The sequence below is a fragment of the Aotus nancymaae genome, unplaced genomic scaffold (assembly GCF_030222135.1).
Source record: "Aotus nancymaae isolate 86718 unplaced genomic scaffold, 86718_ANA_hifiasm-v0.15.2.pri h1tg000041l, whole genome shotgun sequence".
NCBI lineage: Eukaryota > Metazoa > Chordata > Mammalia > Primates > Aotidae > Aotus > Aotus nancymaae.
Window position 1 is genome coordinate 21,124,373 of NW_026988455.1, and position 288,358 is coordinate 21,412,730.

General features: G+C 45.7%; 1 protein-coding gene across 1 annotated transcript; it reads left to right on the plus strand.

Moving 5' to 3' along the window:
* Positions 1-11,804: 11,804 nt before the first annotated feature.
* On the plus strand, positions 11,805-236,187 carry ROR2 (receptor tyrosine kinase like orphan receptor 2). The gene is made up of 9 exons (XM_064361578.1): positions 11,805-12,154; positions 183,495-183,572; positions 201,757-202,044; positions 203,155-203,185; positions 221,322-221,449; positions 225,317-225,631; positions 227,593-227,838; positions 232,112-232,314; positions 233,699-236,187. The coding sequence occupies exons 1-9, from the start codon at positions 12,058-12,060 to the stop codon at positions 235,142-235,144; spliced, it is 2,832 nt and encodes a 943-aa protein (XP_064217648.1). The 5' UTR covers positions 11,805-12,057; the 3' UTR covers positions 235,145-236,187.
* Positions 236,188-288,358: the final 52,171 nt, after the last annotated feature.

Below are 288,358 nucleotides of genomic sequence, written 5' to 3' on the forward strand. Positions count from 1 at the left end.
GTGGAGAGTTAAATACTGAACAAACCCTCAATAACAGTAAGTAAAGTTTTAGTGTTTTTTTCTTTTTCTTTTTCTTTTCTTTTTTTTTTTTTTTGAGATGGAGTCTTTGTTACCCAGGCTGGAGTGCAGTGGTGTGATCTTGGCTCATTTGGCTCACTGCAGCCTCCATCTCTCACGTTCAAGTGATTCTCCTGCCTCAGCCTCCCAAGTAGCTGGGACCACAGGCACGTGCCACCACACCCGGCTAATTTTTGTATTTTTAGTAGAGATGGGGTTTCGTTGTGTTAGTTAGTATGGTCTTTATCTTCTGACCTCATGATCTGCCGACCTCAGCCTCCCAAAGTATTGGGATTACAGGTGTCAGCCACCACGTCCGGCCAAAGTTATAGTTTTATAGATAGTGATATGGGCCAAGGAGAAAATACAGCAGCAAAGGGAGATGGGAGCAGTTCATTTTGGGACTAGGATGGTCAGAAGAGGCTCCACTGAGAAGGTGACACTGCTGAAGGAGGTGGTGAAATCTTCCATATAACCTCTTAGGAAAAGAGCATTCCACCGGGCGCGGTGGCTCACGCCTGTAATCCCAGCACTTTGGGAGGCCGAGGCGGGTGGATCACGAGGTCAAGAGATCGAGACCATCCTGGTCAACATGGTGAAACCCCGTCTCTACTAAAAATAAAAAAAATTAGCTGGGCATGGTGACGCGTGCCTGTAATCCCAGCTACTCAGGAGGCTGAGGCAGGAGAATTGCCTGAACCCAGGAGGCGGAGGTTGCAGTGAGCCGAGATCGCGCCATTGCACTCTAGCCTGGGTAACGAGAGCGAAACTCCGTCTCAAAAAAAAGAGCATTCCAGGAAGCGGGGGAGCTGTGCCCAATCTGTTGAGAAAGATTAAGCAAACCAGTGCAGCAGGAGTAAGTGAATGATAGACAGGGAATGTCCTAGGAGCAGAGGGTACAGGGGCACAGATGGCCAGGTCACCTTGAGTCTGCAGGCCACTGGAAGGATGTTTGTCTTTTCTACAGATGGTAACAATTGCGGAAAAAGTTAGGGCGGGAAACGGTGTGAGTTGGATTTTAAATGCAGCATCCTGGCTGCCATGTTGACACTAGGCTTAGCATAGCAAGGATGCAGTGGAGACAGCAAGCTGGAGACTGTTGCACTAATTCATCTAAGAGACAATAGAGGCCTGGATCATGGTCAAGGCCATAAAAATTGGCTGTTATAGGGATATTTTCTGATGATAAAGGCAGTATGTTTGCTAATGGATTTGATTTGCCTATAAGAGAAAGGGAAGAGTCAATGGTGACCTCAAAATCTCTGGCCTAAGTGATATTTACTGAGATGAGAAAGATTGCAGGAGGATTTTGTTATTTTTTAGATATTTCAAAATTTGATATGCCTCTCAAAATTCAAGTGGAAATGTTGAGTATGTCATTGGACGTCTGACCTTAGAGTTCAGGGATCCAGACTGGAGATGATCATTTGGGAATATCAGCATCGAGTTGGCATTTAGGCATCAGACTGGAAACCATCCAAGGGAAGAAGACATCCTAATATTTAGAATTTAGGTTGGTGAGAGGAAGCAGAAAAATAAATTTTAAAAAATGACCAGTGTGGTCAGAAGGAAACCAGAAGAGTGAGGTGTTTAGGAAGCCAAACAAAGGAAGTATTTCAAGGTGAAGGTCAAATGCTACTAATCAAATAAGAGGAGGACTCGTAATTGATTCCTTGGATTTAGAAACATGAAAGTCACTAAAAACCTTGTCAAAAGTAGCTTTTGTAGAGAGATAGAGGTAAAATCCTGGTAGAAGTGGGTTCAAGGTCAGTGGAAATGGTGAAGTAAGAACCTCTAAAAATGTTCTGCTCCATAAAAGCAATGGGAAACTGAGAGAATTGTCACAATCAACTTTCTAAGAACTCTGGAAATTAACCTAAGGTTTGTAGCAATCCAGGGAGTATTTATGCAAACAAAGAGGCTGAGTCTCAGTAAAAACAGTAAAATTATGGTGCTTTAATTTGCCCTATTCCCAAAGCCTTCTCCAGCTTCACAGAAGCCTTGATAACCAGCAGTCTGTTACCCACCAGAAAAAGCAGAATGAAGGTAGAACTTCGCAAAGCCTCCTTCCCAAAGAATTGTAATTCTTTGGCTTGTCTGGTGGTTCCCTGGAAGGTTCCACTTGAAAGGCTGTCTCTATTTGACCAGATTCAGAGCTTGCCTAGTAAGAAAAACGTTTTCCCAGAGGTGAAAATATTTAAAGGCAACTGTTTAACCTGACGGCTACATAGTTGGAAAAAAACAACAGGCTAACAAGGAAGTTTAAAAGGAAAAGCTGAAAAATGAGTTGTCCATAGGGGCTTTGAAATGCTCCACCACATTCTAGAGACTCTGGAAGGCTCTGCTGTGTGCATGCTCAGGAAGAAACTGAGAAGCCCCTAAAGTGCCTCCTCTAATGGATCCTGAGCTTATGTGTCAGCAGGAAGTGAAGGCAAAGGTAGAGTTGTCATTTGCTTGGCTGAGTGTGGAAGGCATATCCCAATATGCACGCACAGGCCCTTAGCAAAGATTGGGGGACTGGTTCCAGGTGTTCAAGGAAATCTGTTCAATCCTTAGCTGGCCAAGAAGCTAATCAAGCAGATACTTCAGTGGCCACACATGACAACGAATACTGTCTAAGTCCACTTGGGCTGCTGTAACAGAATACTATATCCTGAGTGGCTAAATCCAACAGAAATTTATTGCATACAGTTCTGGAGGCTAGGAAGTCCAAGATCAAGGCACTGGCAGATTGAGCATCTGGTAAGGGCCTGCTTCTTATTTCAGAGTTGGCACCTTCCTGCTGTATCCTCACGGGGTGGAGTGGGGGCAAGGCAGCTCTCTGGGGCCTCTTTTCTTAAGGGCACTAATCCCATTCATGAGGACTCCACCCTCATGGCCTCATCCCCTTCCAAAGGCCCCACTTCCTAACACCATCACATTAGGTTTCAACCCATGAATTTTGGGTGGACATAAACATTCAGTCTAAAGCAATTATAGACATAATTAATCCAGAAGAGTTTTTAAACACACAAACAACAGCTAAAACAAGAAGCAACAAGGAAAAATTCTGGAAATTTTTTTTCCAAAAATTTTTTTTTTTACTACTTTACTCTTCACTTGGCGTTCTCCCTAGCTGTGTGCTTCCTTTCTCTGTGTCTGTCTCTCCACCCAAATGTCCCCATTTCATAAAGAAACCAGTCCATTGGATTAGGGCTCACTCTAGTGACCTCACCTTAACTTGATTGCGTCTGCAAAGACTATTTGCAAATAAGGTCGCATTCATAGGTACTTGTGATTAGGACTTCAATATCTTCCTGGGAAACATAATTCCACCCATGACATACATTAACACCAGCAGGGTGGATGTAAGGCGGCTCACTGCAGGTTCTGGTAGCAGGTGGAGCCATCATTTTCTTTTCTTTTTATTACTATTATTACTATTTTTTTTTTTTTTTGAGACAGAGTCTTGCTCTTGTTACCCAGGCTGGAGTGCAGTGGCACGATCTCAAGTCACTGCAACCTCCACCTTCTGGGTTCAAGCAATTCTCCTGCCTCAGCCTCCCAAGTAGCTGGGATTACAGGCATGAGCCACCATGCCCAGCTAATTTTGTATTTTTAGTAGAGACAGGGTTTCCCAGTGTTGGTCAGGCTGGTCTCAAACTCCCAACCTCAGGTGATCCGCCTGCCTCAGCCTCCCAAAGTGCTGAGATTACAGGTGTGAGCCACCACGCCTGGCCCATCATTTTCTATATATTTCAGAGATTGTGTTATTTAAGAGAGCAGCTGTATGTCTAAGCATTGTCCAACAGAACGGGTGATTGCTAATCCGTAGGAAATATTCTACCTGTGCTTTTGAGACTAGAAGTCAATTATTATTATAATCATTGTATTTTTAAGACATGTCTCACTCTGTCACCCAGACTGGAGTGCAGTGGTATGATCATGACTCACTACAACCTCGAACACTTGGGCTCACGCTATCCTCCTGCCTCAGCATCCCACACACCACAGGCATGTGCTACCACACCTGGCTAATATTTTTAAATTTTTAGTAGAGATGGGGTCTCTCTATGTTGCCCAGGCTGGTCTCAAACTTCTGGGCTCAAATGATCCTCCTGCTTTGCCTCTCAAAGCACTGGGATTACAGGTGGCCACACCTGGCCTCTGTATTATTTTTAAAGGGGATTTTGGAAGATATTATTGGCATGAAAACTTGCCAAACAAAAATCTTAGCAGCATTAGTATTTTAATCTAACAATCCTATAGTAGTAACCATGGTGATATATAAATACATCTACTATTTTTAGCTGTTCCAACAAGAAAATCCTGACCACATGGTATATGGGAAATATGTATTTGGTGTTTGTCCCCGGTTCATAGCACATATGAAGTTTCTTGGAGTTTCTTGAATGATCATGTCTTTTGTCATTGATAAGAATGCCTTTAGATCATACCCAGGTTTATCCTAATGAGATGGCTTTAGGCTGGGGGCCTTAAATAACTTCGGGTTAGGGGCTGGTCACCAGAAACAGCAAATCTTAATTAGAGGGTTGGAACTTTCAGCACCCTTCTCCAATATCTGGGGAAGGGAGACAGGCTACAGATTGGAGCTCTGGACTGGTGAGCTTACTGGGGTGCAGGAGAGTTGTGTGCCTGGAGATGCCTGGCAGCTCTGTGCCTCCTAACCCCAGACCTCAGCCTGTGCACCTCTCCCATATGGCTCTTCCTGACTGTGCCCTTATAATACATCACAATACTGTATTATATTATATCCTGAGTTATGTGAGCTGTTCTAGCAAATTATCCCACTCAGGAGGAGGCTGTGTGAACACACAAATTTGTAGTAAGTCAGACAGAAGCACAGGTAACCTGGGAACTGAGAACTTGAGGTTGGCATCTGAAGTGGGGGGCAATCTTGTAAGACTGAGCCTTTAAATGTCTAGTCTGCTCCTAAATCTGGATAGCTAGTGTCATAATAAGATGAAATTGCTGGACACTCAGCTGGCTTTGGGAGAATCAGAGAATCGGTGTTGGTAAAGACATCACATACTTGATGTCAGGAGAAGAAAAGAATTCTCAACATGATTAAGGAGATGAAGTCTAGAGCCCCAACTAGTAGTGGCCCTGCCCAAGATCACCACCTATGAGGTGGCAGCCATCTTCCTACAGAATGACGAACTACAAGAGGGAGCACTGTTTCCTGACAGTCTTCTCCTGCTGCCCCATTTCATGACTAGAAGATTGGAAATTTAAGGCCAGGCGCGGTGACTCACACCTGTAATCCCAACACTTTGGGAGGCTGAGGCGGGTGCGTCACCTGAGGTCAGGAGATCAAGACCAGCCCGGCCAACGTGGTAAAACCCTGTCTCTACTGAAAATATAAAAATTGACAGGATGTAGTGGCATGCGCCTGTAATCCCAGCTACTGAGGAGGCTGAGACAGGAGAATTGCTTGAACCTGGGAGGCAGAGGTTGCGGTGAGCTGAGATTGTGCCACTACACTTCAGCCTGGCGACAGAGCAAGACGCAAGACTCTAAAAATAAATAAATAATAGACAAGAAAAAGGTCAAAAAATTAATTTATCTTAAATTTCCAATTTTTTGTTTTTCTGAGATGGAGTTTCGCTCTTTGTTGCCCAGGCTGGAGTGCAGTGGTGCGATCTCGGCTCACTGCAACCTCTGCCTCCTAGGTTCAAGCAATTCTCCTGTCTCAGCCTCCCCAGTAGCTGGGATTATAGGCACCAGCCCAAAATTTCTTTATTATAATGACTGCTGCAATCAAGCCTTGTGAACTTCTAAAGTTTGTAGCTATTGGTGAAAACAAGAGTTCTTGTTTTATTCTTCCTGAATCTGAATTTTTGGAAACAAGAAAGCCTGAATAGCTTAAACAGCTGTACACATAAATAAATGGTTTGAGACAAAATATACTTTACAAAAGCCTCATGTTTCTGGCTGATGAGTAACTTCAGGATGAGTCTACACTTCAGTCATGTAAGTGGGGAATGGAGAGACCACCGGCATCATTAAGTAAGAACGTGCTGTACATTAGAGGGAAAGACAGCAGACTGGGAAATAAAGGAATTCATTCTATTTGCCCTAAATCAGAGCTTCACGTGTCAGCATTTTTCTGCCTTCCTCTCTTCCTTTTATCCGCAAATATGCTGCTGGCACATCTCAGGGATTGTTGGGGGCACACCAGTCCCTTGTGGAGCTTCAGGTGGGCAGGGAACACGGACTTCTGACTAGTGAGCATGCAGAGTCCAGTGGTCTGTGCTCAGACCACAGAGCCCTGCCCCGCTGTGGGGTTAGGACAACAGAGAAGGCATTTCCAAGGAAGCGGCATCCACCGGGATGAGACACAGTTGTTTGAGTGAAGGGAGTGAGGGAGAGCATGCTGCAGGCAGAAAGAGCTGCTTGCTAAAGGGCCCCCTGGTGAAAGGGAGCTCAGCGCTTTCTATGCTTTTGAGAAGATGAAAGATCGGAATAGCTGGAAAGTAGAGAGCAAGAAGAACATAGCACAGAATGGGCCTGGACAGGTAAGGAGGTGTCAGATCCCCAGGGCTGTGAAAGATTTTGGGCTTTCTCTTAGGAACAGGAGCCAGGAATTTGGGAGACGGATCATCAGCTTTGATTTGAAGAGATCTTCCCGTATATGTGTGAAGAGGAGACTGGAGCTGGTGGAAGTTAGAGATGGAAAGATTAGCTAGGAGGCTCTTCTCTAGACAAACGAGGCAAGCATCTCCAGCCAGGGTGATGATGATGGAGAGAGAGGACGGGAAGTAGAGGGCATTGGGGGGAGATCAAAGGCTGTGGTGCTGGGTGGACATACGAGAGGGAGGTGGCAAGGAGGGAGCTGGGTTTCTGTCTTGTGGAACTATACGAAAGATGGTGCCATCAAGTGCAGGAGGAAACATGCGAAAAAGATGGTTTGAGGCAGGGTTTAGGGTAGGGCAATGTAAATCCTGAGTCCATGATTTAAATAACTTGAGTCGTTTAAATTAATATTTAAATAAATCAAAGGACAGTCATGTGGAAATGCCAGGGAGGCAGCTGCAAATGTCAGTTTGGAGGTCAGGGGAGCACACACAGGCTGGAGTTACAGATTTGGGAGGTGCTGGGCACATGGGTGATAGCGGAAGCCGTGAGCTTGGAAGAGATTTCCCACTGGGAGAGTGTGGAGTGAGACAAGAGGATGGCAGAGGCCCAAGGCCAGCATAATCGCCAAGTGGAAGAGGTTAAGGTGCAAAGAACAACAAGGAGGAATGTCTAAAGAAATAGAAATAAAACCCAGAATGCTTGATGTCATGCAAGCCCAGGGAAGACGTGTTTTGAAGGGGGAATGGTCTAGGGTAAAATGCTGCAGAGAGGCTGCGTGAGAGAAGAACAAAAATGTCTGTTGGTTCAATACGTGGATGACCACACCGAGCTGCTTGTGTGAATTCACGGTAGTAGATTGGCAAGGAGAGTGGAGTGAGGAAATGCAGCCATTGTGTTTGACAAGTCTGGCAATTTGTCTTGTTTGCAGTGGGATATGTGTCGAGCTCCCTGCTAGTGGAGCAGAAGGGTACAATTCAGCTGAGGATTTTCCTAACTGAAAAAGTAGTGAGCAAGTGAAAGCCCCACCACACTGGTCTGCATGTATTCTGCACAAAGATGCGGCGGGCCCAAGGCTTGGACTACAGTCACCTACTTTCCACGTCCACACAGCGAAGTGTGGTATGTCCAGATACTCCATATTCTGGCTTTTTTTTTTTTTTGGTGGTGGGTGGGTGTCTAATTTGGTATTTATTGAGGCTCAGAAAACACTACCCACAAATGAAAGAATGGATAAACCGGACTTCAGCAGAATGAAAAACTGCAACTTATGAAAAAATATCATTAAAAAAATGAAAAGACTAGCCAGAAACTGGAAGAAAATATATCTGTCTCTTTGAGTTTTTATCCAGAACATATAAAGAACTCTAAAAGCTTTTTTTTTGGAGACAGGATCTCACTCTGCAGCCCAGTGTGGAGTGCAGTTGTGCAATCATGGCTCACTGTAGCCTCTTACTTCTTGGGCCGAGGTGATCCTCCCATCTCAGCCTCCCGAGTCGCTGGGACTACAGGTGCTTGCCACCATTACTGGCTAATTTTTAAATTATTATTTGTAGAGACAAGATCTCCCTTAGGCTCAAGTGATCCTCCCACCTCGGCCTCCAAAAGTGTAGGGATTAGAGGCAAGAGCCACCATGCCTGGCCAACACTTAAAAACAAGAAGACATTCAACTCTATTAAAAACATCAGAGAAAAAGGCCAGGCACGGTGGCTCACGCCTGTAATCCTAGCACTTTGGGAGCCGAGGTGGGTGGATTGCCTGAGGTCAGAAGTTCGAGACCAGTCTGGCCAACATGATGAAACCCTGACTTTACTCAAAATACAAAAAAATTAGCCAGGCATGGTGGCGTGTGACTGTAATCCCAGCTACTCGGGAGGCTGAGGAGGGGGAATTACTTGAAGTAGGGAGGTGGAGGTTGCAGTGAGCCGAGATAGCACCCCTACACTCCAGCCTGGGTGAGAGAGAGAGATTCCGTCTAAAAGAAAAAAGAAAAAATCAGAGGAAAAAAAGAAATCACATAATTTGAGGGAGACAAAGAATAAAAATAAAAATAAATCAGCAAAAATTTGAATAGACATTTGACAAAAGAAGGTACGCTAATGGCTAAGTAGCATAAGAAAAGGTATAGAACACGACTCTTCATCAGGAAAATGTGAAATAAACCACATACCTTAACCACGCAGGTCTCAGATATCCCAGGATACCCCTGGGCTTGAAACTTCACACTGGCTCTTCACTCCAGCTATAATACTCTTCCCAGATATCTGCATGACTCTCTTTTTTTATTTTATTATTATTATTATTTTTTTATTTTGATACGGAGTTTCGCTCTTGTTACCCAGGCTGGAGTGCAATGGCACGATCTCGGCTCACCGCAACCTCCGCCTCCTGGGTTCAGGCAATTCTCCTGCCTCAGTCTCCCGAGTAGCTGGGATTACAGGCACGCATCACCATGCCCAGCTAATTTTTTTTATTTTTAGTAGAGACGGGGTTTCACCATGTTGACCAGGATGGTCTCGATCTCTTGACCTCGTGATCCACCCGCCTCGGCCTCCCAAAGTGCTGGGATTACAGGCGTGAGCCACCGCGCCCAGCCCATGACTCTCTTCTTAAGGCTTGCAAGGGCTTGATCCTCCTGATCTTGCTAGTACAGACCCTGCTCATTTTCTCTCTCTCTTGCTTGGTGTTCATCACGAGGATCAGCATGGCTGTCCCCATACAGCTGGTGTGGTGTCATCCTCCAGTGATTCCTAGCTCTTGGTATATATAATCCTGTTTAGTTTCATTCTATTACAAAGGGCCCACCCATGAAGCCAATAAGATGTTGCAGAAATTATGGCATGTGACTTCCAAGACTAAGCTATAAAAGACACTGTGGCTTCTACTGGGCTCTCTTTTGGATCACTCACTTCGGGAGAAGCTAGCAGCCATCTTGTGAGGATGCTCAAGAAGCCCATGTGGCTAGAAACTGAGGCTTCCCATCCACACCCAGCACTAGCTTGTTGAGCATGTGAGCAATCCACCTTGTGAGAGCCCTCTAGCCCCATTGGGCCTTCTGAGGATGGCAGCCGTGGCTGACATCTGACTGCAACCTCCTGAGACACCCTGCACCAGCACCATCTAGCTAAGCCTCTCTTGCACTCCTGACCCAGAGAAATGGTGTGAAATAATGAATGTTTACTGTTTTTAGTTGTTAAATCATGGGGTAATTTGTTATGTGGCAATTGATGACTAATACAGATGGGAAGGAATATGTTGCTCCGATTTGGCCTTGGATGTAAGCCACATTCTCTTAACCACTGAGAAAGCTTGTATTTCATCCTTCCAACTTTGCTTTCTGTTTATCCTTCAGTTCTGAACCTACAGAAAGAGGAGGAAGGAGAGAGTGAGAGAGAAATGCCAAAAAAGAAAGCTTTAAGGAATCATATGCAATATAACCCATATTTCTGACCCCACCCAAGAAACTCAGCAGATATATGTTGCTGTTTAAACCTTTGAGTTGGGTTTGTGGGGCCTCAGTCATGTGAAAATAACACACAGATGGGGGAGCTGATGCACGATGAGGTCATTTTCCTGAAGATCACACAAAAATAAATGGCAGGGCTGCTGGTGAAATGGTTCTGGAGCCACATGCTCAAGCTGTGTGAAGTGGAAAGCAAAGGTGCTGGGACCACCTTCTCCGAAACGCACAACACCACAGCGAGGACACAGCATTGCTGAAGGAGGCGTTTTCCAGGGCAGGTTCAGGACTCTTCTCTGCAGCCCCTGTAGGGTTTTCCCTAGATCCAGAAGAGAAGGGTGTGGAACTAAGTGCTTCAACAGCAACTCTTAAAACCGTACTCTAAAAGCATCCTTAAGGATCCCAAGGTAAGGTAAAAGGAGGCAAACCCCAGAGATAAACCCCTGGCAGTTCTCTCACCACATAGGGGAGAACATCCTCCCCCCGCACCCTCTTCAGACTCGCACCAGCCTGGGCAGAGGGACAGCCTGAGCCTGTCTGGGAAGTTTGGTAATGATTTTGCCACCCAGTTGAGGAGGGATTGGGATCTGCTCCCATTCTCCTACTGGATTTACAGCAGCTCCTAGGAATGAGAACTGCGTGCGATATTTCCCCATACAAATTGGGTAGAGATAGTCCAACACCTAAAATAATTTTAACAGAGGTAACGGGCTAGGGCTGGCTTAGTCATTTTGTCTGCAGACTATAGCAAGAGAGTTTTTATTTCTGGACATGTCTGAGGCTTCAGGTTTGGGATCCAAGGCCAGGGCTCTCCCTAATTCACTCGAATTAACAGGGCTTGGTACACCAGCAAAAACACCAAACAAACCGCTGGATAATCAGTTAAAAGATCAAGCAGAACAAGCAACTGAGATGCTGGGGAATCCAATTCCTTCCTCTAAGAGAGGAAAAACAAAGACCTTGGCATATGCTGAGCAAAACCAAGAATAAGTAAGAAAATATGCAATCTGAATTGCGTTCAAAATGTCTTTTATAAGTGAAGCAAATTACTTCTGCATGTTCTGGGGCTCTGCAGAGAACAAATAGCGTTCTGCCTTTAATGGGTAAAATTATACAATTTGCTTTTAACAGTAAACCAAAAGCCGCGGTGGCTTCAGACAGCATCGCGCTCCAGAGGGCTCCCTCCACGCAGCTCCACCCCTGGCAGTTTTGCGCATTTTGCGGGGAAGCGTTTGTCCCCACCGACCTGGGAGAGCGCCGGTGCCGACGCGGCTTGATTGTTTTCTGAACATTTCCTTTTGCGAGCTTTCGCTTCTCCTCTTCCTGACTCACCGCTGGTGTCTGGGACCCGGCGTCTCTCTGACTTGTCCCGGTGCGCAGTGCAGCCCGGAGTTACTGATTTGTGACCTAGTTCCCCGGGTGTCTCGACACCGAAAGTGGGCAGTAACCGCTCTGGGCGCCTCTCCTGCGAAGGGCAGCCCTGCGGAACTCCCGCTGACGACCGCAAGGCGCCCCCTTTGTGTCCAGGCGTTCCGAGGCTCACGCCCGAGGGCGGGCGCGGGAGGCAGGTCCGGGGCCCCAGCAGCGGCCCCTGCTCCCCGCGTCGCTCCCGCCGCTCACGCGTTCCCCCGGCAGGGGGCGCCGGCGCCGGCCTCGCTCTGCCCATCGGGGCGGGCGAGCTGGGACCCTGCCTCCTGCGCGCCCGCCCGCGGTCCGCCCCCTGCGCTCGTCCCGGCGGCCGGCGGGACGCCCCAGCCCGCGCCCAGGAACGTCCCCAGCGAACTCGAGCCGCGGCCCGAGCCGAGCTGTGCATCCAGGCCAGGAGAAGAGGACCACGACGAGGTCCTCGAAGTGGCCCCATTTGCGAAGCGCCGGGGAGAAAGAGGAGCAGACGCGCGGCAGAAAGGGGTGGTGGCGCCCGGCCCGAAGCTCAGAGGGCGGCCCGGCCCCCACTGCCTGCGGCATGGCCCGGGGCTCGGCGCTCCCGCGGCGGGCGCTGCTGTGCATCCCGGCCGTCTGGGCGGCCGCTGGGCTCCTGCTATCGGTGTCCCGGACCTCAGGTAGGATCCCGCGCGCCCGCTCGTGCGCAGGCGGTGGCTCGCGGCTGGCTCGGCCGGCTCTTCCTTCGCCACTCTGCTCCCGGCCGCCGCGTCGGCGCCCGTAAACCCGACCGAGGGGCGCTGGGCAGGGCCATCTGCCCCGCACCCCCGGCCGCCTCGGGCTGGTTACAATAAGCCGCTCTCTTGGGACGCCTAAGTGTTTCCAGAGGCTGGGGGCTGGCGGGGACGGCGGGGAGCCTCTTGCCGGTGCTCCCCAAGGGTCGCGAGTGGGAGCGCGAGTGTGAATGAGAGTGCGCGCCCGGGGCCCGGGACCGGAGTCCGCAGATGTGCCCAGAGGATCCCAGGACCAGGTCTTTCTCCCCAGGGTCTTCCTCCTTCAAGGGCACCCGGCCCCGAGTGTCCCCCGTCTGTGCCGGAGCTCCCCCAAGGGCGGCCTGATGCCTAGCAGAAGCCCGGGTCGGACGAGACCCCGGAGAAGCGGCTCTTGCGGCGGAGGTTGGGGCGCCGGCAGCTCCCGGGTCCTGACTTTCCCAGCCCGTGGGCCGCTTGATGGAAACAGGCTCTTTGGCTTCCCTTTTGTTGGTCCCTGAAACCACCTCTTCCACCGCTCTGGGGTGGCCGAAGTGGCGTGTGATCTGGATTGAAATGGCTTATGACTGGGATCAGGGGTCCCTGGGCCGCGGGGGGCCCGGCCACTTTCTGACCGGGCCCGGCCACTTTCTGACCATGCCTGGGGACCCCGGGACCTGTAGGAGGCACGCGGCGGGAGGGGTGGGGCCCGGCTCCGGGGTGGGTTTTTCTCCAGGGCCCTACTTCCCCCGGGTCCCTGCGCGGCGTCGGCTGCCTCAACCCAGGGCGCAGAGGAACCTCAGGGAGGTTCGCAGGGGCCGCTGGGGACTTGCCTAGGATACCTGGAGGAGGCGGCCAGGAGCACCTACGGCCCGCGCTCCTCTAGCCGGATTCCGGGCACCCTGGGGCGTAGAAGAGGGCGGGCGGGGCCTTCAGATCCCGGAGCGCTAGAGACTGATGGGGTTCACCTTAAGTCCCCGAAATGTGTGAGACGCTCCTTATTAGTAAATGGGCGTCAGTGCCCCCCCTCCCCTGCATTCCTGCAGGCAGGTGAGAATCTGGGGACAGTCGCAGGTTGGGAGACTCTCTGCTCTTCCTGCGTCCCGCTGAGAGCTGCGCGCTCTAGGTGCCCGGGCCTGCTGCCCTAGCCGGGCCAAGGTACGCGAGTCAGAAAGGCTGCGCAGTCTTTCCTGGGGGTGTTTTGGTTTAAGCAGATGTTGATTACGTCAGACATTCCTAATTACTTGATTTGGGAAGGGAGCTGGCGTTTATAGCACTGTCCATTAAATCATAAACCTCTCGGAGTGCACGATAAAATAAGTAAACTATATTCTAAGTTGGTATCCATCACGCAGGACCTCGGTCGATTTCTGCAACTCCGCCCCCAAGAATCTCCCAGGGAGGGGAGGTAGGGGGTGGCGGCTTAAACACGTTGCTCGCTGTGCTGTTGCTTGGCCTTTGCTGGTCACCCTGCGGTTAATTGTCCTGCAAAAACTCCGCCTTTCAGACGGTGAGGGTGAGCGCTGCCTTTGAGGAGCGGTGCTGTGGTGGGGGTTCTGAGGTGGGTGATGAGAAAGCACGAAGGTTGTTATAGCAGGAAAGTTCCTTGAGTTTTGGGTGGAGGAATTTTAACATTGTCATAGTTTCCAGTGAATGTAGAAATGTTTTTTATGAACAAAGCAATCCGGGATCGTTTTCTTTAATTTGTGAACTCTGTGTGGAGGTTATTTTGTAGTGAAATACTCGTAATCTTTATAGGGGAGGGCATAGGATATAATTCTCTTCGTTCTGGATTGCTAGGTTAACAAAATCCAGAGTATGGTAATTCTTACTCAAAATATGAGTAAAATTATGTGATTTCACGAGGTTTGGGTGTTTGGGATCTTTTCTACTGTGAAAAGAGGAGTCCCTGTTATTAGAATGTGTTTTACCCACGAAATAATTTATTATGTAAAAATATTTCAGGGTTTTTCTAAAGGAATTTATAAGTTCTTACTCTACATTTTAATAGCAAGACTCTGTTTCCTCTGATGACGAATACTGATTTGGGACTATGTACCCCTCCCAGGTGGAGTAGGTGGGGACGATGGAGCATTAGGGTTCCCCCAGCCTCCATTTTTGGCAGTGCAGTGTTTACTTTTGGCCCAGATCCCTGCAGTGATGGTGGTAATAAATAATGATAGTAATCCATCTAGAAGAAATCCATCTAGAAGAAAATAAATGGAAACATCTTGAATAAGAAGACTTTGTGGAAAAAGAAAAGTTTTCATGTATATAGTAAGGCAACATATTTTTCTTATTATGGCTGTGTACCAAGCAAAGAGCTACACATTTGAAGTTTTTCAGTATAATTGTGGGAACCAGCTTAACACTCATGTCCACTTCATAAAGAATGTCACCCTGAAAATCTGAACACCATAGACCCTATTGTGACATTCAGTGTAACTGAGAGGGCTCTGGAAAGCAAAGCTGAACTTTTAATTAGTAAAGCAAATCATGGAAAACTGACAAGTTTGGTTTATGTTTTATATGTAAAAAAGCAACATGGGTTTAAAAACGTGCATGTTCCAGAGGCAGTTTTTGGTGACAGTGCTCTGCAGATTTATAAGGCAATGGTAAACAACTTTTTAATTTTTATTGTGAAACATTTTTTATTGTTTATTCGGAGTGCCGCTGTAATTGGTGTTTGTATGTCTCTCTGTTACGGTGTGGTTTCCAGTGAATCACTGGTTGTCCCTTAAATGGTTAGCCTGAATTTAACCTCCAAGACTTTAAGTCTGGCAGAATCTGAATTTTACACTGCTCTTTTCTTTGGAAGCTCTTCTGAAATCAGTGGAATAAAATGCAGGGGTAGGAACAGCTCATCTGACAGGTAGGGAAGATTAATCCCCTTTAGAAAGGTTTCAGCTGGAGGACTGGCACTCCTTTAAAATGCATTCCCTGGGAGGCCAGGATGGGAAAAGTTATCATTATTGAAATGGGAACTGGATGTGAAGCACTTGGGCTCCCTAATCTGCAGGACCTGGCTAGTCTGTTGTAGTGCTGGAAATCTGTGTACTCTTTGTAATCCTTTCCCTTGGAGAGTTCTAATTATATAATTACACATTTTAGTCAGGGGAAAGAAAGTATACTACAAACTGTTACTCCTACCCAGGGTTTATAACCATCTTCTAAAATGGGTCTTTGATGACAGGCCTTTTGGTATTTATCTGGCCCATTCCTTGGGAACCTGGAGGGGACACTGTGAAGGACTCCGTTTTCCTCCTCCACCCCCCATCAGTCTGTGGTTTCCACGTGGTGAAGAGCTGGGCAGCCCAATTTTGGGTTTACCTTGAGGTGCCTCCCTGGAGGCTCCTGGGGCGGGCTCTTTCTTGAACCTGCCCATCGCTTGTGACTCCATACATTGTCATTAGGATATTTTCTTTTTGGGAGCCCTGCGGTGACCACCAAGTGGACCCCATGAATACCAAGCATGTAAGGTTTCAAAGTAAAGAAACCAGGGAGCTTTGCTTTGCAGAGGAAGCATGGCTAGTTAGGTCTGCATTTTTATTGATTGCACCTCAGCTGCATGGCCAATAGCAATTTCATGAAGGGACTGTTGGGCTGAAAGGTCTGGCTTTGAAAACATTGCTTCTCAATGACCCTTTGGGCTCTTAGGTTCTGCATTGTCCCACGGCACCACCATAACACTGCTAAGGATTTCAGCTGGAAGTGTGGGGGTTCTTGAGTTTTCAAAGTAAAAATCCAAGCAACAAGAGGTGCTCCGGCCCATTAATTATGGCTGCAACTGGCCAGGATTTTGTAGCAGCCGCCTTTTTCTAGCATGTATTTATCTGGTTTTGTTGAGGAGCTTGCCAAGTTGGAAACTAGGGTGGGACAGCTTTGCTTGTGTGTGTGGTTGTCATAAAATATGTCTGGGGTGTAATCTGTTTAAAATCATATTCGTAGAGTGGCCAAAGGATTGTTGAACAGTGTTGGGATTTTCATAAAGCTTTTACAAAATGGGGAATTTTATTGGTGTGGTTTGCACTGTTTTTGGGATTTCTGTGGGTTTCTTTTCTTTTAAGCCCTATCTCTGAAAGAAGCAAAAAACTCAAAAGCCAAAGGGAAGGAAATAATTACAGAAAAATGTAGCCTAATTCGACTAAGTAGTTTGTCCTCTAAAAAGCCTCAAGTTCCAGTGGGAAGTGGTGTGTGTGTCTTTAATTGTCGCTGGAATGAGCTTCAGTAAGCACTCTGTCACTTTCTAGATGTTATCAGAGGAGAATGTGGCGGCTGCTTCAAGTCCTCCCTTAGTGGGGGAGGGTTACCCTTCTATCCCGAATGTGCCCAGCCTAATGGTTTCCACACCCTCCTGGAGGGATAGTTAACACAATGGGGGGTTAAATTAAGGAAACATTTAGGCCTGAACTCCTCAATGTAGGCTTGTGCTGTGGAATATAGTAGCCACCAGACACATACAGCTATATAAGTTAAAGTTAATTAAAATTAAAAGAAATTAAAGATTCAGTTCTTCCCCTTCACTGGCTTCATTTCAGGTGTCAGTAGTCACAAATTGCTATGCAAAAATGTCGTTGGGGTTTTAGTAGAGGTTGCATTGCATCTGAAGATGGCTTTGAGTAGCAGTAACTTTTTTTTTTTTTTGAGTTAAGGTCTTGCTTGGTTACCCAGGATGGAGTGCAGTGGTGCAATCACGGCTTACTGCCTCTGACCTCTACCTCTTGGGCTCAAGTTATCCTCCCATCTTAACATCCCAAGTAGCTGGGACCATAGGCACAGGTTACCTGCCTGGGACTACAGGCACACCTGACTAATTCTTTGATTTTTTTTGTAGAGATGGAGGTCCCGCTGCGTTGCCCAGGCTGGTCTCGAACTCTCGGGCTGAAGGGATTCCCCACCCCCACCCCAGTCCTGGAATTATGGGCATGAGCCACCTCGCTGGCCATTATCTTAACAGTATTGTCTTCCTGTCTGTAAACACAGGATGTCTTTCCATTTGTTATATCTTTCATTTCTTTCAGCAGTGTTTTTTTTAGTTTTCAGTGTATTGAGTCTTTTGCCTCTTAAATCTATTCTTATTTTATTCTTTTTGTGCTATTATAAGTTGAATTGTGTTTTCTTACATTTCCTTTTTACTTCTTCCTTTATAATTTGGATGCTTTTTATTATTTTTGGCTTTGCCTAATTGCCTAGTGTAAGGTTTGTACACGCCGAGTTTAAAGCGAAGAAACTGAGGCCAGCACGAAAAGATCCAATGCGAAGGAATTTATTCAGGCTCCCAGGTGAGGTTCTGCGGTCCGACAGAAGGGGCCAGAGAAGTCGCACGGACTCCTCTCAGACGGTGGGGTTTTATAGGGAGTGAAACAGCTCGATTGGTTGTGGGAGAGCAGGACTGCTATTGGGTAAGTTACAAGCCTTGACCTAGGACTTGGCTTGTTGTTGGTTGGAATTACTCGGCTGCTATTGGTTGTTAAGACTCGGCTGCAGTTGGTCAATAGGGCTTGACCGCTATTGGTTAACAAGAGGCTATGGTTACAGCACCTTGTTTGCATACTGGGCTCTTTAAGGGAAGGTCAGGCTGTGCGAGCATGGGAGAAGGGAACCTGCTTGAGCATGTCTGAGCTTGCCTGAGCTTGTCTGGACTCGTCTGGGCTTTTGAAAAAGAAGCAGGGGCGGGGGAGGGGGATGTGCGTCCGAGCCCCCGACGAGGCAACCGGCCTTACACTTAGGATCTAGAACTTCCAATACAGTCATAGGCTGAATAATGATGTTTCAGACGATGGACCACCTATATGACAGTGGTCCCATAAGATAACACTACTGTATATGACTGCACCTTTTATATGGTTAGATACACAAATACTTGCCATCATGTTACAGTTGCTTACAGTATTCAGTACAGCCACATGCTGTACAGGTTTGTAGCCTAAGAAAAGTAGGCTATACCACATAGCCTAGGTCTGCAGTTTGTGTGAGTACACTCTATGATGTTCATATGATGATGAAATTGCCCAGGGATGCATTTCCCAGAAAGTACCCTCATCGTTGAGCGATGCATGACTGAACTGTGTTGAACAGAAGAGGGGAAAGTGGGCATTCTTGTCTTGTTCCTGATCCTGGAGGAAAAGCTCTCAGTCTCTAACATGGAGTGTGATGTTTGCTAGGCATTTGTCATATATGGCCTTTATTATATTGAGGTGGTTTCCCTTCTATTAGTTTATTCTCATTGTTTGGTATGTTTTTGACTTTTGGAACATGTTAACATTCTATGGGTTCAAAGAATAAATCACTAAAGATAGCAGGAAATTAGATTTTTTTTTTGAGACAGAGTCTCTGTCACTCAGGCTGGAGTGCATGGCACGATCTCGGCTCACTGCAACCTCTGCCTCCTGGGTTTAAGTGATTCTCCTGCCTCAGCTTCCCGAGTACCTGGGATTACAGGCACATGCCACCACGCCTGGCTAATTTTTGTATTTTCAGTAAGAGACAGGATTTCACCATGTTGGCCAGACTGGTCTTGAACTCCTGGTCTCAAGTGATCCGTCCGCCTCTGCCTCCCAAAGTGCTGGGATTACAGGCCTGAGCCAGAGCCACCTTGCCCTGCGGAAACTAGAACTGAGTGCAAGCAAGCACATAAATGCAACTGTGTTGCAAATGAGTAACATGACTACACAGATGGGGAGGGGGCATGGAGGTGGGGACTGAGTTCAAGTAAATGTTGGACTCAGTGCTTTGACTGTGTATCCCCAGCCTACAGCAGAAACAACAACCTGAAAGCAAAACTGGCACCCTTCTTAGTAGTAGGTTTGATTTTCATAGTGGTATGGGTGTATCAATTCTGAAATGATTTTGTGTGAATTGTGGGAGTGGACAAATGAGAAGTGTGTTAATAGGGTTGCAGCCAGGGTGCTCACTGAGGAAGGAGGGAGATAATAAGGATGGAATGGGGAAGGCAAGGAAGAAACTGGAGGGGTTGGATTGGAATTGGAGGCATCAGTGTAACTCATAATTTCATTTATATATATTTGGTATATATTATGTTAAATTATGAACTGTAATTTGTAAAACATATTTTATTCTATACATAACAGAATTTCTTAGCACCTCATTAGCAGTGAGCTTTCTTAGTGCTCGTCCAGAAATGGGTTTCTCAATACTGTTATATCTTAAAGGAGCTAGAGAGCCTTGGCAGAATGACTGATTATGGGGCTGGGACAGGGAAAGATACACGATAAGCCTGGAACATGCCCTTGTGTGAGAATGTAAGTGAGTGGTGAAAAGTGGTGGGGGCATGGCCAATGTACTCCTTGAAGGAGTTTCAGCCACATCTGGGACCATTTAGGCATCTGAATAAATAAGGACAAGCGTGGATTATATGCAAAGAACAAAATAGGCATCCTGGACTCACCATTGATAATAAGTACATAACTACATGTATGAGTTTCCTAGGCCTGCTGTAGCAAAATGCCATAAACGGGGTGACCTAAAAACCAGAAATGTCTTCCCCCACGGTTTTAGGGCTGGAAGTGCAAAATCAAGGTGGCAGCAGGGCCACAATCCTTCCTAGGGCTCTAGGGGAGAATCCTTTTTTGCCTCTTTTAGTTCCTGGTGGCTCCTGGTGTCCTTGGTTTGGGGCTGTATCACTCTGACTTTTATCTCCATTTTCACATGACCTTTTCTTGTAAGGACACCAGTGATTGGATTTAGGGACCACTGTAAATACAGGATAATTTCATCTCATGTTCCTTAACTTATGACTGCTGGAAAGGCTATTTCCAAATAAAGTCACATTCTGAGCTTTCGGGTGGATGGGGAAGCACTAATTTACTATAAAACCTAAGTGGCAGGGGGTGGGGAAGAGAGGGCACTTCCTAGAGCAAAGTGCCATCTGATAAATGGGAGGCGAGTTGGGAATATCACGTTTTGCAGCAATGACTGTACAGATTGATTTGGGCAGGTGTCATGAATGAGTGCTAAACTCATTTAAGGAGACATGTTTGATGAGAAGCAGGTAATGTTGATGGTCATAAAGGATTTCCCCACAGATTCCTTGTCAGCAAGGGGACAGTTACTAACTACACATTGGCGAGATGTGCATCCCAATACCTGAGTGGTCCAGGTTAACATCACAGGTTTGGGCAGATGGATGCTGTCCTTTGCAAGAGCACACATCATTTAGGTTGCTTTCCATGTGGGAATGAAAATCTGACGATGAGCAAAAATCAAGCAAACCAAATGGAGGGACATTCTATGAAACAGTGGTCTGTAGCACAAATCATCGATGACATGAGACATAAAACAGGGCAGGCCAGGTCTAGCTTGAAGAAAATCATAGGAGCCAGGCGCGGTGGCTCACACCTGTAATCCCAGCACTTTGGGAGGCTGAGGTTGGCAGATCACTTGAGGTCAGGAGTTCAAGATCAGCTTGGCCAACATGGTGAAACCCCGTCCCCACTAAGAATACAGAAGTTAGCTGGCTGTGGTGGCTCACGCCTGTAATCTCAGCTACTAGGGAGGCTGAGGCAGGAGAATCGCTTGAACCCGGGAGGCGGAGGTTGCAGTCAGCCGAGATTGAGCCACTGTACTCCAGCCTGGGCAACAGAGCAAGATCCTGTCTCAAAAAAAAAAAAAAAAAAAAAAAAAAAGAAAAGAAAACCACAGGGACAAGGCAGTCCAGTGCATATACTGGCTCTGACCTTGTGCTGGAGGAAAAAACACGCTGTCGTGGATACTAATGGAACCACTGAGGAAATGGGAAGGTGGGCGTAAGTTATTTAAACATGCTGTCAAACTTCGCTTCCCTGAGTTTGTTAGTTGTGAAGAGGTGGTATAAGAGGATGTCTTTGCTCGTAGGACATAGAAGCTGCCGTGTTAAAGGATAAAGGGGCTTGATGTCTGCAGCCTACTATTGTCATCTCAGATGATGATGAAGCTCGTGGGGCAAGAGGGACACATTAGTGAACCTGGGCAGAGAGTAGAGGGGGGTTTCATGCACCATTCTTGCAACTTCTCTGTAAAGGTGAAATGGTTTCAGAGTAAATAATTAAATAGGTTAAATTCTAACGATGTGTGACTGAAGCCAGTGCAATCAACAATGGAGTTTAGCACATGCTGTTAGAAGAAAGATTCAGGGCGGGCGCCGTGGCTCACACCTGTAATCCCAGCACTTTGGGAGGCCAAGATGGGCAGATCACCTGAGGTCAGCAGCTGAGACCAGGCTAACATGGCGAAACCCCATCTCTACTAAAAATACAAAAATTAGCCGGGTGTGGTGGTGGGTGCCGTTATCCCAACTACTTGGGAGGCTGAGACAAGAGGATCACTTGGACCCAGGAGGTGGAGGTCACAGTGAGTCGAGATCGAGCTGCTGCCCTCCAGCCTGGGCAACAGAGCAAGACTCTGTTTCAAAAAATAAAAATAAAAAAAAGACTCAAACAGTTATGATTTTATTGGAAATGGTGTCACAGGATGTGATATCCAGGTGCTTTTGAGGCCAGACGACATTTCATTGAAGGGACTGAAAATCTCTGTCTAGTTTCTGGATTGCCCCAAATTTTCTGATTTTTCTTTCTTAAGATTTTTATTATAGAAAATTTTCAACAGACATAGACTAGTGCAGTGAACCCCTGTGTATTTTTCTCTCAGCTTCATCGGTTACCACGTTCATTTTGCCTCATTTCCCCTGGCCTACCTAACAGGCCCCACACAACCTTGTTTACCTGAAAATACTTCAGCATGAATGGTAAGAACTGTTTTTTTCACAGCATCTCAAAACTGTTATCAGTGAGAAGCCCTGGTGTTACCTGATACCCAGCCCTGCTGGAAATGGCCTTTCTCACTTGATTTGCACCCAGTGGGGCTGAGTTGCCCTGAATGCAGCCCCACCCTTGGGTTCCTGTGGGCTTGGAAGTTCAGAATTCTGGAAGGTGTTGCTTCCTCGCATCACACAGGCTGTGGTCCCCTGGGTGCAGAACCCAGGAACCTGGGCTCTGAGTCTCTCTTGGACGTCTTGGTGCAGGTGAGTGTGGAGTGGGGCCCAGAGATACAGCCCACGGGGCATCTGCTGAGCCTTGTTTAATCCAGTCCTTCCCAGTCCCATTCATTCGGGAACCCTCTTTTGGTGGGTGCTCTTCCTACCACCTACTTCAGCACGCTGTGGCATGGCCCATTCTCCACTTTACTCAGAACCCTGGGTTTATGAAAACAAATGTAGTATTAATGTGTAGAAAGGAGGGAGGAGGCACTTTCACCTCCAGGTTTTCACTGCCTGTCTTCTTTTTTCCAACAACAACCACAAAATAAGCAATTTTCTGCTTCTCAGTGTAGAGGCTCTGACATCCCACTGTGGGACGGAGAGATGGTCTTTACCACAGAGAGAACAGATGAGGGATCAACATCCAGAGCACGTAAAAGAATTCACAAGATCAGTGAGAAAAAGATGATCGCTCCAATTAAATGAGGGACAAAAGGTACAGTCAGGCAGTTTGCAGAAGAACAAATACCAAAGGTCACAAACTTGTGAAAAAAGTGTGGCCTTACTAGGATTGAAGAAAATGCAAATTATAAAAGTTATCCCAAGCTCTTTTGACTCATTGGATTGGCTGAAATCAGAAGTGGGTAATAAGGAGCATGAAAACCGTGGTGTGGGAACGTGGCATTAATGGTGCAGGACTGGCCACATGTGGGGCCATTTGACGTTACTTGTTAATATTTATTTAATTTATTCATTTTTTGAGATGGAGACTTGCTCTCTTGCCCAGGCTGGAGTACAGTGTCGCCATCTTGGCTCACTGCAACCTCCACCTTTCGGGTTCAAGTGATTCTCCTGCCTCAGCCTCCTGAGCCACTGGGACTACAGGCACGTGCCACCACGCCCAGCTAATTTTTTGTAGTTTTAGTAGAGACAGGGTTTCATCATGTTAGCCAGGATGGTCTCAATCTCCTGACCTTGTGATCCACCTGCCTGGGCCTCCCAAAGTGCTGGGATTACAGGGTGAGCCATAATACTGGCCACTTTTTAACATTTAAAATGCACATACTGGCAGGGTACGGTATCTCATGCCTGTTATTTCAGCACTTTGAGAGGCCAAGGAGGGTGGATCACCTGAGGTTGGGAGTTTGAGACCAGCCTGACCAACGTGGTAAAACCCTGTCTCTACTAAAAATACAAAATTAGCTGGGCGTGGTGGTGCATGCCTGTAGTCCCAGCTACTTGGGAGGCTGAGGCAGGAGAATCGCTTGAACCTGGGAGGTTGCAGTGAGCCGAGATTGCGCCACTGCACTCCAACCTGGGCAACAAGAGTGAAGCTCCGTCTCAAAAAAAGAAAATGCTCATACTCCGGCACTCTAAAGAAATACTGATGATGCTCTTTGCAGCAGCATTTGCAGGAGTGCAACATTGGAAACATCTATGTGTCTTTTAATGGGAGCCAAATAAATGGTACCAGTTTTCAACTGTGGGTTATTCTACAAATGCATGTGAATATGGGGATCTATTGATGTGAATAGACGGAGATTTCAAAGCAGAGATTCTGAGTGGGGAGAAGAATGGTACAGAAGGAGAGAAGTGTACTTACTTATTTAAAAACTCTCACCTTCTTCCTTTCGTTTCTGTGGAGATACCGATCTCTAGAATAAGATCTCTTTTTTTCTTTTTGTGACGAAGTCTTGCTGTGTTGCCCGGGCTGGAGTGCAGTGGAACAATCATAGCTCGCTGTAGCCTCCACCTCCCAGGCTCAAGTGATCCTCCTGCCTCATCCTCCCACATAGCTAAGATTACAGGTGTGCGCATCACATTTGCTTCACATTTGGTTTTTTTTGAGACGGAGTTTCGCTCTGTCACCCAGGCTGGAGTGCAGTGGTGCAATCTCAGGGTTTACTGCAACCTCTGCTTCCCAGGTTCAAGCTGATTCTTCTGCCTCAGCCTCCTGAGTAAGCTGGGATTAGCTACCAACGTCTGGCTAATTAAAAAAAAATTTTTTTTTTTTTTTGGTAACAGACAGAGTCTCACTATGTTGTTCAGATTGGTCTCCAACTCCTGGCCTCATGCCATCCCTCCACTTTGGCCTTCCAAAGTATCAGGATTACAGGTGTGCCACTGTACTTGGCCTAGAATAAGATCTTAAAATACACAAATATCAAACTAACTCAGGGGTTACCCTGGAGAAGATGAGGGGGTTGGTCAAAGGTGTTGTTCTATTTTAGCTGCAGTTGTTTATTTACTTATTCATTCTAACAAGGAAGCTGCTCTCATGTCATTAACAAAATTTAGGTTGGGCACGATGGTCCTTGCCTTTAATCCCAGCACTTTGGGAGGCTGAGGTGGGCAGATCACTTGCAGCCAGGAGTTGGAGACCAACCTGGACAACATAGCAAGATCCTGTTTCTACAAAAATAAAAGTGAAAAGTTAGCCGGGCATGGTGGTGTACACCTGTGGTCCCAACTACTCGGGAGGTTAAGACAGGAGGATCGCTTGAGCCCAGGAATTCAAGGCTATGGTGAGCTATGATCACTGCACTCCAGCCTCGGTGACAGAGCAAAACTCTGTCTCCAAAAAAGAGAAAAAGACTCAGGGTCTTTTTGTGCATTGTCGCTCCTGTGCTAGTGATCACTTTGTTGAATCCGTTCTTGAAGCTCCTGGGGAAGACAGCTCTACAAATTGGGACAAGTGAGTCAGGGGCTGCTGCAGTGAGGGCCTCCTTCCCTTCATCTCCCTCCTTGCTTTGTAAGAATTCTTTGTCTGGCTCTGACCAGAGGCGAAGATGAAGAAGAAGGTGGGAAGTCCGCTTATTGAGTAGGCTGTGACAGTTCATATGTGATTTGGGGTGCATCTAGACCCTTGGGGCGTCTGGATCTGCGGGGAGTCAGAGAAATGGGAGGTTGAATTGTGAGAAACTCGCCTTGTCCTCTGGGTTTGCAAACTCCCCACCAGGAGAGCCTCTGGGCTTTACAAATATTTGATCTACATTCCATTTTAAGCATATTTAACATTTTTTAAATTATCATGAAAGCCTCCACTCAAGTTTGCTTCCTGCCAGACCAACAGCGCATCCACAGGCATCTTTGGGTTTTAGTGCAGACTGAAGCAGGCGTCTCTGTTTAATTCTATAATCCTGAGTTTGCATTGTGAACTCTTGATAAAATAGCCTGTGTTACTGGCCACAAAAAAAAATCATAATTTTCTTGATATTTTGAAACTCAAGCAGAAGATGGGAAATCTAAAAGGATAATGAGATAGAAATATGATTAGAGCTGCTTCCTAAACTTGCAGTGTCAAGTTTTTATGGCCATTATAAGGGTGTTCCCGCTTACTGACTTTTTAGCAGGAAATATCACCCTGTTAACTGTTGAATTGCTCAAAAAAAGATAAGTTGAAGTCCTTACTCCCAGTATCTCAGAATGTAACCTTATTTGGAGAAAGAGTCTTTACAGAGGTGATAATTTAAAATGAGGTCTTTACGATGGGCTCTAATCCAATGTGACTGGTGTCCTTAAGGGTTAATTTGGCCACAGGCCAGCTCACACAGCGGTAGATGATATGCAAAGTGGCTGCAGATAAGAGACCTCGTAAGACGCTTGGCTTATGGGCAGCTGAGGACCCTCAGAAGGAACCACCCCTGTCAACAGAGCTGTGACACAACAGATTCTTGTTGTTCAAGCCGCTCAGTTTGTGGTTCTTAGTTATGGTGGCCCTAGGAAGCTAACACAATTCTACCCACAAGTGTTTGCTAATCACGTGCCGCTCACTATTGATTTTACTTTTTGGGTTTCTGCCTAAGAATGAACTTGATAAAAAGGTTCTGCTGCTAAACTGTTGCTGAGCCTCTGGAGGTGGGGTGGCGGTGGTGAGCTGCCTGGTCCTGGCCCTCAGCACTGGTGGGTGCCGCGATCAGAAGTTGGGGACACAGACTCATGAAGCCAGTCCTGGCTGGAGGAGGGGGGTGCTTCGTGGAGCAGCTGGGGCTGTGGTCTGTGCCCACCACTTGTCGTCCCTGCACTTGGCCAGCCCCTTGGACATATGGGGCACCTCTCTGCAGCCCTGTCCTGTGTCCAAGGCCTTCTCTCTAGGGATCATTGGTAGGCTGCCCATCTGTCTCCATCACCTCCCTTCAACTGTTGGCCTGGAGAAGAGTCTTGAGCTGTGTAACTTGTGGCTGTGATTGTGGTGCAGGATTTCTGCAGTGGGGCATCCCAGATGTCGGAGCAGATGAGGCAGCTCTCCAGGGGCGGGTGCTGGTAGAAAGACAGTCTGCGCCCAAAGCCCCCTGATGCCAGGCGGCCAGTGCTAGGGCCTTTGTTTCTCTTACAGGGACCTGGGCAAAAACAAAAAAGCCAACGAAAGCAAACATCCTCATGGCGGCTGGGATTGTGGGGCTGTCAACAAGTGTGATTTATGTGGGACCTGGAAGCTCTTTGAAGTAGGAGGCAGAGTGGACGGCCCTGGTCTCCTGGGGAGGCTGTGGCAGCACCAAATGGAGGAAGGAGCTGTTGTCCCCGCCCTGGGAGGGTGTGTCAGGGAGTTCTCTCACTTTTGTCCCATCTTCCAAAGCACAGGGGTAGGCCCTGAAGTAGTGGGCAGAAAAAGAAGTGGGCTGCGTTTGCTCCCCAGCTTTTGTGGAGCCCCCAGGGCAGGGGCGGGGGTGCTTGGCTGGCCCACCGCTCCTCTGAGGTTTCCTGGTGAATGGCAGCCAAGTCACTGTTGGGTGCTGGAGGTGGGGTATTCATGGAGCGGTGTGAGGAGGAGATCTGCAGTGAGCATATTTGGGGGTGTCACTGTGGACCCAGGTGGCCTCTGGGGACATGGGACTGGAAGGTGACTTTTCACAGATGGATCCTAGTGGATGCTTTGGTTTGAAATGAGATGTGGAATTCTGTCTTCTGATTGTATTAACAGTGCTGTCAAGAACATAATTAAGTAAGATTCAACCAGCTTTCTTGACATACCAGTTTTCCTTTACCATTTGCAACATTTTAGTTTGGAAATTTTATTTCGGAAATAAAATGTCATTATCATTTTCCTTTGAAAGAAGGAAACTCCATTGTTTCGCAAGGCAGAGCCCAGACACAATTAAATTTAATTAGTCAAGTGTTGTATATGTTTTCCCAGTTCAAATAAGGTTCACGAACTCTTTTCGTTGTTGCTGTTTTCTAAACTCTGAGCTCATTTCTTTTCTTTCTTTTTAAGAAAATAATAATTTTAAAAAGAACTGAGATAGTCACGTTTCTTCTTATTGACCAACCACACTTTTCTGTGGGCCCTAAAAACTCAGCTGTTTAAAAATAAAGCAAAATGTAAAAGAAAGAACACAAGCCAAATGAGGGTATATGTTGGATTACTCAGGATGAAGTTTTTAAAAATGCTCTTCATGATTGCTTTCTTCCCCAGCCAGAAACAGGCCTGCTGTGAGCTTTGGGTGTGTGTGTGGGTGGGTTGCTGGTGGGGGAGGGGTCCTTGTAATATTCTTAGAGTTCTGGGTGGGACCAATTATTATTTGTTTATAATCCTAAGTATTTATTTGAAAAAATCACTATGTGAAAACCCCCACAAAAAATACTACATATTTTCTGCCTTTTTTGGAGGTAAATACCTCTAAGCAGCCCTCCTGGTCCTGGGGTATGATCAAAAGGGACAGTAAGCTTTCACTGGACTGTTTAAATTTTCTATTAGAACAGTGTATTTAGAACTTGATTAAGTAAAAAACAAGAAAAAACCAAAACAAAATATCTAGTAACACGCTTTGATGATTTTAAAAAAGAAACCAAAACTGAGAAGGCTGTGGAATGAAGAGATCTCCCACTTCTCCCTCTCACTCGACCCCCGCATCCATAAACACATGGAACTGTCTTTGGGCTTCATTCCTGATGTTTTCTGTGCTCATGGGCTTGTCGGTGCTGCTTCTTTGTTTATTTTTAAAAATTGGTGAAATTCGCATAACATAAAATTGACCATGTTAGAGAGAACAATTCAATGTCATTTAGTCCATTTTGATTGTTACTTGACCATCACTACCATGCAGTTCATTTTCACCACCCCTAAAAGAAATCCTCTACCCATTCACAATCACTCCCCATTTCCCCCTCCCCACCTTTTTTCCTAGCCTCTGGCAAACACTAATCTACTTTGTGTCCCTATGGATTTGCCTATTCTGGAAATTTCATATAAAGGGAGTCATGCAGATTGTGGTCTTTTGTGTCTGGCTTCTTTCACTTAGCATAATGTTTTCAAGGTTCATCCAGATTGGTCCATCCTTTGTTTTTATACACAGTGAGGTCATACCATACACACTAAAGTTTGCCATTTTCACTTAACGATAGTTCTTATAAATCTTTCTATATTAGTACATGCCAGGCTACCTCATGTTTTAAAACCGTTGCTGATATCTGTCATTTATGTATACATTGCTAATATCTGTCATTAAAACAATTTGCTAATAGCTCTCTTTGGAATTTGTTTCCCTGGTCTCCTGTGGATGTATACTTCTGATTTTTAGCTATTACTTGAAACAGGTCTGCAGTGAACATCTGTAAACATACATATTTTTTCACTTTATGAATATCTGTAGAGCCAATTTCCAGTCCAATTCATTGTCCAAGGTATTACGTTTAAATTTTTGATAGTGTCTACAAAGTTGTTTTCCCAGAAGGTGGAAGCAGTTTATTTGCTCAGTAATAATGCATGAACTTTTCAGGTTTTTCTAGGCCCCGACCAACACTGGAAATCATCTGGCATTTTAATCTTAAGAAGTATGAAAAATAGAAATGGCATCATAATTCTATATGTTGACGTTTTAACAATTGTCCAACAGGCCAACTGTCCTTATAAGTAATTTGTGTTTCTTTTTCTGGCAAATAAGTGTTCACTTCCTCTACTAATTTTCTAGTAGTTGTTCTCAATTGCCTTACTGGTTTCTAGGGCTATTTCTTCTTTTTCTTTTTCTTTTTCTTTTTTTTGAGACACGGTCTTGCTCTGTCACCCAGACTGGAGTGCAATGGCACGATCTTGGCTCACTGCAACCTCCGCTTCCTGGGTTCAAGCGATTCTCCTGCCTTAGCCTCCCAAATAGCTGGAATTACGGGTGCATACCACCACACCCAGCTAATTTTTTTTTGTATTTTTAATAGAGATGGGATTTCTCCATGTTGGCCAGCCTGGTCACTAATCTAAGACTATTTCTAGGAATGTTTAGCCATATTCCAGATCCTATGAACATGTTTTTCTCCTCAGGTTCTCCTTTGACTTTGCTGTTTTGGGTGGGTTCTTATGATTTAATTTTTTCGTGGTGAAATCTTTGATTCACATGGAATTTAGATACACTTTTATTTTCCTCAGAAAAATGAATTGTCCTGAAATTCTTCATTGCATAATCAATTCCTTATCAAAGATTTGAAAAGCAGTTCCCCCCTTTTTTTTGGGTACTAAAATCCCATGATAGATAAGATGTTATTTCTGGAAAATTCAGTTTTTAATCTCTTTTAATTATCTTAGCTTTCTAAATTTTGATATTTGCTACCACTAACTCTTTAGTCATTGTTCCCAGAAGTTTAGTGGCTAGTCTCACTTCTTCTTCTAGGTGAACTTTAACACAATTTTATTATAGGTAAGACAAGTTCTTAAGGGTATAAATTGTCCCATGAGTGTAGCTTTAGCTACAGCTTTCATGGTGTGTTCATGTTGCATGATGTTTCAGTATTGTTCTTTTCCAAAAAGCCTGGCATCTCAATTTTATTTCTTCTGCGAGACAAGTTAAGAAGAAATTTTAATACTTGTAGGGAATTATTTTGTGGTTTTATTGCATTTTGTGTAGAGCATGTGATCTGCTATGTTCTGGTTTTAGGGAATTTGATTTTTTTAAATAGCTTAAAATTTGGTTATTATTTGTTACATCTGGTGGGAACTTAGCTATAATCTCATTTAAGAGCAATACCATTGGTTGTATAGTTTAGTTTTTCTGTATCTTCACTTACACTTATGTTTTCTTTATCTGCCCTAGGTAGAGAATGAGTTGAAGGTATCCTAACCCATTATTTTGATCTGTTTCTCTGATTTTGCTGCAGATTTTGTGTTGTGGTTTTGGACACTGGGATGTCTCTTACATATATTCATGGCAGAACCTTACCGAGAATTCTACCCTTAATCATTTTAAAGTGTCCCTTTTGTTTCTAATTGAGCATATGCCATTAATATTATGGTTCTTCTTTATTTGTGACTTTTGCCTGGTACATTTTTGCCATTTAAAATTTTTCTATCTTCTAGTTGTTTGGATTCAGATGGATTTTAAATATAACAAATAGTTTTATTTGGGTTTTAATCCTATTCCATTTTTTCTTGAGATTTTTTCCCCTCAGTTGTACTTATTGAGATAACATATTTGACCTCAATTCTGTCACACGTGGGGCCATAGTTTCTATTTTTAGTGCCTCCTTTTTTCTCCCTTTCATTTGCTTTCTTTGACTTTTATGTAAAATATCTGTCCAAATCCAAGTGACTGGAAGGTGAAAAAATAAAAAGAAAGGCAACGATGTACCAGGCAAATACTATGAATTCTTGAAATTCAGCGACTTCACCAGTTCATGCTCTGATAAAGACCAGCCCATATACATTCTTCTCGGGAACTTGGTCTTCCTAAGTCTGCAAATTAAGTCTTGCTTTATTTTGGCTTCATTTTCGTCTGTTGAACGTTTGAATGCCTGTGTTTCTGTTTGCTGTATTCTCTATTTCAGGAACACCGCTTATAGGTGTGTTGTATCTCAGCTGTCTGTAGCCAGCAGTTCGGTCCTTTCTCTTTGACTTCCTCTGACACGGTGATTGTGAACCTTGCCCCCATGATGAACTCACTTTTGCAGCTTTACATTCTGGTGTGGGACCTAGGTCTGTATAAAAACTTCCAGGTGACTAATGTGCGGCTAGAGTTGAGAATCTGCTTTTCAGGGGAGCTTTGAAAAATATGGTGGCTGGGTTGGTTTCTTCCTGCTTACAATTCCAATTAAATTGGCTGCAGTGCAGCTTGGTCATGCAGATTTTTTTCTTTAAGCTTGCAGTTAAGACTAGTGTGCAGTAGGATTGAGCAACCACTGCTGTAGGACACAGATCTGGGGATGAAAACAGAGGCAGCACATTTTCTTGGCCTTTCCTTCATCTTTGCTCTCTGTGTTCAATGATGTGGGAGTCAGGTCCTGGGGAATGCTCCATGGTACTGAGGCTCTCGCATGTCCCTGGCCTTGGCACCCAGGAAACCACTTGAGAAGGTGGTTGTCCTCTTCCTGTGGTTTGTGGAGGTGCATTTTGGCTTTTGGTGCCCACTTTTGATTTGTTTGACCTTTCTGGGTGGTTTAGAGTTGAGGCTCCTTTGGGTTTTCTTGGACTTGAAGTGCTTCAGCGAGGGGAGCAGTGTGAAGCGCTTTGTTGTGTTTGTTGTCATTGGAAGCCACCTGCATGGGTGTCGGAATGTCTTTGGATCATAAGTTGAATTCAAAAGAATGTCGGTGGGGACCAGAGGCAAATTCTGGTGCCGGTTCTTTTGTGTCTGTAAACATGACTCATTCTGGGGGTGCTGACTCAATCTCTTGATGGGATAGAACATTGGCTGTGTGGGATGGAACCCCCTCTCCACGGGCCACACCTTGATGCATCTGTCTTATCTTCTGAGAAGCTGCAAAGTGTTTGTAGTCCCAGGGCGTCCGTGCTGACCACCAACTTCATCTCGAAGCTACCATGCCTTTGCGGTGCTTTTAAATTTTCTTCTGTGTCTGCAGTGATGTTTTGCAAAGTGGATTTCCCTGTGCACCCTCCCTTGAGTTCCTCCATAGAATGAAAAAGCCTCCAGGGTGGGCACATTTGGAAGCTGGTGCATGCTGTTTTACAAAAACCTGCTTTGTATTTTCTAATGTTTCTCAAACATATTTGATCATAGTGCTCTTTCATTTTGGGAACTGTGTTAGGGGAAATACAGGTGTGGAGGTTTACTGTTTCTGAATCCGTGGAACCACAAAAAGCCAAATCATGTTTCCATGCAGGAACAAAGCCGCAGTGCCCACGCTTCCTTGCTCGACAGCATGAACCCAGCCTTCTGTGAAAGGAGCAATGGCACTATGCATGCATGGCTGGTTTTCTTGCCAGTCTTTCTATTCAACACCTGTAGCAGACTAAGTAGGATAATTGACATGACGGCTTTTCAATATTCAGTCTTAATATTTATTGAACTTGTGATGAAGATGGGAAAAGTCCAGGGTGCACAGTTTCTCCCATAGAGCTTGCATGATTGACACCACTGAACAGGGGCCCTTCACTTACTATTGTGGGGTCTTCAAAAGCACTCCTCAGCATGCAATTCGTGCCAGGATCTGCCCTGCTCTTTTTTTTTTTTTTTTCTGTTGCCCAGGCTAGAGTGCAGTGGCACAATCTTGGCTCACTGCAACCTCCACTTCTCAGGTTCAACCGATTCTCCTGCATCAGCCTCCCAGGTAGCTGGGACTACAGGCACACGCCACCATGCCCAGCTAATTTTTTGTATCTTTAATAGAGACAGGACTTCACTATGTTAGCCAGGATGGTCTCAATCTCCTGACCTCGTGATCCACCCACCTCGGCCTCCCAAAGTGCTGGGATTACAGGTGGCAGCCACCGTGCCCTGCCTGCCCTGCTCTTTAGATGAATTATGTCATTTAGTCTTTGAAACTGTCTGTGAAGGCCGGGCGCAGTGGCTCACGCCTGTAATCCCAGCACTTTGGGAGGCTGAGGCGGGTGGATCACAAGGTCAAGAGATCGAGACCGCCCTGGTCAACATGGTGAAACCCCGTTTCTACTAAAAATACAAAAATTAGCTGGGCACTGTGGCGCGTGCCTGTAATCCCAGCTACTCAGGAGGCTGAGGCAGGAGAATTGCTTGAACCCAGGAGGCGGAGGTTGCGGTGAGCCGAGATTGCGCCACTGCACTCCAGTCTGGGTAACAAGAGCGAAACTCCATCTCAAAAAAAAAAAAAAAAGAAACAGTCTGTGAGGGGAGGTGCTGTTTGTCCCTTTTACAGATGAGGAAACTGAGGCAGAGAGTGGCAGCGTGCCTTGCCCAGCATTCTGTTCCCAGAATGGCGAATCTGGGTTCAGCTGGGGTGGTTTGGCTTTCCAAGACTGCACTTTCCCATCAGAAGCCCACAGTCTGCCCCTTTCCTTGCCCAGGGTCAGTGAGGAGCCCACATCTTAGTGGTGCACCTTTTTTTCTTTATGTGGCCACCAGGGCACAGTCCCACACTGTGGTGGGTGGTGTCCCAGTGATGGTACCAGTGGGATTTTACATTGAAAGACTTTGTTACTTACATTTCCCAAGAGAAGGGGACCTGCCACAGCCACGCAGCAGCAGTTTGGTTTGGGAGGCAGAGCAGCAACGAGGAGATTGGGAAAGACAAGGTTGCAGGGAATGGTTCCGGATGGGCTGGTGTGACTCTTGCTGGCAGTCTTTGGGGCCTGGGGGTTGGGGGCTGTTCCTGGGTGTCTGCAGGCCTGGGGCCTGCCCTGGGATCACAAAGGTCCAGGAAGTTGGCTTGGTGTGTGAATTTAATGCTGGAGGTGGTGGGAGGTGAGTGTGATGCATGAGGTGGTGGGAGGTGAGTGTGATGCAGGAGGTGGTGGGAGGTGAGTGTGATGCAGGAGGTGGTGGGAGGTGAGTGTGATGCAGGAGGTGGTGGGAGGTGAGTGTGATGCAGGAGGTGGTGGGAGGTGGGCTCTGGGGTGGTTGTTTTGCGTAAGAAAGGCTAGCTCCCAGTGGGCCCTTCGCTGTCTTCTAGGATTTGCCAGGCCTGGGAGGGGCAGTCTCTTCCTAGCTAGTGGGGCCACAAATGAAGGAGCATCAAGGATCCAGAAAATAAAATATAGTTAATACAATTGACCCTGTGATGAATGGATGCCAAATAGACAATGATAGACTCTAGAATACACAGAGCCAGCCACGGAGGGCACAGAGGTGGGGTATGGAAGTAGCAAATGGAGGTGGTGAATGGAGGTGGGGCAGGGAGCTAGCCCTTGGGCTTTTTACTCCTCTGGTCCCTCTTCAAGGTGCTCTGGCTTTGGAGTTTGTGTAGGGGGCTTAGTTCTTCCTGCAGTGAGTGGATTGGCTAGGACTTTTCTGCAGGCCGTCTGTGAAGTCACACCTGTGCAGTGGTTTGGGGATTTGGATGAGCTTCCAAAAGCCACTGAGGCCGGTCACCACCAAGTGACCTTAAGATCCTGGTTTTGGGGGAGCTGTGGGTCTCTGACCTGGAGAGTGTGACCTCTTTCCCAGCTGTGTCAAGGACGCAGTTTGGATCTTGAAAGACTGATGGTCTGAACAAAACCCCTTTACTCTGATGGGCTGTCTGGCCCATGAAATGGGGCATAAGAGCACCGTTTTACCAAATTTAATGATGTAACACTTCTTATAAAAAATGTTTTATTTTTCTTTTTAAAATTTTGGTTAAATACCCGTGATATAAAAGGTACCATGTTAACTGGTTTGGAGAATACAGCTCAGCAGCATCAAGATCATTCACATTGTTGTGCAGCCGTCAGCAGCTCACTACCATCCCTCTCCAGAACTTTTTCATCTTCCCAAACAGAAACTCTGTCCCCATGAAGCACTGCCTCTTTACTTCCCCGTCTCCAGTCCCCGGCAACCCCTTTTCTGTCTCTATATGTTTGACTACGCTGGGGACTTTGTATGAGTGGAATCATACAGTGTTTGTCCTTTGTGCCTGGCCTGTTTCACTGAGCATGATTTCCTTAGGGTTCACCCAGACATAATACTCTTGATCTCTTACAGAAGGTAGACAGATTTCTACATCTGGCTACAGTGATTGGAGTTTAAAAAATGTAGCCCATGTTTATATGTTTCAAATCCTGTTGCAGGGATAAATAGAGGATGTCTTCTTAAGTGTGCATGCGAGTCATGCGGGAGAAATGAGGCAGAGTGCACGGAAGCCAGGTGACTTGTTCTTCGCCAGGAGGAAACCCCGTCTCCGAGGTCAGTTGTGGCTTCTCTACCCAGGGGTCTGTTGAACCCAGAGTGGGGTCACACCTCAGGATTGGTCCTTCAAATTCTGTGCAGTGAGAGGGTAGAGTGAGCAAGTTTTCGTCTCTCTGGCAAGCACTCTTGATGTAGGATTGCTGTCACTCTGAATTTGAGTTCCTATGGATTATCCACCTGTAGGTTTTCTGCCATCCAGAAAACTTAGGTGTGTGCATGCATGTATGGAGAATGGAGAATAAGGATGGTGAGGGAATTGGGAATTGGGGCTTGTGTGGAGGTAAGTCATAAGTTTGAGAAGAAATGGGTGCTTGTGCCAGGAACCAAAACAAGTGCACTTGTGTGCCACACACACACACACACAGGCAGCTGACAGCATTGTCAGGGGTGTGGACTTGTGAGCTCACCTGTGCAGAGCAAGGACACAGTTTGCCAGGCTGGGGGCTGGGTCTCGTGAGCTTGGGCTGAGCTACTGGAATGGCTGAAGGCTGTATCTTGGGGGAAGTGCGTTCTTACGAGCTGTGTAACTTAGTATCTAGGAGATGAGCTCATGTTAGGAGGGTGTCGTCTTCTAGAAGACCAGGGCCCTATGGCGATGGGTCTCTCAGTGGGGTCTCTGGACCATTGGCATCAGCATCACCTGGGAGCTTGTTAAAAATGAAGACATGGTCAGATGCAGTGGTTCATGCCTATAATCTCAGCACTTTGAGGGAGGCCAAGATGGGAGGATTACTTGAGCTAAGGAGTTTGAGACCAGCCTGAGCAACATAGTGGGATCCCATCTCTAAAAAAAATTAAGAAATAGCCAGTTGTGATGGCTCGTGCCTGTGATCCCAGCTACTTGGGAGGCTGAAGTGAGAGGATCGCTTGAGCCGGGAGGTTGAGGCTGCAGTGAGGCATGATTGTGCCACTGCACTCCAGTGCTGATGGCAGAGCTAGACCCTGTGTCAAACAAACACACAAAGAAAACAAAAAAAGGCAAACTCTTGTGCCTGCCCCAGCCCTGCTGAATCAGAAATTTTAAGCTGGACTCAGCAATCTGTGCCTCTCTAATGCATGTAAAAGTTGAGATCCACTGGCCGTGATTCCTGTAGAGGGCCTGGGACAGGAGGAGACAGGTAGAAGCCACCGGTGTTGAAGCTGCCTGTCACTCCATCACAAGGGACTGAGACCCGATGGACACCTTCCTCCAGTCCTCCTCTTGCCTCTCTCCACCGCAGGGACTAGGAGAGATGGCTGGGCAGTCCCCAGGATGCCTGGTGATGGGGGTGGGGACAAAGAAGGATAGGAAGGGGATGGGCAGCAGGAGGGATCACCTACCATGGAGGGCAAAGACCTCACCCCCAAGTGTCCCTCCCATCCATGGAGTGCCAGCTTAGTTCTCAGTGCAGACAGGCAGCAGAGCAGCAGTTTGGGGAGGGCAGGAAAGAATCAGCTGCCAATGTTGTGGTGGAAATGGATTTCAGAGCCAGATTAAGGGTCCCAGTGTAGACTGCAATTGGGATGCATGAAAACGTCCACAAAACCCTGGAATAGGAAGGCACCCGTGTGCCCTGATTCCTCCTCAGCTCTTATTCCAGGAGCCACACAGGACAGTTGACCCAACACTTCTGCCACCCGAAGAACACCTGTGTTCCTCCATCTCTGAGACCACTGAGGAACTTAGGGAGCTCAGAATCTCTCAAATCAAAAAGATACTGAGGCATCGGATAGCCATGCCATCCTGAAAACAGGCTTCTTTGTGTGTACATTATTTGCCACAGCAACAGGTTTATAAGCACTTTGATAAAATTGCATGTGAGGGTTAAAATATTAAAATAAATGCATCAACTTGAAATAAACTATGAGGTATTGATTACTATTAGAGGAAGCATATAGTACTTGTGGTCCTGTCATGGTTTAGGTATGAATTTTAAAAAGAAAGCATTTGTTCAGATTTTTGCGCATTTCCTCAGCCCTTGGTCTCCATAGCTTTGTTTTGCTTTCCAAGCCTTAAATTAACCACCTGCCAATTCCCTTACCTTGGATATTTCTGGATGTATGAGGATGCCCAGGGTGTGCATTGTTCTGTAGCTGTACCGTCCAGCAGATAACCACTAATCACATATGGCTATCTCATTTCAGTTAACTCAGACTGCATAAAATTACAAACAGACCCTTGGCTACAGTAGCCAAAGTGAAGTGCTCAGTTGCCACATACCACGTGTGGCTGGAGGCCACACTGGACAGTGCAGATAGAGACGCTCTCCCTCATCACAGCAAGTTCTGTTGGGCAGTGCTGCTTTACGTTGCCTCATCCCCAGCATTTCAACCAGTCATAAGTACTTACTGAGCACCTGCTCTGTGCTTAGGGGCTGCTAACTTGCTGGCTTATTAAATAAAATACATTGGGCATCTTCTCTGTCCTGGTGATAACTTAATTCCTTGGAATAGCTACTTAGTAGAGTAACAGACATCCCTTCTTTGGCATGAGGAAGAGGCTTTATGTATGTGAAGATAGAATGGAGCTGTATTGGGCAGGATATTACGCAGTGGGGAGTGGGGAGGTCATGCCTAGCAGAAGCGAGGCAGGGTGAGTCTGTTGGAGGACAGTGCTTGGAGAGGCAGGTGGCCCCAGTGTGCACCCAGGAAGGAGGGCAAAAAGCTGAGCAGCTGGACTGGGTTGGATACAGCAGCCACGCAGCTGATTTGAAGAGCATGACGCGAGAGGACACCGAAGAGTCGACAGGTTTTGGAGAAGATTCCCATCTAATAGTTTTAAAAAATATTCTTGTCCCGGCCCTGTGGCTCACGCCTATAATCCTAGCACTTTGTATGGCCGAGGCGGGTGGATCACGAGATCAGGAGGTCGAGACCATCCTGGCTAACACAGTGAAACCCCATCTCTACTGAAAATACAAAAAATTAGCCTGGCATTCCCATTTTTGTATTAGTATCATCTAATACAAAAATTAGCCTGGTGGAGGTTGCAGTGAGCCGAGATCGTGCCACTGCACTCTAGCTTGGGCAACAGAGAGAGACTCCATCTCAAAAACAACAGCAAAAAACAAAGCTTTAAATAGAACAACAGTCAGATTCAGATCCTTTGCCCAGTCTGACTTTGGGTTATTTGACTTTTTTTTTTTTTGAGACAGAGTCATGCTTTGTTGCCAGGCTGGAGTGCAGTGGCGTGAACCTTGGCTCACTGCAACATCTACCTCCTGGGTTCAAGCGATTCTCCTGCCTCAGCCTCCCAAGTAGCTGGGATTACAGGCGTGTGCTACTATGCCCAGCTAATTTTTGTATTTTTAGTAGAGATGGGGTTTCACCATGTTGGCCAGGATGGTCTTGATCTCTTGACCTTGTGAACTGCCTGCCTGGGCCTCCTGAAGTGCTGGGATTACAGGCGAGAGCCACTGTGCCTGGCCTTATTTGACTTTTTATTATTGTTGTTGGAGTTTCATTTACTTTTTTTTTTTTTTTGAGATGGAGTCTCTTGTCCAGGCTGGAATGCAGTGGCATGATCTTGACTCACTGCAACCTCTGCTTCCTGGGTTCAAGCGATTCTCCTGCCTCAGCCTCCCAAGTAGCTGGGATTACAGGGTGCGCCACCACCCTCGGTTACTTTTGTATTTTTAGTAGAGACAGGGTTTTACCATGGTGGCCAGGCTGGTCTCCCTACTCCTGACCTCAAGTGATCCACCCACGTCGGCCTCCTAACCTCGGCCTTGTGATGTGCTGGGATTACAGGTGTGAGCCACCACCCCCGCTTCATTTACTTTTAAAAGACTCAACATTATCATTCCCTTGAAGTTAGAAGGGAGGAAGTTAGAAGGGTGACAAAAAGAGGCCTGTGGCTTGGTCTGTGATTAAGGACAGGCTCTTGAAAAGTTTCCTCTTTTGCCAGTGTGGTTTGGGATTTCCACAGCCTCTGCAAGCTATTCCTGATTCTGTTTACTTTTGCCATATATATAAGTGTGTGTATACGTGTATATATTTAAGAACAGAGGAAAAACATAATTACTTTTTTTTGGAATCCATGTTTAACTTTCCCCTATATTAAAGAAGGACTGTTGGCCGGGCATCGTGGCTCACGCCTGTAATCCCAGCACGTTGGGAGGCTGAGGCGGGCGGATCACAAGGTAAGGAGATCAGGACCATCCTGGCCAACATGGTGAAACCCCGTCTCCACTAAAAATACAAAAGTTAGCCGGGCGTGGTGGTGTGAGCCTTAGTCCCAGCTTCTCGGGAGACTGAGGCAAGAGCATTGCTTGAATCCGGGAGACTGAGGCTGCAGTGAGCTAGGATCGTGCCACTATAGTCCAACCTGGGTGACAGAGTGAGACTCTGTCTCAAAAAAAAAAAAAAAAAGGACTGTTTTTGCATGTGTTTAGGTTGCAGTAGCCACTTCTTCGTTGATACGGGATTGAGGTCTTGATTTATTTTTTCCTGCAGGTCAGAGAGCACTAGGACATGCCCAGAGCCAGTTTTTGGGACCCTTTGTGGGGAAGGGACAGTGCTTCTCCTGCTTCTCCTGTCCCTTGCTTCTTGGGGCTGACCGTCTGACATCTGGCTCTTGATTGAGGATGGGACGCGAGAGTCCCCTCCACAATGCTGTGTTCACCCCTCCTCCAGTGGAGGTCCAGTTTGTTGGCAGTGATACTGCACACAAGCTGTCTAAGGCTTGGCTGTCCTCAACAGTCTCTGGCTGGCTTCAATAGGAGCTATTTTCATATTTAGTGCATAAAACCTCCAAATTACATTTTGATGCAGATCAATGAGGCACACCCTTGGTCTGTGCCTGAGTGTCTGGGGCCACATAAATTATGTTCACTTCAGATCTTTCTTGGTGCCACTTAGTGGAGTCTCTGCCTCTTCCGCTTGTAGCTCTGTCACCTTTGAACATATCGCCTGCTTGATCTATTTATCATGTGTATTTGTTTTGATCTGCTTTCCACCCCAGAGTAGACCTCTGCATTTCCTTTGTTGATATGCCCCCAAGTGCCTGGAAGGACCTGAGACAGAGCAGGTGTTTAGGAAGTTCCTGCTGAAGGAGTGAAATGCTAGGCTTCCCACCTGATCTCTGTTCCCTCTCCTCTTTCTCAATGTCTCCCATGGGCAGGGTAAAGCATTGTGTTCTTTTTTTCTTTTTCTTTTTTTTTTTTCTTCGAGATGGAGTGTCGCTCTGTCACCTAGGCTAGAGGGCAGTGGTTGGATCTCGGCTCAGTGCAACCTCCACCTCCCAGGTTCAAGCAGTTCTCTGCCTCAGCCTCCTGAGTAGCTGGGACTGCAGGTACCTGCCACCACATCTGGCTACTTTTTGTATTTTTAGTAGAGATGAGGAGGTTTCACCATTTTGGCTAAGCTGGTCTTGAACTCCTAACCTCGTCATCTGCCCCCCTCGGCATCCCAAAGTGCTGGGATTACAGGCATGAGCCACCTTGCCCAGCCAGCATTGTGTTCTTGTTCTTTTATTTTCCATAAATGGTCTGGTACTGTCACCCAGGCTGGAGTGCAGTGACGCAATCATAGCTCACTGCAGCCTCGAACTCCTGGTCACAGTGGCCTTCTCACCTCAACCTCCTGAGTAGCTGGGACTACAGGCATGTGCCATCATGCCCAGCTAATTTTTAATTTTTTTGTAGAGACAGTGTCTCCCTATGTTGCCAGGGCTAATGTTTAACTCCTGGGCTCTAGTGGTCCTCTCACCTCGACCACTCAAAGTACTCAGATTACCGGCATGAGCCACTACGCCTGGCCATTGTGTTTATTCTTAAGCGCAAGTAAGGGCTTAAAGTTAAAGTAAAAATGCTTTTTTTTCCTTAATGAATATGGAATTCATTGAGTTTTTGATTCATTTCTAATTTTTTATGTAACTCAAAAGATAAGGAATAATACCTCCCCAAACTTTGTTTTACAGCATGGCCTGTTGAGCCTGGGAGCTGAGTGGGATATGTGTGCTGGCTTCTGAGGGGTCAGGGGAGCCTGCTGGGGCAGGTGTGGGATGGCGTTGGGGGCTGCTCCAAATATTCCCTTCTAAACTGCTCAAATGTTTCTGCAAGTGCAGGTTCAGTAAATGTTGGTGTCAGTTGTTGGTTCTACTCTCCCTCGAGTCCACCCCAGTGGTTGACACCTCCATGAAGGTGGGCTGGGACACCTTCCCAGGGAGGGCACAGGAGGAAGAGTGTGAGATCGGCCAGACTGGGTGAAACCCTCCCCACTCCGGCCCCCACCCTGCAGGATAAAGGGGCAGAGTGGGCTGGAGAAGCAGTTGCCGGTAGACTTTATATCGCCAGCTGCCAGAAGGGGAGGTTTTCCAGGAGACTTAGAGCTGAATGGGTGTCGTAGGAACCCAGGTACACATTTCATAAGATGGAAAAAAAAAAACCTAAATGAGGCTGAATGATCCTCTGAGAGTTTTGAAGAATGTTAATACTGAAAGTGAGGTTGAGGCCCAGGATTCATGGTGGGCAGGTTGTAAACCTGATGTTTCCCTTGGATTCAGATGGTCCAGTGCTCAGAGACAGCAAGGAATTTGTGGGTTCTCCTGAACCGTTGTTTTTACATGAGTCGGCCTTTGCTTTGATGTGAATTTATCCTGAATGAATTCTGTATTTAAAGAAAGAACGGTCAAAAAAGCAGAGTCTTTTACAACTCCAAGGCATACCATATTTTACGTTAGAGCTCAGGAATTCTGGTTGCCTGAGCATCCACTGTTTAAAAGCAAGGGGATCGTGCATAAAAACCCAATTATTGTCAGTAGCAATTACAAATGTTTATTGAGTGGTCATTTAAAAGCCAATATTATTATCCTGGCAGTATGAAGAAGTATATTCATCAGGTAGTATTTGTCCTTAAAAATTTCTAATCCACTGGAGAAGCTGCGCTGTATATGTTAAAACATGATGCAAATAAAATCCTAGGCAGTCTGGCTGTGTTGAGGGGAGTGGTCTGGAAATAAGGCCACAGGGGTGCTAGCTGCGGAGAGGGGCAGGGAAGACCTCAGAGAGGGACATTTAATCTGTGGGCCTGCAAGGGTGGGGCTAGGGGGCTGTTGGAGGGGATTATTGCTGAATTTTGCCTTATTTTGCTTTTTTAACTTCAGTCATCTGTAATAAAAGGAGATTTTGCTGTATCTAAGCCAGACTTTTAGAATTGACCACCAGTTATGTGCACAGGACATTTGCAGGCTCTTCCTGTCCCCTTTTATATTTATTTATTTATTTATTTATATTTTTTATCACCCCCCAATCCCTGTCCCTTTTATTTTAACAACAGAATTCTTAAAATTAAGAGATAGAATCCACAAGGCATACAATTCAGCCTTTTGGAGTGTACAATTCACCAGTTTTTAGGATATTCACAGACTCATACAACCATCACTACTATGGAATTGCAGAAAATTTTTATCACTTGCATCTGTTTTGACAACATATTCCATTGTGCCATAGGAGACTGCCTCTCTTTAGCCATTTTTAACCTACAAAAATGGCAGGTTCCTATGTTCAAACCTCTTTTACCTACTGTCAAACACTTGTCTTAAAAACCCTTCTCTGAAAGCTAGCATTAGATTTTTCCTCCACCTTCTTTTAATCCATTGGAAAGTATTTAGGGCTAGGGAACCGCATGTGCTAAGAACCATTCAAGGGACTTTATGGGGCGCCTAGGGTTGGAGATGACTTCAGATCTTTGCAAGTCTGTTAAGTGGGAGAATTTGACCTCTGGCCCTGTGCCCTTCAGCTTCTAAGGGGAACAGTTAGGATCACTGGGTGGAGGTTATTGGGACACTAATTTCAGTTTGATGCAAGAGTGAGCTTTCTACTTATAAAGCTGCCTCACTCTCCAGCTCTGTGCAGTGTCCAGGTGTCATTGGGTGAGCTTGGATGGAGGCAGAAGCATGCCCTGCACTGTGGCCTCCCTTGGGAGTGCCTTGCTGGCCTGTCTGGCTTCTGCTCACTTGTCCAAGTGCTCTGGCGACTGTGCACCCATGCATCTCACTCCCCTATGCAACTCTACACCAGCTACGCTGGTTTTGCCCAATGTGGGGAGCAGCCTTGCTGTGCTCAGCCTGCAGAAGCGGGATCTGTGCCTGCTGTGGGTGCCCACATCCTCCTGGGAAAGCTTTCCAGGGTTTCTAGCCCATCTTTTCCCTTTAAGCACGAATGACATTCTCTAAAGATTTGGCTTTGGGAGGCTGAGGCAGGCAGATCACAAGATCAGGAGTTCGAGACCAGTCTGGCCAACATAGTGAAACCCTGTCTCTACTAAAAATACAAAAAATTAGCCAGGTTTGGTGGCGGATGCCTGTAATCCCAGCTACTTGGGAGGCTCAGGCAGGAGAATCACATAAACCCATGAGGCGGAGGTTGCAGTGAGCTGAGATCTCACCATTGCACTCCAGCCTAGGCAACAGTGCAAGACTCCATCTCAAAAAAAAAAAAAGATTCAGGGTGTGGCCCAGTGGTGTCCTCTCAGTGTGGACACACACGCCTCCTTGACTGCTGCGTAGTGTGTCAGCATCCACACCTCAAGTCTGGGTCCTTTTTTTGTGACATGAATTGTACTTCCCCGTGAACTCTAGCCTCTTTCTTGGCATTGTTTCTCTGCACTTACCTTCTTCCCGCACGTGTCTGGGGTTGAGATTATTTTTCCTAAGTTGATTTTTAGATGGTATTGACCAAAGTGTTTAGAACTAAGAAAGCTATAGATCCAACATAAGGGGGGAAATGTTCTACTTCTAAAAAGTAGAACAGAGAGCCCGTTTGAAGAGAGAATTTGAAATCCATGACAGACCCAAAATGGCTGAGCTGAAGTATTACTCTTAAATTGTTTAAGGGAGTGGGAAGAGTGCATTGGGGTCAGGAGGAAATTAATGACCTTCAACAAATTGTTGGTGATGGAAAACAGATAAGCAACACGTGAATAAACACAAGAAATTAATTTTGGAGCTGCTGGGAAGGAGTAAAACTAAAGAATAAGCAAGGACAAGCATAGCATCTATGGGGACAGGGAACATTTTCACTTGATGGGACAACCTCAACCATCTAGGGAAGCCTCTTTGAAAGATCTTGAGAGATTCTACCACGTTGGTGGCCAACTTCGCTTTTCCTCCTCCTTTACCCGTTTCTTGGGGGAAAATGGTAGTTAAGTATTTTTATATAATAAGGCTTCAGATTCTAAGAGTGTATTGTCAAGATTTTTTCTTAAATTACTTGAAAAAAAGTACATCTATAAAATCCCAGTGTCAGGACCTGGAAATGGTCCCAAACACATTGCCATCCATTTGGATGCTTTGCCAGCAATCTGAATAAAAACCATACATAACGCAACCAGATGGGAGTGGCTGCCTAATATTTCAAATTCTTTCTACTTGAGAGTTACCTGACTTTGAGGAGGATCTTTGAAGTCCGGGGGAAGTTACCAGGTGGGGAAGAGGAGGAGTTCTGAGGGTAAAGGTGAGGGGCAGGATGGCAGCCCAGGGTTTCCCTCAGGGCTCCCTGCAGGGAGTGCATCAGGGCTGGCCTGGCTGTGACAGGCAGGGCATTGGATAAGCAAAATGCTCGGCGAGATTAAAGAATTAACCAATGTAAAAGTCAGGGGAGTGTCACCTGAACAAAATCAGCTAACAATTTGGAATCCACGTAAGATTACTCATGACTTAGAATTTCTAATTCCATTCCAGGGTTTTGGCTCCTTGCGAGAACATAAAAGGTGCCAGAAAGATTAGTGGCGGAGGAAACAAATTTCCGTGATTAGGTCAAGACAGCCTTGGCTGCTAGGAGCAGAATCACCCTTCCCTCCCTTCTTCCTTGTTACTTTTCTGCATGCAATCAGTTGCAGCCAAGATGTGACTTCATGTACATCCCAGGGCCTCTGCTGACAGATGCTGTAACACAGTTAGGAAAGAGGTGTTGAGAATTGTGCAACTCTCAGTTCTAGATCCTGCCAGAGTCTACGCCAGCAGCCTGGTCTTTGCCTAGTCTGCCCCTCTTTTCTCCAAATGGAAATGGAAACTGGAAATGCACTAACTCCTCCCCAGGAGTACCAGAGAAGGAGATGATTCCAGTTAAAAGGGGGCCGTTGTTGGTGTTATGGGGGCTGCATGTGGTAGTCACAGTCCTGAGTTCCCTTCACAGTCCTCTGCTACGTGGAGGCCGCTGCACCTAGGAGTCCTCACATGGGGGATGATGACCCCTACCACCTGCTGAGCTTGGGTTGAGACTTCAGGAGCTATAAACACCAGGTAGCAAGATGAGGCATGGAGCCACCCTTGCTGTTCTTGGGAAGATGGTCCCTTTATTCGAATGGCTAGTTCTGATCCTAGAAGCAGACACTAGAAGATGCCAGCTACTACATCAGAGAGATGGAAATATTCTGACATGAGTGATGGAGCCACCTACAGATATGAAAGGTGACAAATGTACTCCTCAGTGGTGATGCTGAGTGGACAGGTGATGTTCCATCCAGAATCTAGGAAAGCAGCTGGAAGGCCAAGCCCTGTGTGAGTTTGCCCTGCTGACCTCCTTCGTGCTTGTGTTCAGGTGCTCAGGAGCAGGAAGGGCCCAGGTGACCCCTAGTCATGACACATCTACATCTATCTTGGCAATCACAGTTGCCTTTGCCAGTGATTGGTCGTTGGTGACTGCACATCCTGGTTCTGGCCAATGAGATGTAAGGGGAGAGGGGCTTCTTTTCCAGGCAGAGTAGTTTTAGGGAAAAGCCTCTCCCCTGCCTTGAGGTGCTGTTTGGGCAGTAGCTGGTGTGATCCCTGGAGCAGCCACTGTGCCCACAGGGTGACTGGAAGGAGGGTGGAAAGCTCACCCACAACCCTGGTGGGAGGGAAAGGGAACCCGGGGCCTCAGCGATGTTGTGAACCACTTCCCTGCAGCTCTCTTGTTAAGGGAAGACCCTTATGGTTAAGAGTTTTCTTTCACAGTACAGCCCAAAATACCTTCTCGGCTGGAAATGAAGGAAATTGCATTACAAGGTATTTCTTGGGAATTTAGTCTCATTCTAATGTTCAATTTGCTGAACTAAATTGAGGCCTCATGGAGGCTTAAACTCTCTACACATAACATTTGAAATATGGTCACATTGTGCTTGTCTGGAAATACGCTACCAACCAAGTGACAGGATGGCCCCGTGGGCCGAAGGGAGGCTCCTTTGTACCTGAGTTCTTAGCTGACACACAGCGTAAGGTGCCCAGACACTGGAGTGTGGCCCAACAAGCACATGGGGGTGTTGACACACGAGGGTGTTGGAATATGGGGGGTGGGGGCACCCGGCAGCAGTGGTCAGACTTGGGGAATAACAGCCTGAGACTTTTTCTTGGTTGGTCAGAACATTCTGGTTTTGACATTAAAAAAATATGCTTAATATTCATGCAGTTGAACATTGGGACCATTTTTCAGCATACAGCTGGGTGGCATTAAGGGACATTCATAGTGTTGGACAGCCAACACTACCATCCATCTCTGGAACTTTTCATCTTGCAAAACTGAGACTCTTGTCCCCATTAAACACAACTCCCCACTCCTCCCTTCCCCCAGGCCCTGAAAACCACCCATCTACTTTCTGTCTCTATGAATTTGACTGCTGTAGGTGCCTCATAGGTGAAAGGTTTTTGAAAAACAGATTTTTTTAACTGTCAAGATTGTTGAAAGTATAGACTGGCTAGAACAGAGGAGGACTGGGGGATAGGTTAGAGAATCAATCTATTAGAGGTTGAAGTAGTTCCTTCTCATGCCAACTGTAGGTACCTGGGTTTGTCCCAATTGATGTCAAAGTTTTTGTTAACGGTGGATCCTGGGGCAGCTATTGGTAATTCTGTCCTCTGCTTGGGCAGTTATGGCTGCTGAGTCTTCAGAAGAATTGGCAGATTCTTAGCTGATATAACATAGAATTCTTTGCTGTTTTCATTGATTAGCAAAGCAAGAATCTTTCTGTCTCTTCTCTGGACCAAAGAGAAAAAAAATCAAATTTTGGAAAGACTGGAAGTGTGATTCATTCCAAAGAATAAAAATCTGCCCAAGCGGTATCTACTGTGAATCATTGTTAGTGTTGTATTTGAAGGCTTTGTTTGTATCAGGTACTGCTATCTGATTGATTTTTGTAGTTATTTTCAATTTTAGTAACTATAGTCGATGTTTCTTTTAAAAACAGTGTACCATTGTATACTCTTTGCTGGCCTATTTTGTAAGTATTCTTATCAATTTTTACGATCTTAAGATTAGCTAAAGATGAAATTTTCTTTCTTTTTTTTTGAGATGAATTCTCACTGTGTCACCAGGTGTAGCGAGTGCAATGGCGCAATCTCGGCTCACTGCAACCTCCACCTTCTGGGTTCAAGTGATTCTCCTGCCTCGGCCTCCCGAGTAGCTGGGACTACAGGCGTGCACTACCACGCCTGGCTAATTTTTGTATTTTTAGTAGAGACGGGGTTTCACCATGTTGGCCAGGATGGTCTTGATCTTTTGACCTTGTGATCCACCTTGGCCTCCCAAAGTGCTGGGATTACAGGCATGAGCCATCACGCCCAGACTAAAGACGAAATTTTCTATTAACTTGAATACTTATGGAAAACAAAATATTAAAATATTACATTTAAAAATTACTTAAGGAATAGTTATAGCTGATAAATCAGAAATATCCTAAATTTTAACCTGTTACATGTTTGTTAATAATTTTTTTCCCAAATAACTTAAGCTTCACATTCTTTTAAATACAGAGATTTTTGTTTTGACTTTGGAAGAAAGTGCATTCTGGCAGAAGAATATATACATGCACACACACTTCATTTTGAAAACATTTTGTTTTTAATGTATTTTTACTGATATATGGTAGCATATATTTTGGGAGCAGTGTGGTACTTTGATACCTGTATACACAGTGTGTGATGATCAAGTCAAGATAGTTGTAATATCCATTACCTCAAACATTTATCTTTTCTTTTTGTGAGAAACATTATGATTCTAGCTGTTTTGGAATATATAATAAATTATTGTTAACTATAATTTTGCTATAGTACTATCAAATAGGAAATTTTACCTGTACAGAAAAGTTACAGAAACTGTTCCATATACCCTTTAACTCGGCTTCCCTTAATGTTAATATCTTTTTTTTTTTTTTTTTTGTGACGGAGTCTTGCTCTATCGCCAGGCTGGAGTGCAGTGGTGCGATCTCGGCTCACTGCAACCTCCGCCTCCTGGATTCAAGCCTCCTGAGTAGCTGGGACCACGGGCACGTGCCACCATGCCCGGCTATTTTTTGTATTTTTAGTAGAGACGGGGTTTCACCATGTTGGCCAGGATGGTCTTGATCTCTTGACCTCGTGATCCGCCCTCCTCGGCCTCCCAAAGTGCTGGGATTACAGGCGTGAGCCACCGCGCCCGGCCAATATCTTTTTTTTTTTAAGACAGAGCCTTGCTCTGTCGCCCAGGCTGGAGTGCAGTGGCGCGATCTCCGCTCACTGCAACCTCTGCCTCCTGGGTTCAAGTGATTCTTCTTCCTCATCCTCCGGAGTAGCTAGGACTACAGGCATAGGCCACCACGCCCAGCTATATATATATATTTTTAAATTATTTTTATTAGAGACAGTTTCACCATGTTAGCCAGGATGGTCTTGATCTTCTAACCTTGTGATCCGCCCACCTCGGCCTCCCAAAGTGCTGGGATTACAGGCATGAGCCACTGACTGCACTAGGCCTAATGATAATATCTTAAATCAAGTAATACATTTTATCAAAACTAGAAAGTTAACCTTGGTATGATACTAGTGATACTATTAAGCAAGCCGCAGACCTTGTTTGGATCTTACCAGTTTTCTCACTAATGTCTGTTTGTGGCATTCAGGATCCCGCATTGCCTTTAGTTCACCTGTTTTTCTAATTTGTTTCTAGTTTGTGACAGCTCCTCAGTATTGCCTTGTTTTCCTGACCTTGACACTTTGGAGGAGTACTGCCATAAATTTTGTTGAATGTCCTTTAATTTGGGTTTGTGTGTTTTCTTTTGCTTAGACTCAGGTAATGCCTACTGGGCAGGAAGACGGCGGATACAATGTTGTGTTGCAGCAGGAAGCACATGGGGTGGGGATATTTACCTTGATCACTGGGTTAACCTGCTATCTGCCAGCTTTCTCCAAGGTAAAGCTGCTGTTTTTCCTGTCTTAATTGGTATGTATCTTGCGGGAAGATACTTTTCACTGTGTGAATAAACTGTTTCTCATCATGTTCTTATCCACTAACTCCAGCCTCCATCTGTGGTTTTTGCTTGCAGTAATAATGATTGCAGCTTTTATCTAAAGTGGCTTTGTATTTCACCATCTCTTCTGAATGTACTAATTGGAATTCTTCTGTCCCTACTCCCCTGTTTACTTATTGAATTATTTATTCAAGCTTATTTTAAAAGTACAGTCATGTGCCACATAGTGATGTTTCAGTCAGCAACAGACCACATATGCAATGGTGGTCTCCTAAGATTATATCTAATTTTTACTGCATTTTTCTGTGTTAGACATTTACATACATAAGTACTTACACAGTGTTGCAGTGCCTACAGTATTCAGTACAGTCACGTGCTGTACAGGGTTAGCGCAGGTGTGTAGTAAGCTCTGCCATCCAGGTCTGTGTAAGTACTGTATACTCTGATGCTCACACAGCAACAGAATGGGCTGAAGACGCATTTCTCAGAACGTATCCCTATCCTTAGGTGATGCATGACTATGGTTTGTTCTGGTGCATTGTTTTCTAAGAGAGCCTGTGTGCAGAACACTGCATTTTGTATATTTTCAAAGGAACAGGTGATGGAGTAGTGTGCAGATGTGGAAATGGGACTGGCAAGGGCCAGATTCTTTCCTTTGTCCCAGGTATTTGTTTGTAAGCATCATTTGTAGTGAATGAGTAATAGTGTCTTTAAGCATTTTCTATTGTTCTAAGTTGTTTCCATCATTCTGTATTATTAAAAGTATTACATATTTGGCTGGGTGCAGTGGCTCATGCCTGTAATCCCAGCACTTTGGGAGGCTGAGGTGGTTGGATAACCTTAGGTCAGCCGTTAGAGATCAGCCTGGCCAACATGGTGAAACCCCATTTTTACCAAAAATACAAAAATTAGCTGGGCTTAGTGGTGCGTACCTATAATCCCAGCTACTTAGGAGGCTGAGACAGGAGAATCACTTGAACCCGGAAGGTGGAGGTTGCAATGAGCTAAAATTGGGCCACTGTACTCTAGCCCAGGCAACAGACTGAGACTCTGTCTCTCAAAAAAAAAAAAAAGTATTACATATTTTATGTATTTAATGAAAACCAGTTTTCAATACGCCGTCTCTCTTTATGTAGTCTGGATATTAACCCATTATTAGGTGTATGATTTGCAAACATTTTCTCTCATTGTCTTGGTTTTCTTTTCACGTTTGGTTGTTGTTTCCTTTGATGGACAGGTGTTTTTAGGTTTGATGTAGTCCAGCTTCTCTGTTTTTTGCTTCTGTTGCCTGTGTTTTTGGTGTCATATATCAAAGTCATTACTTAAGCGTAGATTCCCATATGTAAAATTAATAGGTTCCAAAGATATTTGGGGATGCGGATATGAATAATAGTAGTAACAGGCCCAGATATTTTGGAATTATCTGATAAGTCTGGCCAGACTGCCTTTAGCACATGATCATCAATTCACTCTCCAGTCTGAAGTGTCTGGAATTGCCTATTTCACATCACCATTGCCAGCACTGGGCACTAACATTTAAGTTTCTTTTCTGCTAAATTAACAGGTTAAAAGTAAAGATAATCAGAATGCTTATAAAATAGCAAATGATTTGAAGAAAAACACAGTATATCTTTAGTTTTTTTTGTTTTTTTTTTTTGAGACGGAGTTTTGCTCTTTTTGCCCAGGCTGGAGTGCAGTGGTGCGATCTCAACTCACTGCAACCTCTGCCTCCAAGTTCAAGCAATTCTCCTTCTCAGCCTCCCGAGTAGCTAGGATTACAGGCATGGGGTTTCTCCATATTGGTCAGGCTGGTCTCGAACTCCCGACCTCAATATGGGGTTTCTCCATATGGGGTTTCTACAATATGGGGTTTCTCCATATTGGTCAGGCTGGTCTCGAACTCCCGACCTCAGGTGATCTGCCCACCTTGGCCTTCCAAAGTGCTGGGATTATAGGCTTGAGCCACTGTGCCCAGCCTGTCCTTACTTTTGAAAGACATGAAGTTTTCCAAGATATTAAAATCTGTACGTGGAACAGGAGGAAAAACCAGATCCTTCATACAGTTAAACATGGGAGACTGGGGCTGGGTGCGGTGGCTCATACCTGTAATCCCAGCACTGTGGGAGGCTGAGGTGGGAGGATTACTTGAGGCCAGGAGTTTGAGAGCAGCCTGGACAACATGGCAAGACCCCGTCTCTACAAAAAAAATAAAAAAAAAAATTAGTTAGGTGTGGTGGTGCATGCCTGTAGCGCCTGCTACTCTGGAGGTTGAGTTAGGAGGATTGTTTGAGCCCAGGAGGTTGAGGCTCCAGCCTTGGCAACACAGCAAGACCCTGTCTCCAAAATCAAACCAAACCATGCAAGCCTGAGAGGAGAGGCAGGTTTGGTCTTCATTTCTGGTTTCCCAATCAGTGGTGATAGATTAAAAATGCTCCTCTGTCCAATAAGAAGAGGTTGCAGGGGGCTGTGCATCATGCACTCCACTCCTGAGATGCACAGATTAGATTCTTGTTACCCCAGCTGAGGAAATGCACCCAGGCTACGAGATCCAAGACAGATCAATGGAGGAGGAAAAGCAATTAGCAAGCAATTTTAATTTTCTCATCAGAAAGAAATTATATAGGTTGTTTTTGGCAAAGCAGCGTGTTGCCTTAGGCCCCGTGGACTCTGGTGCTTTGCAAATTAAAGGGGTTTGGGGTCATTGTGGTTTCTTCTTAAAGTCCTCTATTGGCTTGATGCTGACAACAGCCGGATCTTCCAGGATGTACTAATTTGGGGTGATGAAGGGAAACCTTCCCTCATGATCAGTGGGCTTTTTAACTGTCCAAGGTGCCAGTTTTATGGGTTTTCATAATGAAAATATAAGGTGTTTATATTTCAAGGAATTTGAGTCACTTTTCTTAATTGGCACCCTCCACTTGAAATCTTAGTGCTGTTTCCTTTGGCTCTATTCAGTGTTTAAAATCTCAGTGGAGATCATTTTGGGTAATCTCTTAAATATGATATTAATTTTATTTGTTATTAATATAAATTTTGAATTAGCAGTAGAGGGATGCTGAATTTATTTTAAACGTCTTTCTTTGGGACTGATGCTGTTTATTTCCACCCCCCCCCCCCCCCCCCCCGTAATGGTGTGTTTCTTGATTTTATGTAAACTTCCCCCAACCCCCATAGTGTAAGTACCTGGTACCCACCTACCTCCTGGGGTTGTTTTGAGGATTAAATGAGTTAATGGTTATAAAGTCCTTAGAACCAGCACTTGACTTGCAGAAAGTGCTAGACTGGTGTTTGTTTTTAACTGATAACTAAGCCTGCTTGTTAAAAGTCATTGAAATGTTATGTTTTTACCATTACATTTTAAAAGGCCTTCTGAGTTTGCATGATCAGGAGATGTTTTGATTGATGTTTTCTGTCAATCAGTTGCTACTAAACATCTCAAGCTGGATTTGCTGTGGGTGCCCTAGACACATATTTAAATGCAAACTTGTCCCCTTCTCTCCTTGGAGCCCTTCCTAGCATAGATAGTGTCCCCACCACTCACCATGGGACCAAGATGGAAACCAGGGATTGCTTTCAACTCCTCCCTCCCCCCATTGATAGTACAGCTGTGTCACCTGTACCCACTCTCTAATCCAACTTCTCATTATAGGGTTTTGTGGCATTTGCAGTTCCCAAAGGAGGTTCTTTACCACTAGAGTTAGTGTCATCACAAGCCCTGATGTTTTCCTGAAGACCAGACACTCACCTTCTTTCTGTTTATTCTGGCCCCTTACCCTGTGCCCACCTGCAGGCAGTACATGTAGGGTAGCCCCGGGTGTGGGGTGGCCAAGCTGACCTGGGGTGGGGCGGCACTCCATACACACTTCAGCTGGGTAACCTGAAGACCCTGTGAGGCAGGAAGCTCATTGAGTCAATTCACTGCATTCTTGGGTCCATTAGGAAGAGAAATGGTCCTGTTAAGTATCAGGTATCCTGAGAAGATGCGTTCTGTTTAAGGAGTGAATTTTGGAGGATAGATCTCAGGAATTTGGGAAGCGAGACCCCGTTTCAGACATTGCAGTGAGTAGGAAGCGCTGAGTTTCCTGGCAGAGGAGGCCTTCCTGTAGCTGCTCAGGGTGTGGCTTTCTGAGAAAGATGACTTAATTGACTCAATTTTGATCCCCTTTTTTACATCTCTTTTTTTCATTGTGCAGATCCCACTTCAGTGATCACGAAAGAAACTTAGGGGTTAACGAGGCAGTCACCCAGATTCCCTTGCCCCAGGAACTCAGGAGAAGCGGCTCTTCATTTCCTTTTGCTGGTGGATTTTGGACAAATCTGTGTCCATTTGTGTTTGGGAAGGACATTCCCATGTGTGTTGCCTCCCAAGTCACCAGCACTCTTACCTGTTGATGTGAGGAGGGGTCTGGGGGCTGCATGTCATTGTGCCGGGGGAAAAATTATATGTGGAGCCCCTGAGAATGTAAAGGGGAAGGGGCTTTTCACCAGGATTAAATGGCTTCCTGTTTATAATTTAAGACAATTATGTAGATTTTTTATTTTCATGGATTTCATATGCTGCTATGAGACAGCCCACATCAGTTTATCTCCCCCAATTAAAAAAGAAATAGATGAAATCCAATGGGGAGTTAGTGCTTAATGGGGACAGAGTTTTGGTTTTGCAAGATATAAAGCGTGCTGGGGAGGGAGAGTGGTGATGCTGCACAGTGGAGTGAATGTTCCCACTGCCACTCAACCGTCCACTTAAAAGTGGCGAATATGCCAGACGCAGTGGCTCATGCCTGTAATCCCAGCACTTTGGAAGGCTGAGCTAAGTGGATCATGAGGTCAGGAGTTCAAGACCAACCTGCCCAACATGGTAAAACCCCGTCTCTACTGAAAATACAAAAATTAGCTGGGTATGGTGGCGCATTCCTGTAATCCCAGCTACTTGAGAGGCTGAGGCAGAACTGCTTTAACCAGGACCCGGAAGGTGGAGGTTGCAGTGAGCCGAGATCATGCCACTGCACTCCAGCCTGGGCTACAGAGCGAGGCTCTGTCTCAGAAAAAAAAGTGGTGAAGATGGCAACTTTTATGGTGCTGTTTACCACAATTAGTAAAATATAAAAGCCTGAATGCACTGAGTTCGAGGCGCTGTAAAGCTGGAGCCTGGACCTGGGTAGTCCCTGGTGCTTCTCAGACTGTCCGTGGTGCAGAACTATGTAGCGGGTTTTCCCTCCAGCAACTGCAAACCAAACATTTCTAAAATACAATGAAAAAAATGAATAGAAAATAAAGACCAAAAAGGATAGATGAAATCCCCTTAATAATGCAAAGGTCATCATCCATGACTTAAGAAAATCACAACGAAATGAACAAAACCTAAGGGGTTTTCTTGAACTCCATGAATCAAAGGGGAATGAATGCTGGAGGTGGCTCTTGTGATGTCAGAGAACTGAGGGGCGGTGTCCTCTGGCTGCAGCTCAGTTTTCCTTTGGTGGCAGGTGCTAAGACTGTCTACCTGCCGTGGAGTTTTGGTGGTAGTGTGACCACATGCCACTAAGAAAGGTGCTCTGGGTTTCCTGGGAGCTGAGACTGCAGAACCATCCATTAAGGTTTCTTTTCTCTCAAATGCACAGACTTTCTCCGAGGCTGCTGTGCAGAGATCTTATTCTGTGGGTCAGGGGAGATTTTCTTTATGAAAGGGGCAGTTTGTTGTCGTAGACATCCTACCGGGCACAGAATTGTCCAGTCCTGCTCTGTTGCGCAGCCCCTCTGGGCGACCTGCATGACTGCTGTGAATGCATGCTGGTCTCCCTCTCAGCCCTGCCAACTCCTCCTGCAGGCAGAGTTGTGGTCACAGCCTGGACCTCAGGAGCTTCAGGGATGCTGACGCCTCTCAGGGTTTTGGTGTGGTTTAAAAACCCTCTGAGTTTAACTTTATTATGCCTGCTCAGCAATTATTATGTTTTTTTTTTTTCAAAGAATTCTCTTTAAGGGGTGTTTTTGCCTCTTCATTAATAGGAGTTTCTTAAAACCACCAATTCAGGGTTGCACATAAATGTAGTCTGTAATTTTCTGCATTTCCTTTAATATGTAATCTTCCACTGGGATCAAGAATTTCCCAGGATGGGCTCTGCCCTTAGTGCTTCAAAAAAAAAAAATGTTGATTGGCTGCCTCTCTTAGTTCTTGGGTTTTCAAATTTGTTTTAGTTTCTATTTTCTCTTCTGAAAAGTGTGATTTCCCTCCACTGAAAAGTGTGGTGTGTCTTTGGTGTGTGGTATGTATTGTGTGTGGTGTGATGTTTGTGTGTTGTGTGTGGTATGTGTTGTATGTGTTGTGTTTTAGTTTCTATTTTCTCTTCTGAAAAGTGTGATATTTGTTTCAATTTCTATTTTCTTTTCTGAAAAGTGTGATTTCCCTCCCCCCGCCCCCATTTATATACCATGTATTTAGAAGGGTTTGTGGTCTTTTAAAAACGGATTTTGGAATATGTGTGTGGTGTACGTGTGTGTTATGTGTGTTTATGTGTGTTGTGTGGCATGTGTGTATATGTGTTGTGCGTGGCATGTGTGATGTTTGTGTATGTGTTTTGTGTTTGTATGTGGTGTGTTGTGTGTATTGTGTCTGTGTATGTTGTGTTGTGTGTTTAGTGTGATGTTTGTGTTGTGTATGTGGTATGTGTTGTATCTGTTGTGTGTGATATGTGTTGTGTGTAGTGTGTATTGGTTGTGTGTGGTGGTGTGTGTTGCATCTGTGTGGTGTGTGATGTTTGTATAGGTTACATTTTTGTCTATGTGTGTGGTATGTGTTGTGTGTCATATGGCGTGTGATAGTTTTGTATGTTTTGTGTGTGTGGTGTGATGTTTATATATATGTGTTGTGTGTGTTATATGGTGACATGTAGTATGTGTGGTATGTCTTTGGTGTGTGGTATATATTGTGTGTGCTGTATTTATGTGATGTGTGATGTTTGTGAATGTGTTGTGTGTTTGGTATGTGTTGTAAGTGGTGTGTGTGTGTGTTGAGTGGTGTTTGTGTTTGTGTGGTGTATATGTGGTATGTGGTGTTTATGGATGTGTTGTGTGTTGGTATGTGTTGTGTGTGTGATATTTTCATATGTGTTGTGTGGGGTGTGTGTGGTATATGTTGTGTGCGGTTGTGTGGTGTATGAGATTTGTGTATGTGCTGTGGGTGTGGTATATGTTGTATGTCTTTGTGTGTGGAGTGTGATGTTTGTGTATATGTTATGTTTTTGTGCGTGTGTTGTGTGTTGTGTGGTATGTGTTGTGTGTGTTGTATGTGTTGTGTGTTGTGTGGCATGTGATGTTTGTGTATGTCTTGTGTGTAGTGTATGTGCCATGTGTGTGATGTTCGTGTGCACAGGCGTGTTCTACAGCTGTGCACCTTGGAGCCGTCTCAGGTAGTAAGCCAGTGTGAAGGCAGTAATGAGTGAAGAGCAGTTTGTTTTTTACCTTTTTGGAGGCTTTGCTTCATTAACTTGGAACCAGAGGTCCCTAAGGCCATGGGTGGCGGAATCGAGGAGCTCTCCAAGGCCAGCAGCAGAGCATAGGAGCCAGGGCGCTGGGGTGGAGATGGGATCTTGTCAGCCTGGAAAGGACACCTCGTACCTCTTGCTGCCCCCAACTGGGCGCCCTCCTATAGTGTTGGCGGCTGCTCCGAGCACCAAGGCACCCCCACCATGGGCCTGGAGCCTGACTCCACAAGGCTGGGCCACCCTCTGCCTGATCTCTCCAGGCTGTGACCGGTGGCTTTTTTTTCTCCAGGGTGATGGCTTGTTTGTCGTGGCCCAGGTCCTACCACTCCCTACCCGAGCCCCTGGGCCTTCCAGTCCTTTATGGACTGAGCCCGCCTGACCAGAACATTCTTGGGCTCTTGGTGCTAGGAGGGCAGCGGGCCCCTCCCGGGGGACTTGTGGCATCCCCAGGCCGGGTGAACAAGGCAGAATGGAGGTGGGGAGCTCTGAGGTTCTGATCTGAGAAACCCCCTCACCCTGGGATCTTTCCATGATCCCTGGTGCCAAATCCGGCTTTGTGGTTAAAAAAGGGTGACCTGTCAGGGCAGCGATTTTTACCTTGTGGGATGGTTCATTTGTTTCTTTGAGTATCTAAAGCCACTCTCCTTGAAAAATATTTCAGCTGTCCACTGATTGTATTTTTGGTAACTAAATGGATTTTGTTTTGAGAATGCAGCAATATCCCTTTAAATACGTAAAATAAGCATGGGCATTTTATTGCCCTAGACGCTCTCCACTACCTCAGTCTAAGGTATTTTTATGAGCTCCTAGTAAACCTGGTCTCAAGCTATAGCTTTGTTTTTGTTCCTCTTTGTCTACAGAGTTGTCGAGGGAAGGCGTGGGCAGTTGTCCCTTCGGGGACATTGAGAATGTGGGGAAATCACTTCCCATTTACTGACTTAGGGGCTGGTTTAGGAGAAAATCTTTGTTCTTCCCTTTATAGAAAATATTCAGGTTGGGGTTGTTTGTTCCAGAAGTGTCTGCCTTGAAAATGCTCCGTGGAAGAATCTGGAGATGTAAGAAGTGCTTAATTTTTGACTTGAGAATAAAAAAAACTATGAATCGAATTCTTGGGGCCACAAGCCACTCCAGCAGCCTCATTTCCATTTATTTTTGGGGCTTGTGTTGCAGAAGTGAGTTGAGTGCTTGATGGGAAGAGCTGGAGCAGGTCACCCTTCCCAGGCCTTCTTGGGCAGGGAAGCCAGCGGGTTGGGGTGTGGGCATCTGAGACCCCCCCCCCCACCACCGCCATGCATCATCTGTCTGGATTCCTCCTTGGCCTACTGCAGTCAGGGGCACAGAAAACAATCTGATTGCTCTCTTGATGTGGCCATTTTAACTTTCCAGGCATGCATACTTTAGGGGAAAATGTGTATTTTTTTATTTGCTTTTTGTTAAGTATATGTATTTTTTCTTTATCTTTTTATCATAGTAAAATATGCATATCATGAAATGTACCATCATAACTATGGTTCAGTGGCATTAAACACATTCACATTGTTTTGCAACCATCAGCACATCCACAGAACTCATTTTATTATCCCCGAATAGAAACTCTGCACCCATTGAAAAACGCCGCTGCCATCTCCTCCCCTAGACCCTGGAAGCCACTGTTCTACCTTCTGTTTCGTTGCATTTGACCACTCTAGGGAGCTTGTGGAAGTGGAACATGCAGTCTGTGTCCTTCTGTGACTGGCCCAGTTGCTTTAACATGCCTTCGAGGCTCATCCGCATTGCAGCATGTGTCAGTTCCATTCCTGAGGATCTGGTTTTTAAATGGTCATTTGTTTTGCCAGGGCAGATAAAATGTTTACATATTAACTCCATGTTGATGAAGTGGTTTCCTCTTACAATGAGCTCAACAGTGTCCCTTTCTTGTTGCCTCTGTTGAGACTTAAGGAAAACCCGTGGCTCTCTAATTGATTCTCAGGGAGGGCCCCATGGGGTCTGGTGGGGGCGGGTGGCAGGGTCGCCCAAGGAGGGCTCTGGGTGTTACAGAGGTCCTTGGCAGTTCAGGAGGTCTCAGTGCATAAACAGCAGCGACCACCCAGCTCCCCATCGGGAACTGCTTTTGAGGTCTGTTTTCAGTAGGGGCCTGAGGTGTGGGAAGGCCCTGGCTGTGAGTGGTACGAGCAGGGTGGGCTTGGTGGAGAGGTGGTGGAGGGCCTGGGATTTCGGTTTCCTGAAGGGAAAGAAGGAAGAAGACCCTGGCAGGGCAGGGGAAGTTTACTTAGTTTTGCAATACATAAGGATAGAAATTGAGCTTTGGATGAGAAATGAGATATTTCTACTATGAGGAAAGAATAAAGAAAACTTGAGAAAAACTTTAAAAATCATTGTTTCTCACTCCTTCCTCTTCTTTGTTGTGTGAGTACGCATCTCTTACTTGCCGAGGACTTAGATGAGTCGCCGTCATCTGTGATGGGGAGCCCTTGTGAGTTATTAAATATTTCATTTCCATGAGCCTCTGTTTCTGCATCTGAAAAATGGGAATGTTCCCCATTGTGTGGATTAAACGTTGGGACTGGTTGAATGAACTGAGGGAGGTATCCTGTGCAAATGGCCTCTGCAAGCGCCTCTGGCTCTCTTGGCCTGCTGTTCTAGAATTGAGGGTAGGCTCCGCCGCCACCAACACCTAGCAAAGGTACTACTGACTTTACTCATGCAGGAGCTATGGAAAAATAAACAAAGCTCCTTTTTTTTCAGGTTGTTTTTTTTGAGAGGGAGTCTTGCTCTGTTGTCCAGGCTGGAGTGCAGTGGCACGATCTTGGCTCACTGCAGTTTCCGCCTTCCAGGTTCAAGCAATTGTCCTGCATGCCACCACGCCTGGCTAATTTTTATAATTTTAGTAGAGATGGGGTTTCATCATGTTGATCGGGCTGGTCTCGAACTCCTGGCCACAGATGATCCGACTGCCTCAGCTTCCCAAAGTGCTGGGATTACAGGCATGAGTCACCATACCTGGCCCAGAGCACTTTTATTTTTAACCCCCTGTAGAAGGCAGATAATGTACTGAGCCCACATTTGAAATGACATGGAGCCTTTTCTCCAGTTGGAAAACAAAGATCTTAGATCTAAATTAGTGGGCGGGAAGATAAGCCAATGAGGACATAGTAGGTTTGGTTATCCTTGAGTTGACTAGTAAACTATCACTACTTTCTAGTTATTGGTGTTTCATGACATCCCACAGGTATCTAAAACATTCATAAACTACTGACATGCAGGTTTGCATTTCCCATTGGTACAGGTGGATATAGTCTAACTTACACTAAATATGCTGTATAATTTGTGTGTTACACATACTATGTAACGTACTATACCTGTTTCTAGTATAGTTTGCATTTCAGAAGGGTATAATTGTGCTGTCGAGTAACATAATTTTACAAGACAGTTCTTTTCTGTAGTTGAACGATGGTGGAGTGGAGAGGGGGTTCTGCCCGACCTTCCTGATTCTGGATTCAATCTGGCTGAGCCGAGGGGCCCGTTGTGCAGCTTCCTCGTAGTACATATTAAAAACCCTTCAACCTCAAAAAATATCTGCACAGAAAAGGGATTTACAATCTAGTAGCTGATTAAACGGTGTGTGTTTTACTTCCCAGAACTTTGCTTCCTAGTTGCTGTTTAATTAATAATGGATTTCCTTCTTAAAGACAGATGTGCATTCTTGGCTTATTTTTTTTTTCCCTCTGTTTGCACAAAACTGAGGTGCAAAATGGCTCTAATGGTCCTGACAATTTGGATGACTTTTAAGACCCTGGTTTTGTGACAAGTGCTGACTCCAGGTGGGAGGGGCCTTGGTGTCCCAGCTGCCCCCAGTCCTGGGAACCTCATGTCCCTCGAGGAGTCCTCTCCTGGGGCCTGTCCTGGTTCACTCTCCGCACTTTCTTCCAGACTCTTGTCTTTTTCTCTCCTCCTTGGCCGCTTTTGAACGTTTTGGATGCCACACAGTGTCTTCGGCATTTCCTGTTTCCTTCGGGTCCCACGTGCAGGCTGGTGCCCTCGAGTCCCTGCCAGCCTCTTCTGCTCCTGGCAGTCGGAGGATCGCCCCGAGCTGCCACTGTCCCCTGAGCGGGGGAGGGGTCTGCACCAGGGTCAGCTGCCTGCTGTGCCTCTCAGTGGCTGCCTTTGACCATCTTCTGTGAGAGGTGACTGGGGGACCTGCGTCTGTGGTTGATGTGGCCCCTGGAGGGGTTCAGTTTGCTTCTGTGCCTGGGCGACTGGATGAGAGGCTTCTGGGGCCCTGCTCACCACCCCCTGGTAGCGCTTGGGGACCCGCCACATCTCGAGCTTATCTGGGGGCCCACCCAGCACTGGAGGGAGGCTTATCTGGAGCCCTGCTGACTTGCTGTCTGTCACTTTGCAGGCTTTAAAACTTATCTTGCTGGAGAGTGCCACTAGCGGGTTCCAGGCTGAGATTCTTTTGGTTTCTAGGTACTTATCGATTAATGTTTTACTAAATTATCAAGCTCGCATTCACAAGTCAAATGTAGATTTTATACTTTTATAAGCTTGAGTCTCGTATTCCTAGTTTCCTGATGGGTTTATGTGTTCGTGTGTGCATATGTGTTGTGCGTGTAGAGTGTATGTGTGTGTATGCACAGTGCACCTGTGTGTGTGTTTGCCACTAGTTTCCTGGTGTATGTGTACGTGTGTGTATGTGTGAGTGCATGTGGGGATTGTGGCACATGTATGTATGCACACGCTTATGTGTGAGTGTGTGTGTTTTTGTGTGTAGCTTCCTGGTGTGTGTGTGTCTAAGGGTTGAGGTGTCAGGCAGAGCGTGGGGAACTCTGAGGAACTTGGTCCCAGGTGGATGCCTCAGCTGCCCCCTCCTCCCCACCTTTCTCCTTGGGGACGAAGGAAGTTCTGGCCCCTCCTGTCCACCTGCGCAGTGCCAGGTCCCGTTTCCTACTGCTCAGCTCCTAAGCAGACCTTTTTCCCAGGTGTACCTCATACACCTCTTTACACCACGTGTGCACCCTCCAGCACTGGGACTGGTAGTGTGGCGTTCACATGCAGCGCACAGGGGTGTCGCAGGGTTTCGTGGTCTCCTTTGACAGAGGAGGAAAGAAGCCAAGCAGGGGACATTGGCCTGGGATCCACGTGTGGTAAGTGTCGGGCCCTGCTCTGTCTGCTGCTCCCCAAATATTTGTACAACTGCCCAGCCTCAGCTCCCTCTGTGGCGTGGTGTCTGCAGTCCCTTCTGCAGAGGCTCTCAGCACATAAGGCCACCTATTTGCCTCATTAGTTCCTGTGCATTTTCTCCAAAGTGCACTCCTGCTCTGCCATCACCCGCACCCCCTGGGGGCCCTTTCCGGTGCATATGCTTCTGGAGGACAGAGGTCAGGCTGGAGTCAGCGGAACAGGAAGAGGCCACCTGGTGGGCTCAGGCAGCTCTCGGTGGCTGTTTGTCCTGACACATGTGCTGAGGCGGGCTGCCATTCCCCCTGCCCTCTCTGTTCAGAAAGCAGCCCCTGCTCTTGCTTCATCAGCTACAGTAACAGCGTCAAGACCAAGAAGATCGTGCTCAGGCCACATGGCATTAGGTGTCTGAGGCTTCTCCCAGCTTCCCGGAGTGACTGTGGCCTTGGTTGGTCATGTGCCAAGTGTGGAAAGCACCTGGTCACACTGCCTGCCGTCACGTGCCACTCTGTGCTGCGTCTCCTTGTGCCCCAGGGCTGGAGACTGCCTTGTGACTCCCATGGCTGGGAGAAGGGTAATCTAAATTCAGCTTTGCAAACCAGCTTGTCCTTTTAAAGTCCTGTGAGAGTTGATGTACGGGCACCTCTGGGCAGATGCCCTCATTGCTGGCATTTCCTCACTGTCCTCATTCCCTGGGGAAGTGGGACTCTGCGCTGTGCTGGCCACCCATCTATACATTTTGTCTTGCCCTCGAAATGGGAACACTTTGTCATGTATAAATCATACCTCCATAAAGTTGACATGAATAAAGAGGCAGGGCTCTACAGGACCTCTTGGGTAATCCTGGCTCTACAGTGTGTTTTTTGGCAGGTCATTGAGTCTCTTGAGTCTCCAATGTCCATCTCTGAAACGAGGACACCGCTTCTCCCCCACATGGTTTTGTGAGGTTTGGGGCATAGGATGTGCACCCAGCACTGAGCACAGTGCCAGCCACATGGTGTTATCCAGATGACAGCTGTCGTCACTCTGGGCTCTGAATTGGCCACAGGTCACCTTTCCTTCAAGGGAAGTCTGGGACGTAGTGGTTCGAAAGGTTCTGGACACAGGACTCATTTGTAGAGAAGGAACCAGATACGGATGCTTCACTAAATTGCCAAAGTCACTTGGGACTTTCTTTCCAGAACCGGTGACCATGGAGGGGATCAGTGACTGTGGACAGGCCTGTGGGAGTCAGGGAGGCCCAGGGGCGTGGCCCGAGGGGTTCTCTGTGTGTGGACCCTGCCGTGGCGAGGTCAGGGTGGAGCCTGTGTGTTGCCCGTCTGGTTTTCTCTCTTCCTTCGCCTTCATTCTCACCCTCTGTGGCTCCAGGCAGGGGGTCTGTGCCCTCTGTCCACAAGTCCACCTTCCTTACCATGCATCTACAGGTGGATGCAATGACACAGCACAGGGACTCCCTCAGAAGCAGACGTGTCCTCAGGGAGGGAAGTCTGGGTGGCCAGGAACTTCGGTGTGGACATCTCACTCATTTCTCTTGAGTGTTTTTATTTAGAAGGATGAGGCTCGGAGTGAGGCAGCCTCCCCAGGCCCCTTCCTGCAATGCCTCTGGGCCTGAGAGCCTGTCCTCAGCCCACCTAGCTTCTGCTCCGCAAGCTCATCCCCACATCTCAGCCATGACTTCACACCTTTGGCCAGGCAGTTCCCCTCACCTGGAATCCGCCCCCTTCCAAATCCTGCTCTTTGGTTAGAACATCACCCAATATCACCTTATGTTTTTACGATGAAAATTTCCTAAAGCCATGGAAGGTTGTACTAACTATTAAAATTACCACCCCCAATGAGATTATAATTATTATAACATTTATTAGCCACATAACTTTCGACGGTGCCTTGGAGGAGAACATGCCAGAAGACCTGGATCACCTTCTTTCCTCTGTCCAAGTGGAATAGGAATGTCTGCCCTGCTTCCCCTGTGGGATTATTTTGGCTTAAAACAAGAGATCATAGTTGATTTCAGTTTAAAAATTAAATTCTATAGGTTTAATTGCTAATTTTAATAAGTAGTTTGACTATCAGGTTTAATGGGACTTGAAAACTCCCAGCCTTTCCCTTAATTTGGAAGCAGTTATTCTGATCACAGCGCTGTGTGGAGAAGGGTGGAAGGCTCCTCAACCCACCACATGCCTCCCGTGCACTTATGGGGTCTGCGTGTGTTTGCATGTGCATCCAGCTGCCGGTGCTGCGTTGCACCGAACACGGGAGAGGAGCTTTCACAAGGCGTTAGGGCCTTCCCCTTCCTCCCCTTTGCTCCCACTCGCTCTTTAAATGAGCTGTGTTACCCAGCGGAGAGGACTTACGGAGAGCAGCCGAGGGCGGTGGAGCTCGACGGTGTTTGCTGGGGCCTGGCCAAGCGGAAAGCAGAGGCCTGTCAGGAATGATTAAAGAGCCCAGTGTTGGAAAAGAACAGGCCTTTATGTTGGTGGTAAAATGATTAGAAAGTAATAAGAAAAATGCAGGTTTGGACAGAACGTTGTTTTGTTTAATCAGTTCTAAGCCCAAATGAAAAAAAAGTGCCCTTAGAAGTAATTTTAAAAGGGATTACAGCATACATGTGAACATTTCTCCCATCCAGTTTATGAGTTGAGGGGAAGGGGGCAGGTAAATCTCTATTTCTTGGTGTCCAATGAGGCAATTTCTCTAATGGGAACCAGAAGCAGAGAGAGTGAGTAAGAAACATGCTGATGTGAGCAGGCACCTTTGAGGTGTAAGAAAACGTCAAGTGATTATTCACACTTCTGTTGGCTGCGCAAAATCCGGATACGGTTAGATCTTTCCAGAAGCTGTAGGAGAAACCTGGAATTTGAGCACCTTGCAAGGAGAAACAGGGATCTGAGGAGAATTAATTCTGTTGTTTTTAAAGTGGTGTTTCTGAAGATAAACTGGATGGGGACAGCATTGTGGGGAAGCAAGGGAACCAAGGTTACATCTTTGATGTTTAGCCAAGACAGAGTAGGGCTACGAATATACCCAGTGGAGCGGCACTGGCCAGGTGGGACACGCAGCCTAAGGAGAGACGGTGTAGGAGGATGCTACTTCTTCATCTTCACCATATCATATGCACTGTTTGAATTTCTCTTCTAGAGGAAGGAAGACAGATTTTGGAAATCTTTTCCAGTAATGTATTCTATGGATTTCGTCTTTTTTTTGCAAAATTAAACTTTGGCATTTGTCAAAGATAGAGGCTGTTTGAATATTTTTGGAAGATTGTGACATGGACTCATGTTTTCTTGATACACAAGCAGTCTTAGTTGCCATAGGTGTCTGGTGAAGATACTGGCCTGTAGGTGACATGGAGGGACCTTGGCTGCCCTGTATCACCAAATGCCTGAATTACCAACTAAGAGTACAGTTGTTTTTTAAAATAGTTTATTTATTTATTTATTTTGAGACAGAGTCTCGCTCAACTGCCCATGCTGGAGTGCAGTGGTGCGATCTTGGCTCACTGCAACCACTGTCTCCCGGGTTCAAGCGATTCTCCCATCTCAGCCTCCCAAGTGGCTGGGATTACAGGCACACGCCATCATGCCTGGCTAATTTTTGTATTTTAGTACAGACAGGGTTTCACCATGTTGGCCAGGTTGGTAACTCCTGGCCTCAGGTGATTCACCTGCCTCGGCCTCCCAAAGTGTTAGAATTACAGGCATGAGCCATGGCGCCTGGCCTAAATGGATTTATTTTTTAGAGCAGTGTTAGGTTCACAAAAAATTGAGATGAATGAACAGAGATTCCGTATTCCCTGTAAACTGCCTCTACCAGAGTGGTGCGTTTTCTACAATTGATGAACTTATAGTGACATATTATTATCACCCAGAGTCCATCGTTTACCTTAGGGTTTACTTTTGATGCTGTATGTTCTATGGGCTTGAACAAATGTAAAATGTTATGTATCTACTATTACAGTATCATACAGATATTTTTCACTGCCCTAAAAATTTTCTGTACTCCACCTATTCATCCCTCCCTCCCCTCATCCCTGGCAATCACTGATAATGTCTCCATAGTTTTACCTTTTCCAGATGTCTTACAGTTGGAATCATATAGTATGTAGTCCTTTCAGATTGGATGCTTTCATTTAGTAATACGCATTTAAGTTTCCCCCATCTCTTTTCATGGGTTGATAGCTCATTTCATTTTAGTGCTGAATATTTCATCCACTAGATGTATCACAATTTGTGTATCCTCTTACCTGCTGAAGAATATCTGCTGCCAAGTTTTGGCAATTATGAATAAAGCTGCTATAAATATCCTTGTGCAGGTTTTTGTGTGGACATAAGTTTTCACGTCCTTTGGGTAGATACCAAGGAGTGTGATTTCTAGAACATATGGTAAGAGTGTGTTTAGCTTTGTAAAAAAACCATCAAACTGTCTTCCGTGGTGGCTGTACCGTTTTGCATTCTCACGAGCAGTGAATGAGAACTCCTGTTGCTCCACATCCTCCCAGCATTTGGTGTCGGTGTTTTGGATAGGAGGAATTTTCAGGGAGGAAATAATTAAGCATCCTGGAGGAACTGGAAAGGACAGAATTCTCCTTTGTGCTCAAGAATAACAATGGAAATGCCCAGGGCATCCAATGTTTAAAACGGGATTCCTGGGCATATTTTGGGCACCCACAAGTTCTCTGTGAGACTATTCAATTTAAACTCAATGTGTTTTTTTGCACACTTAACAGAAGTGTGAATAATCACTTGACATTTTCTTATACCTCAAAGGTGCCTGCTCACATTAGCGTGTTTCTTACTCTCTCTGCTCTGGTTCCCATTAGAGAAGTTGCCTCACTGGACACCAAGAAATAGAGACTTATCTGCCCCCTTCCTCTTAAAGTTTAAAGTCATTGTGTTTTTCTGCTCAGTCGTAATCTAATATCTGTGTTAATGAGTTAGCAGATACACATGTTATGATGTCAGCGGAGATCAGATGAGGCTGAGGCTCCTTGTGCAAATGAAGGTGGGAAATGAGGGACCCAAACATTGGCATGTCTGAGGGAAGAGCCTTCTTGGTAGAGGGAGTGGCCAGTGCCAAGGCCCTGTGGCTGGAGCAAGCTTGGTGTGTTCAAGGAACAGTAGGGGCCAGTGCACCTAGAGGTGGGTGCTGGAGGAGTGACAGGGCTGGAGCTGGGGAGCAGGGACCAGTCATGAGGGCTGTGCAGGCCACAGTGAGAACTTGGATTTCATCCTGTGTGCATTGGGAAGCTTTTGGAAGGCATTCAGCAGGGGAATATTGTGATAAGGTTTTATGCTAAAATACACCCTCTTATAGCTGGGTGTGGTGGCTCACACCTGTAATCCCAGCACTTTGGGAGGCAGAGGTGGGCGGATCGAGGTCAAGAGATTGACACCATCCTGACCAACATGGTGAAATCCTGTCTTTCCTAAAAATACAAAAATTAGCTGGGTGTGGTGTCGTGTGCCTGTGGTCCCAGCTACTCGGGAGGCTGAGGCAGCAGAATCTCTTGTACCTGGGAGGCAGAGGTTGCAGTGAGCCAAGATCGCATCATTGCACTGCAGCCTGGTGACAGAGAGAGACTTCCTCTCAAAAAAAAAACAAAAACCAAAAAACAAAACCACCACCACCACCAATACTCTCTGATGGATAAGAGTTTCATTTCTGCAAGAGGAAAAGAATTCTGGAGATGGATGGTGATTGATGGTGGCTGCCAACAGTGTGAATGTACTTAAAGCCCCAGAACTGTCCATTTAGAAATGGTTAAGATGGTAAATTTTATGCTATTTCAGGGAAAAGGCTCTTCGCAGTGGCAGGAGAGTGTGGCAGGGGAGGGGATGGTGGCTTGGGTTGGATGGGTGGTTTGCAGTGTTTGTTGGTCAGTGGTGGCATACAGTTTGAAGGGAGAGGGAGAGGCACTGGCTGTTGAAGGATTCTTGGATGTGAATATCTTTTCTTATACATGTGGTGTATTAGTCTGTGCCCTCTGAGATGCAGACTCCAAAAGGGGATAAGAGGAGCAAAACATTTATTAGGGAAATGACTACAATGAGTAAAATGGGAAGAACAGGCAGAGGTAGTTGGGAGAGCCACCCAGCCTGTTGTGAGGCCTGTCCCCCAGTGGAGGGGTGTGGGGAAGGAGGGTTGGTGCTAGGACCTCAGCTGCAGTTTTTTAAATTAATTAATTAATTAATTAATTAGTTTTTTGAGACAGAGTCCCATTTAACTCTGTCGCCCAGGCTGGAGTGCAGTGGAATGATCTTGGCTCACTGCAAGCTCCGCCTCCCTGGTTCAAGCGATTCTCCTGCCTTAGCCTCCAGAGTAGCTGGGATTACAGGTGCGCAGCACCACACCCAGCTAATTTTTGTATTTTTAGTAGAGATGGGTTTTCACCATGTCGTCCAGGTTAGTCTCAAACTCCTGACCTCAAGTGATTTCCCAGTCTTGGCCTCCCAAAGTGCTGGGATTACAGGTGTGAGCCACCATGCCTGGCCTCAGCCTGCAGTTCTGTCTGGCCTAGTGGACAGGGGCATCTTCTAGCCAAAGCTAGGTGTCCTGTGTCTTCCAGGGCCAGCAAACCTAGAATGTTCTTGACTGTGGGAAGAGTGGCCTCGGGGTCCTGACTCAGTGTCCCCCTGCAGTGAGAGATCTGAGAAGCTTGTTCCCGTGGTTACCACAGGTGGACTTTTTGCTTCACCCTTGGTATCTTTTGTTGAGCAGAAGTTTAAAAATGATGGTAAATTCATCAATCTACTTTATAGTATAGACCCCGAGCCCTCACAAGGATAGTACAAAAGAAAAAGCATCTGCCATTCGGAGGTAAAATCAAAACATTCAACACTTAGGTCAGGTGCTGCTATAAGCTCTTTATATAGTTTAACCCATGTCATCCCCTCGAGAACCCATTGAGGTAGGTATAGAGTTACCCCACTTAACAAATGAGAAAACTGAGGCATAGGTGGGGGAAGGGACTTGCCTAAGGCGGGAGCCAGAGTGCCAGGAGCTGGGGTTCTGTCCCAGGCTGCTCTGCCCTTCTGCAGGTGGTAGCAGAATTTGAAGATGCCCCATGTTTCCCACCCGCCGGTGCATTTGCTTACGTCCTACCCAAGGATGTGATGATGGCAGGTTTCCCTTTCATCACTAGTTGGGTTGTGTGGCACAGTGAGTTTACAACAGAGAGATTATCTGTCCAGTTTGGCTTCATCACAGAGCCCTTAAAATCTGGGCCTAGAGGCTGGGACAGGAAGTCAAAGATCGAAACTGTGAGAAGGATTTGATGTGTCTGTGTTGCCCTTTTTTTTTTTTGAGATGGAGTCTCGCTCTGTTGCCCAGGCTAGAGTACAGTGGTGCGATCTTGTCTCACTGCAACCTCCGCCTCCTGGGTTCAAGTGATTGTCCTGCCTCAGCCTCCTGAGTACCTGGGATTATAGGCATGTGCCACCATGCCTGGCTAATTTTTGTATTTTTAGTAGAGATGGGGTTTCACAATATTGGCCAGGCTGGTCTCGAACTCCTGACCTCAAGTGATTCTCCTGTCTTGGCCTCCCAAAGTGCTGGGATTACAGGTATGAGCCACTATGCCTGGCCCCTGTGCTGGTGTTAAAGGTGAGGGGTCTGGGGGTGGGAATGTGGACAGCCTGCAGGAGCTGAGAGGGCTGTGGCCCATACCCCACAAAGAAACAGGGATGCAGTCCTGCAACCAAGAGGAGCTGAATACGGACAACAACCTGAACGATCCTGGACAAGATTCTTTCCCTGAGCCTCTAGAAAGGAACACAGCCCTGCTGACTCCTTGATTTTAGCTTTGTAAGAGCTGGGAACCCAGCCATGGTCTTGGACTTCTGATCTACAGAAACGTAACCTGATACATAGTTGGTGTTTTGAAAAGCTGCTAAGTTTGAGGCAATTTGTTATGTAACAGTAGAAAACTGAAATATCAAACTATAGATGCCCTCTGAACACTTGAAAATACAGATATAAAAGTCCTGCATAAAATTTGGCAAATAAGATGGGGTACTCTGTTAAAAGAACAACAGCAATTCTGGTTCAGCATTAAAAAAACCCACATGAGGGCATTTTAATTTTAAAGGGAAAAATCATTCCAGTGGATGCTATAAATGCTTTTGCTAAATGTCAGCATTCTTTGCTGACATTAGCAAAATAGGCCTAGTTAACTCCATAAAAGGATTCTTTCAAAGACCTACAGTGAGTATTTCATTTCAAGGTAAAACACAGGACAAGATATAGATGTCTGCTGTCATAGTTACTGTCCAGTGCTGCTCTGGATGTCCCTGCCAATATGATAATTAGAAAAGATCAGAGCAAGCTGTCACTCTTTGTAGGTAATAAACTGGAAAATTGAAGGGAATCAACTGACAACTATGAAACTTAAGAAGAGCTCTTAGCAAGGTAGCCACACGTTAATTAACATAGAAAACCCATTAACTTTGGGATGCCTTGCTAGGGGCCTATTTAAACCAAAAACTTGTAAAACCCTTGGAAATAGGTTTAATAAGAAGTGCAACGTCTGTGAGAAGAAAACCATAACACTTATGTTTGTTGTTAATCAAAATCCCATAAGGTATGAGAAGTCTTAGTGAATATCAGAGAAAAAAAGAAAATGAAGAAAAAGCTTTGCAGAAGATTCCTGCCTCCTTATGTGGAACTTGTTCATTCCACAGTTAGCATTTCTGTGCTTGAGCCTGACAGTGGCTCCCTGGCCCCTGTTCCCGGGTCTGTACCCCAGGTGGGTCCTTGAGGGTCCTGCAGGTGTCCCCATGGGTGGCCCTTTGGGCTGCTCTCTGGTCCTCGATTTTCTCTTCAGACTTTCTTCCAGAAAGTGAGGGAAAGAGGTTTCCCTTTTCTAAGAAATGAGCAATCCATTCTAAGAACACCTCTGACCCTCACGGGGCTCTTACTACACATGGCTGAAGCCATCAGCTCCCCTGCCCTGGGGTCTAGGCCGGGTGAGAGAAAAAGCCCTGCAGTCTTTTTGCCTGTTCTGCTTGGCTGAGCCAGGAGCTTTGGCTGCAGGAATGGTAAGACTTCCCCACGCCCCCACCAAATATTATGCCCAGTGTTCTTATGAGCCAGGATTATTCTGGAGTTTTTTTCCTGTGCAGAATGTGTCCCTGTGTAGGTCAGCCATAAAACAACATAATTTCTCCCTCTGAAGGCTCCTCAAGGAGGCCGGGTGCACAAATGTAGATTATAAAGCTTAGTGCTAAGTTTTTGGACTTCAAGAAGTTCCTGAGTCAGCCTTTCCAAAGCCAGGTCCTTGGCCCAATTTTAGGGAGTGAGTGTGATATGTGCAGAGTTTTGGCTTCTGATGTTGACTTCGGCATTTTTCACCAGCCCATTGACTGCTTCAGATGGAAGGGGCCACAGCTACGCAGCCTGCACAGAGTGGGGGCGGTCTATCCCAGTCCTCACAGGGAGGGTCAGCAGCTCTAGGTGGTCGCCTGGCAATAGAAACAGACCCTGAGGTACCCCCAAACATGTCTAGCGTGCAGTATGTCTAGTGTGTGTGGACATTCCTTCTCAGTGTCCTATTGGGGCGCCTTCATGGTATGGACTTGAGACAGGGACCTTCGCAGTGCATCCACCAGGCTGTGATGTGTGCAGTCGCCCAGCGTTGTGTGCCTGGGGTCCCGGGACTCCGAGTTCCTCTGTCCTGGCCCCTCCCCTGGCTCAGGGCTTGGGAGTGGGGCCTACACTCACCAGCTTCAGCTTTGCAGGCAGCGGTTGCTCCTTTCTTGGTACCAGGTGTTCCCCCTCAGGAAGTGTCCTGGGACTGTGGAATCATCTTACCAGTCTCACTGGAAAGTGAGTAAGATTTAGTATTTTATTGGCTAGGCATGGGGGAGTGAAGCGCCAACTCTTTGTTTTATTACACAGTCTCTCTTCCAGACGAGGTTAGTCTGTGATCATTTGTTTTTCCAAGAAATTGTTCAGAGTCAGTTAGAAAGTAAAGAAAAAATGGGCAGAGCTATAAACATGAAAAAATGGAAGAACCCCACCAAGCCGCTTGGTGGACAGCCTGTCACACCAGAGTGGGCTTTGGCGACAGAGGGGTGAGTAAAGAAAAGACGTTGCTTCCTGTATGGACACAGCCAGCCAGAGGTCTCTGAGCATCGCCAGCCCCTTTCCAACCCTGCCAGTGACTGCCTCCTACTCGTTTCACCCAGTTACCCCTTGTTTCTTGTTAACGCACATGGACACATGTTTTATTCTGCCATTTCTGAGCAAATGGCATGGCTTCGATCAGCCTCGGAGAGCAGAGTGTAAGAGGATGCCTGGGCAGGGAGGCAAAAGCATTGATTACAGCTTCAATCCCATCCCAGCCCAGCTTCACTTGTTTCTGGGTAGGACAGAGACATTAGTCCAGGAAGGATTTTAGGAGTGTCTTCCATTAGTGGCTAGAATGAAGGAGTGTCTTCTTTGAGTCTTGCAGGAGGGTACCAGCATCCAGGGGAAGAGGAGATGATGATTCCTGCCCAGGTGTGTTCCTGCATCTGCATCCTCTAATCTGGCATTATTTGCTTCCCATTGAGCAGTGTTGTTTGTAGTCCATTGTTTGTACCTTTAAATCTTTAAACCCGTGTTGAGCTGTGCTCTAAACAAATGGATCTCAAAAATATAAACAGGCAGTTCACTAGGAGGAAACCTTCCAAACACTCGTGAGCCGGGGAAATAGAGTTAAAATCACCAAATTCACAAAAGTGTAGAAGAAGCATTGCTCCCATCCAGTTCACAAAAGTGTAGACGTCTGGCAATACCAAGTGTTGGCAAAAATGTGTTATGGAAAGAAGAAACTGCTGGAGGGAGTTGACTGGTCACCCCATTATGTCTACATTATTGGACAATTTAGCAATATCTGGAAAAGCTGAATCATGCTTCTCCTACTCCGTGCAATTCCATTCCCAGGCATAGGTAAGAGAACCCTAACACAAGGGTGCAAGGAAACCATAAGGGGTCAGCTTTGGAATTTGCAAAAACTGCAAGTAGCCCAATGTTCACCTACAGAACAGTAGGGAAAAAAATTGTGATATATTTATTGAATGGAGCCGCATGTTCAAACATAGATGGATCTCACAGGTTAGCCTTGAGCAGGAAATACAAGTTGTAGGAGGCTTGATTTTTAAGTAAAGGTTAAACCTATATAAGGAAATCTTGTATACTGCTTTGGGATACATAGTGCAGGGGAGTACTATATTAATATAAACTCAGGATTGTGGGTACCATTGGAGGGGAACTGAGAAAAGAATAAGCCTTTCATTTGGCCTGTTGTATTCATACACTTTTTTGGAATGCATCTGAAACAGTATATACCAAATTAAAACACCGTATTTCCAAACCTATAAAACAAATGGAAACTTTCAAATAATTGGATGTTAGAAATGGAGCTCTAAAAGATTTCCTCCTCTCCATGAATGCACCCTTTGCCTAGGATGGGGGTCTGTCACCTGGACTAGAAACCCCAGGCCCTTGCCCGCAGGAGTCCTGGCAAGCCTTGCCTTTGTGCATCTGTTCTGGGAGCCAGAGAAGTTGAAAGCGGCCTCATTTGGAATTTTTGAAGAGGTTGAATTTCCCGACAGTCCTGGATAAAAGAAACTGCAGGCAGTCTGACTGTCAGGGGAGCTCCTTCTGGGCCTGTATTTATATATCCCTAGGAATCCTCTCCTTCAGGCTCTTAAATGGTAAGTAGTGGGTTCGTGACCCGTGGTGAGAGAAAGATGCCCCAGCAGGTAACGTTATCTTTTCCTTTCATCTGTGAATCTCCCTGCTGCAGGCAAAGCACCCCTGAGCCTGCAATTACAGCCTTCCCACCCCCAAGCTGAAAAACCTGATTTTCTTCAGGAGAAGAGAAACCTCATCCTGGGAGCGGAATTTGGTTTGTATTTCCAGAGAAGACAGAGTGTGCTCAGGGATGCTTAACCCTCCGGTGCAGCCCCGGGCTGGGAGGTTGGAGGTGGTGGTGGGGGAGTCCCCTGTGAGGGCAGGAAGAGGCTGCGACTCAGGGCGGAGGGGCAGTCTCAGTGTGCGTGGGTGCACAGAGACCCTGGTGTAGACAGATCTCGGTGCGGGGAGGACGCAAGTGGGTGTGCAGGGGCCACAGTGTAGACAGACAGCACTCTCTGCTGGCCCACGTTGTCGGTCCAGCCCTGTCTAGCTCTGCACCCTGGAAGTGGCGAGGGGAGGGGGAGAATGAGGGCCCTGGTGGGCCCCCCGCTGGCTCCAACAACCTTCGCAGTTCACAGGGCGTCCTCTCCTGCTCCTCTAAATGTGAAGCCGCTTTAAGATGGCATCTTTATGTCTCAAGAAGATAAAAGCGCCTTTAAAAAAGTAACCATGGCCGGGTTCGGTGACTCATGCCTGTAATCCTTGCACTTTGGGAGGCTGAGGTGGTGAATCACTTGAGGTCAGTAGTTTGAGACCAGCCTGACCAACATGGTGAAATCCTGTCTCTACTAAAAATATAAAATCAGCCGGATATGGTTGTGCATGCCTGTAATCCCAGCTACTCAGGAGGCTGAGGCAGGAGAATCACTTGAACCTGGGAGGCAGGGGTTGCAGTGAGCCGAGATTGTGCCATTTTACTCCAACCAGGGCAAGAAGAGAGAAACTTGCCTCAAAAAACAAACTAACCACACTACCATTATCACACTTAAAAAGGCATTTCTGAATATAAAATATTCACTGTTCACATTTTCCTGTTTATTTCATGAATTTTTTTTTTTTCTGTCTTACTCAGCCAGGATTTAGGTAAGACCTAGGTATTTTGATTAGTTGATTTGATTTAAATGTATCATAGTGGTCACATGGGAGAAAAATCAGAACCTTGGGGCCGGGTTTTTGTAGATGAACTGTAGGGTTTCCTGTTGTTTCTATTTGGAATTACATTTTGGTGGCGACCAGCATCCCTTCAGATCCTGGTCTCACACAGGCATTTGGCCTCTCCTTCCCTTAGGTCCCATGTCATAGCCATCCTGTGCAGGCCCAGGTGGGAGCCACTCGTGTTTGGTCCTGAGGAATCCCAAGCCCCTCCACCCTAGGCAAGGAATGAAGATAATGGGTTCAGAATTAGGTTTTACAAAAAGCAAAGTCCTTGAAGGATGGTTATTCCTGCCCCGAGATCCCACAGTGGGGCCTTTGGAGTGATAGACCACCCCCACCTCCTTAGCACCCTGCTCCACCCCCACCCCCACCCCCAAAGCTTCAACAAAGGCTTTTTTTTTTTTTAAGTTTTCCGATGCCCTTTGCTCTTTGTTTGCCTTCTCGCTTTGTTCTCTGGCCAGCTGCAGGCCACACCGCCATTTGGAAACGGGTTTCCTTGGGTTTGATTGACAAATGGGAGGGAACTGGGATGCAGAGGCTCATGCCTTCCAGAGAATATTTTGGAGAAAGATGGAAACTAGAGAGAGCTGCTGGCTTTACAGTGTTGGGTTCTGAGAACTACCAGGTGTGAAGTTGGTGAGCACACAGGCTTGTTAGCTCTTTAAGTGCATGAGGCTCTAGGTTGGTAAGGCCTCATGAACTTCCAGTGGTAACACAGAAAATACCAAGTTAAGGCAATAAAATTGTCTCCCCAACCAACTGATCACTTCCCAGCAGAGGAAGTTGATGACTTAATTTAGAACATATGATTTTAACAATTGGCCCCAAAGCGTTTTTGGACTCAATTCTGTGCATGTTAATATCTATCCAGATTATATCCTGACATTCATTTAAAAAAAAAAAGACTCAAAAGTTTTGCCAAATTGGAAATGGAAACGTGTTACGTTCTGTGGATGGGAGGAGTCTTGAATGCGTATGACAACTTGCAGGATGTGTTAGCTCCAGTTCCAGCCAAAAATCCAAGACAGTGATGAGTTTGTCAGATATTGGTCAGATCAGGGAGAAGATTTACATAAAACCCTTCAGCATTAATATTCTTACAATATTAAAAACTATCTTAGAAAACCAGGCCTGGGGATTGGAGAATGGAGAATGCAGAATTTCTGTACGAAGACGGCTCCCAAGCCTTTTTTTTTTAAGGTAATCAAAGATAAGTGGAGAGTAAGTAATCCTTTTTGTAGGCCAATTAGACAAGTCATGCCTGAACTCTTTCCCCCGTGACTCCTGGAGGAGGCTGGGACTCCCTGTCACAGGGGTACCCACCAGTACACATCCCTGCTAGTTGAGATCTGAAATGCTTATTTGAATGGCTTTGGCTGGTGTGTTGCTGCCTGTGTTTATTTGGATGTATTTCAGCAGAAGCCGTCACATGGACAGAAGAGGTGGGTTTTATGAGATGGTGTTGAAAGAGGGACAGGTCAAACTGAAACCTGATTGGCAGACAATCAGATTGGTGAAACCAGAGAAAAAAGAAAGAGATTAGTACTCAAGTACCTTGACTTCAGAAGTACGGAGTTTCCCTTTGGTGACTCCTCTAACTCCATCTTTGTTGAGTGAGCTTTGGTTCTAGCTCCCTGGTAGGATGGTAAATGTGCTTTCTCTCTGGGTTTCCTTTGTGTACTTGTCTCAGTGGCCATAACGTGGCACTGCGTTGATGTGAAATCCCCTGAGATTTTGCTTCCAGATGCAACTCATGTTAGATAGGGGCGCTGGGTAGGGGGCTGAGAAGGGGTTCCAAGGCCACCAGGAGTTTGGAAGGGGAAGGAATTTTGGTGGTGATTTACGTGCTGGCAAGGGCTCTGTTGGAAATGATTCACTAACTTCCTGGAAGGACCCTTCGGAGGTGTGATTGGCAGTAGGACAGTGGGTGGGGTGTGTTTCCTATTTGGAGTGAGAGAGGATTCTGGTGCGTAGGTGTCTCATCCCAAGGCCTCTTGTCCATCAAATTCTGTTGGGCAGCACTGTCCAATAGAGTTTTCTACAGTGACGGAAATGCTCTGTATTTGTTGTGTCCAAATCAGTAGCCTGCAGCCACATGTCCCTGTTGAGCACTGAAATGTGATTAGTGTGACTGAAGAACTGCATTTCTGATCTTACTACTTGATTTTAATTAATTTAAACGTAAAGAGCCCCATGTAGCTCGTGGCTACCATATTGTACAGTGCTCTTACAGAGCACCAGCTATCACCTTAATGATTTTGTATCATCCTACAAAACAGTGAAGAAAATGTGAATGGGAAGCATGAATAATGGTGAAATGAACAAATTGAGTGACTCTCACCCTGTTGAAGAAATTGAACTTCATGCCGCCCAGTTCCTGTGAAGCTTTCTGGTATCTTCTTCCAAGGTGGTGATTGTCCTCTGTTTTGTGTTAATAATTCTCTTATCTTTGTAGTTTTGCCATATAGTCAAGTATCCCCTAGTCTGAAATGCTTGGAACAGAAGTGTTTCAGATTTGGGTTTTGTACTGTACTTACAGGCTAAGCATCTCTAATCCAAAAATCCCAAATCTGAAGTACTCCAGTGAGCATTTCCTTGGAGTGTCAGGTTGGCACTCAAAAGTGTTTCAGATTTTGGAACATTTCAGAGTTCCTGTCTTCAGATTAGAAATACTCAACCTGTGTGTATATCTCTGTTAGTTTTCTGGGACTGCTGTAACGAAGTCCCAGAGGCTGGGCGTCTGAAACAACAGGCATTTACTTTCTCCTGGTTCTGGAGCCCAAGTCCGAGATCAGGTGTCAGCAGGGGTAACTTCTCCTGAGGCCTCTCTCCTTGGCTGGCAAATGGTGCCTTCTCCCTCTCTTTTTACATGGGCGCCTTTCTGTGTCTGTGTCCTCATCTCCTCTTCTTATGACACCCGTCTTCTTGGATTAGGGTCCTCCCTAATGACCTCATTTTAACTTAGTTACTCCTTTAAAAATCTTATCTCCAAATACAGCCATATTTTGAGGTCCTGGGGTTAGGACCTGAAGGTAGAATTTTGGAGGGACACAATTCAGCCCATAACAATCCCTAAAGAGCAGATTGCTTAGTTTTGCCTGTTTGTGACCTTTTGATAAGTGGAGGCATGTTGCATGTCTTTTTTCGTTCAGCATTTTCATTGCCTTTTCATGGTCCGTTTGAGACCACCTTCCAGCTCTCTTGGGAGTAGATTGTCTTGGCCGTGGGCTAGTTCTGTAGGCTGAGCTGTTAGCTCTGGGTTCTCATTTGAGGTCGAAAGGGTGGGAACCAAACTATCCTAACTGTAGGTTCCCCAGGCTTCTCCCCATATATGACAAGGAGAGGGCGGCTCCCGTGTAGAACCCTACACTCCCTTTGCCCAGCTAGATAGATGCCCAGCACATACTGCTGCCCAGCCTGAGAGTCTCCTCTGCCCTCCAACTCCCTCTGTAGAACTTTCTTCCAAGCCCTCAAAATTCAGATGCTTTAATGCCTTTCCTTGCGTTTCTCCCCTCATCCTTCTTCATCCCACGAGGCTCTTTGCCCCTGTTGGGCTTTTCTCTACGAACGCTCTCTCTGTATGATACTCCCCTTGTCTTGTTTTCTCTTTGCTAATCACCTTCACTGATGAGGCTTGACAGCTCAGGAGTGCTTGTCCTACCTAATTTTTTCACCTAATGATAAAATTAATACATGTATGTCAGTATTTAGAAGAAAAATAGTATAAATAAGAAAACAAAAACTATTTGTAACTATACTGCTGGAGATAATGCACCATAAAAAAAGGAGTATTAACAGTAAGTCCTCGCTTGATTGCATCAATGGGCTCTGGGAAACTGTGACTTCAAGTGAAATGACATACTGTGTAACAAAACTGATTTTACCATATGCTAACTGATATAAACAAGAGTTAAGTTCTTATGGCATACAGTATATCATTTTATTTAAAGTTGGAGTTTCCAAGAACCTTATCAATGATGTCAAGTGCAGACATAGGACTCATTGTACTTGCATTTTAACACATTTGTGATCATGCTGGCATGGTTTTATTCCATAAACATGTTTTTCTTGTTACCTATTTGGTTTTTTAAATAATCATCAATTTTTTTTTTTGAGATGGAGTCTCACTCTGTCGCCATGCTGGAGTGCAGTGGCATGATCTCGGCTCACTGCAACCTCTGGCTCCTGGGTTCAAGCAATTTTCCTGCCTCAGCCTCCTGAGTAGCTGGGACTACAGGCATGTGCCACCACACCTGGCTAATTTCGTTATTTTTTGTAGAGATCAGGTTTCACTGTGTTGGCCAGGATGGTCTCGATCTCTTGACCTCGTGATCCTCCTGCCTCTGCCTCCCAAAGTGCTTGGATTACAGGCGTGAGCCACCATGCCCTGCCTATAATTACCGATTTTTTATGGTTGCATATTATCTAATCAAGTGCTATTTCTTGTAACAGATGAAACACTCCATTCCTTTTGAATATTTAGGGTTTTTTTCAGTTTTTCCAAATTACATCTGTGAAGTTCAGAACTTACTGGAAAGTTGCAATTAGAATATATGGGAATTCCTTGCCTCCCCCCACCCCAACCGTCTGAAAGTAAGCAGCTGGCAAGATGCCCATTACCCCCAAAATTCTTTAGTGTGTATTTCCTACAAATAGGGACATTCTTGTACATAATCCTAATACAGCCATCATGAAAATCACAAAATTAGCACGATGCATGACCACCATGAGACCCCAATCAGGACAGTTGCATTAATGGTCCGAATAAAGTCCTTTTGAGCAGCAGGTTTCACTGCAGGGTCATTTGGCTCCTTGCTTCTGGAGTCTCCTCCAGTCTGGAACATACCCCAGCCTGCCCTTGACCTTCATGACCTTGACAGTTGTGAAGAGTGCAGGTAGGGTATTTTGTAGGAAATCCCACAACTTCTGTTTGTCAGGCTTTGTATATGGGCAGGCCCATTGCAGAAATGATATTGTATAAGTCCTTTTCATTGCTCTCACTGGATGGTGCACAGGGTCACTTTGTCCCCTAACTGATGAGATTGACTGACTGAGGTGGCATCTGCTAGGCCTTCCCTTTCAAATTAATCAGCATTTGGTATTTGGTGGGGAGGTTCTTAGAAACCATCAACCTCATCAGACTCTCACTATTCATGTGTTTACTTATATCAGTATGCACACAGCACTCCTGTTTTATCCAGTGGGTTATAATCCTGCCATTACCCCTTGGCAATACCTATTGCTAACGCACTTACAGATGCTTTAAATATATTTTATTACGGCATGAGTTTTCTAGGACTGCTCTAACAAAGCACCACAGACTGAAGGGCTTAAACAACAGAAATTTATTTCACCAGAGTTCTGGAGGCTGGAAGTCTGAGATCCAGGTGTTGGCAGGGCTGGTTTCTCCTGTGGCCTTGTGTCTTCACATGGTCATCCCACTGTGTATGTTTGGGTCCTAATTTTTTCTTCTTACGAGGATACCAGTCATACTGCATTCAGGCCCACCCTACTTCTTTTAGCTTAACTACTTCTTCAAAGGTTCTGTCTCCAATGCAGTCACATTTGAGCTACGGGAGGTTAGGGTTTCAACTTAGGAATTTTGGAGGCGATAGATCAGCCCATAATAATTAAGAACTGTGCTTTGTATTGTATTAACATTCTGCCTGGCTGACTTCTACTGTGATGAAAAACTTAGTATTGACCTCCTTAACATTTCTGAGAGTCTTCTCAGAAAAAGTGAGTGCGAGCAGAGGCAAAAAAGCTCTGATTTTATGCAAAGATGGGCACATGGAAGGGGTTGGAACTAGACTTTCTGCAGTCCTTAAGTTAATAGGACTGTCTAGGTACACGATGTGGTCTTCACTTAGTCTGCTGCCCCCAGACTTTGGTTGGACCCTGGGCTTTTCCTGGTATTTGTGTCCTGATGGCCATGCACTGATGTTGCGTGTCTTAAGATACGGAAGGAATAGAGTGGGCTCTCCCAAGGCCCAGCTGACCTCCTTCTCAGACACCTGCAAAAATGCACGAGGGTACATCAAAAGTGTTAAAGGGTTTATGGATTATTTAAAGAAAGCTGAAGTTATTGCGTCTGCATTGGGGGACATGGCTGGCTAGACAGAAAGAGTAGAAGAAAGCCTTACTTTTTTTTTCTGGAGAAGGAATATTGCTCAGAATTGCCCACACTGGCTCGATCTTGGCTCACTGCAACCTCTGCCTCCTGGGTTCAAGTGATATTCCTGCCTCAGTCTCCTGCGTAGCTGAGATTATAGGTGCCTGCCACCACGCCCAGCTAATTTTTGTATTTTTAGTAGAGACGGGGTTTCACCATGTTGGTCAGGCTGGTCTTGAACTCCTGACCTCATGATCTGTCTGCTTCAGTCTCCCAAAGTGCTGGGATTACAGGTGTAAACCACCACACCCAGCAGAAAGCCTTACTTTACAATCTTTTGTGACTTTGGAATTTTGTCTTGTGTACACACACACACACACACACACACACACACCCTACTAAGAAAATAAATAAAAGTTAACTTTGGAGGAAGGAAGTAGAGAAGAAAAGGTGATTAGCAGTCTCTCTTATCACTTGTCCTCTGTCCTTAACATTATAAGGACATCATCACTTTCCCTGAACCTCCAAGGCCCTACCAAAGTGGAGATCCTCCTGGGCCAGGCCCTTGGTGCGGTGCAGAGGCCCAGTCTGCTAGGATTCTGCATCGCCCCTCCGAGAAATGGAGCCCTAGGCCCGTTGGGTGATGCACACATTAAGAGACCCTTTTCCTGTGTTTGACCAACTTCCATGGCTTTTGGGAACACTGCTTTTTTGGATTTGTCTTTGTTTCTTAAAGTGCAGTTTTTCTGTAATGAGTTTCTTGTTGGGGGATTCTGTGCTTGGGTTTTAATTTTGGTCTATAGGAAGTAAGGGCCCTTTCCACTGACTGTGCTTCTTAGAGAATGATGGGTCACAGTTTGGCTTGGGCCTCCAAGTGGCATTCTAAAGAGGTGAATTGGGTCAATTTGAGCCCAGCCAGGTGCTGGATGTGCAAGGGAGGAGCTTCTGGGATTACTGACAATGAATAAAACCAGACTCTCTCCTTATGAAACTTACATTTTATAGAAAGAGTCCAAGAAATGAATAACTTGGAAGATGCTGTCAGGTGGGTTTGCATGAAACACCATGAGGGCCTAAAGAGAAAACCTACTTCTGCCAGATGAGGCTGGAAAGGCTTTGCAGAAGAGTCTGGCCTCAGGAGCTGACCATGAAGGGTGAATCATCTTCACCAGGTGGAGAAGGGCCATAGAGGTGTGAAGAAGTCCAGGAAGCGGGGATGCAATTGTGATCTGTTGAGGCAAAATTCATTCATTCTTACCTGCCTCCTGCCATTTCCCTTGCCCCACATCAGTGGGCAGAATAAATGAATTTAATGAGTATATCCCATTTAAAGGCTACTCTAGGGTATTTTTTCCCCCAGCAATGAAAAGATTTCTCAGGTGCTGTAAATACTCCATTTGCTGGAGGAAGCCGGAGCCAGTATTGGGTCCCTGTGAAGTTCTAAACACTCTGGAAATCTTGTTAAAGCTGGAGGCTTACACAAATTATGGGGTCCTCATTCTTAAAGCCTTTCTTTGTTAGCTTCCTTTTGATGATAAAATAATTGATTATCTCTGGGGAAAAGAATACCTTGAGTTATTTATAACCCTTCTCCCTGGGGAGCTCTGGAACTGTTTGCAAATGTAATGTAATTATAAGCCTGACACTCTCCCACCCAGGTTGGGGCAGGTATTATTACCCTGTGGTCTACTTCCTTCTCCTGTTTTAGCATCAATCTAAACCTGGGAGATGAAGTGGCTTGCCTAAGTATAATTCAATCTGTCAACAGACATAGCAGGAATAGCTTCTGTATAATGAACTCTGGTTGTAAAATGGTGATAATGTCATTGGTGATGGTTCTTCAGAATTATTACAGGTGGAATGAGAATTGACTCTTAGTCTCCTCAATATTCAGTATTTTGGGTATGTTTAGATCACTAATTTTCCCTGTATAGGTATCTATCTTCTTTTCCTAAGCACCATAGCAGTTGTCTGATCTTCTTGATCCTCTTCTGGTCTCAAGACCCCTTTCTTTCTTGGGGAGGTCATTCTGTGTCTTTCTGCCCCTGTCCACTTAGACTGGGCACATGACTTAGAGGTAGCCATGTGCTCCCTGACAGGCTGATCTGAAGCAGTCCTGGAACTTCTGATCACCTTCTTTAAGGAAGTATAAATGAAACCTTGAGTATATGGTGGTGCGTGAGATTGGAAGGAAAATAGAGAGGGATGGGAAGAGGAGACAGAAATGTTGTAGGAAGCTGCGTTTAAAGGGTTGGTTTTCTGAGTCCTTTTAATTTCCACAAGCACATGCTTGATAATTTTGCTGGGTATCATTCTCAGTTTCAGGTCACATGACATTCTTGGAGTGTCACTCCACAGTCTTCCAACCCTGTGCTGCCTTCTGAGAGGTTCACTGCCATTTGAAGCCTCATTCCTTTTCTAGTGACTTGTTTTTGCTTGGAGAGATTTTGTGATCTTTTATTTACCTTAGGAATTCATTAGGTAAATGAATGCACGATGTATTAAATGTGCATGTCTTTTTTTCGTTCTCAGTTGTGACTTGGCTCTTTTTGTATGGACACTTGAGTATTTCAGCTTGGTGATCCTCTTTATGTTCTTTTAAAAATATTCCCCCCTCCCATTTTTTTCTGTTCTATCTTTCTGAAGCTCCTCTTCTCTCCTCTCCTTACTGTAGAATTTCAACTTTATCTTTCAATCCTTCAGTTGAATTTTCCTTTTAATGTTGGAATCCTATTTTGATTTCATTACTTTTTCTATTTTTTGTTGCTTTCTGATTATATTTTAAGAAGGCAATACCTTCTCTAATGTCTCTGAAAACTTCGTTTTCTTTCTTTTAGCTCTTGAATCAACTTTGTTTCCTCTGGAGTGATTTGTTTTCTTATCTTGGCACCTCTTTTTCATATCAGGAGCTTTCTGCAGATGTCTGGTTGTTCTTGGTTAATTCTTGGTTAAAGCAATAGCTCACAATTTGAGAGTTTGCATGTATGGATGGTGAACTTCATTTCAGATTTGGTGTCGGGGACGGGCTATTTTACCGGGAACACTGGGTGCCAAGATACACACATCTATTCCCGAGGCCTTCACTTTCACTTCACTTTTTTTTTTTTTTTTGAGATGGAGTCTTGCTCTGAGCCTAGGCTAGAGTGCAGTGGTGCTATTTTGGCTCGTTGCAACTTCTGCCTGCTGGGTTTGAGTGATTATCCTGCCTCAGCCTCCCAAGTAGCTGGGATTATAGGCATGTGTCACCATGCCTGACTAATTTTTGTATTTCTAATGGAGACGGTGTTTAACCATGTTGACCAGGCTGGCCTCGAACTCCTGACCTCAAGTGATCTACCTGCCTTGACCTGCCAAAGTTATGAGATTACAGGTGGGAGCCACCGTGCCTGGCCTCATTTTAATTTTAATGACAAGCACACTTTTTTTTTGCCCCTCTGCAGGGGTTAGGAGAAGGGCAAGAAATGCCTGTGTGCCAGGTGTGCTCCAAGCTCTGTTGAGATAGGAGTTGGCCATTTGGGTTTCTACGTGTCCATCTATAGATTCACACTTAATCTCATTGTTTGTTACCCCACCGTGCTTTCTGATGATCCTGGTATTCCTAGGTTCTCAGTCTTCCTGTGGTTGAGGGAGCCACTTGGGCCCCCTTTATAAAGCTGCTTTCCCCTTGAGTTGCACTCCACATACATAGATCGTCTGTGTGCTGGGGTCCCCTGCCTGCTGTGCTATGTGTCTGTGGACTTGCTTTCTTCTACAAATTTCTGGAGCTCTCTTGCTTCCAGAGAATGTCTCTGAAAACTTCATTTTCTTTCTTTTTTTTCTTCATTTTCTTTCTATTTATTTTGGGCATTCATTATAATGCATTAAATGTACAGGTCTTTTGTTGTTCATTCTCAGTTGCTTTCTTCTATAAGAAGCATCTCTTGAATCATCTTTGTTTCCTCTGGAGTGATTTGTTTTCTTATCTTGGCACCTCTAGTGACCTTTCTCGTGTTCTCTGTGTGGCTGTGGGTTTCTTACTTTATTTCATTCTTATCATTTTGTGGGACTTCTAGAAAGGCAAATAAAGAAAGCATGGTCAATCCAGCATTGTTCACTGGTGGGTATGATCATTTGAGGAGGACTGAAATAGACCTTTGCTTATTTTCTGCTGGCTCTTAAAATAAGAAAATTAAGCAATTAGTTCCTTTAGGGCACTTGGACATTCTTTTCAAGGCATCTACACTTCTACAACGTTGTCAAGTGGAATCAGAGAAGTACTGGCATTTCTACATATACTCCCCACTGCCAGATGTTTGTTACTTTTGATTTAGTCAAATTCTTGTTCATTTAAACAATGTTCTCCACAAAAATGGGAAAACACTTGCAGGATATCTCTAGGCATTCCATTCACAGAATTACATATTGAAGTTACAGTAGAAATCTGCCCATTCTCTGCTATAGGGACCAGTAATTGGTTGGCATAACTCAAAATGCCTTCTAAAGTTGGAGAAATGTAATAAAAAGATCCACCCATATATTAAACATTCTGTTCCAGTTAGCTCATATAAGTGTTCATTAATTAACCAATTTTTGATGTAGGCCGAGGCTTTTTGGTGAGAATCAGCCGATAGTCTTTCTTGCTTACGCTACAGTTTTCAGTGTTGGTTTCTTTAGAAGTCGTATGACAGCAGGAAGAAATCTGTGAAGCAGACTGAGGTCAGATGTTTACAATATTCTCCTAGTCATTTTCTGTTTTATCTTCTATCCTTCTTTCTAACATGGATTTTTTTTTTATATTGTATGGAGCCTTTTCAAAGCCAACTCGGTTTTCCTAAATAGAACCTTTTTCATGTTTTTAGTTCCTCATCAATTAAATATTTAATTATATAATTTAATGACCAGAATAAGTGCAACTGGCCTAAGCAGGTTTGTGAGCAGCTGTGGCTGAGTCCTGGGACGTGTGTCACTTTCACGGGGCAGAAATGAGGAGTGAGTGCTCGTGTGCAGAGCCCCCACACTGGTTCAGGTGGCCAAGTGGACACCACAGAGCACCTTTTGCTGGGGTAATCCTGCTCTGAGCCAGATTGGGTTTCATGCCAGTGGAGTGGAAATGAAGGGTCTTTTCTCTTCCCCCAGGCGGGGTGATTCCTTGAGGCCCTGTCTGGGAGGAAGGCTTCCTTAGCCCCCTTCCAGGTGGATGCTATCACTTCCCCATGCCCTGACTTGATTTTCTGTGGGCAGAGACCAAATTACAGGCTGTAAGTCTTTGTCAAAGTAAAAGAAGCCCAACTCCCCCAACCAATTCAATAGGACCCCAGACAGAAAGCCTTTAATGTGCTTTCTTCATGCCCTCCTTTTAAAATTTATCTCTAAGGAGAAGTGAAAGTTAATTTGTCAAAGGTAATTTACAGCCTGAATATTCAGGGGAGGAAAAGGTTCCCCCGAAGGCATCTCTTGGTGGAAGACTCTGAATGTAGAACATGGCTTTGGATTCTGGGATTCAGCTGCTCAGCGCTGGATGAATTACAATGCTGTCAACACAGCCGTATATATTGTCGGGCTGGGTACAGTATGTTACTGTGGAGGTAGTCTGTACATCTGCCATGGCTCAAATGCACTTCAGATGTCTGTGGGATTGCAACAAAAAAGGCCCTGTGACACCTTGTGTTCCCATTGGTGGCTTTTAAAAAATATATTTTATTGTACTTTAGGTTCTGGGGTACATGTGCAGAACATGCAGGATTGTTACATGGGTACATACATGGCAATGTGGTTTGCTGCCTCCATCCTCGTCACCTATATCTGCTATTTATCCCCATGTTACCCTCCCCAACTCCCTACTCCCTGCTGTCTCTCCCCTAGTCCCCCCCAACAGATCCCAGTATGTGATACTCCCCTCCCTGTGTCCATGTGTTCTCATTGTTCAACATCAGCCTATGAGTGAGAACATATCGTGTTTGATTTTCTGTTCTTGTGTCAGTTTGTTGAGAATGATGGTTTCCAGATTTATCCATGTCCCTACAAAGGACACGAACTCATCGTTTTTTATGGCTGCATAGTATTCCATGGTGTATATGTGCCACATTTTCCTTGTCCAGTCTGTCATCAATGGGCATTTGGGTTGATTCCAGGTTTTTGCTATTGTAAACAGTGCCAAAATGAACATAGGTGTGCATGTGTCTTTATAATAGAACGATTTATAATCCTTTAGATATATACCCACTAATAGGATTGCTGGGTCAAATGGAATTTCTGTTTCTAGGTCCTTGAGGAATTGCCACACTGTCTTCCACAATGGTTGAACTAATTTACACTCCCACCAACAGTGTAAAAGTATTCCTATTTCTCCACATCCTCTCGAGAATCTGAGGTCACCAGATTTTTTAATGATCACCATTCTAACTGGTGTGAGATGGTATCTCAGTGTGCTTTTGATTTGCATTTCTCTAATGACCAGTGATGATGAGCATTTTTTCATATGCTTGTTGGCCTCATGTATGTCTTCTTTTGTAAAGTGTCTGTTTGTATCCTTTGTCCACTTTTGAATGGTTTTTTTTCTTGTAAATCTGTTTTAGTTCTTTGCAGATTCTGGATATTAGCCCTTTGTCAGATGGGTAGATTGCAAAAATTTTTTCCCATTCTGTTGGTTGCCAGTTCACTCTAATGATTGTTTCTTTTGTTGTTCAGAAGCTCTGGAGTTTAATTAGATCCCATTTGTCTATTTTAGCTTTTGTTGCCAATGCTTTCGGTGTTTTAGTCATGAAGTCCTTGCCTATGCCTATGTCCTGAATGGTTTTGCCTAGGTTTTGTTTTCTTCTAGGGTTTTTATGGTGTTAGGTCTTGTGTTTAAGTCCTTAATCCATCTGGAGTTAATTTTAGTGTATGGTGTCAGGAAGTGGTCCAGTTTCTGCTTTCTGCACATGGCTAGCCAGTTTTCCCAACACCATTTATTAAACAGGGAATCCTTTCCCCATTGCTTGTTTTTGTCAGGTTTGTCACAGACCAGATATTTGTAGATATGTGGCATTGTTCCCGAGGCCTCTGTTCTGTTCCATTGGTCTATATCTCTGTTTTGGTACCAGTACCATGCTATTTTGATTACTGTAGACTTGTAGTATAGTTTGAAGTCAGGTAGCATGATGCCTCCAGCTTTGTTCTTTTTGCCTAGGATTGACTTGGCTATGCGTGCTCTCCTTTGGTTCCAAATGAAGTTTAAGGTGTTTTTTTCCAGTTCTGTGAAGAGGGTCATAGGTAGCTTGATGGGGATAGCATTGAATCTATAAATTATTTTGGGCAGTATGGCCATTTTCACAATATTGATTCTTCCTAACCATGAGCTTGGAATGTTTTTCCATTTGTTTGTGTCCTCTCTTATTTCCTTGAGTAGTGGTTTGTAGGTCTCCTTTACATCCTTTGTTAGTTGTATTCCTAGGTACTTTATTCTCTTTGTAGCAATTGTGAATGGCAGTTCATTCTTGATTTGGCTGTCTTTAAGTCTGTTATTGGTGTATAGGAATGCTTGTGATTTCTGCACATTGATTTTGTATCCAGAGACTTTGCTGAAGTTGCTTATTAGTTTCAGGAGATTTTGGGCTGAGACGATGGGGTCTTCTAAATATACAATCATGTTGTCTGCAAATAGAGACAATTTGTCTTCCTCCTTTCCTAACTGAATACCCTTTATTTCTTTTTCTTGCCTGATTGCTCTGGCTAGAACTTCCAATACTATATTGAATAGGAGTGGTGAGAGAGGGCATTCTTGTCTAGTGCCAGATTTTAAAGGGAATGCTTCCAGTTTTTGCTCATTCAGTATGATATTGACTGTGGGTTTGTCGTAAAATAGCTTTTATTATTTTGAGATACGTTCTGTTGATAGCTGCTTTATTGAGAGTTTTTAGCATGAAGGGCTGTTGAATTTTGTCAATGGCCTTCTCTGCATCTATTGAGATAATCATGTGGTTTTTGTCTTTGGTTCTGTTTATGTGGTGGATTACGTTTATAGACTTGCGTATGTTGCACCAGCCTTGCATCCCCAGGATGAAGCCTACTTGATAGTGATGAATAAGCTTTTTGATGTGCTGTTGCAATCAGTTTGCCAGTATTTTATTGAAGATTTTTCCATCTATGTTCATCATGGATATTGGCCTGAAGTTTTCTTTTCTTGTTGAGTCTCTGGCGGGTTTTGGTATCAGGATGATATTGGTCTCATAAAATGATTTGGGAAGGATTCCCTCTTTTTGTATTGTTTGGAATAGTTTCAGAAGGAGTGGTACCAGCTCCTCTTTGTATGTCCGGTAGAATTCAGCTGTGAACCCATCTGGTCCTGGGCTTTTTTTGGTTAGCAGGCTATTAATTGCTGCCTCAACTTCAGCCCTTGTTATTGGTGTATGAGAAGCAAGGAAAGATCTAAAATCGACACCCTATCATCAAAATTGAAAGAGCTAGAGGAGCAAGATCAAAACAACCTCAAAAGCTAGCAGAAGACAAGACATAACTAAGATCAGAGCAGAACTGAAGGAGATAGAGACACAAAAAAACCCTTCAAAAAATTAATAAATCCAGGAGCTGGTTTTTTGAAAAGATCAACAAAATAGACCACTAGCTAGATTAATAAAAAAGAAAAGAGAAGAATAAAATAGATGCAATAAAAAATGATAAAGGGGATATCACCGCAGATTCCACAGAAATACAAACTACCATCAGAAATTACTACAAAGAACTCTATGCACATAAACCAGGAAACCTGGAAGAAATGGGTAAATTTCTGGACACTTGCACCCTCCCAGGAAGAAGTCTAAACCCTGAACAGACCAGTAGACCATTGGTGGCTTTTAATGCTCTTGCTAGAGAGAGCTTCCAGTGGTAGATAGGGGGACATGGGCCAGGTGCACACAGGTAGTGGTAGATGAGAGGATGTACAGTTTTACATAAGTGCAAAAATGATGGGAGAAGGTGAAAACCAATTTTGATGTTGTTTCATCCAGAACAGCAAACCACACCCACATGGCCAGAAACTGTTGGTGGGAGCAAGCCTTAGCCCACGTCTGTTGGAATTGAAAGTATGATGACGACGAACATAATGATGACATAAAATAGTCATATCTCCAAGAACTTTAAGAATTTCAGAGAATGTATACTTATGTTCTCTTACAGAGTTAAAAATGTGAGTCCTGCCATGATTGAGGGGATACTTGGCCTGTGGACCTGCGTGGGTCTGAGTCCTTAGATTTATGCAAAATGCACCAGGGTGCCTTTACTTTTTCCCAGTGTGTAAGGGACCAGAGCGTCCAGGTCCCTCTCCATTCTCCAAAGAATGTTGTTCCTTTGGCTATGAGCCATGCCTTCCTCATTTCTACTGAAGAGCTGCTAAGGGAGTTCTTATTCTGCGTATTTCCGTATTTCTAGCCCAGTCTCTATAATACAGTGAAATGTACGCCTTGTGTTTTAGCAGTCGACAGTGCTGCTTCATAAGCAATGTGTAGTATCAGGAACACTTAATACAATGGCCTATAAACACACCAGCCTCAAGGTAGGACTTGGGAAATATTGGGGTGAAAGAAGAGTTAGCTTATTAGTAGCCTCACAAAAATCTGTACAAGAAAAATGAACAAATTCTGGCTGTGTGGTGTAAACACTGCCTGATTCTTTGTCAAGATTTTGGCAGTGAGGTGAGGATAGTCATTGGATGTATTGGAAATCTTGGGGTTCATGGACATTTGTCAGGAAGAATAGCAGCTTCCCTTGGGTGGGGCAGTCATTCATAGTTAAAAGGATGAGATGCTCCCCAGGACGACCCGTGCCAGCCTGAGGATGTAACTCTGAGTGCACCTATATGAGGGACCGCAATCTGACAATTTCCCTTTTGTCATAAACTCAAGTTATATCATACCAAGAGTGAGGAGTCCCTTTTATGCTGTTTTCCAGGAAGAGGGAGAAACAACAAATGAGGGTGAATAAGTAATGTAAATTTCTTTATTAGAATTATTTGTGGAGAAAATAAAATTCCTCCACAGATCTGTTTGTGTTATCTGTTGCTGTGTAACAGAACACTGCTGCACAATTTAGAGGCTTAAGTGGGTAATGTATGGTTATGGCACACAGTTCTGAGGGTCGACAGGGTCTTTCCTGGAGTCTCTTGTGTGGCTGTGTAAGATGCTGTGGGGGCTGCAGTCATCTGAGGGTCAACTGGGCTGGACATTAAGATGGTGCACTGACATGGCTGGTTGGTGGTGCTGGTGGGGGTCGGGGAGTCCTGAAAACCCATGCAGGGCGTCTCCGTATGGCTTGGCCTTTTCACAGCATGGTGGCTGAGTTCCAAAAAGGACTCTCAAGAGTGACTGTGTTAAAGACAGAGAGAGGAATTTGGCCAGTTACAGGCTTCATTCAGAACCAACACTCAAGTCCACTTTCTTTGCATTCTAGGGGTCAGAGCAATCACAGGGCCCACTCTGACTCAGGAGAGTGGCGAAACAGACTCCAGCTTTTGTCAGGGAGTGTCGAGGACACTGTGTGGAAGAGTGTGTGAGATGGAAGGTATTGTTGCAGCCTTCTTTGGAAACTACAACCCCTCACAAGATTTTAAAATAGAAACTGACTATGCACTCCCTTTGTCACAGGAATATATTTATTTGTATAATATATTATTATAGGACGTGAACATTCTGCCACTTTCGGGGTGATTAATTAATTCATTCAAGCACTTGCTATCTCCTTCTTCCTATCTTAGCTTTTATCTAGCACATGCTGTGCAATGTATTATGCCAATCCATGGCAAGATGAGGGAGAACGATAGAAGGAGATAGTAAGAAACACAGATAGTGGTTTAGATAGAGGAAGACAAGCACACAGAGTGATAGATATGGCAGACAGCTGCTCCACACATGGAGGGAGACCAACATGTAAACAGAGAAAGTGAGACTTTTCAGAGGAGAGACAGCAGGGGAAGCTAGCTGCATGTTAGAGTTCTGAGGGACAGCATGGGACAGACCATTCCAAGCTGTCCTCAGCTCTAGAGAAGACCATGTTAAAATAACCAAGGGTTTCTTTGGTCAGGGCAGTCCCTCAACCTGGGTGTTTCTTCCTGTCTCTGGAAGACATTGCTTTAAAGAGTAATTAGATTTGTAGAACAATACTATTTTTAATGCTGGTATTAGCAGTTTTTTGCATTTATGTTTTTAATTAATGTGAACTTGGTTAATAGCATTCCAAAAACTAAAGGAAGATCACGTGCTGATTTTTCTTGACTCTGTGAGTGTCACTAGAAAATACTTATTCTGAAGTATTTTTCCCAGGTGTATAAAAATATTCTACACACTAGCTCAAGCTGTTCTGCAAAAATCACTGCCATAGCTGTGGCTTGAGGCCATTTGCAGGCTACATGAACTAATGCTGCCCAGATTTGTTGAAATACGAGTTTTTTTTCTTTTGACACCTGCACTTTCAACATTTAGTACTTTATTTGATATTAAAAATCTACTTTTGATCGTGAGATACTTTCAACATCCTAGAAATGTTTCCTTCTTCTGTAAAAGTTATATGGGACACGTGCTAGGGAATTGCAAGGATAATAGTGTTTGTAAATAGATAGATCCCTGAAAATAAGTGAATGGTGAATTAGATATTCATTTTTCTTTGTTAAGTGATGGATGTTGGGAGCCCTGTTGTTTTGGGCAGTTCCAGGGGAAGTTGCCATCAAGACCCAGCCTGGCTATCCTTGCCCAGCCAGGTGGTCCCCTGACCTCGGGCCGTCTGCATGCCCTGCTGTTTCAGCTCTGTGACAAATGAGTTTCCTTGGTTCTAAAATACAGGCTGTAGGCAGATGATGGTGTTCTATTCTTTGGGCAGTTGGGATCAATCAAGAAAAACACAACGTTTCATATTTAATGACTAAATTATCCACGTATTGACTTAGATTGGGGTTAGCAAACCCTTTTTAATAAATAATCAGATAGTAAATATTTCAGACTTTTCGAGTCTTACTGTCTCTGCTGCTGCAGGTGTTCAGCTCTGCCCCTGTGTAAAAGCAGGCAGAGATCATATGTAAACGATGTCTTATTAAAACTTTGTTGTGGACATACAGTTTTAGCATGCCTGAAAAATCTTCTTTATTTGATGTTGTTTTCAACAATTTTATAGTGTAAAAACTATTCTTGGCTCTTGGAACAGGTGGTGGGCTGCCTTTGGCCCATGGGCCGTAGGTTGCTGACTGCTTCCCAACATCTTGCAGGAATAGACACAGATTTTTACAGGATACTTGACTTAGGTAACTTTTATGAATGCTTATTTTTTATTTTCTTCTTAAAAAAGTTCCTGAGGAAGATTTTTAAAAATTTTAGTTGTTAAGTTAATACACCAAAACAGACTTTTTGGGTACACAGTTCTTTGAGTTTTAACACAAGAATGGATAGCTTTGTATAGCCACTGCTAAAATCAGGATTTGGAGCAATTACAACTTCCTTGTGGTACCGCTTTAGAGTTGCTATTACCTGCACCCGCAAACCTTGGCAAACACTGATCTTTTGTTCTCTTCCTATAGTAGTTTTGTATTTTCAAGAATATCAAGTAGTGGAATGATACATTATTTAACTTTCTGAGCTAGATGTGTTTATTCACTCAGCATAATGCCTTTGCCATTCATTCGCCCAAGTTGTTGCAGTTATCCATAATTTATTCCTTTCTATTGCTGAGCAGTATTTCACGGTATAGGTGTCCCACAGTTTGCTTGTCGATTCACCTGTTCAAGAACATTTGGGTTATTTCTAGTTTTTGCCAGTTATAAATGGAGCTGCTTTAATATGCATGTATACAACCAGGCATGGTGGTTCACGCCTGTGATCCTGGTGACTTGAGAGTCCGTGGTGGGAGGATTGCTTGAGGCCAAGAGTTGAGACCAGTCTGGGCAACTTAGTGAGATTCTATTTCTAAAACATTTTGTAATAAATTCACTGGGTGTGGTGGCATGTGCCTGCAGTCCCAGCTTGTCAGGAGTTTGAGGCAGAAGGATCACTTGAGCTCTGTAGTTTCAGGCTGTAGTGAGTTATGGTGGTGTCACTGCATTCCAGCCTGGGTGATAGGGTGAGATTCTGTCTCTAAAAAGGAAAAATGTATATATTCACATATAGGTTTTTGTGAGAGCATATGTTTTCATCTCTCTATGGTGAATACCTAGGAATGGGATTACTGGTGACATAAGTGTACAATTGACTTTATAAGAAACAGCCAAACTGTTTTCCAGAATGCATTCCCGACAGCAATGTGTGAGAGTGTCAGTTCATCATTTTTGCTCTTCTTTCATTCCTGGTGGTCCAAGTTCCCTTTCTGGTATTAATTCCCTTCTGCACGAGGCACTTCTTCAGCAGCTACTCTGCTGCAAGTCTGCTGACAGTGGCTGCTATTAGCTTTCTTTCATTTGAGAGTGTCGCCTTCATTCCTTAGTGGTGTTTTCACTGGGTATAGAATTCTGGGTTCATAGTCTGTTTCTTTGAGCACTTTAAATACCCTGTGCCACATCCTTCTGGCTTTCATTGTTTTTAACGAGAAATCTGCAGACAGTAAAATAGTTTTACCTCTATAAATAACTTGTTTTTCTCTGATTGCGTTTAAGATTTTTTCCCCTTTGTCTTTAATTTTCATCAGTTTGATTATTCTATGTTTGGATGTAGATTTATTTGGGCTTATCTTTTTGGGGATTCATGAAATTTATTCTGTGGGTTTACATTCTTTTTTTTTTTTTTGCCATATTTATAAAATTCTTAGTTGTTTCTTCACTCTTTTTTTCTTCTTCTTCTGGGAATCTGGGGATATAAATGTTGGACCATTTCATTTTTTCCCACGGTTCTATGATGATCTGTTCATTTCTTTTCAATTTGTTTTTCTCTTTTGTTCACCTTCTATAATTTTTATTGACACTTCTCTGTCCTTATTGCTGTTTGATTGCTTTCACTGAGGTTTTTCTTCCATTTACTGTATGTTTTCATTCTAAAAATTTCGATTTTCTTTTATATATATATATGTGTGTATATATATATATGTATATATATATATATTAATTTTTTTGCTGAGACATTTTATCTTTCTGTTTGTTTCCAAAGTGCTTTACTTGTTGGCTGTTTTTTATTATAGTTGTGTTGACTCCTTTGTCAGATAATTCCATCTGTGACATCTGGTTGCTAATGTCCATTGATTGAGATTTTCCTGGTTCTTTGTAGGCTGAGTAATGTTGGATTGCATCATGGAGATTTTGAATATTAGATTTCAGTGGTGAGACTCTGGGTGTTGTTCAACTGCTATGGAGAATGTTGATACTGTTTTACAGGCAGTGAGTCCGCTTGGGTTCAGGCTGCAAGTTCCAAACAGTTTTCCATGTTTGTGGTCCCAATGCCAGTTCTAGTTTCAAAGCCTCTGTAGTGCTACTTGGATCTGTCCTACATGTGTGTCACACCGTGGCCAGACTTGGACCTGGGTGGTGTTCTGCTTTGCAGTTCTGTTCTCAACATCTGCTTAGGGTCAGATCTACACACACACACAGCTCATGGGTGGTCTCAGGAACTTGTAAACAACTTTAAAGGGTCACTTTTCTGAGTTTTCCCTTCTCCATCATCTCCCTGGTATTTTCAAGTTCCCTAAAACACCCATTTCAGTCCTCTAGCCCCAGATCTTGGGTTTTAGTTACCTTGTTCTGCTGCATACTCACCTTGACTATATCCATGTCTCAGAAAAACAGTTGAGGACAGAGAGAGAAAAACAGCACTGGGTTTGACCACCTCTTGAGACCCCAGCTCCTCCAATCGCGGAGTTAAATTCTCTCTCAGAGTTTCAAGCTACTGCAGTTACTTGTTGCCACCCCACCATCACTTCAATAGCATGGGGACTGGAGTGCAAGAGAATGGAGAAAAGAAGGAAAATGAAAAAAGAACCATGCTTTCCATGCTCTTTTAGTGGGGAAAGATACACTTATCTTTACCCTGCTCAGGCAGAGCTAGAGGCCTTTTCTGGAAGCTCTCTTCTGTGCTGATGCCCTTGTATGAGTCTGGGACTGTGTTAAGTTCAAACCTGGAGATGCTAAGGAGTCCCCAAAAAGGTGCTCCTTTATTCGTTCCAGGTTTTATAGCTCCATTCATGGGAGATGTGGGCAGAATATGCTGACTGTATCTTGTCCAGAACCAGAACCCTCAAGATATTTTGATCAGAATAATTTACAAATTTTATTTTCTATTTTGCTTTCAAGCACAATAGCAGCAACCCTATTTTGAGGAGGATGTGCAGATTTCAGATTGTTTCAAGATCCTTTCCATGTTCTCCCCAAAATTAGACTGTTAAATTACTAGATTCCCTTGTCAGTTCCATCCCATAGAACTTTTGGGGAAAATGGAAATATTCTGTATCTGCGTATGGTAGCTGTTAGCCTTTGTGGCAATATTAAGCTCTTGAAATGTGGCTAGTGGGACGGGCTAACAGAATTCGAAATCTTCTTTAGTTTTAATTAATTTAAGTTTCAGAGTTTTAGTAGTCCTGTATGTCTGGAGGCTCTCTTACTGTACAATGAAGCGAATTTATTCTGCTGTGGAAAGCACTCTTTAAAACATGCAGCTGGTACAAAATTAGCTGGGCATGGTGGTATCCGCCTGTAATCCCAGCTACACGGGTGGCTGGGGCAGGAGAATCACTCGAACCTGGGAGGCAGAGATTGCAGTGAGCTGAGATCGTGCGACTGCACTCCAGCCTGGGCGATAGAGTGAGATTCGGTCTCAAAAAACAAATAAACAAACAAACAACAACAACAACAGAAACCATGCAGCTGGCAGGCTTGGATTTGGCCAGAGGAAAGAATATCACTATTTCTTCTTTGGCTGTTTCACTGTAAAGCATTTTCACTATGATGCCACCGTTGTACCACACACCTGGCTGGAGTATTTTGATTCAGGAAATTCAGAAAGTGTTATTTATTCAATATGTGTAGCTAAATGTGGATAACATCCCATGTTAGAGGCATATATCCTCTGGAGCAATTTAAAGAAAATATCTTTTGTGTTTTTTGGAGGTGAGGCTCTGTTGAACATCACTGGCAATGCTGACTGAGTTCTTCCCTTCTTTCAGAAGTCATCTTAGGCAGGTTGATGTGGCCCCCAAAGAAGCCACCTTGTTTTCACTTCACATCCTCACCACCCATGCCTCCAAACAAAAACCAAAGTAGGACTCAGTCCATAATCTGGTAGTATTTCATTTAAAATAAATAGTCTTGGGCCCATATTTTGAAAATGAAGTATTGTCATGGCCCTTTTTAAAGGAATCACAAAGGAATAATCTGCAAAAAGATATCTCTTCCTTGCCTAGAATAAGTTGTTTACCAAATAGCTTTTGATTACTTGGTGTGCTTTTAAAAATGAAAGGACTTTTCTCCCTTTCCTTTGTTGACTCCTAGAAAGCCAGTGTTTTGATATTCTCATTTTTATAGAGGAAGAAAACTAATGATATTAAAGTCATGGTATTTTTCAGATACATTAAAGAAAACCAGAACGTGGCTTCACAGTTGGGTCATTTGATTCCTTGAGTCTCTCTAATCTGGAGACTGTTTTCTTAAGCAGAGTCGCAGAGTAGGGGAGGCGTCACTATACCCGAGTGAAGAGTGCTTGTTGGAAGTGTGTAACCTGCCGGCTGATGGGCTTAAGAGCAGCGAGTTCCTTCATGTGGTTTCTTTCTTTGTTGTTCTGTGAAAGAACCTGTGGAGCTCTTTTAAGCTCTTTATTGCTGTGTAGAATTACTATATTTGAAAACGGTATTTAAAAAAAAAAAACTTTTAGCCTTCGGTTTCACATTGAAGATTTTGTAGATTACAGAGAACTCTATTGAAGACTTTGCTGTTGAGGTGAGCATTTTGCAAAGCACAAAACGTCCTGGCTAAGGGGACTGCTGTGGCCATTTAAACTTCCCACAGGAAGATGGCCATCTGCTAAAGTGATGTGATAGCATTTTATTTTCTGATCATCCCCCTTTTCCTTCAGAGCAGACAGAAGGAAGATATAAAGGAGTGTGCGACATCTGCTTACATAAAACATGTGCTACAGTTGGACTGACCAAGATGTAATTTATCTGTTGCTTTTTTCTGTGCTCAATTATGATGAAAGTTACTTATCTTTTAATAAGTTATTGTCTAAAATGAGCACATCCTGAAAATATCCTTGGGGTCCCTTCTGGCATGCCAGCATGGATGTATGAAGCAGTAGATTCTTGAGACTTGTGCGTGGAAGGAGAGAGTGGGCGCGAGTGACCGCTCTGGCAAGGTTGCCGATTGTCTTGATTTTTGTTGCATGTCTGGCCAGGAGCCTTCCACATGCTTTGAACTATGGCGCATCTATGCAAATTTTGGCAAGAAAATCCTAATGTGTCTAAGTCATGATTAAGATTGTGTAGCAGGACTGGACTGTTCATTCCTTCTGCACATGAGTTGACAGTGCTGCTAATCCCCACCTTCTTCTGTCCGTGGCTCGTGTTCCCGGCCTCCTGAAGGACAGGTGGACTTGGGGCTCAGAATGGGCTTGTGGACTTGCAGCGGGACTTAGGATTCTCTTCATTGCAAGAATCAGGCCTTGTTCTGGCCAGAATCACTGAGGGTGGATGGGAACAGGAGGATCTTTCTCCCTGGGCAGTGTCTGGTAATTCACATGATCTAACAGGAGTCCTGGGGCCTTTCCTGTTGAATTTGAATTCAGGGAACACAGAGGTATGCAGTGGAAAAGGAAATTGGTCTGCACATGAGGTTAAGGATGGGACCCTTGCATATTTCAGGGATCCAGGAGTTTATCTCCCAAACTGAGCCCATCTGCATCTTTTCCTGAACCCACCTTATTTTCCTCCTTTTCTGCTTCTGCTTCCTTGCGTTTGTTTCTAGTTTTTATGTTGCCAGAACCTGTTCCCCTTCCCTTCCCATTTCCAGCATCTCCAAATTAGTCCTTTTTATATTTATACTTTGAGTTATAACTCATGTACCATGCAGTTTACCACTCAAAGTGTACAACTCAGCGGTTTTTAGTATATTCACAGAATCTCACAACAATCACCACAATCTATTTTAGAACATTACAATCACCTGAAAAAAAAATCCATACCCATCAGTCACAGCCCCCTTTCTCCCATCTCTCCCCAGGCCCAACCATTTGCAAATCTCCTTTCCATCTCTATAGATTTGCCTATTCTGGACGTTTCATGTAAGTGGAGTCATACAGTATGTGGTCTTCTGTATCTAGCTTCTTTCAGGCTTTCAAGCTTCATATATGCTGTAGTCTGTTTTAATGGCTAAATCATCTTTCACTGTATAGATAAACCGCGTATCTTTTTTCTTTTCTTTTACTTTAAGTTCTGAGATAAATTACATTTCTTTATCCTTTTTTAATGGTTAAATTGGATTCCACTGTATGGACATACCACACTTTATTTATTTATCAGTAAATAGACAGTTGGGTTGCTTTTACTTTTTGGCTATTACGAATAACGCTCCTGTGAATGCTCCTATATACATTTTTTACGTTTCATTTCTCTTGGTTGTATACGTACAAGTGGAATACGCAGGGTCCTCTGGTAACAATCTGTTTAACCTTTCAAAGAACTGCCAGATTGTTTGCCCCAGTGCTGTACCATTTTACATTCCCACCAGCAGCGTGTAAGGTTGCACTTTCACTGTGTATCTTTCTTATAATAAGCGTACTAGTAGGTGTGAAGTGGTATCTCATTGTGGTTTTGATTAGCATTTCACGAATGGCTAATGATGTTGAACATTTTTTCAAGTACTTGTTTGCCATTTATGCATTTTCTTTGGTGAAATGACTATTCAGGTTCATATTTTGACTGCGTTGTCTGTTTTATTTACTATTTAGTTGTGTTTGGATTAGTGAGCTTGGGCTGCCATAACAAAATACCATAGAGTGGGTGACTTAAATAGCAGAAATGTATTTCACAGTTCTGGAGGCTGAGAATCCAAGATCAAGGTGCTGGCAGATTTGAGGGCTGCCTTCTTGCTGTGACCTCACATGGGGAAGGTGAGCAAGCTCTGGTTTCTCTTTCTCTTCTTTTTTTTCTTGAGACAGGGCTTCACTCTGTTGCCTAGGTTGGAGTGCAGTGGTGTGATCATGGCTCACTGCATCCTTGAACTCCTAGGCTCAAGCAATTCTTCCACCTCAACCTCCTGAGTAGCTGGGTCTACCAGCGTGTGCCACCATGCCCAGCTAATTTTTACATTTTTCTTATATAGAGATGGGGGTCTGGTTATGTTGACAAGGCTGGTTCTGAGCACCTGGCCTCAAGTGGTCTTCCCGCCTTGGTCCCCCAAAGTGCTAGGATTGCAGGCATGAGCCACCACTCCTGGCCTCTTCTTCTCATAAGGGCACTAATCTCATCATGGGGGCCCCACCCTTATGCCCTCATCTAAAACCTAATGACTTCCACAAAACCCCATCTCCAAATGCCATCACATTGGGCATTAGGGATAAGAATTTTGGGGGTGGGTGGGGAATACATTCAGTCCGTCAAAGTGTTCGTTATATAATCTAGATACAAATCTCTTAACAAATACATAATTTGAAAGTATTTTCTCCCATTTCACGAGTGTCTTTTTACCTTTCTGATGTTATATGTTGAGGCATAAAAGTTTTTAATATTGCTGAAATCTAATTTATGTATTTTATTGTTGCTTTGTCTTTTGTTATTATTTCTTAGAAACCATTGTCTAACTCAGGTTATGAAAATGTACGCTGTATTCTTTTAACAGTTTTATAATTTTAGCACTTAGATGGTCTGTGATCTATCTTGAGTTAATTTTTGTGTACTTAGTGAGGAAGGGTTCCAACTTCATTCTTTTGTGTGCAGATGTTCATTTATTCCAGTACGAATTGTTGAAGAGACGATTCTTTCTTTTTCCTTTTGCATTGTTTTGGTAACTTTGTCAAATATCAGCTGGCCAAAAATGTGAGATTTATTTCTGGACTTCTGCTCCATTGATCTGTAGATCTGTATGTTAATTTTATGTTAGTGCCACACTATTTCAGTTACTGAGAAGTTCAAGTCCTTCAACTTAGTTTCTTTCATTTTTTTTCCAACATTGTTTTGGCTATTCTGGGTTCCTTACATTTCCATATGAATTAAAAGCAGCAGATCAATCTCTGCAAAACAAAGCAAAACAAAATAAAACCTCAAAAAATAGGTGAGGATTTTTGTAGGGATTGTGTTGAATCTATAGAAAAATTTGAAGAGAGTACTGTTTCCATCTTTAACAGTATTAAGTATTCTGATCCATAAACATAGGATGTTTTTCCATTATTCAGATCTTTAAAAAATTTCTTTCAACAGTGTTTGTAGTTTTCAGAGTGTAACTCTTGTACTTTTTTGGGAGGATTAAATTTCTTCCTAAGTAGTATATTATTTTTTAATGCTATTGTAAATGGAGTTATCTTGGTTTCATTTATTTTCACATCGTTTATTGCTGGCATATAGAAATACAGTTGATTTTTGTATATTCATTTTGTATATACACGTGATGGTTAATTTTACATGTCAGCTAGACTAAGGAATGCCTAGAGAATGGCAGAGCATTAGCTTTGAGTGTGTCTGTGTCTGTGAGGGTTTTTCCACAGGAGATTGGGGTGGGACTTGGTGGACTGAGTAGGGAAGATGTACCCTCAATGTGAGTGGCACTGTCCAACGGGCCTGGATAGAACGAAAAGGAGAGAAAAGGATTTCTTTTCTCTCTTCTGGAGCTGAGGCACCCTCCTCTTGCCTTCACACATTAGCACTCCAGGCCTTCCAGCCTTTGGACTCCAGGAGTTACACGTGGCTTCCTTGGTTCTCAGGTCTTTGGCCTTGGACTGAGCTGTGCCCCGGCCTCCCAGGGTCTCCAGCTTGCAGACTACCGACTACCTATCGTGGGACTTCTCAGCCTCCATGATCGCTGTGAGGTAGTTCCCCACATGAATCCCCTCTCATGTATTTCTGTATGTACATCCTACTGGCTCTGTCTGTCTGGAGAACTCTGACTAGTACATTTGTCTGTTAGGTGCTTGCTCACAGACGGACTATTTTCCCTCTCCAGCCACCACTTCTTCCCAACTCCCTTGTTTCTCACGAGATCCCCTCTTCATCCAGGGAGCCTTGGGGTGCTTCAGTTTCTTTCACAACAGGGAGTCACCAAGCGCTGCTGAGGGCTCCCCTGCTAAGGATGCCCGTTGTCTCCCGGCCTGCTCCCGAGGGAACCCCACAGCCTCCCTCGCACCCTTCCCTCTCCAGGGGGTGGAGGTCTAACCTGGTCAGCGCCTGACTGGAAGGGCCTGGATCCGAGCCTTTCCTGAGAGGGCGCCTATTTCTCCCCCTTTGCCTTCCTCAGACCATCCCAGCTGGAGTCTCCATTCGCCTCCCCGAGAAAGGCCCCTACCCTATGCCTGTTTTCGGGACGCGCTCCCTTATGCATCTGGAGCAGCGTCCAGGCCTGCAGGACTGTGCATATCCTCAAATCCCCAGAGTGGGCTGAATGGGGCTGGGTCTTCTAGGTGTGGTTTCCTTTGTCATGGTCCCGCCAGTAGAGCTGCATGTACTTGCTGTGGCTGAAACACGTCTTCTTTTTTTTGTTTTTTTGAGACGGACTCTCACTCTGTGGCCCAGGTTGGAGTGCAGTGGTGTAATCTCAGCTCACTGCAACCTCTGCCTCCCAGGTTCAAGTGATTCTCCTGCCTCATCCTCCCAAGTAGCTGGGATTATAGGTGTGCACCACCATACCCAGCTAATTTTTTTGTATTTTTAGTAGAGATGGGATTTTGCCATGTTGTCCAGGCTGGTCTCGAACTCCTGACCTCAGGTGATGTGCCTGCCTCGGCTTCCCAAAGTTCTGGGATTACAGGTGTGAGCCACTGCACCTGGCCTGAAACACGTGTTTTTATCCAAAAGAGACTGTCGTTCCCAGGAACCTCAGTCTGGAACACTCCAAAAAATACCTTTGCCTTCTTCAGATCTTTTTCAGGCTTCAAGAGAAATACTCTCAGATGCTCCTTCTTGGTAGGACTGAATTCCACCCCTGCCTCAGGCCTTTACCTTGCCCAGAATCTCTTCATGGTCACCAAACTTATGGACTCATCAGGCTGGGCCTTGTGCTTGGCTGGACCCACGCTGCTGGGCTCCTGAGCTCCTTGCACTTGGGCCTTCCCAGCGTCTCTTCTTCATCCCTCCTTGGCGGCGACCCTGTTCGCCTGGTGTCCTGGGTGATGCCTGGCACTGTGTGTGTTCAGTAGAGCCTGATGCCTGGCTCTGATTCCTCTTCTGCCCCTGATTCCTCTTCTGCCCCCTGATAGCTGCATGATCTTGGGCGAGCTCCTTAACCTTTCTGTAAACCTCCTTGGTAAGCTGGAGTTGCTGGCACTGTGCTCAAGGGTCCTTGTGGAGATTACATGACTTGGTTCTCGTCAGGACTTAGGACTCCCTGTGGCATGCAGAGGCCCTGACGGATGGCTAAGTGCTCTTGTTATTCATGTTATGACTGCCTACGAGCTGTGGTGCACACACAAAATGTCTCCTTAAGCTAAGTGAGAATATTGTGATCTTGTTTTTCCTTTTTTTGAGATGGAGTCTCGCTCTTGTTGCCCAGGCTGGAGTGCAATGGTGCGATCTCGGCTTACCGCAAACTCTGCTTCCCGGGTTCAAACGATTCTCCTGCTTCAGCCTCCCGAGTACCTGAGATTATAGGCATGTGGCTTCACGCCTAGCTAATTTTATATTTTTAGTAGAGATGAGGTTTCTCTATGTTGGTCAGGCAGGTCTTGAACTCCCAACCTCATAATCCGCCCGCCTTGGCCTCCCAAAGTGTTGGGATTACAGGTGTGAGCCACCACACTTGGCCAATCTTGTTTTTCTAAACACTTTGCCTCTGCATTAATGAGCCATCCTAGCAGTTCTCAACTGTAGTCCAGAAGGCTTGTTAAGTACCCATTGCCTGGCTTCACCCACGGATCTGAGTGGGTCTGAGATTCTGCCTTTCTGAGGTCTGGGGGCTGCTGCCGCTGCTCCTCATTAGACACTTTGAGAAACAAAAATTGGACACTTTGCTCTGTGGGGTGTGTGCTCTGTGCATGCCTGTGTGAATGTATGCCCGTGTGAATGTGTGTGCGTTTGTGTGCCTGTGCATTCGTGTGTGTGCATGTGTGCATGCAGGTGCCTGCATGTGTGTATCTATGCTCAGGTGCATATGCCCATGTGCGTGCATGCGTGTGTGCTTGTGTGCCTGTGCCTTCTTACGGTCCAGGTGAGCTTCCGGCAGTCACCACCCCTCCCCCAGTCTGGCCTTGGTGTGGGGCACAGGAGCCCAGATTGGAGGCTGTAGGATCTTGGGGGCCTGCCCTTGGGCGCAGCCTGGTGAACTGTGGTCTTTTGATCCCCAGGTGCCTCCGTGGAGCAGGCCATGGCCAGCCTTTGTTTCTTCTTCCCTCAGGAGGATTAGGACCGGATTCTGGGTGGGAAGCAGCCTTGGTTTTTATTTGCTGGGCTTGGCGGCCTAAATCCGGAGGACCTGTGGTCGGAGTTTCCACCCTCTCCCTCCCTTCTCCAAGTTAACCCCTTTATTTTCTCCTGTTCATTTCAACAGGATTTATGCTTGATTAAGTTACTCTCTTTTATCATAATTAAAGAAAAATGTGGTGGGAGAGCACTAAAAACTCCTTTCAATGAAAACCAGATTGTTGAACCTGCAGGGAAACAAGGGCGGCCCTGTGGCTCCAGGCCCCTCCCTGGGAGCTTTATCGCTGGGAGCCGTGGGGAGGGGGCAGGGGGAGGGGATTTAAGCTCCTCAGGGAGGAAGTTGCCTGCCCCTGCCCGCCGAGAAGACAGGGGCCTGCTGCTGGGCTTGCCACCCCCTCTTCCAGGGTCCTGCACAGCAGCCTGTGCGGAACATCTCCTGATGCAGTTAGGCACTGCTCTGCACACAGGCCCTGGATTTATAAAGGCCTTTTTCTCATGGTGCCTGCGAGTCTCCTGCTGCAGAACACGACCTGCTGGAATGTTTTTAAAAAGTGTGTTTTTAGTTGACTCAGTTCCTCATGCTGGTCGCAGTTGCTCATAAAGGCAAGGCTGTGTAAAAATCCCACCGCAGCCCTGGTAGTCACAAAGCCCTTGCTCCAAGCTGGGACCTGGAGTGGCGGGGCAGCGAGGTCCCACCGCCTGCCCAGTGAGGTCAAGCCTGGCTGCGGATGGTTCCTGTGCAAAAGAAAAGGCTGCCTTAATGTTGCTTGGGAAATTGTTTCTGTAATGTGGGTGGGATTCTAAAAATGGTTAGACCTGCATAGTTGGATAGGAGGGGAGGAAAAAATGACTGCAGGAGGGGAGGTCTCCCCGATGGTCACCAGTGAAGCGAGATGGCAGGCTCAGGACCCATGGTCTAGTTCCCTCTCTGCCACACTGCACATGAGTGTGCATTGGCCCTGAGTGAAGGGGTTGTTTCAGGGGATGGGCGTGAACACGGGTCTTGGAGCCTCAAGGGTGGGGGCCCTGCCACTTACCAGTAGGGTGATGTCAAGTGAGTGCCTTAGTAGAGAATGGTGGAATTTGTTCCTCGTCCTCTGTGGTTGGTTAGAATAATACCTCCCACATGGGACTGTTACGGGGACTGTATGAGCCTGCGCAGTGAAGCACCCAGCATAGCAGGCATCCAGCACAGGTTGAGCATTGCCCTTTTTATGGGACATCTGTTTAGGAGGTAGAGCCTCGGACAAGGACATCCTATGAGTCAGCTCAGTCTGCCATAAGTAAGTACCCACCCCAGACTGGGCGGCTTAAACAGCATTCATTCTCTCACAGTCCTGGAGGCTGGAAGTGTGAGATCAGGGTGCCAGTAGGGCTGGGTTCTCCTGAGGCCTTGCTCCTTGGCTGGCAGTTGGCTGCTCTCTCCCTGGGTCCTCACGTGGTCATCCCTCTGTGTGTGTCTGTGTCTTCATCTCTTCTCCTTATAGTACCAGTCAGGGTGGGGTACAGCCCACCCATATGACCTTGTTTTACGTTAATCTCCTCATTGAAGGTCTATCTCCAAATGCATTCTGAGATACTAAGAGTTAGGGCTTCAACCTGTGAATTTTGGGGGAACACAATTTAGCCGAGACATGCAATTTAGCTTACAAGATTTTAAACGTATTAAGGTCTCGCTTTGTTGCCCAGGCTGGAGTGCAGTGGTGTAACCACAGCTCACTGCAGCCTCCACCTGCTGGGCTACGTGATCCTCCTGCCTTGGCCTCCCAAGTAGCTGGGACTACAGGCACACACCACCATGCCTGGCTAATTTTATTTTGTTCGTAGATAACCTGTCTTGCCATGTTGACTGGTCTCAAACTCCTGGCCTCAAGCGATCTGCCCACCTCAGCCTCCTGAGTTGCTGGGATTACAGGCTTGAGACACTGCACCCAACTTATTTATGGTATACAAGGACAATTTGTATTTTTTAAAAATTTTCTTTACTTTTTGTTGGGAGGTCCTCTTCCTAGCATTCCAAGATTTTGTGGGTTACCTCTGGAACCTGTTTATTTCTGCCTCTCTGGCTCACTGGGGGCTCCTGGAACCCACAGCCCCAGGATCATTCTGGTGGTGCAGCCCCGGTGCCTCATCCGGCTGGCAAGCGTATCAGACTTGTTTGCAGCAGTCTCTATGGGGGGTGCTGGCCCCTCCTTTCTGAGGTAGCATCCCAGAGCTGTGTAGTTAGGCCGGTCCTCTGCTTCCAGATGTTTCCCTCCCGCACCACCCCAACTCCCCTCATCCATGCTACCATGTCATGATGTCTGTAAACCAGCAGCCAGAGGAGGAAGCCTGTTAACACTGCTGCCCCGCGGGGGAGAAGTGTCCCTCTAGCAAAGGCAGGACAGTTGCCCCTGGGTGTCCCTTCCTTCTCTAAGATGCTTACCCTGCCACTGGGGGCAGGAAACTGGGGGTGGAGGTCACTGCTCCCTGGAAAGGTGGCTGTGGGAGATGAACCTTTGCCCCTCCCTTCTCAGCCTGGGATCAGGACTTTTCAGCCTGTATGACCTCCTGACCTTCCCTGGGGCCAGGCTGCCATGCGGGGAGGGCCATGCCATGATCTTTCTGGGCTGAGCCCTGTTTCAGGAGCACTTCTCATGCACCATAAGACACACCTGTGGCAGGAAAGTTGCAGGGCCTGGGCTTTCTGGGCACGTGCCACTCTCTTACAAGGAGTGTGGATGGGTGGACTCTAGGACCAACTATTTGCAATCCAGCAGGAGCTTCCTTCTGCCTGCCAGCCTTGAGTCTAATGTGAACATGGGTCCTGTGGATGAGGGGAGGCGCTTGTTGGGATGGGGCATGGGGTGATAATTTGACTTAAAGTTAAGATATTTTTAAGAGTACTTAAGTTAAATTTTATGTTCACAAGGCCTACGGGACAATTCCATTCTCCAGAAAACGTTGTTTGAAGCATTTTAATATCAGTTATAATATAACCTATTGATGTGTGTTTTCATTTACTTCTACTAAACTATTGGAGGCATATCATGCAGGTACAAATTATTCTAATTGATGGATTAAAGTAGTTTTTAAAATAAAAGCCTTTGCAAATTCCCTGCTGGCTCTTCCAAGCCAAATGGCCGGTGGCAATGCTACTTACACAGTACTCTACAATTCAAACCTTACCTCTAACGAGAGGCAAAGCAGCGAGGTCTTATTCCAAAAGGGCATGTGTAAGTGGTTTTGCTTGATCCAGCGTTTAGGTCTGAGACCTCCAGCTTACCAACTGCCTTCCACTTTGCAGCCTTCTCAGAGGCAGCGGAGGCCCCAGGGCCCTGAGAGTCTGATCTTGCACTCCTGTCACATGACCTCGGCTCCTTAAAAGAGGGCACTTGCCCTTAATTTCTTCATCTGCAAAATTGGGGCAGCAATAGGAAGGCTCATCTCCTTCACTGAGGGATTCAGGGTAAAATAAAATACTGCCTCATCACGATGCAGTGAGAACTCTGAAAATGGAGCACTGTCTTTGAACAGAAGATCAGCAGCAGCAAAGTGTGTCTGTGACAAGGAAAGACCGTGCCAGTCAAGCCTTGGTCGTTATGTAGTGGAGAGTGTTGCCATTGATCCCTGCCCTACGCCTCACCACCTCCTGCAGGCTGCTGACTCCAAGCCCTTGTGACCAGTTCCAGGCCTTTTCTGGTCAGGCAGAGTACTTGGCCCTCAGGGTACTTGGCCCTCAGGCAAGGTACGTTGGAGTGCTAGGAGCCAGTGCATCCCCCTGCTATCAGCAGTCATTGGGTAGTGAATGCTATTGGTATGAAATGTCATTGGTAGTGAAATTAGCCATCATTGAGTAGTGAATGCCCACGGGGTGGGCAGCTCTGAGATATAGGGCCTGTGTGGCCTCCCACGGGGGCCCAGTGTCTTGCATGGTGTTGCCCACAGCAGAAACCTCCTCATGCTCTCCCTCTGTGGGCCTCTTCCCCTTCTCCTCTCCTTCCGACTCTACTTCCAGGGCCTCCTGGCTTCATCTCCCAAATGCACTCTGGATTGGCTTCTTGGGGAGCCCAATCTATGATGGAAATATTGCGGATATTGGCCAAGGAACACGTTGTTCCTCAGTGTCTCACGCACTCCCACTCTGCTCACAGTTTGCTGCTTCCTCTTATCTTCCATGTTCTCTGCCATCTCCCACAGTTGGTGCTGCCTACAGCCCCATCAGGTCAAGTTGGATATTCATGCATGAAATTTGACCAACTTGGCTCTTCATGCATTACTGTTGTGGCCATCAGCCCGGGCACTGTAGATTGTCAGAGCGGGATGTCGAGTGGGACGTGTCCTGTTGTCTTGAATTAGCAGCCAGTACCCAGAGCCGAGGACCAAGGGGGTGAGGTAGCCCTTGGTACTACTAAGGAGCACTGCCTGTCGTTCGTTATAGGGGTGGGTACCACTCCTCGGGGCTCCAGAGCAGGTCCTGCACCCACCTAAGTCCCATGTGTTGATCAGGGTGTGGTGGAGGGCCAGAAGCTGGAGAGCCCCTGTCCTCCCACCCTGACTTGTCACAGTACTGTGTCTGCAGAAGCCATCTATGTCGAGCCTCACCTCCCCGAACCTTCTGCTTGACTCTGCCCCGGTGCCACCTCTTTGACCCCAGTCCTCTGGTACCACCTCCGCTTCTTCCACCTCACCTTACCTGTTCACAGCACGGTCACCTTTCCCAGTGACTGTGGCCGGGTCTTTAAATTCACCTGGGCTCTGGCCGTTGAGTCCTGGTGCCCTCTGATCAGGCCCGCCCCGGAGGAGCCCTGCTGCTTTGGTTGCTGGCCTTGGGCCTGGCTGCCCGACAAGCAAAGACCCAACCCCAGGCATAGGCCAGACCCCTCACGCTCCAGCCCCCAGTCGCCAGCCAGTCTCCCACAGCCTGGCCACCTCCCCGCCTTGCTCTGGGGCTGGTCCTCCCCACCCAATGGTGGTTATTTTTGCCCTAATTTCCCCTAGCCTTTCTGGAGTGTGCTCACGGAGCATGCGCTGAAGATGGAGCAAGAAAGGCAGTGAACGCATGAGGGGCAGCCATGTCCAGTGCTGCGCTGTGTCTGGTGGCAGAGGCCTGTGCCAGTAGGAAGGTCAGAAATCTCCCTTCGCTGTCTTCAGAGGAGAAGGAAGTCTTCAGGAGGGAAATCTCCCAAGTTCTTGGTCCATTTTCCTATAGGCATCCTTGCCCTCTTCTTTCCTATAAGGATAGGAATGATTTCTTTAACTTTTTGAAGGACAGTTCCTTGGCCTATTTCATGGACCCTATTTCTTTTCTTTTTTTTTCTTTCATTTATTTGTAACTCTGCCCTTTCAACTGAATCCAGATGAGTTCAAGTTTCCTGCATGTGAATAACAGATAAAATGTTGCCCCCCGCACCTCTTTCAGAAAGTCCTCCTGTATTATATTTTGAATGCAGTTCCGTCCACCATCTGGGATGGAGTCATTGCTTTACAGCAGTTGTAGTCACTGCTAATGAGAGACGAAGCTGGTCTCAAGGACTCTAGGAGGTTGCAGAGCCACCTAAGAAATTTGATGCAGAATTTCTCCAAGGGAGAAGTTAAATGAAGCAAATGACAGGTATACATTTTGTAAAATGACGAAACTGTCATTAGTTGTGGTTGGTTCAATTGCCACATTTTAGAAAATGTAAGGGACTCAGCTGAAAATGTTAGCACCATTTCAGAGATGTAGCGGGTTGGCTGGAGGATTCAGGACCAACCTAGAAACATCAGTGGCATTTTTATATACCTGTAACCATAAAAAAAAGTAATAGAAAAAAATCCAATAGCAGGAAAGCCAGTCCAGATACCCAGGAATAACCTTAGTGAGAAATGGGCAACACTCCTGAGACTAAGCTGAAAAATTTGAGAGAAGATTAGATTAACTGGAGAAGAAAACCCTATTGTTAATGGGAAATTAATATAATGATACCCATTCTACCGAAATTAAAATACAAATTTAATACAGTTCCAACTGGCACCCAGTTAAGTACCTTAAGTACGTTATTTTTAAATAAATGTTATTTTACAGAATTTGGCTTGCTGTTTCTAAAGTCCGTGTAGAACTGAAAATGAGCAAGAAGAACCAAGACAGTTTTGAAAAAGTGACATTATCATGAGAACCTGCTCTAACCCAGTGTCAAAATGTGTTGTGATAATTAAATAGTCAAATAGATCAAAAGACTAGAATAGATAATCCATACACAGACCTATGAAATATATGGAATTTATTAAGTGATAAGTGCACTCACTTTTCCAATCAATAGGGAAATAATGAAGTTTTAAATAAATGGTGTTAGAACAATTGAGTGTGCCTTTGGGAGAACATCATATTAGGCATCTGTTTTATACCAGTCACCCCCCCAAAAAGATAGATCAGAATTTGTTAGTGACATTGAGTTAGGAAAAGCATTCTTAGTAAGTCAACAAGAACTGTAATAGAAACAACTGATAAATCTTAATAGAAGCCCTATTGAAGGGGCAAAGGAAAATGTTTAAAGGGATTTTCAAAAAAGAATATACAAGTAGTAAAATTAGAGAATAGACTCATCTTTGCGAGTTATGTTAATTTCCTCTGACTGCTGTAACAAATAGACACTTAGTTACTTAAAACAAGACAAATGTATCCCCTTACGGTTCTGGAGGCCAGAAGTCTAGACTGGGTGAGTGTGGCCACATTCCCATGCAGGCTCTTTCTGCGCAGGCTCTTCGGCTTCCTGGCCTTCTTCTCTGGCTTCCTGCACTCCCCTGTAGGCTCTTCCAGAGGCACCTGGGTTCATGGCCCCTGGTCCATTTTCAGGGCCAGCAACGTGGCATCTTTCCGTCTCCCTCCCTTTGCTTCAGCGTCAGTCTTTTCTTGTGGTCCTGCCCCGCTTTTATAAGGACGCTTGCAGGTACATTGGGCCCACCTGGTGGTCCAGGGTCACATCTTCATCTCGGGATTCTTAATCACACCCACAAAGTCCCCTTAGCCATGCAAGGCCACATAGTGACAGGCTCTGGGGATTAGGATGTGGCCATATTGGGTGGATCCTTATTCTGTCTCTCCCATACTATTAGGAAACATAAAATAACATAAGTTACGATTTTTAACTATCACATTAGCAGGGTTTAAGGTGAGGGTATGGGGAAATGGGCATTTTGATAAACTGTGGAGTATAGATTACCACATCCACTTAGGACGACACATCAGCTCTCCTTAAAATCAATGATAGGTATACCCATGAATCTGGTATTTCTGTGTCTTGGGATTTGCCTTCCAGAAACACTGAGTGAGCTCTCGGCACAGAGAAGTAGGTATGATGATATTCATGGCAATACTGTTTGTGGAAGAAAAAGAAACATTATAACTAAGTGTTTACTGTTTTGGAAATGACCAGAAAACCAACCCATAAATATGGAATATTAGTACTAGGGAATATTACACAGCAATGAAAAAAATGAGGAGGCTCAAACCTCAAAGATCTCCAAGTTACGGCTCAATGAAAAGAAGTCATTTGCAAAATAGCATGCAGATAGTGATGCTATTTAGGGCAAACAACATGTTCAAAACACCACATTCCCACAGGCAGAGGAAGATGTGAAAGCATAAATGACATAGTACTAACTGGTTATATCCAGGGAGGTTGAGGTAATGTCCAAGGGTAATGTTCAGCTTTTACAAGTGTGACTCAGAGAGGAGTGTATTCATATACTACTTGCATAGTATAAAAGAAAGTTTGAAATGTAAGGGCAACGTATAATGAAACAAAAGGTCAGATATTCTGTAGTGATCTCCAGAAGTCCACATTCTTTAAGAAATCAAACTTGATTCTAGGGCTACGGATTACATATGAACACAGATGTGGGGCCCAGGGTTCCTTTTAGCTGGCTTCCTAGGAAGTATTAGCTTTAACAGGAAAGTTGAGGGGAAGAGGGGAGCTTGGAGGCACATCTTTGAAAATGAAGAGATTGTGTTTTCACCAGTCAATATGTTTTCCATGTGGCAGTTTATTTCCACCTCCAGGGCCCCTTTATTTGATCTCTTGTTCTCTTTCCTCACCTCTGGATTGATTTTCCACGTTGAAATCAAGAAAAGCCTGGGAATCTCATCTGACCATAGTTGGGATGTAAAGAGGAGTTTGTGGGAACATTTCCTGTGATTCTCCTGAAATTTCAAAACCACACAAACAAGGGTTTGATCCCATGGTAAGGTTGGTCAAGGTTATCTCAAGCAAGCAAGCCCTAGAGTCACTTCCAAAATGTAGGCTCCTGCTAGACATGCCTGTGAGACATTTGTTCGGATGGGCTGATGGAGGGAGGTCGCTGTGGAACTGCACTTAGGGCTGGGGAATGTTTCCCTGTAGACTCACTGCAATCTCTTAAGAACCCTGATGTTCCTAGACAATAATACTTTTTAAGAATTGTAATTGCTTTAAAAGTCTCCAAACACTAGAGTGTGTATCATCCTATCGTATGCTATCTGGATAATAGTATTAAAATGTCCCCAACTCTCAGCCAGCTTGAGTCTATTACAAAATTTCAACTACAGCCTTATATCCAACTGTTTGTTTTTTCTTCTCCCTGAGACAGAGTCTCACTCTGTCGCCCAGGCTGGAGTGAAATGGCAGGATCTTGGCTCACTGCAACCTCTGCCTCCCCTGTTCAAGCAATTCTCCTGCCGCAGCCTCCCAAGTAAGTGGGATTACAGGCATGCACCACCACACCTGGCTAATTTTGTATTTTTAGTAGGGTTTTGCCATGTTGGCCAGGCTGGTCTCAAACTTCTGACCTCAGGTGATCAGTCTGACTTGGCCTCCCAAAGTGCTGGGATTACAGGCGTGAGCCACCTCACCTGGCCCCAAATGTTATTTTTAAAAACTTAAGTGTTAGCTAGATTGATTAAAATGCAGATGGCGTTGAGCAGAGCCCCCCTGTATCCACATCCATCATCTGATGCCCTGCCTTCAGATGGGTGGACAGGCAGAGGTCCGCTCCTTTTCTGAAAAACCATCAGAGTTTACATGCAGCTCCGCTCCCCTTGTTTAATTAACTTCTATGCTTCACTCTTAATCCTGACCTTCAGGGTAGGGGATTTGCAGGAAAGGAGTTCTTTGCCAGCTTATTAAATGGCATTCTTCCTTGATTAGGACTGGCACACATACGTTATCAGAAGTAGAAATCAAGAAACAGAATCAAACCAACACATTTCCTTGTCTTTATGTTTTGGTGAAATCACATCCATCCCTCTGGTGAGAGAAGACTCGCCTTGGTTTTGTGCCCCAGGTGATAAGGCTCTTCAAGTTTCTGCTTGCTCTGAAAGATTCCACAATATAAATAACTTTTCTTTAAAAGCTCATCTGTTTTGCATTTTGAGACAGTTTCGACACTGCCAGGGAGAGCTGCTAGCCAGGAGTTCGGCTGAAGCTGGCTCCTGCATCCTTCCCGTCCTGGAGAGTGAGTCTGCGTGGGTGTCTTCCTGCAAGATCAAAGCCTGATTCAAGCTTGGCCGAGCGGAACTTGAGTTCTAGGGAGTGTGATTCTTGGTGGCAGGGAAGAGGTGAAGGATGTCTCCCTGTGACCAGCATCCCCTGGCTGGGAAGGGCAAAATCCACCATGTGCTGGGAGGTGGGGGGCATTCTCAGGCCTGCTCTCCACCCCCAGCCCTGGCAGGCTGTGCACGGAAATGAGAAAAGCAGCTCTGAAGAGCTGGGGTGCAGTTGGGTCCCACCTGCCCAGGCTTACTTTGAAAGACTGGAACTGTTGCCGTATGAGCTGGCCCCTCCAGTGCCTCCTCTGACGCCCTCAAGTCTCTCTATGTGGGAAGTGGGGGGGCTGCATTAGGGAGCCCTTTCTGGGGCTTCTTTCTGGGGCAGTGTATGTGTGGTATGCAAATGTAGCCTGCCTCCCATGTTTTGCTGCATTGTACAGACAGGCAAGGGGGCGTGTAGGGACCTCTAAGTAGATCTTGTATGCAAAGGACTATCTCTGGAGGCTGGGGAGATGGTGGCAAGGCCTAATCAGGGGTCCAGGAGGGAGGGAAAGTGGCCTGCCAGGGGGTCAGGCATTCTGTCCAGTGGGGCAGGCACTTCTACAGTCTTTCTGGTTCCAAGCCTGTCTGTGCTGTCTGCAGACCTGCACATACTGATGCCTTGAAGCTCTCATTTCATTCTTCTGCTGAATCCTGCTTTTAAGAAGGATGGGTACACCCAGCTGGAGCCCACACTCCCTCCCTGGACTCACCTTCCCCCTTCCCCATTTTCCCCCAACCCAATCCATACCACTTGTGTCTCTGAGCCTTTGCATGTGCTGTTCCCTCAGCTTGTGACGTCCGCGGCTCTGCCCCACGGTGTCTCCACGTGGTACCCTGTGGTTTTCCAGGTACCAGAAGGGCACCTCTTCTTAAACATGTCTATAGCCACTTTGACAGCTAATTTCTGGAGGCACAGTTCTGTTCCTGAAGTCATTAACATTTGAGCCCCATCTGCCTTAGAAGGCACCGGAGTGGTACCTGAAAAGACAGACTCCAGCCCAGTGGGTTTCCAAGGGTCTTCTCCAGAGCTCTGGAGTTCAAAGGAGGTTCAGGGACCACCACAGAGAGTGCCTATCGGGGGGCCGATGGGACAGGCAAGACTCAAAACTTGAAATCTGAAACCCCTGGCAGGCTTGAATAGAGCAGCTCCACTGCGTTGTGCTTACTGAGGTTTCTCCTAGATTTCCTTGAGAACCTTTAGTTCTCTGCAGAAGGTCTGTCTCAGTAGGCTCCAGCTCCCTGACAAAGCACCGAGACTGGGTGGCTTCAACAGCAGACATTGATTTCCCACAGTTTGGAGGCTGGAGGTCCACAGTCAAGGCATTAGCAGATTTGGTTGCTGGTGAGGGCTCTCTTCTTCGCTTGTAGATGGCCACCTTCTCACTGCATCCTCACCGGGTGGAAAGAGTGGGTGTTGGTGTCTCTTCCCCTTTTTGTAGGACGCCGGCCATATTGAATTGGAAGCACCCTTTTGACCCTTTTAACCTTGACTGTCTCCCTACAGGCTCTGACTCCAAACACTGTCACACTGAGGTTCAGGCTTTGACATATTTTGTGGGGACACACTTCAGTCCATGGCAAAGCCTGTAATCCGCTCTACAGTATTCCAAGCTTTAAGATGAAGAGACTGAGGCTTAACTTCTCAAAGTCGTCCAGATAGAGAACAGCAGGCCTTGCCTGGGCCCCTTTGTTGTAGAAGCCCAGCCGGCAGGCATCCTGGGTGTAGTGTTTCCCTGTGGCTTCCTATGGGGCGTTAGCCACCTCTGGCTGTAACAGTCAGGGAATTGCTTCTTCTGCCAGCTGCTTCTCAGTGGGAACTGTGGTGGTGGTTGCATTCATGTAGACATTTGTTAAAGCTCTTAATAAGGTACACCTAAAATGGGGGTGCTTTTTTTTTTGACGAAGTCTTGCTCTGTCGCCAAGGCTGGAGGGCAATGGCACGATCTTGGCTCACTGCAACCTCTGCCTCCTGGGTTCCAGCAATTCTCCTGTCTCAGCCTCTGGAGTACTGGGATTACAGGCACCCACCACCACGCCTGGCTAATTTTTGCATTTTTAGTAGAGATGGGGTTTCACCATGGTGGCCTGGCTGGTCTCGAACTCCTGTCCTCAGATGATGGACCTGCTTTGGCCTTCCAAAGTGCTGGGATTACAGGCGTAAGCCACTGTGCCCAGTCTGGGTGTGTGTTATTGTATGTATATTATGCCTCAGCAAAGCTGATTAAAACCATGCTTTGGTGGGAGCATGCTTTGGGTGTGCATGAGGGTGGGGGTTGGCTTCTGAGAGGCGCTGACTGGGAACTCCCCTAGCACATACGCTTGTCCCATAGTGAGTTTTGGGTAAGAATTAGATGGGATGGTGTGCTAGGATGGATGTCTCTATGAACGTCCTCTGGCCCTGGATCCACGCAGTGAGATCACCTGGATTTGCGGGCAGGCATGGCCTTGTGGCTCTGGCTAGTTGCAGCATCCCCAGAAGAGACTCACGAGGTGGGCAGGGCCTGGCATCACCAGGACAGGCTCTCACCCTGGGCAGCCCAGGCCAGACACTGGGGGTGAGGGTGCTGGGTGGCAGGGAGCAGGGTGGGTTGTGCAGAGGCTCTCACTGTGCTTTTGCGTTGCTGGACAGAGGGCCCTTTTCTGAGAAAGTTTCCTCATTCCACCTTGGGCACCGTGGGGTGGGGAGGGCAGCTCTCTGATGTCAAGGGAGGGTAGAAAATATGAAACTTCCCCTCCCCCTGCAGGCCACCGTAACTTTCTCTGTGCTGGATTGGATTCATAATTTTGGACTGTGTCATGAATGCATTTTGCTTTGTCTGGCAATCTTTTGCAGACCATGAAATGGCTGCTTTAAATGAGGATGCATGTGTAGAAAACGCAGGATTGACACCTCCCCTTCCCGCCGCCATCCCTGTCCCACAGGAGCATGCAAGGACCTGGGGCGAGGCTTGCTATTCTGTATACAGGGGGACGTATAGAAAATCATTACTAAACACAGCCTTTTTGCCCCGTGAACTCATTCAGCTTCTGGTTTTCTTTTCAGCCATCCCAGCGGTGTAGGTTTTGGTAGCCATGAACCTATCACACCTGTGAGGACAGCATCCAGCCAGTGTGGGGGCTAGACAGGGGGCCCATTCCGGGCTGCAGTTCTCTAGGATGACTTCGAGCAAGTTCAGCTCCAGTCTCCTTGTCCTAAAATGAAGAATATTATACAATGGATTTTAGATTCACTGTGGACTGAATTGTGCCCTTCCCAAAATTCGTATGTTCTCTTCAGACATGGAGAGAGCCTGCTACTTCGCAGATGGCAGGAAGATTTCCAGTAAAGCCACAGCCTGCGTGACAGTGAGCGGCACGAAGGAGGCGGTGTCTTCAGGGCTGGCAGCTCCCTGGGCGAGGAACAAGCGCTGGTCTGTGGAAGGAGCAGGAGCACGAAGGCTGAGAGCCCACCTCGTGCGCTGGGCCGAAGGAGGCCCCCGGGAACCTGCCAACAGTGTTTCTTTGTGCTCTCGGCTCCCAGGACAGACAACCTGAAGCCAGTAGCTAGAAGTCTAGCCACCAGGCAGCAGTTTAAATCAAAATAATCACTTTAAGAAACGGTAGGGAACTTTGCTGGAGAACCATTTCCTCCACCCTGAAATGGGAAAACACGTTCTGATTTATACTGCTGGCTCGGGGCAGCTCGGTGAAACGTGTGCAGCTCCGCGTTTGATGGCCCCTCCCTTCATCCGCCCCGCTGCAGGGATGAAAAAGCATTTAGAAGGAGAGTGTGTGGACGGCCATTAGTGCCAGAGTGGCTGTTGAAAGGCCCCGCTCTGCAGGAAAGTGGCCTTCAGAGGCCAGAGGTGCAGACAGCGGGGCTGGCAGCCCAGGGCTGGGAGCAGCTGGAACCAATGTGGGGGTTGGTTGTGTTTTGAATTGAGCTTTTTAGAAAAACTCTGCCGAGCCCTTCTAACTAAACGAGGTCACTTTTGAAGACCCCCATTCCTCAATGAGAAGCAGACATAGTCCACCCAGGAGGGGCATGTGCAGAGCCTGGGAACACGGGCTTTGCCGTCATCTACCAGTGGTGGTGCCATGGGGCTTGTCTCTCTACTGGGGCACCTCTTGCTGCCCCTGCATTTCCCTGTGATTTATCATCTGCAGACATCGACATGCACACGGAGGAACTGTAGTTGTGTGGAGTCTCTGGACATACAGTAATTTCTAAGAGTGAGCAAGCTAGTAGGATTGGGGGTCACAGCCCTTTAGGAGAAAGTCCATTTTCTCCTAAGAAAGTAGAAAATTGGAGTCCACAGCCCCTACTCCCTACTCCTGCCCCTCATCTATACCAGCATTTCTTACAGGCACTGAGGGCTGTCAGAAAGGATGCATTATGTCAGGAATAAAAACACTTCTGGAAAAATAAGTCTGGGATACAGCAGGCTGTTGTGATGGGGCCGTCTGAGGCTTTGACCTGGTGGTGGACCTGATCTGCCCCGGGGGAGCATGGAGGGCCCCTGGCTCAGACCCTACTGACTTTAGGGCTCCTGGACAGCACCTGCTTGTATTCTGAGGCCCTCATTCCAGGAGCCATGAGAGGTTGAGGACATCCTCTAGTTCCTGTCTTCAGGGCTTTGCAGTGGTGAGCCCAGCCCTTTGCAGGGCCGCCAGCCACCGTCGTTTTTTTTCTGCGTTCCCTGCATAAGTATGGCTGTTTCCTCTAGCTCCAACATGCTCTCTCCCTCCTGCGCATGTAAACGCATTCTGTGTGGGTTTTCATTTCTCTCATTTTTACTTTGAGTTTTTCTCTTTTAAATTTATGTCCTTTTAGCAAGTAGTTTGTAAGTGTAAAGAGAAAAAGAAACCCCAGAATGCCCCATCCGAGGGGCTCACGCGCAAGGACATTTAGGCAGCTCTCGATTGGGAGCATCCCATGTTTTCACCTCTGGTCAAGAGAGGGGTAAGGCACCTCTTGAGGGGTTGCCCCACTCACCACTGCTGCCGGAGAGCAGAGCTGCAGAGAATTATGTGGTACCTGCGCGCCAGCCAGATGCAGAGCGGCGTATCAGTGACACGTGGCTGGAGGAGGCCTCTGGACTCTTGGAGGAGAAGGAAGGGGTGGCAGGAGCCCTGGCACCTCCTGCCCACTGCCCTCTCTTGAGTCACTGGAGTTCTGTCTCCTAGACATGATGGACCACTAGGGGCATTGGCCCCCTCCCTGCCCAGCTCTTAATTCCAGAGGTAGAATTAAGATACTGGAATATTCAAAGTGCCTGTCTGGGCGGGGGAGAAACAGCGCATTTCTCCTCATTGTCTCAGATGCTGAAGCTGTGGACATTTGGAAGTGGGCTGGCTGTGCTGTTCTTTTGGTGACAGTCGGTGGAGAGTGTCCATGTATGTGGCATCCGATTGGCCTCTGGCATGAGATGCTAATGCACAGAGTAAGGACTTGCCACCCAGGGGCCCACGTTTGGCTTCTGGTGCCTGTGATGTTGACTTGTGTTATTGGTGCCTCAGTTTCCTCAGCTGTTAATCCGGATAATGATGGGGTCATTGTGAGGATTAAAGGAGATAATACAGGCACTGCACCTGGCACACATGTGTTAGCTGTTCCTAATCTCGACAGCAGTAACAGTAATCAGGACAGTAGATATTCGCGACACTTGGGGATCAGGAGTATGTTTGAGTCACTAGGGGATGAGGAAAAGAAGAACTCCCTCCCTCACCTGCTATGTTTCTAGAGAATACTCGCTTTTGACCATCTCTCCTCTTTATGCTTTTTCTGTCCTTTCTTTCCTTATTTCTCTTTCTCTTCTTTATTCAGCACCTGCACGGGGGCAATATGGATCCAAGTCCTGTTACTGGAAACCTGACTTGGTGCGGTCGGTGGGGCCAGCAGGGTGGTTTCATCAGAAGTCCACATCCTTCCCCACCCTGACTTCACTGCTTGGCCTCGGGTAAGGCGTTCTGTCTTTTATTTGGAAAGTGTAGACAGAACTGCCTCTTATTATGGCTGCCAGGGTCATATACAGAATGTGGAGGAAATGCATAGGCAGCTGGCAGTTGAGGTGCCGTTAATATAAGAAACGGGGCCAGGTGCGGTGGCTCACACCTGTAATCCCAGCACTTTGGGAGGCTGAGGTGGGCGGATCACTTGAGTTCAGGAGTTCGAGACCAGCCTGGCTAACATGGTAAAACCCCGTCTCTACTAAAAATGCAAAAATTAGCCGGGCATGGTGGTGCATGCCTGTGGTCCTAGCTACTTGGGAGGCTGAGAATTGCTTAAACCCAGGAGGCGGAGGTTGCAGTGAGCCAAGATCACGCCACTGCACTCCAGCCTGGGTGACAGAGCAAGACCCTGACTCCAAAAAAAAAAAAAAAAAGTATAAGAAGAGGGGATGGTAGGGAGGGCTGGTGCAAACACCACCAGGCTGGCACCTGAGGGCACTGAAGATTAAGAGAGTAACCTGCCAAAGCTTGCTCCTGGGAAAGCTCATGCAGACGTATGGAGGGCAGAGGGCGTAGGGAGGCTGCTTGGGAGCCCACCGGGTGTGTTGTTGAGTACCCGCTTTTGCATGGAAATACACATTTACAGACTTACAGACCACACTCATTTGCAAACCAATTGATGGTTAGATTTAAAATGTTATCACCTTAAGCCAATAAAAAGAATCTTTTAAAATTAATATCTTGAAGATCTTCAGGCCTTTCCCTGTCTGTATTGGGGACTGCAGCTTTGCCTGTGACCTTAGGAGCAGTCACATGGGCATTCAGGCAGAAGCCACATTTCAAGACATAGAGCATTTATGAATTGGTAGAAGAGCATTTGAAGCATTGGTGTGGCAGCTTAAAAGAGGGACTGCTGTGAGTTTTAAAAGCTTCTGGTCAAAATCTAGAAAATATTGGGTTTTCCATGGACTCAGGAGGGAGGGGAGGGTTCAAATGTCTTAATTAATGTGTTAATCACTCCCGCCACCCTGCGAGTGAACACCCACAGGGTTCCAGGTCATCTGTGCAGATCTCACTATATTCTGTGTGTTGTTTTACTTCGTAAAATGAGGATAAAAGGAGCAACCGTGAGCTCAAGGGCTTTCAACCCATGGGCCAGCAGGCGGGGAATGGGTGAGACAGGACCCACATGATGTTGGCTTCAGTCTATGATTTGGCTGTAGGTGCACAAGCTCTGCTGTATTACATATAAGGAGCTGTTTCAGCTTGTCTTTGGTAGTTGGACACACTCTTGCAAATCATGCCACGGCCACACATCTATAATGGTCTCACATGTATAGGATACAACAAAGGCATGCAACGAAATGGCTAGAGAATGAAGCAGAGCTGGGGCATGGGCTGTGGATCTCAGGTCCTTGCACAGGAACCCGGAGCTCCTGGTATCTCATCTGGACAGGCCCAGGAACTTTGGGTGCTCCAGCCCTGCCTCCGAGGGGCAGTTCAGGGAGAGTCGCTCATGCTGGCATTTGGTTCTGGCCATCATTGCCTCACCAGTCTTGGTTGTTGGTGTTTGTCTGTCTCTCCTCATTCCCTGTGCGCTGGACAGATACTGACTGAGAGAGTGTGGGTGGTGCTATTGTAGGGCCAGGGGCCATGGCCAGCCCAGGAGGAAGGCCCCTAGCCAGGGATCCAGCGTCGCTGCATGCGGCCCCAGGCTTGAAGGAGAGGAGCTGGCATCAAAACTAGAAAGAAAACATCAGCCATCTCTCCTGTCTCAGGGATAAGGGTTTATTTTAATGAACAGAGGCCTCCTTGAAGCAGTTGGGTATGGTGGGCCCATCTGGGTGTGGCGTGTGCATGGGAAGGTTTGTTCTCGTCTGGGTGTGTCACTGGAAGGCCCTGGGTTTTCAGTGGGCTGCAGAACTCCAGGTTTCCTCATTCATAAGAAGAGAAGGTTAGAAAGAGGAAGAGGAATGAGTTATGTTGCCCCAGGTCGTTGGGGTGTTTTAATGAGGTCACACATGTTCCTGTGCAGCTGCTGGCCTTTGCTGTCCCTTCCCCTCTGATTTCTCTGCTACCCATTCCCAATGTGCCTCCCAGGACAGCAGGACCTTGGGTGTGCCCCTTAAGCAGCCAGGCACTCTGCTCTGCCTGATGAAGTGGGCATTTCCTGGGCAGGGTGGGGCTCTCCCTGAGAAATGCTGGCCAGCCCAGGGAATGGGGGCTGGGACAGGGTGGGGGGGTTGTGGTGCTGTGGGCAATAAAGGTGGGGACGTTTAATCAGCAGATCCTTTCTGTGAGCGATGGAAAAAAATGCATTTATGAAAAGAAAGTGGGTGGTGCACTTTCAGTGGGGTGCCCCAAAATTAAAGGTGGTTGAGAAGGGGAATTGTATTAAACACATCTGCATCTTCAGGAGCGTCAGCTGAGGAAACCGACTTCTGGCTCCCGAGGCTCCCCGGGACACATCCCCCAGTAGAGAGGTAGACACACACGCGTGCACGCCACACTCACATGCCATACAGCACACATACATATCACACATACCCACACCATGTGCACAAACACGCATCCCCACACATATACCCCTCACACCACACATACCACATACTTCCACAGACACACTCAAAACACACCCCCTCACATTCATATACCACAGACACACCACACTCATATTCCTCCCCACAACACACACACCACACATACCCACACCATATGCACAAACACATATCCTCACACGTATATCCCCACACCACACACAACACAGACCCACACTCACAACACACACAACATACATACACACACATTTACCACATATACACAGACACACCCCTCCCACGTTCATACACCACACACACACACCACACCTATACACACAGGCACACATGCCTGTACTTACACACACACACACACACACACACACACACACACACACACACACACACACAAACACAGCCCTGATCTGGCAGCACCAGGAATCAGGCCAGGATATTGGAGGAGGTGTTTTGGTAAACACGAAATACGCCCAGCCCCCTGACATCCCCTCTCCCGAACCCCTTCATCTTGTTAATTGGTGAATTCACTCCTGAGCTGCTGTCATCCCACGCTTGTGTTGCTACGTGCCTGTGCGTTGTGTAGTGTGTGCTTTTTGACTCGTTGCCCAGGATTCTGTTATTAGATTCCCTCTCTCCCAAACTGAAGTTTATCTAATTTTCCCTTAGAGTCCACAGGGAGCCTCTCTCTAGTTTCTGCTGAAGTAGACTTCTACTGTGTGCCGAAAAACGATGTTCTTGTTCTCTGTGCCCTTTTATTTAAAACTCCAGAATGGAGCACTGCTTTTATGAATGCCGGGTTTCACGAAAACTCATAACATCTGCCATGGTTAATGTTAGACACACAATGCCTTTACTCTTTTAAAAAGGGTCTAACAGGAGAGATCGCATTTTCCGCCTGCAGCGGGGTCTCCTGTGCCAGCCGTGGTGCTCGGGGTCTCTGTTCCCAAGGGGCAGAGAGAGCCACGCTGGGGTGGCCGCCTGCTAGCCTGGTGAGGGACCCATTCCTGAGTGGTAACGTGAGAAGTGGAGGGTTTTGAAGATGAGATCTTCTCGGAACGAAACCCTGAGGTCTGATCTCATGGTGTTTTTATGTCTTGTCTATACAAAAGGTAGCTTATGCTGAGGAGAGAAAAGATAGAGGCTGCGACCAGGCATGGCATGACTGGTGGGCCGGGAATGTTCCAGGTGCGAGGAGGGGAGGGGCTGTAGGAGGTGCAGAAGGGCGTCCCAGCACCTCACCCAATGCTGTGGGTGCGCTTGGCCCTGGTCCCGGCTCTCAGGCCTTCAGGTTAATCCATGGTCTGAGTGGCTCACTTGGTTCCAAAATGGCCTGGTGGTGCCTGGTTTAATTTGCCGTTATAAGCTAATAGGCTAAGTTGAGTATTTCAAAGGGGCAATTTTTCCCTCTTAAAGTTGCAGTGAACACACCTTTCAGGATCCAGAGGGAGAATTATACACATAAGGTATGCCCAGGTTAAGGAACGCGGTAAAGATTTTAACTGCCTAATAAACTATAAATCCCTAAATAAACTCCTGGACGAGGCAGTAAAAAGCTAGACGTCAACATGCAAAAATGAAACCAGTTTTGTGAGAGTAGAGGGAGTATGGGTAATTTCTGTTTTTCCTAAAATACATATTTAAAGTGGCAGTTTGACAATGAAAAGTATGGTCTAATTTTTTTCTTTTATGTGTTCCACTTAGAATGTGTGAACCTGTGGCACTGTAGCCTACATTCTTTATTCTTTCAGTTCTTTACCTTGTAGTTTAAAAGTAAGAAACCTACAACAGTGATTAAAACTATATATATTTTTTCTACCTGCCAAATGTGTGTAGATTAATCTAAGAAGACTGGACCTTAAGAAATTTTCTTATGCACAAGTGGAATTTGTCTACTCCTTTTAAAACACGTTAAACATCTTGAAAATGAGACAACTGGGACACGAAAAATTTATGAGATGGCTTTGAGAATAACTGCTGATCCTTTAATTGATTGGCCTCCTTCCCCAAGCCCCTTAAGATCGCTTACCTTTGGGTAGCGTTCATAAAGTGCAGAGATCAGGGGATTGTTTTAATATGGCGAGGCCTCTCCCCACTTCCCCTCTTAAACAGCTGAGTTTCAGGCTATTGTATTTGGTGATTTTTTAAAATTGTTACAAATTTTGTTTTTTTTGTAGTGGATGTGATGTGATCTCATGACATGGCTGTTGTTTCTGGTTTGTTTTTGAGGTGCAGTCTCACTCTGTCGGCAGTCTGGAGTGCAGTGGTGCGATCCCCACTGCAATCCCGAAGTGCAGTGGTGCAACTTCGGTTTTATGGTTTCAAGCAATTCTGCTGCCTTAGCCTCCCAAGTAGCTGGGACTACAGGCAGGCACCACCATGCCCGGCTAATTTTTTGTATTTTTAGTAGAGACAGGGTTTCACCATGTTGACCAGGATGGTCTCGATCTCTTGACCTTATGATCCGCCCGCCTTGGCCTCCCAAAGTGCTGGGATTACAGGCGTGAGCCACTGTGCACTGCCCAGACTGGTTTAATAATTGGCACCTCTTCATAGGACAAAGTGCCATACAATAAAAACAAATGAACATCACCCTCAAGCTACATTGTGGGTGAATCCCACCACCAGATGACAAAGGAAAGGAGGAGGCCACAGACAGGCATGGTGGGATTCCAAGTGCAAAGTTGCAGGTGTTTTTAAAATAGGTGAAACTCTGTTGTTAGCGAGGGAATGCAGGAAGTGGAATCTCATTGCTCGCATATGCCTTAGATTTTACCGAACACTGGGCTGGGGAAAACTGTTTACAAGTGATATAGAAAAGCAGGGAAGTGATTATCACAACAGCATTGTCCTAGCACCCAGAAATTAAGCAGTTACTATAGAAGTGGAAGGCGAACCTGTGGAGGAGCCATCTCGTGAGAGTGTTTTTGTGGTTTCTTCTTGAGAAAGGTTTCATGGGAGACCTTCCCAGGCTGGCAGGTGGCTTGGCCTCCACCCATCAGCCCCTGAGCTCCACAGGTGCACCTTTCCACCTCCTGCAGCTGCAGGTAGATAGCAGCTGTAGCTTTTCCCTCCTGCCTCTGCTGGCCTTCCTGGAGAGATTTAGTGTATTTATTTTTTTACCGATCTTATGGAAAGATGCTCACTGCTGTTGCTGCAGGCTTCTGAGTCCACTGCGATGAGTCGGGAGCCTTACTGGGAGCATTTACCCTCATAGGGGATGGGGCTCAAGCACGGGGCAGCAGAGCCGTGGAGAGACCCTTTCCAATGTACATTGAACTCTGAGCATGTCAGGGCAGTCCCCAGTGGCTTTGATGGGTTGTTTTTGCTACTTCTGCTTTTCCAGTATGTGGAATGAGAGCTGGGGGCAGTGGGTGTACAGAGAAGAGAGCAATGGAGCCTGTAAATCACTGCAACTGTCATGGTGTCTTGTACTTTGTGGGTGAGGAGGGGGCAGCTGGTTGTGGAGACAGGCTTCCAACAAGGGGCGGCACATGAAGACTGGAGGGTCTGTGTCTGCAGGGGTCTCTTGGGACATCTTCAGCTCCAACACCATGGGTTGTAAGACCTGCCCTGGCCTCAGGCTCCTCTTCACTGGCCCACCCACTCGCAGTGACGTTTATGCGCAGAGACATAAGGCAGGGCGCATTCCAGCGCTGGACTGGAAAAGCAATCATTTCCTAGCAGAGAGCTTGGTCAAGTTATAAAGTGGTCTCACTTGAACAGAGCCCATGCTATCGAGTTTTATTGGAGCTGTGTTTATCTTGAGCTCTGCAGGAGTCAAACGCTTACTGGAACTTTCAGGTAAAACCTGTGTGTGCACAGATGGGCCACACCTTCCTTGGTTTCAGGACAGCAGTTTTGTTCGGCTTTAAAATTGCAGGAGCTCTCATTTGGGATCCATACCTTTGGAGAAGGTCTTAACAGTTTGACTCCACTTAGGTTTTCCATGTTGGAATCTGAAGTGTTTTGATAGTTGGGTCCTTTTCTCAGTGCTGGGTGTCTGCATGAATCTGCTGACCTTAGCTTCTCATGGCTGTCACAGAGCAGCCCTGCTGCTGACAGGACCGGTGGGGTATTTTGTTCCTGGAATTCCATGCATGAGGTGTACAGAGTATGTCTTCTGCCTTGGCTAGAGTTAAAGGAAAATTCAAGCCAGGCTAAGTTCAGGATTGATGTTTGCTCTGTGCCTGCATTAAAAAATAAACCACAAACATAATTGCCCTTTCAGCAGGCCTGGAGTTGAGTTAGCAGCTGTCAAATGACTTGTGGGTGGTGGGTTTGCATGTGGGGACGTGGTCCTGGGCATCTGTGATGCAGGGGAGGGAGGAGATGAAGCACAGCAGGGGCTCTGGGCAAGTCCACCCAGCAGTGCTCAGGAGAGCCACGCCTTGAGTGGGCTCCCATAGCCCACAACTTCTGGTCTTGTTCCCTTCGCCAGGTTGTGCCTTTCTCTCTGGGTAACAAGATAGACTTAGTGACCTTCGCAGTGGAGATCATGTACTTTGGAACTCGAGACCCATTTTTACTTTCCATCTGTCCGCTGGAACAAAAGCTGGAATAAGCCTCGCAGCTCGCCCACTCTCCACGCTGTGTCCTCACTGGAACCATCCCTAACTTCAGCCCATGGGTGCTTGAGGCTGGGGGAAGGAACACGGAGAGAAGTCCCATGGCTCACATACACCTTGGATTTCCCAGAACACTGGGCTGCACTGGGCTGGAGAAAGCTGTTTTTAGTGAGGGGACATACCTCCCTCCATGTCCCTTCAAGCTGAATCTTGCAGCAGGACTCGGGTCTGCTCTCAGCTGCGTGGGGCAGAGGGGATGCTCCAGAAGATGCCCAGGACAGCTCCTCCTGCCTGTTGAGGCCCCAGGGAGCCCTCAGGGGCTGATCAGAGCTGATCAGATGGAAGCTGGCAGGAGTGCAGGCGGCTCGAGGCGGACATGCAGGTCTGCAGGGCGCACTGGCCATGGACCGCTTCTTTTTGGTAGGGGGCCATTGAGGCAAGTGCATGGAAAGGAGTACTCAGCTACCTGGAGGGCCTGAGGGGCGCAGCTCTGGCACGGCAGTGCTGGTGGTGGGACTGGGAGTTGTCTTTGTCTTGGAATCAGTTGAGAGTGACCTCAAGAGATTTGATTTGAGCACCTTAAAGGATGCTGCTATATTTTGCTGGGAAAGGGACAGTGGCCAATGGGGCAAAGCTGGGAGTCGCAACATGGGCACAGTGCGTTCGACGTGCCATATGGATGTTCAGCTGGGGGTGGCAGGGTGAGGACGTGTCGCAGAAGTGCAGAGCAGGCTGCTGGAGCCCAGCGTGGCTGCGTCAGCAGCGTCCAGTGGGCTGAGTGGATGAGCTGCTGAGAGGCCTTGGGGGGTCCTCCCTTTCTCCCAAGCATTTACGTCTGTGAGTTGGTGTCGTGGTGACCCATCTGCAGCCACCCTGATGCCATGCCTCTTGCCCACTCTGCAGAGAGCAGCTGGGTGTTCTGTCCCTCAGCCCACCTTCCCTGTCCCTCTTTGGGGGTGTTGCAGGACTTGGGGGAGCCCACACTGAACTAGCCCCTTACCGGATTTCATCTTCCACATCCTGATTTGCTGGTGGGCTCCTACCTGGGAGGGCTGTGCTGGGCTGGGTTCCCCAGGGCTGGGGCTGCAGCGTCTTCTCCTGGCATCTCTCCTCACCCTTTCCACTCCACTGGGATCTGGGGCTACAGGAGGCCCCGATTTCCCCCAAGATGGATGTTGCATTTCTCATCGCTGTTTCTCTCCATTGTTTTGGGGTGATTGGAGGAGTGTACCTGTCAGGGTTCAACTAGAGAAACAAAACTTGTAGGAGATATATATGAACAGATTTGTCACAGGGAATCGACTTACTGGGTTCTAGGGTCTGACTAGGCGCATTTGAACTCCATGGGGCAGCCCACAGGGAAGGGTGGCTGGGACTGTGAGCACCGCCGGGCTGCTGTCCTTGGGCGGAGTTTCTTCTTTCTCAGGGAAGCCTCCCCTCTGCTTTTGAGGTCTTTGATTCACTGAGCCAGGCCCACCGGGGTCATCAAGGATTATCTCCCTTCCTTAAAGTCAGTCACATGACAGCCGACTTAGTCATGTGACAGCACACCTGGAGAGCAGCACCTAGCATTGCATTTGATTGGCGTGTTTGACTGATGGCTGAACCGTGGACCCTGACCGTCATAGGGAGGGGACACAGCCAGCTTTTCTTTGCCATCGTGATCCCAGAAGACAAAGACTTATCCAAACTTCTCATTTAACATATCATGGATGTTTGAAAACATAACATAATCCGTGGTTTCTTCTGTTGTTATTCACTGTGTTTAAATTTTAAAGTAGTGAAATGTACCAATGTTAATCCAAAGAATTATTTCTCCCTCACACCTGGAATGGCAGTGAACATGGCTGGGGTTGACTGGCTGTGAGTACCTTGGGCTCTGTGAGAGATTCATTAGGGCGTCTCCATTCCTTTCGCTGCTCTACAGGGTCAGCCTTGTAGTGACTTTACAGTCAAGGTCACAGTCAAGGTCACCATTGGTGACCTTGCAAGTCCAAACAGGACAGAACATCTGTGGCCCAGCCCAACGGGGGCACTGTTGGTCTGGGGCTTTCTGACTTGGACTTCTTTCTTAGGTCAGGGACATGATTGACTTGCATTTGACCTTGCATGCAGCATCTTTTTACAGGGAAGGGAGATGGTACCACCTCCTCTGGCGGGGTGAGCTGAAGTCTGCAGTTAATCACCTGCTTTTTTTTTTTTTTCTTGAGACAGAGTTTCATTCTTGTTGCCCAGGCTGGAGTGCAATGGTGCGGTCTCAGCTCACTGCAACCTCCGCCACCTGGGTTCAAGCAATTCTGCCTCAGCCTCCCAAGTAGCTGAGATTACGGGTATGTGCCACTACGCCTGGCTAATTTTGTATTTTAGTAGAGGTGGGGTTTTACCATATCTATCAGACTGGTCTCGAACTCCTGACCTTATGTGGTCCGCCTGCCTCGGCCTCCCAGAATTCTGGGATTACAAGTGTGAGCCACCACACCCAGTTCACTTGCTTTTTTGCAGGGGAATGCATGTTATCCCCCCAGCTGCCTTTAAGGAAAAGCAGCACAGAATCCTCACTTCATTTCCACCAGACACTGCCGCTCCCTTCCAAGAAGACATTTGATTCCTCTAAGCCCAAAACATGACTTCCAGCTTGTGTTCTTCTTCTTGAAAATAATAACAAACTTATGTTACTAAAGTATTAATACAAATTTCTTTTTTTTTTTTTTTTTTTTTTTTTGAGACGGAGTTTCGCTCTTGTTACCCAGGCTGAAGTGCAATGGCGCGATCTCGGCTCACTGCAACCTCTGCCTCCTGGGTTCAGGCAATTCTCCTGCCTCAGCCTCCTGAGTAGCTGGGATTACAGGCACACGCCACCATACCCAGCTAATTTTTTGTATTTTTAGTAGAGACAGGGTTTCACCATGTTGACCAGGATGGTCTCGATCTCTTGACCTCGTGATCCACCCGCCTCGGCCTCCCAAAGTGCTGGGATTACAGGCGTGAGCCACCGCGCCCGGCCCTACAAATTTCTTAAGAAATACAAATCATAGAAAGTGTGTACTTTCAGTCCCTTCCCAGGTCTCAAAGGCCAAATGTAGCTGCTAGTAACAGTCTGATGTCTACCTTCAAACTTGAGTTTCTCTACACACACATAATTTCTTTATTTAGTTTTGGTGAAATGTGTTCACATTAACTTTTTTTGAATTTTTTTTCCTCAATATAATAACATAAACTTCCATAAATGATTAGATGCGTAATTCTTTATTATTCCTTTTAATGGCTGCAAAATAAACTCGAAGCTCCATTTCTTCTGTAAATAAACAAGACCATTGCCCACTACACCCAGCTGAGGGAGGCTGGTGGGCTCCAGTCCACTTTCCTGCTTCTGCAGTTGGGTTTTGTGTTGTTAGTGCTGTGTGCTCTCAAACCTGCTTATGGGAGTTGTGTTTGTTATTATACAGACATAGCTTTTCTTTTTTAGAGACAGAGTCTCACTCTGTTTCCCAGGTTGGAATGCAGTGGTATGGTCACACCTCACTGCAGCATTGAACTCCTGGACTCGAGCGATCCTCCCCGCTCAGCCTCTAGAGTAGCTTGGACTAACAGGTGCATGCCACCATATCTGGATGATTTTGAAATTTTTTGTAGAGACAGGGTGTCACTATGTTGCCTAGGCTGGTCTTGAACTCCTGGGCTCAAGCGAACTGCCTGCCTTGGACTCCCAAATTGCTGAAATTATCGACATGAGCCACCACAGCCAACCAGAAATAGCATAAATGACATAATCTGTAAATTCAATGGATGTAGAAAAACTCTGAAAGGAAAAACTCACATTGACAGATTTGAAAACTCAGATTGACTGATTCTCTGATTTGAAAATAGAGAATGAGGAAAACTTTTAAAAACAATTCCTGTTGAATTAGATGAGAGTCACAAAGAAAATTGATCAGGGTTTTATATTCAGATGCATAGGTGTATTGAAACACTTCATTTTAAGAAAACCAAACCAGGAAACAGATGATATATGTGATTTATGAAGAAATTAATGTGAACAGCAATGAGTGTTTTTTACTAAAAGGGCTGGGCTGTACATCTGTAGATTGATTAATGATGGTTCATTTATGTGTATTACATTAAAAATATTTATTGTAAGTGTATGTCATTATTTATAGTGCCTAACTTTATCATTTTTAATGTTTCCATTAATGAACATTCGTATGAATGATATGAATGAATATTCATATGGATCTTGGTGATATCCATAGGAAGGCATCAGCTGGTCCAGTTCCAGAATATGGCTCTGCCTTCATTTCCCTGCTCCCTGCTCTGGTTACTTAAAACTTTCTTCAACTTGGTTTCAGGTAACGTGGAAATATCCACAGATTACACCTGAGCTCACAGCCTTCTTTGAGATGTGTGCATTTTATTACAGGCAAATATGCCCATATACTTCTGAGAAGGGTAGAAAGTGTTCAGCTGTGTGTCTTACTCTGGTTCCACTCCCCAGAAGCGACTGCCTGTGCAGTTTAATTGGCTTGGAGGTGGGACAGTGCCATGATGTCTAGTTAACGTATATTTAAGTTATACCTTGAGGTCATTTGAAAATGGAATTCTCCCTAGTGCCCAGCTTGTGTTTATCCTTTGTTGTTTCTAATCATTTAGCCATTTAAAATAGGGAGATGATGAGACACTTGCAAGGCTTTTAAGAAATTAATCTCCCACTTAGCTTTTTATAATGTTAATTAATGTCTATACCGAACTCAAAGCAAACATTAATGGTGTAATAATCTAAGTAGTCTCTTTAATATCAAGGCTAATTCAAAAAGCCTTGTATGAAGTTGCTCAGCAAGTCTTGTCAGTGTATTAAGACATGAAACAGAAACAAGGGGCAAGCTAATGGATTGTAGAAGATGCAGTTATTATTTTTAAGAGAATATGTACTTTATTTATTTATTTATTTATTTGAGACAGGATTTTGCTCTGTCACTCAGGCTGGAGTGCAGTGGCACAATCTCAGCTCACTGCAGCCTCCACCTCCTGGGTTCAAGTGATTCTCCCACCTCAGCCTCCTGAGTAGCTGAATTTACGAGCGTGCACCACCACATCCAGCCAATTTTTGTATTTTTAGTAGAGACGGGGTTTTGCCATGTTGGCCAGGTTTGTCTCCAACTCCTGACCTCGAGTGATCCACCTGCCCTGACCTTCAGAGTGCTGGGATTACAGGCAGTGCTGGAGCCTTAAAGCACAAGTAAATAGACTAAAAACTTTTAGAATTAGTTTGTGAATTTACTAATCAATTTACATATTATTTTGGAAAATATTTTCTATGTATCATCAATAATCAGAAGATGTACAGGGGAAGCAAAAAGCAGAACAGATAAACCACACCACTGTACCATCAAAAATATGCAGGTGCTGTTGAAGTAACCTAGAAACTCTACCAAACAATAGGAAAGTATGTTAGAATAATGACGTTTTCAAAAGTACAATAATTTATTTATGTTCTGGAAGAGTGAATGTTTTAAAGATGTCAGTTCTTCCGAGGGTAGCAGACATTTAAAATAACCTCAGGCCTCGTTCCAGTGGGACTTTTCAGGGATGCTGGACAAAAGGATCCTATGACTCAGTTGGAAGAATAAAGATGGCAAATGCCAAAGAAAATTCTGAGTATGATAAATGGGGAAAGGAGATCTTTGGAAAGCAATATGTTGCTTTCCAATATATTAAAAAGCTGCAGAAACTACAACAATATAGTACTGCCCCAAATGATGAATACTGATAGGAGAACAAGCAAAGGAGACAAATACATTTTTTCAGAAGGAAAGTACTATGGTTGGCATAAAAATTTAAAAGTCCTGAGAATCATTGAAATTCCAGAACTAGAAATTAAGCCTACCAATGGAACACTTTTTGGTTATCATATTGAACAAAACTATATTCTTAGACACTGCTGATTGATCTGGAGAGAATGTTTTGGGCCATGCATCCTGAACCCCTGCTCCTTGGACCCCCCTGCTCCTTGGCCCCCCCCCCCGCTCCTTGGACCCCGTACTTTCACTTCTAGGAATCTGTCCTGAGTAGATGGGCAGAGAAATAAAGATTTACAGATGGAAGTTTATCATAGCTTTATATGGTGCAGTTGACAATTAGAAATGAACCGAGTGTTCAGAAGCAGAGGAAAATACTGAAGTACATTTGGTGAGCTACATAGAGAAATATTTTAAAAGTCACATTTTCAAAAAAAAAAAAAGAGCAAACCTTCAAAATATAATATTCATCTATAATGATATGGAAAAATCTTTATAATATAATGTTGATTTATTCAACTAAGACACACTGAGTGCTTCTTAGGACCCGGTCAGTGTGCCAAGCTCACAGGAGATATTTGACTACGTAGAAGAATTGCCTCCTTTATGGAGCGTATAGTTAGGGGGCAATATAACAAAATGTTATTGATACTATATTATTAAAAATTAATGTAGTAAGAACAATTTATGAAATGATTCTTGTAACAAAAAGTGAAATACGGAGTGCATATATAGTTAGGAAAGTCAGAAGATAATGCATCACTTTAATCGTGGTCTTGTCTGGTAAACCTATGGCAGATGATTTTTGTTCCTTCATTATTATTTCTAGCACGTCCCCAGTTTTCTGTAAAAGCTGACTTGCATTTTAATAATCAGAGCAAAGTTATAAAAGAACCTTCAGCGTCTCCCCTTCTCAAAGTGTTACTGGACACAGTACATACTTGTTGATGGTTGACATTTACAAAAGGTCACATTTATTTAACCCAATAATTAACTACTGATTTCTGCATAGCAGGTTATGCTGGTACCATGGCAGGATCATGTAATTAACGAGTGTATTTCTTTTTGTTGTTGTTTTGTAAGGAACACAAGTGAAAATATAAGGTTTATGTCAAGGTTAAAAACACGATGCAATAGAAATGGGGCTGGGATTGTGTGTGGAGACACACCTGGGTATAAAAATAAAATGGCATGATTGCCGGTAGAATGTTCACTGTGTTGCACCATGTTCTGTGCTCCATACGTTCAGTCCTATAAATGGGAAGGGATCATCCCTCCATTCTACAGATGAGGAAACTGAAGGCTGGTAGTCACGCTTCTTGGAAGCGTCCTGGGTAGTCTTGGCCAAGCTGGGCTTTGAACCCAGGGAGCCTGAGCTGTTAACTACAAAACCACAGGACACGTGCAACATAAGACATCGACATTCTCTGCCCAAATCACCAGCAGGCAGGAGGGCGAAGCCACCCAGTGAGAGCTCATAAGAGCCAGAAGGGAGGAGACCCATGCTCCTGCTGGATCAAAGCTATTAGCAGCAGTCAAGCTTTTCATTGGTTCGTGCACCAATGGAAGGACCTTCTCTTTCTTTTTCTTGCTTCAGAATCAGTGTTTGCCCAAGACAGCAATTTGTGGAAATGGAGAAAATCTGAGAATTCTTCTGTGATTTTGATAAACGGAGGCGTCTCCTCCACAGTCCATCCTATACTCCCCCACTACTTTCTTTCCAGCAAAATGAGTGATAGTTCACTCACCTTCTAGGCATAAGAGTCATCCTTTCTCTGTGGTGAAACCAGTTCAGAGCTGACTCAAAAGTCCTGTGACTTGTTGAAATACAACATTGGATGAGTGCCCCTGTTCTCTCCCAGCATCCTGAATACTGTTGGGTGTTGAAATGTTTCTGGACACCCACCTTCTCCCCCTGGGTCTCAGCAGATGTTCCCATCCAAGTCTTTTTGCGGGCAATGGCAGCTGTCCAGATCTTCTAAGTGCAAGATCTCAGGATAGGTTCACAAAGTACTTTGACTCTGCTTTATGTTCTCACCACAGGGTAATTAGAGATGAATTATAGGTGAGTGGAGCCCACCGGGTGCCCCACAAGTTTGACGCCTTTGCCCCAAGTGTCCAGGTGGGTGAATAGCCCATCACGTGCCCTGCACTTCCAGGGAGAGTCTCTGCTAGCACCTGGGAGCATCTGCTCCTGAGTGGGGTGTGGCTTGAGCAAGCTTTTACTTTATTGCGTGTCCCCAGCCTTCCCCGATTACCAAAGGCTTTCTTCCGCATCCTGGGAGGGGCGCCCCACTTTAAGGGCTTCTGTGTGTTACAGACACACTGCCAGCGGTGGAAACAGATGTGTGCGTTTTTCTTGTTGGCCCCCATGTCTGAAAGACACATGTTATTTGTCATTGGCTTACTTAAGGCCACAAAGAAACACTGACAGCCCGGCCCTGTGGGGAACAGGACCCAAGCCCAGAGCTCCCCCTTCCTTTCATTTCCTTGAGGCCAAAGGACCGCAGGTGCCCTGTGGGCAGTGCTGTTTACTGGGTTAAGGGGGGCCTTGTTTGGCACAGAAGAGAATACAGCTGGCAAGAGGCCTTGCCCAGCACCCCCTCCTGCCAGGGCAGGCTGCTTCCTAATTGCAAACACATGGGCTGGTTCCAGAGTGTGGGGATGGATTCCATGTCCCGCCTGGGAGAGCTGTGTGTGTCCCACCCCTGATGCCCTGTTTTTCATCAAGGAAATGGGGGTGTTGCATACCAGGGCCAGAGGACAACTGCCTCGGGTGGGGGAGTCCCTGGGCACTCCCAGATGTGCCCGTTGGGAACATTTTTGGTGTACATTAAAACATTAGGATTTGGTTGCATTTCATCATCTTCTGTTTCCTACTGCATTTTTGGTGAATGATTTTGAAAGCTTTCTCCCTTTCCCTTCTCTTCCTGTGAGTGCTTGCTGTTATGAAGTAGACCTCTTGAATGCACTGCATCCTGCAGAGGCAATGCCCTGCGAAGGGCACATGCACGTTCCTACTCATTAGTGAAGTTTAGTGCCCACGTCACTGGGAACATGAAGTGCCAAGTGATGCTGATGCTGCAGTCCCCAAAGGCCACACCCGGAGTGGAGAGGCCCCTCTAGCAGGAAGCACAGTGAGTTTGGCTGGGGGAACCCCACACGTATGTAATCCAAGGGACTGGGACTTCACGTCCAGCTCCATCACTTCCTTGTGGCTCTGAGCATTTGTTTGCCTGTCCGAGGCTCATCCTTTATCTGTAAGATGCTGGTAACTGTCTCTCCAGGAGGGTGGCCTGGTCATGATGATTACCTTGGAACTGTGAAATAGAGAAGGTCTGGCAAATTCTATCTTCAGCACATGAAACTCTTTTCTCTGCCTATGGACTTAGATGCATTACTGTGAAGCATTATAAAAAGTCTGTTTTCTCTGAGCTCTGCTAGTGGAGGTAGAAGCAGGCTGAACCTGAGTACAGGTGTGGAAGAACAGCAACAAACTTCAAGGATCTTAGAGGAACCGCCAGTGAATCTGGCAGAGATGATATATTTCAGAGAAATTCAGGAGATTCAGAAGCGTCATGCATTGGGAGATTGGGGGCACCTTCCTTGACGCCCCAGCCTAAGTCAATGTAATCCTGTTTATTCATTGTCACTTTGGGAATGTGGGCCTCCTTATTCCTTCCCATCTTTTCATTATGAAAGTTTTCAAATATGTACAAAAGTTGAAAGATAATACTGCAAGCACACATAAACTCTCCACCCAGATTCAGCGGTTGTTAATATTATGCTGTTTCTGGCCCCCACTTCCTCTCTGCCCCTTACATCCATATTTTATAAAAATTTGTTGCTGAGGCTGGCACAGTGACCCACGCCTGTAATCCCAGCACTTTGGGAGGCCAAAGCGGATGGATCACGAGGTCAGGAGTTCGAAACCTGTCTGGCCAACATGGTGAAACCCCCTCTCTATTAAAAATACACACACACAAAAAATACAACAACAACAAAAAGCCGGCATGGTGGTGGGCACCTGTAGTCCCAGCTACTCGGGAGGCTGAGGCAGGAGAATTGCTTGAACCTGGGAGGCGGAGGTTGCAGTGTGCCGAGATCATGTCAGTGCACTCCAGCCTAGGCAACAGAGCAAGACTCCGTCTTGAAAAGAAAAATGTTGCTCAACAGTTTGAAAATAAGTTGACATCATGACATGCCCCTACCCCAAATATGTAAGCCTCCATCTCCTCTAAGAAAAACAGTGTTGTTCTCCATAATGGCAATACCATTCTCATGTGGAGCAAAATTAACAGCAGTCCCATGATATCACCTAATGGTTACTTGGTACTCACCTTTCTCCGGTTCTCTTCAGAATGTGTTTTATATCTTCTCTCTCTGCAAATCTGAATCCGCTTGTTATAACTGCTTAGACTCTGTAATCTAAAACAGCCCTTCCTTTTTGTTCTTATCGTTGCAACATTAACTGTCTGAAGAGCAAAAGTTATCTCCTAAAATGTTGCGCATTTGAATGGGTGTGACTGTTCCCTCTGGTGATGTTTCTTACTGGCTCCTCTGCCCTTGTGTTTGCTGTCAGACTGGACGTCTGCACGTTTGTGGTCAGAACACTTGTTGGAGAAGCTGTGCACTTCCTGCTGCATCACATGTGGGGCCAGTGGTCCCACTGTCACAGATGCTAACTCTGACCACCTGGTAAAGTGGTGGCTGCCCCCTTCTCCCACTCCTCTGAAACGGCGTGTTGTATTTCTGCCTGAGTACGAGTAGGACGATGCTTGGACATTCTGCATCTGTCTTCTTCCCCAAACAGCCTTCTGCTCAGTGGTTTTTGCATCCAGCGAGTCTTGCCTGAATCAGGAATTTTATGGCAGGTTGCAAAATGATGATTTTTTTCTAATTTTTGCCGTTTCTACTGAAAAGAATCCTCTGCCAATTTTTGAGAATCGTTGATGGCTGATGATATTTTTAAAAACTCAGTGTATTACAGTCAATTTTGTTCTTCCTGATACTCAAATTCAGCCTATGGGAGCCCTGGAAGCAGGTGCCTTTGTTATTTTAGTTTTTGGCTCTTTCTTGCCATCTGGCAGAGTGAGGAACCCCAGCTCACCTGGTATTATACATCCCCTGTTCCAGAGAGAAGGTGAATTGTTTTTCCAAGCAGCTCTGGTCTTTGGTGGTGGTGTGTAAGCATCAATGCATAGGTGCTGGTGTGCTCAGGGACCCTGGGCTGCTGCTGCTTCCCGGGCCTTCAGTAGCCAGCTCCAGGAGAAAACGTTTAAAAATCCTGACTTTGTACAGCTGATTCCAGTTCAAACGTCACATTCAAATGTCGGCCATTTTGAATTTACGTTTTCATCACTTCATGGATTTCTCTCATGCTGATTTGGGTCAACTGCCCTATTTACCATTTGTTTTGAAGCATTTTTTTTTCTAGCCTTTTCTTGGTTTTTGCTTAGCAGTGAGGCTTTTTTGTTTATATATATTTTTAACTGTCTTCCTTCCATCTTTCCTTTGCTTGTATCCACCTCTCACTAAGCATACATTCAGAATAAGTTTTATCCAAGAAATAGGAAGCCTTGAAAGTCAAGGACTCTTGGTCCCAGTGCCTGGGAACTGCTGAGTAGTTAGCATGGTGGGTGTGATGAGTGTTGCATAATGATGCTGATGTTGGAGTCCTTGCCTAAGGTAGAGATGCGAGAATCTTCCCCAGGGCAGTGATATTCGTGTCCTGGAGTGAATGTCAGAGCCAAGATGATGTTTGAAGATAGCAGAAAGACCAAGGGTTGGAGCTGACAGATGCTTGACTTACATTTGCAAGGGTTGGAGAATGAGGACAAGGGGAGTAAGTGACCCCCAGGTGAGCATGTGGGCATTTCAGGGGTGCAGATCTGTGGAGGGGTTTGTGGGCTAGGGGGTGCTACTGTATGAGGCAGTGTGACCTGCAGCCTGCTGAGAAGACCAGGCAGCCAGTGTGGAACGGATACCACCAGGAAGGGCACAGACAGCAGAATGGTGGCTCCATGGTGGAGTGGAGGTGCTTTTTAACTGAAGAAGTTGGGCAGTAATAACGAAGCAATGCATGCCTGTCACATGCTGTATTTATTTGCTCAGGCTGCTGTAATAAAGTGCCATAGACTGGGTGGCTTAAACAACAGAAATTTGCTTTCTCCTAATTCTTGGGGCCAGAAGTCCAAGATCAAGGTGTGGGCAGGGTTGGTTCTCGTGACGCCTCTCCTTGGCTTGCAGGCGCCGTCTTCTCCCTGTGTCCGCATGTGGATGTCCCTCTGTGCCCGTCTGTGTCCTCACCTACCCTTCTTATAAGGCCATGGGTCATAATGGATTAGGGCCCAGGTATAGGACTTCAGCTTAATTTTGCAAAGACCCTAAAGAATAAGGTCACATTCTGAGGGACTGGAGATTTTGGCTTCTATATATGATTTTGGAGGACACAATTCAACCCATAACACACCCATTGATAGGAAGCACTTGGCTATGTAGTAACCCACTGGGCTACGAAACAGCATTACGCACAGGGGTGTGGAGGGGAGGGCAGGGAGGGAGGGAGCCAGTGTAGTGGTGGACCCTCCGGGTAGATTGTCTGTGATGACTCCTGACTGCAGATCTGGGGACCACACTGAAGCCACTGTGCATTTTCTCTGTTCAGGGCTGGGGAGGTGACTGCCTGGCTCTTTATGAGGTCCCCAGGACACCCCAGATGCATGTGTTCAGGGCATTGAATTCTGCTTCCATTGGTCTCTGCTGGGGCCCTGGGGTCCATCTTGCGCAGATTACCAGTGGACTGTGAAGGGCGTCCTGCGAGGGGGTGTGGCTTTGCTCGGGTCTTGAGGATGAGACTTGGAGCCACAGAAGAAACACGTCCATCTTCCCAGATGTCGTTTTGTTTGTTAAATTAAAATTTGAGGTAGGGGCAGTGGATTTTAAAAACCAAAACAAACATGGATATGTAATGGAGAATGCAAAATGTATGTTAACTTTTAAGTAGAAAGAAAAAAGATTACAAAGATAGCTCAAGTATTGAGAGCTGCGTTGTGAGAGGCTCATCACCATCCCCACCTTCCTGCCATCCCTTCTTCTTCACAGGACAGGTGTGCACATGCAGACACACACACAGGTACAGACACACTCCAAGACAGACACATACACATTCAGAGGCACATACACAGACACACACTCAAAGACAGACACACATACAGAACACTAAAACGACATGCACAGATACAGACACACAGAACACACTCAGAGACATACCAACAGACACTCAAAGACAGACACAGACGCACACACAGAACAAAGACACAGACATACACACAAACACTCAGACACATACACACAAATAATGACACACAGACATATTCAAAGACAGACACACACAAAACACACTCAAAGACACACAGACACACTGACACACAGAGAACACACTCAGAGAACACACCAACACACTCAAAAACAGACAGACACAGACACACACATAGAACAAAGACACAGACATACACACAGAACGCACACACAGAGAATACTCAATGACACACAGACACACACTCAAAGACAGAACACACTCAAAGACACACACACAAAGACACAGACTCACTGAAAGACACACACAGAGAACATACTCAGACACACCAACACACACTCAGAGACTGAAAGGGAAACACAGACACACATTCAGAACTCTCAAAGAGGCACAGAATACTCAAAAGACACACACACAAAAAGACAGATGCACACTCATAGACACAAACACACACAGACATAGAACACACACAAAGACACACACAGCCACACAGACATATACACAGACACACACACAACACGCTCAAAGACAGACACATACAAAGACAGAGACACATACACAGACACATAGAGAACACACAAGGAGACTAACAGACACACTCAAAGACCCACACATAGACACTCACGTAGCCACAGACATAGACACACACACACAGATGAGCAGCTTTGCCTGTAGCCCCGAAGGTTGGCGTCTGGGAAGCAGGACCTTCTCTGTGCAGCGACAGCTCTGCCAGGAGCCTGGGGGTGGGGTCAGCAGCTCAGTGACAAGGTTGGAGCTTCTGTGGTGTTCCCATGCTGTGTCAGTCCTTGCCCTGGGCTGACATCTCATTGCCCCACCAGCTCCCTGTGGCTGCATGGGCTGCTGAGATGGTTCACCGGGACTCAACCTTGGGCCACAGTCCATTCACCCCACTGTGGACATTTCTCTAATCTAGACCCACCAGGCTTCTGGCTGGGAAGAGAAGAAGAGGTGGACCACTTCTTCAGGGACTGACTGGACAGAGCTGTGCAGGCCGTGGGTTCTTCTTGGGTTGGAAGAAGAGGGTCATTCTTCAAGAACAGAGACAGAACAGCATGACACGCAGAGGAGGGAGGGGGCAGGGTTCTGCAGACCGGGGAGGCCCTGCTCCCCCAAGCTGCACATGGGTAGGGCTCAGGGTGGGAGGGAGTTGAGTTGGTGGCTTCCTGTGCAACTAAGAGGCCGGAGGTGAGGCTGCCCGAGGCTCTGAGTGCGCTGCTCTCCCCTCCATTGGTATTTCCGTCTCCAGGACCGCTGGGGCAGACGCTAGGCCCCCTGAGCCCACTCCGTTCTTTCTGCTTTCTCATGGATACAGTGTCAGGCTTACATGCCGTCATGGGCCGTGGTCTATTTTCTTCTAGAGTCCCAGGGGCTTCCTTTGTGGCATAGGCTTCCTCTCTCCCACCCCAATAGGCTGTTAGGAATGTTTCCGTTATTGAAGACAGTACCATGTCACCTGAGGGGTCTCCACCTCTCCTGGGGTCCACGTGGTATGAGGGACCCCCTGGAAGAGGACTGGCCACCTGGGGGGTGGGTGGGGAGTTGGTGGTAGTGGTGGAGTACAGGGAGCCAGCCTGTGTGGGTGGGACATTTTGTTCCAGTTAAAGATGTGGTCTCTTTGGGCCGATTGGGAGAAAGAGAAATCAATAGTGCAACTGTTTTGATGCTGAATATTGACAAGTGTCTATTTGAAATAAAGAACCAGTCCCTTCAAAAAAAACCAAAAAAGATATTGCAAGAGATACCTGGTTGTGCTCTTGCAAAAAAAGTTTAATATTTCTGCCCTCCCTGAGTGAAAGACATTTAGCCTTGCATATCAAAGAATAGGAATCTGTCATCTTAGAAGTTACTAATTTGAAGTTCTGTGACACAGATTTGCGTAATTAGAGGATTTGCTCGCCAGGCATGTGAAACCTATACAAATGTTGGTCCACGTTCTTGGAAAGAAGTCAAACTTTGAGGCTGTTTGAGCGAGTCATGATTCTTTAAAGTTGCCACAAGCTGAATTGATTTAGTTTGGCAGAAACTACAAAAACAAACATGGAGTTTAGAAAAGCAAAGGCTCATGTGATCGCAGCTCTGGCCCCAGAGAAAAGGAAATGCTTCATAAATTGCATCTCGGACCAAAGCGTGTTGAGGCTCCCTCTCCCCGACCTGATAATTTTCAGATCGTCTGGAACAGCTATAAACAAAAGCTGGAGACGCTAAAACAGCCCTTGGCCCCTTCCCCTCCCTCTCCTCCTCTTTCCCCTCCTCTGCCCTCCCCTTAACAACTAGCTGAGCCTTTGTTTTCTTTTTGCTTTTACTCTCTAAGTAAATCTTAATCCTGGTCGTTAAACCCAGCCTTGACTTTCTTTCTGTTCCCATGGATACCAGATGGGGCCTCAGATTGGCGAGGTGGCCATAGGACCTCGGGACCCAGGAGGCCCCATGGGTGCCTGGCAGGCGAAGGGGGTGCTGCTCCTGGCGCTGGTGGCCGGGCAGGATGGATGGTCCTGGGCATCAGTGCCTGGCCCAGTGCAGCTCAAGAGGGACCCCCTTTCCTCCCCAGAGGAGATGAGCAGAGGTGGGTAGAGACCATCTCTCTTTTGCAGGTCACTGGCTCTGTCTTGCATGGCCGCCTGCAGTGGTCCTATAGCTGCATTGGTCTGGGAGCTACCAGGAGCCCTGGACCCCACAGAAGATCTCCTGCCCTCCGCGGTGGAGGCACGCCAGGGTCCTGGCATGAACTCGGGGCGGGGATAGTCCAGTTTTGCTCTTCCTCGCTGGGTCCCAGCCTTCTTTCCCAACTCTATTTCAGAAGTCAGGTTGGCTGAGAGAAATGCCAAGCCAGCCGTCTCACCAGCACTGATCCCCTGGGGTTGTGTTTGAAACGGCAGATGTCAGCCCTGCCCTCTGCCTGCTCAGAGGCCCCGAGTGGGAGGGAGGGAAGCTTCTGGAAGGCAGGTCGAGCCACAGCCCATAGATCTCCCCACAGGCGGTCTGTATCTCTCCTTCTGAGATGTTCAAAGTGATTTGAAAGTGTAGATGGTCAGTTAAAAGACACCTCTTCAAATGCTTTGTGACATTTTTAGGAGATTGAAGATGATGTCAACTTAAGGTAGTGCAGCTTTGCTGTGGGATGGTTACCGCTTTCTCTCTGAGTATCTCGTCTTTGTGAAGTGGGGCTGAAAACCAACAGTGAGTGGTAAATGCTGATATTTCCCCCCTTCTCCCACACTTTCGCTCCTTTATGTCATGTTTAAATCCTCTGGGGACTGACATGTCATCTCCCTGGAAATACGGAGAACCAGGCAATTCTAGTGGTGGGTGGGGGTTGGTAAACAAGGACCCGCTGAAGGAGGGGATCTCGGATGCCAGGGAGGGCCCTGCACACCAGAGCAGGAAGGTGTGGGGTGGCATGGGCAGGAAGCCTGGTGAGGGAGGTGGCTTCTGCAGGGAGATCGGGTCCAGGCTGGGGCACAGAGCTGGCATTCGAGGCAAGAGTTTGGACACTCCTGAGGAAGCCGGAGTGTCCACGTCTCAAAGCAAGAAAGAGTGTGGGTGGTCTATGAGCAGACAGAGGGGCAAGGGGGTTACTCCTGTGAGAGGCGAGGCTGCCCAAAGAGCTTGGGCAGGTCCTCGGCTGGGGTTGGTGAAGATTTGGAGCTTTAATTGAGGTAGGTGGAGATGCCTGGGAGGGTTTCAGCAAGGAGGAGAGTGATCTGATTGATCTCTTGAAGGATCTCCTGTGGCTGTGAACATTTGGGTAAATGTGGTAGAGCATGGAGGTGGGGCCGGGCCACAGCAGTGAGCAAGGTTGCTGGTGGCTGCCGTGAGGGCAGGCCCAGGGAGAAAGACAGGGGACATTGGCTCCAAGACCTGTACTGGGGGTAGAACTGACAACCGAAGGACCGGCTGTGAGGGATCCGAGGAAGAGGGAGCCAGATGGCATCAGGGGTTTGCCTTGAGCCACTGGGTAGAAGGTGAGGCTGCTTACCGTTTACGGAGAAGGTTTTTCTGAGAGGAGGTGCACCGGCTTTGGGGGTGACCGTGAGCAGATAGACAGTGGCCCAGAGGGTCCCACGGGGCAGGCTGCGTTTCTGTCGTGGGAGCTAGTCTCAGGGCACCCCTCCTGCGGGCGCTGGTGGTTTTGTGTTGCTGTCGGGTTTTTGAGACATGCCCATCTCCATGCATCTGTGTGTTGCCTAGGTGTGTGATGATATCCTTCCATCAACTGAGAAGGGCCTTGGGAGCTACTGTGCATTGCAGAGTGGTCCTTGGCATCCTGTGAAATGGTTTTCCTTTGCAGGGAATTTACCCAAGGACCATGGGTTTCAGGGAGGCTGACAGTTACAGTGCTATCACATTGTTTGTCAAGAATACCTCTCGATAGCCAGCAGGTAATTTCTGAGTTAAGAATAGTATTTACGCTGTTTATTTGAGGATTAGTGAAAATCCTGTAACTCACTATGTGCCTGTCAAAGGCAAGAGGAGCTTGATTTAATGGCTCAGTCTGGTTGTACTCATTTTACCTGTGAACATTTAATGTTCTCTTTCAAGCACCTTTTTTTGACCTGTGTATTGTAATTGCCTTTAAAGTTTGTTTTTCAAGCCATGTGATAAGTTTTATTATGAATGAAAATGCCTGTGGTTTCTTTGCTCCTGAGAGGAAGCCATACTGTTCCGTAATAACTGATCGTAAGAGAAAAATCGTTTTATACACACGATGAATCTGTAACATGGCACGTTGGAAGCCACACATCATTTAAAAATGTAATGCATATCATTTATTATGGAAAAAGGTAGTTTTGGGACATTATTGGATTTCCTCCTTGAAACATAATCTTATAATCATGAACTTTTTCTCAGACCCGTTCGGTAAGGAGGCCTCCTCAATTCCTGACAAGAATTAAATACGTGTGTACCCTGGTTCTGCCTTAGAGCTCTTAGCATTTTTGCATGTCCTGTTTTCTGAGCAGGCAATGAGAGGGCACATCTCTGAGCCATTGGTGGGGACAAACGCTTGTGGGTGCTTCGAGGCATTGTCACCAACTGCGTCAGCCCTTGCAGGATGAGGAGGGGACCCAGAATGCTTCTCTAAGCCCCTGGAAACCAGCGGGCCTGGCTTTCACCTGAATTGTCTGTTTTGTGTTTTACACAGCCCACGGGCCCATTGTCCAGCCATGCCGCAGGTGTGTATTAGTTCTTGGCCACAGTGGCTCCTCCCCTGGGAATTTCTTGTCTTCACACCATCACCCAGATCCTTGGAAGGCAGAGCCCTGTCATTTTTATCTTACAAAGAAGAAATTAGGAGCACGTGGTGGTAATATTAGTCCTACCATTTGACTTCATGAGGGAGCCTGTGAACGTCGGGGATCTGAAGTAAACTTTTTGTCATTAATTTGTGGATTTCTTCCAAAGTATGATACTTAACAGCTGGCCTGCTTTAGTGGTATCGCTTATGGTGATGTTATTTTTATGTTCGGAAGTCATGGCTTGTCAGCGGCTGGCAGTCATGGAGGTGACCAGATTTCTAGGGTGACGCTGTCATGCCAGGGCCCTCCAGAACCTGTTGTACCTGCATGGTGGGCGGGCACTCTTCTCCCTGGAGTGTGTGCGGGTAAGTGTGTATGGCCTCTGATGAACGGACAGGAGTGGTTTCTGTTCTCTGGGGAAGTGACAGAACCAGGCTGTTGCCTTCTAGAGGTGGAGGTTGCCTTCCACGATCAAAAATAAGTCAAGGTTTCTTTCACTTTGATTTTTTCCCCCTCAAACAGTCTCCTTCCTTCTTTCTTCTTACTTCTTTTATTCTTCTGTTTAGAGGCAGGGTCTCCCTCTGTCACCCAGGCTGGAGTGCAGTGGTATGGTCTCTGCTCACTGCAGCCTCGACCTCCCAGCCTCAAGTGATCCTCCTGCCTTAGCCTCTCAAGTAACTGGGACTACAGGTGTGTGCCACTATACCCGGCTGGAACACTTTTCTTCTTGACAGAACATCTTGATTTGCAATATCTTCTCCTTTAGGAGGGAAAATGCAGTGCAGTTCAGGATTAGCCTTCAGTGCTGCCATGCCCCCTAGGCTCTCAGCTCTCATTCTTGCGGTCCCCTTTCAGTTTTCGGAGTAAGTTTTGCTCATTTCCAGTATCCAGGGACCTTCTGACCTCTGGCATGGGGAAGCCTTGTTTCCCCAGGCTATTATACACTCTCCTGAGAACTTCAAGGTTACGATGGAGTGTTTTGGCAAAGGGAGTCAGAAAGGGATCTCAGAGAGGTTACTAGAGGGGGCCCTTAATTCATGTGGAGTGGCAAAGCGCAGTTGAGGAAATGGGGCACGGTGGAATCTTCCAGAGGCTGCTCTGAGCTCATAGATGGGGCCAGTTGGGTTTCTGGGGTTGGTGTTTTCTGACATCACGTTGCCCTTTGGCTCCTCGAGGATCCACAGTGTAGGCCTCGCTTCAGTTCACAAAGCCCCTTTCTTGAGTCCCACTCCCCCCTCGCCAGTTTCTGTGGCTCCTTCCACCCAGCGGGCCCTGAGTTCTGTTCCACAGACGGCAAACCCATCCTGACCCAGACGCGTCAGCCCCAGACAATCTGGTTACTGTTTAAACAACCAGTGTAAATAATGAGCCCTCCATTACCAAGAGTATAAATACATTTAGACAAGTCAGAGTTCTGTAGAGTGAAAGTTTAGGTTATGGGAAAACATCAACAGCTGTAATTTGTAGGCCTTTGTACAGCAAGGGGTGTGAGTGATGTAAACTGTAGAAAGCCGGCATTTCGTTTATGTGGTTTTTTGTCATTGTGCCAGGAGAAGAACTTTGTTATATTTCCTTTGCTGAGAATTAATCTTGAGGGGGCAGCACCTGCCAGGATTTTTTTTTTTCTCCTAAAAGTAAATGTCACCTAGGTGGCCGGTGTTGACGGGCGCGCTGGCAGGGCTGTTGTGGGCAGTGATGGTGAACTTCATATGGAAGATTGCATTTGGTTAGCCACTCTTCTCCTAGTATTGAAAAAATAATTAAGGGCAAACCGCAAAGGCATATGATTAAGGTGAATTCTACAGTAAGGAGACAGATGAACATGTGCAAAAGAACCACAAACATTGGCTCCAGGTAGAGCCTAATGCTCATGGCTTTCAGAGCATAGGAAATTGAGCTCTGTAAGTCAACACAGTCTTTGGCTGGGTCTCTCTCTCTTTGGTGAAAGGGTAGAGTGAAGCCTCCCTCTTTTTATTTTTTGGCCAAAGTGGGAACTATCTGAAGACCTATAAAATTAAGTATTTTTCTTTACAAGGAGAAAGGGGCAAGGCAGAAAGTCCTTTGGGTGTGAGGGATTACTGGGTTTTTCTCCCCTAATGGACGGCTCCAATCCAAGGCCTGTTTGAGTGGGCCCCAGTGTGTGCGATGGCCCACACATGTGTGTGGGGGGGCAGGCCACACACACGTGTGTGCCTGCCCCTCAGAGGTGCTGAGCCTGCCTTATGTTGGAAATAACATTCGATGCTGGTTTTCACAGTCATTGCCAGTCCATGGATTAGCTTCTGAGGTCTCCCCTGACATCCCATCCTCCCCACATGCCTGGCCCCCGCGCAGGAGCCTGAGGATGTATTTGTTTTAAGATTACCTGCTTGGGGCTGGGCGCGGTGGCTCACACCTGTAATCCCAGCACTTTGGGAGGTCGTAGCAGGTGGATCATGAGATCAGGAATTTGAGACCATCCTGGCAAACATGGTTAAACCCCGTCTCTACTAAAAACACACAAATTATCTGGGCATGGTAGCGCATGCCTATAATCCCAGCTACTTGGGAGGCTGAGCAGGATTATTTCTTAAACCAGAGAATCAGAGGTTACAGTGAGCCGAGATTGCCCTATGGCACTCCAGCCTGGCAACAGAACAAGACTCTGTCTCACAAAACAAACAAACAAAACCTTGGGAAAAATAGAAGGATCGGGTGATCTCTACGAGCTGTTTGCTAAATCTGCCTATTTTCTTCTGCATCTCTACTTGCAAGAGATGTGATGTAGGGATTTCACACAAACACACAGAAGGAGCCGAAGGGATTGTGTAGATTTCAGCAGAGATGAAGAGTCAAGTGAACGAAACACTGAGACCGAGCTCGTCCAGCCTGTGGACCACTGGGGGCCAACAAGGATGGCTTTGAATGCGGCCTAATACAAATTCTTAAACTTTCTTAAAACATGATGTTTTTTGTGATTCTTTTCTTTTTTAAAGCTCATCAGCTATCATTAGCGTTAGTGTATTTTATGTGCGTCCCAAGACAATTTTTCTTTCAGTGTGGCCCAGGGAGGCCGAAAGATTGGACACCCCCCAGTAAGACCAAACCGGAGTAAGAAGGAGGCAGGCACTCGGAGTCTGTGTGTGGGGAACCCCCCGGGGAGCAAGGCCCTATTTTAAAGTGTGCCAGGATCTGTTTTACCCAGGAATAGAAAGACACACAGACACGGAAATGGCTGATGTCACAGACCCTAGAAGGAGGAGGCTTACTATGAGGGCCCACTCAGGCAGCACTGAGGTCAGCAAGAGGCTGAGGGAGCGTGGGGAAATAGGGCAGACGTGTCAGCAGGTTCTGGGTGTGGGCCTGCCCCTGGCTGTTGGATCCCTGGCCCTGGGTGACTGTGGCCAGGGAATGGTGGCCTGGGGTGTGAAAGCTGCATAAGCTGGGTGGCTTCTTCGTGGTTGGTTTCCACATGAAGGTCCACTGGCAGGTCATGAGTGCTTCTCTCTAGGGAATTGGCCAGTCCTTCTAGCAGTTGAGAGGTTGAGAGGGGCCATCTCTTTAGGATCAGCAAGGTCCCAGATGTCAAAACATCAGGAAATACAGAAAATATAAAGGCAGGATTAACAAAGCCCCTTCCTTGGAGAGACCCACCCTGTCACTGGAGACATGCTGGGTTGGACCTGGGGTGGTGGCCAGCTTTCCACACGGGCTGAATGAGCACCCCTGGCCACACGTAGAAGGATGTCCCTGTGTGGGCCCTGTTCTCCCCCGTGGTCCCTATGCAGTCTGGGCCCGGGTGCCCCTGGAGGGACATCTGAGGAACAGCATTTCCCACCTTTGTCTGTTGCTGCTGCACGGGGAGGGCTGGCAGAGATGCTGGCAGCCTGTCCCCCACCAGCGCTGTCCCCCACCAGCGCTGCCGTCCTGGCCTGGGGGAGGTATGAGAAGGAAAGATTAGTATGGGCATTTGCTTCCTGTCCCCTAGCTGCCAGAGCCAGTGTCCCCTTTCCTCCTTGCCAGCCTCTCAGGCTGAAGAGAGTGTGAATTCCCATAAGTTTGTCACTTGCTCTGTTGATGAGAAACTGCATCTTATAGTTCTGCTGAGAAAAGAACCACGTGACATGTGACACCAGACTCAATACCACTTGTCCTTGTACCTTCCTGTGCCAGGTGGGGCTTAGGTCCCAGCTCCTGTGCAGCATGACAGTGTCCATGTCTCCCCTCTGGGTCTGTCTTCCTCACAGCGAAATGGGATCCTAATTAGGGTCACATTCCTGGGCTCTGTGAGGGAGCAGAGGCCCATGTGGTCCCTCCAGTCCAGGCCACACCTGGTGACACAGACCGCAGGGCTCCCGGTGCTGCCTACAGTTGTCCTCGTGGCAGCCTTTATTGCTGAGCATGAGCCTCACCGGGAGTGAGCGGACAGGTGCCCTGTGTGAATATCCCGTCTCAGGTGGAATTCACTGAGGTGTTGCTGCCGCTGACAGCGGAGAACACGAAGGCCTGGGCCTGGCCCTGCTTGCAGCTGAAGTGCAGAGCGGAGGGTCCCAGCTGGGCTGGCGTGTTTAGGCACTGCCTGCAGAAGTAGATGATCGTGTCTTACAAGGAGGTAAACCCCGGAAAACATCTGCTCGAGCAGAAGGCAAAACCGCACCCGTCAATCCCGCAGGTGCTTCGGGCTTGAAACTTGCCTCTGGGAAGGCATTTGCTGATGGCTTCTCATGTTTGCCACGTGAACCCTCTCACCTGAGCACTTGAGAACATGTCTGGCTTGCTCCATAAATTAGATAGTGTAGCTATTCAACTCTTCCCAAAGAGGCCAGCTGGTACCGATGCCAAGCCCTGGTGAACCTCAGGAAACCATAGACCCCATTGTGATTCTCTCGCCACTGTAGCCTTGGGCATGGTGGCAAATGTCTCAGCCCAGGGTTGTAGGTGCTAGCTCCACTGGCATGAGGGCAGGAGGTCCTGTGCCTGCTGTCTTGCCCTGGGGCATCTGGAGGGCGGGGCTGGGAGGTCCTGTGCAGCATGGCAGGTTTAGTTGCTGATCAGTGTGCGTGGAGTCTCCCTTGCTCCTCAGTGCATCGAAAAATCAGCTTTACAGCCAGGCATGGTGGCCATGCCTGTAATTCCAGCACTTTGGTAGGATGAGGTGGGCGGATCACCTGAGGTTGGGTGTTCAAAACCAGCCTGACCAACATGGAGAAACCCCGTCTCTACTGAAAATACAAAATTAGTTGGGCGTGGTGGCACATGCCTGTAATCTCAGCTACTTGGGAGGCTGAGGCAAAAGAATCACTTAAACCCAGGAGGCAAAGGTTGCGGTCAGCTGAGACCACGATATTGCACTCCAGACTGGGCAACAAGAGTGAAATTCCGTCTCAAAAAAAAAAAAGGAAAAATCAGCTTTACTAAGTTGACGCAAGTGGTGTGTGAGAGAGGCACTCGTTTCAGTTCTAGCTGCCCTCGCTGCTTTTCTGGACACTGTTGCTGAGTCAGGATGTGTGGAGGGCAGTTTGTGGTGATGCCGTTCCCTTTCCCCACAAGGGTAGCAGTGACCCTTGAACGTGGCAGTGGAGCCGGGAGCCCCACAGGCCTGGTCTGTGGGCACGTGGGCTCTAAACATGTGGTGAGGAGGACACCCATGACCCCTGACCACTCTTGCTGCTGGCTAGACCCTAGATCCCTGAGAGAAGATGTTGTTGCATGTCTGTGAATTGCTAAAAATGAATCACATTGGCAAGTGCCGCTGGCCACTGAGCAGGATTTGGCTTTGGCCTTGGACCTGCCCGGTCAGTACAAACTGTGTGAGCTACACTGCTCCACCCCTGCTCTCTGTGGGACCGAGGGGTTGGTGGCTATTAAGAGCCATGCAGAGAACTGTGAAGCAAAATTGTTGTTTTTGTCGTAACAGTGACTGTGAAAATGAATGTGGCCATTTGCAAAGAAGCTGAAATAACAGAAGACAGAGAAAAGCTGTGTGCCTGCAGCCCACTGTTCCTGGTGGGTCACACTGGCAGAGGGTTGGGGTCAGTTGAAAAGGACTCTCAACTGTGTACTGACTCAGGAGCAAAATGATAGACTTCACGCTGACACTCCCATTGAGCAAACTATCTGCATGTATCCTTTTTATTTTTCCAGGGAATACTGGCATAAAAGAACACCTGGTGAGGAGAGATGGAAGGGAGGAGTGACACTGTAGACAATTTGGGGACCCCTGAAGGAAGCCAACTATAGGGACGTGCATCACAGAGGCAAGAGGATTTGATTTAATATTAGAGGAGAGGAAACCTTTCATTCCTTAAAGCATGTCCATTTTCAAATGACAGCCCAAAGCAGTTTACTACTTCACACATTTTACTTTATTCACAATGCATGATGATTTATGATTTTTGTTGTTGTTGTTGAGACGGAGTCTTGCTCTGTCGCCAGGCTGGAGTGCAATGGCGCTAGCTCAGCTCACTGTAACCTCCGCCTCCCGGGTTCAAGCGATTCTCCTGCCTCAGCCTCCTGAGTAGCTGGGATTACAGGTGCACACTATCACGCCCAGCCAATTTTTGTATGTTTAGTAGAGACAGGGTTTCACCATGTTGGCCAGAATGGTCTTGATCTCCTGACCTCAGGTAATCCACCCGCTTTGACTTCCCAAAGTGCTGGTATTACAGGCGTGAGCCACTGGGCCTGGCCAATGTATGAGTATTTTATTTTTTTTTTATTTTTTTATTTTTTTTGAAAGAGAGAGAGAGAATAGGAAGGAGAAAAAAGGAAGAGAAAGAGAGAGAGAGAATGGGGAGGAGGGAGAAGGAAAAGAAAGAGGGAGAGAGAATGGGAGTATTGCTTTCTTGCCCAGGCTAGAATGCAATTTAGTAATGGGTATTGAAAACCTCTTTTATACTGATAATTATACTTAATGATGTAATCAGGAAGGAGTAAGGGAAGAAGATAGCAAACAAACAGCCAACCAATATTTAATTTAAACCTATGAAATGCTATGCGATTACTGAGGAGTGATTTACTTCCAATTATATAGTCACCTTTGGAATAGGTGTGAGGTGGTAATGTATGTTTTGTGTATTTGAAGTGGAGAGTACTATAAATATTTATTAAGTTTACTTGTTCCGGGTCTGAGTTCAAGTTCTGAATATCCTTGTTAATTTTCTATCTCGTTGATCTATAGAATCGTTAGCTCTTCTTGTTGCATTGATCCTTTTGCCATTATGTAATGTCATTCCTCGCCTCTTTTGATCTTTGTTGCTTTAAAGTCTACTTTATCAGAGGTGAGAATTGCATCTGCTGCTTTTTGTTTATTAGTTTATTTTTACTCTCTGTTCAATTGGTAAATCTTCCTCCTTCTCTCTGAGTCTTTGTGTATTGTTTCATGTAAGATGGGCCCGGATGCAGCATACCGATGGGTTTTGGCTTTTTATCCAATTAAAATATATGTAAGTTTAATACCAGCATTTGATGCTAGCTGGCTGTTTTGCCCATTAGTTGATGTGAATTTTTTATTGTGTTAAAGTTCTTTGCTTTTTGATATATTTTTGGAAAGGCTGATATTGGTTGTTCCTTTATATGTATAGTGCTTCTTTCAGAAGCTCTTGTAAAGCAGGCCTGGTGGTGGTGAACTCTCTAAGTACTTGTTTGTTCGCAAAAGATTTAATTTTTCCTTCGCACATAAAGCTTAGTTTGGCTGGATAGGAAATTCTGGGTTGAAAGTTCTTTTCTTTAAGGATGTTAAATATTGGTCCCCACTCTTTTCTGGCTTGTAGGGTTTCTGCTGAGAGATCTGCTGTAAGTCTGATAGGTTTCCCTTTATGGGTAACCTGAACTTTCTCTCTAGCTGCCCTTAGTATTTTCTCCTTCATTTCAACCCTAAGAAATCTGGCAATTATGTGCCTTGGGGTTGGTCTTCTTGAAGAATATCTTTGTGGTGTTCTCTGTATTACCTGGAGTTGAATATTACCCTGCCTTGCCAGGTTGGGAAAATTTTCCTGAATGATATCCTGAAGAGTATTTTCCAACTTGGATTCATTCTCTTCATCACATTCAGGTACACCTATCAAACGTAAATTAGGTCTTTTCACATAGTCCCATATTTCCTGGAGACTTTGCTCATTCCTTTTCATCCTTTTTTCTGCATTTTTGTCTTCTCGTTTCATTTCACTGAGCTGGTCCTCGACTTCTGATATCCTTCCTTCCGCTTGATCAATTCGACTGTTTAAACTTGTGCATGCTTCGCGAAGTTCTCGTGTTGTGTTTTTCAGCTCCATCAATTCACTTATATTCTTCTCTAAATTGTCCATTCTCATTAACATTTCGTTAAACCTTTTTTCAAGGTTCTTAGTTTCTTTGCATTGGGTTAGAATAAGTTCTTTTAATTCACAGAAGTTTCTTATCACCCACGTTTGGAAACCTGCTTCTGTTATTGGAATACCGGTGTAATCTATTAAGCCTTGTTCCGTTACTGATGAGGAATTGCAATCCCCTGTAGAGGGAGAGGCATTCTGATTTTGAGTATTCTCTACCTTTTTACGCTGGTTTCTTCCCTTCATTATATATTTGTCCGTCTGTCGTCTTTATAATTACCGACTTTCTAACTGGGTCTCTGACGTCCAACTTGTTGATTCCCTGCGCCGAAATCTGAGCAATCCACTGAGCCGGCCAAAAGAGCGGTGTTAAGATTGATGGTGCTTTTCTGCCCGGGAATATCCGGACTCTGCACCAAGAACTGGCGTGCTAAGGCACCAGCAAAACCGCCACGCCGGCCACAAGAGTCGCCCTGGCGACCCGTGGAGCTCCTCCACTGGGAATCTCGTGGTCCGTGAGCAACTAATATTCGTCTGAAAGTGTGGCATCCTCTCGTTCTTTGCGCTTTCACTGGGAGGTACGTGCCCGAGCTGCTAATCATCAGCCATCTTGGATCTCTCTCCTGTATGAGTATTTTAATTGAGGAGAAGATTACTGATTGGAATACCACCTCACGGTTCTCACATCAACCACACTCAAAGTGCATATTTAGTGATTCCCAGGTTTCAGTTTCTCTAAAATGGGCAAAAACTCTTACACACTTGCAAAATGCAGAATCCTAATAGATTTTTCACCCCCTCACTCCGTTGTTTTACTGTTATGTGCACAAGTAACTGTTTTTAGCAACCCAGGTTTCATTCCATTTAGTGTTTATAGAAATAACTTTCTTCTTGTTAGCTGTTAGGTGACATCGCATTTTGCAAGTTACCTAAACAACATAATTATAGTAATAAATAAAACTGGAATAGACAGGTTTGCAACCAGGCTAACCCTGGGTGAGCACAAGTCTTAGCTGGTGCAAGAGGCATTCATTCATCAGCGCCTTTCACAGAAGAAATGGACAGTGTCATCTGGCAGATCAGCTTGGAGAGGGTCGCCATGTCATAGTGTACAGTGATCTCACTGACTTTCCCAACAAGCCTATTTTGGAAAAACTCCTACGTATTTTTCCTCTGCTCTCACACCGCAGCAACAATCACCAACTAGACAAAGACTTCTGTGGCCAAATGTGGAGATTTTTCCACATATATAAGCAGTAGACGCCCGCTGGGTGTCCTCCGGTCCAGTTTAGACACTGTCTACCTGGAGGTAGCTTCTGATCCTCCATGCTCCTTGTTGAGGGCTCAGTTCTACAAGACCACCCCTCCTTCTACCGGTTGCAAGTCTAGGTCTCCAGAACTTCTGACTGATCGACTGGCTTCAAGTTGGGGTTTTCACACCTCCCTCTTTGAGTTTCTTTAATTTGCTGGAGTGGCTCACACAACTCAGGGAAAACACTTAGGCTTACTGGTTTATTATGAAGGATAATTACAAAGGATAAAAGGATACAGATGAACAGCCAGATGAAGGGATAGACAGGGCGAGGTCTGGAAAGGTCCCCAGGGCAGGAGCTTCTGTCCCTGTGGAGCTGGGGTGCACCACCCTCCCAGCACGTGGATGGGTTCCTCACCTTCCTGTTGGCCTCCGTGTGTTCATCTCTCAGGAAGCTCCCCAGACCCTATCCTTTGGGCCTTTCATGGAGACTTCATTGGTTGTCCAGGATGCAGCATGTACAACCATGTTAAAACGTGATTGGATAAAAAGGGTGTGATCTAAACACAGCAGGGACCGTCTATTCAAATTCTTTCTGACTTCTCTATGTAGCCTTCCAGGGTATGTGACAGGACCCTCTCTGGAATGAGACTTTTGTAACCCACAGTCTGATTAAGTTCTGCTTTGGGCAGGTGAAAGGAGAGCAGGAGAAGGTCAGAGAGAGATTGTGGTTCCCGAGCATGCTTCTGAAGTCTAAAGCACCCCGACATTATAACAAAAAATTATGAGCCAGGAACTATGGACAAAACCCAGTATAATCATAGTATCACAAGGTCCAAAATAGAAATTGATGTTTTCATCTTTCCGAATCAGTTGCCCCCTGCTGTGGTCTGAATGTTTGTGTCTCCCTAAAACGCCTGTATTGAAATCCTCACCCCCAAGGTGATGGTATTAGGAGGTAGGGCCTTTGGGAGGTGGTGAGGCAAGGAGGGTGGAACTCTCATACATGAGATTAGCACTCTTAACCAAGAGGCCTCAGAGAGACCTCTTGCTCCTTCTGCCATGTGAGGACACAGCCAGGAGGTACTGTCTATCAACCAAGAAGTGGACCCTCATCAGACAGTGAATTCACCAGTGCCTTGATATCAGGCTTTCCAGCCTCCAGAACTGAAAACAAATCTCCATTGCTTATACGCTGCCTGATCTGTGGTATGCTGCTAGAGTGGCCCAGTTGCACCGAGAGACCCCCTTTCCCTATTTCTGCTAACAAGCCATGCTCAGTCCTTTCCACCTCTCCACACCTGAACGCACAAAGCAGCCAGCTCTACCTTGAAAAGGCACATTGGATGCAGTTGTACTTTTTATCATCAAATTAAAATCAAGCTTATTGAATTGCACTGAATCCTCAACTGCCCAAATCTATTATTGAAGCTTTGGGCTTCTCTGCAGTGGTGAGAGGTTGTGTTTTTCCATTGGTCGTGTCTCTGCAAGGACTGTCATCTGGGCATAGTCTGCACCTTCACCCACTAGGGGAGGGCAGTGTTGGTGAAGGAATGCAATCTTCGCTGGACGTTTTTGAGTGGACTTCCATCTTCCCATCCCTCTTCTTCCTTATTCAGCGCTCTGTGTTGGGTTGAAAGGTGTGTATGTGCGTGTATGTGTGTGCACATGTGTATACTAGTGTGTGAGCATGTGCGTGGGTGTGTACATGTACTTGTGCTGCCATCCTATGAAGACATACCCAGGCTACACTGGCATCTGCCACTCCTTCGATTTGTGAGTGTGATTTAGATTTCCAGCTTCCATGCCGAGAGTGTGTGCCCCTCCGGCTAGCAGGAGCAGCCTTCTAGGCTTCCTACTCTAGCTGGGAAGTGGAGACTGTCATTCAGGGGCAGCAGAAGAAAAGGAGGGAAGCTGAAACTAATGGAAGAAGAGGGGCTGATGGGACAACTTGGAATCCCAGGAGCAGCCGCTGACTGCCCTGAGGCTACGTCTTGGGGTCCTCACCGGGCTGTGTACCTGGGTCAGGCTGGGAGGAGAAATGCTGGATGACGATCTCTCAAATCTCTTCTCATCTGCCCCTAACTCAGTGTCTTAAAGTGGATGAATAGAACCGCGTGGCAATGTGACTGTCCCAGGCTGAACAAAGGTGTCTAGAGGCCTGCGGGTGGTGCTGGTAGCAGCGGCTCGTGTGATCGTATGGGCAGTGGTCACTGAGGCTTCTGAGGGGCCTCACCCTCGGGGAACTCGAGGACAGTCATGTGGCTTTGGAAGGCCAGAAACCATTTAAATTGGGTGTCATCATTGAATACTATTTTTGTACTACCATGGGAAGTACTTTGAATAAATGCTTTTTCTGTGAGGAGAAGGAGGGTTAAGGTCACATACCTTATTCCTATGAAGCATTTTGGTTTCAGCCTTTAAATCACAAAGGAAAGAAAAAGGAATTTCCTAGAGAGTGGGTGTGCAGTAATAGAGGGCTGGATATTAGAAGGCGGCGTTTGAGTGATCCAGCTAAGTTTAGTAAAAATAACTCAATTGACAGAGGAGCCTGACAGCCCATTTTCATTCATGTTTCTCATCTCAGAGTGCAGTTCTGTGCCCCGCACTCTGAATCCATTGCTGTAGTTTCATCTCTAAAGATCGGCCCTAGTTGGTGAATGGGAGTTTAGGAATTAGCCCTGGGCAAGAGCCGGCGAGGCAGCTGCACAGTGAAGGCCTGCCCGGAACTGAAGTCCAGGCCGCGTGACGCTCTGCCACCCTGGCCAAAGCCTGGCCCACAGAAGCTGCCTTTTCTCTCTCCTCGGGAGATGAGCATGCAGTCTCCAAGGACGGCCGCGGGGGTGCTAAGCTCTTGGCACTTGAAGATTCCCGGGCTTGGCAGTTCCATGAGACTGGAGTTTAATAAGAGGCTGCCGAGCAAAGGCCCCCCCGAGGGCAGCTTTGTGGCCTTGGCAGCTGTGGGGCAGGCACACGCACTGCTACAATTGCTTCTGGGAGTTAAGACTGTGTTAATTGGCTCAACATTTCAAATCAGAGGGTTTCTGGAACGCAGGAGAGAGAGAGACGCAAAGGTGGTGTTAAACTCTTCCCTCCTGCCGGTTCTTCCCTTCTGCCATTCCTGCTGCCAGCCTTGAAAGTGGCTGTGCTTCCAGTGGGACCCTGGCGGAGCCGTGTGGCAGGCCTGGCTCTGTGCTGAGCCGCTTCGAAGGGTGGATGATACATGATTGTTCATAGTTTCAGATGAGTAGACTGAGCCACAAGGCACTCTCCTAATGTCAAAAGGTCAGAAATGAGTGTGCTTCTGGCGATTTTAGGGTCATAGCAAGTTAATAACAAAATCTCAAATCTTTTCACCCAGAGAAGAGATGATCTCAGAAACTATGTGACGTGGCCTCAAAGTCAACTCCCTAACAAGGTGTTTTATGCCGTAGGATTGCACATTCACCAGAGATTGTAAGGCCTACCATGAAGCAGGACTTGCACGGTCAAAGTAATTAGTGGAAATGGCTGAAGCTCCCTGGAAAGTATAAGCTGTCGGTTTTATGCACAAGGCCACATGCAGTCACAAGGGAGGCACATCTATGTGCGCCCGTGTAGGGCTGTGGTCCCCCCGAGGACCCATATGCAAGGCTATGTGCAGTCGTGAGGGGACACACATCAGCAGATGTCATGCATGGCTGTGATTCCACCGAGAATGTGCTTCTCTGCTTGAAATGTTCTATATGGGGTTTTTTTATTGTTTCCTTCTATGGAATTCTCATCCTTTGCATGGTTTTTAAAAAAATTGTGTTTAAAAAATACATAACATAAAATTTAGCATTGTAACCATTTCTGAGTGTACAGTTCTGATACATTCATGCGGTTGTGTGACCAGTCTCCAGAACGGTTTTCATCTTGCATAACTGAAACGTTAAACAACTCCCTGTCCCCGCCTCTGGCCTCTGGCCTCTGGCAGCCTCCATTCTGTTTTCTGTTTCTGTGGATTTGATTGATCTAGATAGTTCACATAAGTGGATTCACATGGTCTTTGTCATTTTGTGACTGGCATATTTCACTTAGCCTAATGTCCTCAAGTTCATCCCTCATGTAGCAAATGACATGAGGGATGTCATTTATTTCTTTTCAAGCCCGAATCATATTGTGTTATGGAATATGTCGCATTTGTTTATCTGTTTATCCGATCTGAGGGCACTTGGGTTGCCTCTTCCTTTGTAATTTTTTTCCATGCTGTTTTCTACAGAGGCTGCATAATTTTGCACCCCCACCAGCAGTGCACGGGGTTCCAGTTTCTCCACCTCCTCACCAAAACTTGTCATTTTCTGTTTTTATGACGGCCTTAGTGGGCGTGAGGCGATAACCTGTTGCTGTGGTTGTGATCTGTGTTTCCTTAACGACTGATGATGTTGAGCGTCTTTCTGTGTGCTTGTTGACCGTGTACCTGTCTTCTTTGGAAAAATGTCTGCTCAAGTGCACTGTTCATTTTGTGGTGGTTTTGTCTTTGTGTGACCCCTGAATGCCTGTCGCCTTCCGCTTGGAGTCACAGTGTGGTAGTTCCTCCACTTCCACAGTGATTGGAAAACCAGGAAAACTTCTCACATTCTTTCCACCTTGGCTTTCTGCACACCTGGCACCACTCCAGGCTGGATTCAGTCCGTTTCCCTTGGGCAGAAGGGGAGGCATTGCTGGTGCTGTTTAAACTGGTGTTTTGTAAGCCTCGCCCTCTCTTCCCCCAGCTCTCTCAGCTTCCTTCTCTTTGCTGAGCCCTGTAGTTGAAATTGTCTATGTTTAAATGGCCTTTGCAGAAACTGCTGCCCAGAGAAACTGCTGTAAACAGTGATGCCTCTGGAAGTAGCTCCTTTTCCCTGCAGTTGAGACTGGGCAGGGGTCTCAAACCCAAATGCCTGCAGGCTCTGCTGGGCGATAAAAGGGTAGGTTGGGCCGAGTGAGCCAAGTGCTCCACCAAAAACCTTCCAAATTTAAGAAAAGGTTTGTTTATTATGGGCTTCATCAACCAAATGGCTTGGGCTCGGCTGTCAGTCCTATGTCCACTTGCACAAACCTGAAAAAGTGCACTGGGGCATGGCCCATCTGCCCAGACGCTAAGAGCCTGTGCGCACAGTGGTCCCCAGACATTTCAGGCCATGTCCTTTACGCTGCCCTGCCAAGCTCACCTCTGCCTGCTACATGTTCAGCGCATCCCATCGAGGAACCCTTTCAGGATGTCAAAGCTGCTGGAAAATCCTTTGACTCATTAACATCCTCCTGTGGGGTCTGTCTGTATTGAGTGAACCTGTGGAACAGAGTGATTACTAGTGTAGGGGAGGTAGAATTCCTCCTCTGCCCTCCTAGGGCTGCTGGCCTGGGATAGATGGACTAGGAGAAAAGCATGCGAATTTTATTTAGTAAGCTTTTCATGTACATGGGAGCTTTCACGTGAAGAATGAAGACTCAAAGCAGCATTTGGAGCTGAACGCCTCTGTCCCAGGTTGAACAAAGAAGAGTAAACTATGGAAACGTGATAAGACAGAAGGGTTGGGGTTAGAGTGGTTAATTACGGAGAAGTGTCCAAGTAAACTCCTCAGTGCTTTGAATTCTTTACATATAAAAATGATGATGAGAGCAAAAATTTAAGTGGGGGTGGGAGGGAGTGAGATTCTGCTCCCTCTGTAGGTTTCATCTGCACTCCTAGGTAGAAGAGTTCCCGGGGGCCTTTCCTGGCTGCATTGGTCTCATAGCCTCATTGCTGCAAAACTTTCCCCTCCAAGAAGAGTGTTCCAGGCCTTTTCTCCCCATCCACTTTTACACGGTGTCAGACTTGGCATCCATCTTGGTAAATATTTTAAACAGGGCCGAAGCCCATGAAGGGCTCCTTGCTGTCTGCGAGTCTGTGTGGAGGAGCAGTGTGTTTGCATAAATTATGAGTCTCTTTGGAAGCGGGGCTGTGAACTTTACTGTGGCCTCGTAACTACACATTAAGCCAGCTGGGAATGACTTGGAGGACAAAAGTGGTGCATGGACGTGATGCCCCAGTGCTGTGCCCTGGTCCCTCGCCCCTTCACGTTTTCCAGCCTGATCAGGAAGCTGATCTGCCTAGATGGCCTCGGTTTTGTGTTAGCATTTTTAATACAGTGAGTTCAGCAACTCAAATCAGAGACCACAGAGAGGGAGAGGCCACAAAGAAATCGCTCCCTCCCTGGTGACAGGCCATGTGTGTCCTCAAGGAGTTGATGTTTCTGGGCATTTCAGGTCTCTAGCCAGCGACCATGGTGTTCCCATCGTTGGCTAAAAGAGGAGTTGGCCAACAGTGCTTTGCAGATGACAGCGACATCCTCAGTGGTATTATTCTCTAAGAGGCTGATGAGTTACGAATAAACAAATGTCCAAAAGTCACAAAAGGAAAGTAAGGCCTGAGGGGCTCGTGCCACCCCATGTGTCTCCCTTCACTCCTCAACTGTGGCCTCGTGGTGTAGTGGACCCTGGCCACGCATACCTGGGGCTGGAGCCAGCTGCCACTGTGTGGGGGTCCCTTGAGAAGGGAATCATGGGCCCTGCTGAGAGGGGTACAGTGGGCCAGGTGCATTGCTGGCATCAGGGGTTTTTCCCAAATGAGTGGTCAGAGGAGGAAAAATTAGAAAAAGGGGGAGAGATGGAGGAAAACAGCAGGCATTTATAGACTTGTGTGTCAGGAACGTGAGACACACAGTTTAGTAAACTGGAGAGAGCTTTCCTCGTCCCTACTTGGTATTTAAGGAGATGGAGGCAGAGAAGCTGTGTTTCCTGCCCTGCCTCAGGGCTAGTAGGTGGCAGAGGCAGGCTCTGCATGGCCCTCATCTGGCCAGAACCTCTTGAGGGCTCCTTTTCTGAGTGCATGTGGTGAGAGGGTGTAGCAGAGTTGATGGCTGGATCCATTATAGCTGGATTTTATTTCAGCTCTAAGGCTGGCTGCCTCCATGCTGAGAGCCCATTGTTGGAGGGGAATGCGGGCTTCCTGTCTTGCCATTGTCCACACTTGGGACGGTCATACTCCATGCTGGGCTATCCTGTGTGTTGTGGGGAGTGAGCAGCATCCCTGGATTCCACTCATGAGAGACCAAGGGCCACTTACTAAGTCTGACCATCAAAAATGTCTTGGGCTTTGGCAATGTCCCCTGGGACAGTGTCATTGAGAACCACTGCAGTTGAGAACCCTCCGGAGGGTGGGGAGAGGACTGCAGCAGAAAACGAAAACCACTCCGTCACAAATTGCTCCACCCCACACAAGTGGATTCTGAACAAGAAAAGGAATAATGCCAAATCAGAGTGACAGGGAGCGAGGGGCATGTGTGAGACAGAGTGGATGGGGAATAGATCTCTCTTTAGCTTGGCGTTTCTGTTTGGAAATTCTTAATCACAAGTCTCCAAGAGGGTGCTCTGTCTCTGTGAAGGCACCTGCAGGTGCACAGGGTCAGAGCGTCTCTGCTGGGTGGCATATCTCTCCCTGCTGCTTCTCCCATCCCAAGGGTCACTCACCTCACAGAAATAGAACTGAGTTACAACAGAAAGAACAGGATTTCCTCCACACTGTGTCCTGGCAAGGAGGGTTTGATGAAAGTAGAGCACAGAGCTGGAGGATGAGAGGGGGCATCTCACGCTGAAAAATTCATGGACAAGATAGCAGGGCCCAGTGCATCAGCCCCACCCACAGAGTCCAGGGTGTCAGTCCTGCCCATAGAACCCAGAGTGTCAGCCCTGCCCACAGAGTCCAGGGTGTTAACCCCACCCACTAGCCCAATGAGTCAGTCCTAACCCACTAGTCAAGGGTGTCAGCCCTTCCCACTAGTCCAAGGAGTCACCCCTACCTACAGAGCCCAGGGTGTCAGCCTCTCCCACAGTGTCCAGGGTGTCATTCCCCACTCACTAGTCCCAGGGTGTCAGCCCCACCTACTAGTACTAGAGTATCAGCCCCATCCACTAGCCCGGGGTGTTAGGCCCACCTACTAAATCCAGGATGTCAACCTGTCTACTGACCCCAGGGTGTCAGCTTCCCATTCAGGTACCCAGTCATAGCTTAGTCACACTGGAATCTCAAATAGACACTATCATAACTACTCCAGAAGCTAGATCTGGAAAGACACAAAAATTGTAGAGTGAAGATGTGCCATGAGAATTTGGAAAGAAAAGGTAAAACACATGAAAGGGTTTTTTTTTTTTTTTTTTTTTCCTTGAGACAAGGTCTCACTCTGTTGCCCAGGCTGCAGTGCAGTGTTACCATGTCAGCTCACTGCAGCCTTGACCTCCCAGGCTCAAGCAATCCTCCCACTTCAGCCTCTGGAGTAGCTGGGATTACTGGCGTGCATCACCATGCCCAGCTAATTTTTGTATTTTTTGTAGAGATTAGGTTTCACCATGTTGGCCAGGCTGGTCTCAAACTCCTGGGCTCAAGCAATCCACCAGCCTCAGCCTCCCAAAGTGCTGGGATTACAGGCATGATTGACTGAGCCCAGCCAAAAGTGTTCTTTAGAAACGTACAGATAGATCTTCCCTGGGGAATGTGTTCAGTCTCAAGTGAGCCCTGCACGGATGCCCAGGTCCCCTGACCTTTGAAGTTTTGCCCCGGTTTTCTTCAGACGCCGACTCCTCCAGTCTGGGGGGTCTTTGCCTGGGCATGGCACCAGCACTTGTTCTTTTCATGAGGTCTCATCTTCCTCCAAGTCACCTAAAGCTGGAAGGGTGGCATCACTAGGAGCCCGAGTCAGGGGTCATGGGTGTGAATGTGCACGTGTTTCCTAGGGTGTCCCACCTGTGTGTACATTCATGCATATTTTTGCCGTAACAGAGGTTCCTGTGTGCCATTTGGTTGTTAAGGCAAAAGTGCTTTAGAATACCAAGCTGAGAGTCTCTTCAGCCTGGAGAAACGGGAGGCACATCACCCAGTGGTAATTACCCATGACATGATGCCATGATTGATTAGTTTAGGGCTTCTGGCTGTGAAAATAAAAAGGCCTCAAGGAAAAGCTTGGAAACAACCATGATTTATGAGTTTATGAGTCTCAATTAGAGAAAACAATATATTGAAAAATGTTCTTTTTTATAGGGGCGTGGGAAGTAAGCAGTGTCTGGTGATATGACTGGTAACTTAATTCATTCAATAAATTCTTTTAAAAGGAGAAAGCTTAGCAGTGACTAATCCATTAGTTTATAGAAAAAATTCATAGTTGGCAATTACATGTATTTTTATGATAACCACAAGCAGTAGTTTAAATTGCTTAAGTATATTCAACATCAGTGCCACAATACAGTTACCATAAAATACACGTTTATGTTGTCATTCTAAAATTCTCTTTTTTCGTATTGTAGAAATCGGACATCATCTAATGGTACTGAATATGTAAAGATGGTGGACGGAAGATATTTAAAAAATAGAACATGAAGACTCTCTCATGTTAGAAATGCATGGGGTGATTAGAGACAGAGAAATCTAAATGCAGCTACATATAGTTTCATGCAGTTGATATTTTGTTATATAATGAATTAATTTTTTTTTTCATTTGAGGTGGAGTCCTGCTGTGTTTCCCAGGCTGGAGTGCAGTGGCACGATCTCGGCTCATTGCAACCTCCACCTCCTGGGTTTAAGCAGTTCTCCTGCCTAGAGATAGGGCTTCCACCATGTTGGCCAGGCTAGTCTCAAACTCCTGACCTCAAGTCATCTGCCTGCCTTGACCTCCCAAAGTGCTGGGATAATAATCCCAATTACAGGTGTGAGCCACTGTGCCTGGCCTATAATACATCAATATTTTAAATTTTTTAGAAAACTAGAGAATCTCATTAAAATCAGAATTTCCAAGGTGAATTATTTTATTTTACTATTTTATTAGAAAAAATAAACTAGTTTTTTTTTTAATTGTAAAAGAAATGCCTAAGGAGAATCACTTGAACCCAGGAGGTGGAGGTTGCAGTGAGTCAAGATCGCACCACGGCCCTCTAGCCTGGGCAACAGAGAGAGACTCTGCCTCAAGAAAAAAAAAAATAAGAGAAAGAAAAGAAAGAAAAATGCCTAAATGTGCTAAAATACTTCAGACAGCAGCTCACTGGGTTTCCCTCCTTAAAGCCTCTATATGGATTTGTTTCTTCTGAGATGTCTGGTGACTGTAACAGGTCAAGCTATGTATGCCTAGGAATGGCATGGAAGGGACACACCATGGTTCTCACCTTGCTTTGCTTACTGGTGAGCCTGATGAGTTTCGCGTTTCATGCACAGATTTACTTCAAGCTACAAGCCCAGTGAAGAGTGGCAGTTAATTGGTGATAGTGGTGACAATAGAAACTTAGTGTTGTTTTGAGAATTAAGCACGATAACTAAGGAGAAGTGGTTTAGCCAGTGCCCAGCACTCAAAGCTTGTGAATATTGCTGTCCTTACTGTATTTTTATTATATCCACTGTTATCTATTACGTTTAACAATTGCGTGTCTATACTGTAATTCGTTAACCAATTTGGGCTTGATTGGTATTTGGATAGTCTCCATCTTTTCCTATGACAACCTGAGCTGGAACTTGGATCCTTATAGTTGCACCCCCAAAGAACCTGGAAGTAAATTCCTGGCTGTGGAACTGTGCATAGGCACATGGCTGGTTTTGGTAGGTGTCCCTGTGGTGCAGCAGAGATTTTGAGGCATCATTCACACCATGGGCCAGGCTATATAGGCATCTGCCTCCCAGCCTTTCCATTGTCATGCATGAACTCTGTCTCCCACTCCAGTTTACCTCTGTTTAGTTAATGCTGTAGTTTTGACTCTTTTCATATTTATTAGCTATTGCAATTTATTTTTATGTAAACTCTTTGTGTCTTCTTTTTTCTTTTTTGAGACAGAATCTCTCACTGTCTCGTAGGCTGGAGTGCAATGGCACTATCTTGGCTCACTGTAACCTCCACCTCCCAGGTTCAAGCAGTTCTCCTGCCTCCACCTCCTGAGTAGCTGGGATTACAGGCGTCTGCAACCATGCCCAGCTAATTTTTTGTGTTTTTATTAGAGATGGGGTTTCACTATGTTGGCCAGGCTGGGCTGGAACTCCTGACCTCGTGATCCGCCCGTCTTGGCCTCCCAGAGTGCTTTTGGTTTTCAATATTGGATTGTTGGTCTTTTTTCTCATTAATGAACAGAGCTCTTCACTCACAGTTTTGTATTGTATGCGTAAGTCTGTGATCATTTGGAATTTACTTTTTTTTTGAGGCAGAATCTCGCTCTGTCTCCAGGCTGGAGTGCAGTGGCGCAATCTCGGCTTACTGCAACCTCCGCCTCCCAGGTTTGAGCAATTCTCCTGCCTCAGCCTCCTGAGTAGCTGGGACTACAGGCACACGCCACCACGCCCAGCTAATTTTTGTATTTTTAGTAGAGATGGGGTTTCACCGTGTTGGCCAGGATGGTCTCGATCTCTTGACCTGTGATCCACCCGCCTCAGCCTCCCAAAGTGCTGGGATTACAGGCATGAGCCACCGCGCCCGGCCTGGAATTTACTTTTTAATGAAGAAGGAGATAAGACTTCAGCTTCATTTTTTTTCTCAAATAACTGCCCTGTTCCAGTGATTTATGGATTCATCCTTCATCTTTCCATTTAGTTGAAAAATTCCCCCATTAATAATCTTTGTTTCCATACATATTTGGATCATTTCTGTATTCTCAAATTCCATCCTATTGATCTGTCAATCCATGTGCTAGACTTTATGGAGTAATGTAATAGACATTACTTCCATAAGAAAGAGGTGCTATCTGTTTGCACTTTCTTGGACTTTCATGTCTATATTCATAAGAGATATTGGTGTATAGTTTTGTTTCCTTAGATGTTTTGTCTGGTTTTGGTATTAGGGTGATACTGACCTCATAGAATGAGCTGGAAAGTATCCCTTCTTCTCTTTCTAGAGACTATAAAGGATTCACCTTAACTCATGTCTAAACGTTTGGCAGAATTCACCAGGGAAGCCTTTTAGTCCTTTGTGTTCTTTTCTGGGGAGTTTTTGTTGTCGTTGTTAGTGTTTTTTGAATTCAACCTCTTAATACCGATCTATTTATATTTTCTGTGTCTTCCTGAGTCAGTTTAGTGGTTTTCTTTCTGTAGGAATTTGTCCACTTCCTCTAGGTTATCTAATTTGTTGGGACACAGTTGTTCTCAGTATTCCCTTATAGTCCTTTTTATTTCTGAAGGTCGTAGTAAACCCTGCCTTTCATTCCTAATATTAATAATTTGAGTCTCTTATTTTCTTGGTCAGTCTAGCTAAAGGTTTGTCAATATGTTTTCAAAGAACCAACTTTTGGTCTCATTGATTTTTCTCTGTTGTTTTGCTGATTTCTCTTTTGTTTATCTCCCTTCAAATCTTTGCTATTTCCTTCCCTCTGCTAGCTTTAGGTTTAGTTGGTTCTTCCTTCTCTAATTCCTTAAGGTGTAAAGTTAGGCTATTGATTTAAAATCTTCTAAAACGTAGACAAAAAATTTAAAGTTACAGTTTTTTTCTTTAAGCACTGTTTTAGCTGTGCCCCTTAAATTTTATGTTGTGTTTCTTTCTGTTCATCCCAAAGCATTTTCTAATTTGTGTGTGTGTAATTTTTTCTGTGCTTCATTCATTATTTAATAATGTTTTGTTTAGTTCTCATATATTTGTGAATTTCCCAAAATTTCTTCTGCTGGTTTCTAATTTTATTCCAAATGGTTAAACATACTTCATGATTTTTAATCTTTTAAAATGTATTAAAGGTTATGTTAAGGCCTAGTATCTTAAAGAATGTTTTATGGTTTTATGTGCACTTAGGAAGAACATATATTCTGCCCTCAGCGTGGAATGTTCTGTTCGTGTTACATCTAGTTGGTTTACAATGTTGTTCAAGTCTTCTATTTTCTTACTGATGTATTGCCTAATTCTTCTGTTACTGAAAGTGGAGTGCTGACATCTCCAGTTATTGTTGTTGAATTATCTAGGTCTCCTTTTATTTCTGTAAGTTTTTGCTTCACAGATTGTGGGACTCTGTTAAGTTCATATGCATTTATAATAGATTGATGGGTTGACCCTCTTAGCAGTACAAAATGTCCTTCTTTGTTTCTAGTAATGAGTTTTGACCTAATACAGTCATGTGTCTCTTAACGATAGGAAACGTTCTGAAAAATATGTCACCAGGCTATTCTGTCATTGTGTGAGCATCATAGAGTGTATTTACACAGACCTGGAAGGTTTAGCCTACTCTACCCCTAAGCTATGTGGTAGAGCTTGTTGCTCCTAGGCTATTAACCTGTACAGCATGTTACTGGACTGAATATTATAGGCAGTTATAACACAGTGGTAAATATTTGTGTATCTTCCATATATAAACATAGGAAAAGTACTGTAAAAAATATGAAAGATTAAAACGCACCACCTGTATAGGGCACTTACCACAAATGGAGATTGCAGGACTGGAAGTTGCTCTGGGTGAGTCAGTGAGTGAGTGGGGAGTGAATGTGAAGGCCTGGGGCGTGACTGCACACTGCTGTCGATTACATAAACACTGGACACTTAGGCTACACTGTGTATAAAAAATACTTCTTTCTTCAGTAATAAATTAACCTTAGCTTAAGGTAACCTTTTTATTGTATACACTTTTTAATTTTTTAAACTTTCTGTTTCTGTTGTAATATCACTTAAAACACTAACACATGCACAGCTGTGCAAAGGTTTTTTTCTTTATCTCTTTATTTTAGAAGCTTTCTTATTTTTAATTTTTTAAAACCTAAAACAATGGCACAAACGCACCCATTAGCCTAGGCCCACACAAGGTCCAGACCATCCATACTGTCCTCCACCTCCACCTCTTGTCCCACTGCAAAGTTTCAGGGACAGTAGCAGGCATGGAGCTGTCATCTGTGATAACAATGCTTCTTCTGGATACCTCCTGAGGGACCTACCTGGGGCTGTTTAACAGTTAAAAGTAGGAGTACCACTGGGCACGGTGGCTCACACCTGTAATCTCAGCACTTTGGGAGGCCAAGGTGGGGCAGATCACGAGGTCAGGAATTTAAGACCAGACTGGCCAACATGGTGAAACCCTGTCTCTACTAAAAAATACAAAAATTAGCTGAGCGTGGTGGCTTGTGCCTGTAATCCTAGCTACTTGGGAGGCTGAGGTAGAAGAGTTGCTTGAACTGGGACCAGGGAGGCAGAGGTTGCAGTGAGCCATGATCACACCACTGCACCCCAGCCTGGGCTACAGAGCGAGACTCCATCTAAAAAAAAAAAAAGAGTAGGAGTATGCTATAAAATGATGATAAAAAGTATAGTATACTAAGTACATAAACTAACAACATAGCCCTTTATTGTCATTATCAAGTATTATGTACTGTATATAATTGTATGTGCTGTACTTTTATATGACTGGCAGAGCAGTGGGGTTGCTTAGACAGCATCACTATAAACCTGTGAGTAATGCATCACACTACAATATAGCTAGGCAATGGGAATTTTCCAGCTCTATTGTAATCTTATGGGACCACTGTTTTATATATGGTTTGTAGCTGTGGAGCACATGACTGTAGTTTATTTTGTCTGATACTAGTGTAGCCACTCCAAATTTCTCATGGTGGTGGTTTTACAATACATCTTTTTTTTTTTTTTTTTTAAATAAGATGGAGTGTTGCTCTGTCACCCAGGCTGGAGTGCAGTGGCACAATCTCACCTCACTGCAATCTTCGCCTCCCGGGTCCAAGATATTCTCCTGCCTCGGCCTCCTGAGTAGCTAGGATTACAGGCGTGTGCCACTGTGCCCAGCTAATTTTGTATTTTTTAATTTTTAAGTGGAGACAGGGTTTCACCATGTTGGTCAGGCGGGTCTCGAACTCTTGACCTTGTGATCCACCAGCTTCAGCCTCCCAAAGTACTGAGATTATAGGCATGAGCCACTGCGCCTGTCCTTTATGATACATCTTTCTAACCTATTAGTGTTTTTGAATTGGAAATGTGTTGCTTGTAGGCAGCATATATTCGGGTAATTTTTTTTTAAATCCATTCTGCCAATCTTGGTGTTTTGATTTGCCTTTTTACCCACTTACATTTAATTTGCTTACCAATGTGATATGCTTCACTTCCACCATTTTGTTACTTGTTTTCTGTATGCCATGATTATGTCTTTTTAAAAATTTCTCTATTTCTGCCCTTGTGTGCATTAGATAGTTCTTAGTACACTTTTTAAATTCCCTTATCATTTGTTTATATATATTTGCTGGGGTTATTTTCTTAGTGACTGTATCTGAAATTAAATTTTTTAAAATCTAGTTTGGATTAATACTAAATTTTGGTAGTAAACAAAAATTTTTCTCTAAAATATCTTGCTTCCCTTCCCTCTCTTTTGAACTATTAGTGGCATAGACATTATATCTTATGTGCTATTAGTCCATCAACACAGCCTTATAATTGGAGCTTAATGCAGTAGTCTTTTAAAACAAATAAGTGAATAAAAGAATCACAAAAATATATTTTTATACTGTCTTTCCTAGTACCTACTTAGTTACCTTTGCTGGTACTCTTTTATTTATTTCTTTGTGTGAATAAAATTCCTATCCAGTGGTCTTTTATTTCATCTTGAATGACTCTTGACTGTTTCTTATAGGGTAGTCTGTTAATGATAGATTTTCTCATTTTTTAAATTTAATTTTTATGTAAAATTGATGCAATAATTTTGCATTTTTATGAGTCACAGTCTGATGTTTCAGTGCATGTATGCATTTTATAATAATCAAATTGGGGTAACTGCCATGTCCATCACTTTAAACATTTATTATTTCATTGTGGTGACAACATTCAAAAACTTCTCTTCTAGCTATTGTAAAATAGACATTACATTGTTGCTCCCCAGAACTCACTCTTTGTAACTGTAACTTTTTACCCATTGACCAACATCTTCCAATCCTCCCTTCTCCTTCTCCTACCCAACCTCTAGTAGCCACTATTCTACTCTCCACTTCTATGATCAACCTTTTTAGATTGTCCTTCATTTCTGAAGAAGAACTTAGCTGGATATTGAATTCTTTTTTTTTTTTTTTGAGATGGAGTCTTGCTCTGTCACGTAGGCTGGAGTGCAGTGGCATGATCTTGGTTCACTGCAACCTCCACCTCCCACATTCAAGCGATTCTCCTGCCTCAGCCTCCCGAGTAGCTGGGATTACATGTGCCCACCACCATGCCCAGTTAATTTTTGTAATTTTAGTAGAGATAGAGTTTCAACATTTTGGCCAGGTGGATCTGGAACTCCTAACCTCGGGTGATCCTCCTGCCTTGGCTTCCCAAAGTGTTAGGATTACAGGTGTGAGCTACCACGCCCGGCCTGGATATTGAATTTTTTATTGAAATTTCAATAGTTGTGTTGTCTCCCTGGGTTCTGATGAGAAGCCAGCTCTTAACATTATTGAAGATCCCTTTTATGAGATAAACCACTTCTCTTGCTGCTTTTAAGATTCTGTCTTTCAACAATCTGTGATGTGCCTGGTTGTGGATATCTTAGAGTTTATCCAACTTGGAATTCTTTGAGTTTCTCAAATGTGTAAATTAATATTTTTTATCAAATTTGGTAAGTTTTCAGTTATGTTTTCTTCAAGTATTTTTTGGACTCCTAGTATGTATGTGTTGATATTCTTGACAGTGCCCCACAGGTCTCTTTGGCTCTGTTCATTTTTCTTCAGTCCTTTTTCTTTGCAGACTGGATAATCTCTATTGACCTGCCTTCCAGTTCACTGATTCTTTCTTCTGCCAGCTCAAGTCTGTTGTTGAGTCTGTCTGGTGGATTTCACTTGTTGCACTTTAAACTCCAGAATTTCTATTTGATGCTTTTAATTACCTTATTGCTATTCTCTATTTAGGAAGATAAAATAATTGTAATTTAAAATTCTTCAGAGATTCTTTTCTTTAGTTTTTTTGAACATATTTATAGCATCTTATTTAAAGTCTTCATTGTGTGGCTGGTTATCTCAGTTGGTTAGCATGTGGTGCTGATAAAGTGTTAAGTCCAAAATCTTGGCCCCTTAGGGACATTTTCAGTTGGCCACGTTTTCCCCCCATTTTGTACAAGTGGCATACTTTCTTGTTTCCTGGCATATCTTGTAATTCGCTGTTAAAAACTGGACAATTCAGATAGCAAATCCCCATACCCTTCAAAGTTTATTGTTGCTGCTGTTTTTTCTTTTTCATTGGTTGGTTGGTGGTGTTTTCCTTCTTACTGTTAGTTTAGCAGCTTTCCTTTACTAGTTCTCTGATTTCTGTATTTCCTGTAATGTGTGACCACTGAGTTATCTGCTAATTTTTAAAGTTTTATATTTGTATATTTTTGAGAAAGTCTTGTTTTGTCGCCCAGGCTGGAGTACAGTGGCCTGATCTTGGCTCATTGCAGCCTCCTGGGTTCAGGTGATTCTCCTGCCTCAGCCTCCTGAGTAGCTGGGATTACAGGTGCCCACCACCACACGGGCTAATTTTTGTATTTTTCATAGAGACAGGGTTTCACCATGTTGGCCAGGCTGGTCTTGAACTCCTGATCTCCAGTGATCTGCCCGCCTCAGCCTCCCAAAGTGCTTGGATTACAGGTGTGAGCCACTGTGCCCAGCCTCTTTTTATTTTTAAATTCTGAATTCTGTGGGGTCACATTGCAGCCAGTATAATTGTATGGTTAGACAGTAAATAATCAGATTTCCTTTCCATACATGCCTTGCCTGTGCTTCTGACACCTTTCATCGAAGGGATCTGTATGAGACGGCATGCTGTCCAGCTTCAGGGAGTTTGTAAGACGGCTTTAGCTTTCATTTCCTGATTGCACAGGGTCACAGGGTCACATGGTCACACAGATAAGAGTGACTGTGGTGTCCTCTCTTTTCCCAGCTCTCTTCTGGGCATGCGTACAGCCTCTTCTCTTCCTTGGGAATGTGTCAGAGCTTTTGAAGTTCCCTAGGTCCTCCAATTCTTCAGGATTTCCTTTTAAATTCAGTGTCAGGCTCATGTCGACTGCAGTTGTAGTCAGCTCTAGGCAGCTGAGGTTGCCAGCAGTTTGTTGTTGTTTTCATAATGCCCCAGGGGTGTCTGCCATCTGCCACCTCGCTACCCCTCCACCGCCAGCTGAGCTCTGAGGCAAATCTAGAGATTTCCCAGATAGCTACAAGTCCGGACAAAATGTTGGCTGTTATGGGGCCAGGGCTTTTCACAGAGCTCCGAGAGTGGAGAGTCTGTTCGTGGTCTGAGAGTTTGGTGGTCTTGACTACTTTGCCACTGAGCTGGGGAGGGAGGGGCAGTGGGAGTAGCCCAGGTTAACCGGTCACAGACCCACCTTCTTATCAAGGTTCAGCAGGTTCCCTTGCATAGACAGTTTCCACTTCATATTTTCACTGGTGTCAGCAGAGAGCAAGTTCCTCCTGGATATCACATTACCACCCTAGAAGTGGATTCTCTGGTATACTGCCTGTTTGTTTGTTTGTGTATTTATTTATCTTGAGACAGAGTCTTGCTCTATTGCCCAGGCTGGAGTGCAGTGGCATGATCGTGGCTCACTGCAGCCTCAACCTCCTGTGCTCAAGCAGTCCCTTCATCTCAGCCTCTGGAGCGTCAGGGATCACAAGTGCACACCACACCTGACTTTTTTTTTTTTGGTAGAAACAGGGTCTCCCCATGTTACCTAGGCTAGTCTTGAATTCCTGAGCTCAAGTGATCCTCCCTAAGTGCTGGGGTTATAGGCATGAGCCTCTGGTGCCAGCCATATTGCCTTTTGAGTCTGGCTTCTTTCACTTAGTGAAATGTATTAGAGATGCTTCTGTTGTCTGTATCTTGTTGTATCCGTTGGCTCTTTCTATGGTTGAGTAGCATATGGTAGAGTTATGGGAGTTTCTTTGGAGCTGTAAAGATATATATGCACATTTAAAAGGGGCTGCTGTCAGAGAGATTGTGGAACCTTGGGCCTGCCAGAGTTCCTGGAGAATTTCGGGGCATTTCAGGTTTGAAGGCAGTGGAGCGGGTCAGTGCTCTCTAGCGCTGTGGAGGAAGAGGACCTGTGCTCTGCAGCAGATCTCAAGGGCCACAGAGCTGTGTCCCAGGGGTTCTGAACTGTGACATTTTCATCTGCCTCTGGTGTAGCAGGCACCGTCCCACATCTGGAGCAGATAGGAGTCCTGGCCCCAGCCTTCAGACTGAGCCAAAGCTCAGAGACTCCTTGTACAAAATGAACATGATGGTGCCTGGTCACCCAAGTATTTGTTTACTCATCAGATATTTTTTGAGTGCCTAGTGCATCATGGGCTCTGTTCCGGGGCGGGACAGGTGACCATCACCTGAACTCTGCCAGTGTGGAGTTTGCATTCTGATGCAAAGACAGACAGTGAACCAGATGCATGTGCGCACACACACAGTGATCCGGAAAGAAATACAGCAAGGAAGACAGCAGTTTGAGAGTAGGGCTAAGTAGTCTTCAGGTTGTCCAGGGGAGGCCTTGTGTAGGAGCTAACACTGAAACAGGGGCCTGAAACAAAGTGAGGGGCAAACTATACACACAGGGACCCTGAAACAAGGGAGGTGGCGAGCCACATGCACATACAGAGAAGCATTTTCCAGGCAGAGGAGCTGGAATTGGAGCTGAGGGAGGGAGAGAGGAGGAGTAGAGGCCAGCCCAGGAGCAAACGGGGTGTGTGTGTGTGTGTGTGTGTGTGTGTGTGTGTGCACGTATGCCCATGTGTGTAGGGCTAGTGAAGGGAGCTAGCTTCCACTCTGAGCAAATGGGAAGATGCTGGAAAGTACTGAGTACAGGAGTCTGCCTCCCTCTCTCCCTCCCTCCCTCCCTCCCTCCCTCCCTTCCTTCCTTCCTTTGTCCACCTAATGAGCAACTTGCATGCTGCTCTTCAGGTGCTGAGGAGTGGCGTTGAGCACACAGGTAGAATCTCCTGCCCCCGCAAAGGGGAGACAAAAAAAATAAAGAGTCAATAGTCTCATGGAAGGCATTAAGAGTAAAAGTTAAGCAAGTTGGGAGTGGTTAAGTTAGGACTGAGTGTGTACATGTGGAAGGAAGTCTTTGACATTTTGAGAAGGGCCAGGGAGGGCCTTGCTCGAAGATGTAATGTTATATGAGAGAGATTTTTAAAAATTTGGTAAACTTTGTAAATGTAATTTACATCTACAAAAGTACACGAATTGCCAGTGTGTGGTTGGATGAATGTTAACATGGTGTATATACCCACCTAACAGCAGCCACGCCAGCAACTCCCAGCAACCTGCTCTCACCCAGGCATGGCCCTGAAGCCACCCATGTTCTGACCACCATCCCCACGGACGACATCTGCCTGTCTTTGAACTTAGTGTGAGTGGAATTGTACAGCACACCTCTTTGTGTCTGGCCTCCCCCACCCCACCTTATGCGTCTGAGCTTCACCCATGTTTTGTAGGTGACAGTGCTTGAAGCCCCTTTGAGGGGCTTCCTGTGGCTGCTGCATGGTGAGCAGGTGAGGGTCAGGGGCAGGCCTAGGCTGCTGCAGTGGTCCACAGCATGTTAGCAGGGCAGGTCCTGATACATTCTGCAGATAGAGCAAACAGCATTTCGTGATGCATTGGGCATAGGATTTGAGAGGAAAGGAGTGAAGACGAACTCCAGCTTTGTGGCCTTAGCCAGGCGCAGGGTGGAGTCAGCAGTGATGGAGCTGCGCGGCCCCACAGGGCGCAGGTGTGGGCAGGTCCAGCATGGCGTCTCCTGGACACGCAAGTGGAGGTGTGAGCAGGATTTCAGAGTTGGCCTTCAGGGGAGCGGTCTGGCCTGGACACGTGGTTTGGGGGTTGTGGGTGTTCTCACGTTACTTAAAGCAAGCCCTCAAGGAGTCAGGATAGAAAGAGAGGGAAAGCTTTTGCATTCAGAGGACTGGAGAGGAGGAGAACTCGCAAGCAGGTGGAGGCAGGAAAAGATCCAGACTCGGGCAGCGCAGTGGGGAGGTCGTGAGCATGATGTGCATGGCGCGGGGGTGTGTGAATGCCAAACAGGATCGTTACCCACGGTGGTCGGACTGCAGAAGGCCGGTGCCACCTCTAAACCTGGTGTGCCCTCCAGGCCTGACATGCCGCTTGCACAGCTGTGGAATGGCGTTGGTGTAAATATTATGAGAAATGTCAGCCAAAGAGGAAAGAGCTGAAAACTCATTTGGGCACAAGACTAGGCCTGGGGAAGGGGCATAGCTGCGGCTGAAACCCTGGAGGGGTGAAGTGGGAGGACCGCCGGTCTCAGCCGATGGCTGTGAGGATTGGAGGCGGATTCCATATAAACGAGAGTTGGCCTCAGAAGGGAGGCGTTTGGAGCACTAGAGTCACTAGCAAGTAGCAAGTTGGCAGTTCCTCTGGCATGTGGGCAGTCCCAGCACGCCTGTACTCAGCCCTAAGAGCCTGTCCATCCCTTCTCAGGGAGGTACTCACTGTCAGGCTGAGCCTTACCGTTGTATGAGTCATTCTCAAATCAGCACTAAGTTTTGAAGATAAATAACGCTTCCCCTTATGGGTTGAATTGTGTCCCTTGAAAATAGAAACACAGGAGTCCTTATCCTCTGTGTCGCAGAATGTGCTCTTATTTGGAGATGGGGTTTTTACACAGGTAATCAAGGTAAAAGGAGGTCATCAGGGGCCCTCATCCCATGGGACTGGTGTCCTATAAGAAGAGAGATTTGGACAGAAAGACACATGTGCATGGAGGGACAACGAAGAGATGGGAGAAGAAGCCACTGTCTGCAAGCAAGGAGAGGCCCGCAGCAGATCGTCTCTCCCGCTCTGAGTAGGAACCCACCCTGCTGACACCTTGATCCTGGCCTTCCAGCCTTGTGAACTGTGAGACAAGGTGTTTCCACTGTTCAGGCCGCTCCATCTGTGGGGCTTTGTTGTGACTGTCCTGGGAAACTAACACAGAAGCAACCTTAAAAAGAATCACTGCCACTTCCTGTGATCATATCAAACATTCACCCGTTTGCTTCCAAAACTCCGAAGCAAATTCTGGCTGCCGGAGAATCTTCTGCTTTTGAAACCCCTCTGGGGATGACAGTAGTCGCTGGCTACATAGGCTGGGACCTGGATTCCTGGTTGATGGAGGTGGAGCCTGCTCCAGACCTGGCCTTAACTTAAAGCAAGCTTGTCCAACCCGCAGCACATTCAGCCCAGGATGGCTTTGTATGCAACACAAATTCGTACACTTTCTTAAAACATTATGAGATTTTTTTTAAAGCCGTCAGCTATCGTTATTGTTAGTGTATTTTATGTGTGGCCCAAGACAATTCTTCTTCTTCCAATGTGGCCCAAAGGAGCCAAAAGGTTGGACACTCCTGAAAAGCCTTAAGCAAATGGAAGACATCTGCTTTCGCTGCCAAAGGGTAGTGCTGATTCTTTCCTAATTAGGGTTTTTTTTTTTTTTTTTACATCCCTCCCTTTAATTAAAAACTTTCCAGAGATTCAAGAGATGAAAAAGTGACCTTTGTATGCAATGGGAATAACTAATATTCAAGAGATACTTCCTTGAAACTAGATAAAAAGATATGATAAACCTGGAGCCTTTACTTAGCATTCTCTTTGCTCTTTTTCTGCTGGTTTTGGTGCAGAAACAAGCAGCCGCTTTAGAGAAGGCAGGCCTCAGCTCCCTGTCACAGCGAGGGGATCTCACCTTCGCACTGTATCTGGTGGGGGTGGAGGTGTGGTGTTCGGCTCACCACTGCCAGGGCTCTGGATGCTGGGAAGAGAGAAGGTCTGTGAAAGGCCTCAATTCAGCTGCCTGAGTGGCCTCTCTCCCCCTTCAGCTAAATATTGCTTTGGCCCCTGACAGTGGGCTTTTGTTGGGGGCTCTGGGGGCTGTCAGAGACAGAAAGTAGAAAGAGCTTACTGAAGGCAATATTGAAGGGAATGGGGCTGGTACATTGACTCACTTGGGGGTTTAATACATTTGCTGTAGAAGTGGAATCAAAGCAAAGTTTAAATTGGTGAAACGGTTAGTCCATTTTCAAGTTGTTGAGTTTTACTCCATATTTTCAAAGTAGAGTTAAGCCAGCCCTTTAAGGAATATAAGACCAGAGGCTAGTATTTACTCAACTCAAAGTTAGAAATAATGAAAATAAAAAATTACAGACTGTTAAGACTACTACCAATTAGGTATTGGCAGCCCACCTTGAGTGCTGTTTGGTTTTTTAGCTGCAATTAAAACACAGGGCGCAATGTCTTAGGAAGAGCATTCCCCAAAACATTCTCAAGGCTCTTTGCTATTGACGTATTCCTCCTGACCCAGATCCCAGACTAATAATGGACTCACCCTTTTAGGACTTTATACTCTACCCCTTTCCAATTTTTAACTTTTCTTCCTTCACTGCTGCATTTCTAGCATCCTGTGTGCTTTCGATTTGACCTGTTGCCGAGCTAAGGAGTTGTTGTGGAACATGTGACTGACCTTTGTGCTTGCATGTGGGCAAATGGACGCATGGAATTTTCTGGCAGCATAGCTCGTTGTGAAATCTATACTTGCCATTTAGGGGGTTTCTGGTTTGCAGCACAGGCACTTCTCAGGCTGTGCTTTTTCCCTGCCATGACTTCTGTTCTTTCACACATCCTGCAAATTATACCTTCGCATGAGGACAACCAAATTCAAGAATGCCAAGCTCTGGTGAATAAAATGCCCTTACTAATTAAAGGGAGACTGCTTTGAAGTTGTCTGAAAATTCCGAAGACTGCATTTAATTACATCACAGTAAGCGTACCGATTCAGATCAACAGGTGAAGAGATGAATGGATGAAAAGTCTAAATAACAAAGCATGTTAAAAAGAAACGCGTATCAAAACCATGGACTCAAATCCAAGGGCATAGGTTGAACTTCATTAATAAATGCTTGCTTAATGATGTGTCTGCTGTTAATGAGAGAATTATTGTGATACTGAAGTAGAGCCTGGGAATCAGGACGGACCTGCTTGCTTCTTCACAGATACGAATTTATCTTATCTTATTGATGCCATAAATGATGTGACTCTCTAACAACAAACAGGCATCATCAGTAGCCACAGTAAACCCTTTCTCTTTGGCCATTCCAGACACCATTTGGTTCAGCCTGGAATATACAAGACATTTGTAAAGTACGTCCAAGAAAATGCTACAAATTCCTGCTTAAGAGCCGATGTCGCCATGCCAATGACAATTCATGTAGGATTCAGCTAAAAAACCCAATATTCTCCAAAGTGTTTTAATGTCTAAATATTTGCCAGCATGTTGTATGAATCCTTGAATAACATATTAAATCCAGTGAATCTGTGTCAGATTCTGTTCACATGGTTAGGGTACATGCTTGGCTCTGAGGCCATTTACCAGTGATTGCACCATTAAGAATGTAAAGTGTTGGCCGGGTGCGGTGGCTCATTCGTAATGCCAGCACTTTGAAAGGCTGAGGTAGTTGGATCATTTGAGGTCAGGAGTTCGAGACCAGCCTGTCCAACCTGGTGAAACCCCGCTTCTACTAAAAATACAAAAATTAGCTGGGTGTGGTGGTGGGCACCTGCAGTCCCAGCTGCTTGGGAGATGGAGGAATAAGAATCATTTGGACCTGGGAGACAGAGGTTGCAGTGAGCCGAGATCACACCACTGCACTCCAGCCTGGACGACGAGAGTGAGACTGTCTCAAAAAAACAAAAAACAAGAATGTAAAGTGTTTAGAGGTAGAATGTTTTATGCAGTTCTCTACCTGTGAGCCTTGGTTTTAAGGGATTGAACTATGTGATGGAAATGTGTAATTCTTCTTTAGTAAACTTTCTACTTTAGTAGCAGATTTATAGAAAAGTCATGATGACAGCACATGGAACCCCCATCCCCCCCACACCCAGTTTCCCCTATTGTTAACATCTTACATTGGCCCCATAATACGGGTGCATTATTCTTGACCAAAGTTCACACGATTCATTTTCCCTTAGTTTTTACCTAATATCCTTTTTCTGTTCCAGGGTCCCAACCAGGATACCACGTTACATTTAGTCTTTGCCTCTAGACTGCCATGTGTATTTTTGACACAGATAAAACTAGATATTTAATGTGTCATTTCATTATGTCAGCCACACTTAAATTTTTCTTTTATATTAAATGTTTTCCTCTCTTTAAAAGTATCAAAAAACTAACAAGGAGCATTTTTTGTTATTGTTGGAGATGGCATCTTGCTCTGTCGCCCAGGCTGGAGTGCAGTGGTGCAATCTCTGCTCACTGCAACCTCTGCCTCCTGGGTTCAAGCGATTCTCCTGCCTCAGCATCCTGAGTAGCTGGGATTACAGGCGTGCACACCACGCCCAGCTAATTTTTGTATTTTTGGTAGAGACGGGTTTCAACATGTTGGTCAGGTTGGTCTTCAACACCTGACCTCGTGATCTGCCCGCCTCAGCCTCCCATAGTGCTGGGATTACAGGTGTGAGCCACTGCACCCGGCCCTACTAGGAGCTTATAAATCACCACTCCCCTACTAACCTACCCAAGGGTTAAGTTTCCCTCTGGCTTCACCTCTCCACTCTGTGATATTTTTACAGTGAAAATTACCCGGGCCCAGTGGAGAAAAGTCAGGGCACTGTTCCTGTTATACAGATGACATTCTTGATGCTCACATAGGGCACGCTTACTAGCATTTTACCAAAATGAAGGACGTGCAATTTGGCTAGAGTAGTGTCCTCATTTTCAGGAGCAAAATATATTGAAGCCCTGAGGAGTCAAGACAGATGAACCTCCTCTCAGAATCTCTTCTCTGATAGCTCAGAAAGCTGCGTGGCCTCTCTGTTGCTCCGCCAGCTAAATCCAGCTAACTAACGAGGACAGGGACCTTGCTCGGGTGAGCTCATCCTCTAGCTGGGGTGCAAGGGTGTCTGCACAGGGTGAAAACCAAACGGTCCTTTATGTAAAGAACGACTCATGACAGGCACCTTGGAGATGTTGCAGGGCGCACGACTGTGATCAGCCACCAGCCACATCGGGTTGGCAGTCACCACTGAGGCAGGTTGTGGTGTTGTGAGGTTGACACCAAGTCACTTGGTCAGGAACGATAGTAGCCCGTTATGTGCAGAAGCACAGGCTCAGGACATGTGCCAGTGCAACATCCCTTGTGGTGGCCCCTAAACTGGCCAAGTTGAAATCGTTCCCTGATCCTCCAAGTAGCCAGCCATTCCTCCCAGCTCGTGTGCAGCAGGAGTGGGGACATGTGCAGGTGTCCCCACCAGGCGAGCCTGTCCATTTCTAAATTGCTCCACCTTGGTAGCAGCAATCTTAGTAGCTCTGAGATTTTGAGGTAGTTCTTCCCTTTCATCCTTCAGTCATCTCTGCGGCCTCACGTACGTTCTCCACATCTCCTTCTCTTTGTGGTGCCAAGCCTCCCCCCCACCCCGTCCCACCCAGTCTGGGCAGTGGTCTGACTGATGCTGAGTCAGCCATACTAATGTCCTTGTTTATTAATCCCGAGGTACAGCATGCTTTCTTTTTGCTACTACAGGGCATGTGTTTTAAAAAATATAATTATAAAATTGATGCTTGCTTAAAATACTGTATATTATATGATTTCATTTACAGAAAATGTCCAGAATAGGCAAATCCATAGAGACAGCAGATTCGAAAATGGCCAGATGGCAAAGGGGCTAAGGCATAGAGCTGGCAGTTGTGAGACAGCAGATTCGTGGTTACCAGGGGCTGAAGGAGACGAGATGCGTTGGTGGGGAGATGACTGCTAATGGGAATGAGTTTTTTTGCGGGGGATGATGAAATGTTCTGGAATTTCATAGTGGTAATAGTTGCACAACCTTGAGAATGTACTGAAAACCACTGAATTGCACGCTTTAAAATGGCAAATTTTATGGTGTGTGAATTATATCTCACACACCATTAAAAATTGATACTTGTTCACAGTAGAGCCATTTAAATTGAAATAAAAGAAGAAATTCAAATTACCTATAATTCCAGGTAACTAATAGTAACATTTTGATGGTGATGATGATGATGATGTATGTGTGTGGCAGTTTTGTTATTCTCACATTTTGTTTCTTTTGGAGGAAAGGTGGCATTCTTAGCTCTGAAGGATTAGAAGAAACCCTATTGGGTTCTGCTGAAAACACTGAGCCCTGTTTTCACTTGCACCCATCCTACAAGTTCACATACTTCCTATCACATTTTGCTTATCAACTTAGGAAGGCTGCAGTATCTTAAGCGAGCCCAAACTAGGTGGTATAGGAAGATGACGCTTCACAATTTCAAACTATAAATGGTGTCTTCGTTTCTGAGATTAGCAATAACAAGCTAGTTTTGTTGAAACAAAGTGTCAGTTCTAAGGATCTCAGTGATTGGACATGCTGAGTTTATTAACCACATTTGACTGGCAGAGGAAGTGAAATTTCCATGTGTGAAAATGCCTCCACTTCTGAATTAGAAGCCGACTTGGGAAGAGCTAGGACTCTTTTTTCACAGTGAAATTGGACTAGGGAAGCTTATTTTGCTTTGGGGTATGTATTTATTTGAGTGTTTCACACCATTTGTCAATTTCTAAGCAGTTAATAATTTTTATGTCTCTTTTTGGAGTGTGTATATAGTGCAAGTATGTTTGATTTCATGTGGTCTCTCTACATTTAAACAGTGCTGAGTGATGGTGTGTGTAATGTGCTGATTTAAAATTTCAAATCCAAACTGAAGTCTTTAATTCTTTAGCAGAAGTCCACGGACTGCCCTGCATAGTTGACGCCAGCCTCTGTTCTGTAGCAGGAGGTGCTTCTGTCTAGGTTTCCATGATGGGATTGCTCGTCCTCTCCCAGGGGTACAGCACCGGCTGTCCCCATGCGCGGTTTACCTCCTGTTGAGGAAGAGTCAAATATACGCAGCTGTTAACCCAGGGAAGAATGGTAGGATGGCTCTGGGAGAGGTGTACGGTTTCAAGGAGACTTACAGAATAGAAATTTTTCTTCTAAATGGCTGGTCAGGGACATTTTATGAAAGGTGGCTCAGGGCTTGGCTTTTGAGGGCAGGTAAATTTGGACTAGAAATGATAGGAAGAATGGAAGTGAAAAGCCACAGTGCCCATTTATGTCCTTTGCATTGTGTGGTGGGTACTTGGCTGCTGCCAGTGGGTCTGGGGATGGGCGGGGGAATGAGTTGCTTAAGAAATTCTCCATCTCTGAATTTATTACCCAATTACCAGGGCCTCCATCTGGAGGGCAGCCTGCGGCATCTGGCTACAGAAGTGTTTGGTTTTGCCAGCCGGTGCTTTGCTTTCTTTCTCTCCCTCTCCCTCCTACTCTCCGTCTGTCTCTGAATGAAGCCCAGGCTCCATTGACTTATTTCCATACCTGTTCTGCAAAGCCCCAGCATTTGCTATTCTTGGGATAAACTTCAAAATCACTTTTACTATAACATCTAATCTTTATATCACTATAAAACCCCTCTAGAAGTTACCATGATGTCTTATCCCTCTGTGTTTTCTACAAACACTGGGTAGTTTGGCTGGAATGCCACTGTCTTTGCTTAAGAAGCAAATTAAAGGCTCCCGAAGGGAAAACTTGTTTAATACCTGTCCTGGTTTCTTTTTTCCAGGTGAAGTGGAGGTTCCGGATCCAAACGACCCTTTGGGACCCCTTGATGGGCAGGACGGACCGATTCCAACTCTGAAAGGTAAACTGGGACATGCAGGTGCTTTCGGGTGTTCTCAGAATGCCCTGTGCAGAGGCTCACTTTGCACTGCCTCTGCCTGAAGGCACTGGGGGTCCTCTGGCCCCTTGCTGCCCCCTGGTGGTGCACATGATTGAATGCCGCCTTGATTCCTGTGTGTCTTGACTTGGAGGGCATTGAGGGCCAGTTGGGGCCACAGGTGGAAGGTGACATGCAGGGAGACATGAGCGGACAGATGGTGGCCTGGCAGATGGGGAAGGAGGCTGAGCGAAGCCTTAGGTGCTGGATTCCGGTTGCATGTGACTCCAGAGGTGTGTGTACGTCTCAGTGGACAGGCGGCCCTCCTCCTCTTGGCCACCTGGAATTCCGCCCTGTGCTTCAGCTCTTCCGCTGGGTCTGTGGTCAGAGCCATGCTCACTTGGCACACCTCACTGGAATGCACCATAGATTTGTAGGGTGGATAGAACAAGTTTCTCCTGGATGCAGACCCGTTGCTTGAGGAAGCCGTGATGCCTTTGCTAATGCATATAGGGCTGCCTCATAGTCACAGATAGCCTGTCTGTCAGCTCGGGCTGCCTTAGCAAGCACCACAGACTGGGCAGCTGAAACAACACACGCTTCCTGGTTCTGGAGGCTGGAGGCCCAAGATCAAGGTGCCAGCACAGTTGGATTCTGCAGAGGACCCTCCTGCTGGCTTTCAGACAGCCACCGCTTTGCTGTGTTCTCACGCAGTGGAGAGAGAGAGGTCTGTTTGATTCTCTTCTCATAAGGACGCTAATCCTATCATGGAGGCCCCACTGAAACTGAACCCAATAGTCCTATAGGCAGTTCTTTAGAAATTAACCCTTCTGGTCTTAAAGTTTGAAACTTATATTTGTTTTATCTGAGTTCCTTCTTCAGGAAGAGGATGCTCAGGCCTCTCAAAAAAGTATCAAATCATGTTCCCCAGGACTTTCTTCATCCTGTCTGCTTCCTTACCCCTCCCTAGTTCTTGCTTTCTCACATGTAGTTACATTTCTTCTCTGCTGTATAAACCCCAAATTTTAGTTCATCGGGGAGATGGATTTGAGACTGAACTAGCATCTCCTTGGCTGCAGCACCCCATTAAAGCCGATTAAAGCCTTTTTCCTTAACACTGCTTGAAGTTTCAGGGATTGGCTGTCTGTGTGGGGAGCAGCAGGATCTAGACTGAACCCCTGGTGTTTCTGTAACACCCTACTCATGACCTTACCTAATCCTAATTACTTTACAAAGGCCTCACCTGCAAATATCATCACATTGAGGGTTAGAGCTTCAACCTACAAGTTTGGAAGCCACAAACACTCATTTCATAACAATCAGCTGCCGGAACGGCCACTTTATTTCTGTCTAATATGTAGTGCAGCTCTTCACAGCATCTGCATGGAGGTCAGTTGTTTAAAACCAAGAGCAGGTGAAGCTCTTCCCAGCATGCAGGGTGGTGGTGGGACTGGTGGCTGGTGCTTGGAGGCTTCCTTAAGAGGATTCCATTCTCTGTAGAATGTTAAATGTAGTAAACACATGCTCTGAAAGCTTGTTTAGCACACTGGCCTTGGGGACCACATTTCCCTAGGAAGAAAAATAGTTTTTAATGGTTAGAGCCTCAACTTGTTTCTCAAAAGCCTGACTTCACCCACCGTGCAGACAGACCACTGATACTTACTGGTTGCCTCCATCGCTGGCTCTGCATGAGATCCTAGGGCATGGTGTTGGCTGAAACGTGCTCTCTGCCTTGTGGAGTTTACAGGTCTGAGGAGACTCAAGCTCCCAGGTCATTATAAAATTCTGAGTTGTGGCAAGTGGACTGAAGGAAGAGACCAGGTTTTGGGAGGGTAGAAGAGGAAGTGGCCTCTTGATCTAGGGACAGATGGCTGTGCTGAGATCTGAAGAGTGGACACTGGCCACGTGTTAAGTGGGAGGGAAGTGTGTGTGTGGAGCCTGGTAGGGGCCCTGGGTCAAGCAGGATTTGGCGCCTTGGTGGTGCCACGGGGCAGATGCCTGGCTTAGGGGCTGGGGCAAGGTGGAGGTCAGACTCAGCCGGGGCTGAACTCGAGAATCTCAATAGAACACCCGGGAGCCATGTGTGGCTCTTGAGATTCAAGTCAGTTAGAATAAATAAAATTACAAATTCAGGTCCTTGGTTGTACTAGCTACGTTTCAATTTGGCAAGAGGCTCCCACAGTGGGTAGCACAGATCCAGAATGTTCCAGTATCAGAGAAAGTTCATGGGGCAGCCTTTGGCTACATCCTGCACAGCACTTTAGGTACCGGAATTTGTGTTTCATTGTCAGTTGTTGAGGGCATCTGGTCTGGGGGGTGATGCAGTCTGATTCACTCGGTGAAAAAAATCACATGGCAGCTGTGAAGAACGGTTCGGGGAGGAGCAGAGGGTGCAGCTCAGGGGGAGGGGTGAGTGATGAGAAGCAGACGGGCCACAAGTACAGCAGAGAATCCAACTTGAGTCATTCCATAGACTCTGATATTTCCTTGGGAAAATGTATTGCAATCCTTTGTTTCAGATTAACTGCAAACCCCTCGCCCAGATGGGGAGCATGGGGGCTTCCTTGTGGGCCTGGGGCGGGGCTGTGCTGAGACTTCTGGAGCAGGGTGCTGCAGGGGTCCTGGGACTGCACGTGGGGTGGGAGCTGTTCTTTAATTGATTGTAAATAACCCTGCAAGGCAGAAACAGCTGCATATTCATGATGCACTTAGGAGGATGCATTTAATTACCAAGGTGAAAAAATGACCATTGGATGAAATTTAATAGAAAATTTTGTTCCTTGGATGCTGCAAGCTCCCAGCATTTATAAGTCAAATTCAGTGCTCTAAGGTGGGATTTTTTCACTTCTGTTTCTGGAAGTGGAGCAACTTCTAAGCTTAGAATAGAACGCTTTCTACTCTACATTTTGTTGTTGGGATTTGATAATATTCTGACTTTTTTGTTGTTATTGTTAACTCACAAGTGATTGGGTTAAAAACCATGTGTGTTCAGTGTGTTCCCATGGCTGAAAGGAGTTGATTAATTTCAGAGTTTGGAAGTTTGCCTTGGACACACTCTGTGCTCTCTCCAGAGCACGGAAACACAAACGCCGAAGGTGGCCCGTGAAGTGGGCGCGTGTGTACATACGCGCATGTTTATAAAAGGGTAGAACAAAAAGAAAGCAAAGAACCACAGAAGGCCAGGCTGCGTTTCTTTGCAGTGGCAGGATAGTGTAGCATAGTGCAGCAGTTCTGAGCCTGCCTTTGCAAGAGGACAGGCCTTGGCTTCACCCTCTCCCTGGGGCCAGGGTCTTGGGCATGGCACTGCTCTCAGCCCAGTTTCAAGATGGGAGGACCCCCAGCGTAGTAGGGATGAAGGGGCTTGCTCAGCTCACTGCAAGCACCCAGAAGCAGTAGCTGATGCTGGCGCCATTTGTCAGTATCACAATCATGATGATTTGTGGATCCATCAGCACCCTTTGTGGGACAAGATCCGTAGTGAACTGCCCCCAAAAAGTCTAAGGCTGGCCCAGGGGCCCCAATCTTTCCCTTGCCCACGAATTACGTGGTTCTGTAGTGTGATTTTACTTATCTTTGAGTTCTCGCTTTTGCACAAATGGAGACTCACTCCACCCGTCCTTCTACTCCGGGCCCCTTCCTTGTATCATTAGTAATCGAAGGAGTTGGCCTGGCAAAGCCAGACTCATTATTCCTGCACGTTTTTGCTCATAGAGCTTCTGGGAATGTCATGCTTGGCCACATTTGGCCTAATCACTTATATAAAGTAATCATAGCTGAATGCACTATAATAGCTGTTTATTTAACCCATCATCAGCCATGATGTATAAACATCTGCAGAATCTCTGGCAGGTGACACTGGCCTGTGGACCAGTTCATCAGTGGTATGATGACAGCTTTACCTTTGGCTTAGCAAAAGTGAATCTAAGAATTAGCTGGAAAACGGGGTTTTTGTTCAGATACACTGTGTCAGTATTTGGTACGAAGCTTATATTTTAGACGGTATTGAGAGAGAGAGAGAGAGAGAGAGAGAGAGAAATCCCAGAGCAAAAAGCCTATATAGAAGAGAAAGTGAACACTGAGGATGTTGTGATTTGCAGATGAAAAGTTTGCCTTCAGTTTTCTTAAGCCAAAGTACTGTCATTGCTAGGACTGCAGGCGGCTCTAGGACTTGGTTGTAACCCCAGTTAACATGTGAGTGGATATTTATCAGAGCTTTGTATTCCTTGTTACATTAGACATGCAGTACACATACACACATACATGTTTTAGAATTATATTACTTACAGAAGCTTAAATTTGACCTAGAAACCACATGCTCTTTTGTTCCAAGGCTGTGTTTTAAATGCACATGGAGTACAGCTTGTGTTTTGTAAGATCAGTGCTTTGGAATGTTTGTGGGAAGTGGATAATTTCTGAAGGCTGGGGTGGAGTGGTATGGGCTTGCCTGTCTGCTGGCCTCCTGTTCTGGCTCAGCCAGAATAGATCCCGCGAGCTGTGTCTCTTGTCTTCGGAGAAGAGCTGCTCCTCGTCCACACTGAAGCCAGCAGGGGAATTCCTGACTTTGCACATGTGAGGATGTGTTGCAATTATAGGTGTTCTCAAGTGGATTCTAAATAACAGGGTAGTGAAACCAGTGCCTTGGTTACTAGGCTGTTCCCTGCTATTTGTGACATGTCAGGCTGTGGTGCTGAACTAAAATTTCCTTGGAAAGAGAAAACAAAGCAGTCAGCAGAGCTCGCTGAGTGGAATGGAGACCGTGGCTATTGGTCTCTGTTTGCCAAGCATCAGTTTCCCAGTTCATGTAGGTCATACGGGCTGAATCATTATGTGTGCTTCTGGTTTATTCTGGAACTCCTGGCATGCGTGCCTGTGCGTATGTATGATGGTTTGTTAGGTTTAACATAGAGTGAGAGTCTCCAAGGCTAACCGGGTAGAAAATGAAAATGGGATCATCACTGCAAACACAGTCAGCGTGAAGTCTGTCGTGTCTGTGATTCACAACCTGGGCTCAGCGTCAGGATGCACCATGTGACTCTCCCAGCTGTGTCTCCTCTGCCCAGTCACAGAAACTTACTTTTCAGCCTCCAGTTTCTTATCTACAGAAAGGGCATGATGCATATTAGTTGTCCTGAGCATGCACAGAGGTGGCAGGTGTGCGTCAGCTGCTTGGTGCACACCTGGCTCCAGGAGGCGGTAACGTTGTGCCTGGGCTTGTTGTTCGCTTAGAATAGGGAAGACACTCCTTGGAGTGGGTGTGCTCCAAGTGCCCAGACCAGAAGGTGAGAGGCACCCTGCCCATCCATACCGAAGGAGCCTGGGGTGGGCCCCCATGCTGACTGCCAGCAGGCGACCCAGGGTCAAGATTACGAGGAATGTCCTCCTGCCAGGTGACTGTGGCTTGTCCTCAGAATTCCTTTCATCCTGAGAACATAAAGATTGAACACAGAGGTGACGCTGAAGCTTACCAGATACCCACAAGGGGGACTCAAGCACAAATAAGGAAGCACAGGGGAGCGTGGTGCAGCCCCCCGGGACCACCATGCGGGCACCCCCTGCAGCAGACTACTCTGTTATTCCTTAATAGTTTCCCTGCAAAGGGAGAAAGGACAGGGTCTAGATACATAGAGCAATACAGAGAATGTGAAGAGTACAGTGCAGCAGAAATGCATGGGGAACTGATGGTGGTCTGGATGTCTAAGGCGGTACTCAGATGGGCATGGGGCGTTTCTGGGAGGATGTGGCCCCTGAACTGAGGCTTCTTTTATTCAGCAAGTATTTACCGAAGCCCACTGCATGCTGTGCGCTCAGAATCTCTGAAAATGTCTCAGTATGAGGTGGCGTGGTCTCCGCCTCCCCTGGGCTCGCTGAGTATCTTCTTAAGTAGGAGAGACAAGCATGGGAGCCATAGGAGGAACTCAGATCATGAAGGTGCTGGAGGGAGGTGGGTCCGGGATGAGAGTGAGTGGTGCTGGCTATGGCTAGTGGGGTGGTCGGGAGGCTGAGCCCCACTGAGAGGATGTAGGGGCAATGGCTGGCAAAGGCCCCACAGCTCAGGATGCTCCAGGCAGGAGGTGGGCATGAGAGAGGAAGGGAATGTGGGGTCCCACTCAGCAGCAAGGCTATGACACCCAGTCTCACGATAGGCACCCAGGGTCAGACTCGGGTTTAATTCTGGCCACTTTGGCTGTTGTGTAGCCAAGGGCAGGATTGGAGAAGGTGTCCCACATGCCCCACGTGCTCAGGGAACCCCCAAGGCAGCTCTGAAGGTGCTGATATGCCTAAGGGGCACAGGTAGGGAGAGGACCAGGAGGCCAGGGTGGACTCTGTGCTTGTTGTGGGACATCTCGGCCCTGCGGGGTCGGGCGGAGCTAGAAACTGATTTTACAAGAGCATCGGAGGCTTGCACTGAGCCCAGTGTCCACATCCATGTCCACCCTGGGCTGGGGATTGCTGGGGATATGTTTTTGTGGCACAGAGAGAAGCCCCAGGGTGACATGGGAGGGAGCCGCTGCCTCCAGGACTTGGAGCACCAGGACTTGGTGGAAGGAAGCCCCCAGGCAGGTTATTCTTCAGTTCCAGGTCGGCAGCCGGTTCAGCACCTGCCAGGCTTGTCTGCTCCCGCCCAGCCCACAGCCCCACAATCCCAAGCAAAGCTTTCCCTGAGACGTTTTCTAACATTTGTTGGACAAAACAAACATGAGATTTCCAGGTTCTGAGCCTTGCACCACTCTGGAGACTGAAGGCCATGTTCGAGGCACCTTGGATCCAAGTAGAGGACCCTTTATCCTCCTATTGGCTGTGAGTCTCCAATGCCCATTGGGCTGTCTGGGTCTGGAATGGCCTTGGAAGAAAACTCTACCCCACAAATAGGAGATTTCAGAGCTGCACTGTCGGTTATTTGAGGCAGAGTTTGGGCTGGGCACCTGAGACTGTCTGGAGACCCACAGTGGCTTCCTGCCATCAGTGAGGCTGGTTTCTGCCTCCGAGCCTTCCCTGCAGCCCTCCGTCAGCCCTTCTTTTTCTCCCAGGGGTAGCGTTCTGACAACCCACGCCCAGCGGGGTGGCATCCCTTTGGCGGTCTGCTGTTTCCCTCGTCTCACTGGTATTGTCAGTGGCTGTTCTTCCTCCTGTGGGTGACACACACGGACAACAGTGATTCTTCCTGAGCTCGCTGGGTTTGAGACCATACTGCAAAGGGCTGTGCCACCACCTGTCTGTCTCTGTCTGTCCCCGGGGTGTGCGCACACCCACGTCTCTGTCCCTTTGGGGGGGTGTGGGTGTCACCTGTGTATAGGTCTTAGTTTTAGTTTCTTGGGCTGTCTTCTTCTTTCTTCATTAATTCCTCTACCCTAGCAAAGGATAGGTCCTTTGTTATAGCAAAGATCTCAAGACGAGGTGCCTTAAGAAAACATCAGAATGTTTTCTCTCTGTTCTGGAGGCCTAAGTCTGAAATCAAGGTTTGCTGGCAGAGTCGGTTCCTTCCAAAGGCTCTGGGGACAGTGTGTCCCGCATTCTGTCGGAGCTTCAGGCATTGCTGGCGACCCTCCGTGTCCATGGTGCTCTGTGGCTGTGGTGGCCTCATTCCAGTCTCTGCTCTTCCTTCCACTTAGATCTGTGTCTAAAATTCCCTGTTCCTATAAGGACACTGTCTTTGGATTAGGGCCCTCTGTAATCAACTCTTGACGTCGTTACGTCTGCGGTGACCCTATTTCCAAATGAAGTGACACTGACACTCACGGGTCCTGGGGGTGTGGACGGCAGAACGTGTGGTTGGGGGACACGGTTCACCCCACCATATTCTCAGTTTCTCTAAAGGTACAGACACTCTTAGGTGCTTTTCTTCACCTCGCAGGTTCCCATGCTTCTTGTTTTCCTCATTTTCTCTGACTCTCATCCTTCCTGACGCTGCCTCTGGTCTTCTGCAGCTGGTCACACGCACCACACTGCAGCTCAGTGGGAAAGCCTGAGTAGCGTGGCCTCCATTCCACGCCTGTGATGGATTTATTAACCTGAAAATATTTTCCCCTGGGAGGAGCAAGCAGCTTTATGTCCTTTCCGCAGCTCTCAGGATTTCCATTCCACATGCCGTTCCAGGAAATTTGTTTTATCTCCCACTTATCAAAGCTCCATGACCTCATGACCTCTAATTACATAAAAGTTTCTTGATCTTCCCAGACTGATCAGTGTAACCCGGTAAAAGCAGATCCTCAAACGCCTAAGTAATTTGACCAAGTTGGTGAATACTTGAATGATTGGCTGGGATTTAAAAATCACTGGTCTGATTGTGACTGTGAGGCAGAGCAGCGTTCCCTGGTGATGGGATTCCTCTGTTACTTTGCTTTTGGGTTGTTTTAATGCTTGGACTCAGCTCCCTGTCCAGAGATTTTTGGTGCACAGAGAGCTGGCCTGGGCACTGGGGAGATGAGCCTGTACCATCAGTTGCTAAAGTTGTGCCACTGTTAAGTTAGGAAGGGGAACTTCTTTGGTTCAATTAAAAGGAAGACTTTTGTTCTCTGTAATGCTATGGAGTGTGAGCGCTGCCCAAATCCGAGTGAGCCAAAACCTCAGTCGGCCATGCCTGGCTCCTCTTGGCCTGGCATATTGTTTCTGGAGAGGTTTGGGGCAGCTGCAAAAGAATGTTTTTGTGAGCTGGAAGAGAGCTTAGAAAATGGTTAGTACAAACCCCATACTTTGCACATAGTGGAAATGAAGCCAAGAGAAGCTAAATGACTGGCTATAAATTAAACAGCAAGGGAAAAAGGAATATTATGCTTAATCTCTAGAGAGCTTTCTTTCCCGCTTTCATGTTTCACCCTTAGAGAATTGATGACATTGAAAATGGTGGACTAGACTCATTTGGCAGTCCTTCCATGTAAATTACGTACGAATACTCAATAAAATACTAGTAAAAGATGTGAATGCCTATATGAACGTGGAAGAGAGATGGAGAAATGCCCAGGAGCCAGGAACGGAAAGGAAGCAGAATTATAAGTAACGGCCCTGGGCTGCCGCAGCAGAGGCCACTTGAGGTAGCCCACTACCTTTGCAGCCTTGGAGAACAGCCTGATTTTCCTAGGTCCTCAAGAGGAGTTTCTCTGAGACCAAAGGCCAGATTCTGAAAGCATCATGAAGTTGTGACATGAGCTCACCAACAGTGAAAAGTGGTGTCACCGTATGGCCATGGTACACATGTGGACATGTCCGTGTGCCGCAGAGCAGAGAGAGCACCAAGATGTGGACACACCAAATCCTCCTGGGCTTTAATGTCAGAGTAGGCTCTGGAACATAAATGCAACACTGTAGAATCTGCAGGGGTGGTGAAACGCCGATGGAGAGTAAATGAAATAAGCAACCTAAAGCTACTGATTTCACTTGGAATTGGAATGTATTGTTTCCTCTAATCAGGAGAAATGAGGGGTTAGGAGAAAAATCTAGCTTGGTTTTTGGAAAATAAAGGAATTTACATTTCTTGCACCCTAATATAAGGCCTATGAAATATCATCCCTGCTATAGAAACAATTCTGCTAGGCCCAGTTTCATCAAGAGCCTTAGGTTTCAACACCAAGCCAGGAGGGAACCCATCGGCTCCACAGAACTGAAACTTCATTGACGAGCTTCCCGGTGAAGCTAGGAGACCTGCGAGCTGCAGTCTTGGGGAAGAGGGATGAGCATGCTGCCACCTGTCAGCCCCAGGAGATGAGATGAGAGATTGCCTCCACCCTGGCTCCAGATGGGAAACATAGAAGACTCTCCCATGAGAAATCAACGGGGGCCAGCACCTCTGGAAGCCAGATTTACATTACCAGAATGTTGTAGGAAATTCCAAGCCAAAAAGTTAAGATAAAACTTGGCACTGCCTGTCAAAGGAACCAAGTCCTCAAGGGATTCTCTCAGAAAAACCAGCTTTACAATAAAAAAATTACACAGCACACTTGGCGAGGCCCAAGATGAGTGGCAAGCTAGTAAACAGTGAAGCCAGAAGTATTAAAGCTAAAGGAGGAGACAGAAGCCACAGAGAAGAAAAAGCAGTGGTGCATTTGAAAAGGAACGAAACAGACCTTCTAGAAAAGAAAAATATAGTCCGTGAAATGAGAAACTTGATGGCTATGTTACAGGGTAGATGGACATACCTACAAAAAGGATAAGGAGTATTAAAAATAGGTAAAGAAAGAGCAGAGCAGAATTATCATATGAGGAAAACCAGCATGTATCTAGAAGGACATTTAATATTTTATGAAATACTGATAGAGATTTTATAGAATTGATGGAAAGCAAAATCTTCAGATTTGAGGAAGGGCACTAAGACCTGAGGAGACTGAAATAAAAATAAATTTGCTATTAGTAATAGACAATTTGGAAAGGCAAAGACAATGCAAAAATATTGAAAATAGCCTAAGCAGGGGAAAGTTCACAGTACTTGCAAAGGAACAAGAACTGCAGGACTTCCAACAGTCACCAGAAAAGCCAGAGGACAGCAGTGCCTCGAATTCTGTACCCAGCTAAACTATTATTCAAGTGTGAAAGTAACAGATATTTTTAGACCAAAACTAACAGTGTTTATATTTATAGCCTTAGTCTTTACTCAAAGAATGAATGTCATTCGGGATGAGTTGAACCTAAGAGGATGGAGTGAGATGCAAGAAATGTTGGTGAGGAAGGAAGCTGGTGAACAAATTGGTAGATCTCAAAACACTCTGACAGTAAAAATAGTAACTGGAGATTTAAAATCAGGGTGTATTTAAGCACCAGGAAGCAGTTCAATGTGCGTGCGTTCGTGAGTGTGTGTGTGTGTATGTGTGTGTGTGCACGCGCGTGTGTGTGTGTGTATGTGTTTAAGTGATTATAGCTCATAGCATTTAAAGTCTTTTGTATTTGGGGGACTTTGCTAAATTAAGCATGCCTATAAAAAGTAGTTAAGCTAGCTACTTATGTATAACTTTCAAATAGGCAAAGGGAAAAAATGGAGAATTTAAAAATCCTGTAGAAGATAGGAAAGAAAAAAATAAAAGACAAATGAAAACATTCGAAATAAAACTCATCAGTTAAGAACATAGACTCAAATTAAAATGTAAAATTATATGCCACTTACAAGAGTTATGTCTAATACAGAATCATAAAAAATGATGAAGATACTAAAAAGATAAAAGTTAGGGCTATGTTAACCAAAGGTACCCTGAGGATGGCTATAATAATATCAGATAAAAAGATCTTTTAGACAGAAACGTTGCTTAGTGATATATGGACCAAATGGTGTTATAAAACTGAAGTTGGGAATGCACCCAGCCACATCGTTTCCCATATATCTTTACAACTTGGCAGAATTACTAAAAGCTCTTTGACAAATGCAAAGTCCTTGAATCTAGTAGATAAGCATATGAACAACAAAATCCATAAGCTTAATCAAATGGGCACTTAAAAAAAAAAACTCTGCCATGAACGTAAAGCATATGTGGACCATCTTTAGGATGCTGACTCTGTGGAGCATGTCTCATTGGCTTCAAAGAATTGTCATCACGTAGATCATGTTCTGTGACAACAGCACCATTAAAGCACACTTTAAGTAACTCATAGCTAAAAGAAACATGTCATAAGATATATTACAAAATATGTGGGTCTGACTAATGATGTGAAGATGAATTTATTGGACGGCTAAAGAAGTGGAAGGGAAAATTTTACACTTAATGCATACATAGAAAAGGAAAAAAATAGAAAATGACTTAACTGCGGAAGTTGGAAAAAGCAACAGAATAGAGAGATGAACAGACAGTTACAGAAGGGTGCCCCAATGACGAGAAATATTCCAAAGGATGTGGAAGCTCACGAGGAATTCATAAGATGTGAGCTAAAACCGTAGCGCAGATCTATTTTATGTTCATCAGATTGGCAAATATTTTACAGCCCCCAAACACCAAATTCCGGCACAGTTGTAGGGAAGCACTTTAACTCAGATATTGTTAGTGAGGTACAGATTGTTTCAAGCACTTCTGAGACTCAGATCAATTAAAGATGTCGAGACTGTATGACTCCACATCCAGGTGGATACTCCCCCCCTCAACTTTTATTTTAGGTTCAGGGGTACGTGTACAGGTTTGTGACGTGGGTAAATTGTGTGTCATGGGAGTTTAGTGTACAGGTTATTTTGTCACCCAGTTAATTAGCATAGTACCCAACAGGTAGTTTTTTAATCCTCACCCTCCTCCTACCTTCAGTCCTGCAGTAGGCCTTGGTGTCTGTTGTCCCCTTCTTTATGTCCGTGTGCACTCATTGTTTTAATCCCACTTAAAAGTGAGAACATGAGGTATTTGGGGTTTTGTTTCTATGTTAATTTGCTTAGGGGAATGGCCTCCAGCTACATCTATGTTGCTGCAGAGGATATGATTTTTTTTTTTAAATGGCTGCGTTGTATTCCATGGTGAATAGGTACCACATTTTTTTTATCCAGTCATGTGTGTGCTTATGAGAGACCCTTGTATGTGCACAAGACAAGACATGTATATAGGTGGTCATTAAATACTATAATGGCAAGAATGTGGAAACAGCTTACTGTCCTTCAACTGGGCAATGGATAAGGAAATTGTGTTTTTTTGTATAATGGACTATTCTGTTACACAGTAATTAAAATAAATGGCACACATCAACATGGATAGATGAAATGAAGCAACTAACAAACATTACCTTTCAGAGAAAATTTCTAAAAATGTAAAATAATACAAATATGCATTAGAATGATGCTTACAAGTTCCCTGGAGAAGAAGAAACGAGAGTAGGTTTTGGTTGTATTCTAGACTTTTTTTTTCAAGTGTTCTAAGTAAAATATGGAAAAATTAATGTCAAATCTTGATGTTTTATTCATGGTTATCATTTGATATCTGTGTTTTTCTGTATGTTTATAGCATTTTAGCATTTAAAATTTTTAAATCAAAAAGAATGTTGAACAAAAGAATTAGGCAAAAAGATATGGGAGGTGGCTGGGCGAGGTGGCTCACACTTGTAATCCCAGCACTTTGGGTGGCGAGGTGGGCAGATCACGAGGTCAAGAGATCGAGACCATACTGGCCAACATGGTGAAACACCGTCTCTACTAAAAATACAAAAATTAGCCAGGCTTAGTGGCACACGCCTGTGGTCTCAGCTACTCGGGAGGCTGAGGTGGAAGAATCGCTTGAACCCAGGAGGTGGAGGTTGCAGTGAGCTGAGATTGCACCACTGCATTCCAGCCTGGTGACAGAGCAAGACTCCGTCTCAAAAAAAAAAAAAAAAAAAAGATATGGGAGGTATGAATTTTGAAAGCAAAAACATTATGTTATTGTTATTTGAAGATGATATCTGTGTAGAAAATCCAAGGCAATCAACTCAGAAACTGTTATAACTACAATAGCCAATAAAGTGCCAAGATCTTTACAAACTTGCAGATGTGGTTAATAATTTTGAGATGAGAGGATCATTCTGGCTTATCCGGGTAGGCCCGGTGTAACCACAGAGGTCCTTAGGAAACAAGGGCTGGAAGACTGGATTCAGCAGTGGATGTGACAATGGAAGCAGAGGTTGGAGTGATGCAATGAGGAGCCACTGGCCAAGGAAAGAGGGGGGTACCTAATGTTACTGAAACACCAGAGTTTGTTCTATTCTAGGTCTTGCTGGTCACCACACAGAAAGCCAATCACTGAGACAGCAATTATTGTCAAGGAAGAAGGCTTTAATCGTGATGCAACTGAGGAGATGGGAGCTTAGCTTTAAATCCATCTCCCTGACTGACTAAAATGAGGGCTTTATATAGCAGGGAAGAAATGTAGCTATGTGTGGGAAAACAGGAACATGGAAGTGGTAAGGAAGCAATCATGATGATTGAGGGAGACCTGGTGTCTTACTGTCTGGATGTGATGTCATGATCTGATGAGTTTCAATTCTTTGATACTTTTTTGAGAGGTCCTTTCCCAAGGAAGGGTCGATTTCTATGTTTATCCAAAAGAACTGCCTACGGCAGGGGTCCTCAACCTCCTGGCTGTGGACTGGTACTGGTCTGTGGCCTGTTAGGAACTGGGCTACACAGCAGGAGGTGAGCAGTGGGTGAGTGAGTGAAGCTTCATCTGTATTTACAGCTACTCCCCATCAATCACATCACTGCCTGATCTCCGCCTCCTGTCAGATCAGCAGTGGCTCTGGATTCTCACAGGAGCACAAACCATATTGTGAACTGTGCACCTGAGGGATCTAGGTCACGCGCTGCTTGTGAGAGTCTAATGCCTGATGGTCTGTCACTGTCTCCCATCACTCCCAGATGGGACCGTCTAGTTGCAGGAAAACAAGCTCAGGGCTCCCACTGATTCTACACATGGTGAGTTGTATAATTATTTCATTGTATATTACAATGTAGTAATAATATAAATAAAGTGCACAATAAATGTAATGCACTTGAATCATCCCAAAACCATCGCCCCTACCTCAGGCCATGGAAAAATCGTCTTCCATGAAACTGGTCACTGGTGCTAAAAAAGGCCAGAGACCACTGCTCTATGGGACTGTTGGGTCACTTTCACTGGAAACTGGGCAAGGTTTGAGGAAAGCGATTCTCACGCAGAGCCTCCGGAAGGAAGGCCGCCATGGCATGTGGGAGTGAGGAATTCCGACTCCCATAACTGTAAGGTGAAAGACGTGTGTTGCTTTACACCACTGTTTGTGGTAACTTGTCACAGCAGCCATAGGAAATTAGTACACTATATAGAAGATTGCTATCTGATAGTTCTCCTGTAAGCAAAGTCATTTAGACAGAAATAATAGAAAGAAAACTTATTTACATTAGTAAGAAAAATTAGAGAGTAGCTAGAAATCTACCTAAAAATAAATGTGAAGATCTATCTGAAGAAAATTATAAAGCTTTTCTGAATACTTCAGAAGGTCTGAAATATAGATACAGAGACCATGCTTTGTCAGTATCGTCAAGTGGGTAGTTCTATGCAAATTATGCAGATTATCGATTAGAGTCCTACTTTTAAAATGGAAACTTGCTAGGATGATTTTAAAATTTAGAAGAGAAAAACAATCATGAGATTGAGAGTATGGCCCTTGAAATGTAACAGCCATTTTTCTCAATGTCTAAATGTACTTGAGTCATTGTAATTTAACAATTGTGATGCTGCCAGAACAAGTGATTAGTGGGGAGGGGAAGGCAAGGTTAGAATGAATAGAGCTTGTTTTAGATGGGTAGCCCGGGAACACCTTCCCTGGAGGCGATGTTTTAGCAGGCGTGATCCGTGAGAGACAGCAACTCTGAGGAGTGGCCTTGACCAACTGAACAACAAGGAACCAGCTTGCTGTGCTTTGGGGAGAGCAAGGGACTCCCCAAACTCCTAGTTGGGGAGAAGTGTGGGGAGGATAGAGAAAATTTGGAAGCATTGATACTGCAGATATAATCTAGTTATTCTTTATTATCTGTCTTTCTGATTTCTTTCTGTGTTCTGAAAAATCTTACCAGATAAGAAACGCAAGCGGCACTCAGGGGATCGGAGGAACACATTTTATTATGCCGGCGGGCCCAGAAGGGTTCACACCCAGAAGTCTGGACCCCGGCTAAGAAAAGTACACAGTTTTTATAGGTGAAGGGGCAGGGGAAGTAACTCAGGACTCTGGACAACGCAGCAGGTTTTAGACAATGAGGCAGTTTCTCTTAAGGTTTTTCAGTTAGTAAGTAGTAAGCTGAAGTACAGAGGCAGAAAGAGGCAGTCACTAACAAAAGCAGGGTCAGTTTCAAAAACAGGGACGGCTGCTGACAACGTACTGACAAAATCCTGGGCAAAATTTCCACTTTATCTGAAGGCTCAGTTTTACTCACCTACTTGGGGAGATGGCTGTAAATTACCAGATTATCGAATGATGATGGCCTATGGTTCTAGTCTTGCTGAGCTTCCTATGGAACGTGAAGGTGGCTGCCTCCAGGCCTGGGCCGGAACATGGTGCTGTCCGTGAGACTCTTTCCTGGTCCCTTCCCACCTGGGCAGGGCTTTATACGCCATTCCATCAGCACCTCCCCAGGTATAACTGCTGGCCATTTTGCAATATTCTTTACAATGCTAGTCTGGCCAGAATACAGTGAAATGATATATTGGGATGGGCAGCCCAGATTATATCAGAGCCACCACTTCACATCGTCACAGCAGATTAGGTACTGCATTCAACAAAGAAACAAAGATATGGGGTCCAGTGGGCAGGTGTATTGGGAATGCAGATTCCCCATGCTGTGCCTGTGTGGTTGAGTTCATGAAGACCATACATGCAGAACTATACCCTGCCTGATTGAGCCTATCTTTTTAAGGAGTTTGCATAAGCATTTTAGTGACCTTCCAGCTTTATGTTGTCAACAAGAATGACCTTCTGTAACTAAATTCAGTGCATGGAGAAGGGTTGGCTCGGAGAGTATCCAGGTAGAAACTAATGATGTTAATAATTATTGTAAGTAGTGGTCTCTGCTCACTAATGACTACTCTGCAGACAGGTGCATTTCCACTGTCCCCATGAATGAAGACCATCTCCTCATCTTAAATCCACCGCCTGGCTTCCCCCACCTCTCCATCACCTCTACCTCCCCGGATACTGGTGGATCCTACAACACTTCTTACCCTTAGGGTCCACTAGAAATACTGTAATTTTCCAGTTAAATCTGTAACAACAGATACCTGCCTTCTTTCAACTTTATTTGAAAAGAAAGGATCAAGGCCAACCAGAAATAAGCCAAAAAATCCAGAACGTGAATATATCTGTTTTGAAGTCATTTTCAGATTGCTCTGCTGTTTTAGCTTTGTTTGATGTAAGTTCATCTCTCTGATTAACTTTCTTGTCCAACATTAGTTTCCATACATGGTATATTAATAGAATTGTAGTTTGCATGTTCCTCTTAAGAGATAGAGTAGTCCTCCGGCCACCTCGACCACACCACACACCTGTGTGTGCATGCACACACGTACTTGTGCACCACACAAACACCACACATGCATACTCACATACACCCCTCCTCCTTTGTCCCTTTCACTTTCCCTTCTTCTCTGTAGCCTTGCATTGCCTTTGAGCTCCTGGCTGTGGCTGTACTGGGCTTCCCACATATCAGGGCAGTCCAGCTCCTACCTTAGGAGCAGCCCACTCACTCCCCATTCTGGGTGCCCTCCAGTGTGTGAGCGCGGGACTGCTTCTGCCTGCTGTGGACCTGGGTGCAGCAGGACAAGGCCTTCACCTCCCCTCAGCATCGTAACTTCCGTTCTATTCACAGGACAGTGGTTAGCTCAGTTTGGAGATGTCCATGTTTTGTCACACATCTTCTTTTTATATTTTACTTCTGTGGCTTTGTGCTTAATGATGCAGTAGGTGGGGAGGAGGGACTTTCTGAGCGTGGATTTACATCATTTTTACCGGCCTGGGGTAGATGTAGTGTTTGGAAAGAGAAGCACAGTTGATCCTCATTTGTATTTGTGAGTTCACATAATACCTAAAATCTCTTTGTAACCCCCAGATCGATAGTCGTGGTGCTTTTGTGGTCTTTCACAGACACACCCAAGGCAGCAAAATGTTGTGTCCCAGCTGGGGTTGAACAAGGCGATGCTCGGCTTCCCGGTTTCTGCTCTCATACTGTGAACATGTGTCCTTTTCTTGGCCTATTTAGTGCCACGTTTCTCGCATATTTGGGCTTTTTGTTGGTGACTTTACTGTTTGTGATGGCCCTCAAGCACGGTGCTGAAGTGGTCTGGTGTTCCCAAGTGCAAGAAGGCTGCAACGTGCCTCATGGAGAAAATATGTGTGAGAGAAGCTTCATTCAGGCGTGAGTTATGAGGCTGTTGGCTGTGGGTTCAGTGTGAAGGAATCAATAGCACACGTTGAATATGGTGTCTTTAAACAAAACACACATGAACCAAGGTTATGTACTGGTTGGTTGATGAAAATATGATGAGAGGCTTGCAGGAATCTGACTCTGTATTTCCCGTAGAAGCAGTGACTCAGTCTTCACGAATTCAGTGTTCCCCGTAGCATACTAGAAGATAAGGACCGCAGATAACAAGAACCTATTTTCTGTAGGTGACAGAAAATTGAAACCTTCTCTTGGAGGAGTTCATAATGGAGCCACTGGGTAGCGCTTCCTTCCAGCCTTCACTGAAGCTTGCTCTTTTGTGACCCCTCTCCTTGGCAGGTTACTTTCTGAATTTTCTGGAGCCAGTAAACAATATCACCATTGTCCAAGGCCAGACAGCAATTCTGCACTGCAAGGTGGCGGGAAACCCGCCCCCCAACGTGCGGTGGCTGAAGAATGACGCCCCGGTGGTGCAGGAGCCGCGGCGGATCATCATCCGGAAGACAGAATACGGCTCGCGACTGCGAATCCAAGACCTGGACACCACGGACACTGGCTACTACCAGTGCGTGGCCACCAACGGGATGAAGACCATTACTGCCACCGGCGTCCTGTTTGTGCGGCTGGGTGAGTGGGACAGTGAAGTTGTGTGGGTTAGCAGATAGGAAGGTTCCCAGCCACTGAGCAAGAGGTCCGGTTGCTATGTGAAACTGAACACAGGAGTCAGCACGAGGGGAGAGCAATGAAACCATTCCATAGGGCCTTCCCTGTGTGCCCCAGGGCCCATTTGACCTGTTACCATTTACTAGTAATAAAAGAAAACAGGACTGGTTGTGGTGGCTCATGCACTTGGGGAGGCCAAGGCGAGTGGATCACTTGAGGTCAGGAGTTTAAGACTAGCCTGGCCAACATGGCAAAACCTCGTTTCTACTGAAAATAGAAAAATTAGCTGGGTGTGATGGTGGGCATGTGTCCCAGCTACTCAGGAGGCTGAGGCAGGAGAATCACTTGAACCCAGGAGGTGGAGGTTGCAGTGAGCCGAGATCGAACCATTGCATTCCAGCCTGGGTGACAAAAGTAAAACTCTGTCTCAAAAACAAACAAAAAACAAAAAGAAAATAGACGCAAATGGAATGGTGTATAGACCTGGAGCCCAGAAGACAACCCCAGGCGTGCACCGGGAGCCAAGTTGTTTAGCAGGAAGGTCGTGTGTTAGGAGGTCAGGTGTCTCTGGGAGGGTGGCCACACTGCAGGATGGCTGGGCGGGGCCCGAGGCTGGCCTGGCTGGGGTGGGGAGAGAGCTGAGTGCAATGACCATTCTGCATCTCTGTGCTCGTCACACATGGTGAAGGAATTAAGTGGCAGGAAGGAATATGTCCCTTTCATTCCAGCTGTGAAAAACTCCCAGGCAATAAATGCGCTGGCCCTGCCACCCAAGCCCATGCCATGCTATTACAAGTAGTAAAACAGATTTTGTGTGTAAAGACTAGATGAGAAGAGAGACAGTAAGGACTGCAAAAATTCCAAAACCAAAAATACCCCCGGTGACAAAGCGCCCCTTCCCTTGTGTGTGGTTTCCAGCCTCAAGCGGAAATCGAGCGGAGCCTGAGGCCCGAGGACAGCTGCCCACCAGTGAGCCCGCTGGCTTCAGCCTGTTTGCCACTGGCCTGATCTGAAGAAGGTTGTTTTCCAAATCATGGAGCATGAATAACTTGTCTTTCTGTTTCCTCTTTTTAGGTCCAACGCACAGCCCAAATCATAACTTCCAGTAAGTATCTGTTTTCCCCAAACCACGTTCTGATGTTCTGAGGGTTTTCGTTATGTAAGAATCCGGGCTGTAAATCCTGCCAGCTTATATCTTTGCAGAATATGCTAGAAGTTGGCTGGGCTTCACACAGGGATGGCCACGTGCTTGTTCGGGGTTGGGAAACATTTGCATTTTCCATGTTTCTTGTACAGAAAACATGTCATAAAAACAAAAATGGTTAATTTCTTTCTGCGATCATGACCTTCTACAGGGCAACTGAGAGGAGTATAAGCATACAGGCCAGGTTTCCTGGGCACCGGGAAGGATCCTGGCTCATTAAGACACTGGGAAACAGACATAATTCACTCTGAAATCCCAGCACCACCAGATGCAGTTAATACATGTGTGTCCCTGAGCCTCGGGCCACCCAGTGATAGTGGATGTGAGTCTCAACCTCACCTTGCAGATGAGGAGACTGAGGCTCACAGCCAGCCTCACGTTCCTTTGCGAGCTGCTGACAGCAGTGGCCTTGAACTCGGGCCTCTGGTTTCCCATCACAAGGTTGTTCCACTGTGTCCGGGCTGTCTTGGGAGAGTCCCCTCTGAACTGCAGACGTTCCCCCATCCTGTACATGGAGGAGCACTCGTTCCACTGCCTGTGTCTGAGATGAGCAGTGACTATCCAGGTCTCCTGCATTTCCTACTCAGATGTAATTGGAGAGCAGTGCTTCACTTTTCAGATGGTCTGAGCAATAGCATGAACACTATGTGATTGCGAAAGTGTGCAGTGTTGGCTGACTTCTGTTTCCCTGGGCCTTGTACCAGTTATCTGCCCATCATGTGCTACAATGCCATGATGGGAGGCTAGGCAGGGCGGCAACCTGTCTCAGCAGACATCAGCAGCTTGCTTGCAGAAGGCAGTTGTTTTTTTTTTTAAATACATGGTCTGGCTCTTTCACCCAGACTGGAGTGCAGTGGCATGATCACAGCTTACTGCAGTCTTGCACTCCTGGGCTCAAGCCATCCTTCCACTTCAGCCTCCCAAGTAGCTGGGACTTTAGGTGTGTGCCACCACACACCCAGATAATTTTTTCTTATTTTTTGTAGAGATGGGGTCTCACTATGCTGTCCAGACTGGTCACAGACTCTTGCCTCGAGCAATCTTCCTGCCTTGCCCTCCCAAATCGCTGGGATTATAGGTGTGCAACACCACACCTGGCCTTTAAGGGAAGATGGGAAGATTCTGTGCTAAGTAGTAGTGATGGAGCATTTTTCCTTAATAATCCTTCAGACACAGAGTAAGGAAGAGAAGGAATTGCACCATGAGCACAATTACAGGGCTTTGGTAAAGGCATATAAGTCATTTCAAAAGTTCAATTATTACTTTCTCTTATTTTATATTTATGTATTTTATTTTAGTTATTTTATTCTTTGAGATAGAGTCTCGCTCTGTCACCTAGGCTGGAGTGCAGTGGTACAATCTCCACTCACTGCAACCTCGGCCTGCCAGGTTCGGGCAATTCTCGTGTCTCAGCCTCCCGAGTAGCTGGAATTACAGGCACACACCACCACACCTGGCTAATGTTTGTATTTTTAGTAGAGACAGGGTTTTGCCATGTTGGTCAGGCTGGTCTTGAACTCCCGACCTCAAGTGATCCACCCACCTTGGCCTCCCGCCTCCCTTGTTGTGAGGGTAAATCGTCTGGGGAGTTTCTAGGCACTCAGTACATATATAAATTGACCTAAAGGAGTACATCTTAAGAGAACAATCAACTTGAAAAAAGATTTAAAAGAACGTAAATTACTCAGTATTACTGAGGCAATGAATAAATACGCTTACCTATACACTGTTGGTGAGAAATTTCTGGAGTGCTATTTGACAATAAACATAAAAATATTTTAAAAAAGAAATACCTCTTATCACTTTTATGTATGTTTTTACATAAACGATGCTCTACTTGACATGTTTAGTTAACCGTATTCATGGAGATCTTTCCATCTCAGTGTATTTGAAGTTTCCAGATGCTTTCTTTCCCTCTCTCTGGACTCATGTGCAGAGCAGGTGCCTATTCCATAGTGATGGGCATTTCCATTAGGAAAGCTTCATCCCAGCCACTTGCGCCACCTCATCTCCCTGCCCTGTCCCCGAGACCTGTGGCTGGGTTTCTCTAGGAGAGATTCTGAAGAGGAAAACCTGCAGGGGCACAGGCATCCCCTTTTTGTAACTGATACTGCCAAGTGGTCATTCGTAGGTTACTTTCCCGACACAACCTCTAAGGACCCATTTCTCCTTATCTTCCATAAGGTGACTTCCAAACTTGTTAACTTCCGCCACCCTGAAGGATGACAAAGGAATAAATGACCTGCTTTGTTCTCCATTTCCCTGGTTACTAGTGAGGCTGTGACACACGTGGCTTGGTGTTCTCCATTTCCCTGGTTACTAGTGAGGCTGAGTGTGTGGACACACATGGCTTGGTGTTCTCCATTTCCCTGGTTACTAGTGAGGCTGTGACACACGTGGCTTGGTGTTCTCCATTTCCCCGGTTACTAGTGAGGCTGAGCGTGTGGACACACGTGGCTTGGTGTTCTCTATTTCCCTGGTTACTAGTGAGGCTGAGCGTGTGGACACACGTGGCTTGGCACTCACGTCTCTTTGTCAAGTGCCAGTTCATATTCTTTGTTCATTTTCCCTTTACATTGTTTCTTAATGAATTTTAATAATTCCTTTTGTCTTATTTCTTGGTCATATAGAAATTAAACTTTTACAGATGAATAATTTGTTTTTCATGTTGTGTCTTGTTAAAGAATGTCCTAATTTCCTTGAAAAGTTCTGATGGTATTTTGATTGGAATTACAATGAATTTTTAGGCCAGTTTGGTGAGAATTAATATCTAAATTGAATTTTCTTATCAAGGAATACTTTCCTTTGTGTTTCAAGGTGTTTTCTTTTTCTTAACATTTTATAATGAAATATTTCAAACATACAGAACAGTTGAAGGAATTTTATAATGGGCACTCATATACTTGCCAGCCAGATGCTAGCATTTATATTTTACTGTGCTAGCTTTATCGCTTATCGTTCCATCCATCCTCCATCTGTTCATCAGTCCGTCTTATGTTTTGTTCATTTCACTGAGTTGCAGATACTTGTACATTTACCCTGAAATACTTCAGCATGTATATCATTAATGAGAGTTCAGTATCTGGGTGTGATTCCTGCTGCTGCTGGTTCTTCGGTTAAAATTTGCATACCAATGAAATGCACACGTCTTAAGTATAGAACTAATAAGGTCCAACAAATGCATAAATCTCTGCAGTCCAAACACCCTATCCAGGTACAGGACATCTGTCACACCTGCAGGTTCAGCTGTTCAACTTCCTGGTCACCTTCCTTCTACCTCAGGCACCCATTGTTCTGATTTGTTAAATAATGGACTAGTTTTTCCTGTTATTAAACATCACAGAAATGACACCCTTCAGCATACAGCCACTTAAGCCTGGTGTCCTTTTAGCACAATGCTTTTGAGATTCGTCTGTGTTGTACACATATCAGTAGGTTGCTGCTGTTTATTGCTGAATGATATTTCACTGTATGAACATACTGGTTGGTTTATCCATTCTCCTGTTGTTGGACATCTAAGCAGATTCCAGGCTTGACTAGTATGAATAAAGTTCCTTGTATAGGAATACCATATGCAAGTTTTTTTGTGGAAATGTATTTTCATTTCTATTAGTGTTACCTAGGTGTGGAATTGCTGGATTATAGGGCATGTGTGTGCTTAATTTTATAAGGCATTCCTGGGCCTTTTCCTAAACTCTTTTTACCTCCACTCACAGTGCAGGAGACTTGTGATCCCTCCACGTATTTCCCAACATTGGTGTGGTCAGCCTTTTTAAGTGTAACTATTCTGGTGTATGTAGTGTTTCAAGTGATCTTTTATATCATTCCAGCCTCCTGGAAAAGTAATTTTTACTCGTCATTTTAAAAAAGTGTATTTAAAGCTATAAAGTTTCCTCTGAATACCATCTCCCCGCTTCCACCATGCATGTAGGCTTTTGTTGTTTGATACTGTTTTCTGATTTTTGTTGTACTGTTATTAGTGAATATGGGCTGTTTATATTTTTACTCTCGATAATGTATTGAGATTTTTCTTTGTGACCAGTTAGATACGGTCAGTTTTTGTGAATCTTGCCTGTTGCTTCAAAAATAAGTTTGCTTTCATTGTGGCTGCACATTTCTTGACTTATATATGAGATTAAGTATGTTATTAAAAGTATCTATTTTTTTGTCCACATGGGTACCAGATATCTGAAGATTTGTGAAAGTCACCCACACCCGTTGTGGATTTGCCAGTTTCTATTAGTTCTCTGTTTTTAATATGTTGTGTGTGTGTCCTTAAATACATACGGGTTTAAGGTTATATAGGTTTTTGTGGGGTTTTTTTTATAGTCCTTTTTAATGCTTTTTGCCTTGAATTCAGTTTTGCCTAACAATAATAGAGTTAAACATGCTTTTTAAATTTGCATTTGCCAGGAACCTTTTTTATGATTCCTGTCCCACTCTTTATTTTTCACCTTTTTGTGTTCTGTTTTATGTAGGACTCTCGTAAATGATGTATAACTAGACTTTTTTGGGAGGTTGATGTGGAGGTCTTTCCAGTCTGAAAGTCCATGTTAATACACGTAGGTTAAGTTCATTTTAACTAATATACAGTATTCCATTCTGTGAGTCAGTGCCACTGTATTGATGCATTGACTGCCGAGTGAAGGTTAGTTCTTTTTGCTGATAGGGACCCTCTTATAGTGACTGTTCATCCCACGTCTTTTTGTCCCTGTGGGTGAGAGTCCTCCAGGAACAGAGCTCAGGAAGCGGGATTACAGGTGTGCCTCTCCACCTTTCCCAGGAATGGCCAGATTGCCCTCTATGATGGCCAAATCATTCATAGCCTCACCTGCAACACGTGAGTTATTATTTCCCCATGTTTTCTAGCACATGGTACTATCAGAACTTAAAATGTTGCCAGCATCTTAGGTGTCATACAGTAATTTTACATTACATTTCACTGGCAAATAGTGAGGTTGAACATCATTTTGTCAGTTTAAAAGCCATGGCATTGTCTATGTGTATACAGCCTATCCTCATTATTTGCATATACAGTATTTGCAAATTTGCTTATTCACTAAACTTTGTGTCCTCACGGTCAACACTCATAGTGTTTTCACGGTCATTCCTGGACATACACAGAGTAGAGAAAAACCTGAGCTCCCTGACACGTTTCCAGCTGAGGGTGAACAAAACAACACTGCCTTCTTGTTCTAGTTCTCATATCCTCTCTGTCTACGTAGTGTCACGTTTTTATTACTTTCGTGCTTTCTGATGGTGACTCTGCTGTTGTAAATGGCTCCCAGGCACAGTGCGGAAGTGCTCTCTTATGTCCCAAGTGCGGGGAGCTGTGATGTGCCTTACACGTATGTTAGAGGCTGTGTGTTTTCCACCAATCAATAATATACATGAAATAAGATGTCTTTAACCAAAAATGTACATAAACAAGGTATGTATTGATTGGTTGAAGCAAACCTTGTAACCAAAGGCTCTCAGAAAACTAACTCTGTATTTTCCCTAGGAACAGTGGCTCAATATTCACTAATTTAGTGTTTGTCATGACATTATGGAAAATAACGGTGGCAGACAACTAAAATAGAGTGTACTTTTTCCATGTTTCTGTTAGAATATGTGTTTTTCTTGCTTTATAAGAGTTTCAAAATAATTTCTAGATATATGCCTTTACATAGTTATTACTCCACATAGATTTTATTTTTTTGCTGGCATAAGCTACTACATGTTCTAGTGTAACATTTTTCTCTACAGATGGCCTAGGGTCTTGGCATCATCTAATGAATGACCTCATTTGTAATTATTAAATGTAATGTTACCCCTGTCCTATGTGAAATTTCTATAGATGTGGGTCTGCTTCTAGGCTGTTTTGTCCCTATAGCTTCTGTTCCTGGACTAATCCCACAGTGTTCTAATAGTACAGCTGTAACATATCTTGTCATATGTAGGGAAAGATGCCCCCCTTTACTGCTATGGACTGAATTGTGTCTCCCCCAAAATTCACGTGGTGACAGGGCCTATACTGGAGACAGGGCCTTTAAAAAGGCGATTAAGGTTAAATAAGCTCATAAGGGTAAAGCCCTGACCCAGGAGGACTGGTGTCTTTATACAAGAGGAAGAGACATAGAGATCTCAGGTGCCATCTGGAAGGCAGGAGGAGAACCCCCTCCGGGAGCCTAATTGGCTGGCACTTTGATCTTGGACTTCCAGCCCCCAGAAGTATGTGAAAATACATTGCTGTTGTTTAAGCCACCCTGTCTGTGGTATTAGTTATGGCAGCCTGACCCACCTTATTACCATGCCATTTTTCTAAGTTATCTTTACTGCTATTCGCCTTTTACTCTTCCTTGTGAATTTTATGTCTTTGTATGGAATTGAATAGAAGTTTGATTGATTAGGAAAGAACTGACGCCGCTGTTTCTACTTTGTAGTTTAATATTTAAGTTTTCTGTGCCCCCCCCCCGCCTTTTATTTTTTATATTTTGGAGATGGAGTCTCACTCTGTCACCCAAGCTGGAGTGCCGTGGCATGATCTTGGCTCACTGCAACCTCCACCTCCCAGGTTCAAGCAATTTTCTGCCTCAGCCTCCTGAGTAGCTGGGATTATAGGCGCCTGCCACCACACCCAGCTAATTTTTGTATTTTTAGTAGAGACGGGGTTTCACCATGTGGGTCAGCCTGGTCTCAAACTCCTGATCTCAGGTGATCTACCTGCCTTGGCCTCCCAAAGCGCTGGGATTACAGATATGAGCCACCATGCCTGGCCTCTGTGCCCTTTGCATATACAGTTGTGTAATTTTTTCCATGACGACCTGGCACGCCTTTCTTAAGTATGTTTCTAGGTGGTTCATTGATTCTGCTAATGATACCGATATCTTTCTGTCCCAAATTTTCTTTCTTTCTTTTTTTTTTTTTTTGAGACAGAGTCTCGCTCTGTCGCCAGGCGCCAGGCTGGAGTGCAGCCCGATCTCGGCTCACTGCAACCTCCACCTCCTGGGTTCAAGCAATTCTCCTGCCTCAGCCTCCCACCAAATTTTCTTTTTAAATTGTGTGCTGCTGGTGGTAGAGAAAGGCATTACATTTTAGATATAAATCTTACACCCACAACTTTGTTGAAATTTTTCATTTCGTTAGATTTTCCTGCAGTATCTTTTGGATTTTTTCATATGGGATAATTAAAGTTTTCCACAAATAATAAGAGTTATGGTTTTCTTTTTTCTATTCCCACCTTTATATATTCAATACAAATTGTCTGTATTCCAGTGTACAACACGATGTTTTGATATATGTATACACTGTGGAGTGGCTAAATCAGGTTAATGGGCGTATGCCTCACTTGACACACTCATAATTTTCTTGTAGTGAGAACACTCGACGTCTACTCTCTTTAGCAATTTTCAAATATATAATACATTATTATTCTCTATAGGCATCATGTTGTAAAACTGATCTCTTGGCTTTAGTCCCCTTTCTAACTGAAGTTTTGTATCCTTTGACCAACACTTCCCCACTTCTGCAGTCCCAGGCTCTGGCAACCATCACTGTGCTTTCTGGCAGAGAGGTTTTCCACATCAGGAAATTTTTTATTTTTGAGACAGAGTCTCACTCTGTCGCCAGGCTGGAGTTTAGTGGCACGATCTTGACTCACTACAACCTCCACCTCCTGGGTTCAAGCGATTCTTCTGCCTCAGCCTCCCAAGTAGCTTGTGTTACAGGCACCTGCCACTACACCCAGCAATAGTGACAGGGTTTCACCATATTGGCCAGGGTGGTCTTGAACTGCTGACCTCATGATCTGCCCACTTGGGCCTCCCAAAGTGCTGGGATTACAGTCATGAGCCACTGCACCCAGCCAAGGATATTCTTTGACCTTATAGTGTGTGGTAACATCCCACTGGCTGTCATCTTTCTGTGGCCATGAGTTTCTTTTCCCCATTGACTGTGACTGTGTTTCAGTAGCCTGAGTCTTCCCCTGTACCTCCATAGTGATGTGCTTGTGGTATCTCTGGACTGTAACCAAACGAAGGCAGAAAGAGAGAATCAATGAGCTTAAAACAATAATCCACAGGATGTCTGATTCTTGTACTCGAATGACCAGTTTATCCTATCAGTGACACCTCTTTTGGGCCACTTCCATAGAAAATGCACAACAGTTCACGTTCTTTCATTGTTGATCAAATGGTGTGCCCTGTCTGTATAAATGGAGAGCTGAACAGCGAACAGTAGTGTCTCCTTGGCTTAGCCCTGCGTGCAGCATGACAGCAGGACATGCTGCCATTGAGTCTTAGCCATGAACTCTGATGCTTGCTAACTCAGGCCTTCCACTCATGGCTCTTCCTTGGGTGCTGATCTGGCCCATCCACATGCGTGGGTGTGTGGGACTAAAGTTTGTGCAAGTTGAGGGGGGTGACAGTGGATATCCTTGAAGGTTAAGGGATTTTCTACCATAAGACATTGCTTTCCCTTCTATCCCTGTTAAGAGGAGGGCATGTATATGCAGAACAAAGCTGGAAAAAAAGGCAGTTTCTCCACAGATAGACTTCCAAGGCCAGAGTTCTATCCAACCTGTCTCAGCAGAGGTGTTGGTCATGCTTGGGGATTAATGCTAGGCTTCCTGTCTGATATTCATATGTGGGTTTTGCTTTTCCTGCTCTGCTGAAAAGTGACACATTTTGATGAGTTTTAGGCCCATACATAGGTCCTGGTTCTAGGGGGAAGGAGGTGGTAGGGTAGGGGGTCCCCCCTTTTTGAAGCCAGAGCACCAGAGCCCTTGGCTGGCCTGTGTTGCTGTCCTGGACCCACCCCATGTCCTGCAGGTATGTGCATGCATATTGTGCTTCACACATACACGTGCACACACACACACACACACAGCTCAAGGAAAGTGTGTTGTTCTTTTGAATAATTAAAAGTTACGTTAATGGCCGGGCGCGGTGGCTCAAGCCTGTAATCCCAGCACTTTGGGAGGCCGAGGCGGGTGGATCACGAGGTCGAGAGATCGAGACCATCCTGGTCAACATGGTGAAACCCCGTCTCTACTAATACAAAAAATTAGCTGGGCACGGTGGTGCGTGCCTGTAATCCCAGCTACTCAGGAGGCTGAGGCAGGAGAATTGCCTGAACCCAGGAGGCGGAGATTGCGGTGAGCCGAGATCGCGCCATTGCGCTCCAGCCTGGGTATCAAGAGTGAAACTCCGTCTCAAAAAAAAAAAAAAAAAGAAAAGAAAAAAAAAAAAAGTTACGTTAATTATTGGCCTCTGGGAAATCACCTTCCTGGGACCATGGCCCTCTTACTTTCTTATGGTAATGAGCATCAGTTAATTCCAAGACTTCACCCATTCTCCATCCAGATGCTTGTGACCTGGGACTCCTCATTTCCAAGTCTGACTTCTCTCCCCAGTACCAGCCCCACGTGTTCACCCACATAATGAGCCTTTCCAAGCGGATGATTTGAAGGCACCTCTCACTGAGTGCGTCTACATGAATTCAGCAGGCTGCCAGCCCAAACTCCCTCCACTGCTATTTTGTGGGAATTTTCATAAGTCTAGTTCAGAGTTTATTCTAATTACAGGAAAACAGTACGGTGCCAAATAAGAAGCCAATAATTAAAAATGACTTCAGCAGAAACCAAGCCAGGCCAGGCACGGTGGTTCACCCCTGTAATCTCAGTATTTCGGGAAGCCAAGGCAGGCAGATCACTTGATGTCAAAAGATGGAGACCAGCCTGGCCAACCTGGTGAAACCCCCTCTCTACTGAAAATACAAAAATTAGCCGGGTATGGTGCCATGTGCCTGTAATCCCAGCTACTAGGGAAGCTGATGCGGGAGAATTGCTTCAACTTGGGAGGTGGAAGTTTCAGTGAGCTGAGATCACACCATTGCACTCTAGCCTGGGCGACAGTGAGACTCCATGAAAAAAAATAAAGGAAGAGAGGGAGGAAGGGATGGAGGGAGGGAGAAAGGGAGGAAGGGAGGAAGGAAGGAAGGAAGGGAGGGAGGAAGGAAGGAAGGAAGGAAAGGAAGGAAGGAAGGATTCTTCCTCCAGTGAGGATGGATGGTAAGGAAGATGTGGCGAAAACTTCCACTTGATTCACCTGAACACGCCCAACACCAGTGTTTGATGTCATAAAAATCCAAGTCAGCAGAACTTCGGAAATAGTGGCTTTTGCCACGGCCACCTCTAAGGCCAGGATGACATAAGGCAGCCAGAGGCAGAGAAGACAATGGCTCCGGGTGGAAGGAAGGAAGTTCTATTTTCTAGAAAATACAACTTTCCAGGAAGGAAGGAAGGAAGGAAGGGAGGGAGGGAGGGAGGGAGGGAGGGAGGGAGGGTGGGTGGGTCTGTTTTCTAGAAAATACAGCTTTCCTTAAATCCCATAGTATAGAACCAGAATAAAAGCTAGAAACTGAATTCATTTTAAGGTTATGTGATACAAGCAGTAGGTGACTAAATAGATAATCATCAGTAAGGTAATTAGGGAATATATACACACATCTAAATACAGGCTCTAGGCCGGGTGAGGTGGCTCATGCCTGTAATCCTAGCACTTTGGGAGGCCAAGGCAGGCGGATCACCTGAGGTCGGGAGTTCAAGACCAGCCTGGCCAACATGGTGAAATCCCGTCTCTACCAGAAATACAAAAATTAACTGAGTGTGGTGGCAGGCACCTATAATCTCTGCCGCTTGGGAGACTGAGGCAGGAGAATTGCTTGAACTCAGGAGGTGGAAGTTGCAGTGAGCCAAGATCACACCATTGCACTCCAGCCTGGGCAACGAGTGAGACTCCATCTCAAAAAGATATAAATAATAAATAATAAATTAGACCATATGGCAACACAGGGTGTTTGTATTTCAGCAATAATGAAAATGTGCGCACTTTGATGTGCACTCACACATGTAGTGTCGCTTTAAGTCATTTTGTTTCCACCTGAGCCCATGGATTCCTGGGGCTAGCTCTTATGCCATATTATGCACAGTGAGAGCCTTTTACCGACTGACTTAAGGGTTTTCCCAGGAAATAGCAACCTTCCAAGGGGGAACGTGTTTGCCTTACCTGGGAGGGACCAGCCATCTGAACGGTGTAGAAGAGAATAGCACTTACTTCCCAGGAACTGGCACCCTCAGGGCCGTTGTCTTCTCTGCCTCTGGCCGCCTTATGTGATCCTGGCTTTAGAGGTGGCCGTGGCAAAAGCCAGTATTTCCAAGGTTCCGCTGACTCGGGTTTTTATAACGTCAAACATTGGTGTTGGGCGTGTTCAGGTGAATCAAGTGGACGTTTTGCCACATCTAATATGTTATCAGTATAGTCAGATATTCAGAGTATTTCATTTTGGAAGCAGATAGTAATAAATATACAGCATCTATTTCTCAAGGAAATCATTCCGTTAACAAATTTCGACTGGGCATGGTGGCTCACGCCTGTAATCCTAGCACTTTGAGAGGCCAAGGCAGGTGAATCACTTGAGGTCAGGGGTTCAAGACCAGCCAGGCCAACATGGTGAAACCTCATCTCTACTAAAAATAAAAAATTAGCCGGGCATGGTGGTGCATGCCTGTAATCCCAGTTACTCGGAACACTGAGGCAGGACAATCTCTTGAACCTGGGAGGTAAAGGTTGCAGTGAGCCAAGATTGTGCCACTGCACTCCAGCCTGGGCAAGACTCTGTATCTCAGAAAAAAAAAAAGAAAAGAAAAATATGTTAAGGACATCACGAGAGTGTGATTATGGGTGTGAGCCACCACACCTGGCCTTTATCATATATTTCTGATGTCACCGTTCGATATTTGTATCATTGTTGTAAATCTTTTTGTCTCTTTGCTTCAGTTTGGAAATCTCCAATTCATCTGTCTTAAAGTCCATAGGTTTTTGTCTTCTTCTGTATCTAATCTGTTAATACAGCCATGCATCATGTAACAATGGAGATAGGTTGTGAGAAATGCATTAGCGATTTTCTCTTTGTAGGGACATCATAGTGTGCAGTTGCATAAACCCAGATGGTTTCGCCTACTGCACACCTAGGCTATATGGTACAGCCTGTTGCTCCTAGGCGACAAACTTGTACAGCATGTGACTATACTGAATACTGTAGACAACTGTAACATAATGGTAGTGTTTATGTATCTAAACACAGCAAAGGTATAGTAAAAATATAGTATAAAAATTAAGAAATGGTACATTTACCACAAATGGAGATTGCAGGACTGGAAGTTGCTCTGGGTGAGTCAGTGAGTGAGTGGGGAGTGAAAGTGAAGGCCTAGGGCGTGACTGCACACTGCTGTAGACGGTGTAGACACTGTACATTTGGACTACGGTGCGTTTATTAAAAATTGAGTTGGCCGGGCGCGGTGGCTGAAGCCTGTAATCCCTACACTTTGGGAGGTCAAGGTGGGTGGATCACTTGAGGTCAGGAGACTAGCCTGGCCAATGTGGTGAAATCCCATCTCTGCTAAAAATACAAAAATTAGCCAGGTGTGGTGACACCTGCCTGTAATCCCAGCTACTCAGGAGGCCAAGGCAGAAGAATTGCTTGAACCCAGGAGGCGGAGGTTGCAGTGAGCCCAGATCACGCCACTGCACTCCCAGCCTGGGTGACAGAGCAAGACTCCATCTCAACAACAACAACAAATTGAGTAATTGCACTACAGTGTTATGACAGCTCTGATGTCACTAGGCGACGGGAACTTTTCAGCTCCGTTATAATCTTAGGGGGCCGCCATTGTGCATATGGTCTGTTGTTAACCAAAAACGTCGTTACGTGGTGCATGGCTGTGCCATCCAATGAATCTTTTATTGTAGACTCTTATGTTTCAGTTCTAGACTTCCCATTTAGTTCTTCTTTTACAATTTCCATCCTTCCTGAAATACCTCTTCACTACACCTTCTTCTGTTCTGTGTTTCCCACATTTATTACTTTAAAGCCCTGTGATACGGTTTGGCTGTGTCCCCACCAAAATCTCAACTTGAATTGTATTGCCCAGAATTTTTCCCATGTGTTGCAGGAGGGACCCAGGGGGAGGTAAGTGAGTCGGTCTTTCCTGTACTAGTCTCATGGTAGTGAATAAGTCTCACGAGATCTGATGTGTTTATCAGGGTTTCTGCTTTTGCTTCTTCCTCATTTTCCTCTTGCCGCTGCCATGTAAGAAGTGCCTTTCTCCTCCCACCATGATTCTGAGGCCTCCCCAGCCATGCGGAACTGTTAAGTTCAATTAAACCTCTTTTTCTTCCCAGTCTCATGTGTGTCTTTTATCAGCAGTGTGAAAACAGCCTAATGCACCCTGCTCTGCTGATTTTAACATCTGGGTCATCTTTAGGTTTGCTTCTCTTGAACATAGGTTTTATTTTCCTGTTTCTTTGCATATCTGGTAATTTTATTGTATAAAGGACACCGTGGTTTGTACTCCAGGTTTTGCACTCAGAGTGAAGAGTGTTGAGTTTTGACACAGCCACACATTAGATGACTGTCAGGGCACCTAATGCTTAGGGAGTTTTCGCTTCGTGAGTGTGGCTGGCTTGCTCTGTTTGCTGGTGAGTCACAGATTGAGCTTCCTCTGCTTCACCCAGACAGGCAGCCTGTTTATGACAGTCAGCCTCTCTCATAGTAAGATAAACGATAATGAGAATAGGTTACGACTTGGTAACAAAACAGTTGTTTGGGGAAAAATGTTGATATGTAGCTAATTTGAATTTTTAATAAACGCACCGTAGCCCAAACGTACAGTGTCTACACCGTCTACAGCAGTGTGCAGTCACGCCCTAGGCCTTCACTTTCACTCCCCACTCACTCACTGACTCACCCAGAGCAACTTCCAGTCCTGCAATCTCCATTTGTGGTAAGTGTACCATTTCTTAATTTTTATACTATATTTTTACTGTACCTTTGCTGTGTTTAGATACATAAACACTACCATTATGTTACAGTTGTCTACAGTATTCAGTATAGTCACATGCTGTACAAGTTTGTCGCCTAGGAGCAACAGGCTGTACCATATAGCCTAGGTGTGCAGTAGGCGAAACCATCTGGGTTTATGCAACTGCACACTATGATGTCCCTACAAAGAGAAAATCGCTAATGCATTTCTCACAACCTATCTCCATTGTTACATGATGCATGACTGTATTAACAGATTAGATACAGAAGAAGACAAAAACCTATGGACTTTAAGACAGATGAATTGGAGATTTCCAAACTGAAGCAAAGAGACAAAAAGATTTACAACAATGATACAAATATCGAACGGTGACATCAGAAATATATGATAAAGGCCAGGTGTGGTGGCTCACACCCATAATCACACTCTTGTGATGTCCTTAACATATTTTCATTATTAATACCCATGCAATTTTATTCTCAGCATGTCTAGAGGAAGGCTATGGATCCACCCCTCCATCTTTCCAGCCTTGGGGGAGGAGCACCTCCCATCACAGTCTGCTGGCCGCTGCCTCTGTTTCCCCCCATCTCCTACCTCTCTCCCCAGGGTTGTCATTATTTAGTGCCCTCTCTCCTCCTTGAGTCACTTCTTGGGGTAGAAGTTTCTTCTTCCTCCATGTCTCATGAGGCCTTGGAGCAGTGCCTGGCAGCATGAGGGGCAGGAGTTTCCACACTGCGTTTCTGAAATGTGGATGCTCCGCCAGTGGGTGAGCGTGTCTACTGCACTTACGTTGCTGAAGGAATTTTATAGCCGCCAAATTCTGTCTCAGCCCTTTCCTTGCTTTCCCAGGGATCCACTTAACAGACTTTCTCCAGCTCTGTTCCTCTTCCAAGATCCCAGAATGTGCCAGATAAAGATAAAATATAATTGTTTGAAAATGGAAAGCAACTCCCACTTGTTTTCTCAAACAGTTCAAAAGCAAGGATGGCGTTTTCCAAGTACTTCTGTCTGGCTTTTTGGACATTGTTCAGGTTGAAAGCCTGCTTTGGTGAGGGAGCTGTGGGTGGAGTGTGATGGCAGGAGCTCCCCTCAGCACACCCTTGCCGTCTTCCTTACACCCCCTTTCTCTCTCTGTCCCGTGGTCACCTGACCAGTAGCCAGGGAGAAGCCTGCAACAGGGGGAGCAACCTTCTCTTCCTTGGCTCTTGCAAGGTAGAAAAGAAATTGCTCACACCTGTGGGGTCACCCCAAGGGACAGAGCCGAATCTCATAGCTTAGGCATAGCTGACATTAATTTGATCAGGCATGTCTTCATGAGTTTTCTGGCAGAGTGGACAAGCACCCTGAGCCACCTCCAGACAGGGACATGTCCAGCACATACGCAAGCAGAGGTGACTTCCATTTATGTTGATACTGTCTAATGCCAGTGTCTAGTCAGCAGTTAACTCCAGCTCAAAAAGAGTGAAAGCGGGGCAGGCAGGTTCGCATTAACCCATGTGTTGCCTATTTAAACAACCTTTAAGGAACCCTTAACCCAAGGAAACAATGGCTGGTGAGCTGGAGTTAACACAAAAATCTTCTTCTTTGAATTATTAGTGGTTCCAGGTTCTTTTCTTTGAGAAAAGGGTTTTCTGCAGAAGCTTGAAAATATCTCCACTATTGCAAGTGTTCAGCCTCTGCCTTAGCAAAGAGTTCAGATAAGGATTTTGAATCCATTTGGTTAAATTGAACACATTCTTTTTCTTTCTCTCTCTCTCCTTTCTTTTCTTTCTTTCTTTCTTAGGGTCTTCCTCTGTCACCCAGGCTGGAGTCTAGTAGTTTGATCTCAGCTCACTGCAGCCTCTGCCTCCCAGCTAAAGTGATCCTCCCACTTCCGCCTCCTGAGTAGCTGAGACTACAGGCACGTGCCACGATGCCCAGCTAATTTTCATATTTTTTGTAGAGATGGGTTTCACCATGTTGCGCAGGCGGGTCTTGAACTCCTAGGCTCGAGTGATTCACCAGCCTTGGCCTCCCAAAGTCCTGGGATTACAGGCATGAGCCACTGCACCTGACCTTAAATTGAACAGAATTCAGATTTCATTTGGGGATGGTCTACTCTCAATGGTTGTAGGGTGGAAAGCCAGCTGCTCTCAGGCTGATGGGGTAGGCTCCGGATTTGCTGGAAAACAAGCTACTGAACTACAGGCCTGAGGTACTCAGGCGAGGCTTGTCCTGGCATCTTCAGCCCCTTCTTCTGCCAGCAGTGGCAGTCCCCAGATGTGTCTTCTGTGGCTGATTGATGTCACTGGACCTTTGGAGGGTCCTGAGCACCACTTTAAAATCCTCCAGGATACTTATCATGATGGCTTTCATTGTCTGAAGCCAGACCAACAGGTTCTGCTGAAAATAATTTAGCACAGACTCCGAACTGGGGACCTGGGAAAGGATTGCATCCCCTTCCCATGCATGCAGGCTGTCCCTGTGGGGACCGGGAGAGCAGGAGGGAGAACAGCCTGCCTGTGTCTCTCCCCTTTCTGATGACCTGTACCTGTGACGAGCAGTCTGTGATGTCTGTGCATTGGTGGCCAGGTCATACTTCTGTGTACAGTAGGCATGCAGGTATGTCATTCTGTGAGTTCTTTGAGGGTTGGACTTCTTGGAGTCCCTTCCATCGCCTTTAAACATAGTAGAGAATACATTTGTGGATTGCTTTTCTCTTTTTCAAAGCTTTGTGCTATTTACCTCTGCATTGTCATCATTATCATAAAAGCCTTGTTTGCAAATAAGGGAAGTTTGCAGGGGCATTGCTGTAATGGCTACGATGTATTAAATAGTTCAAGGATAGACTGGACAAGGAAAATGTGGCACATATACACCATGGAATACTATGCAGCCATAAAAAGTGAAGAGTTTGTGTCCTTTGTAGGGACATGGATGAATCTGGAAACCATCATTCTCAGCAAACTGACACAAGAACAGAAAATCAAACACTGCATGTTCTCACTCGTAGGCAGGTGTTGAACAATGAGAACACATGGACACAGGGAAGGGAGCCTCACACACTGGGGTCTGTTGAGGGGGGGCTAGGGGAGGGACAGCAGAGGGTGGGAAGGTTGGGGAGGGATAACATGGGGAGAAATGCCAAATATAGGTGATGGGGGGGTGGAGGCAGCAAACCACCTTGCCATGTAAGTACCTATGCAACAACCCTGCATGATCTGCACACGTAACCCAGAACCTAAAGTACAAAAAAAAAAAAAAATAGTTCAAGGATAAGGTGAAACACATGGCTGATGTGGGTGTGTGCACGTATACACAAACGTGTACCCATCCCTGTGTACCCTTCACCTCACGAGCCAGCCTCACCCTTAATCAGTCCTCCCCTTCTTTTTCCATACTCCCTTAAAGATGCTGAATTTAAAAAAAAATTAACAGGCATTTTTTAGAACAGTTTTAGGTTTCCAGAAAAATCCAGAGTCTTCCTGCCTTCCTCATAGTTTCCCTTATTTTAACGTCTTGCATTAGAGTGATACATTTATTGCCATTGAGCCAGTATTGATACATCATTATTATCTAAAATCAGTAGTTTACATTAGGGCTTGTTCTTTGTGTTTTACCTTCTATGGGTTTTGCTTAATATATAGCGACCTGTGCTGACCATTACAGCATCATACAGAATAGTTCCACTGCCCTAAAACCCCAGCGCACCTCTTGAAATCCATCCCTCATAACCCCTGGCATCCACTGATCTTTCTCCATAATCAGTCTCTGTAGTTTTGCTGTCTCCATGGTTTTGCCTTTTCTAGAATGTCATGTGGTTGGAATTATATAGTATGTAGCCTTTTCAGATTGGCTCGTTTCACCTAGTAATATGCATTTAAGTTTCCTTTCTCTTTGTGGCTTGATAGCTCATTTTTTTTAGCACTAAATAATACTCCAGTGTCTGGATGTACCACAGTTTGTTTATTCATTCACCTACGGAAACATATCTTGGCATTATGTTTTGGCATTATGAATACAGCTGCCATAACATTAATGTACAGGTTTTTGTGTGGACTTACGTTTTTCACTTATTTGGGTAAATACCAAGTAACAAAATTGTTGGCTCACAAGATGCTGGATTATAAAAGAAGTCACTGGCGATATCTGGCACCTCCCAGAGCTCTAACAGACTTGGTGTGTTTTTACCAGGGATGATTACCATGAGGATGGGTTCTGCCAGCCTTACCGGGGAATTGCCTGTGCGCGCTTCATTGGCAACCGGACCATTTATGTGGACTCGCTGCAGATGCAGGGGGAGATTGAAAACCGAATCACAGGTAGGAGCTGCAGACCTTTCTTACAGGGTGATAAGCATGCACACAGCCACTTGTCACACAGACGGCAGCCACTGTGTTTCATCAGTTAATGGCGTGGACAGTCCCTCTTCCATCTCATTTGTAGTAGAAAACCAGAGATCTTTTTTAGAAGTAGTTGCAATTGCTAACATGATCTGCCCTAAAAATGTTGCTGGCCTGTGTGTTTAAATGAGCAAGTATGGGATTTAACTCAGCTAAACTGTGTGCGTCCAAAGCACTGTCCTCACTGCAGCGCCAGGGCCTCCTGCCCCGGGTCTGCCACACTGGCGCAGGCAGCCTCAGTGCCCCCACACTCCCTCTGCTTGACTTCTCATTCTGCACTTCCTGACTCTTCTATCCTCTCTGAGCCACTTTTGGTCCAAAGGCACCCAGGCCTGATTGCAGCTGTGTGGGGGAAAGAGTTGGGTCATCGGTGGTAGGGACGCTGCAGTGAACACATACTTTGTCAGTCCTGGGTTTCCAGAGAGCAAAGCCAGGTCTTTGTTCAGTGGTTCAGGGTTTGAGAAAGTGCAGGTCATTTAGGAACAGGAGCTGCCCATCTTTGCTCTCTTTAGGACTTAACTTCTCTGATTGGCTGTCCCAGCTCCCAACACACAACTCAAACACATTGTTGGGGTCTGGGGTCCTTCTTAGGGGAAAGACCTTGGACAGCAAGAAAATAAATTAGACAGAAGTCCTACAGAGCCCGCCATCTGCTGTACCTACTCTCCCCACAAACACCACATACACGTTTTCTCTCCAGACCCCACAAGAGCAGGAAACACCCTGTGCAGATGGCAGGTGCCCCAGCACCTCGGATCAGCTGGATCGTCTCCGCAGGCGTGGGAGGCTGCGCTGCAGATTAGAATCAGTGGGCGATCTCTGATGCCTGTGCTCCCAGGAGAGTGTGGTGGGGGCAAGGCGGGTGCAGGTCACTGACCTGGTAAGGGGCAACAATGAGATCTAAGGCAGAAACTCACCTCATGTCACTGACAAGTTCTTCCAAGTTCAGGTCACTCTCAGACTAGAGAGTCAAAGGTCATGGTCACGTGAGACTGCCTGGCCCATGAGGCCAGGGCCAGGGTCCCATGCAAAGTGAAAGAGCCATCATGAGACACAGAGGAACCTGGAGGCGCCATCCTGCTCCAGCGGGAGGCGGTTTTGAAAATATGGGTACCTCTCACTATAAAAGCTTTCTTTGCCATTAAAGCAGGGCTTCTCAAATGTTTTCACTGAAACATGAAGTGGAAAATATAGAGTATACTTTACTTACTTTACACCATGACTTAGTTTACACATACAGGTATTTCACACAACTGACACTGGTTACAGGGAATAACTTTCACCCTCCATAAAAGTGGTGCACTTGGATTTTTCTCTTTGGTTTTATTTCATAAAAGAAAAAAGTGGCTGGGTGCAGTGGCGCTCAGCCTGTAATCCCAGCACTTTGGGAGGCCAAGGCAGGTGAATCACAAGGTCAGGAGTCAAAACCAGCCTGGCCAACATGGCGAAACCCCGTCTCTACTAAAAATACAAAAAATTAGCTGATCGTAGTGGCAGGCGTCTAATCCCAGCTACTCGGGAGGCTGAGGCAGGAGAATCTCTTGAACCCGGGAGGCAGAGGTTGCAGTGAGCCGAGATCGTGCCACTGCACACCAGCCTAGGTGACAGTTCGAGACTGTCTCAAAAAATAAAGATAAAAATAAAAAAGTTACAGCCCTTAGTAGGAGCCCTGCACTCTGACATCCTCCAGTCTGTTCTTACCTTGTTTTAGAATGTTAGCCGCAGACTCTAGAATTATTAGACACCCCACTAATTGGCAAGCATTGATCCAGGTACAAGACTTCCCTCAGTTATTTCTTCAGGAGTTGTTTAAGGAATCAGCTCGCATCCAAGCAGCCTGGTTTTATAGCAGCTTTTAGAGAAGAGTTTAGAGTGAGAATTTCCTAGGTTGGTGGCTTTTCGAAAAGAATAAATTTGAAGTTGCTTTCAGCAGACTTGTGGTTTTGACATAAGCATAGTAATGAGTGCATTGCGTGCAGTGTTCTGCTGGAAAGCATTGTGTGACATTCAGGGTGTGGACAGAGACCAGGTGTTGCATCTCTTTGGTGCCTGGAATTGCACTTTCAGAAATAAGCAGTGCATTCTTAGGGTGAGCAGAAGGAAGAAGAGCAATCCTATAAAGATCAGCAGAAACATCATATCAGTGGATTAGCCCAAGAGAAGTGACAGCTTTGGTATTCTTAGACAATCTTTTCCTGCCTGGAGGTCAAGGCCTGCCTACGTTTTTGACAGCCCTTCATATAATCCCAAATCCGTAATGATGGGATTGAACCGGGTTGAAGCCTCAGTTCTTCCTCCAAATCTAAGACATCCTGTACTGTAACCGCTTACCCTCTGTGTTATGCCATTTAAATATTGGCCACAGGAACCCGGAGGATGGGAGGTGATGTGATGAGGATGGCAGTCAGGACGGTGTGGCTGCTCCCACCCACTGACACTGCCTGTTACCAGACTCCTGGGCCCATTCACGCCGAGGGCCACTTTATAGGCTCTGTGTTCACTCTCATTGCCCAGTGTGGGGTCTCAAATCACTCTGCAGGTACAGAAACAGTCCCAGAAAGGCGTGAGTGATACCACAAAGTGATCATGCATAAGGCTGTTCCCACACAGCTGCCCATCCCAGTCCTAGGTGGGTTCCCAGAAATGACTGGCAGCGGCAGTGCCACCTGCTGGCCAAACCTGGCATAGCAGATACACTCTTTCCTTGCCGGGAGGTCAAGGCCGGCAATCTTGACAACCTTCTGTATAATCACTAAATAGTCGCCAAATCCATAATGATGGGATTGAACTGTATTCATGGGTGGAGCTAGGGCTGCTCAGGGACTAAATGCCAGCTTCTGGGTTTTCTTCCCCATTGGAGGACACAGCCTCAGCTGGATGTGGGGGCAGAGGCGCCTGTCTGCCTCTGCTGTCCCCAAGGTCAATTGCTGTAAGCCAGCCTTTCACACGCGAAAGTAGAGTAGTGAGCCCGGGGCAGGCCGATGCATTCCTTGCAGTCCTGCCTTGGTCAGCTTCTTCACCCCTACCAGCGTGCAGCCATGCACTCCAGGTGCAGCAGAGCTCCCACAAACGCCCCCACCTTGTTCCGGAACTCACCCACCCTCTTGCCACCACACTGCATCCTCTGACATCTTGCCCTTAAAAAACAAACCGCCCTACAAAAGGGGTTCCTGAATCTTCGGGTTTCTCTGCTCCCCCTTATCACAGAACCTTCCAGAGTTGTAATGCGGCCTTCCTCCCGCTTTGCTGCTCCCACCCTCTTGGCTTTCTGCATTTTACCAACTGCCTCCTGCAGCTGCAGTTCACAGAGCTGAGCTGACTCCCTCCTTCGGGACAGCCTTCTTCCCAGACAGACCTGGGACATTGGGAAGCCCGGGCCTCCGGAATGCACCTCATGGCCTGTGCTGTCTACACACAGCGGGTCCTCAGGATCTGCTTTTGCATCTGAAGTCTGAACCTTCCTGTCCTGGAAGAAGCACCTAGCGGAGTGAACTGGGGGCCTAGTTTTTCTTCTATCTTATTCTGCTTCTGATGTTTCTAAGTGAGGCCCTGGGCCAGGGACTTCCCGTGTCTGCTGCAAATCAGAGCATGTGATGGGCAGGCTGGCCTGCTGGCAGGGAGCTTCTCCAGGGTGGTGTGGGGGCTCGGGGTTGGGGATTCGGGGGCAGGGCAGGGCATCAGGGGGCTGAGTGGGCAATCTGGGATGCAGGCTGGGGGTGGGGACTGGATGAATGTCAGGGGTGCGAGGTGTGTCCACTGCTAACGCTGGTCTCATGGGCTCTGCAGCGGCCTTCACCATGATCGGCACCTCTACGCACCTGTCAGACCAGTGCTCTCAGTTCGCCATCCCATCCTTCTGCCACTTCGTGTTCCCTCTGTGTGACGCGCGCTCCCGGGCGCCCAAGCCGCGTGAGCTGTGCCGCGACGAGTGCGAGGTGCTGGAGAGCGACTTGTGCCGCCAGGAGTACACCATCGCCCGCTCCAACCCGCTCATCCTCATGCGGCTGCAGCTGCCCAAATGTGAGGCGCTGCCCATGCCCGAGAGCCCTGACGCTGCCAACTGCATGCGCATCGGCATCCCGGCAGAGAGGCTGGGCCGCTGTGAGTGCCCGTGGGCCCGGGCCGGGACCGGTGGGGGCAGGGAGTGGGGGCCCTTGAAACGTGTATGGGGCAGCTGGTAAAGCCCAGGGAGCTCTGTCTGTCCTGGCCCCGGCCCCGCAGAACCCCATTAGCAGCCGAGGGTCCCACAGCCCAGGCCTCCATTTCAGCAGGGCAGCAGGCGGGGCCTCGGAGCAGGGGATTTGGAGCCAGTCAGCCCCAGGCTCGCATTTGGGCTTGCACTGTGTCCAGCTGTGGGACTCAGGTCAAGTCCCTCCACCTGCTTGAGCCTGGGATTTCCCTTTTCTGAAATGGGAGTGATCTCACTATCTGGGGAAATGGCTCTTAGGAGTATGAGAGGAGTCAGGGTCGGCACACACTTGGGCGCCAGGGGAGAATGCAGACTCTCAGCTCCTGCCCCATCCTCCTGAAACCTGTAGGATCAGTCCCCAGAAACCTGTAGGATCCTTAAGCTTGGACGAGTGTGAGGTCCATGGAGATGCTGCAGGATTGGCTTGCTGGGCACCTGAGAAGAACCTGTGATGATCAGGCATTGCTAGGGAAGGAAATACGGGGAAGCACCCTACACCTTTGCAGGCACCTTTTCACAGGTCCTTGCATCATGGGACCTAAGGGATGAGCATGGTAGAGGGGCTCATCTGAGCCGAGGCCTGGATGTGGCCTGTTTGGGGTCTGCACGGGACAGAAGAGCATGCTCCCCACTGCCCCTCTTGCTGGCAGCAGAGCAGCCCCTGCCCTTTGGAGGCTTAGTAAACCCCAAGTTGTGAGCCCCAGCAGGGTGGCTACGGCCAGTCAGGGTGGCAGACACAGGACAGAGAGCTCTGCTGATGTCCCCGAGGAAAACCATTGGCTCACATCACTGCATCCATCAGGGCTGCTGCCTCCCTGAAGGGTGAGACCCCGGGAACGGGCCACCTCCTGCCATGGCCCCAGGGCTGTATTTGGCATGATTGGTTAATCCAGGAATGGGCAGAACTCCTTACCAGGACAACCAGAGCCTGGTCCCTGGGCCCACTGCCTGCATTCAAACCCTCACTGTGACTCTGGGCAAATTGCTAAGCTCTCATATCCTCATATTCCATGGGGTTGACACCAGTACAAATCTGTGGGGCTGGAATGAAGGTCAAATGGGACAATATTTAGGAAGGTGTTTTTTTTTGTTGGTTTTTTTTTTTTTTCCAGATGGAATTTCACTCTGTCACCCAGGCTGGAGTGCAGTGAGTGGCACGATCTCGGCTCACTGCAACCTCCACCTCTCAGGTTTAAGCAATTCCCCTGCCTCAGCCTCCTGAGTAGCTGGGACTACAGGCACGCGCCACCACACACTTGGCTAATTTTGTATTTTATTAGAGACGAGGTTTCACCATGTTGGCCAGGCTGGTCTCGAACTCCTGACCTCAAGTGATCCACTTGCCTCACCTTCCCTGAGTGCTGAGATTACAGGCATGAGCCATGGTGCCCCGCCAGGAATGTTTAGAGCAGTGACTCACACATGGTACACATTACAGAAATGTTCACCAAAGGCACACCCCAACCCCAGGGCTCCTTCATGGAGGTGAGAAGGGTACCCTGAGGTGGAGGGGCCAGGCCTGGGAGTTCACCCTTCTTGCCTGCACAATTGGCTTTCTTCCTAGAGCAAGTGATCCTGAGTCTGGGGATGACACCCTCATTCTGGCGGGGTGGTGGTGTACAGGTTGTGGGTCCCAGAGATGTTTTGGGGCTGTGGAATACTTCTGACGCGTTTCCTTCCCCGTATATATCCCTGATGTGCTCTGCATTTAATTTGTGGGCTTGGGACTTCATTAAGCCATTACTTCTAATGCCTCTTTTCTGGTAAGTCAGCTAAAATCCTTGGATCTTTTGGAAATTCTAGTTTGGGCATGTGTAGGCAGAATGGTTTTGTTGCGCCACAGAGGTTTTTCTAACATGTTTTCCTCATTCAGACCATCAGTGCTATAACGGCTCAGGCACGGATTACAGAGGAACGGCAAGCACCACCAAGTCGGGGCATCAGTGCCAGCCGTGGGCCCTGCAGCACCCCCACAGCCACCGCCTGTCCAGCGCAGACTACCCCGAGCTCGGAGGGGGGCACGCCTACTGCCGGAACCCCGGCGGCCAGATGGAGGGCCCCTGGTGCTTTACGCAGAATAAAAACGTACGCATGGAACTGTGTGACGTACCCTCGTGTAGTATGTATTCTCTCTCTCTTTTTTTAAATGTGTTGACTGTTGAGTGAACCTTGTGACGAGAACGTTCTGTCCTGACCTGGGTTGGGGTGCGCCTCTGTATAGCAGTGACCAGAACCCCCCTATCTCACCACAGTGACTATTTTAAATTAAGCTGTTGGGCCAGGCACAGTGGCTCATGCATATAATCCCAGCAATTTGAGAGGCCAAGGCGGGCAGATCATTTGAGGTCAGGAGTTCAAGACCAGCCTGGCCAACATGGTGAAACCCCATCTCTAGTAAAAATACAAAAATTAGCCGGGTGAGGTGGCACTTGCGTGTAATCCCAGCTACTCAAGAGGCTGAGGCAGGAGAATCACCTGAACCCAGGAAGCGGAGATTGCAGTGAGCCAAGATTGCAGCACTGTGCTCTGGCCTGGGCAACAGAGTGAGACCCTGTCTCCAAAATAAATAGATAAATAAGTAAAGCAAGCTGTAGGTGGTTATGAAAGTAACATCTGAATATTGTAAGACATTTTAAAATATAGAAAAGTCTGAAGAATTTTGTGGAGATCACGCCTAATTTTACCGCCCAGCAGTGGTTCGTTTGCACTTTGGCTCACTGCCCTCCATCACTCGCTTCCTATGGATGGATGGTCCTGGGATATTCACTTTCCCATTCTGTTTCTCCATTAAATTATTGCACAATGCAGCGGCTCACCACCTGTAATCCCAGTACTTAGGGAGGCCAAGACGGGTGGATCTCTTGAGCCCAGGAGTTCGAAACCAGCCTGAGCAACACGACAGAAACCCGTCTCTACAAAAAATACAAAAATTACCCAGGCGTGGTGGCACGCACCTGCAGTCCCACCTACTTGGGTGGTTGAAGTGGGAGGACTGCTTGAGCTCAGTGGTTCACAGCTGCAGTGAGCAGTGATGGTGCCACTCCCCTACAGCCTGGGCAGCAAAGCGTTCCTTATTCCTTGCAAGGGTGTCTGTAGTGGCATGAATACAGAAGCACGTGTAGTTGATGGTTGACAGCTTCGACAGTTCTCACCTCTGTCTTAGTCATGCACGGTTCACCAGTTGCAGGCAGCAGGGTAACCGAGGCTGGGCTGGGAGCTAGAAGCAGTGATTGGTGAATGAGTGCACACCCGCTGATAAAGAGAGCAGCCGGTGAAGCAAGGCTGGGCTCCTCGTGCACCTGGAGGCCTCCTCCTGGGGTGCAGGCCCGCATGTCTCTACCCCGAAGTGCAGGGAGTAAACACTGGTACTAATGGCCTTCCTGATGTGTGATTCAGAAGCTCCAATTCTGGCATTGCCTCTGGCTCAGTTGGTCAGACACAAGTCTTCAAGAATGTGTTCATTATGGGAGAACAAATTTTAAGAATGGAATTATCAGTCGTTCATATTGCACTGTAGGCACTCGGGAGCACTCCAGACCGTAATTTCCTGCAAGGAAGAATGGCCCCGTCCCCTGTAAGGAACAAAAGAACAAAAGCAGGTTGTAGGATAGAGCTGTGTTAGAGGTGCTTTTTTGTTCATTGTTTTGTCTCTGGCAAAAAGAAAATGAGTGACGTTTGTGTGTGAGCACACACAGGCACCTGACTTTTATGAGGTTTTGGAAAGATGGATATCAAACTTTTAGCAGTGATTTCCCCAGACCTACAAAAGTGACTTTTTTTTTCTTTTTTTCTTTTTTTTTTTTTTTTGCAGTGAGTAGGAATTACTTTTGTAATTAAAAGTAAATCAAAACATGAAGAAAAGTATGATTTTGGACCTGTCAATTATTATTATTATTTTTTGAGACAGAGTCTTACTCTGTTGCCCAGGCTGGAGTGCAATGCTGCAATCTTGGCTCACTGCAGCCTCCGCCTCCCGGGTTTAAGCAGTTCTCCTGCCTCAGCCTCCTGGGTAGCTGGGATTACAGATGCCCGCCACCATGCCCGTCTAAATTTTGTATTTTTAGTAGAGATGGGGTTTCACCATGTTGACAAATTCTTAGAATCTGGTATTGCAGATTTGTACTTCGAGGGCATAAATGAAAGGATATTTATTGCAGAATCACTTGTGAGAGCTAAACACAAAACAGACTGTTGATCAGTAGGTCTGGATGGGACAGTTGGAGATGTCCATACCGTGGAGTGGCATGCAGCTGTGGGGGACACGCACATCTGTCTGCTTCAGCATGAGCTGTCTTCCAAGAGATTTTATTCTGCCAAAAAGACAGGAGTGAGAAACTATGGATTACATGATTCTATTTAAAATGAAGTTCATTCAGGCTGGGTGTGGCAGTTCACACCTGTAATCCCAGCACTTTGAGAGGCCAAGGCAGGCAGATCACCTGAGGTCAGAGTTTGAGACCAGACTGGCCAACATGGCAAAACTCCATCTCTACTAAACATACAAAAATCAGCCAGGTCATGGTGGTGCGTGCCTGTAGTTCTAGCTACTCGGGTGGCTGAGGTGGGAGGATCACTTGAACCCCGGGGACCGAGGTTGCAGTGAATTGAGATCCCACCACTGTACTCCAGCCTGGGAGACAGAGCGAGACTCTATCTCAAAAATAAATAAATAAACAAATAAATAAATAATAAAGACTTCATCTCATAAATAAGTAAATAAATTCTGCCTCAAAAATAAATAAAATATAAAATGAAGTTCATTCAGCATTTGATTTAAGAAAACCATATGAAACTATAGTGTCTATATGTCAGAATATCACTTCCATGTGGTTCAACCTAAAATACACATAAAATTAGGAGAACATGAAACTCAGCCATTTATAGCCTTTGGGAAAGAGGGCTCTTAGAAACATTATCTTTCGAAAGGCCACATTTCTAGAATACTGCAGTGTTTCCCAATAAGCATAAGTCGTGTTTGGTAATGGTAAGTAGATGATAAAGGCAGGTGACGGTGTCGGTGTGAGCTCACACCTCTCATCTTGGTGTGAGAGGCCTGGATTCTCCTGCTAACCTTAATAATAAATGAACCAAACCCTAGTAAGGAAGAATGAACCGGCATCACCGGTGCCCCTAAGATTTCTGGGACACCTGCCTCGGAACCCTTTCAGAGGGGAAGCTGCTGGGTGGGGTCAGAAGAAAGTTTTGTTTGTGGTTTTACTTGCTTTCATCTTATTTGGGGGAGCAGGGGTTGGGCAAGGCTGGGTTTGGGACAAGGTGCTTTTTTCCTAAGGTGGCAATAGCATGTTCACTCTTAGAACTGAATTAGCTCTTTTAACGATCACACTGACCAGAAATCACTTGTTTGCTTCCAGATGGGAAGCCGTTTGCCCCCTGGTTATGGGGCCTTCTAAGTCTGATACGATTATTTGCAGGGTTAAGTAGGAAACAGAACACCGTGGTTTCCCAGGGATGTGGGAAGTGAGTTCTGTAGAGAACTCACCTTCCACCAGGCTTAGGGTCAGCCTCCTGAAACGGTGCCACTTGGTCTTACATTCAGTTGCTTTGGCGGATTGCTTGGGGTTCACGCAGCCTGGGAGGAGCCAGCCCTGTGGGATGCCTGCTCAGAGCCTGAGGTCACCTCAGCCTGCCTGGTGTGCCCCCTGTGCCTTTCTGCAAATCCTGTAGAGGGAGACAAAGAGTTACTTTTCCCTGTGATAAAAAAAATACAGGGAAGGTAGTTGGAGACCTCGACTGTTGGTAGGTACCCTGTGCTTTCCAAGGATTCCTGTGCCCCTATGGTGTATTGTATTGGGTCAGGTGCATGGACTGCCGGTGTGCCTTTAAATCTAGTGCATGTTGAATTATTATCCTAAAAGAATCTGTCATCATTAGATAAAAACGTGAAGAAAACATTAAAATGCCGAATGAGGAAAAGGATCGTGTCTAATCCCGGTATCAAGTTTCACTCACCTTGAACAAGGGTCTCCAGTGAATTTCATCAACCAGTCAGTAGCTGGGGAGACCTTTGATAAAAGCGAAATTGGGCAGAGCGCCTGTCTCCAGTGACATTCACACATCAGGAACAGAAAGTGGATATGGTCACTATGAATGTTGAGATCCTTAGAGTTCATTTACTTTGTATGCTGCATATTCTGGTTTGTCTCCAGGTTGGGCAGTTCTGGGTTGTGTTTCCCCAGGATGCAGCGCAGTGTGCGTTTTTTGGTGCATCGTGTTTTTTTGGGTGTGGGGTGCCCTTTTACCCCGTTGTGTAACTTAGGTGATTACCCATCCTGTAAAGATTGTGGCTGGAGGCGGAGAATGGGTTGGTAGAGAACTTACAGTTGAAAAGGGGATGTTTTCTGAAAAAATCACAAAAGCCGTGTTGTTCACAGGTCCCCGAGACAGCAGCAAGATGGGGATTCTGTACATCTTGGTCCCCAGCATCGCGATTCCACTGGTCATCGCTTGCCTTTTCTTCTTGGTCTGCATGTGCCGGAATAAGCAAAAGGCATCTGCGTCCACGCCGCAGCGGCGACAGCTGATGGCCTCGCCCAGCCAAGACATGGAAATGCCCCTCATTAACCAGCACAAACAGGTCTCCGTGCTTACGTATTCCACCCGGGTTGCTCTTCCAGGTTTAATCCTCAAGGGTTGTTTCCCCACCATTAAATGTTTTAATTTACTTGATACATAACACATAATTCTTTTAAACTCCGCTTTGTTTTGCCTTTTTTTCTGTAAACTAGATCAGGACATGTGTGCCTTAGAAAATAAACGGCAGGCATGTTGGGAATTCACTGCCCCAGAGTCCATGGGGCTCCCTCTGCCCGGACCATGCTGCCCCTGTGGGCCCCAGCGAGCATTCTCACTGTCCGGGTGCCTCAGCTCTGCCCAGAGGACACACAGGAAAAAGAGGGCTCCAATGCCTCCCACGGTTTTTCTTGTCACTTTTGAGTTGGGTTAGTATGCTTTGTTTTAACAGGGAAGGATGGAAGAATAGCCCTTAAATGGGAGTAGACAGACAGGCTACCACTAAAAGGCCACCCTCATCCCAGAGCAGCCTTAGCTGGGGGTAGGGGCACTGAAATACAACAGATGTGAACGTGTGCTGCAGCCTCTCCAGCTTTTGTTGTGAAAGGGCATTTACATTCATTCTCAGCCTTAGGGAACGTCATTCTCAGCTGACTTTGCAAGGGCTCTTCAAGGTGTCCAGGAGGGAGCTGATGCACTTGGCTCTTCAGCCCCAGAGTCGGTGAGGGTTTGCTGTAGGCAGGGCTGGCCAGTGAGAAGGGCACAGAGCCCCTGGGGCTTGCATGGAGGCCCAGGAGCCTCTGGGAAGGATGAGGGATGGCCACACAGGAGGAGCCCGCGTCGTAGAGGCTGAGAGATGCAGGGTTCTGAGGGCGCCCATCATTTGTGGGGTCCTTCCAGAAACATGTTTAACTGAGATGCTAGTCAAGAGGCCCATGTGACAGGCCCACTGAAGGAACCTCTGTAGAATAACTGGCCTGGACTCTGAAAGTGACAAAATTGCGAAGACAACAACGTCCTGGGAAAGCCACCATGGGAGCCCTGAGAAAAAGACATCGCATCTCACATCATGTGTTGGCACACATGAGGGGTGGAGGGGACCCGGGAGGGTGCATCCAGGGCAGCCCCAGTACAGCTGGTGCCTGGGCCTGGCTGTAGGGTGTGTGTGTGTGTGTGTGTGTGTGTGTGTGTGTGTGTGTCCATGTGTGTCCACGTGTGTCCACAGGTGCACTAGTGGAAAGGAAGCAACCTCGGCATCAGAGCCGTATTTAAAATTAACCAGGAGCCATGGGCAGGCAGGCGAAGGCTGGGTGGGCAGAACCAGCGGGTCTTCTGCAAGGCCCTTCCAGCTGTGGCCACACGGGGCTCCATTCCTCCCAGCTGCCTTCCACCTTCCTCCAGGGCTTCGGCCACAGCAACGTTTCACATGGGGCTTTTCTTCTTGACAGGCCAAACTCAAAGAGATCAGCCTGTCTGCAGTGAGGTTCATGGAGGAGCTGGGAGAGGACCGGTTCGGGAAAGTCTACAAAGGCCACCTGTTGGGCCCTGCCCCGGGGGAGCAGACCCAGGCCGTGGCCATCAAAACACTGAAGGACAAAGCAGACGGGCCCCTGCGGGAGGAGTTCCGGCACGAGGCCATGCTGCGAGCGCGGCTGCAACACCCCAACATCGTCTGCCTGCTGGGCGTGGTGACCAAGGACCAGCCCCTGAGCATGATCTTCAGCTACTGTTCGCACGGCGACCTCCACGAGTTCCTGGTCATGCGCTCGCCACACTCGGACGTGGGCAGCGCCGACGACGACCGCACAGTCAAGTCCGCCCTGGAGCCCCCCGACTTCGTGCTTCTGGTGGCACAGATTGCGGCGGGGATGGAGTACCTGTCCAGCCACCACGTGGTTCACAAGGACCTGGCCACCCGCAACGTGCTGGTGTATGACAAGCTGGCCGTGAAGATCTCAGACCTGGGCCTCTTCCGAGAGGTGTATGCCGCCGATTACTACAAGCTGCTGGGGAATTCGCTGCTGCCCATCCGCTGGATGGCCCCCGAGGCCATCACGTACGGCAAGTTCTCCATCGACTCGGATATCTGGTCCTACGGCGTGGTCCTGTGGGAGGTCTTCAGCTACGGGCTGCAGCCCTACTGCGGGTACTCCAACCAGGACGTGGTGGAGATGATCCGGAACCGGCAGGTGCTGCCCTGCCCCGACGACTGTCCCGCCTGGGTGTATGCCCTCATGATTGAGTGCTGGAATGAGTTCCCCAGCCGGCGGCCCCGCTTCAAGGACATCCACAGCCGGCTCCGAGCCTGGGGCAACCTATCCAACTACAACAGCTCGGCGCAGACCTCGGGGGCCAGCAACACCACACAGACCAGCTCCCTGAGCACCAGCCCAGTGAGCAATGTGAGCAACGCCCGCTACGTGGGACCCAAGCAGAAGGCCCCACCCTTCCCGCAGCCCCAGTTCATGCCCATGAAAGGCCAGATCAGACCCATGGTGCCCCCGCCACAGCTCTACATCCCCGTCAACGGCTACCAGCCGGTGCCGGCCTATGGGGCCTACCTGCCCAACTTCTACCCGGTGCAGATCCCAATGCAGATGGCCCCGCAGCAGGTGCCTCCTCAGATGCTCCCCAAGCCCAGCTCGCACCACAGCGGCAGCGGCTCCACCAGCACGGGCTACGTCACCACGGCCCCCTCCAACACCTCCATGGCGGACAGGGCAGCCCTGCTCTCAGAGGGCACCGAGGACGCACAGAACGCCCCAGAAGACGGAGCCCAGATCCCCGTGCAGGAAGCGGAGGAGGAGGAGGAATGCTCTGTCCCAGAGACTGAACTGCTGGGAGACAGTGACACTCTGCAGGTGGATGAGGCCCAAGTCCAGCTGGAAGCTTGAGCGGCACCTGGGCCCAGGGTTTGGGACAGAAGCCCCGCTGAGACCCCACAGGGACCTCAGTCACCTTTGAGAAGACAGCATACCCAGCAGTCAGGAGGGCCCACGGGCCAGCGGGCTGGTTTGCAGACTGGGTGAGGTGGAGTCCTGCTCCTCTCTGTCCTCTGACACAGAGAGCTGCCCTGCCTAGGAGTACCCGAGCTAGGCAGGAGGCCTGGCAGAACGACATTCTGGGGAGCAGGACACATGGCCACCCCGAGGGCTGCCTGCATTGATTCTGGTGGTAGACTGGTAGTGAGCACCATATGCCTTGCGAGAAAATAGGTGGGACCTTCACGCCGTATCGTATGCGGAGTGAGAATTTCAAAACGTTGGGAATAAGGACCTGCAAAAGGCAGCGAGGAGGCACCTCAGGTTTTGAGGTTCCCGGCGACCGGTCTGTTGCTTTGAGGATGCGGGGGCTCCATTTCTGCTCCCTCCCTGCCAGAATATTCTCTCCTTAGCAGCCAAAGATTTGCTGGAACCGAGGCTACCCTCTGCTGCCTGTTGGGGTCGGAAGACAAGGGCTCCTGAAAGGAGAGCTCCTGAGATATAACAAAATGTGTGCCTTTAAAGAATCCATCAGCTTTGTATTTGGTGAAACAGTTTTAATTATACTGCATGTGTATTTTGCCCACTTTTTGGGAATTCAAGGAAAAGTGTTTCTTGGGTTTGGAATGTTCAGAGGAAGCAATATTGTACAGAACACAGTATTGTTATTTTTTTTTAAGAATCATGTACAGACCTTAAATGTAATTTATATGTTTTTATTATGCCATTTTCATTGAAGTATTGTGATCTTAAGATAATGACTTTAGTAATTTAACTGTTTACGTTACCCACGTTGGGATCCAGCTGGTCTTGGTTTGCTTGGCTTTGTACCACGTGCATGTGAGGTTCGTTCATTTTAGAGCCCCCGTTACACATAGACCCGCAGGCAGCTGTCTGTATCCTGCACACGTTTGTAAATCCCACACCTGGTGTATCCAATAAAGTGAAACAAAGCATTTGGTTGGCTCTCTTGCAGGGTGTAAGGACGCGAGGCCGTGGGAAGCATGCTGGATGCCAGAGATGCCAAATGGTGATGGTTTGGGCTGAGCCCTTTCCGTGGATTTGGGAGGCCTGCCTGAGCCAGGGGCCCCATGCTAATGGAGATATCCTTTGGCAGATAGATGATGGAACTAACTCCATGGCTTCTCTCTGTTGAGGCCTCAAAGGCGGATTGGTTAATTGCAGGTGGTGTGAAGATGGTCTTGGTTTTAAACTTGCCCCCTCCTGAGATCCCAGAGCCCCTGACTTTTTTTTTTTTTAAGACGGGGTTTCACCACGTTGGTAAGGCTGGTCTTGAACTTCCGACATCAGGTGATCCACCCGCCTTGGCCAGCACCTGACATTTTTAAACCTGGAGCCTGGCACTCCCTGGGGTCCTAGAGCAGGGCTGACTTCAAGGGAGGGGGTGAAAGAGAATGGGCCTCCTTCACTGGCTACCTGCATCCCGGGCTTCATCTGCAGTGTAGTTGGCTGGGCCAAGGTATACCTGGGTCAGAGCACAGCTGGGACACAGTCACTCGGGGAGCAGTAGCTTCAGAGCTACCAGTATTACTGGCGTAGGGAGAGAGCGTGCAGAGACCCAGGTGTAACAAGAAAAGTCCCCTCACCTGGAGTAGATCCCACATAGTAGGTCACCAAACTGACCATGTCCACCTGAACTTTATCTTGTCACAGGGGAGAAAAGGTAACATCTTTTTCTAACCCACTGCAAGGCTCATGGCTGAGACCTCTATAACAAAAGACAACTTAACAAGAGAAAAGCCTCAGAAGTGACCCAAAGAAGCAGGGAAGCCTGTGTATTTGCCTACTAAGTTTGGTGGAGTGGACAGGCTTGCAGAAGTGTGATTGGACAGAGGGATGTGACCGAGGGCAATAGACCAGGGTGGGGTGGGGCAGGGGTGGGGGTGGGGCTTGCAAGGATTGTTTTTTCAGATTGTTTTCTTTGTCCCTGTATCTTCAGAGATAAGGAGCTTCCCTTTCTCTGGGTACAGGGAGGGCACCTCTGGAATGAGGGTTTTATGGCCTGCCTGGGAGGAGAAGGGTGGGAGAAGGTCAGAGAGACCTTCCTGATTCTGTGGCTTCCTCAAGTGCCAGGTGCCACGTTTTGGGGGATCATGTCCTGACCCCATCACTGACCTCCCCTGGCTCCCGCGTAGCACTGCTCACAGATTCACCCACATGCAAATAAACAAATACAGTGTTCTAATGTGCATCCTAAAAAGTCAGGGTAGACCCTCCCTTCTCAGCAGAAGGAAGTAATGTGATTAGAGTAAGGATTCGGAGCACCTCTCCGGGCCAGTGGGGTCTGGATTGAATAGTAAAGAAGCTCGCGGTGAAATGGAGTTACTTCTCATTTCCGCTGATCTGAAAGAGGAACTTACTTTATCTCTAATTTGGTACACCTGATGGTTTAACTGTTCTATTGAGACCTGAGAGTGAAAAATGGGAAATGGCCCTGTGGCTGCTTTCTCCACAAGCACAGTCAGCTGACCATCACCCTGCTCTGCCAGAATTAAGCCCCAGGCAACTGACAGGGCCACAGAGCTACAGCAGCAGAGATTCTGCAGAACAACGTGGGAGGTTTATTTTTGCAGAGTGGGGGAGATTTTGGTTTGGGGGATTTTGAACATCTCTGTGTGTTACCATCAGTCTAATTGTAAAACCGTGATGCATCCTAAGGAATTACTTAGTATTTAAAGTTCCTGCCGTTGTACCAGAACGAGCATAGAAAATCAACACCGAGACAAAAGTATGCCAAATTGCAGAGTCTGTATTGCCGGCGGCCACAGAGGACTCGCGTCTCTCCAACACTCGGCCCCGAAAGGAGGCTGTCAAGACCTTTTACGCCCATAAACCACCTCCTGGGCGGGGGTGAGGGTGAGGGGCTTCGGACGTTCCGAGGGCCAGGGGACTTTGGACATTCCGATTGTTACTTTAGTGGTTCACAGAATTCAAGATAAGCGTTAGTTTACACATTGTCTGGGTAGGCTGGAAATTACAGGCTTTAGTTACTTATTACAAGTCTCAGGGGCCAAGATGGTGTGGGTTTGGACTGCTTGCCCGTCACATTAGGGTTACAGAGAGCAATTTCAACAGAAAGCCGAGGTATGGTCGAGGTATGCAGTTTATGGGGCAATTACCATGTCACACTGCAATTGAATAATAGTGACTTAGTTGGGATATTCCAGAACAATTGATATTCTAGAGCTGAGATGCACGATTCAGATAAATCACTAGTAACGTGCCTGTCCTTGTTCATACCCACACAACAGGGAGGTTTTCACAGCTATTAGGTCACTTAAACGTGATTTTTAACCCAGCCACATGAAGTCACAAATGCCTTTGCACTCCTTACATTTTTTTATAATCATTGTTGTAAGTGTGTCAGAGCACTGGATACATTTTTCTCTACTAATTTAGGGTGTGTGATTAACTACTCCAGTATCCCAGAGCTCTCAACTAACTCAGGAGAACCCCTTGGTTCTCCCAACATGGAAACACTGTTTAAACACTCACTTCAGATTTCCTTTATCCTCACAATTCCACACTGATAGCTATTTTCAGACAGTATGCCATCAGATGTTTGAAACCTTGGACAGGCATTGGTTCTGTGTGAGTGTTTCCTATGGGAACATCTAAAATCCTTTTTGAGATGAACTTTGAAAAGGAGATTGTGTCAAAGTAAATGTGCTTCAAAGTGAGATCTCTGACCCCCTCCTGGCCACAGCCAGTCCACACGAACTGATCGATTCTCCTCTCACTCCATACACTTTCCACCCTCATTGTTCCCCCAAAGTAGTAGAGGTAGCAAGTATTTCTTGGCCTGGCTCTTAGTGGGTACACAGTAATTAATTGGCTCTTGAAAGAATAGAATAATGCTCTGTTTAGGCAGAATAGGCCTGGATGTAGGTTTACCTGATACCAGCTGCAAAGAAGACATAGCCTCATCGTCTTTATGGTATCATGTTCCCTTTTCATTTATTAATTATTGAATAGTTAACTAGTCCTATAATTTTTTTTTTTTGAGATGGAGTCTTGTTCTGTTGACCAGCTGGAGTACAGTGGTGTGACAACCTCCGTCTCCTGGGTTCAAGCAATTCGCCTGCCTCAGCCTCCTGAGTAGCTGGGACTACAGGTGCACACCACCATGCCCAGCTAATTTTTGTATTTTTAGTAGAGACAGGGTTTCACTGTGTTGGCCAGGCTGGTCTCCAACTCCTGACCTCATGATCCGCCCTCCTCAGCCTCCCAAAGTGCTGGGATTACAGGCGTGAGCCACCGTGCCTGGCCAACTAGTCCTATAGTTTAAAGAACTAAGGGAAGTTCCATTTCTCATTTGCCCAGATTTCCCTCCACCCTTCTCCTATAAGTAACTGCTGTTACCTGATTCTGAGGGATCTTTCTAGAGTTCCTTTATACGTGTGTAAGGCAATATGCACGTATGTTCTTCTAGTTCTTCCTTTGACTTTTTTACACAAATGGTAACCTTCTCTACAACTTGTTTTCTGCCTTGCTCTTTTCACCGGACAGTGTTTCTTGGTGACCTCAGCCTGTCAGTGGTAGGGAGCTCTGGTTCGTTGGTATTCTGTGGTAGGGGTGGTGGGAACTTGGTTGGACCCATTGCTCACTGCTGCTGTGGAGTCTGCGAGCATGCCTGCTGGACACAGCCCCAGAGCGGCTTTGCTGGGGAATGAGCTGCCAGTCGCCAATGCCACAGTGCTCATTGTGGGCTTGGCCAGTGCACACAGCCACCAAGACACCCTAGAGTGCTGGCTCCCCCAGCCCTGGGGTGCTGTTCACACCCAAGGCAGCTGCCTACGGAGGGCCTGGGGACACGTGGCTCAGCTCTCATGCATGCTTTTAAAAAGACAGGGCAAGTTGGCATCTTAAGCTCATTCTTTTTTATGCTAATTCGTCCTGTTCATGCTCTTTTTCAGTCAGGTTTTTAGTGAAAATGTTGCCCAGAGGCAGAGACATGTATCAAACCATCCACCGGGCATTGGAAGGCCCTTGGGCATCTGCAAGTACCCAGGGAGGGACCAGAAGGAAGTGACTATATCTCTGGAACTCCAGAAACCAACTGTCACACCCTTCTAGGATGGCAGCTACAAGCCTGCCCCACACCGAGGATGGCAGCTACAGCACCCCCAGGATGGCAACTTTAACCCCTCCAGGCAGCTACAACCCCCCCAGGATGGCAACTTTAACCCCCCCAGGCAGCTACAACCCCCCAGAATGACAGCTACAACACCTCCAGAATGGCAACTACAAACCCCCCAGGATGGCAACTCTAACCCCCGCAGGATGGCAACTATAACCACCCAGGAAGGCAACTACATCACCCTCAGAATGGCAACTACAACCCCCCCCCCCAGGATGGCAATTAAAATCCCCTGAGGATGGCAGCTACAACCCCCCACAAGGATGGCAGCTACAAACCCCCCAGGATGGCAGCTACAATCCTCCCCCAGAATGGCAACTAAAATCCCCCCAGGATGGCAGCTACAACCCCCCCAGGATGGCAGCTACAATCCCCCCCCAGAATGGCAACTAAAATCCCCCGAGGGTGGCAGCTACGACCCCCCCCCAAGGATGGCAGCTACAACCCCCCCCAAGGATGGCAGCTACAACTCCCCCTAAGGATGGCAGCTACAACTCCCACAGGTCAGCAGCTACAACACCCTCTCCAGGATGGCAACTACATCCCCCAGGATAGCAGTTATGCCCCCCTAGGATGGCAGCTACAACCCCCAGGATGGCAGCTACAGCTCCCACACGTTGGCAGCTACAACCTCCCCCCCGCAGGATGGCAGCTACAACCCCTGCAGGACAGCAGCAACAACCCCCACCCACAGGGCAACTGTCATTCCCCCTCAGGATGTCCCAGTTCTGTCCTTTCATTGCTGCAGTCCACAGGGGCTAACTCCAGATGGACTGGGGTGCCTACATGAATGATACTGGATAAGTCAAAGTGGAAGCAGTGTCTGAGAAGGGAGAGGGTTCCAGACAGGTGGAGGGAATCCAGAAGGCAGGGAGGCAGTGGCTTCTCCAGCTCCTCCAGCCCATTGGTGCCAGCTCTGTGTTCTGTCCATGCCACCGCCTGCTCCTGTACGGCATCTGACAAGGCTGCCTTTCCATCCTTATTGCCTTATCCACACACGCATTTTTCTACATTCCACTATCTGTCTAATATGGCTTTTCTTTTCCTGGGTTTGAAAAATCATCTTTTTGTCTCTTCTTTTTTTTTTTTTTTTTTTTTTTTTTTGAGACGGAGTTTCGCTCGTTACCCAGGCTGGAGTGCAATGGCGCGATCTCGGCTCACCGCAACCTCCGCCTCCTGGGTTCAGGCAATTCTCCTGCCTCAGCCTCCTGAGTAGCTGGGATTACAGGCACGCGCCACCATGCCCAGCTAATTTTTTGTATTAGTAGAGACGGGGGTTTCACCATGTTGACCAGGATGGTCTCGATCTCTTGACCTCGTGATCCACCCGCCTCGGCCTCCCAAAGTGCTGGGATTACAGGTTTGAGCCACCGCGCCCGGCCTCTTCTTTTTTTTTTTTTAACTGCATTTTGATTGTCTCCTCACCATGGTAAGGTCTTTACAGGAAAACTGCACTAAAGCTACAGCTTTTGGGAGAAAGGCAGTCTAACCTAATAAGAATGTGGAAACATAGCATCTTGTTCAAAGAATTCACCATTATTTTCATATACGCAAAATAATTCAAATTAGGCTACAGGAGCCAAAGACTAATATGGGGATTGCCTGGAATATTATTAGTGTTCCCGAAGCATCCTCCTACTTCTATTATTTCTATTCTCAACTTGCTTGGCAAAGCCTTTCCCATAAATAATGCAAAGGGATACTGCAGCCACAGCACAGAATTAACACAGGCCAGTGTCAGACGGACTGACAGTAGGAACAGACGGGTGCTTGGACCTGCAGTGCTCTTGAAGTCTGGCTGTTGCCTCGTTTGACTTTTCTTTTTTTTTTTTCTTTGGAGACAGTTTCGCTCTTGTTACCCAGGCTGGAGTGCAATGGCGCAATCTCGGCTCACCGCAACCTCCACCTCCTGGGTTCAGGCAATTCTTCTGCCTCAGCCTCCTGAGTAGCTGGGATTACAGGCACGCACCACCATGCCCAGCTGATTTTTGTATTTTTAATAGAGACAGGGTTTCACCATGTTGACCAGGATGGTCTCGATCTCTTGACCTCGTGATCCACCCACCTCGGCCTCCCAAAGTGCTGGGATTACAGGCTTGAGCCACCGCGCCCGGCTTGACTTTTCTTATGTGCTGCGACCTCATACCTCTTACCTTGGGAGATGCACAGCATTTTTTTTTTTTTTTTTTGAGATGGAGCTTTGCTCTTGTTGCCTAGGCTGGAGGGCAATGGTGCGTTTCAGCTCACTACAACCTCTGCTTCCTGGGTTCAAGCGATTCTCCTGCCTGGACCTGCTGAGTAGCTGGGATTACAGGCGCCCACCACCACGCCTGGCTAATTTTTCTATTTTTAGTAGAGACGGGGTTTCACCATGTTGGTCAGGCTGGTCTCGGACTCCTGATCTCAGGTGATCCGCCCTCCTCGGCCTCACAAGCATTTTTTAACAATGAGTCCCAGGTCCCATGGCAGGCTCTTCTGGTTCCTTCAGGTAGAAATCTTGGGGCTCAGTCTCCACTGGTTGTGTTACAGAAGACCGAACCCCCACTTACATATTTTAATAGCTTTGTTGTGCCATAATTTAATTCCATAAAATCCACTCATTCTAGGTGTCAATTCAGTGATGTTTTAGTCCATCCACGGAGTGTGCAGTTTAATTTCAGAGCATTCCCCAGTCTAATTTCGGAGCATTTCCGTTATCCTACAAGGATTCCTCAAGCTTGTCAGCCCTGGGAAACCTGTTCTGCTTCCTGTCTCTATGGATTTGCCTTTCTGGGCATTTCATATTAATGGAATCATAGAATATGTGGTGTTTGCTTCTGGCTTTTTTCACTGAGCACAAAGTTTTCAAGGTTCATCCATGGTGTACATATGTTAGAAGTCTTTTTTTCTCCTGAATAGTATTCCATTGTATAGATATACCACACTGTTCATTCATTTATCCACCCAGGGCATTTGAATTTTTCCAGTTTGGGGCTATGGTGAATGATGTTGCTGTGAACATTTGCATACGTTCATGTGTGGACATATGTTTTCCCTTCTCTTGGGTAGATTCCTAGGAGTGAAATTGCTGTGTCATATAGTAAATCGTTGATTTTTTTGTTGTTTGTTGTTTAAACAGGATCTCGCTTTCTCACCCAGGCTGGAGTGCAGTGGTGCGAACACAGCTCTCTGCACCCTCAACCACCTGTGCTCAAGGGATCCTCCTGCTTCAGTCTCCTGAGTAGCTGGCACTACAGGCCCATGCCACCACGCCTGGCTAATTTTTTTTTTTTTTTTTGTAGAGACAAGATTCTACTATGTTGCTCAGGCTGGTCTCGAATTGCTAAGCTCAAGCAATCCTCCCACCTCTGCCTCCAAAAGTGCCGGGATTACAGGCATGGGCCACCACACCCGACCTTTGTTATATTTTTAAGAAACTTCCAAACTATTTTCCATAGTGGCTGCACCATTTCGCCTTTCCACCATCAATGAACGAGGCCTCCAGTTTCTTCACATCCTCACCATCACTGGTTATCTGCCTTATGTACTGTACATATAGCCATCTTAGTGGGTGCAAAATGAGAGCCATGCACTTTTAAGACTATCTGAAGAAAACATTACTTAGATGATTGTAGTTACAAAGCAAATTCGATGGATAGTTTATAAATTCTCACCAAATACCCTTCCATTTATTTATTTGTCCACACAGCCATTCAACAAAAGCTTCCTGGGTATATGCCGTTGGCTGGGTTCAGGGGTGAACAAGCTGGGGAACACCATCCTTATTCTCTGGAAGCAGGTTATTAAGCAGGAAATACTGTAAAAAACAGAACAGATCTTCCTGAGAAAGCAGTATGTGCTGAGTGATGCCTCAGCCAGAGTGCAGCTGTAACAGATGATGAGGCCCGTGCTCACAGTCTTAGATAAGGCGAAAGCCTGCCGCCTCCATCGTGGGCACATCAGGACATCAGGTACCTGCGTTCTTCTGCAACTTGGGATTTCCAGCGGCTGCAGTCTTTCTTTGGAGGCAGAACTCTTCCTTCACCTGAAGACTATCTTTCCTCAGCTGCATGAGTCCAAGATCCCCACAGTTCTGCCCCGACACTTGGGTTGGGGAAAAAAAATCCTGACCTACATTTCATTTAGAACTGAAATGCAGCACTTCCTCTGATTATAAACGTAGGAAAAAACCCAGAGGCCAATCGCTATTACGGGTAGCTGCTCGCCACTAAACATTGGGTATTTTTATGTCACTTTGCAGTTGTGGCGGATGCTGGAAATTCTATTTCACTCATCATTGCTTGACAATAACACACATTATCGGGCCCGCTGCAAAATCTTGTTATTGAATTAATACAGAAGCACACATACGATAACACATCGCAATTTTATTTTCTAAATATTTTGATAATTTTAATATTAGGTGTGATCTCTGAAGTTTGAACGTTTTATTTTCTGCGTTATGAAATTATACCCGGAGAAGAGACCCGAATTTAAATGGGTCTGAGGTGCAGAAAAGATTTGGAGCTCTGGAAGGCCCGTCTTCTTCTGGGACCACTCCCCTTCATGCGGGAATTCCCGGCGGGGCGGGCGCAGGTCCTTTGCTCTCGCCCTCCCTTCCTCCGCTCCGCTCCGGCTCTGCCTCCTCCCGGCGCCGGGAGTGCTCCTGGCTTCCCCGCAGGCCCCTCCCCGCCCACCCCGGGCTCCTCGGCCTGCCCAGTTCGGTCCAGGCGGGAGGGAGGGGTGCGGAGCCGCGCGAGGTCTCTCTGCCGACCTACATTCCTCACTCTGTTTTGCTAAGTGCACGCCAAGAAGGACGCGGCGCTGCCGCCGCGTGAAAGCAGGAACGATGTCTCCTTGGCTGAACAGGAGCACAAACTGTTCTGAAGGTTTTTTTTTTTTTTTGAAGTGAATGTTGCTCCGCTGCAGTTCCCGCTCGGGAGCTGGTGCCTGTCTCCTGTGCTCGCAAGCTCTGAATTATTAATTTTAAAATAAAAAATATTTAAATTGTAATTTAATTTAAAAATGGAAGGTGTTTACTTTTTTAAAATTAATTTTTAAATTTCAAAACATTTAATTTTTTAAAAATTTCAAGTAAATTTTCTTCAAGTTTTAATTATGCAGTAAGATTAAACTTCTAGTTACCTAAAATAGTTTTCAACGTGAACTTCATTCGCGTAACATAAATGTTGTTTCTTTTCTACAAAATACAATTGACCATGTTTACAAGGGTTCTTTTTTTCTTTTCCCTAAAAATAATTTTAGTTCGAAGCCAGAAAAAGGTCCTGCAGTTTAAGAAGGGGGAAGGGGGCGTAAATACCAGTCTCTTGACAAACGTGTGTGTTGAGGCACGTGAAAACCACAGATGGAGAAAGTAGGTACCTATCTGCGAAGATGGCATCGTGGGAGGTGAGGTCCCTAGGTCAGGGTTCCTCCCTCGCTTGTGCACTGCTGGTCCCAGCACAGAGAGGCGCTCCGTAAATAATTGTCCCCCCTCCCCACAGATACACACTCACATACACATATACTACACACACACACACCACATTCCACACACATACACACTACACATATTCATACATAAAAGCTGCTCTCTGCTGCCACACAGGTGCCTGGACGGGGTGGGAGGAGACTCACGTGTTCAGTCTCCTCCCACCCGGTCTAAGGCCAGTGGCCAGTGGCCCCATAAGAGCAAGCAACGCTTTTTTCTTTTTTCTCTAATTTCAGGTACATTTTCTTCAAGTTCTTTAAGTTTTAATTATGCAGTAAGAGAAAACTTCTAGTTACCGAAAATAGTTTTCAATGTGAGCTTCATTAGCTTAACATAAATGTTACATTTCTTTCCTACAAGATGCAATTGACCATGTTTACAAGAGAAAGTGATCTGGTAAGAGCTGGGCTTATTATGTGGGTCCTATAAATATGCATAGTCATTGCACATGTAGTGTTCTTTTAACAAATTTTATTAACCCGATGATCCCTTGGGGAATTTTTTGGCTGAAATAACCTAGTACATATAAAAACCCAATCTCTTCCTTGCATGTGCATAAAAACTAGAGTGCTTATTAGGAAAGCTGTGTGTTTAATATACTGTGGCCAACACGATTATTTGGAACAGCATTTTTGTTTAAATTGTGGGTGTAATGCTCTATCCCAAATGCAAACATGTGGTATTAGAGATTGGACCACAGAAATCCTGATCGTCAAACTGATCCGACGTGAGATTATTAGATTAACCTGGACCACAAATGCAGCTCTCAGTGTGCTGGGAGCCTGGTGCTATTCTGGGCGCAGGAATAGTGCAGAAAACCAAATAGACACATGCAGGGAAGTACATTCTACAGCGCTGGGGAGCTCAGTTCCCTGAGAAAAACGCAGCTGGTGAGGGGGATTCCTTGGCCTGCGTGGGTAGTTTAATTTGGCTGGAAGGTCTATCCATTAGTCATCAACTGTGCCTCTAAAAATCACTGTAACTAAGAATCATCTAAAAAGGTGTCTGCAAGGTTCCTTTCCTTCCTGAACCCAGTGATGGCTTCTTCATTCTCTTTAACTATAAACAAAAATGTGCAGGTTACAGCAGCACAGGCAGCTGATTTGCACAAGAGAGTGTAACATAAAACTGAGAAAGTCACTTCCATTGTTAAAAAACAAAAATGCATCCCTGAAAACTGTAACTTCCCAGTTAGTTAGGTTAGGATCTAAGGATCATAGAAAGTGGGAAAAAGAAACTGGTCGTGAGTCATTTGGATTTGTAGGGTAGACAAGAAGCCACTCTTCTTTTTTTTTAATTTTTTTATTATTATTATTATTTTAATGAATGAGAGGTTCTTATGTTGCCCAAGTTGGCCTTGAATGCATAGCCTCACCTCCTGAAGCGCCAGGACAACTAGCCCGAGCCACCGAGGCTCCAAGAAGCCACTCTTAATCCACACAATTAGCCACACCAGAACCCTTAATTGTCCTTCAAGCAGAGCTGTGAGTCCCAGCTGAAGGCAGCTGTGCTGAGAGCTCGTCCCCAGGCCTGGGGGTGTCCTCAGACTCTGCAGCCCATGGGTCTCCAAACAAAAACTAAGGAACTGGGAGAAATGCCACTAGAAAATGAATTCTAACTAATTCATTCACTGAGAGCCTTCTTTCTCTCTTTTCCCTAAAAATAATTTTAGTTAGCCAGAAAAAAGGATAGGAGGGCAGTTTAAAGTGGGGGGTGTAAATACTCATCCGTGGAGAAACATGGACGTCTAGGCACCCTCAGAGTGAAAGCCACAAATGGAGGAAGTTGGTCCTCACCAGTGAAGGTGGCATTATGGGAGGTGAGGTCCCCAGGTCAGGGTTTCCCCCGCTCTTGTGTTCATTGCTGGTGAACAGGGTAGGTGGTCCATAAATCATTGTTCCCCCCCCACACACACATACACAGATACTCATACACATACACCACACACACACACAACCCCACACACACCATACACACCCATGCACTACACCACACACCCCACATGCATTCCACACACACCACGCATAAACACCACACACACTCATACACTCTCACCATATATACAACACATACACACACATTCTACACACACCACACATATACACCACACACACCCATACACATTCACTATACACACACCCCACACATTCCACACACACCACACATACACACCACACACACTCATACACGCTTACCACATATACACCATACAAACCCCACACACACATTCTACACACACCACACATACACACCACACACACCCATACACATTCACTATACACACACACCCGACACATTCCACACACACCACACACATACACCACACACATCCACACCCCCACATTCCACACCCCACCCATACACACACACCACACACACAAACCACCACATACTCATACACACATCATACACAAGACACACATTCCACAAACACCACACATTTTCACACACACATTCACATACACACTTATACACACACACTACACACATCACACACACATTTTGTACACACCACACAAAAACCACACACACATACACACCACACATCACCAACCCACACCATGCACACATACATTACACATACACCTCACATACCATAGTCACATACACAATATATACATGCAACACATCTCACACACACCATACACACCCCTCACATATCATACACATGACACACCACAGATACCACACACATCTTGTACACCTCGCACACAAATTACACACATATACACACCACATGTACAGCACACGCATCTTGTGAACACACAAACACTACACAAATACAACACATCTCGCACACACACACCTCACACACCACACATAACACCGCATACCTTACACATACCACCAACACCACACACACACCTCACGTACACACACATCACACACCACACATCACACACCACATACCATAAACATGTACCACACACACCCATCATGTACATGTATGTACATACTACATACATCACACACACCACACACACCACACACATACCTACACCCTATAAATGCCAAACACACACCTCACACACACACCTCACACAAACACATACACACCACACACACCTCACACAAAAACACATTACACAAACATACATATATACATACATACCACACATAAACCAAACACACATCAAATAAACACTCATACACAGTGCATAGACCACACACACACAAACCACACACCACACACATCAAACATACAAACCCTACACACATCACACACCACACACCAAGGACACCCACACAGACACACACACACAAGTTTCTCTTCTACCTTAAGGAGTGCAATTATTTATTCATGGACTGGTTTTCTTTCTAAAAATCCTCATTGTGAATTTCTGGTAAATAGAATTCTCCACCTCTAAATTTTTTTTTAGCATTTAGGCTGTTTCTAAACTGTTGTTCTTATAAATGCCAGGTGCACAAACATTAACCTGCCACCTTACCCGGCTTAGCCAAGTATGGGGTCCATGGCTGTAGTTAACCATCTTTGTGTGGGGTTCTTGTGGTGCCGGCAAGGTCCTACCTGCCTTTCTTGTTCTCTGCGTCTACCTTTATTCACCTTTGTTTTGTTTTGTGTTTTGAAACTGTTTTGCCTTTCTCAAAATCAAGTTGATTTTCTTCTCACAATCTATGTCTACAGATGGAAGCCAGGGGAGCAAAGTTTCGTGTTTCACCGGAAGCCCCTCCTTTCTCCCCCTAACTTGGCTTTAAGAGCAGCCAAGTCATAAAGTTCTCACACAAGACATTGTCAGGTCTTGGTGACCGTGCACATGAATTCAAATGTGCAGAAGCAAAGTAAAACACTTTTCCTGCACTTCCCTCCTACCGTGAAATTAAGTTACTGAACTTTTGAAGGTGACTCCTCTTACACCAAGTAAAAAATCTCTGCATTAGTTTTCATTTGGATTAAAAAGTAAGACCCAATAGTGATATGGGATGAAATGGGGTGCGTGTTGGGTGCTGGTGCTCTGTCAGAAGTCAATCCTTTGATGAGTTACACTGCCAAATGCCAGGTGACCATCCACCAAAGCCACACACTAGTTACAGTGGTGAGGACAGATTTCAATCAGTAACATTTTTTTTCTTTTCTGAGAGTCTCACTCTGTCACCCAGGCTGTAATGCAGTGACGCAATCTCGGCTTGTTGCAACCTCCCCCTCCTGGGTTCAAGGGATTCTCCTGCCACAGCCTCCCAAGTAGCTGGGATTACGGGTGTGCACCACCATGCCCGGCTAATTTTTGTATTATTATTATTTTTTAAGATGGAGTCTAAGTCTGTTGCCAGTCTGGAGTGCAGTGTGTAATCTCGGCTTACTGCAACCTCCGCCTCTCGGGTTCAAGCAATTTTCCTGCCTCAGCTTCCTGAGTAGCTGGGACTACAGGCGTGCACCATCACGTCTGGCTAATTTTTTGCATTTTTGGTAGAGACAGGTTTTCACCATGTTGGCGAGGATGGTCTCGAACTCCTGACCTCCAGTGATCCACCTGCCTCGGCTTCCCAAAGTGCTGGGATTACAGGCGTGAGACACCGCATCTGCCGATTTTTTGGTATTTTTAGTAGAGACAGGGTCTCACCACACTGGCCAGGCTGGTCTCAAACTCCTAGCCTCAGGTGATCTGCCCACCTTGGCCTCTCAAAGTACTGGGATTACAGGCGTGAGCCACCACGCCCAGCCCATAAATCTTAATATGACCAGAAAAATAACTACTTGTGACCAGATGCAGGTGTGGTGTCAGGGACCTGTAATCCAAGCTAATGGGGAGGCTGAAGCAGGAGAATTGCTTGAACCCAGGAGGGGGAAGTTGCAGTGAGCCAAGATCATGCCACTACACTACAGCATGGGCGACAGAGCAAGACTTCATCTCAAAATAATAACAATAGTAATAACTACTTGAACTCTTTTCTAGGTAAACCTGGATCAAAGAAAAAATCAAAATCAAATATCAAGTTATTTAGAAATTAATGAAAGAAAAATACAATTATGGGATATAGCCAAGCTGCATTCTAAGGAAAAGTTAGAGCTTAACTACTATTGTTATTTAAAATCAGTAAAAAGAACAAGCATAATTTACATTCGTGAACAGGGTAGAGCGCCAACCCCCGTCCTCCCATCCACACTACTGTGACATTGGCTTTCAAAGCTCTCAGAGCTTCCTCAATTTTTTTTTTTGGGACAAAGAAAGAAAGAAAGAAAGAAAAAGAATGAAAAAGAGGAAGAAAAAGGAAGAGAAAGAGAGATTGAGAATGGGAGTATTGCTTTCTTGCCCAGGCTAGAATGCAGTTTAGTAATGGGTATTGAAAACCTCTTTTATACCAATAATTATACTTAATGATGTAGACAGGAAGGAATAAGGGAAGAAAATAACAAACAAGCAGCCAACCAATATTTCATTTAAACCTATGAAATGCTATGCAATTACTGAGGAGTGATTTACTTCCAATTATGTAGTCACTTTTGGAAAAGGTGTGAGGTGGTAATGTATGTTTTGTGTATTTGAAGTGGAGAGTTCTATAAATGTTTATTAAATTTACTTGTTCTGGGTCTGAGTTCAAGTCCTGGATGTCCTTGTTAATTTTCTGTCTCGTTGATCTATAGAATCGTTAGCTCTTCTTGTTACATTGATCCTTTTGCCATTATGTAATGTCCTTCTTTGCCTCTTTTGCTCTTTGTTGCTTTAAAGTCTACTTTATCAGAGGCGAGAATTGCATCTCCTGCTTTTTGTTTATTTGTTTATTTTTACTCTCTGTTTGGTTGGTAAATCTTCCTCCTTCTCTTTGTTTTGAGTCTTTGTGTATCGTTGCATGTGAGATGGGTCTGGATGCAGCATACCATTGGGTTTTGGCTTTTTATCCAATTAGAATATATATAAGTTTAATACTGCCATTTGATGCTAGCTGGCTGTTTTGCCCATTAGTTGGTGTAAATTTTTCATTGTGTTAATGCTCTTTGCTTTTTGATATATTTTTGGAAAGGCTGATATTGGTTGTTCCTTTATATGTATAGTGCTTCTTTCAGGAGCTCTTGTAAAGCAGGCCTGGTGGTGGTGAAGTCTCTAAGTACTTGTATGTTCGCAAAAGATTTAATTTTTCCTTTGCTTCTAAAGCTTAGTTTGGCTGGATAGGAAATTCTGGGTTGAAAGTTCTTTTCTTTAAGGATGTTAAATATTGGTCCCCACTCTTTTCTGGCTTGTAGGGTTTCTGCTGAGAGATCTGCTGTAAGTCTGATAGGTTTCCCTTTATGGGTAACCTGACCTTTCTCTCTGGCTGCCCTTAGTATTTTCTCCTTCATTTCAACCCTAACAAATCTGGCAATTATGTGTCTTGGGGTTGATCTTCTTGAAGAATATCTTTGTGGTGTTCTCTGTATTACCTGGAGTTGAATATTACCCTGTCTTGCTAGGTTGGGAAAGTTTTCCTGAATGATATCCTGAAGAGTATTTTCCAACTTGGATTCATTCTCTTTGTCACATTCAGGTACACCTATCAAACGTAAATTAGATCTTTTCACATAGTCCCATATTTCCTGGAGACTTTGCTCATTCCTTTTTATCCTTTTTTCTCCAATCTTGTCTTCTCGTTTCATTTCACTGAGCTGGTCCTCGACTTCTGATATCCTTTCTTCTGCTTGATCAATTCGACTGTTTAAACTTGTGCATACTTCACGAAGTTCTCGTGTTGTGTTTTTCAGCTCCATCAATTCACTTATATTCCTCTCTAAATTGTCCATTCATGTTAACATTTCATCAAACCTTTTTTCAAGGTTCTTAGTTTCTTTGGATTGGGTTAGAACAAGTTCTTTTAATTCACAGAAGTTTCTTATCATTCACCTTTTGAAACCTGCTTCTGTTACTGGAACACACTCGTTCTCCATTAAGCCTTGTTCTGTTACTGACGAGGAATTGCGATCCCCTGTAGAGGGAGAGGCATTCTGATTTTGAGTATTCTCTGCCTTTTTAGGCTGGTTTCTTCCCTTCATTATATATTTATCCCTCTGTCATCTTTGTAATTACCGGCTTTCTAACTAGGTCTCTGAGCGGACGTCCAACTTGTTGATTCCCAGCGCCAAAATCTGAGCAATCCACTGCTCCGGCCAAAACAGCAGTGTTAAGAGTGATGATGCTTTTCTGCCTGGGAATCTCCGGACTCTGCACCAAGAACTGCCGTGCTAAGGTGCCAGCAAAACTGCCGCGCCGGCCACAAGAGTTGCTCTGGCGACCCGTGGGGCTCCTCCGCTGGGAATCTCTTGGTCCGTGAGCAACAAATATTCGTCTGAAAGTGTGGCGTCCTCTCATTCTCTGCGCTTTCACTGGGAGCTATGAGCCCGAGCTGCTAGTGATCAGCCATCTTGGATCTCTCTCCCCTCAATTCTTAATTCTGTTCTCCTCTGCAGTCCACTCCCCTTCTTTCCTCCCTCTGACATCCTCACTCAGGTCTCATCTTCTACCCTTTCCTTTCTGAGTGTTCTCCCTCTGCTAGTAACTTGTTAAATGAATAGTAAACTGAATTAGTTTTTTCCATCATTTTCTGACATTAAAAATGATAAAGAACTGATTTCCTGGTAACTTTAGCAAGATGGTGGAATAGGAGTTCCCCTTCTTGTATTCCTCACAGCAACAACAATTTTACAAGCAACCACAGACAAAAAATGCCTGTGTGGGAGTTCTGGGATCCAGGTATGAGGCTGCAAAACCCTGGTGGAGCCCATGACCAAGGAGGGCCATTTTGAGAAATCAGGCTTACTGTGGCAGTCCCAGGTGGCCAGGCTCACTGACTGTGGTCCCAGCTAAAGACCTGGAAACAGCCCATGCCCCTATGGACTCAGCTACAGCCACATTTGGCCTTGGTCCTGCCACCGAGATGATCCACCAAAGACCCTGAGAGGAGTGATGCTCATCCATGCCTCGTGATTCACCCACCTCAGTCTCCCAAAGTGCTGGGATTACAGGTGTGAGCCACTGCACCAGGCCTGAGGCTTGCTATTGAGGCCTAAAGTGTCCTAACATTACAGCAAGAGCTAGGGGAGTTATGAGCCAGGAATTGTGCAGTAAACACTGGCTGAATTTGTGGAGATAAATATAGGACATTCTAGAGTTATATTATCTGACCTCTACCTCCCCAGAATCCTGACAGGGAGGAGACACTGTCCCTACTTTTCACTTGGGGAAGCAGGCTCAGGGGAATCAAGCAACCCAAAGCATCCTTTAGTAGAAAGCAGGCATTTGGACCAGGGTTGTGACAGTGTCTGGGTGTGGGAACAGGAGTGCCAGGTGGCAGACTGGAGGTGCCACACCTGGGGTGACAGTCAGCCCTCCTCTCTGCAATCCCACTGGCCCTTTGCACTTGGAGGTGTTAAGAGGGTCTCAGCCCTGTATTGTGGGGTGCAGTGCAGGGGATCTGGGGAGCCTAGGGACTCCTCCTCGCAGTAGAGTGCGGTGTTTGAGGGTCCTGTGGGAGTGGGTGAGGGAAGAGGAGGTTGCTCCCCTTCCCCCCAACTCCCTCACCCCTTTCTGCTGTGGCGCCTTTGAGCTTCCTGTGGCCCCCCCAGCCACAGTTCCCTCCAGGACAGTTCTTGGCATGATGGGTGTGATGCCACTGGGCCAAAGGGGCCCTGGGCTCCCGAATCTCTGGGGCTCCCAAACAGATCTTTGTGACCTGAAGGGCTGGCAGGGGTCTGTGTGGTGGGGGTCCCCAAGAATGAGCCTCAGCCCAGAGTTGCCATGGCAGGATGAACCTGGCTGGTTTTATTCTGTCTTTATGGAGATGTGGGCCCATTTATTCTTTTATCATCAATTACTTAATGTTAATTTAGCTGCAAAACCATATACCAGCTAAAAATGGAATTTCATAATTTTGTTATCCTCAAAGTGGGGAAGCTTGTTTTCCACTTCTTAAATTGCTGTCAAATAGATTTTTAAATGCCAAGATGGAATGCTTATGTTATTAAAATGGCATATATCACACATCATTTGTTTTATTATGTCATTTATTATTGTTCTTTGTAATTTTATATTCATAGCCCCAAGTAATAGAGATCCCATTATGCAGAACATTCAGGAGTGGCAGGATCTTTTAGAAAGTTAGTTTTAGAGAAGAGCACTAGCAAAGCACAATAAATTGAGGGGCAAGAGAACTAAGAAAGAGTCAAATTGCTATACCAGCACGGTGACTCATGCCTGTAACCCCAGCACTTTGGGAGGCTGAGGCAGGCGGATTACTTGAGGTTGGGAGTTCGAGACCAACCTTCCAACATGGAGAAACCGAGTCTCTTCTAAACCTAGCCAGGCATGGTGGCGCATGCCTGTAACGCCAGCTACTCGGGAGGCTGAGGTAGGAGAATCACTTGAAACTGGGAGGTGGAGGTTGCAGTGAGCAGAGATCGTGCCATTGCACTCTAGCCTGGGAAACAAGAGCAAAACTCTGTCTCAAAAAAAAAAAAAATCAAATTGCTCCCTAGAAGCTTGTAGAAAATCTTACACAAAACTCTCCCAAATATAAACATTAGGTACTAAGAACATATGCCTCTGCACCCCATGCACAAGGTTTTTTTTTTTTTTTTTTTAATGCTCAGGTTTTTGAAATCTAGTTTTTAAAGTTTAACTTTTTCAATTTTTAAGTTATCTCTGGGGAGAAATTCTTTGAAAGTTAGTATTGCCAGAGCAGGGAAACAGAAGTATATACAATAAAAGTAATAAAGGAAGAAGTCAGCAGTAGCACCCCTTGCTGAAGAATCACTTAATATCTGTACATTCTATTTTCCTAAAGGAGTTGAAGCAATGAATAAGTCAGTAGGCATTCACTGTGCACCTTGGGTCACAGCTGGGCTGGAGGAATCCTGGGATTTTAGGAATGTTGTTGAAGACTCCTGATGCTAGAGGCTGGTCTGAGGGCAGAGGGACCTGGAGACACAGAGACAGTCCTGTCCCAGCAGACTCAGAGGAGGGGAGAGACTCACAGCAACCCCCTTAGAGGACAGTTAGGACAGAACTTCGTGCAGGCGAACCAGAGACGGGACATTCACATCCTGCTGGTGTTGCAGTCACTGTTTGTCAGTTTCTTCTAAAATTTAATGCATAAGTATTTTATGACCTGAAAATTCCACTACTAGGTGTTTGCTCAAGAGAAATTAGAACATCTACACAAAGAGTCATACATAAATGTTCCTAGTGGCCTCATTCCTAGCGCCCAAACATGAGAAACAAACCAAATGTCCATCAACAGATGATGGTATATCCAGTCAATGGAATGGAATACTCCTGAGCAGTCAGAATAAAACACACACACACACACACACACACACCCCCCACATCACATGGGTCTCAAAAACAGTGCATATGGTATGATTCCTTGTGGAATTTTACAAGAGGAAATACGAGTCTATAGTGATTAGGCAGCTGTTTGGGGTTGTCTAGAGCCAGGAGTGCAAGTGCAGGTGGGAACTTTTAGGCGTGATGGAAATCTCTGTAGCTTGAATGTGGTCTTGGCTGCATAGGTATATACATTTGTCAAACTTTATCAAAGTATACACTTAAAGTATATACAGATTATACACTTTAAAGCAGCGGTTCCCAACCTTTTTGGCAACAGGGACCAGTTTTGTGGAAGATCATCTTTCCAGAGACCAGGAAGGGGGGATTTTTTTCAGGATGATTCAAGCATATTACATTTATTGTGCACTTTATTTCTACGATTATTACATTGTAATATATAACGAAGTAATTACACAAGTCACTGTAATGTAGAATCAGTTGGGAGCCGTGGGCTTGTTTTCATGCAACTAGATTATCCTATGTGGGGCTGATGGAAGACGGTGACAGATCATCAGGCATTAGATTCTCATAAAGAGTGTGCAACCTAGATCCCTCACATGCGCAGTTCACACAAGGGTTCACACTCCTATGAGAATCTAATGCTGCCACTGGTCTGACAGGAGGTGGAGCTCAGGTAGTAATGTGGGTAATTGGGAGTGACTGTAAATACAGATGGATCTTCACTGCCTCTCACCTCCTGCTGCATGGCCCAGTTCCTAACAGGCTGGGGGTTGGGGACCCCTCCTTTAAAGTATACCTCAATACCACCATGGCACACATTTACCTGTGTGACAAACCTGCACATCCTGCACATTTACCCCAGATCTTAAAAGCTGGAAAAAAAATAAGGTAGTGATTTTCAAAAAATACAAAGAACCCTTCCAATGTTCCTACACGTGGATGCTAATACTTGCCCATCACAAAAGTGCAGGAGGTGAGTGGACAGTGTTAGCATTCGAATGAAAATTTAAAAACCAATCTATGCAGTTATGTGGATGGAAAGACATTTCTTCTTCAAGCTCAGAGGTGTGAGAGGGAAGTGAGGGGTGAGATTAGTCACTGGACATGCCAGGGGCCCCCAGCTGCACTGCCATGTGACTTCAACCACATGAAAGACCCTGGGCCCAGACCGGGCGCGGTGGCTCACGCCTGTAATCCCAACACTTTGGGAGGCAGAGGCGGGTGGATCACGAGGTCAAGAGATCGAGACCATCCTGGTCAACATGGTGAAACCCCGTCTCTACTAATACAAAAAAAATTGGCTGGGCATGGTGGCGCGTGACTGTAATCCCAGCTACTCAGGAGGCTGAGGCAGGAGAATTGCCTGAACCCAGGAGGCGGAGGTTGCGGTGAGCCGAGATTGCGCCATTGCACTCCAGTCTGGGTAACAAGAGCGAAACTCCGTCTCAAAAAAAAAGAAAAAAGAAAGACCCTGGGCCCAGAGCACCCAGACTCATATCAAAATTCATGAGTGTGGTTCTTTCAGATCACTGTTTTGGAGTGTGTGACAGGACAGCATGAGATAAATGAGACAATCAGATGAGATTTTTGTTTTCAGCAAGGACAAGGTTCCTCTTGACCAAGATGGGGAGAGTCAGGAGGCTTTGGGTTTGAGTCTCAGTTACACCCTATGCACCCATTCTTTCTCTGGGTGTGTCCAGGGCCCTGGATCACTTCCCTGGCTGTGATCAGAGGACCCTCTGGGTGAGGTCTGCCCAGCTGCAGAGCCAGGTTCAGCTGAGAGTCTGTCACTTCATGGCCAGACCAGGGCCTAGAAGCCCATTCAGGAGTTTCCCTGTCTCTGCAGGTGTAAAGCCTCTCAGACTTGCCAGTGAATGCACCGATGTAGCTCTACATGCAGGGAAGGGTGCTAACACCTCATGGATAAAACTGTGACCCATGAGAGACTGGAACTGAATACTTATTCTCCCCTGCAGACAGACTCTTCCGCAGTACTGCCATGCACACGTCTCTGACAATGGTCCTAACCAATTGTGCACTGATCTACGTGGTGCCAGCTCGGTGACTCCTTCCCTCGGGCTGGCTCTCCCGCCATCCCTGCCTCACTTCCGGTTCCCAGCTACTGCACTCTCCAGTTGCCTCCCACACTGTATTCCTGGGAACCCAGGCTTAGAGAATCGCCTGTTGGATGTTTAACTGGAAATGTCAATTCCACGGCTTGGAATTCATCCTGGAAGTTTGGGCTAGAAGTACACACCTGGGAGCCTTCAGCATATGGATGGAATTCAAGCCATGACACTGGATGAGATGCTACTGAGGGTCTGAGTACAGGTTTAAAAATAGAAGAGGCCTGGGCAGGCACGGTGGTTCACGCCTGCAATCCCAGCACTTTGGGAGGCCGAGGCAGGTGGATCACGAGCTCAGGGGTTCAAGACCAGCCTGGCCAACGCAGTGAAATCCTGTCTCTACTAAAAATACAAAAAATTAGCCAGGTGTGGTGGCAGGGGCCTGTAATCCCAACTACTTGGGAGGCTGAGGCAGCAGAATCACTTGAACCTGGGAGGCAAAAGTTGCAGTGAGCCGAGATCATGCCACTGCACTGCAGCCCAGGCGACAATGCGAGACTCTGCCTCAAAAAAAAAAAAAAGAAGAGGCCTGAGGACTGAGTCATGGAGCACATTGTTTAGGGACCCTGGAGGTAAGGAGGTGTGCCCAGGGAGGAGGGAGGAAAACTGAGAGCATTACTCAAGTGAAAACATGTCACGGGGAGGAGTCAGTGATTGGCTGTGACCATGCCATGGATGGCACCTGACCTTTCACAGTGTGGACATAGCGAAGTGGCAGCCTCGCAGGTTTCGACAGTTTGGGTGGAGAGGCCAAGGGGTCGACAGCAAACTGGAAAAGAGCAAGACAAACAATGAGGATGGGATTTTCTTTAAAAAGTTTTGCTGTATGGGGAAACAAGAAGTTCTGTGCTACTCTCTTTTTTCTTTTAATAATCCGTTTTTCCTATCTGTATGTTTCTAAGGTTTTTCTCTTTGCTCCTCAGTTCAGGAATGTCATCAGCCTGTAGCGAAGTGTTGGTTTGCTCGGGCTGTTGTAACAAAATGCCACAGACTGGGTGGTTTAAACAAGGAGGTCTATCTTCTCTGTTCTGAAGGCTGGAAGTCTGAAGTTTCAGGGAGCGAGGAATCCCTAGGACAATCCATCCCATGGCTCACAGAGGGGCCTCCTCGGCCAGCGCCTCTCCACAAGGCAGTGGGAGGATGAGAAACCGGGGTTTCACCTCATCTCTTTCTGATTCTTCATTTGTAGACTCCCCCAGTGAAACCTATTTTTTTTTTTTTTTGAGATGGAGTCTCGCTCTGCTGCCCAGGCTGGAGTGCAGTGGCACGCTCTCGGCTCACTGCAACCTCCATCTCCCGGGTTCAAGTGATTCTCCTGCCTCAGCCTCCAAGTAGCTGGGATTACAGGGACACACCACCAGGCCCGACTAATTTTTGTATTTTTTAGTAGAAAAGGGATTTCACCATGTTGGCCAGGTTGGTCTCAAATTCCTGACCTCAGGTGATCCACCCACCTTGGCTTCCCAAAGTACTGGGATTACAGGCGTGAGCTACTGTGCCTGGTCCTATTTCTTAACTCATACCCTATGATGACCCTGACAGGAAGAGGACTTTAAGACTGAAATGTTATGTTTTAGGTTTCCACATTGGGTTGCTAGCTTACTTATATGGATATTACTGTTTTCTTTCAGTCCAAGCTGTTGTCTTTGAAGACTTTTAAGAACTGAAGCATAGGGTAGGTACAGTGGCTCACGTCTGTAATCCTAGCATTTTGGGAGGCTGAGGTGGGTGGATCACGAGGTCAGCAGTTCAAGACCAGCCTGGCCAAGATGGTGAAATCCCATCTCTACCAAAAATACAAAAATTAGCCAGGCGAGGTGGCAGGCACCTGTAATCCCAGCTATTCAGGAGGTGGAGACAGGAGAATTGCTTGAACCTGGAGGGTGGAGATGGCAGTGAGCCGAGTTCGTGCCACTGCACTCCAGCCTGGGCAACAGAGCGAGACTTTGTCTCAAAAATGAATAAATAAATAAATAAAAGAACTGAAGCATAACACTTCTAACAGGACTCTGAGTAGCGGTGTTGCCACAGGCAAAGTGTCTATGCCTGACAAAGCTTTCCTTTGGCAGGAGTGTGAGGAAATGGAGACTTTCATTCCCAGAAGGTAGAGCTGTACATCGGTACAACCTCTTTGGAGAGCAAGTGGACAACATCAACATGTTTAAAAATCGCATACTCCATCTTCTACAATTCCCTTTTTCAGTATAACCCTGAGGAAGTCTTCCACCTGTGACAAGGGAACAGGCGTACAGAAGTTTGAACAGCAGTGCTGGTGTTGGCCTCTGGGGCTCTTCCTCACGTGTACCCTGAGCTGATTCTTATCTCCTTCAGGCCTTTGCTCAAAAATTCCTTCTCAGTGGTGTCTGCCCTGATCCCTCTTCCCACTTGAAATGGGAGTCTGTTTTCCTCTGCATATACCCACACCATCCAGACTCCTCTTTTTCTGCCCAAAACACTTAACAGCTTCCAACACACTACTAAAGTATTCACTCATGTTTATTATGTGTGTCCTCCTCATCCTCTGTATTACTCCATTTTCACACTGCTATAAAGACCTGCCTGAGACTGGGTAATTTATGCAGAAAAAAGGTTTATGACTCACAGCTCTGCATGGCTGGGGAGGCTTCAGGAAACTTACAATCACGGTGGAAGACAGAGAGGAAGCAAAGCACATCTTCCATGGCAGCAGGAGAGAGAGCACATGGGGAAAATTGCCACTTTTAAACCATCAGATCTCCTGAGAACTCACTATCATGAGAACAACATGGGGGAAACCACGTCCATGATCCGATCACCTCCCACCAGGTCCCTCCCTCGACGTGTGGGGATTACCATTCAAGGTGAGACATGGCAACGCAGAGCCAAAGCTTATCATCCCCAGCCCAAAGTAGAACGCAAATTATAAATATACCGATGGATAATGGCCAGACCATATGTGAAAATAGAGTTCTGAGCTGGGTGTGGTGGTGTGCACCTGTAGTCCCAGCTGCTCCGGAGGCTGAGGCAGGCAGCCCGAGCAACATAGCAATATCCTGAGTCTAAATTAATTAATTAATTTTAAAAAACTAAAAATAGCACTCTGACTCACAGCCTGCAGCAACCTGCCCAGAAAACCAACCTCTTACCCACAATAAACAACCCAGGAAGGCAGCCTGCTGTCAGTCAGCCTGGTAGGAAGTCACACTGCTCTCTCTGGCAACAATCCAGGAAGCTAAACAATAACTTTGCAATAATCAGGCCCAAATGGCCAGGGCATGATCGATCACTCACAACTTCTCTAATTTTTGCCCCCACTTCCAACTTAAAACCCAGCAGAGAAAGCCAAATGTATTCCCCTAACCAATCCCGTTGCATCCCTGCTTCTAGTTAGCCACCTCCAGCTCCCTGAGGCCCACAGCCTCCACCAGCGCCCTCTGAAATCTTCCCCCTCCTACACTGTGAAGCTGCCCCATGCCTCTGCCCGCCTTTGATCTCTGCCAAATGCAAGTGATGGTGCTGACTTCCTTGCTAGAGCAAGGTCTGTATATAGCCTTTGCCAGCTCTCACTTGGTTGTCCTTGGTTTATTTCCACACTACACAAGGGCAGAGGTTTCTACCTGATTGTTTTCCCAACTGACATATCCCTATAACATTGCCCAGCACCCAGTAGGGGCTCAGTGATGATAAATGAATGAGTAACAGAAAATGAGAATTTCCAAGTCTGACTTTAGGAGAATGGATGGATGGAGAATTTATGGCTTATTCATACTATGGAAATTGCTACATACTATAGCCATTAAAATGAATGAACTAGATCTCAAAATATTAAAATGACTGACTCTCAAAACTGTAATGTTGGCAAAAGAAGCAATTTATAGGGGATGCATGCTATATAATACCATTTATACAAATGTTAAAAACCCCAGCGCATCATGGAAACCTACATATATAGTAAAAGTGAAATCCATGCCCAGGAATGACCCCCACCAACTTCATCAGGGTGGTTGCTCCTAGAGGCTGAGGAAGGAAATGTCAGGGGTGGGGCATCTGGAGAAGGAATTTTACATCTACATATATATTTTTCTTTATAAGAAATACGATAGGGTGGCCATGGTGGCTCACGCCTGCAATCGCAGGACTTTGGGAGGCCAAAGCCAGCAAATAACCTGAGGTCAGGAGTTTGAGACCAGCCTGACCAACCTATCTCTACCAAAAATACAAAAATTAGCTGGGTGTAGTGGTTGGTGCCTGTAATCCCAGCTACTCAGGAGGCTGAGGCAGGAGAATTGCTTGAACCCAGGAGACAGCGGTTACAGTGAGCTGAGATCATGCCAGTGCACTCCAGCCTGGGTGACAGAGAAAGACTCCATCTCAAAAAAGAAAAGAAAAAGAAATAAGATGAAAAGTTATGACAAATTATTAATATTTGTTAAATCTGGTGATGAGTACCTGTGAAATTATTTAATGTACTTCTCAGTATATTTGACATACTTTGAAATCCAAAAATATTATAATAATGAAATAATGACTCAAAATGCAGATTAAAATGTGGATGCCATGTGGTGATGGCAAGGGGATGGTGGTGTCAGGGACGACACTGCAGGGCTGAGAGGTGCCACCGTTAATGTCCCCATGTCTGCCTCCTCGTCACCTCCCCAACCCTAGCCCCAGTGACTCAAATTTATCTCTGATAAAAACCTTCTGAATGGTTTTGTTGGCAGAATTCCCAAGCAGTTCCTTCTCTTTCCACTGCAGCCACCTCCCTAACCAGGCCCTTGGCCCTTGCAGAGAGTGTGAAAACCTGGAAAGAGCTCAGAGAAGGGCGAGACTTCATGGGGCTGGAGGCGAGCCTGGCTGGCTGGGGCCTCCAGGAGGCTTTTTCCCTTCGTGCAGGCCTGATCTTGGCCTTGGGAGATTGATGGCCACATGCCCAGTGACTCAAGAGGCCCAAACCAGCCCACAGGACTGAAGCATGTTGTGAAACACGCACACATACACACACTTGCACACATACATGAGTGCACACGTGCTGCAGTAAACATGTGCACTCATACGCGTGTACTCACACATACACTGTGTGATTCCACTTATGGCATTCTGGAAGAGGCAGAATTGTAAGGTCTCAGAACAGATGAGAGGTTGCTGGGGCTGAGTTGGGAGAGGGCTTGGCTTTGGGGGGAGGGGTGGACATGAAGGAACTTTCCGAGGTGATGGAAATGTTCTAGATCGGCCAGGCGCGGTGGCTCACGCCTATAATCCAAACACTTTGGGAGGCCGAGGCGGGTGGATCACCTAAGGTCAAGAAATTGAGACCATCTTGGTCAACATGGTGAAACCCCATCTGTACTAAAAATACAAAAATTATCTGGGCATGTTGGCATGTACCTGTAGTTTCAGCTACTTGGGAGGCTGAGGCAGGAGAATCGCTTGAACCTGGGAGGTGGATGTTACAGTGAGCCGAGATTGCACCACTGCACTCCAGCCTGGGCAACAGAGCGAGACTCCATCTCAAAAAAAGAGAAATTTCTAGATCTCTGCATACTGTGGTGGTAGCTACATGATTGGACACATTTCCTCAAGACTCATCCAACTGTATGCCTGCAAGGAATGAATTGTATGATATGCAAATTATCCCTCAATAAGTCTGATTTAAAGAAACCAATTTTTGTAACTATGTAAAGGTGTACTCTGTGCTCTCCTGTGAAACCCACCCAGTTATCCTTTTGTGCATTTCCACGTCCAGGGTTTCTAGTGGACATGAGCATTCTTGCCTACATTTATTACAGTCATATACCGCATACATAACGATGTGGAGCACTGTGCTACAGCCGTCCCGTAAGATTGCAATGGAGCTGAAGAATTCCTATCTCCTAGTGACGTCATGGTCATCATAATGTCTGAGCACAACATGTGACTCATGTGTTTGTGGTGATGCTGAAGAAAACGGTGCTGCGCTGCCAGTTGTATAAAAGTCCAGCATACACAATTATGTGCAATACGTAATACTTGAGAATGATAATAAACGGCTTTGCTACTGATTTATATACTGACTATGCTCTGATTTTTACTGTTATTTTACTCCTTCTACATCTTAAAACAAATGTTAACTGTAAAACAGCTTCAGGCAGGTGCTTCAGGAGGCATTCCAGAGGCATTGTTATCACAGGAGATGCTGACAGCTCCAGGCGTGTTATAGCTCCATGCGGAGGTTGCAGACAGTGATATTAATGATCTTGACCCTGCGGAGGCCTAAGCTAATGTGTGTGTGTGTGTGTGTGTCTCTTGGCTTTGAACAAAAAGTTTAAAAATTAAAAAATAAAAATAAACAATTTTATAAATAGACAAAGGCCTATAGAATAAGGATATAAACAGAGAAAATATTTTTGGGCAGCTGTACCATGTGTTTTGTTTTAAGCTGTGTTATTACAAAAGAGTCAAAATGTTTAAAAAATTAAAGTATATAAAGTAAATAAGTGACGGTAAGCTAAGGTTATTTATTTATACATTTTTTGAGACGGAGTCTTGCTGTTGCCCAGGCTGAAGTGTGTGGTGGCGCCATCTCCGCTCACTCAACCTCCACCTCCTGGTTCAAGCGATTCTCTTGCCTCAGCCTCTCCAGTAGCTGGGATTACAGGCGCGCACAACCACACCCGGCAATTTTTTTGTATTTTTAGTAGAAATGGGTTTCGCATGTTGGCCAGGCTGGTCTTGAACTCCTGACCTGAGCTGATCCACCTGCGTCAGCCTCCCAGAGTGCTGGGGTTACAGGCGTTAGCCACCACACCAGGCCTAATTTTTTTACTATTGAAGAAAGAAAAATATCTTTATAAATTGAGTGTTGCCTATGTGTACAGTGTTTATAACATCTACAGTAGTGCATGGTAATGTCTTAGGCCCTCACCTTCACTCACTGACTCACCCAGAGCAACTTCCAGTCCTGCAAGCTCCTCTCCTTCTAAGTTCCCTATACAGCTGTACAATTTTTCATCTTTTATATTTATCTTTACAGTACCTTTCTATGTTTGGACAGGTTTAGATGCACAAATACTTGCCCTCGTGTTCCAATTGCCTACGGTATTCAGGACAGACACACGTTGTGCAGCTTTGTAGACTGGGAGCAGTAGGCCATGCCATACAGCCTAGGTATGCAGCAGACTGTCCTGCTAAGTCTGTGCAAGTCCATTACACTTTATGACGTTCACACGATGACAAAATCACCTAACAACACATTTCTCAGATTGTGTTTCCATTGCTAAGTAATGTGTGACTAGACTTGTTTGAAACATCTATGGTCGCTGGTCAGGGTGAGTGGAGAGTAGGAGGACATGAAGGCAAACAGAGGCGGGTGGCGGGGAACAAGAGGAGGGAAGCAGGAGCGGGGAAGCTTCCTTCTTAGAGCGGATCATGCCCTATTACATCCATTCTTTCTTTCCAATCCAGTCTCCTGGAGCCTGCTTCTGCTCCCCTAGCCTAATTTTTTCCCCCCAAGATGTTCTTTTGCAATTGTCATCCCTGGTGAAACTTAAGGGAAAAATGCAGAGGGACGTCAGTCCTGGGCATTGGTCTTCTTTGAGATCTGCGGTTCCATGGTGGTAACCACAGGTTGCGCTTTACAGAAGTTCTTTACTTCTGATCTTGACCCTGTGGAGGCCTAGGCTAATGTGTGTGTGTCTTAACTTTGAACAAAAAGTTTAAAGTAAAAAATTTCAGCATCAAGTGAAATAAATTCCATAACACTGGTGTATTAGTCAAGGCTCTCCAGAGAGACAGAACCAATAGAATATAGATATATAGGCAGATAGATAGACAGATGATAGATGGATAGAGGAGAGGGGGTTTATTAGGGAAATTGGCTCACGTGGTTATGGAGGCTAAGAAGTCCCACCACAGGCTGTGAGGTCAAGACCCTGGGATCCTGGTAGCGTGGCTCAGCCCAAGTCCCAAGGCCTCGTTCCCAAGAACGAGGGAAGCCAAGGGTATAACTCTCAATCCAAGGCCAAAGGTCTCAGAACCCAAGGGATCATTACTGTTAAGTCCTGGAGCCCAAAGGCTGGGGATTCTGGGGTTGCCTAAGGATAGGAGTGGAGGAGTGTGTCCCAATGCCAGCAGCTAGGTGAACACATTCTCCCTTTCTCTGTTTTTCTTCTTTCTGAGACTCCAGCAGATTGCACTGTGTCCTTCCATGCTGAAGGCACAGCTTGCCCACCTAGTCCACACAAAATCACACTCTAACCTCCTCTGGAAACAATGTGCCACCAGGCTTCTAGATATTCCTTAATCCAGTCATGCTGACACCTAATATTAACTGTTGTGACTGGTATTATCCTTCTGCTCTGCTACTTAACTTTTGCTGACTAGATATGTGTGAAATGGCACCTCATTTAGATTTTTAAATTTACATTTTTAATTGGCATTAATTTGTGTTTTCCTGATTACTGGAGCAGTCAAACACCTTTTCACAGTTTCTGGTCATCGGGGTGTTTTTCCATGAATTCATTCTTCCCATGAATTGAGTGTTTTCTGGCCATTTCTGTTGCGTATTTGCTGTTTACATCTTCTGAATACTAATCCTTAGCTGGCCAGATGAATTGAAAATATCTTTTCTAGTATATTGCTCAACTTTTAACTTTCTTTAGAATATCTGCCTTACAAAATCTTTTTTTTTTGAGACAGAGTTTCGCTCTGCCAGTGGGGCTGGAGTGCAGTGGCGTGATCTCTGCTCACTGCAACCTCTGCCTCCCGGGTTCAAGTGATTCTCCTGCCTCGGCCTCCCGAGTAGCTGGGTTTACAGGCAGGTGCCACCACGCCAGGCGAATTTTTTGTATTTTTAGTAGAGACGGAGTTTCACTGTGTTAGCCAGGATGGTTTCGATCTCCTGATCTCGTGATTTGCCTGCCTCAGCCTCCCAAAGTGCTAGGATTACAGGCTTGAGCCACCGTGCCTGGCCTACAAAATCTTTTACATTTAACACAATGGAGTTAATCAGCTTTTACGTGATGGCTTGTGTCTTGTCCAACAATTCTTTCCCCATCCTGATGTCTCATAAATACCAGTCAATATTTTCCTACAAAAATTTAAAGTTCGCCTTTCACATTTAGGTATTTAATGTAGAATACATTATTTATCTACGTGGTATAAAGTAGGAAAATAAAATGCACCTATTTTTCTAGAGGATAGGCAATTGTCCAGCACCATTTATTAAAAGTTGATGTTTATGAATGTGATGCACTTCTGTGACATACCATCACAGTATGCATAACATAGGAAGAAGTCTGTTTGCAGACTATTTTCTCCATTGGTTGATTCTTCTAAACACATTTAAAAAACAAATGCTTCTTGGCTGGGCGCGGTGGCTCATGCCTGTAGTCCCAGCACTTTGGGAGGCCAAGACAGGTGGATCACTTGAGGCCTGGAGTTGGAGAACAGCCTGGCCAACATGGTGAAACCCTGTCTCTACTAAAAATAGAAAAATTAGCCTGGCATGGTGGCACACAGCTGTAATCCCAGCTACTCAGGAGGCTGAGGCAGGAGAACTGCCTGAAACCAGGAGGCGGAGGTTGTGGTGAGCCGAGATCGTGCCATTGCACTCCAGCCTGGGTAACAAGAGCGAAACTCCGTCTCAAAACAACAACAACAACAACAACAACAACAACAACAACAAACCGGGAGGTAGAGATCACAGTAAACCGAGATTATGGCACTGAATTCCAGCCCAGGTGGCAGAGCGAGACTCTGTCTCAAAACACACACACACACACACACACACACACACACACACACCACAAATGCTTCTTTAAAACCAATATATTCTATTTTTAATATTTTATATTTTATGCTTTATGCTGTCATGTGTGCAGATGCGTTAAATCAGGTTGAGAAATTACATTCTGGTATCACAATAGATGAGTCCTAATCTACTAACCTTATCATCTGGGTAGTAGAGCTGAATGCAGAAGGATGCTGTCTTTTTGTTGTGCCTCTGAATTGCTTGTAAGACCACATGACCAGTGTTGTTTTCTCTCACTTCTGAGAATTATCTTAGGAGGAACTGGGGTTCTTGAGGGTCACCCTCCTAGGAAACCACTCAGTAAATATTTGACTGATAGGCAGTTTCTATTTATCTACAAAATGAGATTACTCTTCATAAGGGAGACATGGTCCTGCAAGTCCTAAGAGAGTTCATCACGCATCCTGTTATTTTTCTTTTCTTTTCTTTTCTTTTCTTTTTTTTTTGAGATGGAGTTTCACTCTTGTTGCCCAGGCTGGAGTGCAATGGCATGATCTCGGCTCACCACAACCTCCGCCTCCAGGGTTCAAGCAATTCTCCTGTCTTGGCCTCCCGAGTAGCTGGGATTACAGGCGTGCGCCACCATGCCTGGCTAATTTTTGTATTTTTAGTAGAGACAGGGTTTCACCATGTTGACCAGGATGGTCTCGATCTGTTGACCTTGTGATCCACCTGCCTCAGCCTCCCAAAGTACTGGCATTACAGGCATGAGCCACCGTGCCCGGTCCTGTTATTTTTCTTTTAGAACTTCCTAGCTTTTCTTGATCAGGCATTCCATCATAAAATTTAGCATTGTAAAGCTTCTGAATTGTTGGGTAATGAATCCAGTCTTCAAATATTACATGAGGAAATCATTGTGGTGAGGGGCAGGGCACATCTTGGATTAGTTCTATTGTGTGAAATAAGATGAACTTGAGAAATAATCATTATATTTTTTCCCTTTTCCTATTTGATATGTTTTGGGAATTAGTTGTGACAGTGTCTGTGGTGGGCAGAACCTTCGGTGACCTCTCCTGGGGTCCCTACATCCAGATGTTCACGCCTTTGTGTGACCCACCCCTACCTTGACTGTAGGTGAGACCTGTGGCATGCTTAGACAGACACAATATGGCAAAGGTGATGGGCTGTCACTCTGGTGGTGAGGGTATATTCGATTAGACTCTGCTGCCAGCTCACTCACTCTGGTCCCTTTCTCCCTGGCTGGCTTTGAAAAAGCAAGTTGCCATGAGTCAGTCCCAGACACGCAATGACACAAACTTTGTTCACCACACGACCCCAGGGAGCTTTCACAACCAAGCCCTGGGGACATCATGATTTCAGCCTGAGAGACCCTGAACAGAGGCCCAGTTGAGCAACGCCTGGACTCTGACCCTCACGAACCTGTGAGATGATACATGGGTGTTGTCTTAAGCAGCAACAATATTTGCAGTAATTGTTATGTAGCCATAGAAAACTAATACATTGACTTACAGATGATTTCTGAAAGTCACTTTCCTAGCTAATATATAAGTTGGTTGGAATGTTCCAACCAATTCCACCGGGTTTGTTTTATCCAGATAAGAAATATGAGAATGTTTATAGTAACTCTTTCCCAGGGCCTATTACATTAACTTGTAGTTGAATGCTCACACGTGGTTCTAAAACATGCACTAGTTCCTACTTTCCCCTGCCTGTTTTATTTGTTCTCAAAGTCAGATGACTTGGGCTTGCAGCTCCAGCAGGGAAGGGTTCTTGTCTTTCCAGGTCACTGCTGTATCCCCCAATAACCAGCGAGGTCTGGGTACACAGAAATATTGGTTTAGGAAATATCGGTTAAAGAACTAGGTAAATGAGCAAATGGTTGTCATCATATTCTTAATAGTGGTATAATTCTCTGTCTCAGACTCTAGGTAAGCGTTTTATGTACATTATCTCCCTCAATCACTGCAACAGCTGTGCTGGATAAGTGGGACCAGTTTCCTTGGACGAGTGGAGAACTGGGGTTCCCAGAGTTTAGTGACCACCAGAGGTCAGACAAATTCAGTGGCAGCACTGAAGATCGGACCGATTCTATTTAAAACACTTCTCTAATTTAAGTATATTTAAGAACACACACACACCACACAAATATATATATACACACATTGACATATACATGGACCCAATATATATACAGCATATATTTCTATATAAATACATATATTTGTACATACATTTATAAATACAATTTTATTTTATTTTCTAAAATTATATATACATTTAGCACAAGGATTGAAATTCCTCTCCGTCTACACTGATCTCGCTCTGAGCGAGTGTAGTTTGGCAGCCCGGCTGCCCGAAGCTGTTTCCTGCCTGTGCCGTCCGCGCGGCGCCTCCGCGGGCTGTAGATGGCGCTCGAGTCCCGGCAGCGCCCGCTCCTCTGCGCCCTGGCAGCCCCTGTGTTGACTCCCGGCGCCCTGGGCTGGTGGGAGAGCGTATTTTCTCACAATTAATACAGATGGGTGGTCCCATTATGGCCGCTTCTTCATCTGTGAATTATTTCGTGTGAAGAGAAGTGCTTGCGCATGTTTAACTTCTAACCGCGATTCGGGGCCTCTGTGCTAACCCCCGGGAGAAAAGTGGGAAAAGCTGGGGGGCTTCTCGCGGGCCTGCCAGTGCCTGGGGAGCGGGGCTCCTGGGAAGGAGCGCGGTCGCGGAAGCCCCCTCTGAGCCTCTAAAGGACTCACGGTTACCTCGGTAATCTCGCAACATCGGTTATTAGACCCTTCGAAAAGAGGAAACGGCCTCGGGAAGAACTATCCCGAAGAAAGAGAACGGCCAGCCCATCTCCACCTGGGGCACTGAAGGAGAGAAGGCAGCAGAGATCTCTGTGCGTGTCTTCAGCTGCTCGTGCGACATGCTGACACCTCGTTTTGGAGGGTGTGACCCGGGGAACTGCGTGCTGTGGCCACGGCGCTGACGTCCCCAGCCCCGGGTGGGGCGGCAGACGGTGGGACCGCCCCCCAACCCTGCGCCCCGTGAGTGCTGGTGCCTTGGAGGGGCCACGGGATGTACTGGGTGGCTGTGCAGGGGAAGGTGGGGGAAATGGTGTCGCAGGGGTCTTTGATGTTGTAAATAATTTTTATGTCATCTTAAATAGCGAACTCTGGAAAAATATTAGATGAAATGGGATCCAACTAAACATAAGCCTACAAGGTGTGAAATGTGAGTAGTTGTATTTTACGTCCAGGCCAGCGTGAACAGATTTTAAGTCTGACTTCTGTAGGGCTACATGGCAAGGGAGCTGGTGGGGACACCCAGGACAGACACTTCCTACAAGGCTGAGGGTGCCGGCTGCCTATCCCAGCGCTTCCGGTTCACTATGGTTTGGCTGCCAGGAAGGCTAATGTCTGACACGCCCTATTTTGGCATCACATAACTGAAACGAATCAGTTCTAGTAAATTTACAAATTTACCAAGAGCTGGAGTCCCCTTTTCATTAAACCCATATACTTGCGGGAAGCTATTGGGTGATCATAATAAAACACTGAATGAGACAAACACTATGAAATTAATTACACTAATTTTTGTTGTAGTAAAACCACAAGCCTTCATTTGCCCAATTAAAAAAATACATATTGAGGCAGAACTCTACGACTGGCATATTAGGTATGAAATTAAAGGCCTGGGACCGTGAAATCGTCCGTTAGTATCTGGGGCTGAAAAGATTTTTAACCATTTTTATATGAGACCACAGATTCTTTATAATTGACTTAAATAGTCTAACCGATATCGTTGAGGTAACTTTAAAGACTTTTTGCTGAATGACTCATCCAGGATGCTTTGAATCTGGAAGATTCTGCCTCTAACAGACTTCCAACTACTTCACCAGAACAGGTGGCTTAACATTCCCTTCTCCCAAAGCCTATCCAGATGTTAACACATGATGCAGAAACCAGCACCCCTTTATGCAGCATACTGAAGGTAAGGACTATGTTAACCAGGAGTCTATTCAGCCTTAGAAAGTGCTCAGTCCATGTGGATGGATTAAAATTTGAGATGAGCCCCTTCCACGAACACTCCCTTCGTGGAAGCCGTCTTTCTCTCTCCTGGATTTTCCCTCTGGAGTCCCCTTCCACACTCTCTTGTGGAAGCCTGTCTTCCCCTCCTAAACTCCATCTCTCTCTATTCCCTTCCACTCAGTGTGGAAGCTGTTTTCCTCTCCTGGATTCCATCTTTCTGGATTTTCTCACTCAGTGTGAAAGTTAGCCGTTTCTCTCTCTCTCTTTCTCCTATTTCTCTTTCTCTAAATAAACCACTTTCTACAAACAAAAAAAAAAAGAAAAAAAAAGAAAAAAAAATTGAGATGAGTTTCATAAGGTAGCCCAAAGGATAAATCGACCTCATTTCCCTCTACTCCTATGCCTCCAGAGATCCTTCCTGCATGCTTATTAGGGTATGAGAAGAAATTACTTGTTAAAACACAAGAGTGGGACAGTAAAAACGATAGAGTGTTTAAAACCTTTCATTCCTTTGCTTTTCTGGAAGCAGAGACTTGTAGGCTATTGTTTTATTGTTTGTCAAATATTTTGCAGGTGTGAAATTAATAATGAGCCAGGCAACTGTGCAAGATGCTGAGGATACAGCAACCAAATGCAGGGACTGTATCTTCTGGAGCTTACAGCCTCACAGGAGGACAGTCAATCAAACGAGCACAGAGAGGGGGACATTTAGTGACAGAGGGTGCCTTCCCTAGACAGAGGTTTTTTTGAGGAACAACATCCTCATTGCACAAATATTGCAGTGCTGTTGACTGAGTCCCTCCCTTTCTTCTCTTGGCCCCATATTCTGTTCAGGTGTGTGGAAAATCCTGTGCATAAGAACCTGTGCACAGGTGCTGTGCAACACCCGGCCTGAGAAACTTTTTGGGCTCTAGGGAAGCACAGGAGGTAGACCAGGAGTCTAGAGTTAGAACCGTGTTTCCTAAAAAGGAGCAGAAGTCATCCAGACAGAAAGTGGGAAGCATCTGCTGCAGGATTGGGGCTGTCCCAGGCAAAGGTTCCTCCTTAGTGCAAGCAGGAAAGTTGTTGAAGACCTGAAAGAAGATGAGTATGTCTGGAATGCAGCAACCAAAAAGGGGAGCCTGGGGAAAGAGGCAGGGAGACTGAGAAGGCCTTGATGAGAACCAGGGCGAGGAGGTGGACTTTACCTTCAGTCAAGGGATGAGTCATCAAAGTGGTTGAAACACAAAAATAATGCGGCCACACCTGTGTCAGAATGAATCAGATGGGGTATGGAGAATTTGTTCAATGTGAAAACATCCAGGAAAAATGCCACTATCATGTGCCAGGTCTGTCTTATCTTAGGTTACCCAAATGACTTGCTTTATATTTTTGTTTTGCCTTGTCTTTGTTTATAACTTAAATCCATTTAAAAAGCTGCAGCATATTGACTTACACATGTAGAAAGGAACTCTAGAAAGATCCCTCAGAATCAGGTAACAGCAGTTACTTGTAGGGGGAGGGTGGAGGGAAATCTGGGCAAATGAGAAATGGAACTTCCCTTAGTTCTTTAAACTATAGGACTAGTTGGCCAGGCACGGTGGCTCAAGCCTGTAATCCCAGCACTTTGGGAGGCCGAGGTGGGTGGATCACGAGGTCAAGAGACCGAGACCATCCTGGTCAACATGGTGAAACCCCGTCTCTACTAAAAATACAAAAAATTAGCTGGACACGGTGGCGCGTGCCTGTAATCCCAGCTACTCAGGAGGCTGAGGCAGGAGAATTGCCTGAACCCAGGAGGCGGAGGTTGCGGTGAGCCGAGATCGCGCCATTGCACTCCAGCCTGGGTAACAAGAGTGAAACTCCGTCTCAAAAAAAAAAAAAAAAAAAAAAAAATGCTGCAGCAGCTGCATCACTAGATGGTGTAACCAGACACAGTACCACGTCAGGGCCACGGTAACAGGGGCCCACAGGCTGAGCGCCTTAAAAGGCAGAAATCTAATTTCTTACAGTCCTGGAGGTTGGAAGTCTGTGATCAAGCTATTAGCAGGGCTGGTTTCTTCTGGGGCCTCTCTCCTTGGCTTCTAGACTGCTGTCTTCTCTGTGTCTTCATACTGTAGTCCCTCTTTACCAATCCGTGTCCTAATTTCTTTTTATAAGGACACCAGTCATATGGGATTAGGGCCCACCCTAATGACCTCATTGAAGCTTAATTACCACTCTGCAGACCCTCTCCTCATACTGTCACAGTTGGAGGTATTTGGAGATGAGGACTTCAACATATGAATTTTGGGGTGGTGTGGGAGATGCATTTCAGCCCATAACACTCTACTTAAGTAAAATGTTTTTCCAAAATGTTACTGCAAAAGAATTTTGAAGCAAAGGAGCCAACAAATTTTCTCTCGAAACTTTGGGAGCTCAAGCAGTCCAATTTAATTAAATTCATTCACTACTAAGTAAATGCCTGTGCACACAATGTACTCCAGAGAAAAGCCTATTGTCACTGCATCTATATAATTGAATCACTAAAGATGCCTCCCTTGCCTCCCCCTAGCCATCAAGTCCTTTCATCTGTTTCCAATAAGGGAAAAAAGAGAACTCCTCTGGGCATGTTTACATTTTATCTTTAAACAAAAATAAATAGAATTTGACATTGTAAAGCCAGGCCATGTTACATATCAATGTGAAATGAAACGTTTCTCGGGCCAGGTGTTACAGAGCACCTGTGCACAGGTTCCCAGGATTCTCCACGCACCTGAATAGAATGTGGGGCCCAGAGAGGAAGGGGAGGGACTCAGTCAACACCACAGCAATCTTTGTGCAATAAGATGTTCCTTAAAAAATCTTTATTGCTTTTTACTGACTTTAAAAGTCACAGTTTTCCTTAAATACTTCTTTTTCCCAATTTCACTGTGACTTACATCATATTCTCTTACATAAAAATTACTCTCCAGACTGAAATTCTTCATTCTGACATCTGTCCAAAAATGTTTCTCCTGCAACTTGCAGTCGTAACTACTTGTTTTAATATCACCACCTCCTTCTTCCTGCTGTCACGTTTTTGCAGAAAAGGCAAGTGAAAAGAAAACATTCCTCCTGGGATCCCAGGAAATGCAGTATAATTCTCTGTCGAATGATTTGCCATATTTATGTAACCAGTAGAAAACAAACACAGACATGTACTACAATCAGGAAACTCCAGTTTGCTCTATTTTTAAAACGTTGGTCTGCTTTCTTCAGGAAGAGTCAGCTGAAGTCAGAGTTTATAGATTCCTTATCAGCAAGGACATCCCCGGCAATGATCAGCCTAAAGACCTCCCGTTCAAAAAGTTAGGGGACGAAAACTAGACTATAGGCCCCAGTTAGCATAGTCCATATTTTTGGGAGTTTATAGCCCTACCCTATAGTGCAAAAGTGGGAATGACAGAATTTACTATGATAGCTAGAGTAGTGTGGTGGGATAGGAGAAAAAAAAGTCACTGACAAAGAATGGCATTTTGGGGCAGAACTTTATAATGAACTTGTTATGTACAGAGTGGAAGGTCTCTGTCTTGAAATCTTCATTAAGTATCCAGGGCTGATGTTTCCCTGAGATTGTCAATCTTTCTGATATGAGACCGGAGATTATTTGCAATTTAGTTACTGAATACTCTAAATGACTGAGTCATAGAGTCACTTTACATTTACTGTAACCCCAGTGGGAGTTTTGAGAGAGATCAGCGATTTTATTCTAAACATTTTCTGAAAGAACAAAAAAATTTAGCTAATATATAATAGTTTAGAAAAATAAAGAAAAATGGAGATTTCTTTTCCTTACCAGAAGCAAAGAGACTTCTACTTCTGGGGAAATGGAGTAGATGCACATTTACCTAGTCCTCCGATAAGTATAACTAAAAACCCTAGAAATTGTATATAAGATGAACATCAGAATACTTTGATTGGCAGATAGAAGAAAGAAGACTGTTTAGGGGCTTTGAGACCCAAGGAAGACTTGATGATGAGTTCTTTTGCCTCTTATATCTTAGACTGGATACAGAAGAAACCAGCAGTCTGTAAACACCAATGTGCCCTGGACAAAAGAATTTCCAAAAAAAGATCTGCTTCCCCTAGACAGAGGATCAGGAAAGGGGCAGCCTAGCAAGACAGAAAACTTTCAGACAATAACTACTGTATTCAAACCAAATGCCACAGAAAAAACTGTGGCAGTGCTCTAGCACTTACAGATGGCTGAGTGGGGATCCTTGACTTTCACCCTTGATAGGCCAATGGGATGCCCCAGCTCCCTGCTGGGTGGCAGCAAGCCACCTTGTGTCTGGTGGCATCAGTGGATGTCACATGGGGAGCCTGTTCTTCTAACCTGACTCAAGGATAACAAGATTCCTCCTCCTTTCAAGGGTGGTGTCAGAAGAGGCTTAGTAGAAAGTCAGGGCCTTCTCTACCCATTAGCAGGAAAAAGGTCCCACCCCCAACAGTGTCAGTGGAGGCCTCCTATCAGCTGCAGCGGTATCAGCAGAGCTTAGTGGGGAGTTTGAACTCCCACCCCTTGTCCAATGATCCAGCAGTAACAAGGCTTCCCCTCCCAGGGTCCATGGAGGTCAAGTGGGGCACCTAGATTTCCACCCCATCTGGTGGTAACAAAGTGATACCCCTCTTCACCCACCAGAGTGGTCCCAGAAGAGGCCCACTAAAATACAGGTTTAAGTGAAATATGTGTTGTAATCCCCACAAGATGCAGGTTTCAGTGAAAAACCACTTGGCATATGAGAACTTCATCTCAACTTGAATGAAAAGAGACAATAGACAGAGAACACCACCAAGATGGCAGAGATATGAGAACTGTCTGACAAGGATTTTAAAGGAGCCGTCACCAAGTGCTCCAGCAAGAGGACAGAGTCTCAGCAAAGATATGGATGATATAAAGAACCAAATGGAAATCTCAGAACTAAAACATACATACAATGCTTAAAAAATCTCAAAGAATGCACTCAACAAAATGGAGAGAAAAGAGGACAGAAAATTGAAAATAAAACAATAGAATTACTCAACCTCAATGACAGAAAATAACTGAAACAGAAATGAACACAGCCTCACAGACAGATGAAGCCATAGCAAAAGATCTAACATTCACGACATTTGAGTTCCGGAAGAAGAGAAAGAGAGCAGGACTGAAAAAGTATTCACAGAAATAATGGCTGAAAATTACCCATATTTAGAAAAAAATCCATAAACCTACAGATTAATGAAACTGAGCAAACTCCAAAGATGATAAACCCAAAGAAATACACTGAAGGACACATCATAATTAAACTCCCAAAAACTAAAGACAAAAAATTTTGAAAATGGCCATGGAGAAATGACATATTACCTTTAGGGAAAATACTATTTGAATGACAGTGGATTTCTCATCAGAAACCAAGGAGGCCAGAGGAAGTGGCAAGACATTTTTCACGGTGCTGAAAGAAAACCTTTTAAATCCAGAATCTATATGCAGCAAAAATATCCTTCAGGAGTGACTGTGAAATAAAGATAGCCTAGATGAAGGAAAATGGAGAGAGTCTGTTGCCAGCAAAGCTGCCTGAAAGAATGGCTAATGGAAATTCCCTAAATGGAAAAGAAATAATAATATAAAGAAAACATATAGCAAAAATACAGCTAAAAACAATAGATTTTCCTTCTGTTTTCTAAATTATGTCTGATGGCCGAAACAAAAGTTGTAACACTTTAATGTGGTTCTCAGTATATGTAGAGACATTATTTTAAATAATTATAAATGGTGGCAAGTAAAGGGGTGTAAGGGAAAGTAAGTGTTCTTCACCTCACCTTAACTGGAACACTATCAACACCAGTAGACTTCAGTAAGTTGTGTATACATAATGTAACGCCTGGAGCAGCCACTAAAAAAGCAACATAAAAAAACACAGTAAAAAAAATCACTATAAGCAAATAAAAATTGATTTATAAGGAAAGTGAAGTAACTCAAGAAAGACAGATAAAAGAAAACAGAAAAGAAAAAAGAAAAAACAAAATAAAATGTCAGACTGAAGCCTTAATATATCAATAATTAAATTAAATGTAAATATCCTAAATACACCAATAAAAACAGAAATTGATAGAACTAATTAGAAAACGACCCAACTATATGCAGTCTATTAAAACTCATTTCAAATATAAAGATATACATAGGTTGAAAATAAAAGGACAGAAAAAGTAAACCAAGAAAATATTAATCATAGGAGACTAAGACTGGCTATAGCCATATCAGATAAAGTGGAGTTTAGAGCAAAGAAAATTACCAGGGCTAGAAAGAAATATCACAGATGATAGAAGAGTTAATCCACAAAGAAGCATGGCAATTCTAAATATGAATAAGCCAAACAGAGTTGCAAAATATGTAAAGAAAAAAATAGATAGAACTGTAAAGAGAAATAGATAATTTCTACATTTATGGTTGGAGACTTCAACACTCCTCTCTCAACAACTGAAAAAACCCCATAAACTAGACAGAAAACAGCAAAGATATAGAACTAAACAAATGCCATCAACAAACAGCATCTAACTGACATTTGCAGAAAGAGCACTCTACCCAGCAGCAGCAGAATGCATTCTTTCCAAGAGCCCATGGAACCCATGCTAAGCTAGACCATATCCTGGGCCATGAAGTAAACCTCAAGACATTTAAAACAATTGACATCATACAGAGCATGTTCTCTGCACATCACAGGATTAAACTATAAATGAACATTGGAAAGATACCTTTCTTTTAAAAGGTAAATTACCTTCAGGAGATGCATTCTCTTCAAATTAATTCTCTTCAAATTAATAGCCTGTAATCCCATACTTGGAAGGCCGAGGCAGGAGAATTGCTTGAACCCAGGAGACGGAGGTTGCAGTGAGCTGAGATCCCACCACTGCACTCCAACCTGGGCAACAGAGCAGGATTCCATCTTGGGAAAAAATAAACAATAAAGTAGAATTCTTGAACAAACAATTTAAACTCTCACCACAAGAAACTAGAGAAAGAAGAGCAAAATAAATCTATAGCAAGCAGAAGGAAAGAAATAATAAAGATAAGAGCAGGAATCGGTGAAATCGTCAGCAGGAAAACAGTGGAGAAAACCAATGAAACAAAAAGTCTGGTTCTTAGAAAACATCAATAAAATTGACAAATCTCTAATAAGACTAATAAAAAAAGAAGACACAAATGATTGATATCAGAAATGAAACAGAGGATATGATAACAGATCCTGCAAACATCAGAAGGACAATAAATGAATACTATGAGTGACTGTACACATATAAATTTGACAAGGTGAAATGAACCGATTTCTCAAAAAGTAAACTGCCACAATTCACCTACCATTAAATAGATAATTTAAATATCCATTTAACGATTAAGACAGTTGAATTTGTAATTTAAAACTCCCCCAAGAGTAATCTCTAGGTCCAGATGATTTCACTGGAGAATTTTACCAACTGTTTAAAAAAGAATTATCACCAATTTTACAAAAATCTTCCATAAAATGAAAGGGAGGAAATACTTTTGACTCATTCTATGAAGCCAGTGTTACCCTAATACCCAAATCAAACAAAGACAGTAAACAAACAATAGATCAATATCCTCATGAAGATGCAAAAATTCTTAACAAAAAATTAGCAAATAGAACTCACCACTATATAAAAATAATTATACACCATGTTCGAGGTATGCAAGGCTGGCTCAATATTTTAAAAATCAATCAATGTAATCCACTATATTTGTAGGCTAAAGAAGAAAAATCACATTATTATATCAATTCATGAAGAAAAGCACTTGAAAAATTTAACACTCATTTATGATTAAAACTTCTCAGAAAACTAGGAGTAGAGGGAAACTTCAATTTGATAAAGAATATGTACAAAAAACCTACAACCAAAATCATACATAATGGAGAAAATTGGAATGGTTTTCTGCTATGACTGGGAACAAGGTAACAATGTCCACATTGTCACTGCTCTATTCAGCACAGTCCTGGAAGTTCTAGTTACTGTAAGAAGCAAGAAAAGGAAACACAAGTCATGTAGACACTAAAGAAAGATATAAAACTGCTTCTACTTGCAGATGACATGATGATCTATGCAGAAAGTCCCCAGGAAAATGCAAAACCAAAAAACCCAAGCTCTTAGAATTAATAAGTGAGTTTAACAAGGCTACAAGATATAAAAGCAACTTAAAAAAAGGTCAGTTTTATTTCTATATACTAGCAATAAACATGTGTAAAACGAAATTTAAAATACAATGCCAGTTATAGTCACTCAGAAAATAATGAAATATGTGGGCATAAATCAAAGAAAACATGTATGGGACATGTTTGCTAAAAACTACAAAGTACTGGTTGAAAATCTAATGGAGAGAGAATTTGGGTTCATGGATTGGAAGACTCAACATAGTGAAAATGTCAATTCTCTTCAAATTAATAGACAAATTTAGTACCATTCCTATCAAATTCTAGAAAAATTTTTTTATAGATATTGACAAGACTATTCTAAAAAGCTATATGAAAAAACAAAGGAACTAGAATAATTAAAATAATTCTAGAAAAAAAGAAAAAAGTGGAAACAATCACTTTACCCAATTTCAAGACTTACTATGTGGTTTCAATAATCAATACCGTGGTACTGGCAGAGCGATAGACATATAGGTCACCAGAATAGAATAGTGATCCTGCAAGTAGTTTCCCAAGTGTGACCAGTTGATGTTTGACAGAGTTGCAAAAATAATTTGATGGAGAAAGGATGGGCTTTTCAACCGATAGTGCTGGAGCCATTGGATATCCACAGGAAAGAATGGAATGGCATGGAATAGAAAAGATTGAAACCTCACACCTAATGCAGAGGTTTACTCAAAATGGATCACAGATTTAAAAGCAAAACATTAAGCTTTTAGAAAAAACATAGAAGAAAAATATTTGGGTTCTAGCACTTGGTAAAGAGTTTTCAGTCATGCCATCAAAACATATTCCATATAATCAGCTTAGAGAAGAACATAAATGAGCTGAAAAACACAGCATGAGAATTTCATGAAGCATACACAAGTATCAATAGCTGAATCGACCAAGCAGAATAAAGAGTATCAGAGTTTGAAGACTATCTTGCTGAAATAAGGTAGGCAGACAAGATTAGCCCCCCAAAAAAGTGAAAAGGAATGAACAAAACTTCTGAGAATTATGGGACTATATAAAAAGACCAAACCTATGATTGATTGGAATACCTGAAAGACACAGGGAGAATGGACCCAAATTGGACAACACACTTCAGGATATTATCCAGGAGAACTTCCCAACCTAGCAAGATAAGCCAACATTCAAATTCAGGAAGTAAAGAGAAACAGAGAACACCACTAAGATACTCTACAAGAAGATCAACCCAAGACACATAATTATCAGATTCTCCAAGGCTGAAATGAAGGAAAAAATGTTAAGAGCACCCAGAGAGAAAGGCCAGGCCATCTACAAAGGGAAGTCCATCAGACTAACAGTGGATCTCTCAGTAGAAACCCTACAAGCCACAACAGAATGGGGGCCAATATTCAGCATTCATAAAGAAAAGAATTTTCAACCTAGAATTTCATATCCAGCCAAACTAAACCTCCATAAGTGAAAGAGAAATAAAATTGTTTTGTGAAAAGCAAATGGGGAGGGATTTCATCACCACCAGGTCTGCCTTGCTCCCGATGGGAGCACTAAACATGGAAAGGAAAAATCAGTACCAGTAACTGCAAAAACACCAAGATATAAAGACCAATGACACTATGAAGAAACTGCATCAACTAGTGGGCAACTTAACCAGCTAGCATCATGATGACAGGATCAAACTCACACATAAGAATATTAACCTTAAATGTAAATGGGCTAAAATCCCCAATTAAAGGACACAGACTAGCAAATTGGATAGAAAGTCAAGACCCATTGGTATGCTGTATTCAGGAGACACATCTCATGTGCAAAGACACACATTTTAAAATGTATGTCTCAAAATAAAGGGATGAAGGAAAATTTACCAAGCAAATGAAAAGAAAAAAAAGGCAGGGGTAAGTTCTTAGAGACTTACAAAGATACTTAGACTCCCACACAATAATAGTGGGAGAGTTTAACACTCCACTGCCAATATCAGACAGATCAACAAGAAGAAAAATTAACAAGGATATTCAGGACCTAAACTCAGCTCTGGATCAAGCATACCTAACAGACATCTACAGATCTCTCCACCTCAAATCAACAGAATATACATTCTTCTCAGTGCCACATGTCACTTATTCTAAAATTGATCACATAATTGGAAGTAAAACACTCCTCAACAAATGCAAAATAACTGAAATCATAACAAATCACACTGCAATCAAATTGGAACTCAGGTAAGAAAGTCACTCAAAACCACACAACTACATGGAAATTGAACAACCTGCTCCTGAATGACTCCTGGATAAAAAAAGATATTAAGACAGAAATCAAGAAGTTCTTTGAAACCAATGAGAACAAAGAGACAATGTACCAGACTCTCTGGGACACAGCTAAAGCAGTGTTAAGAGGGAAATTTATAGCACAGAATACCCATATCAGAGAGCTAGAAAGATCTCAAATTGACACCTTAACATCACAATTAAAAGAACTAGAGAAGCAAGAACAAACAAATCCCAAAGCTAGCAGAAGATAAGAAATAACTAAGATCAGAGCAGAACTGAAGGAGATAGAGACATGAAAATCCTTCAAAAAATCAATAAACCCAGGGGCTAGTTTTTTGAAAAAATTAATAAAATAGACTGCTAGCTATACTAGTAAAGAAGAAAAGAGAGAAGAATCAAATAGACACAATAAAAAATGATAAATGGGATATCACCACTGACCCCACTAAATACAAACTACCATCAACAAATACTATAAACACCTCTATGCAAAGAAACTAGAAAATCTAGGAGAAATGGATAAATTCCTGGACACATACACCCTCCCAAGACTAAACCAGGAAGACTTCAAATCCCTGAATAGACCAATAACAAGTTCTGAAATTGAGGCAGTAAATAATAGCTTACCAATCAAAAAAATCCCAGGACCAGATAGATTCATAGCTAAATTCTACCAGAGGTATGGAGAGGAACTGGTACCATTCCTTCTGAAACTATTCCAATCAGTTGAAAAGGAGGGACTCCTCCCTAACTCATTTTATGAGGCCAGCATCAACCTGATACCAAAATCTGGCAGAGACACAACAAAAAAAGTAAACTTCAGGGCAGTATCCCTGATCAACATCGATGTAAAAATCCTCAAAAATACTGGGAAGCCAAATCCAGCAGCACATCAAAAGCTTACCCACCATGATCAAGTAGGTTTCACCCCTAGGATGAACCTACATCCCTGGTTCAACATATGCAAATCAATAAACGTAATACACCGCATAAACAGAACCAATGACAAAAACCACATGATTATCTCAACAGATGCAGAAAAGGGCTTCAATAAAATTCAACATCCCTTCATGTTAAAAACTCTCAAAGTAGGTATTGATGGAACATATCTCAAAATAAAAACAACTATTTATGACAAACCCACAGCTAATATTATACTGAATGGGCAAAAGCTGGAAGCATTCCCTTGGCAAACCTTCTGCACAGTAAAAGAAACTATCATCAGCATGAACAGGCAACCTACAGAATGGGAGAAAATTTCTGCAATCTACCCATCTGACAAAGGTCTAATATCCAGAATCTACAAGGAGCTTAAACAAATTTACAAGAAAAAAATAAACAACCCCATGAAAAAGTGGGCAAAGGGTATGAACAGACACATCTCAAAAGAAGACATTTATGTGGCCAACAAACATATATAAAAAAAGCTCAACATCACTGATCATTAGAGAAATACAAATCAAAATCACAATGAGATGCCATCTCATGCCAATCTGAATGGTGATTAAAATGTCAGGAAACAACAGATGCTGGTGAGGCTGTGAAGAAACAGGAATGCTTTTACACGGTTGGTGGGAGTATAAATTAGTTCAACCATTGTGGAAGACAGTGTGGCAATTCCTCAAGGATCTAGAACCAGAAATACCATTTGACCCAGTAATCCCATTACTGGGTATATACCCAAAGGAATATAAGTCATTCTACTATAAAGACACGTGGATGCGTATGCTTATTGCAGCACTATTTACAATAGCAAAGACATGGAACCAACCCAAATGCCCATTGATAATAGACTGGATAAATAAAATGTGGTACATATACACCATGGAATACTCTGAAGCCATAAAAAGGAATGAGATCATGTCCTTTGCAGGGACATGGATGAAGCTGGAAGCCATCATCCTCAGTAAACTAACACAGCAACAGAAAACCAAACACTGCATGTTCTCACTGATAAGTAGGAGTTGAACAATGAGAACACATGGACACATGTGGGGAACAACACACACCGGGGCCTGTCAGGGGTTGGGGGGCAAGGGGAGAGACAAATAGCTAATGCATGGTGGCTTAAAACCTAGATGACAGGGTGATAGGTGCAGCGGACCATCGTGGCAAACATATACCTATGTAACAAACTTGCACGTTCTGCACATGTATCCTGGAACTTAAATAAATAAACAAACAAATAACCACACACATTCTGTACAAGCAAAAAAGTTAATATATTGGACTTTACCAAAAGTTAAAACTTTTGGTCTGCAAAAGACCCTGCTAGTTACAAGGAAAGACAAGCTACAGCTTAGGATGAAATATTTGCAAACCACATCTGGCACAGCACTCCTCTCATATCTAGAATACCAAAGAACTCTCAGAAATCAACATTAAAAGACAACAATCCAGCTGGAAAATGGGCAAAAGGCAAGAAGAGGATACGCAGATGGAAAATGAGTGCTGGAAAAGATATTCAACATCAAACCATATTGGGAAATCACTATACATTTATTAGGTCAGCTAAACTTGAAAAATAGTGATAACCCTCAATGCTGGTGAAGAAGGAGAAAAACAGTATCTTTCATACATTGCTGGTGAGGAGGTAAAATGATACAGGCATTCTTAAAAGTCATTTGGCAATTTCTTAGAAAACTAAGTTTACACTAACCATACGATCCAGCCATTGATTTTCCGGACTTTTATCTCACTCAGATCAATGAAAACTTATATCTGCAACAAAGCTATAAATAATTGTTTATAGCAGCTTTATTTGTATTACCAAAAAGTGGAAACAATGACAGGATTCCTCAAGGGATGAATGGTTACACAAACTAGGATACGTTATACATGGAATACTACTCAGCAATAAAAAAGAAAACAAGTTATTGATACGTACAATATTTGGATGGGTCTCAAGAGCATTATGCTGAGCAAAAAAGTCTATGTTAAAAGGGCAAACACTGCATGATTCGCATCTATATAAATATATATATATTTTGTTAATTCAAGAATGCTGTGCGTATATATATATACAATTTTGTTAAAAATTTAAGAACTAACAAAATTGCATAGCTATCTATACAATTGTATAGTTATCAAAATTGTACACACTATCTTATTTATTTATTTATTATTTATTATTATTTTTTTTTGAGACGGAGTTTCGCTCTTGTTACCCAGGCTGGAGTGCAATGGCGCGATCTCGGCTCACCGCAACCTCCGCCTCCTGGGTTCAGGCAATTCTCCTGCCTCAGCCTCCTGAGTAGCTGGGATTACAGGCATGCGCCACCATGCCCAGCTTATTTTTGTATTTTTAGTAGAGACGGGGTTTCACCATGGGTTGACCAGGATGGTCTCGATCTCTTGACCTCGTAATCCACCCACCTTGGCCTCCCAAAGTGCTGGGATTACAGGCTTGAGCCACCGTGCCTGGTTCACACTTTCTTATTAATTCAAGAATTGGGTTAACAAAATTGCAGAGATAGGAAGCAGATTAGTGATTGCCAGGGATTAGGAATGACAGGGCGGGAATGGAGGTGGGTGTAACCAGGGAGATCTTTGTGGTGATGAAATACTTTTGTATCTTGATTGCAGTGGTACTTACAGAAATTTGAACTAGTGATAAAATAACACAAAACTATAAGCACACTGTACAATGTCAAGGTCCTTGTTTCACTATTGTACTATAGTTACATAAGATGTAAGTAACCACTGGGGGAAACTGGGGAAAAGTGCCTAGGACTTCCCTGTACTATCTTCGCAACTTCTTATCATCTATATATTTTTAAAAGCACCAACTCTAACGTAATATAAAGTCACAACAATTAAAGCAATGTGGTAAGACAGAGACCAATGTATCAATGGAACAGAACAGAGTCCAAAGTTCAAACAATTAAATATGGACATTTCACATACAATAATAGTGGCATTTCAAATCCAAAAGTATGGATTATTTAACTGAGAAAACAGGCAAGCCAGAACAAAACAAGTTAGTCACATGTACAAATTCATAAATATGTCAAGTCACTCACATAAATTCCAGAAGGTTTCAATAAGTAAAATCCTAATTATCAAAGGCAGAAACATATATTATTTTTATAATTTCCAGGTGGAAGGAGTCTTTCTAAGCATGACATAGAATTCAGAAGCCTGAAGGAGAAGGATAGCAGAGCTGATATTTAGAAATAGCACGTTGTTATTCTGGAAGCTGTACCCTAAATAAAGCAAGACCCATGACACATTTGGAGGATATATTTGGGACACAGTAATGAAAAATACATAAAATATCTAATGAGAAAGAAAATAGATAAAAGAAAAATGGACCAAAAGAATGAACAGAGAAATTAAAATGCCAAAGAAGCTCAGTGTTACCAAAAATCAATGAAATCGAGATATACTGAGACATTATAAAACATTTATCCCAGTGGCAATGATTTAAAATAACTCACCATACCTTGTGTTCCGAGGATGTGAGGGAACAGGCACTCATAGAAAGTTCATGGGTAGCGCTGGATGATGATTTGGCAATAGCTAGAAAAATTAATTAATTAATTAAGCTTCTATTATATATACTAGCAATTGTATATGGGTGGGTGTCTATATACAGATACACCTATGTGCACACATACACATACACATTTACACATACTTATGTAATCGTAGAATATTTATAAAAGGATCCAGAAGAAATAATAAATCTTTCTAGAGAGAACTGTGGGATGGGGAATTTGGGAAGGATTATTTCTTTTCTTGAATATACTTTTAATCTTTATTAAAGTGATATAAATATATTGCTTAAAATGTGAAATGGTACCACAAAGTTTAAAATTAAAACTGACTTTAGATGTGGGTTAAAAGTCTCCAGGTGATGGCTCACGCTTGTAATCTCAGCACTTTGGGAGGCCAAGGCAGGCGGATCACCTGAGGTCAGGAGTTTGAGACCAGCCTGACCAGAATGGTGAAACCCCATCTCTACTAAAAAAATACAAAAATTAGCTGGACATGGTGGCGGGTGCCTATAATCCCAGCTACTCAGGAAACTGAGGCAGGAGAATCATTTGAACCTGGGAGGCGGAGGTTGTAGTGAGCCAAGATTGCACCATTGCACTCTAGCCCGGGTGACAAGAGCAAGACTTGGTCTCAAAAAAAAAAGTCTCCATTTAAAGATAATTTGACAAGGGAGAAAAAAATACTATTGAAATGAAATAGGTAACATCAGAAATAAAAAAAGAAAAAATGTGAATTAGGCCAAGGCAGGAATCCAAACATCAGCATAGACATACATTTACCTTCCTGTTTTGTGACTGTATGACACAGCACTGTCGAGCAGTTACTGATATTTCCAAAGGAACGGAATCTCTTTATGTGGTTTAAGAGACAGCATGGCCAGGAAGTGGGAGCGTAGCAGCTGGGCATGATCATCTCCTTGGTGTATGAAGGACAGTGATCAGACAGACACCATCAATGGGAGAGTGTATGTGCTCAGCTGTCGTAGTCGATGGGAGTAATCGGTTGTGCCTTTCTTGGTTGGGGACAGGGAAAGAAGGAGGTGTCCAGAATATGATGTCACCAAAAATTTCTCCAAGACACCAACAGCCTGCTAGGACGTCCACCTTGTTTCCTCTGTTTCACAAAGATGCCATCCAAAATGGTGGCGCTTGGAATGCTTTTGTCCTTAATGCAACACGACAGACCCAGTAAAGGTCTCCAAGGGTCTGTGTTGCATCAGCTTCAGACTTTCCATGACAAACCATAAAAAGAATCTAAAATATGCTCGTTCCTGACAGACCCTACTCTCTAAATTTCAGAATTCACTCATTCAAATTATTAATCTTCTTTTCAAATAGTTTTGGGGACTGCCAAGCATGCGATTTTTTCTTAGTATTTTATGTCTTTCTTTTTTATGTTAACAAGCAGCAGTGTTTTCTTTGTGGAATTAAACT

What these genes read in the sequence shown, in the direction of transcription:
- ROR2 (XM_064361578.1), top strand. Translation starts at nt 12,058, where the DNA reads ATGGCCCGGGGCTCGGCGCTCCCGCGGCGGGCGCTGCTGTGCATCCCG. An exon ending in GATTGAAAACCGAATCACAG is followed by an intron (nt 221,450 to 225,316) that starts GTAGGAGCTGCA and finishes TGGGCTCTGCAG; the next exon opens with CGGCCTTCACCATGATCGGC. An exon ending in TCATTAACCAGCACAAACAG is followed by an intron (nt 232,315 to 233,698) that starts GTCTCCGTGCTT and finishes TCTTCTTGACAG; the next exon opens with GCCAAACTCAAAGAGATCAG.